Source organism: Ranitomeya imitator, chromosome 1, assembly GCF_032444005.1.
Source record: "Ranitomeya imitator isolate aRanImi1 chromosome 1, aRanImi1.pri, whole genome shotgun sequence".
NCBI lineage: Eukaryota > Metazoa > Chordata > Amphibia > Anura > Dendrobatidae > Ranitomeya > Ranitomeya imitator.
The window spans coordinates 653,859,016-654,147,373 of record NC_091282.1 but is presented as its reverse complement, the minus strand read 5'-3'; the positions used below and the strand labels follow the sequence as shown (position 1 = coordinate 654,147,373).

The 288,358-nt window shown below is 45.4% G+C and overlaps 3 protein-coding genes across 3 annotated transcripts; 2 read left to right on the top strand and 1 right to left on the bottom strand.

The window, feature by feature from the left end:
* The first annotated feature begins 66,341 nt into the window (after nucleotides 1–66,341).
* Nucleotides 66,342–100,932, top strand: DCAF8 (DDB1 and CUL4 associated factor 8). The gene is made up of 13 exons (XM_069728740.1): nucleotides 66,342–66,544; nucleotides 70,742–70,823; nucleotides 71,950–72,614; nucleotides 76,221–76,361; nucleotides 76,607–76,701; nucleotides 76,780–76,890; nucleotides 77,101–77,173; nucleotides 78,146–78,203; nucleotides 81,813–81,920; nucleotides 82,402–82,532; nucleotides 91,602–91,721; nucleotides 92,086–92,202; nucleotides 99,365–100,932. The coding sequence occupies exons 2-13, from the start codon at nucleotides 70,775–70,777 to the stop codon at nucleotides 99,482–99,484; spliced, it is 1,788 nt and encodes a 595-aa protein (XP_069584841.1). The 5' UTR covers nucleotides 66,342–66,544; nucleotides 70,742–70,774; the 3' UTR covers nucleotides 99,485–100,932.
* Nucleotides 100,933–109,623: 8,691 nt separating this feature from the next.
* Nucleotides 109,624–265,861, bottom strand: PEA15 (proliferation and apoptosis adaptor protein 15). Its single transcript, XM_069728741.1, has 4 exons — nucleotides 265,491–265,861; nucleotides 126,492–126,669; nucleotides 112,291–112,446; nucleotides 109,624–111,663 (listed from the first exon to the last, which is right to left on the bottom strand). The coding sequence occupies exons 2-4, from the start codon at nucleotides 126,661–126,663 to the stop codon at nucleotides 111,599–111,601; spliced, it is 393 nt and encodes a 130-aa protein (XP_069584842.1). The 5' UTR covers nucleotides 126,664–126,669; nucleotides 265,491–265,861; the 3' UTR covers nucleotides 109,624–111,598.
* LOC138639191 (uncharacterized) lies at nucleotides 160,284–162,567 on the top strand. Its single transcript, XM_069728739.1, has 2 exons — nucleotides 160,284–160,330; nucleotides 161,328–162,567. Exon 2 carries the CDS (start codon nucleotides 161,375–161,377, stop codon nucleotides 162,320–162,322), a length of 948 nt encoding a protein of 315 aa, XP_069584840.1. The 5' UTR covers nucleotides 160,284–160,330; nucleotides 161,328–161,374; the 3' UTR covers nucleotides 162,323–162,567.
* Nucleotides 265,862–288,358: the final 22,497 nt, after the last annotated feature.

The following is a 288,358-nucleotide window of genomic DNA, read 5'->3' as shown; positions in this document are numbered from 1 at the left end:
ACCAAAATATGGTGGAATCGGGCATTTCTAGAGAAGTATATAGCCCTCAAAATTATACCTCGAGGTCTTCGTATAAGGGTGATTCCGGCTTTTCCTGTTGATGAGACATTTGTCTCGATGTGGGAGGAGGCGTGCAGCAATTGTTCCTCTACATTAATGCAATTATTAATTGATCTTAATTCTAAATCAATTGTTAATTTGGATGCATCTATTGATGTGGCTTTAACTGAATTTAAAGCTAAATGTCCTAGCGAGGTCTTCAAGGACTATGAAGGTAAATTGGAGAAAACACTTGACTCTGTGGTCAAAAAAATCAATGAAACTCAAACTACTAAGTTTGGCTGTGATATTAAAGACTATCAAACAAATAATGTATTCTTTTGGCGCAAACCGTCTTTGGCACCATCCACACGAGCCAACCGTACCCCGTCCTTGTCTTCAGCATCCTCATTAAGTGAGGTCTCAGACTCTGCTTCTACGCATACTACAAGATCTGGCGTGAATTATAAAAAGACTCGTGACTGGAACTACCATCCCTATAGACGTAACAACCATAGGGCTTCTAGACCATCTGACAACGATAATAAGGTAATTAACCTTAGTAACTATACATTCTCTAATGTCGATCTGTCTATTTTGTCTAGGGGCCTCACTTTTTCACCAGCGTCCAGATTCGACACTTTCTCTGCTGTCAAGGACCTTCATCTTTTTGGAAGGTCATTATTATTTAAAAAGTATTATCACGACGGTAATCTACATGCTCTATTTCCCACAGAGGAGGAACAATCTGCCTTGAGGATATTGGAAGAACTACATCTTGAGCATAATACTACAATCGATGGTAAGATTCCCCCCTCGATTAGACCTCGTTCCAAAAAATTCCCCCCTCTATCCACTTGTGCAAATGTAGATCTGTTTGTTCAAATTGTAACCAAAGACCTTATGAAAATACCCCATCATATTGGACATGACAATTTGACATCTTTGGAACGTCAGCGTCTTGATCATCTTCGTTCACTTCCTGACGTTGTTTTCAAGCCGGCTGATAAGGGGGGCAATCTTGTTATTTGGCCAAAAAATATGTATGAGAAGGAGGTTTTTCGACAGCTAAATGACAAACTATGCTATCAAAAATTAACATTCAACCCTCTTTCCAAATTTGTATCTGAATTGGATGTTATTCTCAACAGAGCTGTAGAGAACAGTATTATTCAGAAAGAACTGGCACAGGCGTTGAGAATAACTGAACCTACCATCTCTACACTATATTTACTGCCCAAATTACACAAAAACAGCATTTGCCCCCCTGGACGCCCTATTATTTCTGGAGCGGGGAATTTTTTGGAACATGTCAATCGTTGGATTGACTCTATTCTTCAACCATTTGTCATTAGCCTTCCTTCATTTATCAAGGATACTGGAGCGTTTCTCAGAATCATTGATGGTTTACATCTTGATCCTGATGCGCTGATGGTAGTTGCTGATGTTGAATCACTCTACACTAGCATCAGACACACTGATGGTCTCCATGCTGTGGGATATTTTATGAGCATGTCAGATTACCCTAGTGAATTTCAAGATTTTGTTTTGGAGATCCTTGAATTTACTTTAACGCATAATTTTTTTACGTTTAAGGGGTCCTTCTTCCTGCAGCTCCAGGGAACGGCCATGGGGGCGGCCTTTGCGCCGGCCTACGCTGGTTTGTTCCTGGGGCTGTGGGAGAGGGACCTCTTCCTGTCAGATCGTGCCTCATCTATTGACCGCGTCCCTCTTTGGACGCGGTACATAGATGACGTTTTCCTGATCTGGCAGGGTTCAGTTACTCTATTAGAAGAATTTATGGGATCTCTAAACCGAAATGACTGTAACATTAAATTAACTTATCATTCGGACAGTAAGACAGTGGAATTTCTGGACGTTCTGGTTAAACGTGATAGTGGTGATATGATTCAAACAGACATCTATAGAAAGCCCACGTCCACAAATACTTTGCTGCACGCCTCCTCTGCACACCCGGGCCATGTGATCCAAGCAGTACCTACCGGTCAGTTCCTTCGTCTGCGTAGGGTGTGTTCTGGTGATGCTGACTTTGAGAAGCAGGCTACTGACCTCAAACAAAGACTGTGTGAGAGGGGTTATAGCCGTAGGAAGATTAAACGTGCTTACAATCGTGCCAGATATTCCTCACGTCATGACCTTTTATACAAAACTGATTATAAGTCACAAACTGACATTGTGAGATTTATAACCAACTATCACAATCATTTTGGTTCCTTGAGGAAGGCACTCATTAGATCTTGGCCTATCCTACGGGCTGATCCCGTTATTGCCAAATATATTCCGGAAAGACCAGCTATTTCTACAAGACGCTCCAAAAATCTGCGTGATATATTGGTACACAGCCACTACAATGCTGACAATAAGATCACCTTTTTAGATCAATTTCCTAAAAGACTTGGATGTGCGCCCTGTGGGCGCTGCGTGGCCTGCCCAAACATTGAGAGATGTGATTCCTTTTTTAATGCAGATAGATCCAGGCTATTCAAAATTAGGAAATTCATCACATGTTCTACTCGGTATGTTATCTATTTTGCTACATGCCCATGTGGGCTTATTTATATTGGCCTTACCACACGCCCCCTTAAAATACGTGTGAGGGAACATGTGCTTGGTATTACTGCCGCTAAGGGACTTATGGACATTTCATCACTGAATACTATTCCAAAGCATTTTTATCTACATCACAATAGCGATGCCTCCCTTTTTCGTGTTAGAGGTATTGACTCTTTGGATAGTAATATTCGTGGTGGAAATATGTCAAAGAAACTTGCCCAACTTGAATCCCGTTGGATTTGGTCCCTTAATACACTTCACCCTAATGGCCTTAATGAGCAGATTAACTTCGCGCCCTTCCTTTAATATTGGTGACTTTGTCTCAGTTCCATCTGACTACGTACATCTAATTTTGAATTGGTTTTAATACTGTTTTTTAATTTTAGGTCTATTTATTCTTCTGTTGTGTCCTGTATGTTTTTTATCTGTCACACTCCTGGGTCCAAGAGACATATGGCATTTCGACTGTTTTTTCTTACCGTGATCATCAGGATGTATCCATGGAAGAAATTTTACATCAATTTACTTATTTGACTGGTGTACATTGTGTCTGTTTTATGTATCTGACTGTATAATTATTATATCATTTGATTTTCTGTCATATCTTTATATTTATTTTTAATAGGCTATATGTACATGTGTTATTCCAGTCAGTTCCGGTATATACATTCATGTTGATCATTGCTATCTAACATCTATTTTTTAATGTGTCTTTTTGGTATCTGGCCCAGGGTATCATATAGTAGCGTACACTGTCTGGTACGCATGCGCGCTGGGCTTGTCCGTGTCTTCCGGCTTTCCGGGTCTTACGGGTCACGTGTGCTAGGTCATGTGACCTGGCCGCGCTTCCCTGTGACGCGGACGCCGGTCGACAGGGCCTTGCTGCCGGCTGCGCATGCGTCATGTATGACAGTCGTGCGCGCTTTTTAAATCCACATCCCCGCACTATTTTTCTTCTTATATGCGGCACCGTTTACTGGTAGCATATTATGTGTGTAGATATTGTGCCACATTACCCGCTGCAGTTCGTTGTTTAACTTCCGGTAACCATAGTGACGGGGGTATACTTCCGGCCTATACTGATAGGTTCCGGTTTTCTATTTAAACGGGCACTTCTTACTATTAGTTAAGCCCCCTGACGAAGGATCCGCTGAAACGCGCGTCGGGGTGACGTGGACGGTGTGGACGGCTTCCCCACGTGTTATTCTGGTGATCCATCGTAGCCATATTGGTATGAGATCTCATTAATCACATTCTTGTTTATTTCATTCTCAAGCTCTGTGCTATTTTATTACAGTAGTACCCTGGTCCCCTATATGGTCAGGGTGACTCCTTTGGGTCACCATAGTAATATTTATCATGTAGCTTCAATTTTTTGAACTATAATACTACTTGAAGTATTATTAATACGTGGTGATATCATTTGAATACTGGTTTCTTGTATGAGATACCTACTAGGATTTTCTCATTGCCACCACCGATTTACGTCCCGTGTTTCTTTCTTTTTTGGATGTTATGTTTTGTCCTGTGGGTATCACCACTGGTGTTCCCTGCTAAGTATGTATTTAAATAAAGTCTTTTCATATTTTTTATACTACCTGCCCTTGTCTGATCGCTTTTTTCTGTTCTCTGGTTTTTCTCTAGTTGTTATTGAGATTGGCATATAATATGTCCTGCAGCTATCATTATATCCAATTATTTGTGCTATTATAATTTAGGTAAAATTATTTGATGAAATGCTGCTTATATTTTCATTAAGACTGTTTCTTACTGTATAACGGCCACACATGATGCTCCATACTGTATAATAGCCACACATGATGCTCCATCCTGTATAATGGCCACACATGATGCTCCATCCTGTATAATGGCCACACAATGCTCCATACTGTATAATGGCTCCACATGATGCTCAATACTGTATAATGGCCACACAATGCTCCATACTGTATAACGGCCACACATGATGCTCCATACTGTATAATGGCCACACATGATGCTCCATACTGTATAATGGCCACACATGATGCTCCATCCTGTATAACGGCCACATGATGCTCCATACTGTATAATGGCCACACATGATGCTCAATACTGTATTATGGCCACACACAGTTCTCCATACTGTATAATGACCCCCCTCTTGTATGCATGGCTCATATTCCCCACCCCCCTGTATGCATGGCTCATATTCCCCACCCCCCTGTATGAATGGCTCATATTCCACCCCCCCCTGTATGCATGGCTCATATTCCACCCCCCCCCCCCCCCCCGTATGCATGGCTCATATTCCACCCCCCTGTATGCATGGCTCATATTCCACCCCCCCTGTATGCATGGCTCATATTCCACTCCCCCCGTATGCATGGCCCACATTCCACCCCCCCCCTGTATGCATGGCTCACATTCCACCCCCCTTCCTGTATGCATGGCTCATATTCCTCCACCCCCGTGTGCATGGCTCATATTCCTCCACCCCCCATCTTGAATGGCGCGGCTTACCGTCCTCCCTCTTTCCCCCTCCCCAGTCCCCCCATCCCTCATACTCACCTGCTCCTCACCGCGCGGCCGCGACGTCCCTCTGGCTGTCCCGACTCCCGGCGCGCTGCACCTTCTTCCTGCGTGAGCGGTCAGGTGATACCGCTCTGCTCATTAAGGTCATGAATATGCGCATATTCATGACCTTAATTAGCGGTACCACGCGACCGCTCATTAAGGACGAGCTCCAGACGCCGAGACCAGGCATCGCTGGAGCAGCAGGGTGAGTATTGTCTTCAAGGAGGGCGGGTGGGAGGCGGGAGGGAGGGTGGGCGGCCGGGGGGGCGGGGTCGTTCGGGAGGTGACCCAGCTTTAAAAAAAAAAACCTTGCTCAGGTGCCGCCCCCTGCATTGTCCCCGCCCTAGGCACGTGCCCTAACGTGCCTAGTGGCAAATACGGCCCTGTCTGGAATGCCATACCTGGCAAAATGGGCCTTGAGTTTTTTAATCACTGTTCTCGCCCTTGTGTCCTGCACCAAATCAACCTCCCAGAAGTTAGAGAAATAGTCCACTGTGTCAGGTATTCTTTGTCATTCCATGTGAACAAGTCTGTTCCTATTTTTGACCAAGGCCTATGTGGAATTTCATGAGGTTGCAATGTCTCCTTTGGTTGCTTATCATTGCAGGATGCACATATTTCACATTGTGCTATGTAATTTTTTATGTGGTCATTCATTCCTGGCCAATAAACTGATTCTCGCGCACGACGTAGGCATCCTTCCATGCCTAAGTGAGAAGAGTGCAATGTCTTCAATATGCCTCTTCTGAGAACTTCAGGTATAACAGCCCTGTCTCCTTTAAAGATGATTCCTTGCTGCACTGACAATTCATCTCTTATGTGGAAGAATGGTGAGACTTCCCTCGGAGCATGCTGCTTGTATTTTGGCCAGCCCTGCAAGATGACAGTCTTTAAACTCTGGAGACTTTTATCCTTCTCTGTAAAAGTCTGGATTTGCTTGACCTTTTCTTTTGACACTGCAAGGTAGTTACACATATTGATGGTTTCAATGTCTTCCTCCTCATCATTTGTGATAGGAAGGTAAGCTCTGCTTAGCGTATCTGCAATCAGTAAGTCTCTTCCTGGACAGTACCCGATGTCAACATCATATTTCTGAAGTCGCAACAGCATGCGCTGTAGTCTCTTTGGGGCATTTAGTAATGGTTTCTTTGTAATGCTCTCCAATGGTTTGTGATCTGCACTGTTACCCGTCGACCGTAGGTGTACTGGTGAAACTTCTCCATCCCAAATACCACAGCCAGTAGTTCCTTCTCAATCTGCGCATATCCCTGCTCTGTTGTTGTAAGGGCTCTGCTTGCAAATGTAATTGGCTGTTTGTTCTGCATTAATGTGGCTCCAAGGCCTTTTTCCGAAGCATCACATTGTACCACCACTTCTCGATCTGGATCGAAATACTTTAGGGTTGCTGTATCTGCAATGGCATTCTTTACTGCTCGAAAAGCAGTCTCCTGGCTTTCTGTCCATTCCCAGCGCACATCTTTGTGGGTTAGCTGTCTCAGTGGCTCACACATGTCTGACAGATGTCTGCAAAATTTTGAGAGATAATTCACCATGCCCAAAAATCGTTGTACTCCAGAAACATCAGTAGGGGTAGGCAAATCTTGTATTGCTCTCACCTTTTCAGGATCCACTTTGACCCCAGTTGAAGTCAGTCGATGACCAATATAGGCCACTTCTGTCATTTTCAATTTGAATTTGTCCAAATTCAGCTTTATGTTTTTTTCTCTGCATCTGTCCAAAAATTGTATCATCTTCTGATCGTGATCCTTGATTGCAGATTCCATATTTTCACCTTCTCCCACTACTAGGATATCATCCGCTATTGTCTTCACTCCAGTAAGTCCTTCCAAAGCCTGCATCAATTTCTGCTGGAATATCTCTGGAGCAGGTTTTAGTCCCATGGGCATTTTCAGCCATTTAAAGCGTCCAAATGGTGAAGAAAATGTTGTCAATAAACTTGAATCTTCAGTCAGGGCCACATGCCAGAATCCATTTTTTACATCACATACAGAAAATATTTTAGCCTTTGATAAATCTGGTAGAACATCATCTAATGTTGGCATTGGGTAATGATTTCGTTTCAGCGCCTTGTTGAGTGGCTTAGGATCAATACATATTCTTAACTTGCCCGATGGTTTCTGCACTATGACCAAACTGCTGATCCAATCTGTGCTCTTATGGACTGGTGCTATCATGCCTCTTCTCTGTAGATCTTGCAGTTCTACTTTCAGCGGTTGCATTAACGCTACAGGCACTCTTCTTGTAGGTAATCTGGTGGGCTGCACTGTGTTGTCAATTTCTAGCCTATATTTACCTTCAAAGCATCCATCACCTTCAAATACATCAGCATACTCTGCTTTTATTTTCTGCATGTCCAAGTTGTGCTCTGCATTTAGTTTTGGATTTTGTATATCCTGGGCAACTTCAACAGACATAATGTTCTGAGACTGTACTTTTATTAAGTCCATTGCCTGAACTGCTTTTACTCCCAGTAATGGTACATGGTTACCACCCCGTAACACGGTAAATTCAACTCTATAACTCTTTCTGTTACATGGGTTTCGTATTTTTAGCTTACATGTCCCCATTGGTTTCAGAACACTTTTGTTGTACATCACCAGTACCTTGTCAGTTGGCTCAATAGAAACCTGTTTGTTTAGCAGATCAAATGAAATTACATTGCAGCTTGCTCCACAATCCAGCTGAAATCTAATGGGCTTCTCATCCAACAAGAATGTTGCATAAAGCTGCTTGGCATCCTTCACTACTGACTGCCCGACTACATTGACTTTCTCTGTTGTAGACTGCATTTGTAGCCATGTAATGTCCTCTGCACTGTCAGTGTCTGGTGTCACAGTGTGGAGCTGTCTGTACTGTTTGCCTCTTCCTTGCCTGCAGACAGCAGAGGAATGATTCTTCTTGCCACATGACTTGCAGGTTTCCCCATATGCTGGACACTTGGTTTTGTCTCTCTCATGTCTTTTCCCACAATACTTGCAGTGGACAGTGTTTATAGGGTAGTCTGGTCCTGTCTTTCCTTTCATAGATACTGCATGTACCTTGTCATCATCATTCTCACTGGTGCCTGCCATCATCTTCAGGCTGTGCTTTGTGAGCTCAGCAGCCCTGCAGATTTGCATACATTTCTCTAAAGTCATGCCTTCCTCTCTCAGTAATCTTTCTTTGAGATGACTGTCCTTTATGCCACACACCATTCTGTCCTTGATTAGACTGTCCCTGATCTCTCCAAAGCCACATGTTTCTGCAAGTCTCCTCAGCTCTGTCAGATATCTGTCCATATTTTCACCATCCTCCTGATGTCTTGTGAAAAACTTATATCTTTCCACTGTCTCATTCTTCTTTGGGTCACAGTGTTTATCAAATGCCTGCACAATGTCTGCTAGGAGGAGGTTGTCTGTGTCTGGGAGCAAGGTGTGGGCTAATTCTCTGTCATTTTCCCCAATTAGGTAATAAAACAGCTTTACTTTCCGTTTGTCATCAGTGGGGCCCACAGTCAGATCCACATACAGTGTAAACTCTTCCTTCCAATGTCTCCAAGTCTGGGACAGATTACATGAAGTAACATCCAGTCTCTGAGGGGGCTTCAGACCAGTCTCCATTTTTCTTCACTGTCAGGGAATCTGTACTTACAGTTGCAGTGATCTGTGCAGTTCCAGCCTCATATAAGCTCTAAGAATTTGCAGGTTCTGTGCCCGGCTGCCACCATATTCTGTTTGATGAATCCTGTCATAAATCACACTCTGTGAGTATCTCCAGGCTCTTTATTCACATCATGTCTCAACCTCCATTACATGAATTCCGAGTACAACAACATCCAACAAGTTCCAAACAAAGAATATAGAACACACATAAAAGTAGTGAGACCCCTAGAGGCCACATGAACATATAACATATTGCTACAAACGGGTAAGCAGCAAAAGAACAGGAAACAAACAGTTAACTATTTACATTTTTCGGGGTTTCGAGGTATATTGCTGTAACTCAGGGGGTAGCACAGGTGGAGGTAGCCCAGCTGGACACTGGCGGCTACCAGGTGCTACATAAGGGGCTCCCTCACTCCAGATCGGGGTCTGATGGCTTTGCATATCTCTTTTCTCATCAATGCGCAGCGTGGCACAGTCGGTGGCCACGATAACGTCAGTCACTGGAATGGGGTCAGTCACCGGGGCAGGGTTATTCCTCATACCTGATTCAGATGTGGTCCCTCCGGTGCTGATCTGCTCCGTTTCCGCTGGGGTCTGGAACGCTGGTTGCAGGGCCTTGTGCTGCGGCGTTGTCATCTCTGTTTGCAGCATCTCGCTTTTCGGTGGGGCCTTGCTTTCTGGCTTCGGAGCGCTGGAACTTCTTTCTTGCTCCGGACCAGACGAGGCGGCCGACAGGCGTCTGGTGGGGCTCCCGATGGAGGTCTTATTCCACCCGGCCTCAGTGCTCAGCCGCATCCGCAGGAGTTGGTCGCGGAGCTCTTCCACGCCGGCCTGCAGGAAGCCAGGGCCAACAGGTGATGCCTGGCCGCGGTGTCTCTCCAGGTGGCTGGGGGAGTCCTCTGCTCCGACCCCACGCTCTGGTCCTGGGCGGCTGGCCATGGCGTCTTCCACGTGGCTGCTGTCCTCTTTGTCCTTTTACCGCTCTCTTCTTCTTGGGCGGTTTCGTTTTCTTTGTCTCCGCCCGCCATTGAGGATCAGGAGGCGGATCTCGGCTGCTGACGGACACGTCCTCAAGGTACAGAGATATTTAGACTGGGTGGTCACTGTTCTTCGCGCTTCTCAGTTGGTTCACGCCCACAACTCCACGCCCTTCTTCTCCTGCGCTCCTTGTGGCGCTGTAATGGCGGCGGTTTTGGCGGGAATAGCAAACCGGATGGAATAGCATGCCGCTGCAAAATGCTGTGGTAGCCATGCTGGTTCAGTATGCCTTCAATTTTGAATAAATCCCCAACAGTGTCACCAGCAAAGCACCCCCACACCATCACACCTCCTCCTCCATGCTTCACGGTGGGAACCAGGCATGTAGAGTCCATCCAAGCCTACCACATCAACTACTCAGTAAACTAACTTTGTCCTGTTCCCTCCTTCCAAATATTATCTGCATGTGAATCTGCACCCTACTATTCATCTGTCTCCACACCCTCCATGCACATGATAACTGCACTTGATACTTGACTATTGCACTTAAACACACGGGCTGATGACCGGATCATGCAGCTTCATATGAAAATCCCTATTTATTATAATTGCCAGACCTGAAATAACAAGCACTTTTCACCTATTGTGTCCCCCCATTTCCTTGTAGATTGTAAGCTTGCGAGCAGGGACCTAACCCCTAATGTCACTGTTTAAATTGTCTTAACTTATACTGAATTTATTGTCTGTACATGTCCCCGCTTAATTGTAAAGTGCTGCGGAATATGTTGGTGCTATATAAATAAAAATTATTATTATTATTATTATCCGTTCACCTTTTCTGCGTCGCACAAAGACACAGTGTTTGGAACCAAAGATCTCAAATTTGGACTCATCAGACCAAAGCACTGATTTCCACTGGTCTAATGTCCATTCCTTGTGTTCTTTAGCCCAAACAAGTCTCTTCAGCTTGTTGCCTGTCCTTAGCAGTGTTTTCCTAGCAGCTATTTTACCATGAAGGCCTGCTGCACAAAGTCTCCTCTTAACAGTTGTTGTAGCGATGTGTCTGCTGCTAGAACTCTGTGTAGCATTGACCTGGTCTCTAATCTGAGCTGCTGTTAACTTGCGATTTCTGAGGCTGGTGACTCGGATAAACTTATCCTCAGAAGCAGAGGTGACTCTTGGTCTTCCTTTCCTGGGGCGGTCCTCATGTGAGCCAGTTTCTTTGTAGCGCTTGATGGTTTTTGCCACTGCACTTGGGGACACTTTCAAAGTTTTCCCAATTTTTCACACTGACTGACCTTCATTTCTTAAAGTAATGATGGCCACTCGTTTTTCTTTACTTAGCTGCTTTTTTCTTGCCATAATACAAATTCTAACAGTCTATTTAGTAGGACTGTCAGCTGTGTATCCACCAGACTTCTGCTCAACACAACTGATGGTCCCAACCCCATTTATAAGGCAAGAAATCCCACTTATTAAACCTGACAAGGCACACCTGTGAAGTCAAAACCATTTCCGGTGACTACCTGTTGAAGCTCATCAAGAGAATGCCAAGAGTGTGCAAAGCAGTCATCAAAGCAAAAGGTGGCTACTTTGAAGAACCTAGAATATAAGACATAATTTCAGTTGTTTCACACTTTTTTTTTTTCAACAATAAATTTTTATAGAAAATTTACAATTTACATATGGTGCAGTAATAAAGGTATCATTACAAAGCTGTAAATACAATATGTGTACAAATGCATGATAACAAGTAGCCCGCAATCCTATGATCTAACAACAGCGGGAGATAGGGGGATGAAGGAGTAAAAAAAAAATGGGGGAGGTGGGAAAGGGGGGCCCGAGGGTGAAATCGCATTGTATGCGATAATTATGGAAAGTCATTCTGAATCGGATGGTTCAGGGTTAGTAAGGTAAGGTGTAGGTACGGCAAAGGGAGTGTGATTAGTATATTCACGGAAGCCATACTTTCTCAAATTTACCTACTTTGTCCATAAGAATAGCCGAAAATTTTTCATTGATCATATACCAGGAGAGGCGTGATTTAACTGCGGAGAAGTCTATGGTTGGTTTTTTCCAAGCCAGAGCTATAGTTTGCTTGGTTGCTAAAAATATGAATGATATAAGAGCCTGGGTGTGTTTGGGAATGTTGGAGATGCGTTTGTTGAGTAGGGCCTCCCAAGGGTTTTTTCTGAGGTTTATATTTGTGACAGAGAAAACTAAATGGTAGATTCTAATCCATAGTCTCCTAACAGTTGGGCATAGCCACCAGATATGGAACATGTCTCCAATAGAGTTATATCCTCTGAAACAATTTGGGGAGTAGTTGGCCACTGGCTTAGCCACTCTAGCTGGGGTCAGATACCAATGGATCAACACTTTATAGTTGATTTCCAGCATGAGGGTATTTAGTATTCCTCCGGTTGAGGAGGACCAGATTTGGGACCACTCTGAGTCAGTCAAGGTAGACCCAATATCGGAATCCCAGCGACAAGTGTATTTTAAGCAATTCCTATGTGAGGGGGAGTTGATTTGTGAGTAGAGAAGAGATATAGTACCTGAGGCATGGGGCTTTGACGACATCTTTGTTCAAATGAAGTAAAGGAGTATGGAGGGGTAGAATTTTTCAGTAAAGAGCTGACAAAGTTCTTTATTTGCAAATATCGAAATATCTCTCCCGGGGGAAAACCGTATTTTTCTCTAAAGGCTGGGAATGGGATAATCCCGTCCACATTAAAGAGATGGTGAACTCTAGTTATCGTCGCTTCAACCCACTTATGGAAGTGGAGCGCCCCCAGATGCAGGGCCGCGGGTTACTCAGTACCGGTCCTCTCTGTCTGGCTCTAGGGTTGTCACGGTGGCTGGTGTTATGATCTGGTGGCCTTGGAGCAGCATGAGACGTACTCTGGAGAAGGTGGCCCCTGTACTGACCGCAAACCCTGAACTAGCAGCGCAACTAGAAGTAGCCGTGGGGGGTACCTAACTCTCCCTAGACCCCTCGACACAGCCTAAGAAACTAACTACCCCTAAAGACAGAAACAGGAAACCTATCTTGCCTCAGAGAAAATCCCCAAAGGACAAACAGCCCCCCACAAATATTAACTGTGAGAGGAGAGGGAAAAAGCACACGCGGACATGAAATCAGGATTTAGCATAGGAGGCCATACTAGCTAAATAGAAAGAATAGAACAGAGTACTATGAGGTCAGTATTAAAACACTAGAAAATATCCACCACAGAAAATACAAAACACCACATCTGACTAAAGACATGGATGGTATATCTGCATCTCCAGAGACACAGCAAGGCTGCAAAAAATACTTCACAGACAAAGCTGGACAAGACAAAACATGAAAATGCACAGAACTATAAGGTCCACAGCAGGTGGACAGCAAAAACAAAGCCAGGACTTATCTTTGAAGAAAAGCACAGCGAACAGGAGAGACCAGAAGGGATGTGAATCCTCCAAAAACAATAGACAACTGGCAGGGACTAAAGAGTCCTGCAAAGCTATATACCCCAGTCAGTTTTGCAATTAGTAGATACACCTGTCCAATCCTGCAGTCCAGGCACAACTGCATTACCCTCTACAACCACCGGAGGGAGCCCAAAAGCTGAATTCACAACAGGCTGGACCCGATCCATGACCCTGCTAAGGGGCGTCCAATGAAAGGGTGATGAAAGTCGGCCAAGGTTTCGTGACGCCACCTATGGTATTCGGTCAGGATGACCGACACTGCTTGGGGCCCACTGGGGTGATGTTATGGCAGCTAGATGGTATACCTTCCCACAGGTGAAGTATACCCCCAGGGCTTCCCAGTAGTGTAGGTAGTAATGATGTGAGGCGTGGGTAATAACGAGGACACAGGGTTGCAGTCTCTTTACCTTTTACTGAAGACTTCTGGATCCGCAATCCAGAGCACTGATAACAGGGCTGTCTGAGACCGGCAAGTCCGAAGGCACATCCAGAGTTCCCTTTGCAGGTGGAAATCAGTGCCTACCAACTAGCGCCTGTGTGTTGTAGTTCTTCCCTGCTGAGCATTCGGGATAGTCCTCACAACTTTCATATTCGTTCTTTCTCTCTCTCTCTCCGTCCCCCAAGTTTATCTGGATAGGACGCACCCGTTTGACGGGAAGGCTCGGAGCTATTCTGGGACCCTAGAGACGCCCCTCTCCACGTTTGCCCCTATGTCTTCTTAGGTGATGTATGGTAGACAGCCAACCTATAATCAACTGTCCTGCCGCTGTTTGAAGTAATGCTTGGAGTCAGTTACTTCCTCAGCGTTCCGGCCACCGGCTACGCGCCTCAGTAGGATGTTGCCGATCTCAGGGCACGAATCCTACTGGTTCTCCTTTGTGCTGTGATCTCGTTTCTCACTTCTCCACAATATCCTTTGCTTTGTGTCCTTTCTTAGGATGCCGCCGCAAGGTAGTGCAGGTGCGGCTCCGTCACTTTCTATCCTTTCTGCTAGGTACCTGCCAGGAACCCACCCCTGACAGGTCCTCCCTGGAGCTCTCCCAGGCTGCGTTCTATCTAACTTCCTATCCAACCCCCAGTTTTACTAGAGAGTGAGGAGTGGCCTAATACATAGTGCCTTTTGCTCCCCCTGGTGGCCGAAGTGTGAAGTGTAATGTGTGACTGTGATACCTGGTCAGGTGAACTCCTTTAGTGCAATCAGACATAACATCACTCCCCTTAGTGGCAGAGCGACATTACTGCAACGACCAGGACTCTGGGGCGCTGCAGAAGTATCTAAGGGATGCCATACCTGGGGGGAATAGAGTGTTGCCCCAAATTGGAGAGAGGGGCAAAAAGGGTGAAATTAGCTGTGAAGAGTATTTATGCGAGTCCCAGATTGCAAGAGAGTGTTTTATAATGGGGTTCGAAATATGTTTACGTTGGGTTGGGAGAATCCATAATATTGTATCTAGGGTGTCGGGTTGCAGCTCGGAGGTCTCTAAAGATAGCCATAATGGGGGTTCAGTGTAGGCATGGTATAGGGTCAGTTGGCCCAATTGGGCTGCGCGGTAGTATTTAGAAAGGTTGGGAACTCCCAAACCTCCTTTTAGGCGGTGACGGTAGAGAGTGGCTTTGTTTACTCTGGGGAGACCTCCCCTCCAAACAAAAGTATCTATTGATCTTTGAGCCATTTTAAGGAAGTGCGAAGGGATAGGGATTGGTAGGACATGGAATAAATAAAGTAGCTTGGGGAGAACAGACATCTTTAGGGCACGCACTCGGCCTAGCCATGAGACGTGCAATTTCTCCCAAGATTGAAGCAAAAGGCGAAGTTTTCGGAGCATGGGCGGATAGTTGGCCGTGTAGAGGGAGTCTAGATTAGCCATAAGTTTCACTCCTAAATAATCCAAAGGTTTAGTAACCAACTGGAACGGAAAATCTTTTTGGAGATGTGTTATAGTTAATTGCGGGAGGGATACATTCATAGCATAAGATTTGGCAGTGTTTATTTGCAGACCGGATATGGATTCAAAATCTTGTAAGGTTTGGAGAAGGGCCGGCAGGGATGTCTGAGGGGATGATAGAAGGAGTAGGATGTCATCTGCAAACATGAATAGTTTGTGTGGGACTGTTGCCACTTCTACACCCTGTATATTGGAGTTGAGACGCAACTGGATAGCTAGTGGTTTGAGCACTAGGAGAAATCATAGGGGTGAGAGAGGACAACCCTGTCAGGTACCTCTGCTGATTGGAAAGTGCATAGAAGAGAAGCCGCTGTAGCGTACGTAGGCAGAAGGGGAACTATAGAGAGCGTAGATCCAAGAGAGAAAGTGGTCGGGAAACTTCCATCTCCGCAGCACCGCAAATAGGTAGGGCCACGATACAGAGTCGAAGGCTTTTTTGATGTCTAATGACAGTAACATGCTTGATATATTGCGGTGCTTAAAGAGATGTAGTAAGTGGGAGACCCTCCGTATGTTGTCTGAGGCTTGTCGACGCGGGACAAAGCTTACTTGGTCTTTATGGATTAAAGCACCTAAGCCTGAGTTCAACCTTTGAGACAGGATTCTAGCCAGTATTTTAAGGTCTATGTTAACTAGAGATATTGGTCTATAATTGGACCAAAATAAGTGATCTGATTTGGGTTTAGGTATCATGGATATTGCAGCCATTAATGAGGCTGCGCCTGGTTTGTTACCATCTCTCAAGGAGTTTAAATAATTGGTGAGGTGGGGGGTCAGTGCCGGGGCATATTTCTTATAATAAAGGGCCGTGAACCCGTCAGGGCCTGTTTTTTTGTTAGTTTTCAAATTTTTAATGGCTAGCTCAATTTCATTGGGAGTTACAGTTTGGTCAAGGAGTTCGACCATATGAGAGCTAAGGGCCGGAAGGGGAACAGAGTCTAAAAAGTTCTCCAGGGTATCTATGTTTGTGGCGGTTGGGGCGTTGTACAGCTGTCTTAGTTTGTGCTGAAATACATGGATAATTTGTTGTGGGTTGGTTGTGACACCTGTGGGTGTGCGTAAGCGTATGGGGGGTCTAGGTTGAGGTTGGCATTTTAAGCAGCGAGCGAGGTTAGAATTATTTTTATTGTTATAAGGGCGTAGAAGCGTTGCTGTGACCAACGTATAGCGTGGTCGGCGTTCTCAGAGAGGTGAAGGTCTAGTTCTGTCCGAGCATGGAGGAGATCTCGATACGTGGCAGGTAAAGGTGCAGTTTTCATCTGGGACTCCAAAGCTGACACCCTGCTCTCCAATTCAGCTATTTTCGCGTTTCTATCTTTTCTCTTACGAGAGGCCTCTTGGATGCAGAAACCTCTAAGTACTGCTTTGTGTGCTTCCCATAGGGAAATTGGCGAAGAAGCTGATTGTTTGTTCAAAGCGACTTGTGCAGGCATGTACTATGGAGGACAGAGAATGAACTTCAATCCAATATTGCAGCCAGCATGCAGCCAGCGGGTAAGGAAAGGGTGAATCAAAAACCCAAAAACCCCGCCTCCATGGCTGAAGATTGTTCCCTCCAAATTCAGGTGACAGTGTCCCTTTAAATGCACTCGAGAAATCGAAGAACATCGCTCGCACCGTGGTTCCGTCAGTCTCCAGAAATGAATGTACCCTATGTAACAGAGAAAGAATAGCATCATCCACCCCCAATCTATGTCGGTAGGCAAACTGAAGGGGATCGATAAAAGCATTGACCCTTGGTTTTAAGTGAGCAAGCACTAATCTTTCCAAGGCCTTCATAGCGTGAGATGTTAAGGCTACAGGACGATAGTCATTTAGGGTTGCAGGAGAAGTCTTGGGTACCGGCACCAGACAGGAAGTTTTCCATAACACAGGTACCCTCTGTGTTTGTATACTTCCATTAAATAGGCGTGTAAAGACAGTACACAGCTGGTCTGCACAAACTTTAAGGACATGTGAGCTGAGTCCATCTGGTCCTGCTGCTTTACCAATGTTAAGTGACTTAAACTGCCTCCTCACATCATTTTCGGATACTCTAAAATTAGTCTGCTCCTCCACCAATATCGATGTTGCAGAATTTGCACCCAATTCCCATCTCATCAGTTGGCAGTGCACATGTACTGCTAAACCTGTTGAAATACTCATTCATCTCATTAGCCTTGTCTAGATTTCCACCATCATGTTCAGGCCTCACCTTAAGCCCAGTTAGTAATTTCATTCCTGACCAAACCTCCCTGGTATTATTGTGGGACAGTTTCTTTTCAAGTTTAATTCTGAAGGCTTCCTGGGCCTCCTTTATTTTATGCTTCAATTCATGCTGTATCATTTTAATTTCCTCTTTGTCACCTAATTTAAACGCCTTTTTTTTCTGTTGAGCAAATGCTTCAATTCCTTTGTTATCCATGGCTTGTTGTTTGCAAAACACCTAATCTTTTTAGCCGGCACCAACATATCAGTGCAGAAGTTAATGTAGTCATGTAGTGATGGGTATTAGGGGCACAGTAGGAAACAAAGGTCACCAATTCGTCAGTTATTGTGCTCGTCACCATGATATAGTGACCTTCCTTATCAACTACTGAAGACTTAAAAACAAACGGGACAGATTTCTTAAAACAGATAGCTACACCTTTAGTTTTGTTTGGGGCGTTCGCTGAGTAGAAAAGCAGGTAAGTGCAGCGCCCCAGAGACCTGGTCGTTGCAGTAATGTCGCTCTGCCACTAAGGGGAGTGATGGTACATCTGATGGCACTAAAGGAGTTCATCTGACCAGGTATCACCAGCACACATTACACTTCACACTCCGGCCACTAGGGGGAGCAAAAGGCACTATTTACTAGGTCACTCCTCACACTGGTAAAACTAGGGGTTGGATAGGAAGTTAGGACAGAAGCTGACTGGGTTTTGTCCAGGCAACATCCCGTGGCAGGGGGTGTTGCGGGGAAGATTCAGGGGGTGTCCCTGTCAGGTGTGGGAACCTGGCAGAGACTTAGCGACAAGAACAGAACGAAACGGAACCGCGCGTATCCTTAGAAAGGACACGAAGCGAAGGATATTGTGGACAGTGAGAAACGAGATCAAGCACAAAGGAGAGCCAGTGGGAATCGTGCCCCGAGAACGGCAACATCCTACTGAGGCGCGTAGCCAGTGCCCGCAACACCGAGGAAGTAACTGACTTTATGCCTTACTTCAAATACCACAGGACAGTTAACTATAGGTTGGCTGTCTACCCTACCAGACATAGGGGGCAACCGTGGAGAGGGGCGTCTCTAGGGTCCCAGAATAGCTCCGAGCCTACCCGTCAAACGGGTGCGTCCTAGCCATAACAAACTTGGGGGATGGAGAATAGAAAGAACGAGAAAGAACTAGAAAGAACGAGAAAGAACGAGAACAGAAGTTGTGAGGACTATCCCGAATGCTCAGCAGGGAAGCACTACAACACACAGGCGCTAGTGGTAGGCAACGATTTCCACCTGCAAAGGGAACTCTGGATGTGCCTTCGGACCGGCCGGTCTCAGACAGCCCTGTTAGCAGTGCTCTGGATTGAGGATCCTGAAGTCACCAGTAAAGAGGTAAAGAGACTGCAACCCTGTGTCCTCGTTATTGACTGCACCTCACACCATCGCCACCTACACTACTGGGAAGCCCTGGGGATATACTTCACCTGTGGGAAGGTGTACCATCTAGCTGTCATCACATCACCCCAGTGGACCCCGAGCAGCGTCGGTCACCCTGACCGAATACCACAGGTGGCATCACAAAACCTTGACAGACTTGTATCACCTTTTATTGGACGTCCCTTAGCAGGGTCACGGACCGGGTCCAGCCACCGTGACATTCCCAGAACTGAGCCAGAGAGGACAGGTACCGAGTAACCCGCGGCCCTGCGTCTGTGGGCGCTCCATAAGAAGCGGACAAAAATCTAGGACAGGATTTAGTTGAAAAGTGCGTCTCTTGGAGACATACCACATCCGCTTGCTGGGATCTATAGTAGCGGAAGGCCTTGGTGCATTTGTGTGGGGAGTTGAGTCCCCTCACATTGTGCGATAAGATTATGAGTGGCATTTTAGGAGGTTGTGAGATTTGCTTGTGGTAATTATTAATTGTGGTTTATCAGTAGGAGTGGAGGAAGTATTGCAGATTGAACTAAGTAGGTAGTATAAGCCCGGGCAGGTAGTTGGGTTGGGGGATGGGGTAGATTGGAAGGTATCTGTAGTTTGGGTGGGGTGAGAAAACTTGTTAAGGGGGAAGGGGTAACTGTAATGTTGGCTAAGCACTATGTGTTGAGCAGCAGTGTGCGAGGACACTGTGGGGTCGTAAAGGTCTGCTAGGGGTAGCGCAAAAAAAAAATGTATGCGATCGTAACGGAATACGGGAATATAATCAAGTGGGTGATAAAGTCGAACTGGGGATCTGATTCAGCAATCTTGGGGTTATTCAATGATGGTCTATCCTATCAACCTATTGTAGCGGCTAATAAATGGAAGGCATGGATCGGGTTACAAGAAATAACAACTATGCCTAATAATATAACTAACTGAAGCCGTTATGCGACTTTATATTACATTTAAAACATTGCGGTAAAATAGAATATGTATAACCTGTCTCTAGAACATGACTGTCGATAGGTAAAGAAAAAATACTGTATTAGCTCGTCTGTAATGAAGATCAACTCGAGAGGTAAGTTTGCAGCGCCCCAGAGTCCTGGTCGTTGCAGTAATGTCGCTCTGCCACTAAGGGGAGTGATGTTATGTCTGATTGCACTAAAGGAGTTCACCTGACCAGGTATCACAGTCACACATTACACTTCACACTCCGGCCACCAGGGGGAGCAAAAGGCTCTATGTATTAGGCCACTCCTCACACTCTGGTAAAACTGGGGGTTGGATAGGAAGTTAGTGAGAAGCAGCCTGGGAGAGTTCCAGGGAGGACCTCTCAGGGGTGAGTTCCTGGCAGGGACCTAGCAGAAAGGACAGATTGTTACGGAGCCGCGCCTGCACTACCTTGCGGCAGCATCTTAAGGAAGGACACGAAGCGAAGTATATTGTGGAGAAGTGAGAAACGAGATCACAGCAAAAAGGCGATAGAACCAGTAGGAGTCGTGCCTCGAGATCGGCAATATCCTACTGAGGCGCGTAGCCGGTGGCCGGAACGCCGAGGAAGTAACAGACTTCAAGCATTACTTCAAACAGCGGCAGGACAGTTAATTATAGGTTGGCTGTCTAACTTAAATCACCTAAGCAGACATAGGAGGCAATTGTGGGAGAGGGGTGTCTCTAGGGTCCCAGAATAACTCCAGGCCTACCTGTCATATGGGTGCGTCATAGCCATATCATCTGGGGGACGGAGAGAGAAAGAACAAATACGACAATTGTGAGGACTATCCCGTGGTGCTCAGCAGGGAAGGACTACAACACACAGGTGCTAGTGGTAGGCAACAATTTCCACCTGCAAAGGGAACTCTGGATGTGCCTTCGGAACGGCCGGTCTCAGCCAGCCCTGTTAGCAGTGCTCTGGATTGCAGATCCCGAAGTCTTCAGTAAAAAGGTAAAGAGACTAAAACCCTGCGTCCTCGTTATTAACCGCGCCTCACATCATCACCACCTACTCTACTGGGAAGCCCTGGGGAAGCACTTCACCTGTGGGAAGGTATTCCATCTAGCTGCCATAACATCACCCCAGTGGACCCCCAAGCAGCGTCGGTCACCCTGACCGAATACCACAGGTGGTTGTTGTGAATTCTGTTGTCGGGCTCCCTCCTGTGGTCATGAATGGTACTTCGGCTGGTTCTGTCCATGGACTTCCTCTGGTGGGTGTTTCTGAGTTTCACAGGTGACGAGGTTAATTCGTTAGCTGCTGCTCTATTTAGCTCCATGCCACCTGTCAATGTTCCAGTATTGGTCTGTTCACTCCTGGATCGTTCTTGTGACCTGTCTTCCCATCAGAAGCTAAGTTCCAGCATGTATTTCTTTGGTTTGCTATTTTTCTGTCCAGCTTGCTATTTAATTTGTTGTCTTGCTTGCTGGAAGCTCTGGGACGCAGAGGGAGCGCCTGTGGGGGGCTGCCTTTTCCTTTGGGGAATTTCTCTGAGGCAAGGTAGGCTTTATTTTTCTATCTTCAGGGCTAGCTAGTTTCTTAGGCTGTGCCGAGTTGCATAGGGAGCGTTAGGCGCAATCCACGGCTATTTCTAGTGTGTTTGATAGGTTTAGGGATTGCGGTCAGCAGAGTTCCCACGTCCCAGAGCTCGTCCTTATTATCAGTAACTATCAGGTCATTCCGTGTGCTCTTAACCACCAGGTCCATTATTGTCCTGACCACCAGGTCCTAACAGTACAGGTGGCCCAAAGTACTAATGCATCTCAATAGAGGGATAAGAGAAGTTCTGAGACCATTTTTTTTCTTTGCAGTGTGTTTTGTCTCTATTTTCCCATTTACCTCTGGGTGGTTCAGGACACTGGTGTAAACATGGACATTCAAGGTCTGTCCTCTTGGATGGATAATCTCACTACAAGGATACAAAACATTCAAGATTTTGTGGTTCAGAATCCGATGTCAGAGCCTAGGATTCCAATTCCTGATTTGTTTTTTGGTGATAGATATAAGTTCTTGAATTTCAAAAATAATTGTAAATTGTTTCTTGCCTTGAAACCTCGCTCCTCAGGTGACCCTGTTCAACAAGTAAAGATCATTATTTCTTTGTTACGTGGTGACCCTCAAGACTGGGCATTTTCCCTTGCGCCAGGAGATCCGGCATTGCGTGATGTTGATGCGTTTTTCCTGGCGCTTGGATTGCTTTATGACGAACCTAATTCAGTGGATCAGGCAGAGAAAATCTTGCTGGCTCTGTGTCAGGGTCAGGATGAAGCGGAGATATATTGTCAGAAGTTTAGAAAGTGGTCTGTGCTCACTCAGTGGAATGAATGTGCCCTGGCAGCAATCTTCAGAAAGGGTCTCTCTGAAGCCCTTAAGGATGTCATGGTGGGATTTCCCATGCCTGCTGGTTTGAATGAGTCTATGTCCTTGGCCATTCAGATCGATCGACGCTTGCGTGAGCGTAAAGCTGTGCACCATTTGGCGGTACTATCTGAGCATGGGCCTGAGCCTATGCAATATGATAGGACTTTGACCAGAGCTGAACGGCAAGAACACAGACGTCGGAATGGGCTATGTTTTTACTGTAGTGATTCCACTCATGCTATCTCCGATTGTCCTAAGCGCACTAAGCGGTTCGCTAGGTCTGCCACAATTGGTACGGTACAGTCTAAATTTCTATTGTCTGTTACTCTGATTTGCTCTTTGTCATCCTATTCTGTTATGGCATTTGTGGATTCAGGCGCTGCCCTGAATTTGATGGACTTGGAGTATGCTAGGCGCTGTGGTTTTTTCTTGAAGCCCTTGCAGTATCCTATTCCATTGAGAGGAATTGATGCTACGCCTTTGGCCAAGAATAAGCCCCAGTATTGGACCCAATTGACCATGTGCATGGCTCCTGCACATCAGGAGGATATCCGCTTTCTGGTGTTGCATAATCTGCATGATGTGGTCGTTTTGGGGTTGCCATGGCTACAGGTTCATAATCCAGTATTGGACTGGAAATCTATGTCTGTGTCCAGCTGGGGTTGCCAGGGGGTACATGGTGATGTTCCATTTTTGTCTATTTCGTCTTCCACTCCTTCTGAAGTTCCAGAGTTTTTGTCGGATTATCGGGATGTATTTGATGAGCCCAAAGCCAGTGCCCTACCTCCTCATAGGGATTGCGATTGTGCAATTAATTTGATTCCTGGTAGTAAGTTTCCTAAGGGCCGATTGTTCAATTTATCTGTGCCAGAACACGCCGCTATGCGGAGTTATATAAAGGAATCCTTGGAGAAAGGCCATATTCGCCCGTCGTCATCACCGTTAGGAGCAGGGTTCTTTTTTGTGGCCAAGAAGGATGGTTCTTTGAGACCTTGTATTGATTACCGCCTTCTTAATAAAATTACAGTCAAATTTCAGTATCCTTTGCCGTTGCTGTCTGATTTGTTTGCTCGTATTAAAGGGGCTAGTTGGTTCACCAAGATAGATCTTCGAGGGGCGTATAATCTTGTGCGTATTAAACAAGGTGATGAATGGAAAACAGCATTTAATACGCCCGAGGGCCATTTTGAGTACCTGGTTATGCCATTCGGGCTTTCCAATGCTCCATCAGTATTTCAGTCCTTTATGCATGACATCTTCCGAGAGTACCTGGATAAATTCCTGATTGTGTATTTGGATGATATTTTGGTCTTTTCGGATGATTGGGAGTCTCATGTGAAGCAGGTCAGAATGGTGTTCCAGGTCCTTCATGCAAATTCCTTGTTTGTGAAGGGGTCAAAGTGTCTCTTTGGAGTTCAGAAGGTTTCATTTTTGGGGTTCATTTTTTCCCCTTCTACTATCGAGATGGACCCTGTTAAAGTCCAGGCCATTTACGATTGGACTCAGCCGACATCTGTGAAGAGCCTGCAAAAGTTCCTGGGCTTTGCTAATTTTTATCGGCGCTTCATCGCTAATTTTTCTACTGTTGCTAAACCGTTGACTGATTTGACCAAGAAGGGTGCTGATGTGGTCAATTGGTCTTCTGCGGCTGTAGAGGCTTTTCAGGAGTTGAAGCGTCATTTTTCTTCTGCCCCTGTGTTGTGCCAGCCAGATGTTTCGCTTCCATTTCAGGTTGAGGTTGATGCTTCTGAGATTGGAGCAGGGGCTGTTTTGTCGCAAAGAAGTTCTGAGGGCTCGGTGATGAAGCCATGTGCTTTCTTTTCTAGAAAGTTTTCGCCTGCTGAGCGTAACTATGATGTTGGTAATCGTGAATTGTTGGCCATGAAGTGGGCATTCGAGGAGTGGCGTCATTGGCTGGAAGGAGCCAAGCATCGCGTGGTGGTCTTGACAGATCACAAGAATTTGACTTATCTTGAGTCTGCCAAACGGTTGAATCCGAGACAGGCTCGATGGTCATTATTTTTCTCCCGTTTTGATTTTGTGGTTTCGTACCTTCCGGGCTCTAAGAATGTGAAGGCTGATGCCCTGTCAAGGAGTTTTGTGCCTGACTCTCCGGGTGTTCCTGAGCCGGCGGGTATTCTCAAAGAGGGGGTAATTTTGTCTGCCATCTCCCCTGATTTGCGGCGGGTGCTGCAAAAATTTCAGGCTGATAGACCTGACCGTTGCCCAGCGGAGAAACTGTTTGTCCCTGATAGATGGACTAGTAGAGTTATCTCTGAGATTCATTGTTCAGTGTTGGCTGGGCATCCTGGAATCTTTGGTACCAGAGATTTGGTGGCTAGATCCTTCTGGTGGCCGTCTTTGTCGCGGGATGTGCGTTCTTTTGTGCAGTCCTGTGGGACTTGTGCTCGGGCTAAGCCCTGCTGTTCTCGTGCCAGTGGGTTGCTTTTGCCCTTGCCGGTCCCGAAGAGGCCCTGGACGCATATTTCTATGGATTTTATTTCGGATCTCCCCGTCTCTCAAAAGATGTCGGTCATTTGGGTGGTTTGTGATCGCTTTTCTAAGATGGTCCATTTGGTACCTTTGTCTAAATTGCCTTCCTCCTCTGATTTGGTGCCATTATTGTTCCAGCATGTGGTTCGTTTACATGGTATCCCGGAGAACATCGTTTCTGACAGAGGTTCCCAGTTTGTTTCAAGGTTTTGGCGATCCTTTTGTGCTAGGATGGGCATTGATTTGTCTTTTTCCTCGGCTTTCCATCCTCAGACAAATGGCCAAACCGAACGAACTAATCAAACTTTGGAAACATATCTGAGATGCTTTGTTTCTGCTGATCAGGATGATTGGGTGTCCTTTTTGCCGTTGGCTGAGTTCGCCCTTAATAATCGGGCCAGCTCGGCTACTTTGGTTTCGCCGTTTTTCTGCAATTCTGGTTTCCATCCTCGTTTCTCTTCAGGGCAGGTTGAGTCTTCAGACTGTCCTGGTGTAGATACTGTGGTGGATAGGTTGCAGCAGATTTGGACTCATGTGGTGGACAACTTGACATTGTCCCAGGAGAAGGCTCAACGTTTCGCTAACCGCCGGCGCTGTGTGGGTCCCCGACTTCGTGTTGGGGATTTGGTTTGGTTGTCGTCTCATTATGTTCCTATGAACGTTTCCTCTCCTAAGTTTAAGCCTCGTTTCATTGGTCCGTATAAGATTTCTGAGGTTATCAATCCTGTGTCATTTCGTTTGGCCCTTCCTGCTTCTTTTGCCATCCATAATGTGTTCCATAGGTCGTTATTGCGGAGATACGTGGCGCCTGTGGTTCCATCCGTTGATCCTCCTGCCCCAGTGTTAGTTGAGGGGGAGTTGGAGTATGTGGTGGAGAAGATTTTGGATTCTCGTGTTTCGAGACGGAAACTCCAGTACCTGGTCAAGTGGAAGGGTTATGGTCAGGAAGATAATTCCTGGGTTTTTGCCTCTGATGTTCATGCTGCCGATCTGGTTCGTGCCTTTCATTTGGCTCATCCTGGTCGGCCTGGGGGCTCTGGTGAGGGTTCGGTAACCCCTCCTCAAGGGGGGGGTACTGTTGTGAATTCTGTTGTCGGGCTCCCTCCTGTGGTCATGAATGGTACTTCGGCTGGTTCTGTCCATGGACTTCCACTGGTGGGTGTTTCTGAGTTTCACAGGTGACGAGGTTAAGTCGTTAGCTGCTGCTCAAAATTAACTCCACTTAGATCTTTGCTCCATGCCACCTGTCAATGTTCCAGTATTGGTCTGTTCACTCCTGGATCGTTCTTGTGACCTGTCTTCCCATCAGAAGCTAAGTTCCAGCTTGCATTTCTTTGGTTTGCTATTTTTCTGTCCAGCTTGCTATTTAATTTGTTGTCTTGCTTGCTGGAAGCTCTGGGACGCAGAGGGAGCGCCTCCGCACCGTGAGTCGGTGCGGAGGGTCTTTTTGCGCCCTCTGCGTGGTCTTTTTGTAGGTTTTTGTGCTGACCTCAAAGTAACTTTTCCTATCCTCGGTCTGTTTAGTAAGTCGGGCCTCACTTTGCTAAATCTATTTCATCTCTGTGTTTGTATTTTCATCTTTACTCACAGTCATTATATGTGGGGGGCTGCCTTTTCCTTTGGGGAATTTCTCTGAGGCAAGGTAGGCTTTATTTTTCTATCTTCAGGGCTAGCTAGTTTCTTAGGCTGTGCCGAGTTGCATAGGCAGCGTTAGGCGCAATCCACGGCTATTTCTAGTGTGTTTGATAGGTTTAGGGATTGCGGTCAGCAGAGTTCCCACGTCCCAGAGCTCGTCCTTTTTATCAGTGACTATCAGGTCATTCCGTGTGCTCTTAACCACCAGGTCCATTATTGTCCTGACCACCAGGTCATAACAGGTGGCGTCACGAACACTTGACAAACTTTCATCACCTTGCATTGGACGCCCCTTAGCAGGGTCACGGACCGGGTCTAGCCACTGTGACAACCCCAGGACTGAGACAGAGAGGACCGGTACCGAGTACCCCGCGGCCCTGCGTCTGGGGGCACTCCAACTTGGCGTCACGAACAGGATGTACTTAAGCCTGAAGAATCAGGTCATGTGTGCCTTGGAACTGTGATTGAACTGTGACTTATTGCAAAAACTGTGTATTGCTATCTACCACGAAGATTCCCGCCAAAACCGCCGCCATTGCCGCGCCACGAGGAGCGCAGGAGAAGAGGGCGTGGAGTTTTGGGCGTGAACGAACTGAGAAGCGCGAAAAGTAATGGCCGCCCAGTCTAAATATTTCTGCACTTTGAGGACGTGTCCATCAGCAGCCGAGATCCGCCTCCTGATCCTCAATGGTGGGCGGAGACAAAGGAAACGAAACCGCCCACGGAAGGGAGATCGGGAAAAGGAGAAAGAGGACAGCAGCCACGTGCAGGACGCCATGACGAGTCACCCGGAGCCAAAGCGTGGGGTCGAAGCCGGAGACTCCCTCAGCTACCCGGAGGAGCACCGCGGCCAAGCCTTCACTTCTGATGTTGGTTCCCTGCAGCTTGGAATGGAGGAGCTGATCGATCAACTCCTGCAGCTGCAGGTGGAGACCAAGTCCTTGTGCCAGGTGGCGCCTGCGGAAGATCCATCGACGCTGATGCCGCCCCTTGTACCGCGACTGGAACCCCTGCTGACACCGTCGCAGAGCCCGCCGCCGGCAGAGCCAGCCGACCCCCAGGACACCGTGGTGGCAGTAAGGACGCTGACCCTGCCCCGGTGACTGAGGACCTGTTGGTGGGCCCGGTCGCAGCGCCACCTCCCCACGGTACTCACTGCCTCCAACGCCTCGACCCCTGGGACCAGGCCACGGGGATGGAGCGGTTCCTAAAGGCCCCGATTGTGCCCACCACTCTGCCGCGTGAAGTCTACGCTGAGCGGACTGTATACCGCTGGGTAAACCCCGGGTCAGATGGGGTTCCCCGGGGCCGAAAAGCAGGAGGGAGATAAAGTGGAGGTCCTCAGCTGGGAAAGGTATCAGGCCCAACTTGCCCGGAAGTGGGAAGAAAAGGAGGCCGAATACCAGGCCCAGCGTCAGGCCTACGATCAGAAAGACCTGGCGGTCAAGGCCAAGGCCCGCAAGGACCGCAGTACTCACCCGGCCCCTCGTAAGTAGGGTCAAGTCGTAACCTTCCGGCTCCGTGGAGGTTGGGGCTTTATTAAAGAGCCCGGGTTGTACGCGGAGGTGTTCGTCAACCACCGGGATGTAGAGTCGCATCTCCTGGAGGGACACCCAGACCGAGATCTTTACCCGGGAGACGTTGTCACCTATACTAGACACTTTGCTGAGAAGGGCTGGTTTGCCTTAAATGTGCATAAGAAAAGAGATCCAGTGGTGCACCAGGCCAAGGCTCCAGCCCAACCATCTCCTGTAGCGACAGTGTTGCCTTGTGGCCAGACTTCTGTGGTTACAAAGACCACCATAATTACTCTGACATGTACAATCGTCAGGACCACCACCTGTACCGTCGCCACTACTACCACCGTAGTTGCCAAAGAGTTGACTGCCGTGACGATCGGTGCTCCAGCTGCTCCTAAACAAAGAACTGTGGGTACACAGACCCCTGTATGGAGTGAGGGAGATCCTTATGTGGCACCTGGTAGCCGCCAGTAGCCAGCTGGGCTACCTCGACTGGTGCTACCCCCTGAGTTACAGAAATAAACCTCGAAACCCCGAATATGTACATAGTTAACTGTTTCCTGACCTTTGCTGCTTAAAACCCGTTTAGGGTTAACTCTTAAAAGGATCCCTTTGTTTACCCGGGATCCCTCTTGTTTCTAAGTTTTGCACAAGTTTTGAGGTTATCAAGAGACTACCGAATCATGGACAGTGAATGATTCACAAACTGGTCCTGTAAATAGTTTGCACCTTCTTAAAGGTGCTCTCTACTGGTTTTACAAAGAAAGAAGACTTTGCGAAGAAACTATTCCTGATGACGACGTGAAAGTTCTCTTGTCTTAAAGTTTATTAGTGACTTGTTGATTGTTTGCACTACCTCAGAGAAAACTGATTTTTCCTCTTAACCCCTTCATGACCCAGCCTATTTTGACCTTAAAGGGAACCTGTCACCCCGATTTTTCAAGAAGAGCTAAAAAGAGCGTTAAATAGGGGCAGAGCTGGGCTTAACATTAGTGTATTTTGGAGCGAATCTCACTGCACAGCGAATCTCACTGTACAGCTTCAAGGAAAATAGCGCGATCTGCGCTATTCAGCCGTTTATCGGTGGGCGCGGCCATCTTTGTGAGGCCGCGCGTGCGCAGATGGTTCTTCTCGGCTTCCCGGAGCTTCAGGAAAATGGCTGCGGAATGCCGCGCGTGCGCAGATGGAGATCGCGGCGGCCATTTTCCTGCAGCCGAGATGCGAACTCGGCTTCAGGAAAATGGCCTTCGAGATCGCCATTTTCCTGAAGCCCCGGGAAGCCGAGAAGAACCGTCTGCGCATGCGCGGCCTCACAAAGATGGCCACGCCCACCGATAAACGGCTGAATAGCGCAGATCGCGCTATTTTCCTTGAAGCTGCGCAGTGGATTCGCCACTTGGACATGCGCACACCACTACGCCACCAACGGAGATCTGGGGGAGAAACAGCGCTGTCACCACGCCCATATGACCTGACCAGCGTGAGTGACAGCCCAAAACGGCGACTTTACAAAGGTATTTCGGCAGCATAGGTGGGGAATAAAGGCTCCAAAATACACTAATGTAAAGCCCAGCTCTGCCCCTATTTAACGCTCTTTTTAGCTCTTCTTGAAAAAACGGGGTGACAGGTTCCCTTTAAGGTCAAAATAGGCTGGGTCATGAAGGGTTTAAGAGGAAAAATCAGTCTTCTCTGAGGTAGTGCAAACAATCAACAAGTCACTAATAAACTTTAAGACAAGAGAACTTTCACGTCGTCATCAGGAATAGTTTCTTCGCAAAGTCTTCTTTCTTTGTAAAACCAGTAGAGAGCACCTTTAAGAAGGTGCAAACTATTTACAGGCCCATATGACCTGACCAGCGTGAGTGACAGCCCAAAACGGCGACTTTACAAAGGTATTTCGGCAGCATAGGTGGGGAATAAAGGCTCCAAAATACACTAATGTAAAGCACAGCGCTGCCCCTATTTAACGCTATTTTTAGCTCTTCTTGAAAAAACGGGGTGGCAGGTTCCCTTTAATGACCTGGCCGTTTTTTGCAATTTTGACCAGTGTCCTTTTATGAGGTAATAACTCAGGAATGCTTCAACGGATCCTAGCGGTTCTGAGATTGTTTTTTCGTGACATATTGGGCTTCATGTTAGTGGTAAATTTAGGTCAATAAATTCTGCGTTTATTTGTGATAAAAACGGAAATTTGGCGAAAATTTTGAAAATTTCGCAATTTTCACATTTTTAATTTTTATGTTGTTAAACAAGAGAGTTATGTGACACAAAATAGTTAATAAATAACATTTCCCACATGTGTACTTTAAATCAGCACAATTTTGGAAACAAAATTTTTTTTTGCTAGGAAGTTATAAGGATTAAAAATTGACCAGCGATTTCTCATTTTTACAACGAAATTTACAAAACCATTTTTTTAGGGACCACCTCACATTTGAAGTCAGTTTGAGGGGTCTACATGGCTGAAAATACCCAAGAGTGACACCATTTTAAAAACTGCGCCCCTCAAGGTGCACAAAACCACATTCAAGAAGTTTATTAACCGTTCAGGTGTTTCACAGCAGCAGAAGCAACATGGAAGGAAAAAATGAACATTTAACTTTTTAGTCACAAAAATGATCTTTTAGCAACAATTTTTTTATTTTCCCAATGGTAAAAGGAGAAACTGAATTACGAAAGTTGTTGTCCAATTTGTCCTGAGCACGCTGATACCTCATATGTGGGGGTAAAACTACTGTTTGGGCGCACGGCAGGGCTTGGAAGGGAAGGAGCACCATTTGACTTTTTGAATGAAAAACTGGCTCCACTCTTTAGCGGACACCATGTCACGTTTGGAGAGCCCCCGTGTGCCTAAAAATTGGAGCTCCCCCACAAGTGACCCCATTTTAGAAACTAGACGCCCCAAGGAACTTATCTAGATGCATAGTGAACACTTTAAACCCCCAGCTCTCCCGCTGACATCGCTGAATCGGCGTGTGTGACACCGATTCAGCGATGTCTTCGCTGGTAACCAGGGTAAACATCGGGTTACTAAGCGCAGGGCCGCGCTTAGTAACCCGATATTTACCCTGGTTACCATCCTAAAAGTAAAAAAAACAAACACTTCATACTTACCTTCCGCTGTCTGTCCCCCGGCGCTGTGCTTTCCTGCACTCACTGTGAGCACAGCGGCCGGAAAGCAGAGCGGTGACGTCACCGCTCTGCTTTCCGGCCGCTGTGCTCACAGCCAGTACAGAGAAGCACAGCGCCGGGGACAGACAGCGGAAGGTAAGTATGAAGTGTTTGTTTTTTTTACTTTTAGGATGGTAACCAGGGTAAACATCGGGTTACTAAGCGCGGCCCTGCACTTAGTAGAATACCCGGCTGGGTAAAGGAAATTATTTATAGTCAGTAAATTAGAATGTTATTTAAAATATTTCAATATGTTTCTGTTTGTAACATTCAAGTGACCTCACCTCCCATAAAGGGAAACATTGTTATATTTACTTACTCATAGCATTTTAAAATGTTGTATGTCTTTTGCTAACATGTATTGTTGTTCTTCTTTTCCCAGTCCGGGAGTACTGGATTTAAACGGGGGGAAGTGCAGCGCCCCAGAGTCCTGGTCGTTGCAGTAATGTCGCTCTGCCACTAAGGGGAGTGATGTTATGTCTGATTGCACTAAAGGAGTTCACCTGACCAGGTATCACAGTCACACATTACACTTCACACTCCGGCCACCAGGAGGAGCAAAAGGCTCTATGTATTAGGCCACTCCTCACTCCTCACTCCTCAGGAAGAAGCAGAGTTACATCTCTACCAAGCTTAAACAACTCCAAGACGCCCTCCAAGACAACTCCTTCTGGGAACTATGGAACCACATGGGCACCAAAGACAAGAAAAACAACAAACGTATCCAAAATGGCAACCTCTGGCTCCAATACTTCAGAGACCTCTATAAAGACATTCCAAAGAAAGAACTAAGCCAAGAACAGGAAAACATAATGGCGAAACTAAAAGCAATGGAGGAAAAAATCAGGAAGTAGCCGAGAGACTCTCCTCCACAAGATGTAGAAAAGCCGGTGGCCTGGATGGAATCCTACCAGAAATGCTGAAGTTCAGCCCACCAGAAATACAGGCTGCAATGGTTAAACTGTTCAATATTGTGCTGAGTGCCGGCTACTTCCCTCGTACCTGGAACCAAGGCCTCATCACACCCATCCACAAGAGTGGGTACAGGTATGACCCAGCCAACTACAGTGGCATATGTGTCAGCAGCAACCTGGGAAAACTGTTCAACAGTATCCTGAACAAGAGGATCCTCACCTTCCTCACCGAGCACAACGTCCTCAGCAAGAGCCAAGCAGGGCACCACTGACCACATCTATACTCTGCACAGCCTCATTCAGAGACACGTATACAATACAAAGAATGGGAAGATATACGCCTGCTTTGTGGACTTTAAAAAGGCCTTTGATTCAGTGTGGCACCCGGGCTTATTCCTCAAACTGCTGGAGAGCGGAATAGGAGGAAAGACCTACGATGTCATCAAAAGCTCCTACACCGAGAACCGCTGCAGCGTGAGTGTGAACGGCAGAAGAACAGCTTATTTCCAGCAGAGCCGCGGAGTCAGACAAGGCTGCAGCCTAAGTCCAACACTCTTCAACAGTTACATCAACGAGCTGGCTACCACCCTGAAATCCTCCTCAGCACCAGGTCTCACCCTCCACGACGCTCAGGTGAAATTCCTGCTGTATGCAGATGACCTGCTGCTGCTGTCACCAACCGACAAAGGCCTCCAGGACAACCTGAAAATCCTAGAGAAATTCAGCTCCACCTGGGCTCTACCGGTCAACCTAAAGAAAACCAACACCATGGTATTCCAGAGGAGAAAGAGAAGATCAGACCAGCACCCATCATTTGTCCTCAACAACTGCGACCTCACAGGAACGGACAAATATACCTACCTGGGCCTAGAGATTCACCGGTCAGGGAGCTTCAAACAAGCCATAGAGACAAAGCCTGCAAAACCTTCTATGCCATTCAAGGGAAACTCTACCATCTGAAGCCACCAGTGAGGGTCTGGCTAAAAATCTTCAACTCCATCATCGCCCCAATCCTCCTGTATGGCAGCGAAGTCTGGGGTCCTCACACCTACCCAGACTGGTCAAGGTGGGATTCCAGTCCAACAGAAATATTCCACCTGGAATTCTGCAAGCACCTTCTCCAGGTCCATCGGAGCACCTCCAACAGTGCTTGTCGGGCCGAGCTGGGCAGATTCCCTCTACACCTAACAGTTCTAAAGAGGGCGCTGTCATTCCGGGCTCACCTGCAAAGGGGCAATCCAAGCTCCCATCACCATAAAGCCCTGATACATGTAGGTGAAACAGAAAAAACAGAACCCTCGGAACAACCCAGCCAAACCCAACCGGACCAGAACACCAATCACAACAACCTGACAAAAGCCGGAATCAGGAAGATGGCAGACGAAGGCCAGGAGAGGTATGTCAGTGACTGGAAGAATGATATCATCAGCTCACAGAAACTGATCATGTACCGGAGCCTACAGAGAGACTACAGACTGGCCCCATAGCTGGAGAAACTCCCAGACCCCAGAGATCGCAAGATCCTGAGCCGATATAGACTCAGTGCCCACAGTCTGGCCATCGAATGTGGCCAACACAGGCAGAACTACAAGCCCAGGGAGGAAAGACTGTGCCAACACTGTGATCAGGAGGCCATAGAGGACGAAACCACTTCCTACTACACTGCTCCAAATACTCAGCAGTGAGGGACACTCACTTTAGGAGACTCTCACATTTCTTCCTGGACTTCATCACCATGAAGGAGGAAGAGAAAACATATATCCTGCTGGGAGAGAGAGAGCATGGAGATAGCAGCGCGGTATGTGAGCAAATGTCATAGACTGCGAGAAAGAGAACTATGATACCATGGACTATAGCCCCCACAATGGATCTGCCCCCATCCACCTTCCCTATGCCATGGACTATAGCCCCCACAATGGATGTGCCCCATCCACCTCCCCTATGCCATGGACTATAGCCCCCACAATGGATCTGCCCCCATCCACCTCCCCTATGCCATGGACTATAGCCCCAACCCTGGATCTGCCCCATCCACCTCCCCTATGCCATGGACTATAGCCCCTACCCTGGATCTGCCCCATCCACCTTCTCTATGCCATGGACTATAGCCTCCACAATGGATCTGCCCCATCCACCTTCCCTACAGCTCCTACCCAACATCCCCACAGTCCCTATCCCTATTGCCTTTTGTACACTTGCTTTGGCAAAACTGATGTGTATTTGGTCCTGCCAATAAAGCTTCTTTGAATCTTGAATCTATATATGACCGGTGGGTATATGGCAGTGTATATACACATATATATGACCGGTGGGGTGTTATGATCAGGTGACCTTGGAGCAGCATGAAAACTTTCACTGGAGTAGGTGGTAACTATACTGACCGCAAACCCTGATCTTAACACCGCAACTAGAAGTAGCCGTGGGGTGCCTAACAAAACCTAGACACCTCGACACAGCCGGAGGACTAAATACCCCTATAGATGGAAATAGGAATTCTACCTTGCCTCAGAGCAGAACCTCATAGGCAGCCCCCCACAAATAATGACTGTGAGTAGTAGGGGAAAAGACACACGCAGGCAGGAAACAGGATTTAGCAAAAGAGGCCACACTAGCTAAAATTGGAAAGGATAGGACAGGATACTAAGCGGTCAGTATTAAAATCCTTCCAACAATATCCACAGCAGAAAATACAAAAACTCCACCATCTAATTAAAGATGTGGAGCGTATATCTGCAACTCCAGAGAATCCAACAAGACTGAGAAAACACTGACACAGTCTAAGCTGGACAAGAGAAAACAAATGAATAGCACAGAATATAAGCACACTGCATGTGTGCCACAGAAAAAGAAACAGACACTTATCTTTGCTGAATGGGCAGCTAAGCAGGAGAAGCCAGACAAAGATCCAACACTTTACAAGAAACATTGACAACTAGCAAGGACTAAAGAATCCTGCACACCTAAATATCCCAGTCAGAACTGCAATCAGCAGATACACCTGGCCAGGACTGCGACTCAGAGACAACTGCATTCCCACCTACAACCACTGGAGGGAACCCAAAAGCAGAATTCACAACAGTGGGGTATACGGCAGTGTATATACATACATATATAACCGGTGGGGTATATGGCAGTGTATATACACATATATATGACCAGTGGGGTATATGGCAGTGTATATACACATATATACTGTATGACCGGTCGGGTATATGGCAGTGTATATACAGTACAGACCAAAAGTTTGGACACACCTTCTCATTTAAAGATTTTTCTGTATTTTCATGACTATGAAAATTGTACATTCACACTGAAGGCATCAAAACTATGAATTAACACATGTGGAATTATATACTTAACAAAAAAGTGTGAAACAACTGAAATTATGTCTTATATTCTAGGTTCTTCAAAGTAGCCACCTTTTGCTTTGATGACTGCGTTGCACACTCTTGGCATTCTCTTGATAAGCTTCAAGAGGTAGTCACCGGGAATGGTCTTCTAACAATCTTGAAGGAGTTCCCAGAGATGGTTAGCACTTGTTGGCCCTTTTTCCTTCATTCTGCGGTCCAGCTCACCCCAAACCAATTTCGATTGGGTTTAGGTCTGGTGACTGTGGAGGCCAGGTCATCTGGCGTAGCACCCCATCACTCTTCTTCTTGGTCAGATAGCCCTTACACAGCCTGGAGGTGTGTTTGGGGTCATTGTCCTGTTGAAAAATAAAAGATGGTCCAACTAAATGCATACCGGATGGAATAGCATGCCGCTGCAAGATGCTGTGGTAGCCAACAGTAATGACAAAAAAAAGACAAAAAAAAAAAAAGACTCGCACATCCAAACTAGTGTGAATAGGTGCATACCAGGAGCAGCTACCTCCATACATAAATATACAAAAAAGGTTGCACTCTATCGTGCAAAAGCATGTCTAATCTGAAATATATGAAATATGAATAGCAAAATGGCTTTTGAACATTAGGAAAATATTTAAGAGACGCTTTGCACAGAATTTGATATAATCAAATAGTGTGAGCCCATCAACCATCGTCAAGGTGGTCTCATAGAACTGATGGGTCCCTGACCCCCCTGTCCAAATGTGAACACTTACCGAAGGCCAATGTCTGTATGCCTGGGTGTTAGTAGCTGACTGACTTAGCACTCCTCCCATCACCATGTGGTTTTTAATTGCATCTCATCACACGTGGTCCTGGCCAACTCATATGTAGGCTTTGCTGAACAGAGGTGTCCACATTCACCCAGGCATACAGACATTGGCCTTCGGTGAGTGTTCACATTTGGACAGGGGGGTCAGGGACCCATCAGTTCTATGAGACCACCTTGACGATGGTCAGTGGTAGCCAACAGTGTCACCAGCAAAGCACCCCCACACCATCACACCTCCTCCTCCATGCTTCACGGTGGGAACCAGGCATGTAGAGTCCATCCGTTCACCTTTTCTGCGTCGCACAAAGACACGGTGGTTGGAACCAAAGATCTCAAATTTGGACTCATCAGACCAAAGCACAGATTTCCACTGGTCTAATGTCCATTCCTTGTGTTCTTTAGCCCAAACATATCTCTTCTTCTTGTTGCCTGTCCTTAGCAGTGGTTTCCTAGCAGCTATTTTACCATGAAGGCCTGCTGCACAAAGTCTCCTCTTAACAGTTGTTGTAGAGATGTGTCTGCACCTAGAACTCTGTGTGGCATTGACCTGGTCTCTAATCTGAGCTGCTGTTAACCTGCGATTTCTGAGGCTGGTGACTCAGATAAACTTATCCTCAGAAGCAGAGGTGAATCTTTGTCTTCCTTTCCTGGGGCAGTCCTGATGTGAGCCAGTTTCTTTGTAGCGCTTGATGGTTTTTGCCACTGCACTTGGGAACACTTTCAAAGTTTCCCAATTTTTCGCACTGACTGACCTTCATTTCTTATAGTAATGATGGCCACTCGCTTTTCTTTACTTAGCTGCTTTATTCTTGCCATAATACAAATTCTAACAGTCTATTCAGTAGGACTATCAGCTGTGTATCCACAAGACTTCTGAACAACACAACTGATGATCCCAACACCATTTATAAGGCAAGAAATCCCACTTATTAAACCTGACAGGGCACACCTGTGAAGTGAAAACCATTCCCGGTGACTACCTCTTGAAGCTCATCAAGAGAATGCCAAAAGTGTGCAAAGCAGTCATCAAAGCAAAAGGTGGCTACTTTGAAGAACCTAGAATATAACACATAATTTTAGTTGTTTCACACTTTTTTGTTAAGTATATAATTCCACATGTGTTAATTCATAGTTTTGATGCCTTCAGTGTGAATGTACAATTTTCATAGTCATCAAAATGCAGAAAAATCTTTAAATGAGAAGGTGTGTCCAAACTTTTGGTCTGTACTGTACATATATATATATAACCGGTGGGGTATATGGCAGTGTATATAGATATATATAACCGGTGGGGTATATGGCAGTGTATATACACATATATATGACCAGTGGGGTATATGGCAGTGTATATACATATATATATGACCGGTGGGGTATATGGCAGTGTATATACATATATATGACCGGTGGGCTATATGACAGTGTATATACATACATATATAACTGGTGGGGTATATGGCAGTGTATATAGATATATATAACCGGTGGGGTATATGGCAGTGTATATAGATATATATAACCGGTGTGGTATATGGCATTGTATATACACATATATATGACCAGTGGGGTATATGGCAGTGTATATACATATATATATGACCGGTGGGGTATATGGCAGTGTATATACATACATATATAACCGGTGTGGTATATGGCAGTGTATATACATATATATATATATATATATATATATATATATATATATATATAACCGGTGGGGTAATTGTCAGTGTATATACATACAGTTAGGTCCATATATATTTGGACAGAGGCAACATTTTTCTAATTTTGGTTATAGACATTACCACAAAGAATTTGAAACAAAATAATTCAGATGCAGTTGAAGTTCTGACTTTCAGCTTTCATTTGAGGGTATCCACATTAAAATTGGATGAAGGGTTTAGGAGTTTCAACTCCTTAACATGTGCAACCCTGTTTTTAAAGGGACCAAAAGTAATTGGACAGATTAAATAATTTTAAATAAAATGTTGATTTTTAGTACTTGTTTGAAAACCCTTTGTTGGCAATGACTGCCTGAAGTCTTGAACTCATGGACATCACCAAACGCTGTGTTTCCTCCTTTTTGATGCTCTGCCAGGCCTTCACTGTGGTGGTTTTCAGATGCTGTTTGTTTGTGGGCCTTTCTGTCTGAAGTTTAGTCTTTAACAAGTGAAATGCATGCTCAATTGGGTTGAGATCAGGTGACTGACTTGGCCATTCTAGAATATTCCCCTTCGTTGCTTTAACCCCTCTGTGACCTTAGACGTACTATCCCGTCGAGGTGCCCTGGGCTTATATGACCCTGGACGGGATAGTACGTCATAGCCGATCGGCCGCGCTCACGGGGGGAGCGCGGCCGATCGCGGCCGGGTGTCAGCTGCTTATCGCAGCTGACATCCGGCACTATGTGCCAGGAGCGGTCACGGACCGCCCCTGGCACATTAACCCCTGGCACACCGCGATCAAAGATGATCGCGATGTGCCGGCGGTGCAGGGAAGCACCGCGCAGGGAGGGGGCTCCCTGCGGGCTTCCCTGAGACCCCCGGAGCAACGCGATGTGATCGCGTTGCTGCGAGGGTCTCACCTCCCTCCCTGCTCAGTCCAGCTCCGGATCCAAGATGGCCGCGGATCCGGGTCCTGCAGGGAGGGAGGTGGCTTCACAGAGCCTGCTCAGAGCAGGCACTGTGAAGCCTGCAGCGCTGCATATCAGATCAGTGATCTGACAGAGTGCTGTGCAAACTGTCAGATCACTGATCTGTGATGTCCCCCCCTGGGACAAAGTAAAAAAGTAAAAAAAAAATTTTCCAAATGTGTAAAAAAAATAAAAAAAAATATTCCAAAATAATGAAAAAAAAAAAAATATTATTCCCATAAATACATTTCTTCATCTAAATAAAAAAAAAAAAACCAATAAAAGTACACATATTTAGTATCGCCGCGTCCGTAACGACCCGACCTATAAAACTGTCCCACTAGTTAACCCCTTCAGTAAACACCGTAAGAAAAAAAAAAAAAAAAACGAGGCAAAAAACAACGCTTTATTATCATACCGCCGAACAAAAAGTGGAATAACACGCGATCAAAAGGACAGATATAAATAACCATGGTACCGCTGAAAGCGTCATATTGTCCCGCAAAAAAAGAGCCACCATACAGCATCATCAGCAAAAAAATAAAAAAGTTATAGTCCTGAGAATAAAGCGATGCAAAAATAATTATTTTTTCTGTAAAATAGTTTTTATCGTATAAAAGCGCCAAACCATAAAAAAATGATATAAATGAGGTATCGCTGTAATCGTACTGACCCGAAGAATAAAACTGATTTATCAATTTTACCAAACGCGGAACGGTATAAACGCCTCCCCCAATAGAAATTCATGAATAGCTGGCTTTTGGTCATTCTTCCTCACAAAAATCGGAATAAAAAGCGATCAAAAAATGTCACGTGCCCAAAAATGTTTTCAATAAAAACGTCAACTCGTCCCGCAAAAAACAAGACCTCACATGACTCTGTGGACCAAAATATGGAAAAATTATAGCTCTCAAAATGTGGTATTGCAAAAAATATTTTTTTGCAATAAAAAGGGTCTTTCAGTGTGTGACGGCTGCCAATCATAAAAATCCGCTAAAAAACTCGCTATGAAAGTAAATCAAACCCCCCTTCATCACCCCCTTAGTTAGGGAAAAATAAAAAAAAATGTATTTATTTCCATTTTCCCATTAGGGCTAGGGTTAGGGCTAGGGTTAGGGCTAGGGTTAGGGCTAGGGTTAGGGCTAGGGCTAGGGTTAGGGCTAGGGTTAGGGCTAGGGTTAGGGCTAGGGCTAGGGTTAGGGCTAGGGTTAGGGCTAGGGTTAGGGTTAGGGCTAGGGTTAGGGCTAGGGCTAGGGTTAGGGCTAGGGTTAGGGCTAGGGTTAGGGCTAGGGTTAGGGTTAGGGTTAGGGCTAGGGTTAGGGCTAGGGTTAGGGCTAGGGTTAGGGTTAGGGTTGGGGCTACAGTTAGGGTTAGGGTTTAGATTACATTTACAGTTGGGAATAGGGTTGGGATTAGGGTTAGGGGTGTGTCAGGTTTAGAGGTGTGGTTAGGGTTACCGTTGGAATTAGGGTTAGGGGTGTGTTTAGATTAGGGTTTCAGTTATAATTGGGGGGTTTCCACTGTTTCGGCACATCAGGGGCTCTCCAAACACGACATGGCGTCCGATCTCAATTCCAGCCAATTCTGCGTTGAAAAAGTAAAACAGTGCTCCTTCCCTTCCGAGCTCTCCTGTGTGCCCAAACAGGGGTTTACCCCAGCATATGGGGTATCAGCGTACTCAGGACAAATTGGACAACAACTTTTGTGGACCAATTTCTCCTGTTACCCTTGGGAAAATACAAAACTGGGGGCTAAAAAATAATTTTTGTGGGAAAACAAAAAGATTTTTTATTTTCACGGCTCTGCGTTATAAACTGTAGTGAAACACTTGGGGGTTCAAAGTTCTCACAACACATCTAGATAAGTTCATTGAGGGGTCTAGTTTCCAATATGGGGTCACTTGTGGGGGGTTTCTACTGTTTAGGTACATTAGGGGCTCTGCAAACGCAATGTGACGCCTGCAGACCAATCCATCTAAGTCTGCATTCCAAATGATGCTCCTTCCCTTCCGAGCCCTCCCATGCGCCCAAACGGTGGTTCCCCCCCACATATCGGGTATCAGCGTACTCAGGACAAATTGGACAACAACATTTAGGGTCCAATTTCTCCTGCTAACCTTGGAAAAATACAAAACTGGGGGCTAAAATATAATTTTTGTGGAAAAAAAATATTTTTTATTTGCATGGCTCTGCGTTATAAACTGTAGTGAAATACTTGGGGGTTCAAAGCTTTCACAACACATCAAGATGAGTTCCTTAGGGGGTCTACTTTCCAAAATGGTGTCACTTGTGGGGGGTTTCTACTGTTTAGGTACATTAGCGGCTCTGCAAACGCAATGTGACGCCTGCAGACCATTCCATCTAAGTCTGCATTCCAAATGGCGCTCCTTCCCTTCCGAGCCCTCCCATGCGCCCAAACGGTGGTTCCCCCCCACATATGGGGTATCAGCGTACTCAGGACAAATTGGACAACAACTTTTGGGGTCCAATTTCTCCTGTTACCCTAGGGAAAATACAAAACTGGGGGCTAAAAAATAATTTTTGTGGGAAAAAAATTTTGTTTTATTTTTATGGCTCTGCATTATAAACTTCTGTGAAGCCCTTGGTGGGTCAAAGTGCTCACCACACATCCAGATAAGTTCCTTAGGGGGTCAACTTTCCAAAATGGTGTCACTTGTGGGGGGTTTCAATGTTTAGGCACATCAGTGGCTCTCCAAACGCAACATGGCGTCCCATCTCAATTCCTGTCAATTTTGCATTGAAAAGTCAAACGGCGCTCCTTCCCTTCCGAGCTCTCCCATGCGCCCAAACAGTGGTTTACTGCCACATATGGGGTATCAGCGTACTCAGGACAAATTGGACAACAACTTTTGAGGTCCAATTTCTTCTCTTACCCTTGGAAAAATAAAAAATTGGGGGCAAAAATATAATTTTTGTGAAAAAATATGATTTTTTATTTTTACGGTTCTGCATTATAAACTTCTGTGAAGCACTTGGTGGGTCAAAGTGCTCACCACACCTCTAGATAAGTTCCTTAGGGGGTCTACTTTCCAAAATGGTGTCACTTGTGGGGGGTTTCAATGTTTAGGCACATCAGTGGCTCTCCAAACGCAACATGGCGTCCCATCTCAATTTCTGTCAATTTTGCATTGAAAAGTCAAACTGCGCTCCTTCCCTTCCGAGCTCTCCCATGCGCCCAAACAGTGGTTTACTGCCACATATGGGGTATCAGCGTACTCAGGACAAATTGGACAACAACTTTTGAGGTCCAATTTCTTCTCTTACCCTTGGAAAAATAAAAAATTGGGGGCAAAAATATAATTTTTGTGAAAAAATATGATTTTTTATTTTTACGGTTCTGCATTATAAACTTCTGTGAAGCACTTGGTGGGTCAAAGTGCTCACCACACATCCAGATAAGTTCCTTAGGGGGTCTACTTTCCAAAATGGTGTCACTTGTGGGGGGTTTCAATGTTTAGGCACATCAGTGGCTCTCCAAACGCAACATGGCGTCCCATCTCAATTCCTGTCAATTTTGCATTGAAAAGTCAAATAGCGCTCCTTCCCTTCCGAGCTCTCCCATGCACCCAAACAGTGGTTTACTGCCACATATGGGGTATCAGCGTACTCAGGACAAATTGGACAACAACTTTTTGGGTCCAATTTCTCCTGTTACCCTTGGTAAAATAAAACAAATTGGAGCTGAAGTAAATTTTTTGTGTAAAAAAGTTAAATGTTCATTTTTATTTAAACATTCCAAAAATTCCTATTAAACACCTGAAGGGTTAATAAACTTCTTGAATGTGGTTTTGAGCACCTTGAGGGGTGCAGTTTTTAGAATGGTGTCACACTTGGGAATTTTCTATCATATAGACCCCTCAAAATGACTTCAAATGAGACGTGGTCCCTAAAAAAAAATGGTTTTGTAAAAATGAGAAATTGCTGGTCAACTTTTAACCCTTATAACTCCCTAACAAAAAAAAAAATTGGTTCCAAAATTATGCTGATGTAAAGGAGACATGTGGGAAATGTTACTTATTAAGTATTTTGTGTGACATATCTCTGTGATTTAATTGCATAAAAATTCAAAGTTTGAAAATTGCGAAATTTTCAAAATTTTCGCCAAATTTCCGTTTTTTTCACAAATAAACGCAGGTACTATCAAAGAAATTTTACCACTATCATGAAGTACAATATGTCACGAGAAAACAATGTCAGAATCACCAGGATCCGTTGAAGCGTTTCGGAGTTATAACCTCATAAAGGGACAGTGGTCAGAATTGTAAAAATTGGCCTGGTCATTGACGTGCAAACCACCCTTGGGGGTAAAGGGGTTAATAAACTCCTGGTTGCTTTGGCTTCATGTTTTGGGTTATTGTCCATCTGTAGTATGAAACGGCGACCAATCAGTTTGGCTGCATTTGGCTAGATCTGAGCACACAGTATGTCTCTGAATACCTCAGAATTCATTCGGCTTCTTCTGTCCTGTGTCACATCATCAATAAACACTAGTGACCCAGTGCCACTGGCAGCCATGCATGCCCAAGCCATCACACTGCCTCTGCCGTGTTTTACAGATGATGTGGTATGCTTTGGATCATGAGCTGTACCACGCCTTCGCCATACTTTTCTCTTTCCATCATTCTGGTAGAGGTTGATCTTGGTTTCATCTGTCCAAAGAATGTTCTTCCAGAACTGTACTGGCTTTTTTAGATGTTTTTTAGCAAAGTCCAGTCTAGTCTTTTTATTCTTGATGCTTATGAATGGCTTGCACCGTGCAGTGAACCCTCTGTATTTACTTTCATGCAGTCTTCTCTTTATGGTAGATTTGGATATTGATACGCCTGCCTCCTGGAGAGTGTTGTTCACTTGGTTGGCTGTTGTGAAGGGGTTTCTCTTCACCATGGAGATTATTCTGCGATCATCCACCACTGTTGTCTTCCGTGGGCACCCAGGTCTTTCTGCATTGATGAGTTCACCAGTGCTTTCTTTCTTTCTCAGGATGTACCAAACTCTAGATTTTGCCACTCCTAATATTGTAGCAATTTCTCGGATGGGTTTTTTCTGTTTTTGCAGCTTAAGGATGGCTTGTTTCACCTGCATGGAGAGCTCCTTTGACCGCATGTTTACTTCACAGCAAAACCTTCCAAATGCAAGCACCACACCTCAAATCAACTCCAGGCCTTTTATCTGCTTAATTGAGAATGACATAACAAAGGGATTGCCCACACCTGTCCATGAAATAGCCTCGGAGTCAATTGTCCAATTACTTTTGGTCTCTTTAAAAACAGGGTGGCACATGTTAAGGAGCTGAAACTCCTAAACCCTTCATCCAATTTTAATGTGGATACCCTCAAATGAAAGCTGAAAGTCTAAACTTCAACTGTATTTGAATTGTTTTGTTTAAAATTCATTGTGGTAATTTCTATAACCAAAATTAGAAAAATGTTGTCTCTGTCCAAATATATATGGACCTAACTGTATATATAACCGGTGGGGTATATGGCAGTGTATATACACATATATATGAAGGGTGGGGTATATGGCAGTGTATATACACATATATATGACCGGTGGGGTATATGCCAGTGTATATACACATATATGACCGGTGGGGTATATGGCAGTGTATATACATACATATATAACCGGTGGGGTATATGGCAGTGTATATACATATATATGACCGGTGGGCTATATGACAGTGTATATACATACATATATAACCGGTGGGGTATATGGCAGTGTATATAGATATATATAACCGGTGGGGTATATGGCAGTGTATATAGATATATATAACCGGTGTGGTATATGGCATTGTATATACACATATATATGACCAGTGGGGTATATGGCAGTGTATATACATATATATATGACCGGTGGGGTATATGGCAGTGTATATACATACATATATAACCGGTGTGGTATATGGCAGTGTATATACAGTTAGGGCCAGAAATATTTGGACAGTGACACAAGTTTTGTTATTTTAGCTGTTTACAAAAACATGTTCAGAAATACAATTATATATATAATATGGGCTGAAAGTGCACACTCCCAGCTGCAATATGATAGTTTCCACATCCAAATCGGAGAAAAGGTTTAGGAATCATAGCTCTGTAATGCATAGCGTCCTCTTTTTCAAGGGACCAAAAGTAATTGGACAATGGACTCTAAGGGCTGCAATTAACTCTGAAGGCGTCTCCCTCGTTAACCTGTAATCAATGAAGTAGTTAAAAGGTCAGGGGTGGATTCCAGGTGTGTGGTTTTGCATTTGGAAGCTGTTGCTGTGAGCAGACAACATGCGGTCAAAGGAACTCTCAATTGAGGTGAAGCAGAACATCCTGAGGCTGAAAAAAAAGAAAAAATCCATCAGAGAGATAGCAGACATGCTTGGAGTAGCAAAATCAACAGTTGGGTACATTCTGAGAAAAAAGGAATTGACTGGTGAGCTTGGGAACTCAAAAAGGCCTGGGCGTCCACGGATGACAACAGTGGTGGATGATCGCCGCATACTTAATTTGGTGAAGAAGAACCCGTTCACAACATCAACTGAAGTCCAGAACACTCTCAGTGAAGTAGGTGCATCTGTCTCTAAGTCAACAGTAAAGAGAAGACTCCATGACAGTAAATACAAAGGGTTCACATCTAGATGCAAACCATTCATCAATACCAAAAATAGACAGGCCAGAGTTAAATTTGCAGAAAAACACCTCAAGAAGCCAGCTCAGTTCTGGAAAAGTATTCTATGGACAGATGAGACAAAGATCAACCTGTACCAGAATGATGGGAAGAAAAAAGTTTGGAGAAGAAAGGGAACGGCACATGATCCAAGGCACACCACATCCTCTGTAAAACATGGTGGAGGCAACGTGATGGCATGGGCATGCATGGCTTTCAATGGCACTGGGTCACTTGTGTTTATTGATGACATAAGAGCAGACAAGAGTAGCCGGATGAATTCTGAAGTGTACCGGGATATACTTTCAGCCCAGATTCAGCCAAATGCTGCAAAGTTGATTGGACGGCGCTTCATAGTACAGATGGACAATGACCCCAAGCATACATCCAAAGCTACCCAGGAGTTCATGAGGGCCAAAAAGTGGAACATTCTGCAATGGCCAAGTCAATCTCCAGATCTAAACCCAATTGAGCATGCATTTCACTTGCTCAAATCCAGACTTAAGACGGAAAGACCCACAAACAAGCAAGACCTGAAGGCTGCGGCTGTAAAGGCCTGGCAAAGCATTAAGAAGGAGGAAACCCAGCGTTTGGTGATGTCCATGGGTTCCAGACTTAAGGCAGTGATTGCCTCCAAAGGATTTGCAACAAAATATTGAAAATAAAAATATTTTGTTTGGGTTATGTTTATTTGTCCAATTACTTTTGACCTCCTAAAATGTGGAGTGTTTGTAAAGAAATGTGTACAATTCCTACATTTTCTATCAGATATTTTTGTTCAACCCTTCAAATTAAACGTTACAATCTGCACTTGAATTCTGTTGTAGAGGTTTCATTTCAAATCCAATGTGGTGGCATGCAGAGCCCAACTCGCGAAAATTGTGTCACTGTCCAAATATTTCTGGCCCTAACTGTACATATATATATATATATAACCAGTGGGGTAATTGTCAGTGTATATACATATATATAACCGGTGGGGTATATGGCAGTGTATATACATATATATGACCGGTGGGGTATATGCCAGTGTATATACACATATATGACCGGTGGGGTATATGGCAGTGTATATACATATATATGACCGGTGGGCTATATGACAGTGTATATACATACATATATAACCGGTGGGGTATATGGCAGTGTATATAGATATATATATAACCGGTGGGGTATATGGCAGTGTATATACATATATATGACCGGTGGGCTATATGACAGTGTATATACATACATATATAACCGGTGGGGTATATGGCAGTGTATATAGATATATATAACCGGTGGGGTATATGGCAGTGTATATAGATATATATAACCGGTGTGGTATATGGCATTGTATATACACATATATATGACTAGTGGGGTATATGGCAGTGTATATACATATATATATGACCGGTGGGGTATATGGCAGTGTATATACATACATATATAACCGGTGTGGTATATGGCAGTGTATATACATATATATATATATATATATATATATATATATATATATATATATGTATATATATATATATATATATATATATATATATAACCAGTGGGGTAATTGTCAGTGTATATACATATATATAACCGGTGGGGTATATGGCAGTGTATATACACATATATATGAAGGGTGGGGTATATGGCAGTGTATATACACATATATATGACGGGTGGGGTATATGGCAGTGTATGTACATATATATATATATATATATATATGACCGGTGGGGTATATGGCAGTGTATATACATATGACCGGTGGGATACATGGCAGTGTATATACACATATATATGACCGGTGGGGTATATGGCAGTGTATATACACATATATATGACCGGTGGGGTATATGGCAGTGTATATACATATGACCGGTGGGATATATGGCAGTGTATATACACATATATATGACCGGTGGGATATATGGCAGTGTATATACACATATATATGACATGTGTGGTATATGGCAGTGTATATACACATATATATGACCGGTGGGGTATATGGCAGTGTATATACACATATATATGACCGGTGGGGTATATGGCAGTGTATATACACATATATATGACTGGTGGGGTATATGGCAGTGTATATACACATATATATGACGGGTGGGGTATATGGCAGTGTATATACACATATATATGACCGGTGGGGTATATGGCAGTGTATACACATATATATGACTAGTGGGGTATATGGCAGTTTATGTACATATGACCGGTGGGGTATATGGCAGCGTATATACACATATATATGACCGGTGGGATATATGGCAGTGTATATACATATATATGACCGGTGGGGTATATGGCAGTGTATATACACATATATATGAAGGGTGGGGTATATGGCAGTGTATATACACATATATATGACGGGTGGGGTATATGGCAGTGTATGTACATATATATATATATATATATATATATATATGACCGGTGGGGTATATGGCAGTGTATATACATATGACCGGTGGGATACATGGCAGTGTATATACACATATATATGACCGGTGGGGTATATGGCAGTGTATATACACATATATATGACCGGTGGGGTATATGGCAGTGTATATACACATATATATGACCGGTGGGATATATGGCAGTGTATATACACATATATATGACGTGTGTGGTATATGGCAGTGTATATACACATATATATGACGGGTGTGGTATATGGCAGTGTATATACACATATATATGACCGGTGGGGTATATGGCAGTGTATATACACATATATATGACCGGTGGGGTATATGGCAGTGTATATACATATGACCGGTGGGATATATGGCAGTGTATATACACATATACAGTGGGGCAAAAAAGTATTTAGTCAGTCAGCAATAGTGCAAGTTCCACCACTTAAAAAGATGAGAGGTGTCTGTAATTTACATCATAGGTGGACCTCAACTATGGGAGACAAACTGAGAAAAAAAAATCCAGAAAATCACATTGTCTGTTTTTTTATCATTTTTTTTGCATATTATGGTGGAAAATATGTATTTGGTCAGAAACAAACAATCAAGATTTCTGGCTCTCACAGACCTGTAACTTCTTCTTTAAGAGTCTCCTCTTTCCTCCACTCATTACCTGTAGTAATGGCACCTGTTTAACCCCTTAATCCCATATGACGTACTATCCCGTCCAGGTGACCTGGGACTTAATTCCCATGGACGGGATAGTACGTCATATGCGATCGGCCGCGCTCACGGGGGGAGCGCGGCCGATCGCGGCCGGGTGTCAGCTGCCTATCGCAGCTGACATCCGGCACTATGTGCCAGGAGCGGTCACGGACCGCTCCCGGCACATTAACCCCCGGCACACCGCGATCAAAGATGATCGCGGTGTGCCGGCGGTGCAGGGAAGCATCGCGCAGGGAGGGGGCTCCCTGCGGGCTTCCCTGAGACGATCGGTACACGGTGATGTGCTCACCGTGTACCGAGCGTCTTCTCCCTGCAGTCCCCGGATCCAAAATGGCCGCCGGGCTGCATCCGGGTCCTGCAGGGAGCACTTCCGGGTCAGGATCAGGCTGCAGCTGCAGCTCTAATCCTGCCCGGCTGTATGTCAGATCACCGATCTAACAGAGTGCTGTGCACACTGTCAGATCGGTGATCTGTGATGTCCCCCCCTGGGACAAAGTGAAAAAGTAAAAAAAAAAATTTCCACACTTGTAAAAAAAAATAAAAAAAAAAATCCTAAATAAAGCAGAAAAAAAAAAAATATTATTCCCATAAATACATTTCTTTACATAAAAAAAAAACAAAAAAAACAATAAAAGTACACATATTTAGTATCGCCGCGTCCGTAACGACCCGACCTATAAAACTGGCCCACTAGTTAACCCCTTCAGTGAACACCGTAAGAAAAAAAAAAAAAAAACGAGCCAAAAAACAACGCTTTATTATCATAACGCTGAACAAAAAGTGGAATAACACGCGATCAAAAAGACGGATATAAATAACCATGGTACCTCTGAAAACGTCATCTTGTCCCGCAAAAAACGAGCCGCCATATAGCATCATAACCAAAAAAATAAAAAAGTTATAGTCCTGAGAATAAAGCGATGCCAAAATAATTATTTTTTCTATAAAATAGCTTTTATCGTATAAAAGCGCCAAAACATAAAAAAATGATATAAATGAGGTATCGCTGTAATCGTACTGACCCGAAGAATAAAACTGCTTCATCAATTTTACCAAACGCGGAACGGTATAAACGCCTCCCCCAAAAGAAATTCATGAATAGCTGGTTTTTGGTCATTCTGCCTCACAAAAAATCGGAATAAAAAGCGATCAAAAACTGTCACATGTCCGAAAATGTAACCGATAAAAACGTCAACTCGTCCCGCAAAAAACAAGACCTCACATGACTCTGTGGACCAAAATATGGAAAAATTATAGGTCTCAAAATGTGGAGACGCAAAAACTTTTTTGCTATAAAAAGCGTCTTTTAGTGTGTGACGGCTGCCAATCATAAAAATCCGATATGAAAAACTCGCTATAAAAGTAAATCAAACCCCCCTTCATCACCCCCTTAGTTAGGCTAGGTTCACATTGCGTTAATGGGTTAACGCTAACGGACAGCGTTGCACGGCGAAAATGTCACAATTAACGCCGTGCAACGGGTCCGTTAGCACAACCATTGACAGCAATGTGATTTTCGGGTGTAGCGCATCGCTAGAGCGTGCCATTTTCGGCTCGCGCTAGCAAGGTGCCGTTCTTTTGTGGCGCGCCTCAGACGCTGCTTGCAGCGTCCGCGGCGCGCCCGAGGTCCGATCCCCGATCTTCCAGAGCGGGGACGTTAACGCGACCACTAAACACGACACCTAAAAAGACATTGCGTTAGCGCAATCCGCTAGTGCTAAACGGATTTCCCTAATGCAATGTGAACCTAGCCTTAGGGAAAAATAATAAAATTAAAAAAAATGTATTTATTTCCATTTTCCCATTAGGGTTAGGGTTAGGGCTAGGGTTAGGGCTAGGGTTAGGGTTAGGGTTTGTATTACATTTACGGTTGGGATTAGGGTTGGGATTAGAATTAGGGGTGTGTCAGGGTTAGGTGTGTGGTTAGGGTTACAGTTGGGATTAGGGTTAGGGGTGCGTTTGGATTAGGGTTTCAGTTATAATTGGGGGTTTCCACTGTTTAGACACATCAGGGGCTCTCCAAACGCGACATGGCGTCCGATCTCAATTCCAGCCAATTCTGCATTGAAAAAGTAAAACAGTGCTCCTTCACTTCCGAGCTCTCCCGTGCGCCCAAACAGGGGTTTACCCCAACATATGGGGTATCATCGTACTCGAGACAAATTGGACAACAACTTTTTGGGTCCAAGTTCTCTTGTTATCCTTGGGAAAATAAAAATTTGGGGGGCTAAAAATCATTTTTGTGGGAAAAAAAAGGATTTTTTATTTTCACGGCTCTGCGTTGTAAACTGTAGTGAAACACTTGGGGGTTCAAAGTTTTCACAACACATCTAGATAAGTTCCATGGGAGGTCTAGTTTCAATATGGGGTCACTTGTGGGTGGTTTCTACTGTTTGGGTACATCAGGGGCTCTGCAAATGCAACGTGACGCCTGCAGACCAATCCATCTAAGTCTGCATTCCAAATGGCGCTCCTTCCCTTCCGAGCTCTGCCATGCGCCCAAACAGTGGTTCCCCCCCACATACGGGGTATCAGCGTACTCAGGACAAATTGAACAACAACTTTTGGGGTCCAATTTATTCTGTTACCCTTGTAAAAATACAAAGCTGGGGGCTAAAAAATCATTTTTGTGAAAAAAAAAAAGAATTTTTATTTTCACGGCTCTGCGTTATAAACTGTAGTGAAACACTTAGGGGTTCAAAGTTCTCACAACACATCTAGATAAGTTCCTTGGGAGGTCTAGTTTCTAATATGGGGTCACTTGTGGGGGGTTTGTACTGTTTGGGTACATCAGGGGCTCTGCAAATGCAACGTGACTCCTGCAGACCAATCCATCTAAGTCTGCATTCCAAATGGCGCTCCTTCCCTTCCGAGCTCTGCCATGCGCCCAAACAGTGGTTCCCCCCCACATATGGGGTATCAGCGTACTCAGGACAAATTGGACATCAACTTTTGGGGTCCAATTTATTATGTTACCCTTGTGAAAATACAAAACTGGGGGCTAAAAAATAATTTTTGCGAAAAAAAAAAAAAAATTATTTTAACGGCTCTGCGTTATAAACTGTAGTGAAACATTTGGGGGTTCAAAGCTCTCAAAACACATCTAGATAAGTTCCTTATGGGGTCTAGTTTCCAAAATGGTGTCACTTGTGGGGGGTTTTAATGTTTAGGCACATCAGGGGCTCTCCAAACCAACATGGCGTCCCAACTTAATTCCAGTCAATTTTGCATTGAAAAGTCAAATGGCGCTCCTTCCCTTCCGAGCTCTGCTATGCACCCAAAAAGTGGTTTACCCCCACATATGGGGTATCGTCGCACTCAGGACAAATTGCACAACAACTTTTGTGGTCTAATTTCTTCTCTTACCCTTGGGAAAATAAAAAATTGGGGGCGAAAAGATCATTTTTGTGAAAAAATAAGATTTTTTATTTTTACGGCTCTGCATTATAAACTTCTGTGAAGCACTTGTTGGGTCAAAGTGCTCACCACACATCTAGATAAGTTCCTTAAGGGGTCTACTTTTCAAAATGGTGTCACTTGTGAGGGGTTCCAATGTTTAGGCACATCAGGGGCTCTCCAAACGCAACATGGCGTCCCATCTCAATTCCAGTCAATTTTGCATTGAAAAGTCAAATGGCGCTCCTTCCCTTCCGAGCTCTGCCATACGCCCAAACAATGGTTTACACCCATATATGGGGTATCAGCGTACTCAGGACAAATTGGCCAACAATTTTTGAGGTCCAATTTCTTCTCTTACTCTTGGGAAAATAAAAAATTGGGGGCGAAAAGATATTTTTTGTGAAAAAATATGATTTTTTATTTTTACGGCTCTGCATTATAAACTTCTGTGAAGCAATTGGTGGGTCAAAGTGGTCACCACACATCTAGATAAGTTCCTTAGGGTGTCTACTTTCCAAAATGGTGTCACTTGTGGGGGGGTTTCAATGTTTAGGCACATCAGTGGCTCTCCAAACGCAACATGGTGTCCCATCTCAATTCCTGTCAATTTTGCATTTAAAAGTCAAATGGCGCTCCTTCCCTTCCGAGCTCTGCCATGCGCCCAAACAGTGGTTTACTCCCACATATGGGCTATCAGCGTACTCAGTACAGATTGTACAACAATGTTTGGCATCCATTTTATCCTGTTACCCTTGGTAAAATAAAACAAATTGGAGCTGAAATAAATTTTGTGTGAAAAAAAGTTAAATATTCATTCTTATTTAAACATTCCAAAAATTCCTGTGAAACCCCTGAAGGGTTAATAAACTTCTTGAATGTGGTTTTGAGCACCTTGAGGGGTGCAGTTTTTAGAATGGTCTCACACTTGGGTATTTTCTATCATATAGACCCCTCAAAATGACATCAAATGAGATGTGGTCCCTAAAAAAAAATGGTGTTGTAAAAATGAGAAATTGCTGGTCAACTTTTAACCCTTATAACTCCCTAACAAAAAAAAATTTTGGTTCCAAAATTGTGCTGATGTAAAGTAGACATGTGGGAAATGTTACTTATTAAGTATTTTGCGTGAGATATCTCTGTGATTTAAGGGCATAAAAATTTAAAGTTGGAAAATTGCGAAACTTTCTAAATTTTCGCCAAATTTCCGTTTTTTTCACAAATAAACGCAAGTTATATCGAATAAATGTTACTACTAAAATGAAGTACAATATGTCACGAGAAAACAATGTCAGAATCGCCAAGATCCGTTGAAGCGTTCCAGAGTTATAACCTCATAAAGGGACAGTGGTCAGAATTGTAAAAATTGGCCCGGTCATTAACGTGCAAACCACCCTCGGGGCTTAAGGGGTTAAACTTGTTATCAGTATAAAAAGACACCTGTGCACACCCTCAAACAGTCTGACTCCAAACTCCACTATGGTGAAGACCAAAGAGCTGCCAAAGGACACCAGAAACAAAATTGTAGCCCTGCACCAGGCTGGGAAGACTGAATCTGCAATAGCCAACCAGCTTGGAGTGAAGAAATCAACAGTGGGAGCAATAATTAGAAAATGGAAGACATACAAGACCACTGATAATCTCCCTCGATCTGGGGCTCCACGCAAAATCCCACCCCGTGGGGTCAGAATGATCACAAGAACGGTGAGCAAAAATCCCAGAACCACGCGGGGGGACCTAGTGAATGAACTGCAGAGAGCTGGGACCAATGTAACAAGGCCTACCATAAGTAACACACTACGCCACCATGGACTCAGATCCTGCAGTGCCAGACGTGTCCCACTGCTTAATCCAGTACATGTCTGGGCCCGTCTGAAGTTTGCTAGAGAGCATTTGGATGATCCAGAGGAGTTTTGGGAGAATGTCCTATGGTCTGATGAAACCAAACTGGAACTGTTTGGTAGAAACACAACTTGTCGTGTTTGGAGGAAAAAGAATACTGAGTTGCATCCATCAAACACCATACCTACTGTAAAGCATGGTGGTGGAAACATCATGCTTTGGGGCTGTTTCTCTGCAAAGGGGCCAGGACGACTGATCCGGGTACATGAAAGAATGAATGGGGCCATGTATCGTGAGATTTTGAGTGCAAACCTCCTTCCATCAGCAAGGGCATTGAAGATGAAACGTGGATGGGTCTTTCAACATGACAATGATCCAAAGCACACCGCCAGGGCAGCGAAGGAGTGGCTTCGTAAGAGGCATTTCAAGGTCCTGGAGTGGCCTAGCCAGTCTCCAGATCTCAACCCTATAGAAAACCTTTGGAGGGAGTTGAAAGTCCGTGTTGCCAAGCGAAAAGCCAAAAACATCACTGCTCTAGAGGAGATCTGCACGGAGGAATGGGCCAACATACCAACAACAGTGTGTGGCAACCTTGTGAAGACTTACAGAAAACGTTTGACTTCTGTCATTACCAACAAAGGATATATTACAAAGTATTGAGATGAAATTTTGTTTCTGACCAAATACTTATTTTCCACCATAATATGCAAATAAAATGTTAAAAAAACAGACAATGTGATTTTCTGGATTTTTTTTCTCAGTTTGTCTCCCATAGTTGAGGTCTACCTATGATGTAAATTACAGACGCCTCTCATCTTTTTAAGTGGTGGAACTTGCACTATTGCTGACTGACTAAATACTTTTTTGCCCCACTGTATATGACCGGTGGGATATATGGCAGTGTATATACACATATATATGACGTGTGTGGTATATGGCAGTGTATATACACATATATATGACGGGTGGGGTATATGGCAGTGTATGTACACATATATATGACCGGTGGGGTATATGGCAGTGTATACACATATATATGACTAGTGGGGTATATGGCAGTTTATGTACATATGACCGGTGGGGTATATGGCAGCGTATATACACATATATATGACCGGTGGGGTATGTGGCAGTGTATATCTAGTATATAATTGTCTAAGGGTCACTTCCGTCTTTCTGTCTGTCCTTCTATCTGTCCTTCTGTCTGTCCTTCTGTCTGTCACGGATATTCATTGGTCGTGGCCTCTGTCTGTCATGGAATCCAAGTCGCTGATTGGTCGTGGCAAAACGCCCACGACCATTGCCACGACCAATCAGTGATGGGCGCAGTCCGGCGGCAACATGGCCACTCCTTTCTCCCCGCAGTCAGTGCCCGCTCCGTACTCCCCTCCAGTCAGCGATCACACAGGGTTAATGCCAGCGTTACCGGAGCGCGGTGTAACGCACTCCATTAACGTTGCTATTAACCCTGTGTGACCAACTTTTTTACTATTGATGCTGCCTATGCAGCCTCAATAGTAAAAGGATCTAATGTTAAAAATAATAAAAGAAATAAAAAATCATCATATACTCACCCTCCGGCGCCTTTACTGCTCCTTGCGACGCTCCTGTGACCGCTCCATGCAGGCGGCAGGTTCCGGTGGCAAGGATGGTATGCGACAAGGACCTGCCATGACGTCATGGTCATGTGACCGCGACCTCATCACAGGTCCTGCGCCTGTGCGAGAAGGACCGGCCATGACGTCACGGTCATGTGACGGCGACGTCATCACGGGTCCTGCGCTACCAGCCCTGGGACCGGAAGCTGCCGAGTGCACCGCACACAGGTGACATGACTACAAGGGGCCCTCGGAAGGTGAGTATATGTTTATTTTTTAACCTGTGACATACGTGGCTGGGCAATATACTAGGTGGCTGGGCAATATACTACGTGACTGGCCAATATACTACGTGACTGAGCAGTATACTACATGGCTGTGCTGTATACTACGTGGCTCTGCTGTATACTACGTGGCTGTGCAATATACTACGTGGCTGGGCATTATACTACGTGACTGGGCAATATACTACGTCACTGGGCAATATACTACGTCACTGGGCAATATACTACGTGACTGGGCAATATACTACATCGCTGGGCAATATACTACGTCGCTGGGCAATATAGTACGTGACTGGGCAATATACTACGTGGCTGGGCAATATACTATGTGACTGGGCAATATACTATGTGGCTGGGCAATATACTACGTGACTGGGCAATATACTACGTGACTGGGCAATATACTACGTGACTGGGCAATATACTACGTGGCTGGGCAATATACTACGTGACTGGGCAATATACTACGTGGCTGGGCAATATACTACGTGGCTGGGCAATATACTACGTGACTGGGCAATATACTACGTGGCTGGGCAATATACTACGTGACTGGGCAATATACTACGTGGCTGGGCAATATACTACGTGACTGGGCAATATACTACGTGGCTGGGCAATATACTATGTGGCTGGGCAATATACTACGTGGCTGGGCAATATACTACGTGACTGGGCAATATACTACGTGACTGGGCAATATACTACGTGACTGGGCAATATACTACGTCGCTGTGCAATATACTACGTGACTGGGCAATATACTACGTGACTGGGCAATATACTACGTGGCTGGGCAATATACTACGTGGCTGGGCAATATACTACGTGACTGGGCAATATACTACGTGGCTGGGCAATATACTACGTGACTGGGCAATATACTACGTGGCTGGGCAATATACTACGTGGCTGGGCAATATACTACGTGGCTGGGCAATATACTACATGGTTGGGCAATATACTACGTGGTTGGGCAATATACTACGTGGCTGGGCAATATACTACGTGGCTGGGCAATATACTACGTGACTGGGCAATATACTATGTGGTTGGGCAATATACTACGTGACTGGGCAATATACTGCGTGACTGGGCAATATACTACGTCGCTGTGCAATATACTACGTGACTGGGCAATATACTACGTGACTGGGCAATATACTACGTGACTGGGCAATATACTACGTGGCTGGGCAATATACTACGTGGCTGGGCAATATACTACGTGGCTGGGCAATATACTACGTGACTGGGCAATATACTACGTGACTGGGCAATATACTACGTGACTGGGCAATATACTACGTGGCTGGGCAATATACTACGTGGCTGGGCAATATACTACGTGACTGGGCAATATACTACGTGGCTGGGCAATATACTACGTGGCTGGGCAATATACTACGTGACTGGGCAATATACTACGTGGCTGGGCAATATACTACGTGACTGGGCAATATACTACGTGGCTGGGCAATATACTACGTGACTGGGCAATATACTACGTGGCTGGGCAATATACTATGTGGCTGGGCAATATACTACGTGGCTGGGCAATATACTACGTGACTGGGCAATATACTACGTGACTGGGCAATATACTACGTGACTGGGCAATATACTACGTCGCTGTGCAATATACTACGTGACTGGGCAATATACTACGTGACTGGGCAATATACTACGTGGCTGGGCAATATACTACGTGGCTGGGCAATATACTACGTGACTGGGCAATATACTACGTGGCTGGGCAATATACTACGTGACTGGGCAATATACTACGTGGCTGGGCAATATACTACGTGGCTGGGCAATATACTACGTGGCTGGGCAATATACTACATGGTTGGGCAATATACTACGTGGTTGGGCAATATACTACGTGGCTGGGCAATATACTACGTGGCTGGGCAATATACTACGTGACTGGGCAATATACTATGTGGTTGGGCAATATACTACGTGACTGGGCAATATACTGCGTGACTGGGCAATATACTACGTCGCTGTGCAATATACTACGTGACTGGGCAATATACTACGTGACTGGGCAATATACTACGTGACTGGGCAATATACTACGTGGCTGGGCAATATACTACGTGGCTGGGCAATATACTACGTGGCTGGGCAATATACTACGTGACTGGGCAATATACTACGTGACTGGGCAATATACTACGTGACTGGGCAATATACTACGTGGCTGGGCAATATACTACGTGGCTGGGCAATATACTACGTGGCTGGGCAATATACTACGTGACTGGGCAATATACTACGTGGCTGGGCAATATACTACGTGACTGGGCAATATACTACGTGGCTGGGCAATATACTACGTGACTGGGCAATATACTACGTGGCTGGGCAATATACTACATGGTTGGGCAATATACTACGTGGTTGGGCAATATACTACGTGGCTGGGCAATATACTACGTGACTGGGCAATATACTACGTGGCTGGGCAATATACTACATGGTTGGGCAATATACTACGTGGTTGGGCAATATACTACGTGGCTGGGCAATATACTACGTGACTGGGCAATATACTACGTGGCTGGGCAATATACTACGTGACTGGGCAACATACTACGTGGCTGGGCAATATACTACATGGTTGGGCAATATACTACGTGGTTGGGCAATATACTATGTGGTTGGGCAATATACTACGTGGCTGGGCAATATACTACGTGACTGGGCAATATACTACGTGGCTGGGCAATATACTACGTGGTTGGGCAATATACTACGTGGCTGGGCAATATACTACGTGGCTGGGCAATATACTACGTGACTGGGCAATATACTACGTGACTGGGCAATATACTACGTGACTGGGCAATATACTACGTGGCTGGGCAATATACTACGTGGCTGGGCAATATACTACGTGACTGGGCAATATACTACGTGGCTGGGCAATATACTACGTGACTGGGCAATATACTACGTGGCTGGTCAATATACTACATGGTTGGGCAATATACTACGTGGTTGGGCAATATACTACGTGGCTGGGCAATATACTACGTGACTGGGCAATATACTACGTGGCTGGGCAATATACTACATGGTTGGGCAATATACTACGTGGTTGGGCAATATACTACGTGGCTGGGCAATATACTACGTGGCTGGGCAATATACTATGTGGCTGGGCAATATACTACGTGGCTGGGCAATATACTACGTGACTGGGCAATATACTACGTGGCTGGGCAATATACTACGTGACTGGGCAATATACTACGTGGCTGGGCAATATACTACGTGAATGGGCAATATACTACGTGGCTGGGCAATATGGCTGGGCAATATACTACGTGGCTGGGCAATATACTACGTGACTGGGCAATATACTACGTGGCTGGGCAATATACCACGTGACTCGGCAATATACTACGTGGCTGGGCAATATACTACGTGACTGGGCAATATACTACGTGGCTGGGCAATATACTACATGGTTGGGCAATATACTACGTGGTTGGGCAATATACTACGTGGCTGGGCAATATACTACGTGACTGGGCAATATACTACGTGGCTGGGCAATATACTACATGGTTGGGCAATATACTACAAGGTTGGGCAATATACTACGTGGCTGGGCAATATACTACGTGACTGGGCAATATACTACGTGGCTGGGCAATATACTACGTGGTTGGGCAATATACTACGTGGCTGGGCAATATACTACGTGGCTGGGCAATATACTACGTGACTGGGCAATATACTACGTGGCTGGGCAATATACTACGTGACTGGGCAATATACTACGTGGCTGGGCAATATACTACGTGACTGGGCAATATACTACGTGACTGGGCAATATACTGCGTGACTGGGCAATATACTACGTCGCTGTGCAATATACTACGTGACTGGGCAATATACTACGTGACTGGGCAATATACTACGTGGCTGGGCAATATACTACGTGGCTGGGCAATATACTACGTGACTGGGCAATATACTACGTGACTGGGCAATATACTACGTGGCTGGGCAATATACTACGTGGCTGGGCAATATACTACGTGGCTGGGCAATATACTACGAGGTTGGGCAATATACTACGTGGTTGGGCAATATACTACGTGGTTGGGCAATATACTACGTGGCTGGGCAATATACTATGTGGCTGGGCAATATGCTATGTGGCTGGGCAATATACTACGTGGCTGGGCAATATACTACGTGACTGGGCAATATACTACGTGACTGGGCAATATACTACGTGGTTGGGCAATATACTACGTGGCTGGGCAATATACTACGTGGCTGGGCAATATACTATGTGGCTGGGCAATATACTACGTGGCTGGGCAAAATACTACGTGGCTGGGCAATATACCATGTGACTGGGCAATATACTATGTGGCTGGGCAATATACTATGTGGCTGGGCAATATACTACGTGACTGGGCAATATACTACGTGACTGGGCAATATACTACGTGGTTGGGCAATATACTACGTGGTTGGGCAATATACTACGTGGCTGGGCAATATACTACGTGGTTGGGCAATATACTACGTGGCTGGGCAATATACTATGTGGCTGGGCAATATACTACGTGACTGGGCAATATACTACGTGGCTGGGCAATATGGCTGGGCAATATACTACGTGGCTGGGCAATATACTACGTGACTGGGCAATATACTACGTGGCTGGGCAATATACTACGTGACTGGGCAATATACTACGTGGCTGGGCAATATACTACGTGACTGGGCAATATACTACGTGGCTGGGCAATAGACTACATGGTTGGGCAATATACTACGTGGTTGGGCAATATACTACGTGGCTGGGCAATATACTACGTGACTGGGCAATATACTACGTGGCTGGGCAATATACTACAAGGTTGGGCAATATACTACGTGGTTGGGCAATATACTACGTGGCTGGGCAATATACTACGTGACTGGGCAATATACTACGTGGCTGGGCAATATACTACGTGGTTGGGCAATATACTACGTGGTTGGGCAATATACTACGTGGCTGGGCAATATACTACGTGGCTGGTCAATATACTACGTGACTGGGCAATATACTACGTGGCTGGGCAATATACTACGTGACTGGGCAATATACTACGTGGCTGGGCAATATACTACGTGGCTGGGCAATATACTACGTGACTGGGCAATATACTACGTGACTGGGCAATATACTGCGTGACTGGGCAATATACTACGTCGCTGTGCAATATACTACGTGACTGGGCAATATACTACGTGACTGGGCAATATACTACGTGACTGGGCAATATACTACGTGGCTGGGCAATATACTACGTGACTGGGCAATATACTACGTGACTGGGCAATATACTACGTGACTGGGCAATATACTACGTGGCTGGGCAATATACTACGTGGCTGGGCAATATACTACGTGGCTGGGCAATATACTACGTGGCTGGGCAATATACTACGTGGTTGGGCAATATACTACGTGGTTGGGCAATATACTACGTGGCTGGGCAATATACTACGTGGCTGGGCAATATACTACGTGGCTGGGCAATATACTACGTGGCTGGGCAATATACTACGTGACTGGGCAATATACTACGTGGTTGGGCAATATACTACGTGGCTGGGCAATATACTACGTGGCTGGGCAATATACTATGTGGCTGGGCAATATACTACGTGGCTGGGCAAAATACTACGTGGCTGGGCAATATACCATGTGACTGGGCAATATACTATGTGGCTGGGCAATATACTATGTGGCTGGGCAATATACTACGTGACTGGGCAATATACTATGTGACTGGGCAATATACTACGTGGCTGGGCAATATACTACGTGGCTGGGCAATATACTATGTGACTGGGCAATATACTACGTGACTGAGCAATATACTATGTGACTGGGCAATATACTATGTGACTGGGCAATATACTACGTGGCTGGGCAATATACTATGTGACTGGGCAATATACTATGTGACTGGGCAATATACTACGTGACTGAGCAATATACTATGTGACTGGGCAATATACTATGTGACTGGGCAATATACTACGTGGCTGGGCAATATACTACGTGACTGGGCAATATACTACGTGGCTGGGCAATATACTACGTGACTGAGTAATATACTACGTGGCTGGGCAATATACTACGTGGCTGGGCAATATACTACGTGACTGAGCAATATACTATGTGACTGGGCAATATACTATGTGACTGGGCAATATACTATGTGACTGGGCAATATACTACGTGGCTGGGCAATATACTACGTGGCTGGGCAATATACTACGTGGCTGGGCAATATACTACGAGGTTGGGCAATATACTACGTGGTTGGGCAATATACTACGTGGTTGGGCAATATACTACGTGGCTGGGCAATATACTATGTGGCTGGGCAATATGCTATGTGGCTGGGCAATATACTACGTGGCTGGGCAATATACTACGTGACTGGGCAATATACTACGTGACTGGGCAATATACTACGTGGTTGGGCAATATACTACGTGGCTGGGCAATATACTACGTGGCTGGGCAATATACTATGTGGCTGGGCAATATACTACGTGGCTGGGCAAAATACTACGTGGCTGGGCAATATACCATGTGACTGGGCAATATACTATGTGGCTGGGCAATATACTATGTGGCTGGGCAATATACTACGTGACTGGGCAATATACTACGTGACTGGGCAATATACTACGTGGTTGGGCAATATACTACGTGGTTGGGCAATATACTACGTGGCTGGGCAATATACTACGTGGTTGGGCAATATACTACGTGGCTGGGCAATATACTATGTGGCTGGGCAATATACTACGTGACTGGGCAATATACTACGTGGCTGGGCAATATGGCTGGGCAATATACTACGTGGCTGGGCAATATACTACGTGACTGGGCAATATACTACGTGGCTGGGCAATATACTACGTGACTGGGCAATATACTACGTGGCTGGGCAATATACTACGTGACTGGGCAATATACTACGTGGCTGGGCAATAGACTACATGGTTGGGCAATATACTACGTGGTTGGGCAATATACTACGTGGCTGGGCAATATACTACGTGACTGGGCAATATACTACGTGGCTGGGCAATATACTACGTGGTTGGGCAATATACTACGTGGTTGGGCAATATACTACGTGGCTGGGCAATATACTACGTGACTGGGCAATATACTACGTGGCTGGGCAATATACTACGTGGTTGGGCAATATACTACGTGGTTGGGCAATATACTACGTGGCTGGGCAATATACTACGTGGCTGGTCAATATACTACGTGACTGGGCAATATACTACGTGGCTGGGCAATATACTACGTGACTGGGCAATATACTACGTGGCTGGGCAATATACTACGTGGCTGGGCAATATACTACGTGACTGGGCAATATACTACGTGACTGGGCAATATACTGCGTGACTGGGCAATATACTACGTCGCTGTGCAATATACTACGTGACTGGGCAATATACTACGTGACTGGGCAATATACTACGTGACTGGGCAATATACTACGTGGCTGGGCAATATACTACGTGACTGGGCAATATACTACGTGACTGGGCAATATACTACGTGACTGGGCAATATACTACGTGGCTGGGCAATATACTACGTGGCTGGGCAATATACTACGTGGCTGGGCAATATACTACGTGGCTGGGCAATATACTACGTGGTTGGGCAATATACTACGTGGTTGGGCAATATACTACGTGGCTGGGCAATATACTACGTGGCTGGGCAATATACTACGTGGCTGGGCAATATACTACGTGGCTGGGCAATATACTACGTGACTGGGCAATATACTACGTGGTTGGGCAATATACTACGTGGCTGGGCAATATACTACGTGGCTGGGCAATATACTACGTGGCTGGGCAATATACTACGTGGCTGGGCAAAATACTACGTGGCTGGGCAATATACCATGTGACTGGGCAATATACTATGTGGCTGGGCAATATACTATGTGGCTGGGCAATATACTACGTGACTGGGCAATATACTATGTGACTGGGCAATATACTACGTGGCTGGGCAATATACTACGTGGCTGGGCAATATACTATGTGACTGGGCAATATACTACGTGACTGAGCAATATACTATGTGACTGGGCAATATACTATGTGACTGGGCAATATACTACGTGACTGAGCAATATACTATGTGACTGGGCAATATACTATGTGACTGGGCAATATACTACGTGGCTGGGCAATATACTACGTGGCTGGGCAATATACTACGTGACTGAGTAATATACTACGTGGCTGGGCAATATACTACGTGGCTGGGCAATATACTACGTGACTGAGCAATATACTATGTGACTGGGCAATATACTACGTGGCTGGGCAATATACTACGTGGCTGGGCAATATACTACGTGGCTGGGCAATATACTACGAGGTTGGGCAATATACTACGTGGTTGGGCAATATACTACGTGGTTGGGCAATATACTACGTGGCTGGGCAATATACTATGTGGCTGGGCAATATGCTATGTGGCTGGGCAATATACTACGTGGCTGGGCAATATACTACGTGACTGGGCAATATACTACGTGACTGGGCAATATACTACGTGGTTGGGCAATATACTACGTGGCTGGGCAATATACTACGTGGCTGGGCAATATACTATGTGGCTGGGCAATATACTACGTGGCTGGGCAAAATACTACGTGGCTGGGCAATATACCATGTGACTGGGCAATATACTATGTGGCTGGGCAATATACTATGTGGCTGGGCAATATACTACGTGACTGGGCAATATACTACGTGACTGGGCAATATACTACGTGGTTGGGCAATATACTACGTGGTTGGGCAATATACTACGTGGCTGGGCAATATACTACGTGGTTGGGCAATATACTACGTGGCTGGGCAATATACTATGTGGCTGGGCAATATACTACGTGACTGGGCAATATACTACGTGGCTGGGCAATATGGCTGGGCAATATACTACGTGGCTGGGCAATATACTACGTGACTGGGCAATATACTACGTGGCTGGGCAATATACTACGTGACTGGGCAATATACTACGTGGCTGGGCAATATACTACGTGACTGGGCAATATACTACGTGGCTGGGCAATAGACTACATGGTTGGGCAATATACTACGTGGTTGGGCAATATACTACGTGGCTGGGCAATATACTACGTGACTGGGCAATATACTACGTGGCTGGGCAATATACTACGTGGTTGGGCAATATACTACGTGGTTGGGCAATATACTACGTGGCTGGGCAATATACTACGTGACTGGGCAATATACTACGTGGCTGGGCAATATACTACGTGGTTGGGCAATATACTACGTGGTTGGGCAATATACTACGTGGCTGGGCAATATACTACGTGGCTGGTCAATATACTACGTGACTGGGCAATATACTACGTGGCTGGGCAATATACTACGTGACTGGGCAATATACTACGTGGCTGGGCAATATACTACGTGGCTGGGCAATATACTACGTGACTGGGCAATATACTACGTGACTGGGCAATATACTGCGTGACTGGGCAATATACTACGTCGCTGTGCAATATACTACGTGACTGGGCAATATACTACGTGACTGGGCAATATACTACGTGACTGGGCAATATACTACGTGGCTGGGCAATATACTACGTGACTGGGCAATATACTACGTGACTGGGCAATATACTACGTGACTGGGCAATATACTACGTGGCTGGGCAATATACTACGTGGCTGGGCAATATACTACGTGGCTGGGCAATATACTACGTGGCTGGGCAATATACTACGTGGTTGGGCAATATACTACGTGGTTGGGCAATATACTACGTGGCTGGGCAATATACTACGTGGCTGGGCAATATACTACGTGGCTGGGCAATATACTACGTGGCTGGGCAATATACTACGTGACTGGGCAATATACTACGTGGTTGGGCAATATACTACGTGGCTGGGCAATATACTACGTGGCTGGGCAATATACTACGTGGCTGGGCAATATACTACGTGGCTGGGCAAAATACTACGTGGCTGGGCAATATACCATGTGACTGGGCAATATACTATGTGGCTGGGCAATATACTATGTGGCTGGGCAATATACTACGTGACTGGGCAATATACTATGTGACTGGGCAATATACTACGTGGCTGGGCAATATACTACGTGGCTGGGCAATATACTATGTGACTGGGCAATATACTACGTGACTGAGCAATATACTATGTGACTGGGCAATATACTACGTGACTGAGCAATATACTATGTGACTGGGCAATATACTATGTGACTGGGCAATATACTACGTGGCTGGGCAATATACTACGTGGCTGGGCAATATACTACGTGACTGAGTAATATACTACGTGGCTGGGCAATATACTACGTGGCTGGGCAATATACTACGTGACTGAGCAATATACTATGTGACTGGGCAATATACTATGTGGTTGGGCAATATACTACGTGGACATGCATATTCTAGAATACCCGATGTGTTAGAATCGGGCCACCATCTAGTACACATATATATGACCAGTGTATTTATGTATGTGTGCGGTGTACACAGCTGTATATCCGGGTGTCGCGCTTCTCGCCGTCAGTGGGCGGGGCCGGGAGGACATGGCCGCTGCCGTTGCTGGTCGGACGTGCTGACTCCTCCCCCCTCCCGGGCCTGGTAACACTACAGCCGGGGCCCAGGACGCGGACGCTAAACCGGGAGCAGCGCGGCCTCCTGCAGCCCCCGCCAGTGCTGCGCCCCGGACCTTGCCCGGCATCGACCGGCACGGGAATCCCAGGTGAGTGGCCTGCACCGGAGAATGCCCGGTCGTGTGCCTTCTCTACTGTTATGTAGTACTGTGATATATGGGGGTCCTCTACCCCCCGTACTGTAATATGTTATGGTACCCAATTGTACTGTACTATATAGGGGTCCCCCCTCCTCCCCCTGTACAGTGATATATAGGGGTCCCCCTCCTCCCCCTTGTACTGTGATATAGGGGTCCCCCTCCTCCCCCTTGTACTGTGATATAGGGGTCCCCCTCCTTCCCCCTTGTACTGTGATATATAGGGGTCCCCCTCCTCCCCCTTGTACTGTGATATATAGGGGTCCCCCTCCTCCCCCTTGCACTTTGATATATAAGGGTCCCCCTCCTCCCCCTTGTACTGTGATATAGGGGTCCCCCTCCTTCCCCCTTGTACTGTGATATATAGGGGTCCCCCTCCTCCTCGTACTGTGATATTTAGGGGTCCCCCTCATCCTCCCTTGTACTGTGATATAGGGGTCCCCCTCCTCCCCCCTTGCGCTTTGATATATAGGGGTCCCCCTCCTCCCTTGTACTGTGATATATATGGGTCCCCCTCCCCCCCCTTGTACTGTGATATAGGGGATCCTTCTCCCCCTTGTACTGTGATATATAGGGGGCTCCCTCTTTCCCCCTTGTACAGTGATATAGGGGTCCTTCTCCTCCCCCTCCTCCTCGTACTGTGATATTTAGGGGTCCCCCTCCTCCTCGTACTGTGATATTTAGGGGTCCCCCTCCTCCTCGTACTGTGATATTTAGGGGTCCCCCTCCTCGTACTGTGATATTTAGGGGTCCCCCTCCTCCCTTCTTGCGCTTTGATATATAGGGGTCCCCCTCCTCCTCCCTTGTACTGTGATATATATGGGTCCCCCTCCTCCCCCCTTGTAAGATATAGGGGTCCCCCTCCTCCCCCCCCCTTGTACTGTGATATAGGGGTCTCAATCTACTCCCTTGTACTGTGATATAAGGGTCCCCCTCCTCCCCCTTGTACAGTGATATAGGGGGTCCTTCTCCTCCCCCTTGTACTGTGATATATAGGGGGCCCCGGCCCCCTCCTTCCCCCTTGTACAGTGATATAGGGGTCCTTCTCCTCCCCCCCTTGTACTGTGATATATAGGGGTCCCCCTCCTCTCCCTTCCTCTGTGCTATATAGGGGTCCCCCTCCCCTGTACTGTGGTATATATGTTATATAGGGGTCCCCCTTCCCTGTACTGTGGTATATATGTTATATAGGGGTCCCCCTCCCCTGTACTGTGGTATATATGTTATATAGGGGTCCCCCTCCCCTGTACTGTGGTATATATGTTATATAGGGGTCCCCCTCCCCTGTACTGTGGTATATATGTTATGTAGGGGTCCCCCTCCCCTGTACTGTGGTATATATGTTATGTAGGGGTCCCCCTCCCCTGTACTGTGGTATAAATGTTATATAGGGGTCCCCCTCCCCTGTACTGTGGTATAAATGTTATATAGGGGTCCCCCTCCCCTGTACTGTGGTATAAATGTTATATAGGGGTCCCCCTCCCCTGTACTGTGGTATAAATGTTATATAGGGGTCCCCCGAGCTGTGTACTGTGGTATATATGTTATATAGGGGTCCCCTCCCCTGTACTGTGGTATATACGTTATATAGGGGTCCCCCTCTCCTGTACTGTGGTATATACGTTATATAGGGGTCCCCCTCTCCTGTACTGTGGTATATACGTTATATAGGGGTCCCCCTCTCCTGTACTGTGGTATATATGTTATATAAGGGTCCCCCTCCCCTGTACTGTGGTATATATGTTATATAGGGGTCCCCTCCCCTGTACTGTGGTATATATGTTATATAGGGGTCCCCTCCCCTGTACTGTGGTATGTTATATAGGGGTCCCCTCCCCTGTATTGTGGTATATATGTTATATAGGGGTCCCCTCCCCTGTATTGTGGTATATATGTTATATAGGGGTCCCCTCCCCTGTACTGTGGTATGTTATATAGGGGTCCCCTCCCCTGTATTGTGGTATATATGTTATATAGGGGTCCCTCCCCTGTACTGTGGTATATATGTTATATAGGGGTGTCCCTCCCCTGTACTGTGGTATATATGTTATATAGGGGTCCCCTCCCCTGTATTGTGGTATATATGTTATATAGGGGTCCCTCCCCTGTACTGTGGTATATATGTTATATAGGGGTGTCCCTCCCCTGTACTGTGGTATATATGTTATATAGGGGTGTCCCTCCCCTGTACTGTGGTATATATGTTATATAGGGGTCCCCCTCCCCTGTACTGTGGTATATACGTTATATAGGGGTCCCCCTCTCCTGTACTGTGGTATATACGTTATATAGGGGTCCCCCTCTCCTGTACTGTGGTATATATGTTATATAAGGGTCCCCCTCCCCTGTACTGTGGTATATATGTTATATAGGGGTCCCCTCCCCTGTACTGTGGTATGTTGTATAGGGGTCCCCCGAGCTGTGTACTGTGGTATAAATGTTATATAGGGGTCCCCCTCCCCTGTACTGTGGTATATATGTTATATAGGGGTCCCCCTCCCCTGTACTGTGGTATATATGTTATATAGGGGTCCCCCTCCCCTGTACTGTGGTATATATGTTATATAGGGGTCCCCCTCCCCTGTACTGTGGTATATATGTTATGTAGGGGTCCCCCTCCCCTGTACTGTGGTATAAATGTTATATAGGGGTCCCCCTCCCCTGTACTGTGGTATAAATGTTATATAGGGGTCCCCCTCCCCTGTACTGTGGTATAAATGTTATATAGGGGTCCCCCGAGCTGTGTACTGTGGTATATATGTTATATAGGGGTCCCCTCCCCTGTACTGTGGTATATACGTTATATAGGGGTCCCCCTCTCCTGTACTGTGGTATATACGTTATATAGGGGTCCCCCTCTCCTGTACTGTGGTATATACGTTATATAGGGGTCCCCCTCTCCTGTACTGTGGTATATATGTTATATAAGGGTCCCCCTCCCCTGTACTGTGGTATATATGTTATATAGGGGTCCCCTCCCCTGTACTGTGGTATATATGTTATATAGGGGTCCCCTCCCCTGTACTGTGGTATGTTATATAGGGGTCCCCTCCCCTGTATTGTGGTATATATGTTATATAGGGGTCCCCTCCCCTGTATTGTGGTATATATGTTATATAGGGGTCCCCTCCCCTGTACTGTGGTATGTTATATAGGGGTCCCCTCCCCTGTATTGTGGTATATATGTTATATAGGGGTCCCTCCCCTGTACTGTGGTATATATGTTATATAGGGGTGTCCCTCCCCTGTACTGTGGTATATATGTTATATAGGGGTCCCCTCCCCTGTATTGTGGTATATATGTTATATAGGGGTCCCTCCCCTGTACTGTGGTATATATGTTATATAGGGGTGTCCCTCCCCTGTACTGTGGTATATATGTTATATAGGGGTGTCCCTCCCCTGTACTGTGGTATATATGTTATATAGGGGTCCCCCTCCCCTGTACTGTGGTATATACGTTATATAGGGGTCCCCCTCTCCTGTACTGTGGTATATACGTTATATAGGGGTCCCCCTCTCCTGTACTGTGGTATATATGTTATATAAGGGTCCCCCTCCCCTGTACTGTGGTATATATGTTATATAGGGGTCCCCTCCCCTGTACTGTGGTATGTTGTATAGGGGTCCCCCGAGCTGTGTACTGTGGTATAAATGTTATATAGGGGTCCCCCTCCCCTGTACTGTGGTATATACGTTATATAGGGGTCCCCCTCTCCTGTACTGTGGTATATACGTTATATAGGGGTCCCCCTCTCCTGTACTGTGGCATATATGTTATATAAGGGTCCCCCTCCCCTGTACTGTGGTATATATGTTATATAGGGATCCCCTCCCCTGTACTGTGGTATATATGTTATATAGGGGTCCCCTCCCCTGTACTGTGGTATGTTGTATAGGGGTCCCCTCCCCTGTATTGTGGTATATATGTTATATAGGGGTCCCCTCCCCTGTATTGTGGTATATATGTTATATAGGGGTCCCTCCCCTGTACTGTGGTATATATGTTATATAGGGGTCCCTCCCCTGTACTGTGGTATATATGTTATATAGGGGTCCCCCTCCCCTGTACTGTGGTATATATGTTATATAGGGGTCCCCCGAGCTGTGTACTATGGGGCCCCTCACCCTCGTGTGCTCTCTCTACAGGTATTTTGCTCTCATCAGTAGCGGGGAGCCGCCATGTCATTCAGCGGAGAAATGGCCGAAGGTAAAACGGATCTGGCCAATGGTGAGTCCTCTGCGGTAACACGGCCGGGGCGGATTCCCTCACCATAATCAAACTGCGGAGTTTCCCTTTAACCCCTTCCTGCTGTAGTTGATTTTCTGCTTTCACTTTCTCCTTCTCCTCCTGTTTTCCCCTGTGCCATTAGTGACTTGAGTCCTGCGATCAGGCGATCACTTGTGTTGCCATGTCTTGTCCTTGGTGTCCCACAGTAAGCCTTTAGTAGAAGGTGGGGTTCTTCTTTAGGTCCATCACTAGTCGGTGGGTGCATGGCTAACTGCTTGGGTGCTGTGGTCACTTTAAAGGGCACCTGTCACCCCGAAAATCGTGGGTGAGGTAATCCCACCGGCATCAGGGGCTTATCTGCAGCATTCTGTAATGCTGTAGATAAGCCCCCGATGTTATCTGAAAAAGGAGAAAAAGACGTTAGATTATACTCACCCAGGGGCGGTCCCGCTGCTGGTCAGTCGGATGGGCGTCTCCGGTCCGCTCCGGCGCCTCCTATCTTCTTTCCATGACGTCCTCTTCTGATCTTCAGCCACGGCTCCGGCGCAGGCGTACTTTGCTCTGCCCTCTTGAGGGCAGAGGATAGTACTGCAGTGCGCAGGCGCCGGAAAGGTCAGAGGCCCGGCGCCTGCGCACTGCAGTACTTTGTCTGCCCTCAACAGGGCAGAGCAAAGTACACCTGCGCCGGAGCCGTGGCTGAAGATCAGAAGAGGACGTCATGGAAAGAAGATAGGAGGCGCCGCAGCGGACCAGAGACGCCCATCCGACCTGGACCAGCAGCGGGACCGCCCCTGGGTGAGTATAATATAACGTTTTTTTCTCCTTTTTCAGGTAACATCGGGGGCTTATCTACAGCATTACAGAATGCTGTAGATAAGCCCCTGATGCCGGTGGGATTACCTCACCCGCGATTTTCGGGGTGACAGGTTCCCTTTAACTGTTAACATCTAAGGGGGTGAGATGTCCAGAATCGGAGTCTCCCCATCCTGCTGTTCGGAGGAGTCATTGTATGTAAGCCCCCAATAGAAGAGCGCCACCTGATGTCTGCAAAGGGTATAAACAAATGGTTTAAAAGGGAACTCCACCCAAATTTATATTACATTGCTATGAACTTTGGATTTGACAGGTAGTTTCTCCAGTAGCCCCGAAGACATGTCCGGAGCAGATGAAGGAAGGGAGAACTCCTCCGGGATTGAAGTGGAGGCATCCGACATGAGTCTGAGCCTCACGGGTGACGAGACGGGTACCAACCGCGTCGAGAGTAGAGACAGTTGCTCTGAGAGCTCAGGAGAGGATAAGGACTCTGACAGCATGGACGATACCGGACACTACTCCATTAACGACGAGAACCGGGGGAACGACAGGTCCCACTCTGAGGACGAGGAGGAGGAGGAAGAGGAGGATCGACTGCGAAAGAGAGGTCAGCGCAAACGGGCCAACCACGAGCACGACTCCTCTGATGATGAGAAGGCCCTCGAAGATTGGGTGTCATCTGAGAAGACGCCCCTTACCCGGCCGCGCTGGAAGGCGCTACGGGCCCTGAGGCAGAGGGAGATAGGAAGCAGCAGGCGCTTCATCTACGACGCCTGCGGGGCCAGAGGGTTTGTCCAGAGGTTCAGACTGCTGCACGGCCTGGAAGGGCACCTGGGGTGTGTGAACACCCTGCACTTCAACCAGCGGGGGACCTGGCTGGCCAGCGGGAGCGATGACCTCAAAGTGGTGGTGTGGGACTGGGTGAAGAGGAAACCCGTGCTAGAGTTCGAAAGCGGCCATAAAAGCAACGTGTTTCAGGTACTTCTACACATGGAGATGGTATTACAGTAGTGTTAGTTTTGTATATAGGGGCAGTATTATAGTAGTTATATTCTTATACATAGGAGCAGTATTATAGTAGTTATATTCTTGTACATAGGGGACAGTATTGTAGTAGTTATATTCTTGTACATAGGAGCAGTATTATAGTAGTTATATTCTTGTACATAGGGGACAGTATTATAGTAGTTATATTCTTGTACATAGGGGACAGTATTATAGTAGTTATATTCTTGTACATAGGGGACAGTATTATAGTAGTTATATTCTTGTATATAGGAGCAATATTATAGTAGTTATATTCTTGTACATAGGGAGCAGTATTATAGTAGTTATATGCTTGTATATAGGAGCAATATTATAGTAGTTATATTCTTGTACATAGGGAGCAGTATTATAGTAGTTATATTCTTGTACTTAGGAGCAGTATTATAGTAGTTATAGTCTTGTACGTAGGGGACAGTATTGTAGTAGTTATATTCTTGTACATAGGGGACAGTATTGTAGTAGTTATATTCTTGTACATAGGAGCAGTATTATAGTAGTTATATTCTTGTACATAGGGAGCAGTATTATAGTAGTTATATTCTTGTACATAGGTGAGCAGTATTATAGTAGTTATATTCTTGTACATAGGTGAGCAGTATTATAGTAGTTATATTCTTGTACATAGGTGAGCAGTATTATAGTAGTTATATTCTTGTACATAGGTGAGCAGTATTATAGTAGTTATATTCTTGCACATAGGAGCAGTATTATAGTAGTTATATTCTTGCACATAGGAGCAGTATTATAGTAGTTATATTCTTGTACATAGGGGGCAGTATTATAGTAGTTATATTCTTGTACATAGGGGGCAGTATTATAGTAGTTATATTCTTGTACATAGGTGAGCAGTATTATAGTAGTTATATTCTTGTACATAGGTGAGCAGTATTATAGTAGTTATATTCTTGTACATAGGTGAGCAGTATTATAGTAGTTATATTCTTGTACATAGGGGCAGTATTATAGTAGTTATATTCTTGTACATAGAGGCAGTATTATAGTAGTTATATTCTTGTATATAGGGGCAGTATTATAGTAGTTATATTCTTGTACATAGGGGGCAGTATTATAGTAGTTATATTCTTGTACATAGGGGGCAGTATTATAGTAGTTATATTCTTGTACATAGGGAGCAGTATTATAGTAGTTATATTCTTGTTCATAGGGAGCAGTATTATAGTAGTTATATTCTTGCACATAGGAGCAGTATTATAGTAGTTATATTCTTGTACATAGGGGGCAGTATTATAGTAGTTATATTCTTGTACATAGGGGGCAGTATTATAGTAGTTATATTCTTGTACATAGGGGGCAGTATTATAGTAGTTATATTCTTGTACATAGGGGCAGTATTATAGTAGTTATATTCTTGTTCATAGGGAGCAGTATTATAGTAGTTATATTCTTGTACATAGGGAGCAGTGTTATAGTAGTTTTATTCTTGTACATATGGGCCAGTATTATATTAGTTATATTCTTGTACATAGGGGCCAGCATGGTAGCGGCTATTTGCTGGCTCACTGTGGGGGCAGCGTGGTAGCGGCTATATGCCGGCTCACTGTGGGGGCAGCGTGGTAGCGGCTATATGCCGGCTCACTGTGGGGGCAGCGTGGTAGCGGCTATATGCCGGCTCACTGTGGGGGGCAGCGGCTATATGCTGGCTTAAGGTACCGTCACACTTAGCGACGCTGCAGCGATACCGACAACGATCCGGATCGCTGCAGCGTCGCTGTTTGGTCGCTGGAGAGCTGTCACACAGACAGCTCTCCAGCGACCAACGATCCCGAGGTCCCCGGTAACCAGGGTAAACATCGGGTAACTAAGCGCAGGGCCGCGCTTAGTAACCCGATGTTTACCCTGGTTACCAGCGTAAAAAAACAAACAGTACATACTTACATTCAGCTGTCTGTCCCTTGCCGTCTGGTTCCTGCACTGACTGCTGGCCGTAAAGTGAGAGTGAAAGCACAGCACAGTGGTGAGTCACACAGCGGTGACTCACCGCTGTGGCTGTGCTCTGCTTTCACTTTACGGCCAGCAGTCAGTGCAGGAACCAGACGGCAAGGGACAGACAGCTGAATGTAAGTATGTACTGTTTGTTTTTTTACGCTGGTAACCAGGGTAAACATCGGGTTACTAAGCGCGGCCCTGCGCTTAGTTACCCGATGTTTACCCTGGTTACCAGTGAAGACATCGCTGAATCGGTGTCACACACGCTGATTCAGCGATGTCTACGGGGAGTCCAGCGACGAAATAAAGTTCTGGACTTTCTTCCCCGACCAGCGATCTCCCAGCAGGGGCCTGATCGCTGCTGCCTGTCACACTGGACGATATCGCTAGCGAGGACGCTGCAACGTCACGGATCGCTAGCGATATCATCTAGTGTGACAGTACCTTTACTGTGGGTGGTAGCGGCAATATGCCGGCTCACTGTGGGGGCAGCGTGGTAGCGGCTATATGCTGGCTTACTGTGGGTGGCAGCGTGGTAGCGGCTATATGCCGGCTCACTGTGGGGGCAGCGTGGTAGCGGCTATATGCCGGCTCACTGTGGGGGCAGCGTGGTAGCGGCTATATGCCGGCTCACTGTGGGGGCAGCGTGGTAGCGGCTATATGCCGGCTCACTGTGGGGGCAGCGTGGTAGCGGCTATATGCCGGCTCACTGTGGGGGCAGCGTGGTAGCGGCTATATGCCGGCTCACTGTGGGGGCAGCGTGGTAGCGGCTATATGCCGGCTCACTGTGGGGCCAACATGGTAGCAGCTATATGCCGGCTCACTGGGGGGACAGCGTGGTAGCGGCTATTTGCTGGCTCACTGTGGGGGCAGCGTGGTAACGGCTATATGTCGGCTCACTGTGGTAGCGGCTATATGCCGGCTCACTGTGGGGGCAGCGTGGTAGCGGCTATATGCCGGCTCACTGTGGGGGCAGCGTGGTAACGGCTATATGCCGGCTCACTGTGGGGGGCAGCGGCTATATGCTGGCTTACTGTGGGTGGTAGCGGCTATATGCCGGCTCACTGTGGGGGCAGCGTGGTAGTGGCTATATGCTGGCTTACAGTGGGTGGTAGCGGCTATATGCTGGCTTACTGTGGGTGGCAGCATGGTAGCGGCTATATGCCGGCTCACTGTGGGGGCAGCGTGGTAGCGGCTATATGCCGGCTCACTGTGGGGGCAGCATGGTAGCGGCTATATGCCGGCTCACTGGGGGGACAGCGTGGTAGCGGCTATTTGCTGGCTCACTGGGGGGCAGAATTTTAGCGATTCTAGTGTAATTAGATGGCGTCTTACCATTGCTCTGCGATGTGACTGGTGGTTTGAGGCCTCCACGTTTCGCACATGTGCTGATATAATGTGCCTTGGCGTCTGGAGGACTGATTATACTCGGGATCACAACCTACTTACAGGTCAAGGCAGGATTGAAGTGATTTTGACAAGGACAGGGCTGCCTGGTGTGACCTTTCACAATATTTCTTGCACCACAGAGTATTTCAGGTTCAATTTATTTATAGTGATACTTTATTCATTTTTTAACTTCTTTTTAAGGCAAAATTCTTGCCGAACAGCGGTGACTCCACCCTGGCGATGTGTGCCAGGGACGGACAGGTACGCGTCGCAGAGCTCTCCGCCACTCAGTGCTGCAAAAACACAAAGCGGGTGGCACAGCACAAAGGCGCCTCGCATAAGGTGGGTAATGTGTGTGCTTTACGCTGCTTCTTTTCTCTCCTAATCCTCAGAATTCTTTCCTAATGTAGCTGAATACAACCTGCTCTCCCTATACTTCAGCATTGCTTATGCCTACATTTACCCTAGCAAAAGCCTAAGATTGCCCGTAGGAGTAACCGATCCTAAACCTGCGGTGTGGGAGTCAACCAGGAGGCGCAGGATGAGCATCGTCCTGAATGATACAGCCTATGTTTTTCTTTCCACAGCTCGCGCTGGAGCCAGACTCCCCATGCACTTTCCTGTCGGCCGGCGAGGATGCCGTGGTGTTCACCATTGACCTGCGGCAGGATCGGCCGGCCTCGTGAGTACTCCCCCCGCTATGCTCCGCGGTGGCCACATGTTATGTCTCCTCCTCATCTCCAATTTCCCCCTCCTAAAGGAGACTGGTGGTCACTAAGGAGAAGGAAAAGAAGATCGGCCTCTACACCATCTACGTCAACCCGGCCAACACCTACCAGTTTGCCGTGGGAGGACGAGACCAGTTTGTTCGGTGAGCTGAGTTTCAATAATCTAGAAATGTCCGGTAATCCAGATTATCACGTGACGTTGAATGCAATAGCTGGGTGACATCAATGTGGTGTCTGTTCTAGCGCCTAGCTTTCCTGTAGTTATGACGTGACCTGGACGCTGCGGTATAGCAGAGATGAGAGTGCGGTATAGGAGACATGAGTGCGTCAGCTCATTACTGTCTTTCTCCCAGGATCTACGACCAGCGGAAAATTAACGAGAATGAGAATAACGGCGTCCTGAAGAAATTCTGTCCCCATCACTTGGTGAGTGTTACCTGGAAGGATGCGCTTAAAGGGGTCCTTCACCTGAATCTGTTTTTATAGTAGGACCTCCTAGGTATCGCAGCAGTAACTGAGCCTCTTTGACCGATCCTCCCTGACAACCTCCTTAAAATGACTGGTTGTCAAATAGTGTGACCTTGCTATTGCACAGATCCTCTAAAGTGGTAGTCTCCCGCTGTTGGGTAAACTGTAACGCTCATGTTTTCTGCTGGGGTTTACCCTTGTTGTAAAGGGATGATGAGTCTCGAAATCTCTTACGGTTATGGAGCCGAGCACATTTTTTTTTTTTTTTTTCATTAACTGCTAAGCTAGATTTGGCCACTAGAGGGAGCACTCCTTGCTGTTGGGGGTACTGTTGGCACTTAATGCCCATTACAGTACATTTGTAGTTTACCAAAGAATATCATGTGAAAGCGGTGGATCATGGCTCTACTGCAGCCCCCCATAGATTGTATGTTGTAAATTAAATCACTTTTCCTTTAAGGCTTTCCCTTTAAATGATTATTCCTTCTTTCATGGCTTAATATTCTCAGATTGGGCTTGTAAAAGCAAGCAGTTTTGCTATTTACTGCTTATTAAAGTTTCCAGCCGTTCATCAGCTATTAATACTTTAGTTTACTGCACATTGCCTAGGACACCGACCACCGCTGCTGTCTGTTGTGTAAACACTGTGCTGAAGTTGGCTGAGATTAGGAGGTAATGGCGCTCTTGGGATCTGTGCCGGCTTTAAAACAGTTAATCTAAGCGCAGTAGCCAAGTGCTTGTAAGCCCTGTGCATGTTCTCCTTTCTAGCAGAGGTGGTCGGCCTCCAAAGCAACGAGCTGTAAAGAAGAAATGTAAAGATCTCCAAGAATGAATGAAAATGTAATATTTGTTTATGAACACGGGAAATGAACCGTTTAAGGCCAGTAGGGGGCGCCAGGAACCGCTCACTGATCGGTGTTTCTATTCTAGGTAACAAGTGACGCAAAAGCAAACATCACCTGTCTGGTGTACAGCCATGATGGGACAGGTACGTGTCGGATCGCCCACCCAGATACCCTAGGGATACAAGAAGGGGGTCTCTTGACTGGATTAATAGATGGAGGGGGTTTTATTTTGCCCTGTTAAAAGGTAGCTACAGTATCTTGATTTTCGGTGCAGGATACTCCGCCGCCGGTGGGTGACTAATGCGTGCTGCGGCCATGTTTGTTTGGCTCCCATCTGTTCCATCTGCGGAGTCCTCACAATAACAGATAAGCTGCTGGGTGGGGGAGCAATCTCTGCTTAATTCACCCTGCATGCCAATTGCCAGGCAAATCTTCTTCGCCTGCCGCATAAATGTTATTAGTGTGCGAAAAGCTGCCTATGGTTAACCCCTTCTCAATGTGTCCATTACTTTCTGTTATCAAACATTTTCAGTTTGTCACTATACATGACATAAAGCATTTCTTAACGATTGGGGGAAGGGGGGCAAAAAAGGAAAAAAAAAAAAATACAGAAAAGCAAAATTGTAAAATTGCCTAGCGCTGCCACCCTTCTCCTTTTTCGATACTATATGGTTTCGTATCACAGGTAGAAGGGGATAAATGTAGAAAGAAACGTTCTGTGTTCCAGGAGATCAACCATATCACCCTGCACTTACGCTGTGGTCCTGTGTGTGGCTGTGAGAGAACCAGCTGCAGCAGGTGCCTCCCCCCACTTTAACAAATGCTAAGCATCGTCCCTTCCAAAATGAAAAATTACTTAAAATAAATATACTGTATATACTCGAAAAAAAAATCACAGACTTGCAGTCAAATGATCCCATAAAAATGTATAAATTTATTAAATATTCGGAATAGCACAAATAAAACACGGAAAAGATAAATGGACAACAGAGGGTAACAGGTTAAGCACCATATGGCGTTACAAATTGCCCAAAGACTCAAGACCACATTACTGCAACAATATACATAAGAGTATGTTAGAGGTCTATGGCCATATAAATACAGCGATCAATGTCCCCAAATATTCCACCATAGTAACATCACACCAGTCATGGCCGTGCAGCGCGAATATGGGGACTTCCGGTATGTAGGTATAAATAGTGACACTGCCACTGTCTTCTTACGCCCCCTGAGGAAGGAGCATTGCGCTCCGAAACGCGCGTCGGGGTGGACTCCTGACTCCCCACTGTGACACTATCAGGTATTTAACACTTTAACGGCCTGGCCATGACTGGTGTGATGTTACTATGGTGTGATATTTGGGGACATTGATCGCTGTATTTATATGGCCATAGGCCTCTAACATACTCTATTATGTATATTGTTGCAGTGATGTGGTCTTGAGCCTTTGGGCAATTTGTACCGCCATATGGTGCTTAACCTGTTACCCTCTGTTCATTTATCTTTTCCGTGTTTTATTTGTTTCTATTTCGACTATTTAATAAATTTATACATTTTATTGGATCATTTGACTGCAAGTCTGTGATGTTTTTTACTGTATGGTTGGCAGTTTTCCCGATTATAGTCCTGACGTAGATGCACTGATATATAGAGTGATTGCGTCATTAATTAGCTGTTCATATGGGTGTCAATGCATGGAATATGTTTGTAACAACTTTATTTCATATGTATATACTCGAGTATAAGCCGAAACCCCTAATGTTGCCACAGAAAAAAATGGGAAAACTTATTGACTCGAGTATAAGCCTAGGGTGGGAAATGCAGCAGCTACTGTTAAATTTCAAAAACAAAAATAGAAGCCAATAAAAGTAAAATTAATTGAGATATCAGTAGGTTAAGTGTTTTTGAATATCCATATTGGAACAGGAGCCCCATATAATGCTCCATACAGTTCATGATGGGACCCATAAGATGCTCCATACAAAATACACCTCATATAATGCTGCATAAAAGGTTAATGATGGCCCCATAAGATGCTCCATAGAATATTATGCCCCATATAATGCTGCACAAAGGTTGATGGCCCCATAAGATGCTCCATAGAATATTATGCCCCATATAATGCTGCACAAAGGTTGATGGCCCCATAAGATGCTCCATAGAATATTATGCCCCATATAATGCTGCACAAAGGTTGATGGCACCATAAGATGCTCCATAGAATATTATGCCCCATATAATGCTGCACAAAGGTTGATGGCCCCATAAGAGGCCCCATAAGAAGCTCCATAGAATATTATGCCCCATATAATGCTGCACAAAGGTTGATGGCACCATAAGATGCTCCATAGAATATTATGCCCCATATAATGCTGTACAAAGGTTGATGGCACCATAAGATGCTCCATAGAATAATATGCCCCGTATGCTGCTGTGATTAAGAAAAAAAATTAATAAAAATGAAATGCTCACCTCCCATCGCTGGGCGCCGAGTACCGGGGGCCTCAGCAGGTGGGGACAGCGGCACGCTATGGGGGTCAGGTACCGGAGTCGCCGCTGGCTCAGGACACCGGCACTTGCGATAGTCACCTGTTCCACCGCCACCCGCCGCTGTGTTTTCCCGAGTTTCTGCAGTGACTGTTCAGGCAGAGGGCACGCACTAACCACGTCCTCGCACCCTCTGACCTGAACGTCACAGCCAGAGGACGCGGAATACACAGCGAGGTGGTGGAACGGGGACAGGTGAATATCGCATGGCTCACCCTCCCCTGTCATACTCGCCCCATCCTGACGTGGTCTCTCTGTATGTCCCTGCTTCTCCGATTGTCTCCTGCGTGTGCTGGCAGCTTGTTGCTGTGTTCAACAGTCATATAATACCGCTCATTAAAGTAATGAAAATGTTCTCCGCCTATGGGAGTGGAGTCACATCCATATTCATTACTTTAATGAGCGGTACCACGTGACCGCTGAACACAGGAAGATCTGCAGGTGCCAGAGACCATCGGCGAAGCAGGAACGTGCAGAGACCGTGCTGGAACCAGGTGAGTATGATGTGACAGCCGCCTCTCCTGCCGCTCCCCCGCTGACCCCCTGGGACAATGACTTGAGTATAAGCCGAGAGGAGCACTTTTAGCCTTAAAATAGGGCTGAAAATCTCGGCTTATACGCGAGTATATACAGTGTGTATGTGTAGATATAGTTAGATATATAATTAGATAGCGCTGTGTTTTTTGTAGGATTTCTACATGCTTAAAATCTTGCCATTTCTAGGATTAATTGTCAAGGGGTACAATTATATTTCTGGGGCGGAAATACTGTTGGGAGGACTGTAAAAATAGGTTATCGGTGCTCCTCCCCTGAGGAGCTTGTTCAACTACTCAGGAGAGTAGAGAGTGGTAAAGTGATGCTTTCGATAAAATATTGTCTCTTAAGAAGCAAGGTCCCTGGTTTAAGGAGTCTCCTGGGGTCAAGTATTGGATGCAGCATTATAAAGGCCATCATGTAGGGTCCTGTGGTTGAATAGGCTCCTCCCCTGAGGACCCTACTCAACCGCTCAGGAGGGCAGAGTCTGGTCACATGGTGTTTTTGACCAAGCACCGACTTGAGAATCAAAACCCATTTTTTTTTAAACAGTCTCTTGGCCCCAATATTTGTGTACAGCATTGTATAGGGTTTCATGTAGGGTCCTATTGTAAAGGGAGCCCCCAAAAAGCTTTTCTTTGACATGTTGCATCCTGCCTTGTTTAATGCAGAGCTCCTCGCCAGCTACAACGATGAAGATATTTACCTGTTTAACTCCTCTCACAGCGATGGGGCACAGTACATCAAGAGGTACAAGGGTCACCGGAATAACGCCACAGGTGAGGAGCTACCCTGGCGGACCACCTGTAAACTATGTGGGAATGCTGCGTGACACTTTCCTGGATGCCAAGATGCCCTGCTTCTTCTGAGGTTGTGTGCAACTTCTCCTTTGTCCTGCAGAGGGCGGCAGATTAGGGAATATCCACTTAATACTGGCTTGATTTGCAGCTTGCAGCCGACTAGTGCAATGCTCTGCAGGCTTCGCCTCCTCCCTCTTCGGTCTGCCTTCTCATTACCGCTGCCTTTTGTGATCGTCTGCGAGAGCTCATTAAATCTTACCAGCCAAGCGCGTCCATGTTTATGCAGTTTTATGCTAATATGTCGGTCCCGCTTGCTCCCCCCCAGGCTGCATGCCAGGTAGAGAGGTGGGGGGTATGAGACCTGAGGTCAGGAATGCTGGGGGCGGTAGTTTCCCACCATACAAGGGGTCGTGTCTAGAGAAAGACGAAGCACACAACCTGGTTCCTTTTTGCTTTTCAGTGAAGGGCGTGAACTTCTACGGGCCGAAGAGCGAGTTTGTGGTGAGCGGGAGCGACTGCGGCCACATCTTCCTGTGGGATAAGTCTTCCTGTCAGATTGTGCAGTTCATGGATGGTGACAAGGGTGGCGTGGTAAGGAAAAAGGGCAATGATATAGGTCTAAGAGGTCTTCCTACTCTTTGAGAGACCTACACTTTCCCAGAACGGCTGTAATACCTACTGCCTTAAGGATATGTGCACACGTTCAGTTTTTTTTGCTTTTTTTTCGCGATAAAAACGCAGACATATGCATCCTATCATTTATAAAGCATTCTGCATTTTTTTTGTCACAATTTGCGGAAAAATACGCATCGCGGTAAAAAAAAGCAGCATGTTCATTAATTTTGCTTTTTCTAGTTTTTCCCGCTAATCTATGCATTGAAAATAAAACGCGAAAAAAAGCTTGTGGATTTCTGGCAGAAATGTCCGTTTTTTGTCAGGAAATTTCTGCAAGAAATCCTGAGTTAACCTGAACGTGTGCACATACCTTTAGGGTGACGTGGGTCTTCCTGTTCCCCCTGTCCCTTTTACATGTTCACAAAACTTCAAAAAGGCCATCTAATGTGAATCTGGAAATGGAAGATGGATAGGAGGGGGATGCAGCTGCTGCTCCTCATATTGTCTGATGGGAGGAGATGCTCAAGAGGACAGGTAGGAAGGGGATGCAGCTGCTGCTCCTCCTATTGTCTGATAGGAGGAGCTGTTTGAGAGGACAGGTAGGAAGGGGATGCAGCTGCTGCTCCTCCTATTGTCTGACAGGAGGAGCTGTTTGAGAGGACAGGTAGGAAGGGGATGCAGCTGCTGCTCCTCATATTGTCTGATAGGAGGAGCTGTTTGAGAGGACAGGTAGGAGGGGGATGCAGCTGCTGCTTATATTGTGTGATGGGAGGAGCTGCTTGAGAGGACAGATAGGAGGGGATTCAGCTGCTGCTGCTTATATTGTCTGATGGGGTAGCTGCTCAAGAGTATAGGTTGGAGGGGAATGCAGCTGCTCCTCATTGTCTGATGGGAGGAGCTACTTGAGAGGACAGGTAGGAGGGGGATGCAGCTACTGCTTATATTGTCCAATGGGGGGTGTGGTGAAATATGTGTACATATAGCTATATGTGTGTAGTGACATATGTCTAGGGTTATATGTGTGACTAGTGATAATGTAACATCTGTCCTGAAGGCAAGTCGCACCTAGGTGTTAATAGGTACTTCCTTGGGACTAGTAGAAATTGTCTCCATATCTCCCCAGGAGGTCTAGCTAGGGCCAAGAAGAAAGGGAACATTTGGCACCTCCTAGGTCTTGGAGGGGAGATGTTAATTGCGGCCTGAGGTTATCAATTCCTGAGAACCTTTTCACAAGTGTCTCAAGAGAAAAATAATATATTCATTAGTAGCGCGGCCGTGGCCAATCAGAAAGCCAGCAATTATATTAACCTGAGGGGCGAGTCTAGAAACCTGACCTCCAGACCAGAGTTATAAATTTAGGCTGCAGACAGAGAATTGTGTTCACATGATGGGGGCAGCCTGAGAAGCTGGTGTGATCCAATCTACATTCGTCCTACCCTCAGGGAGCAGAAGCAACTACCAGTTAGATGATTTCTGTAAGTTTTCTCCTGTTATTTTATACTGTTTTGCTTAAGTTGTATGTCTTTTTATTATCATATTTTTATACCTTTTTCTTATTGTAAGCAGTGACCCTTTTGTTATTAAAGTATAAAACTTTAACAAGTTGAACCTTGAATGTTCTAAAAGAATCCATAGCCTAAGGTGTGTGAGCCTTATAAGTGATAGACATTATTAGTATTATTATTTCCGGGACTCCTCGCCCGTGTATTCGATGAGTGGTGGCAGCTTGTATGAGCGGGTGTGTGGCCTGGGTCAGAGTGTGATTTATGCTCCCATTACAGCATAGGACAGAGGTTGAATGCTGGACTGAGAGTGGGGAGATAGATTAACCCCAAGTCACGTGTGAGAGCAGGCACGTGACGAATAAGTGACACCACGGAGAAGGGGTCCGTTACAATTGGTGGCAGAGATCTGTGACAGGGGGGGAGCTGCTCAAGAGTATAGGTTGGAAGGGGATGCAGCTGCTCCTCATATTGCCTGATGGGAGGAGCTACTTGAGAAGACAGGAGGGGGATGCAGCTGCTTCTTATATTGTCTAATGGGGGAGCTGCTCAAGAGTATAGGTTGGAGGGGGATGCAGCTTCTGCTTATATTGTCTGATGGGAGGAGCTGCTTGAGAGGACAGGAGGGGGATGCAACTGCTGCTTATATTGTCAAATGGGAGGAGCTGCTTGAGAGGACCTGTAGGAGAGGGATTCAGCTGCTGCTCATATTGCATGATGGTTGGAGCTGCTCAAGAGGACCGGTAGGAGGGGGGATGCAGCTACTGCTTCTTATATTGTCTGGCAGGAGGAGCTGCTTGAGAAGACGGGTAGGAGGGGGATGCAGCTGCTGCTTATATTGTCAGATGGGAGGAGCTGCTTGAGAGGACGGGTAGGAGGAGGATGCAGCTGCTGCTTCTTATATTGTCTGGCAGGAGGAGCTGCTTGAGAAGACGGGTAGGAGGGGGATGCAGCTGCTGCTTATATTGTCAGATGGGAGGAGCTGCTTGAGAGGACAGGTTGGAGGGGGATGCAGCTGCCTCTTATATTGTCTGATGGGAGGAGCTGCTTGAGAGGACAGGTTGGAGGGGGATGCAGCTGCCTCTTCTTATATTGTCTGATGGGAGGAGCTGCTTGAGAGGACAGGTAGGAGGGGGATGCAGCTGCTGCTTCTTATATAGTCTGATGGGAGGAGCTGCTTGAGAGGACAGATAGGAGGGGGATGCAGCTGCTGCTCCTCATATTTTCTGATGAGAGGAGCTGCTCGTGAGGACAGGTAAGAGTGGGATGCAGCTGCTGCTTATATTGTCAGATGGGGAGCTGCTCGTGAGGACAGATAGGGGGATGCAGCTGCTGCTTGTTATATTGTCTGATGGGAGGAGCTGCTCGTGAGGACAGGTAGGAGGGGGAAGCATCTGCTGCTCCTCATATTGTCTGAGACTGAGTGCTGTGAGAGGGGAAGAAGAGCTGCTTGAGTAGCTATAAATGTGTATTTGGGGACGTGCAGGCAGACCTGTACATGAGGGAGACAGTTTTATTTTTCCCAAAGAGCAAAAAGATTTGCAGGTCCCTGGTCCAGCAGCCTTGTCAGTCCTCTGAACCTTCTACCTGCCGGCTTGACGGATGCCTCGTCTGAGTTTTACTCATGACTTTTCGCTTGTGTCCTGCCTGAACTATGACTTTATGCTGGACCTGATACATGGAAGAGGTGCTGGGGAGGCCGGCATGTAGGATCTGGATTCTTGGGCCACTGCACCAAGGTCCTATGAATTCTTGCTCATCTACCACCAATCCACCATCCCCTCGCCCAGTTTTTGTAGGACAGGTAAACTGTTCATATCTGTCCTTCTCATCATTCTCTCTCCAATGGGCAAAAACGCTATGGAATCCTTAGGCAAGCTAATTCAATGACAATCCTGAAGTGTTGTGCACATAATCAGTAAATTTCCTTTGAGTATTTGCAGTGTTTTTTCTGCAGCATCTCAATTCTTTGTGCGGATTTTTAGCGTCTTTCTCACATTGACTTCAATTGAGTCGATCAAATCTGCAGCAAAAACGCAGGTATAAAAATGATGGGGAATTTGCTGAGTTTCTGTTTGTGTTTTTACCGGCTTCCTATGGTGTTTCCCATGCTGTGTGTGACAGCGTGGGAAACACCAGCACAGTGGTTTTTATTGGCAGTAACGTTACTGGCGATAAGACCATCAGTCAGAGCGCTGCGGGGACATGCTTTCAGATGTCAGCATTACCCCACAGCTATGACTGTGACCTGCAGCAGTGACCTGCTGTAAAACGCTTACCGCAGGTCAGCAGGCGTTGGCTGATGAGACTACTCCTCCCATCAGCCTACATCTGCTGTCACTGATAAGCGACAGCAGGTGCCACCGATGGAAGACAGTTTTATCTGCTGGCTCCTGTGCTCACACTTAAAAAAAAAAAAAAAAATAATAATAATAATCATAAGAAATAATTATACATATAAAAATAAAAACCCATTATACTCACCGAACACCAAATCCCCGATGTCCTCGTCTCTTAGAAAAAATTGTAAAATAGACCACCCTATACTCACCTGTCTGCCGTAGTCCACGTAATTCAGAGTGTCCCATGACGATCTCACGTGTAGAACAGTCTCATTGGGAGATGTCACTGCTCTATCCGGCCGCCGGCGATACACTGACATCAGGTAATCGCTCCCACAGTATATCACTGAGCTGCCTTGAGAGAGTTCATCGGAGTTCATCAGCTCAGTGACTGCTCTCAAAGTCATCAGGATTGTCGCAGACAGGTGAGGAATATTGTTGTTTATTTTATTTTTGTTGCAGGAGATGATGGCGTCAATGGATTAGGCTTTCAGTGAGTATAGTTTCTTTTAGATTTAATAAAGGAGTCTGTAATATTTCAAATAATTTTTTGGGTGCCTGTGTTTATTATATCACTATGGGGTTAGTAATGGGGTTGTCTTAGACACCTCTCCATTACTAACCTGTGGGCTTGATGTCACCTGACAATACAAAGGTGAAATCAACCCCCCCATCCATCAACCCACTTGCCTCCGCCACAGGGCAAGTGGGAAGAGCGAGGCTAAGCGCCAGATTATAGATGCACCTCTTCTGAGGTGGCTGAGAGCTGATGTTTTTAGTCTGGGAGGGGCCAATATCCATGGCCCCTTTCTAGGCAATTAATATCAGCCCACAACGGTCTGCCTAGCCTTTGCTGGTTAGATTTTATAGGGAGACCATGTCATTTTTTTTTTTTCTGTGGTCCCCTGTAGACTAGCCAGTAAAGGCTAAGCAAAACAGCTGTGAGCTGTTATTAGTAGCCTGGGAACCTTTGGCTTTTGGCTCCTTCCCAGAATATTAATATCAGCCGTCAGCTTTCCCTAAGCAGGTTATGAAAATTACATGGGAGCCCACACATTTTTTTTTCTTTAAACTAAGAGATGCTGTTTGGTTACAGCCTATGTACATTCGTCCTGTTAATGCTCCTACATTGGCTGGTGACAATGTGTGTGTTTGTGTTTACTTACCTACTTAGTAATGAGGGTGTCGGGCTGACGCCTTTTCATTACTAAAGGTTCTGTCACACTCAGCAACTTTACAACGAGAACGACAACGATCCGTGACGTTGCAGAGTCCTGGATAGCGGTCTCGTTGTGTTTGACACGCTGCAGCGATCAGGATCCTGCTGTGTCATCGCTGGTCGGAGCTAGAAGTCCAGAACTTTATTTGGTCGTCAGGTCGGCGTGTATCGTCATGTTTGACATCAAAAGCAACGATGCCAGCAACGTTTTACATGGAGCTAACAACCAGCGAGAACGATAAGTGAGTCGCCGTTATGTCACTGGATCGTTCGTGCATCGTTCTGGAGTTGCTGTGTTTGACGTCTCTACAGCGACCTAAACAGCGACGCTCCAGCGATCGGCTCGTTGTCTATATCGCTGCAGCGTCGCTGAGTGTGAAGGTACCTTAAAGGTACCGTCACATTTAGCGACGCTGCAGCGATCTAGACAACGATGCCGATCGCTGCAGCGTTGCTGTGTGGTCGCTGGAGAGCTGTCACACAGACAGCTCTCCAACGACCAACTATGTGAAGTCCCCTGGTAACCAGGGTAAACATCGGGTTACTAAGCGCAGGGCCGCGCTTAGTAACCCGATGTTTACCCTGGTTACCAGCGTAAATGTGAAAAAAAACAAACACTACATACTTACATTCTGGTGTCTGTCCCTCGGCGCTGTGCTTCTCTACACTGACTGTGAGCGCCAGCCGGAAAGCAGAGCGGTGACGTCACCGCTGTAATCTGCTTTCCGGCCGGCGCTTACACAGTGCAGAGAAGCACAGCGCTGAGGGACAGTAACTGGAATGTAAGTATGTAGTGTTTGGTTTTGTTTACGTTTACGCTGGTAACCAGGGTAAACATCGGGTTACTAAGTGCGGCCCTGCGCTTAGTAACCCGATGTTTACCCTGGTTACCCGATTTCAGCGATGTCTGCGGGAGTCCAGCGACTAAATAAAGTTCTGGACTTTCTGCTCCGACCAACGATGGCACAGCAGGATCCTGATCGCTGCTGCCTGTCAAACTCAACGATATCGCTAGCCAGGACGCTGCAACGGCACGGATCGCTAGCGATATCGTTCAGTGTGACGGTACTTTAAGCCTAGGGCTAGTTGTCAATGACAGCTGTTGACACCAAGCCCTAATCCCATTACTCTGATGCTAATGCATCAGAATGAAAAAGGTGTTGAACCAAGAAATTACATCACAAAACTTTTTTTTAACCCCTTAGTGAACAGGCCAAATTTTTTAAAATCTTACGAGTATGACTTAATGTGGTAATAACGCTGGAACTCTTCAACATATCCTATTGATTTTTTTTTTTGTGACACATTATACTTTATGATAATGGTAAATTTGTTATTTTCTGCATTTATTTCTAAAAAAAAAAAATATCGGAAATGTTACAAAAATTGAGAAAAAAAATGCAATTTCGAGCTTTCATTGATTATCTATTTAATCCAGATAGTCATACCACACACAATCATTAATAACATTTCCCTCATGCCTGCTTTACATCAGCGCCATTTGTAAAAGGTTTTATTTTGTTAGCATTTTAGAAGGTTTAAATATGTAGCTGTAATTAATTTTTTTTTTTTAAGGGACCTATTCAGTTTTGAAGTGACTTTGCTGGTCTTATATATTGGAAATCCCCAAAAGTGTAATTAGTTTAAAAACAGCGCCCATCATTTAATTCAAAATTGCTTGCAGGTATTTTATTAACCCTTCAGGTGCTTTTCAGAAATTAATGCAAAGTGGCATAACAGAAATGAATAAATTTTTTATTTTTACCATCAAAAGGTTTCTAACTTCTGAACAGGGCACTACAGCGTTAACACTTTAACCCCTTTCTGCCATCGGACGGAATAGTACGTCTGATGGCAGACCCCTTTGCTTTGATGTTGGCTCCGGCGGTAAGCCCGCATCAAAGCCGGGACATGTCGGCTGTTTTGAACAGCCGGCATGTGCCCCCGCAATAGGCGCTGGCAGAATCACAATCCACCCGCGCCTATTAACTAGTTAAATGCCACTGTCAAACTCTTGACAGCGGTATTTAACAAGCGCATCCGGCTGGAAATGCATGCACCGGTGACCCCTGTCACATGATTGGGGTCATCGGCGCGTCGGCATGACAACCAGAGGTCTCCTTGAGACCTCTATTGTTGTTGATGCCAGATTGCTATGAGTGCCACCCTGTAGTCAGTGCTCATAGCAATGCTGTAATACTACTACATAGAGGCGATCTGAGCATCGCCTCTATGTAGCAGAGGCGATTGAGTTATGGAAGCTTCTGTCCTCCCATAAAGACTGTTGAAGCATGCCAAAAGTTTAAAAAAAAAAAAATTAAAATATGAAAAAAAAAAAGTTTAAATCACCCCCCTTTCGCCCCATTCAAAATAATACAATAAAAAAAATTAACCTAAACATATTTGGTATCACCACGTTCAGAATCACCCAATCTATCAATTAAAAGGATTAAGCTGATAGCTAAAAAAAAAAAGTCAACGCCAGAATTAGTTTTTTGGTCGCAGCGACATTTAATTAAAATGCAATAATGGGGGACAAAAAGAACGTATCTGCACCAAAATGGTATCGTTAAAAACGTCAACTCGGCACGCAAAAAATAAGCCCTCACCTAACCCCAGATAAAATGGAGATGCTATGGGCCTCTGAAAATGGCCTTTTTTTTTGTTGTTGTTTTGTTTTTTAAAGCAAAGTTTGTAATTTTTTTCACCACTTGGATAAAAAAATAACCTAGACATGTTAGATGTCTATGAACTCGTAATGACCTGGAGAATCATAATGGCAGGTCAGTTTTAGCATTTAGTGATCCTAGTAAAAAAGCCAAACAAAAAACAAGTGTGATAGGACTTTTTTTGCTATTTCACTGCAATTTTTTTTCCCGTTTTCTAGTACAAGACATGGTAAAACCAATGGTGGTGTTCAAAAGTACAACTCGTCCTGCAAAAAATAAGCCCTCACATGACCATATTGACGGAAAAATAAAAAAAAGTTATGGCTCTGGGAAGGAGGGGAGCGAAAAACAAAAACGCAAAACCGAAAAAAGCTCCGGGGGTTAAGGCCGTTATTTGGCCATGAATTGTCATGGCAAACATCAAGACCACACAATCAAGATCTCGGGGTGCCAATGGAGTTAGAGAGGGAGCCCCCACACTCTGTTAACCATCTAGATGCTGTAGTCTTTATTGATAGCAGCATTTAAGGGGTTAAACAATTATAGCCAGTACCAACACTAATCATGGCTGGTGCAGCAATTTGTCAGCTATACCGCACCTTGAGAAAGATCAGCGAAACGCGCGTCGGTGGCGGCGTGACACGGGCCCGGGTTTGCACTATAGTATGGGTAAGCTCCCTGAATAAGTACTTTTATTCAATTGCATACTGGTATGCCGCAACTTTGTGAAAACCTTTAACGCTCTATTTGATATGTGTTGGGGGTGAGCTTCCCAGTAAAATTATGGGTACTATGCACTTTATGGTTAACTATTACTAGCCGGGTTACCTGTGACTACCCTTACCCTGTTTTTGTGTAAAAACTCTGTGTTATTATGCTATTGTATTAATGAATTATTAATAAAGTACTGTACACGGTTTTGTAAAAAAGGAAAATTTGTTTGGACTGAGTACTCCATTTTTTTCTCTTGGTTATATAATTTGTCAGCTATAGTGTACAGCCGACAGCTTCAGGATTGTTGCCCGTCGGTGGATGCTAGTCTCTTATCGCAAGTCAGTAAAAAAACATATTGGTGGTCACTAAGGAGTTAGTATCTTTATTTAGCTCAAAAAAGCCTTCATTTCTGTACAAAAACACGTGCAAAAAACGCATGCAAAACCGCAACAAAAAATGTGCGTTTTTCCTGCCAAGAGATGCAGAAACCTTGTAGAAATTACCGCAAGCAAATACTCAACGTGCACACATATCCTCACAATTCTGCCAGTAATGTCGTTAGTGTTTTTATTCAGTCTGATCTCATTGTGTCATTGCAGGTGAACTGCTTGGAGCCTCATCCCCATCTACCCGTCCTGGCCACCAGCGGCCTTGACTACGATGTGAAAATTTGGCTTCCCACAGCCAAGGATCCGACAGAGCTAGACGGCCTGAAGGAGGTAAGATGAGAAAAGGGGCCCCAGCCCAATACATTCTCCATAAAGGGTTAACATCTTCCTCAAAAGCGTCCACCTAATGTGTGGGCCCAAATTAGTCAGCAGTGAGCTCATCTCCAATCCATATGGTGCTGTAGTCACCGCTCCCGGCAGATGAGACTCGCCGTGCCAGATGCAGAACGGAGGAATCAACGTAACCACTTCACTCCCTGTGGAGAAGGGGAGTGTACACCCGGCCCGGGGTAATGGCCTCTGCATGAGCAAAAAAATGTATAGGCCTTATGGATGCATACTCAAATTGTAGGAATTGGTGGACAACCCCCTCATATCTGTGGAAGGAGTGTTCACCTGTGTCTTCTACTTCCAGATTATTAAGAAGAATAAGCGCGAGAGGGACGAGGACAGTCTACACCACGCCGACTTGTTTGATAATCACATGCTCTGGTTTCTTATGCATCATCTTCGACAACGAGGGCACCGCAGGGTGAGTTCCAGACCTCTACTTCCTATGTACAAAAATATAACTGCTATACTGCTGCCCCATATATACAAGAATATAACTACTATAATACTGCCCCTATGTATAAGAATATAACTACTATAATACTGCTCCTATGTACAAGAATATAACTACTATAATACTACCCCCTATGTACAAGAATATAACTACTATAATACTGCCCCTATGTATAAGAATATAACTACTATAATACTGCCGCCTATGTACAAGAATATAACTACTATAATACTGCCACTATGTACAAGAATATAACTACTATAATACTGCTCCTATGTACAAGAATATAACTACTATAATACTGCCCCTATGTACAAGAATATAACTACTATAATACTGCCCCTATGTATAAGAATATAACTACTATAATACTGCTCCTATGTACAAGAATATACTGCTATAATACTGCTCCTATGTACAAGAATATAGCTACAATAATTTCTCCTACGCCTCATTGGGGGACACAGGACCATGGGTGTTATGCTGCTGCCACTAGGAGGACACTAAGTAATACAGAAAGAATAGCTCCTCCCATGCAGTATACACCCTCCTGCTGGCTCCAAGTGAACCAGTTCTTGCTTAGTGTCTGTAGGAGGCACTTGGGTCTGCTTTCAGACCCCACCATTTTTATTTTTATTCTATTTTTCCCTTAACGGAGCGAATGGTGCGATGGATCCTTTCTAGGTTCCGATCTCCTCGGAACCATCAACAGGCAAGAATGCGGAGCGTCCCTTCCCGTACCCTTTCCTGCACCATTGGATGCCAGCCCTGAGCTCACTTTACGGGTGACGGTTCCTTCGCATTCCGATGTCCCTCCTCCATAGCAGGTGGCCACATGGAGTAGCCCTCCATCTACCTCTCCTGTAGCCAGGTGCATAGCCAGACTTGATGTTTATGGCGTCCGTGCAGCCATCCACTGCATCACCACTGTTATAGCGGATGATGGAAGGCGGCAGAAGTTCTCTACCCCCTCCCTGACTATGGCGACGGTGGATTGAGCACCGCCCCACCGCATCTACCGTGAGTACACCTGCGGGGCCGAGGCGCTGGGAGGTCCTGGTCCCTGGGATAAGGGAGGTCCATATATATCTTAAAGCCCAGGTGCGTGGGGCAGCCGCAACCGCAAGCTAAAAATTTAGCCCCCGGCTTTTCCCTCTTCCGCCGACTCTCTCTCCGCCTTCTCTTCCTGATCTCGACGGCCATCTTTGGACACCCACAGGGCTGATGCTGCAGCGCTGCTCCTGCGTTCTGAATCACAGCTTCAAGGATTAGTGATTTCGGTGGACACATTGCGGACCTCACCCGGGTGCTCAAGACACAGGACCTGGGTAAGGTCCTCAAGGCTACACTATGTCTCAATCAAAGCCTAGCAAAAAGTCAGGGAGAACCCACACTGTGTTTTTTGCTGCTTGTACCTCTTGTAATGTATCTACCCCCGGGGTCACAATACTGCGTTATGCACAGCTTGTGAACCGGTGACTGCTCAGGGACCACTTGTTACTGATACCGAACCCAGTGAGCCTAGTCCCCTTCAGTGGGCTACCTCCCTTACCCGGTCTATGGCATCCCTGGCTAAAGCGTTAGACTCGTTCCGAGACCCTTCCTCTAACCAGGGCACTCTTACGGACAACGCTTCCAATGATCAGAACCCCTTGTACACCAGGGGTCGTACCTTACCAAGGAGCTTTCGCTCTTCCAGGAAAAGGACTCATGCCTTGTTCCCAGACCATCACCGGGAATCGGATTCTGAGAGTCCTTCTTCTCGCTCCCCTCCCTTGGGGCTAGTAGAGAACCTGGCCCTTAGGACGATTCTGACACTTCCCTAGATCAGGAATTTCAACACGATCAGGAGACTCGACTCATTGAGTCAGTAAACAAGGCCCTGAAGCTAGATGAGGAACCTTTATCTAAAACGGATCATGCTGTGTCCTTTAAGAGGTCCAAGTGGGCTCATAGAGTGTTGGCCAATCACCCCGAATTTAAGGAAATCGTTGAATCTCATAGGATCCGTTCAGATAAACGCTTCACAGGGCAAAAGCCCATGGAGTCAAAATATCCCTTTGCTCCTGATCTAAGAAAAGATTGGTCACAGTCTCCTCCGGTAGATCCTCCGGTATCGCGCCTAGCTACTAAATCTATTTTATCCTCTTCAGAGGGCGCCTCGATTAAAAACCCCACCGATCGTCAGATCGACAATATGGCTTGTTCAGCTTTTGAAGCCTCAGCAGTTGCACTCTTTCCATCTTTTGCCGCTACGTGGATGGCTAAAGCTATGACCCATTGGGCTGAGGTCTTGTCTTCAGCTGTTCTGGATACCAGTCTTCCCAACCCCCCCCCCCCCGAGGTAGCAGACCTTGCTACTCAGCCAGAGCTGGGGATTTTCTAGTGACCGTGTCTCTGGATGCCGCTGACTGCGCTTCTCAAGCAGCAGCAAACGCCATCACCATTCGGAGGTCCTTATGGCTCAGGGACTGGTGTGCGGATTCTGCTTCCAAAAAGTCATTGACTACTTTACCATATCAGAACGGTCGCCTTTTTGGCGAAAAACTCGATCAATTAATCTCCGACGCCACTGGAGGGAAGAGTAAATTTCTCCCACAACAGAGACCCTTTCGGAACCAGCAACAGCAGGCTCGGTCCCTATTTATTTATTTATTTTTGTTCCAACTTAAATTGGTCCTCTACTTCCACATCTTCCGGACCCGGGCAGGCAAAGCGTAGGGATAGAGGTCCCCAGACCTCTTACAAACCTTCCTCTTCATGGAGAGGCAGGCCTAGGCAGTCAGGATCCAGGGGGTCCAGACCGGGCAGATCTCCCACACAATGACTCCCTGTGGTATCCGGGGGACACACTCAAAGTAGGCGGCCGCCTGCTTTCCTTCAGTGACGCGTGGCTCTCGGTCGTTCACGACGAATGGGTCCGCGACCTAGTGTCCTCCGGATACAAGATAGAATTCTCTCTTCCACCAAATCGCTTTTTCCTGTCTTCTCCTCCCAGGGCAAAGGCATCAGAGTTCTTCCAGGCCATAAGCTCTCTAAAAGAAGACAGGGTTATTATCCCGGTCCCTTAAAGTGAAAGATTTCAAGGTTTTTATTCAAACCTGTTCATTGTTCCAAAGAAGGACGGTCCAGTACGGCCCATACTGGACCTAAAACTGCTGAACAAGTTCGTCAGGGTACGACGGTTCCGAATGGAATTGCTTCGTTCTGTCATACCTCCATGGAAAAAGGCGCGTTCCTGGCATCCATAGACATCCAGGACGCGTATCTCCGCATTCCAATTTTACTTTCTCACCAGAGGTTCCTTCGCTTTGCAGTTCAGGAACAACACTTCCAATTCGTTGCTTTGCCCTTCGGCCTCGCCACCGTTCCCAGGGTATTCACCGAGGTCATGGCGGCCGCCATGGCCATCCTTCACACCCGAGGCGTGGTGGTGCTACCGTATCTAGATGATATCCTCATCAAAGGCCCCTCTTTCTGCGCCTGCAAGGAGGCTGTGAACATCACAATCAATTCTCTTTTTTGCCTGGGTTGGAAGATAAACTTCAAAAAATCTTCCTCAGTACCGGCTCAGCAAATTTTCTTTCTAGGAATGATACTGGACTTGTCCCAGGGTTTGGTGCTTCTTCCCCCGGAAAAGATCTGAGCCTTACAGCTGGAAGCTCAGAAGCTCTCTCAACCTCTCACTCACTCTCTGCGCTTCTGTATGAGTCCTCGGCAGGATGGTAGCAGCCTTGGAGGCGGTTCCATTTGCCCAATTACATCTCGTCCCTTACAGCATGCCCTCCTGGCTGTTAGGGACAGAAACCCGTTCTCCCTCGACCATCAGTTCTTCCTTCTCCACCGAGTCAGACAGTCTCTCAGGTGGTGGACATTAAAGTCCTCCCTGAATCAAGGGAAGTCTTTTCTTCCAGTACATTGGCTAGTTGTGACAACAGATGCCAGTTCTCTAGGCTGGGGAGCGGTGTTCTTGCATCACACTGCTCAGGGCCGCTGGTCACTTCAGGAATCACGCCTTTTGATCAACATCTTGGAAATTCGGGCAATCGGGTTAGCTCTTCTCCAATTCCATCCCTTCCTGGCGGGTCGTCCCATCAGGATTCAGTCAGACAATGCCACTGCAGTGGCATACATCAACCGACAAGGGGGAACCCGCAGCATGGCAGCCATGAACGAGGTAGGCTACATTCTCCGTTGGGCCGAGAAAAACCACTCAATGATTTCTGCGGTTCACATCCCGGGAGTGGACATTTGGGAGGCAGATTTTCTCAGTCGTCAAGCCCTCGACTCCGGGGAGTGGTCTCTCCATCCGGAGATCTTCCACCAGATCTGCTGTCGTTGGGGAACTCCGGACGTGGATCTGATGGCCTCGCGGCTAAATTCCAAGGTTCCCGACTTCATAGCTCGGTCCCACGATCCTGCAGCAATCGGGGCAGATGCACTCGTACTCCCGTGGCATAATTTTCGGCTTCCGTACATATTTCCCCTCCTCCCCTTACTGACGAGAGTCATCAAGAAGATCAGAGCGGAGGGAGTACCGGTAATCCTGATTGCGCCAGATTGGCCGCGCCAGGCGTGGTACGCAGAACTAGTTCGACTTGTCGCCGATGTTCCATGGCGATTACTGAATCGCGCAGACCTATCATCACAGGGCCCCATTTACCACCAGAACTCCGATGTCCTGTGTTTGACGGCATGGCCGTTGAGTCCTGGGTTCTATCCCAGGCAGGTTTCTCTCCAGAAGTCATCTCTACCATGATCAGCGCTAGAAATCCTACGTCTATGCGCATTTATCATTGCACTTGGAAAACCTTCTTTTCCTGGTGCAACGACCAGGGACGTTCTCCTCTTGAATTTTCCATTCCTTCCATCCTCGAATTTTTACAAATGGGTTTGGACTTAGGTCTCGCCCTTAGTTCTCTCAAGGGGCAGATTTCAGCCCTGTCCGTTCTGTTCCAATGCAGGATTGCCAACAGATTAGCAAGTGAAGACGTTCATTCAGGGAGTCTTCCATAGGGTGCCGCCCTATAAGATGCCGTTGGAACCATGGGACCTTAATCTGGTCCTCGGAGTCTTGCAAGAAGCTCCTTTCGAACCTCTACAGGAGGTTTCCCTGTCCTTTCTTTCATGGAAGGTTGCCTTCCTGGTTGCGGTCCCGTCCATTAGACAAGTCTCGGAGCTGGCGGCTCTGTCTTGTCAAGTTCCGTTCCTGAATTTTCATCAGGATAAGGTGGTTTTGAGAACATCCCCGTCCTTTTTGCCAAAAGCTGTCTCATCCTTTCATCTCAATCAGGAGATTGTCTTACCGTCTCTGTCTGGCACCAGTACATCTCATCGAGAAGGCCCTCCACACACTGCATTTAGTGAGAGCTCTCAAGAGATACATCTCGCGGACAGCGTCCTTCCGCAGGTCGGATGCCCTGTTTGTGCTCCCGGAAGGGCCAACGAAGGGATTTCCTTCTTCCAAGGTGACAATAGCAAAATGGATTCGTTCAGCTATTTTCGTTCAGCTATTCAGGAGTCCTACCGAGTCAGAGGTCATTCTGTCTCAGCAGGGATTCAGGCTCATTCCACTCGGTCAGTGGGTGCGTCCTGGGCCATCCGGCACCAAGCTTCGGCAGCACAAGTTTCCAGAGCTGCGACCTGGTCCAGTCTGCATATGTTTACAAAACATTACCATATTCATTCTCAGGCCTCGGCAGATGCGACCATCGGCAGACGAATTTTGCAGGTGGCTGTGCCGCATCTGTAACCTGTGGGTACACGGAGCAATTACAGTTGATTGATTCAAACCCAGGGACTGCTTTAGGATGTCCCATGGTCCTGTGTCCCCCAATGAGGCGTAGGAGAAACAGGCATTTTTGTGTACTCACCGTAAAATCCTTTTCTCCGAGCTAATCATTGGGGGATACAGTACCCACCCTGTTAGCCTAATGGCTTTGGTTTTCTGTGTTGGCTTGGTTTTGACATAGTTCATCCTGGTTAAATGTTTAATCTCCTACTGCTTTGTTAGGCTAGGGTCACATTGCGTTAGTGCAACCCGTTTAGCGCTAGCGGGTTGCGCTAACGCAATGTTTTTAATGTGGCCGCGTCCCGGTGTCGCGGTAACGTCCCCGCTCTCGCAGATCCCCGATCTGCGAGAGCGGGGAACGGACCGCGGGCGCGCCTCGGACGCTGCGAGCAGCGTCCGCGGCGCGCCAGGAAACACCGGCGCGTCGCTGGCGCGTGCCGAACATGGCACGCGCTAGTGCTGCGCGTTCCCATTGCCGTGAATGGGCGCACTAACGGACGCGTTGCACGGCGTTCATTTCGCCATGCAACGCTGTCCGTTAGCGCTTTCCCATTAACGCAATGGGAACCAAGCCTTACTGAACTGGTTCACTTGGAGCCAGCAGGAGGGTGTATACTGCAGGGGAGGAGCTATTCTTTCTGTATTAGTGTCCTCCTGGTGGCAGCAGCATAACACCCATGGTCCTGTGTCCCCAAATGATTGGCTCTGAGAAAAGGATTTTACGGTGAGTACACAAAAATCCTGTACTGCTCCTATATACAAGAATATAACTATTATAGTGCCCACTATGGGTCGGTACACTTTCCTGGCTCTGTAGAGGTATAGGAGCCAGCTTAGTGTTCTGTTCTCTTTGTTGCCATGTTTTAGGTCTTGTAGTCGTTCGTTTTATTGATGGGTGATTAGAGCCGCATGTGCTCGGATCTTACCGACAGGGATTTGCTAATTGACAGGTTGTAATACCGTTGATGTGTTTTGTTACTAAATTGACAATATTAGGATTTTTTTTTTCAATTCTTCTGCAATGGTGGAGGCAGTTTCCCATTTGGGACCGCTTTCCTGTAAACCTGCGTGGTAGATATTGTGCCACGTCCCCCAGGGTAATAATGCTGCACTTGTGCTGCTCATCGGCTCCATTCAGTTCCTCGATGGCAGTAAGTTACCAGTTCTGTGCTGTCGATTGAGCACTGCAGGTGCAGGGATGATGCCTCTGTCCTCTTCAAAGGGAAGGGGAAAAAAAATTTTTCTATCTTATTGAGGTTTTATTAAAAAAAAAAAAAAAAAAGTGATTATTTATTTTTTTAATATACTCTTTTCATTGCTATTCCCCTTGATTGTCAGAGGAGAAGAGATCCCGGCTTAAACACGACAGATGCTGACTCCGACTCCTCGCCCAGCACCTCTGACAGTTCCGACGACGATGAAGAAGGTCCCGATCGCGTCCAGTGCATCCCATCGTGAGCCACCTCCTTTCCTCCCCTTCCTCCTCTGCCTAAGAGGGGTCGGAGCGGCAGGGACTACTTTACTAATAGACATTTTTCAGCTTTTTATCAAAGTTCTAGGACTGTAGTGTAAGAAGCCACGCTGTCCCTCTTACGCCCTGGTATTTTTTTTTTTTCTGTTTGGGAAACGGGCAAAAGTTTTTGTTTTTTTTTTGTTTTTTTTTGTTTTGTTTTGTTTTTGGCTTTGCATAACTGCACTTTGGATATGTCAGCTTTGGAGAAGGAAGGAGCGACCCACACGTTGGAGCCTCTTCCCACTATCCGAGATTTGTTTTAGACAGTTTATTACCAGCAGTTTGAGAGTGCCAGAAGGAAAGAAGGACTGAAAAGATAAAGGAGTGGCGGCGGGGAGAGCAGGCGGCATTTTATGTTATTGCTTTTCACATGTGTTTCTAGAAGCCGCCCACCCTAGTCCCCACCCCGATTTCTCTATACCGTGTGTTTGTCTATTTTGCATCTCTTCATTCTTATTTTTATTTTTCCCTATTTTTTTTCTTTTTTTCTTCTTTTTCAGTGTCTTGTAAAATTAAGTCTTAATTTTCTGGTTGTGTGTGGGCTAAACCGAAAAAGAAAATGCATGAGAAAAAAAAAAATCTGCCCGGAGGTCTTTATGCATTTATTGCTCTTTTGGGTGTGTGGGATTTTTTTTCCCTTTCCTATACAAAAGATTTTAGGTTTTGTTTTACTGTTTGTTTTTGTTTTTTTGTTTAATCACCTATATTTATGTGTGTGTAAATATTTAGTCCGTCTGCTCTGGAGTAATGACGTCGCCACTGAACGAGGTCCTAGTGAAGGGAGAGGCTGAATATTGTTTCCTTCTGCCAGCGGGGGAGAATTCTCAGCCAGACTTGTTTTCGGAGGTTTCTATACATTTTAAATAACTCACAAAAAAAAAAGTGTTCTTTTGTCAAGTGTTTTCATCTTATTTTTGTTTTTTTTGTTTCTTTTCTGATAAGTTTGATCACCCCTTTTCTTCAGTGGAAGGACTTCTTCCCTCCGAAAACTGTTTGTCACTAGTGTTCTCCTCCCCAGCAAGATACTGTGTATATAATGCGATTGTTTGCACTTTTCTCTTGTTGTTTTTTTTTTTTTTGTTTCCTTTTTAATTTTCATTAAATCTCTATTAAAAAAAAAAGTTATATGGAAAATGAAAATAATACAAAAAAATTCTCCTCCCTCCCCACTTTCCCTCCTTCTTCCCAATAAATGATCATTCATATTCATTTCTGAGAAAATAAGGAATTCTGGCGGAACCAAACGTCAGGATTTCAACTCAGTCATCGGCTTTGCTTTTCCACCGTTTTCTGAATCTATCGAGCTGGATGTTTATGACTTTGCAAAATTGTTAAGTTTAAAGAAAATGAATATTATATATTATATAGAAATAAATGCAATAAGAGAAGTTCAGTCCCGATTATTGCTTCATTTATTTACATCTAGGAAGGTGAATGAATGGGTTTAGTGAAAAAAAAAATAAAAAAAAATGCAGGAATCACGAAGTCACACTTACATTTGCATACAATAAACTTTTATTAGCACAATTATTTTTGTCACTTTTTTTCTTACAATTTCAATAGAATGCTAAAGCCAAGCTCAGTTTTTTTTTTTATTCACTTTCATTTTTTTTCTAACAATATGCATTTTCTTTATTTACATTTTTATTTATTTTTATTACAAAGTTAAGCACACAAGGGACTTTTGATGAAAGGTGTTCCAAGTGGTCAGTGCAAAATACCAGTACAGGTCTTTTTTTCTTTTTTCTTTTAGACTGTTCCTCCTTTTTATATATTTTTATTTGCTATCATTGCGGGAAAAATAACTCCAAATAAATTCTGAATTGTGGGGAGACTGGCCGCAAAATCATTTTAATTTTAAGGCAGTGTAGTAATTGGTATGAAAAAAAAATTGTAAAAATAAAAGGTTCCAATTTTATTGACCACATTGTGACAATTTGGAGTTCGATCGTTAACCACGTTGTCACCATTTGGTGCCCGATTGTTGACCACGTCACAATTTGGCGCCTGATTGTTGTCCACGTTTTCACAATTTGGCGCCTGATTGTTGACCCCATTGTCACAATTTGGTACCCGATCATTGACCACGTTGTCACAATTTGGCGCCTGATTCTTGACCATGTTGTCGCAATTTGGCGCTCGATTGTTAACCACGTTGTCACAATTTGGCGCCCGATTGTTGACCACTTTGTCACAATTTGGAGAACCATTCATATTTTGGCACATCATTGCATCTTGTAGTCAGATTTATTTTTCCCCATACTGAAAGAAAATATTATTAAACCATTTTTGAGTCATTTGTACCCACTTTATTATACCAGTCATCTAAAAATATATATTTTAAATAGTTTTGTCCAAATGTATAAAATATATATTTTCTTTTTATTTTTGCTCATCTCCACAATGACCCAACCAAAACTGAATTCTTTCATCTCAAGTCCTGTAGCTTTGCAATAAATTAACACTAAACAGCAAGAGGAACACTTAGTATATTTCATATACATATATGTATAATATATATGTACACACAGTTAACACGGTCTGAGCGTCATATGCTGGGAAAGGGCAAACTAGAAAACCAATTTGACAAAACTATAACCAAAAAGTTAGCAAAAAAAGACACCAAAAGGGAAGAAATATTGAAAAAAGGGACTATCTTTTAATGTTAAGGTGGTTTGTGTGTGTATAATATATATATATATATAATTTTTCGAATATGGCTTTTTCCATAGGCAACAACCATATCATGACTGGATATATAATGGCTTAACTTTTTTTTTTTAATAGAATTTTTATTTTTTTATTTTGTGTTTTTCATTCATAAGTTTTAGATAATCAAGGACACTTGTACGATGTATATATAAAATATACGTATGCTATCACTATATCCTGTTGATACACTCAGATGTGCATATTTGTGTGCCTCATCGTATGTGCCCAATTAAATGCAATTTAGAGGTAAGTTGTTTTTTTTTTTTCTTCTTCTTAAACTGAAGGGAAAAATGTAATAAAATTTATAAAATAAACTTTTCCTTAATATGTTGGTCATAATGATAAGGGCCCACTAGGAATTGAAAAAGATGTCTTGGGTAAGTCCACCCTTGCGCACTAAGTGATTCAGATGTAATTCAGGACCCAACTAGGTGTCCTGAAAAAAAAATAATAATAAATCAGGTTTTAGTATTTGCTAATTTGACTTTTTTTTTTTTTTTTTTTTTTTTTTACAAAAATGTAATTCCAATTTTAAAAATGTTTAAACTTTTGGAAAAATGTGTCACAATTTGAAAGGAAGTCTGTTTTAGTGTTTGGGGTTCTGGGAGGAGAGAGATCCTGTGGGGGTACTCTGCTTCCTGTGGCAGCCCCCTACCACTGACTGCAACCAGTCTACAACACCAAAGTTCGGGTCCCCATTGACTTTTATGGGATTCTGGTTAAAGTTCTGGTACCCGAACGGAACTTTTGGACTGAAGCTCGGACGAACCCGAACTTCCATGGGTCTGCTCATCTTTATTTGAAAGGGATGCAAATCGCACCATTTCTTTTAATTTTTTTGGAGCCAAGCACAATCTATACCCTTGTTACAATTCTGCCTCATCGACTTTTTTCAACCTGCATGGGGGTTTATTATTTCTTCATCCTAATTAGAACTCCCCTTTTGTTAATCCAGATATTATACTCTTAAAATCAGTATAGCCTAAAATTATTTTATAACCTTGAATTGTCCCTTTTGTTTTTTTTTTGTTTTTTTTAAAGGAAAAATATTTTAATGCTGTAAAATCTGCAACAACAACAAAAAAATTGTCTAGTAAGAAACTTGAGGATTTGAAAACCAGGTCCCATATCCCGGACAAGCCCCCAATATTTTATAATTTTTTATTTTTAACAAGTGTAATAATTCACATCTCTTTTGGGCTTTACTAAATATAAAGTCAGAAATGGCAGAAACAAAAGCTTTTAAGCGTTCCCTCCCCTAAAAATAGCAAAAACAGTCTACAGTCTGTTTGGAAGGCACAGTTAATAATGGGTAGGCAAATTTTACAAAAATAACCTTGTTTATGGCAATTTTGGCTTCATTTTTTTTTATTTTTAAGTGTTGCAGCATTTGATCCTTCTGTGTAATGTGGGGATAATATATATAATTTTTTTTTAAATTGTGTCCTTGGGCCAAATAGTTTTAAAGGGAACCTGTCACCCCCAAAATCGATGGTGAGGTAAGCTCACCGTCATCAGGGGCTTATCTACAGCATTCTATAATGCTGTAGATAAGCCGCCGATGTTGCCTGAAAGAGGAGAAAAAGAGGTTAGATTATACTTGCCCAGGGGCGGTCCTGCTTCGATGGGTGTCTCAGGTCCGGAACAGCGCCTCCCATCTTCATTTCATGACGTCCTCTTCTGGTCTTCATGCTCCGGCGCAGGCATACTTTTTCTACCCTGTTGAGGCCAGAGCAAAGTACTGCAGTGCGCAGGCGCCGGAAAGGTCAGAGAGGCCTGGCGCCTGCGCACTGCAGTACTTTGCTCTGTCTGCCCTGTTGAGGGCAAAGTACGCCTGCGCCGGAGCCGCGGCGTGAAGACCAGAAGAAAACGTTATGGAATGAAGATGGGAGGAGCCGGAGTGGACCTGAGACACCCATTTGACCGGACCGCAGCGGGGACCGCCCTGGGTGAGTATAATCTAACCTCTTTTTCTCCTCTTTCAGGTTACATTGGGGGCTTATCTACAGCATTACAGAATGCTGTAGATAAGCCCCTGATGACGGTGAGCTTACCTCACCCATCGATTTTGGGGGTGACAGGTTCCCTTTAAGGTTTTGGAGCTGGTCATACACATAACATTTTGATCAGTTGTCCGTGGGATTGTCCATGTAACAGAATGGACAAATTTGGCCTCCAATATTTTTGACTGACTAAGTCCAAAAATTATCAACCTGCAAAACCACATTTGTGTTAGACAGTTGTGTAAGTAAACCAAAAGATGTACAGGTAGCATTAATGGGTGTATAGACAAAGAAAATTCTGTTTCTCTCAGTTTGACTCCTTTGTTAATTGGGCTAAAAAAATATAGAAATTCCAGAATGTGACTTTTCCATAATCCAGTAGAAAGGTCTGTTTAAAAATTTCTGCATGGTTTTTTATTTTTTATTACACAGTGGGGAAAAATGTATTTAGTTAGCCACCAATTGTGCTAGTTCTCCCACTTTAAAAAGATGAGGCCTGTAATTGACATCATAGGTAAACCACAACTATGAGAGTCAAAATGAGAAAACAAATACAGAAAATCACCTTGTCTGATTTAGCAAGATTTATTTTGAAAATGATGGTGGAAAGTAAGGAACATTTAAACAACTCCAACTTCTGTGAAATCAAACTGTCCACTTAGGAATCAACACTGTTTGACAATCAATTTCACATGCTGTTGTGCAAATGGAATAGTCAACAGATGGAAATTATTGGCAATTAGCAAGACACACTCAATAAAGGTGTGGTTCTGCAGGTGGCTACCACAGACCACATCTCAGTACCAATGCTTTCTGGCTGATGTCTTGGTCACTTTTGAATGTTGTGCTTTTACACTCGTAGTAGCATGAGATGGACTCTACAACCCACACAAGTGGCTCAGGTAGTGCAGCTCATCCAGGATGGCACATCAATGCGAACTGTGGCAAGAAGGTTTGCTGTGTCTGTCAGCGTAGTGTCAAGAGGCTGGAGGAGCTACCAGGAGACGTGGAGGGCGCTGTAGCTGGGCAACAACCCAGCAGCAGGACCACTACCTCAGCCTTTGTGCAAGGAGGAACACTGCCAGAGCCCTGCAAAATGACCTCCAGCAGGCCACAAATGTGCATGTCTGCACAAACGGTTAGAAACCAACTCCATGAGGATGGTCTGAGTGCCTGACGTCAACAAATAGGGGTTGTGCTCACAGCCCAACACCGTGCAGGAAGCTTGGCATTTGCCACAGAACACCAGGACTGGCAAATTCGCCACTGGCGCCCTGTTCTCTTCACAGATGAAAGCAGATTCACACTGATCACATGTGACAGTCTGGAGATGCTGTGGAGAGTGATCTGCCTGCAACATCCTTCAGCATGACCGGTTTGGCAGTGGGTCAGTAATGGTGTGGGGTGGCATTTCTTTAAAGGGCCCCACAGCCCTCGATGTGGTCGCCAGAGGTAGCCTGACTGTCATTAGGTACTGAGATGAGATCCCCAGATCCCTTGTGAGACCATATGCTGGTTCAGTTGGCCCTGGGTTCCTCCTAATGCAGGATAATGTCAGACCTCATGTGGCTGGAGTGTGTCAGCAGTTCCTGCAAGATGAAGTAATTGAAGCTATGGACTGGCCAGCCCGTTCCCCAGACCTGAATTCGATTGAACACATCTGGGACATCATGTCTCACACCATCCACCGTCACGTTGCACCACAGACTGTCCAGGAGTTGGCGGATGCTTTAGTCCAGGTCTAGGGGGAGATCCCGCAGGAGACTATCCGCCGCCTCATCAGGAGCATTCCCAGGTGGTGTACAGTAGGGAGGTCATACAGGCACGTGGAGGCCACACACAATACTGAGCATCATTTTGACTTGTTTTAAGGACATTACATTCCACTTTAATTTCATGTGTGACTCCAAATCCAGGCCTCCATTGGTTAATAAATTTGATTTCCATTGATGAATTTTGTGTGATTTTGTTGTCAGCACATTCAACTTTGTACAGAACAAAGTATTCAATGAAAATATTTCATTCATTCAGATCTAGGATGTGTTATTTGAGTGTACCCTTTATTTTTTTTGAGCAGTGTATTTGGTCTCCTAAAAACATGCAAGATTTCTGGCTCTCACAGACCTGTAACTTCTTTAAGATGCTCCTCTGTCCTTCACTCATTACCTGTAGTAATGACACCTGTTTGAACTTATCAGTATAAAAGACACCTGTCCATAACCTCAAACAGTCACACTCCAAACTCCACTATGGTGAAAACCAAAGAACTGTCGAAGGACACCAGAAACAAAATTGTACCCCTGCACCAGGCTGGGAAGACTGAATCTGCAATAGGAAAGCAGCTTGAAATCTACTGTGGGAGCAATAATAAGAAAATGAAAGACATACAAGACCACTGATAATCTCCCTCAATTTGGGGCTCCACACAAGATCTCGCCCCATGGGGTCAAAATGATCACAAGAATGGTGAGCAAAACATCCAGAACCACACGGGGGGACCTAGTGAATGACCTGCATAGAGCTGGGACCACCGTAACAAAGGCTACCCTCAGTAACACTACGCCGTCAAGGACTCACATCCTGCAGTGTCAGATGTGTCCTCCTGCTTAAGCTAGTACATGTTTGGACCCGTCTGAAGTTTGCTAGAAAGCATTTGGATTATCCAGAAGAGTATTGGGAGAATGTCATATGGTCTGATGAAACCAAAGTAGAATTGTTTAGTAGAAACAAAACTCGTGTTTGGAGGAGACAGAATGCTGAGATGCATCCAAAGAACACCATACCTACTGAGAAGCATGGGGGTGGCAACATCATGCTTTGGGGCGGTTTCTCTGCAAAGAGACCAGGACGACTGATCCGTGTACATGAAAGAATGAATGGGGCCACGTATCATGAGATTTTGAGTTCAAACCTTCCATCAGGGCATTGAAGATGAAATGCAGATGGGTATTTCAGCATGATAATGATCCCAAGCACACCGCCAGGGCAACGAAAGAGTGGCTTTGTAAGAATTATATGAAGATCCTGGAGTGGCCTAGCCAGTCTCCAGATCTCAACCCCATAGAAAACCTTTGGAGGGAGTAGAAAGTCTGTGTTGCCCTGCAACAGGCCCAAAACATCACTGCTCTAGAAGAGATCTGCATGGAGGAATGGGACAACATACCACCAACAGTGTGTGCCAACCTTGTGAAGACTTACAGAAAACGTTTGACCTCTGTCATTGCCAACAAAGGATATATTACAAAATATTGAGATGAACTTTTGTTAATGACCAAATACTTATTTTCCACCATAAATTGCAAAATAAATCTTGCCAAATCAGAAAAGGTGATTTTCTGGATTTGTTTTCTCATTTTGACTCTTATCGTTGTGGTCTACCTCTGATGTCAATTACAGGCCTCTCTCATCTTTTTAAGTGGGAGAACTTGCACAATTGGTGGCTGACTAAATACTTTTTTCTCCACTGTATCTAGGTAGTATATGTTGGGTAATAGGTGTAAGGAAAACCACGGTCGGTTTTGACATCAAAATTTTCAGTAACAAACACTGCACAAATTACATCCGTTCCCTCCCTGCAGTGTGAAAGAATCAGAGTTGTTCTCGCCCTTGGCAAAATTTGAGTGATAACAGAAAACAATAGGAGTGGGTGATTGGCTTCAGATTGAACAATAAAAAAAAAATACATCTTTGTTTCCCCTTCTTTTGGCCATGTGTGACTGTTGTTGCTGCTGTCAACCAAGCTGGTCTCATTATAATCAGTGATGCTTGTGTAGCTAAGTGCCTCCCGTTGATACTAGAAGAAAGGGTGGGGAGGATTTCAATATTCGGAGCTTCATGGCCTCATCTGAGGATGAACAAACCCGGAATAATCAAGGGGCCTGACGAGAACCCATTTTAAAAAATGTTAAAAGGCAACAAAAGCCAACAATACAATCATTTTTTACTTAACACTTTTTGGGGGTGGGGTTTAAACCCCTTTCTTTATCTTAAAAAAGGGGCTTATTAAGCTCCTCCGTAACCAGGGATAAAAACAACACTGCCATCTGTAGGACTCCATGTGCTACAGCAGCACTCAAAATTTTCAATTACTGTCTTTTTAAGGCTTTTTTTTCCCGCTCCTGTCATAGATGGTTTTAGCAATTTTGATGACATTTTAACAAGTTTTAGGTAATTAAAATACATTGTTCTCGCTAATGCATCAACGTCCTTAGGGGCTTAGGATGGAAGCGACTTTCTCTCTGCACTCCTACTATGTTCTTTTCTCTTTTTTTGCTAAATTTTCTTTCGTTTCTAACATTTTCCTTGACATTTTCACATTCTCTTGGAAATATCATTGGATTTCATCTGTCACAGTGCCCGTCTGGGTATAAATTGTTTTTCGATAAGTCCGGTTAACCCTTTCTAGATCCTATTGGAGAAGTTCCAGCTTTCACTTGTCCTGGCCTGTTGCCGGCTCTCCTCCCTCTCATTGACCATAATCATCCAGAATTCGTCAGTAGGAAGCAGGAATGTAACTTCTCCCCCTTCTCAACTTTTGGGAAATCTCCCTGATCTGTTTTCCATCTGCTCGCTAGAAATAGCAGTTCTGGAGCTGCCTTCCAGATCATCCTGGAAAAATAATTTAGCATTTCCTACAGTAAGATGTTATTTAGACTGACCAAGTACAAAATCTTGCTCTGCATATGTGTGTGTTCACGTTGGGTGGATACTTTGCAGAATGTGCACACTTAAAATTTTTCAAGCAAAACCACTTTGCCCTTTTTTGGAGGAGTTTTTCATGACCAAGCGTGTTTTTTCTGGCTCATTTTTTATTGGACAGTGCCTAGTTTGTCGTGATTTCCAGCAGGATCAGTTTAAAAAAAAAGTGACAAGCGTGGTTTCCCCTCCCCCGCAGTCAGTTTTCAAAACTTTTTCCTATAGAAATGTATAAGTAGTGTTAAAGAAGGTGGATTTTGGAGAGGATCTGCTCCACAAACTCTTCTAAAATAACCTCAATGTGAAGATAACCACGGGCTGTGTGCACAGTCTTTTAGCTTCATTTTTTGGAACAAAAACGGAGTCGTTTTTGAGATTCGGAGCAGGATTTGTTGAGTTTCTGCTCAAAAAAACACCACAACCCTCTCTGAATTTAATAAGGGTTAAATAGTAAAGGCTAATCGGTGTTTGTATAGAAGGGGAAGGACCTGGCCGGTGCACAGGTGCTTCATGCCTGTATTGCATACTCTACATTCCTGGTCCTGTCGGTGGCAGTAAGGGTATTTCTTAGTGCCACCATTTTTGTTGGTAGGTATACAGAAAGGGAGTCACACTAACTACAAGTTCCAACATGTATTATTATTATTTTTTTTTACATGCCACATTCCATTAGCTACGGCAGTCAGGGTTGAGGGGGTTTTATGATCTGCCAGGAAAAAAAAAAAATGTTCAAAATGGGCTGTCACTACATAGGGCACCACCCTACACCCAGAAGGGGTTAACTAATGCAAAAAAAAAAAGTTAGACCTAGTTATTCAGTACAGGGGTCCGAGGTCCACCCATTTGGCATGGCTCCTGGGATCTGGCGCGATGCAGCTGTGTCTCTTACTCCGATATCCATCCCCATTATGCGTTATTGTTCGGCCAGCTGCATCCACCTCTGTCTGGTCGGATATTATTACTGTTTGTATTAGCAGCGGAAATCGGGTTTCCGAGCATTCGCTAAGATTATTTTTTTCACTTATCTTTTTTTTTTTTTTTTTATCATCATCATGCAACAAACACGTGCCCAGCTCAAGTTGGTAATTTCCTTCCTGCTGTGATTACAGCTTTGTAACTCATATTTAACCCAATCTTTTTTTTTTTCTTAATATTTTAAATTCTGTAAAAAAAAAAATAACATTTAAATATTCCAAAAATATTTCAGAACCAAAATAGTTAAGATCAGCAGAGAATTTTTATTTTACATATATTGCAAAATAATTAAAATGTATCAGAAACTTTTTGAAATCTAAACTATTTATTAGAAATATTGAAATTCCGAGTTGTAATACCAGATCCAACCTATGAGCAAGAGTGGCGCCATTAGAAAAAAAAGGCAGCTCCATTTTTCTAGTCTTTTGTGCTCATTTAGCCCCTTTACATATGCCAAGTAGCATCATCTTAATCGGTCCTCTCGAGGTTTATACTATTTTCTACCTGCAGTACATGTCTTTCCTTCTCTATTCTTTAGCTTTCTATTATCTACATAACACTTTTCCCCCAATTTTCACCATTCCTTTCATTCCACGAAGTCTCTAGTGGAAACCAAGCCTTTCCAATAGCTTATTGGTTAAAGTTTTGCAAAACTTGATGAAAGGTTACTGGATTTACCGCAATTTTTTGGGGTGCCAAAATGGATAGGTTTACATTTATTTGTTTTATGTATTGTTGACTTCTGTTGGCTGTGCTTAGTATTTGGTCTTCCAGGATTCGATACTGTGCAAGCTCTACAAGCCAGATTAGCCAAGATCATCAAAATATCCTTGCACCAGTGTCTTTAAGATTTCAAGGCATATATCCACTTGAATTTTTGATTCTTGGCATTGGCTTTGATTCATTTTTTTTTCCCGCTTTTGAACCCCTTTAGCTTTCAGCTCCTGTGCACGTTTCCCCAAAAATTGTATTCTCTTATTAGGAGGTGGCTTATATTCTACACATTGGAATGTTTGAAGGAGACCAATCATCATTTCCTCTAAAAAAGTGCACAAGTAATGGTAGACCACCATTATTTGACTTTTTTTTTTCCTGTAGAAACCAGTAAAATTACTGAATCCTACAAGCCCCGCCATCAAAGTGGCTGCCTTTATAGGTTTTGGGACATGGATACATAATAATACATAAAGACAGCACAATATCCCACATTCAATGCTTTCTTTTTCTGCCACTGTCATGGTCAACCAAGTGCAAACAACTATGGGGAGAAAAAAATGTACAAGGGCCTCATTTCCATTTGCATAGAAATCTCCACACCACGAAAATTAATAAAATCCGTATTTAGCCACATTATCCCACGAGAAGGATTTATATATAATATATAAAGTAAAAAAAAAAAGCTTCTACTTAAACACACGCTTACAAAACGCATCTTAGGACAGACTGCAGGTCACGGAGCACACACACACACAACAGGATTAGGACTCTTGTTAGTGGTCATCGGTGGGGTGCGGATTTTCTTTTTCGTTCCCTGTCCCTCTCACCTCCCCAACCTCTACGCCTGTGGTGGGATAACCCAGGGTGAGACCAGGGAAGCACAAGGTAAACAAGAGGGATAGAATAACGGAAACCAAATAGGATTGAGTCTTCTCTCTTTCTCCTTGCAAAAGGTCTTCAGGCTTTCTTTGGTGGTGGAGCCAATTTGATGATTTCTTCTTCTGAAGGCTGTCTTATAATATCTAAAAAACAAAAACAAATATATTTCTTGCATTTCGCGCATAAAATAACTAAGCTTTATGTCAGGTAGATGTCCCAAAAGCATAAGAGACCTTAACCATACGTGGACTTCCTAACACCTTCCTGTTCTGAAGGGCTGAAAGCCAATACTTCCATGCCCAAGAGGCCAAACATGGTTGACAGGTCATCATCTAACTTTGTGGAGGAACAGCCATGCTTGGAAATTAGTAGATGGTCATGAAGAACTGTGGCTATTCTACAACTTTTCTATTGACCAAGGTTTGGGGAAGGTGATGAAGGTTCCTAAGTGTCACTTGTAGGTTTAGACTTAACTTTATTTACCCAGTTGAGGTTTCTTAGACAAGATACACCTTTGGATCATTCTAGAAACCAAAAACATTGTATTTTATTTTTTAGATGGTCTTTAATGATTCAAGAGTTATTTGAGGTCTTCTAAACCTCTAGTTCTTCCTGATTCCTTCCAAACTTTATTCCTTTATTTGAACAGAAGTCATCACATTGAGAAAACAAATTTATGGCTCGTTTTTGTCAACTATTACAATTTATACATGTACACTGATGGCCCTAATGATGATGGAAAATCAAATCTTCAGGATAACATACAGTACCTTTGTATTTCTTAGCACTAGGGATCCGAGTGAGTTTTGTGTCAAGTTCTTCTTCGGCTGAAATTTTCAAAACTTTGGTCCTGTAGTCAATGACCATGGTGAGAAGGTCGGGACGTCGAGAGATCTCGAAAATGTGTTCTATGTAAGCAAGATTATCTGGAAATAATAATTAAAAAAAAAATCAACTAAAATACCAAAACTCAAAATAGCATTTTCAGGAAATATGATGTGAGCCTCGGCCACAGACTACTTAGGACACCATACACATTTGATCAAGCTCTGACAAATCTATAATCTTTGGAAAAATTGGATGATTCTTCCCTGATAGATGAAGCAGGGGAGAGAAGTATTGGGCTCTTTAAATCTGAACTCCTGATCCTTTGTTGGCTCTAGAGGTAGGTCGCCACCAGAGGTGTCTGGCACGAATTTACTCCATCACTCTTTGAAAACTCATGTGTATGTGGGGCTGGTTGAGATCAAACCGTGGTCTATGTGACATTTATCATAATATTTTGATTAATAGACTCCATGTTGTCAATGCATGCTGGGAATTGTAGTTTTGCCGCAGCTTGAGAGTCACAGGTTGGAGACCAATGATGTAGAGACGTGTCTGCAAAGAAGGATATTGTGTTCGCATTTGACTCACAATACAACTGTTTATGGCACTTATTAATATATCTGTAATGGATTGTCCAGGATTAGAAAAACATGGCTGTTTTATCCAAAACAGTGCCACATCTATCTACAGGTTGTGTGAGGTATTACAGCTCAGCTCTTCTCACTTCAGTAGAGATGAGCAACAAAACAAACACAACCCATAAAGACGAGAGAGAAAAAAATAATACAAAAATGCATAAAATCTAATAGAAAAACATACAAAAATATTAAGTCTGGAAATAAATAAAAACTTTTTAGCGATAAATACACGACCTTCACTTGATATCAGTGGAAAGGAAATTTCTCCCCGTGCTTTCAGAGAGGCCTAATTGTTACATCGGGTTGGCAGACAAGAGCCTGATGTCCGGGTGACACAAGGTACAATGCCTCACTTGTTCAGATTTCGAATGGTTCAGGCTTTCACGGATTGTTCTGTCGGATAACAAAGACCGAGTCCTCGACTTTACTTCTGGTGAATTCGTGACCCTGTCCTGACACTTTTAACCCCCCGCATCGCAGCTACCACCGGTCACATCCCTGAAATGTCTTTAGAGGTTGTTTTTCATGCTTCTTGACTCAGGAAAACCCTCCGTTAGATCCTCTATTTTGGGATATACACTGCTCAAAAAAAATAAAGGGAACACTAAAATCCCACATCCTAGATATCACTGAATGAAATATTCCAGCTGTAAATCTTTATTCATTACATAGTGGAATGTGTTGAGAACAATAAAACCTAAAAATGATCAATGTAAATCACAACTAATATCCCACGGAGGTCTGGAGTTGGAATGATGCTCAAAATCAAAGTGGACAATGAAGTTACAGGCTGATCCGACTTCAGTTGGAATGCCTCAAGACAAGGAAATGATGCTCAGTAGTGTGTGTGGCCTCCACGTGCCTGTATGACCTTCCTACAATGCCTGGGCATGCTCCTGATGAGGCGGCGGATGGTCTCCTGAAGGATCTCCTCCCAGACCTGGGCTAAAGCATCCGCCAACTCCTGGACAGTCTGTGGTGCAACGTGACGTTGGTGAATGGTACGAGACATGATGTCCCAGATGTGTTCAATCGGATTCAGGTCTGGGGAATGGGTGGGCCAGTCCATAGCTTCAATGACTTCATCTTGCAGGAACTGCTGACACACTCCAGCCACATGAAGTGTGGGATTATCCTGCATTAGGAGGAACCCAGGGCCAACCGCATCAGCATATGATCTCACAAGGGATCTGAGGATCTCATCTCGGTACCTAATGGCAGTCAGGCTACCTCTTGCGAGCACATGGAGGGCTGTGCGGACCTCCAAAGAAATGCCACCCCACACCATTACTGACCCACTACCAAACCGGTCATGCTGAAAGATGTTGCAGGCAGCAGATCACTCTCCACGGCGTCTCCAGACTCTATCACGTCTGTCACATGTGCGCAGTGTGAACCTGCTTTCATCTGGGAAGAGCACAGGGCGCCAGTGGAGAATTTGCCAATCCTGGTGTTCTGTGGCAAATGCCAAGCGTCCTGCATGGTGCTGGGTTGCTAGCCAACCCCCATCTGTGGATGTCGGGCACTCAGATCATCCTCATGGAGTTGGTTTCTAACCGTTTGTGCAGACATAGGCACATTTGTAGCCTGCTGGAGGTCATTTTGCAGGGCTTTGGCAGTGCTTCTCCTGTTCCTCGCTGCGCAAAGGCTGAGGTAGCGGTCCTGCTACTGGGTTGTTGCCATCCTACGGCCCCATCCACATCTCCTGGTGTACTGACCTGTCTACTGATAGCACCTCAAGCCTCTGGACACTACGCTGACAGACACAGCAAATCTTCTTGCCACAGCTCGCATTGATGTGCCATCCTGGATGAGCTGTACTACCTGAGCCACTTGTGTGGGTTGTATAGTCCGTCTCATGCTACTACGAGTGTGAAAGCACAACCAACATTCAGAAGTGACCAAAACATCAGCCAGAAAGCATTGGTACTGAAATGTGGTCTGTGGTCCCCACCTGCAGAACTTGATAATTATGTCTTGATAAATGTCAATAATTTTCATCTGTGGTCTATTCCATTTGCACAACAGCATGTGAAATTGATTGTCAAACAGTGTTGCTTTCTAAGTAGACAGTTTCATTTCACAGAAGTTTGATTTACTCGGAGTTATATTGTGTTGTTTAAGTGTTCCCTTTATTTTTTTGAGCAGTGTATTATTGATAAAGCTCCTTCACGGGATCCCAATGTCTTGACAGACTCAATCCGGAGAATTAGTTGTGAGTAATGTATACTGTACATGTCTCTGCTCCATGTGTGGGAATTTTGGAGTGGCCAAGGATAAGGATGACTGGGTTCTGTATTCTATGGATGTAGCAGAGCTGAATTTTGGATGCAGCAGAGCTGAGTTATGAAAGCAGTAGAGCTGCATTAAGAAACCAGTAGAGCTGAATTATGGTTGTGGAGAGCTGAGTCATGGATGTAGAAAAACTGAGGAATGGATGTAGAGTAGCTGGGTTATGGAGACAACAGATCTGAGTTATGGAGGCAGCAGAGCTCAGTTATAGATGTGCAGAGCTGAGTTATGGTTTCAGGACAGCTGAGCTATAGATGAGCAGAACTGAGTTATAGATGCAGCAGAGCTGAGTTATAGATGTGCAGAGCAGGGTTATGTATGGAGCAGAAGCAGAGCTAAGTTATGGATGTAGAGAAGCTGACGTATGGATTTAGCAGAAGCAAAGCTGAGTTATGGATGCAGCAGAGCTGCTTTATGGATGTGCAGAGCTGAGGTATGGATGGAGAAGAAGAAGAGCTGAGTTAGGGATGTAGCAGAGCTATGTTCATCATTTCCCAAACCCCCAAGAGGTGGGAAATAGGCATGAAGGGATGTGTCTGCAGCAACATAAATTTCCAACTGTCCTATTGAGAGTAAAAGGAGTGGAGGCCGAGCATGCGCATGCTGAGCATATGTTCTCGCTGTCCTGGAGCCTCGATCTCTACCTGAGATAGGCAAATGGAGGTCACCACGTAAGGGAACGTCCCCCTACAACATTGCTGGTTCATTAAATTGTGCCCTGGCACAAGCTGTCTCCGTCCCTTGATGGCTTCATGATATCATTCTCGCTTGCAGATCCCAAAAAACTGAAATGTGCTCAGTGTTACGGGGACAGAGCACCACGTTGCCAGGGAACCAGGTTGGCAATGAGATGCCGAAGCTCAAGAAAGGTCACCCAGATCCGGTGCTGGGATGTAGAGAGAAAAATGTCACTTCAATTATTATGTGAAAATAACAATCTCCTGTGCAAACAAGACTGTCAAGGTCCCCAACCGGAACGACCACAAACATCTCCATATCAGTCATCTGTCATGGCCGCCGTTGTTATCATTCAGTATACACCAGTGTTAGGAAACCTGGCTGCTTTCTACTAAAAACAGCGCCTCTGCTTTCCACAGGTCGTGTATGTTATTACACATTGGCCACATTTGCTTTAACCCCTTCTCTCTGACAATTTTTTATATTTATTTATGTTTTCCTTTTTTTCCTCTCCTTCTTCCACGATCCACAATTACATCATTTTACTATTGACATAGCAATGGCAGCCTAATGGTACCATGTGATGGCGACAGGAAACATGGGATGGGGCGTACCCGAAACGGGGCGCCACCAGGGTTGTCAACTTCATTTAAGGGGTTTAATAACAGTTTTTTATTGGGAGTGGGCTCAGGCCCTGACTCCACACCGTACACCCTGACATGTTCATCACTCATCAGGAAGGGCTTGTCCATAGCAACCAATCAGAACTCAGCTTTCATTTCTAAAAAGGCTCGGGTAAAATTAAAGCAGTGCTGTAATTGGTTGCTATGGGCCACAAAAACATTTTTTTCATGATAAATTTGCTGTATATATATTTTTTGCTTTTGTTTGAGGGATGATGGATGTGACACCTCAAAAATTGGAGATATGGGGCTCCTACCACATCAATATGGCGGAGCAGTTCATTGTATGCCAATATGTACAATATGTACACCGCTGTGTATGATGTGTTTCTTTTTTTTTCACCTTGAGGCATTAAATAAATGTTAGTTCAGGAGATGACAAGGAGTTAAACGATTTTCACAGTGGCGGGGGGAGCCGCGTCGCTGGTGGTGGTCCCTCCGAAGGCATCCAGCAGGCATTGGCATAGCAACAGAAGACTCCAACGAGGCCCTGACCAGCGCTGTGCTGAGAATTGATATAAAGGCCTCAGTACGATTCCCTCCCTCCTCCTGCACCACAGGACACAACTGCTCCTGTAATTTTTCCCTCTCCTCCGTTAATATCACTGACATAGAGAAAGTAGCCTCCTGCAAGGCTCCCGCATCTGTGAAAAAATGCACAAAGGTGTCGAAGATTTCATATCACGACCCTCCACTTTTTCTGTTTGTTATAGAACACATATGTCAAATCTGGCCCACAGGGCGCGTATATTGGCCTGCAACACCGAGCTGTGCCCCGAGGATATTTGACCCACGACACCAGGCGGGTCCCCCCCCACATCGCATTTTCAATTATATCGGCATCCAAGATGCCGATACAGTTGAAGGCAATGAAGGAGGACAGAGCGTTGACATAGTGGATGTGATGACGTCATTACAACGCACCCGCTGCACTGTGCAGAGGATCTTAAGAGACCGGGGCAGCGGGGTAACAGAGGCAGAGGTATTTATTTATTTTTTTAATGTGAGGCTTCTTACTGTATTGATTATTATGTGGGGCCATTATACTGTATGGAGCACTTTTTGTGGCCATTATACTGTGTGGAGAGCTATGTGGGGCCCCTTATACTGTATGGAGCACTATGTGGGGCCCATTATGCTGCATGGAAGGCAATGTAGGGCCCAGTTGTACTGTATGGAGGACTATGTGGGGGCCATTACACTGTGCTGAACACTTTTTGTGGCCATTATACTGTATGGAGAGCTGTGTGGGGATTACAATTGGAGAATCACACTGTGATGGGGGCCACCATTCTGTGTCGGGAGAATGAGGGAAGGGGGTTCAGTAGAGTACCGTGTGTGTGGTCAAGACTGCGGAGACCCGTGTGTTGTAAATAGTGCCTTCCCCCTACCACCAATCCCGAAAAGACAACACGAACAGGCTTAGATGGGTTGAACTAGTCGGTCACAGTTTATTAATTTGATAAGCAGGGAGGGGCAAATTACATTTCGCAACGAGCTCACAGCCGTGGGCCCAGTCTGCGACCGACAGGCGGCCAGCCAATGAGCGGCTACGAAGCTTCGCCCCTCCCTACACTTCCGCTGTGACTTAAAATTAACAGTATTATTATCGTCAGCTTTAAAGTTCAAGTATTAAAAACTTTTTTTTTTAAACGTCACAAAAACATTAGCAAATATGTAGGGGAGGGAGGGTGGGACAATTGCTTCCAGAGGGTCAGCCGGGGAGAAAGAGGAAGGGACTGACCCCGGCACCTGGATATAACCCTTGTGGGTGTGGCCGGACCCCCTTCCTCTCTCTTTCCGTTGGTCAGCTCAATTAGAGCATCACCTGGGGGAGTAGTGTGAGGGGGAATAGGTACTGCGCAGTGTTTCCTATTAGCTTCTTCTGTAAGGGGCTCTGCAGTCTGAGGCACGTTCCCTATACGGTACCGTGCCTGCCAGGAATTCACTGTGGGATTATCATACTGTGTTTGGGGGCGCTTTTGTTTGTCTTACTTTATTATCTGTATTAGGCTGCCGTCACACTAGCAGTATTTGGTCAGTATTTTACATCAGTATTTGTAACCCAAACAATGATCGCAGTGGAGCAAAGCGATGTGATTGCGTTGCTCAGAGGGTCTCCCACCTTCTTCTCCCTGCAGGCCCCGGATTCAAAATGGCTGCATCCGAGTCCTGCAGAGAGGTGGCTTACCAAGCGCCTGCTCAGAGCAGGCGCTGGTAAGCCTGCAGCAGTGCACGTCAGATGGCTGATCTGACACAGTGCTCTGCAAAGTGTCAGATCAGCGATCTGACCTTATAACATGATTTATTATCTGTATTAGGCTGCCGTCACACTAGCAGTATTTGGTCAGTATTTTACATCAGTATTTGTAAGCCAAAACCATGATCGCAGTGGTCTGGCGGTATAGGGAAGCATCGGGCAGGGAGGGGGCTCCCTGCGTGCTTCCCTGAGACCCTCGGAGCAAAGCAATGTGATTGCGTTGCTCAGAGGGTCTCCCACCTTCTTCTCCCTGCAGGCCCCAGATTCAAAATGGCTGCGGGGCTGCATCCGGGTCCTGCAGGGAGGTGGCTTACCAAGCGCCTGCTCAGAGCAGGCACTGGTAAGCCTGCAGCAGTGCACGTCAGATGGCTGATCTGACACAGTGCTCTGCAAAGTGTCAGATCAGCGATCTGACCTTATAACATGATGCCTCACCCCCCAATACCCTTCTCCCCCCCCGTCCCCGGGGCAATGTTCTAAAGTACAGAAAAAAATTTAGTTGGTTAAAAAAAAAAAAAAAAAAAATCCTAAATAAAGAAAAAGTAAATATTATTCCCATAAATACATTTCTTTAGCTAAATAAAAAAACAAACAATAAAAGTACACATATTTATTATTGCCGCGTCTGTAACGTCCCAACCTATAAAACTTTCCCACTAGTTAACCCCTTCAGTGAACACCGTAAAAAAAAAAAGGCAAAAAACAAAGCTTTATTATCATACCGCCGAACAAAAAGGGGAATAGCACGCGATCAAAAAAACGGATATACCGTATTTTTCAGACTATAAGACGCACCGGACTATAAGGCGCACCCAGGTTTTAGAGGTGGAAAATAGGGAAAAAAACATTTGAAGCAAAAAAATGTGGTAAAATATTTAATAACATACTATTATATATAATAACACCACATATAATAGTATGTTATTATGTTGGAAGCTGCGGGATCAGTGTGGTGTCTGTACAGTACTATATGAAGATGCTGGAGGGTGAGTATAAGAATGGGGGCACAGGGCTTATATTTAAAGCACCACTCCAGCACTGAAAAATAACACTGGAGTGCTGCTTGAAAATCCAGTGGGAGAACTATAACTCCCAGCATGTCCTGCAGATCCTATGACATGCTGGGAGTTATAGTTCACTAAAGAAGTAGCAGAGTGCTTTATTGTGTTTTGGAAAGACTAACCTCTTAATTGTGGCAGCCAGCCACACTGTGGTGAGGTAAAAGCATCCCATGACTGCACACAGAACCCTCCCTCTTGTTGCCTTTCCACAGCACAGGTAATGGAAGCCAGCAGATTCTAGTGTTGGAGTCTGAAGGACCTGTGATGATGTCAAGAAGAGGGAGGGCTCTGTGCTGCGATGTGATGCTCCAGCCCGCCCACTTCTGACATCATCACAGGTCCTCCTTGTGCACACTGCACAGCACTCAGCTCCAGCCCAGGAAGGTACAGCGATCTCCTCTCCCCCGGACCCTGCTGCTGCTTCCTCCTGCCCCGGACACACGGATCTCCCCAGCTGCTGCAGGAATCAGCGCTGGGGAAGCCATGTGTGTCCCTGCTTAAGTGCAGTATTCATTTGCCTCTCCTGGCTCACTGCTCAGCTGATAGGTGGGCGGGGAGTAGCTAATGAATATTCACTGCACTTAATCATCGGGACCACATGGTTTCCCCAGCACTTATTCCAGGCAGCAGGGACATCCTGAAGTGGGATAACAGTGCGATCCCACTCACTGCTGCCCCCCTCCCCACATGCTACATCCGTACCCCATAAGACGCACCCACACTTTCCTCCCAAATTTGGAGGAAAAAAAGTGCGTCTTATGGTCAGAAAAATACGGTAAATAACCATGGTACCGCTGAAATCGTCATCTTGTCCCGCAAAAAACAAGCCACCATACAGCGTCATCAGCGAAAAAATAAAAACGTTATAGTCCTCAGAATAAAGCGATGCAAAAATAATTATTTTTTCTATAAAATAGTTTTTATCGTATAAAAGCGCCAAAACATAAAAAAAATGATATAAATGAGGTATCGCTGTAATCTTACTGACCCGAAGAATAAAACTGCTTTATCCATTTTACCAAACGCAGAATGGTATAAACGCCCCCCTCCCCCCAAAAAAAGAAATTCATGAATAGCTGGTTTTTGGTCATACTGCCTCACAAGAATATGAATAAAAAGTGATCAAAAATGTCACGTGCCCGAAAATGTTACCAATAAAAATGTCAACTCGTCCCGCAAAAATCAAGACCTCACTTGACTCTGTGGACCAAAATCTGGAAAAATTATAGCTCTCAAAATGTGGTAACGCAAAAAAAATTTTTTGCAATAAAAAGCATCTTTTAGTGTATGACGGCTGCCAATCATAAAAATCCACTAAAAAACCCGCTATAAAGTAAATCAAACCCCCCTTCATCACTCCCTTAGTTAGAGAAAAATAAAAAAATGTAAAAAAGTATTTATTTCCATTTTCCCATTAGGGTTAGGGGTAGGGTTAGGACTAGGGCTAGGGGTAGGGTTTGGGCTAGGGTTAGGGTTTGGATTACATTTACAGTTGGGATTAGGGTTAGGGGTGTGTCAGGGTTAGGTGTGTGGTTAGGGTTATGGTTGGGATTAGGGATAGGGGTGTGTTGGAGTTGGGGTTAGGGGTGTGGTTAGGATTAGGGTTAGGGGTGTGTTTGGATTAGGGTTTCAGTTAGAATTGGGGGTTTCCACTGTTTAAGCACATCAGGGGCTCTCCAAACGTGACATGGTGTCCGATCTCAATTCCAGCCAATTCTGCGTTGAAAAAGTAAAACAGTGCTCCTTCCCTTCCGTGCTCTCCTGTGCACCCAAACAGGGGTTCCCCCCACATATGGGGTATCAGTGTACTCAGGACAAATTGGACAGCAACTTTTGGGGACCAATTTCTCCTGTTAACTGGATGTTAAAGATAACTTTTGTGGAAAAAAATGATTTTTTATTTTCACGGCTCGGCGTTATTAACTGTAGTGAAACACTTGGGGGTTCAAAGTTCTCATAACACATCTAGATAAGTTCCTAGGAGGGTCTAGTTTCCAAAATGGTGTCACCTGTGGGGGATTTCAATGTTTAGGCACATCAGGGGCTCTCGAAATGCAACATGGCGCCCCATCTTAATTCCAGCCAATTTTGCATTAAAAAGTCAAACGGCGCTCCTTCCCTTCTGAGCTCTGCCATGCACCCAAAAAGTGTTTTACCCCCACATATGGGGTATCAGCGTACTCAGGACAAATTGCATAACAACTTTTGCTGTACAATTAGTTTTGGTACCCTTGGGAAAACACAAAATTGGGGGCTAAAAAATAATTTTTGTGGGGAAAATTTTTTTATTTTCATGGCTCTGCGTCATAAACTGTAGTGAACACTTGGGGGTTCAAAGCTCTCACAACACATCTAGATAAGATCCTTAGGGAATCTACTGTCCAAAATGGTGTCACTTGTGGGGGTTTCAATGTTTAGGCACATCAGGGGCTCCCCAACGCAACATGGCGTCCCATTTCAATTCCAGCCAATTTTGCATTGGAAAGTCAATTGGCGCTCCTTCCCTTCTGAGCTCTGCCATGCACCCAAACAGTGGTTTACCCCCACATATGGGGTATCAGCATACTCAGGACAAATTCCACAACAACGTTTGTGGTACAATTCCTTCTGGTAACCTTGGGAAAATAAAAAATTGGGGGCGAAAAGTTCACTTTTGTGAAAAAATATTATTTTTTATTTTTACGGCTCTACATTATAAACTTCTGTGAAGCATTTGGTGGGTCAAAGTGCTCACCACACATCTAGATAAGTTCCTTAGGGGGTGTACTTTCCAAAATGGTGTTACTTGTGGGGGGTTTCAATGTTTAGGCACATTAGTGGCTCTCCAAACGCAACATGGCGTCCCATCTCAATTCCAGCCAATTTTGCATTGAAAAGTCAAATGGCGCTCCTTTCCTTCCGAGCTCTTCCATGTGTCCAAACAGTGGTTTACCCCCACATATGGGGTATCGCGGTACTCAAGAGAAATTGTACAACAACTTTTGGGGTCCATTTTCTCTTTTACCCTTGGTAAAATAAAACAAATTGGAGCTAAAGTAAATTTTTTGTGAAAAAAAATTAAATGTTCATTTTTTTTAAACATTCCAAAAATTCCTGTGAAGCACCAGAAGGGTTAATAAACTTCTTGAATGTGGTTTTGAGCACCGTGAGAAGCGCAGTTTTTAGAATGCTGTCACACTTGGGTATTTTCTTTCATATAGACCCCTCAAAAATGACTTCAAATGAGATGTGGTCCCTAAAATAAAATGGTGTTGTAAAAATGAGAAATTGCTGGTCAACTTTTAACCCTTATAACTCCCTAACAAAAAAAAATTTTGGTTCCAAAATTGTGCTGATGTAAAGTAGACATGTGGGAAATGTTACTTATTAAGTATTTTCTGTGATATATCTCTGTGATTTAATTGCATAAAAATTCAAAGTTGGAAAATTGCGAAATTTTCAAAATTTTCGCCAAATTTCCATTTTTTTCACAAATAAACGCAGGTAATATCAAAGAAATTTTACCACTATCATGAAGAACAATATGTCACGAGAAAACAATGTCAGAATCACCGGGATCCGTTGAAGCGTTCCAGAGTTATAACCTCATAAAGGGACAGTGGTCAAAATTGTAAAAATTGGCCCGGTCCATAACGTGCAAACCACCCTTGGGGGTAAAGGGGTTAAAAAAAATGCTGTTGTAAAAATAAGAAATTGCTGGTCAACTTTTAACCCATATAACTCCCTAACAAAAAAAAATTTTGTTTACAAAATGGCGCTGATGTAAAGTAGACATGTGGGAAATGTTATTTATTACCGTATATACTCGAGTATAAGCCGACCCGAGTATAAGCCGACCCCCCTAATTTTGCCACAAAAAACTGGGAAAACTTATTGACTCGAGTATAAGCCTAGGGTGGAAAATGCAGCAACTACCGGTGAATTTCAAAAATAAAAATAGATACCAATAAAAGTAAAATTAATTGAGACATCAGTAGCTGCGTTCATATATCCCCATATCTGCCCCATACTGCGCTCTGCTGCGTTCATATATCCCCATATCTGCCCCATACTGTGCTCTGCTGCGTTCATATATCCCCATATCTGCCCCATACTGTGCTCTGCTGCGTTCATATATCCCCATATCTGCCCCATACTGTGCTCTGCTGCGTTCATATATCCCCATATCTGCCCCATACTGTGCTCTGCTGCGTTCATATATCCCCATATCTGCCCCATACTGCGCTCTGCTGCGTTCATATATCCCCATATCTGCCCCATACTGCGCTCTGCTGCGTTCATATATCCCCATATCTGCCCCATACTGTGCTCTGCTGCGTTCATATATCCCCATATCTGCCCCATACTGTGCTCTGCTGCGTTCATATATCCCCATATCTGCCCCATACTGTGCTCTGCTGCGTTCATATATCCCCATATCTGCCCCATACTGTGCTCTGCTGCGTTCATATTGCCCCATATCTGCCCCATACTGTGCTCTGCTGCGTTCATATATCCCCATATCTGCCCCATACTGTGCTCTGCTGCGTTCATATATCCCCATATCTGCCCCATACTGCGCTCTGCTGCGTTCATATATCCCCATATCTGCCCCATACTGCGCTCTGCTGCGTTCATATATCCCCATATCTGCCCCATACTGTGCTCTGCTGCGTTCATATATCCCCATATCTGCCCCATACTGCGCTCTGCTGCGTTCATATATCCCCATATCTGCCCCATACTGTGCCCTGCTGCGTTCATATTGCCCCATAGATGCTCGGTATAAGTCTGTGCCATGGCCGCTGCTGCTGCAATAAAAAAAAAAAAGCCATACTCACCTCGCTGATTGCAGCTCCCAGCGTCCGGTCCCGGCGTCTCTCTGCACTGACTGATCAGGCACAGGGCGCCGCGCACACTAGTGCGTCATCGCGCCCTCTGACCTGAACAGTCAGAGCGCAGACGCCGGGAAGATGGATCGGCGCCCGGAACGTGGACAGGTGAATATAACATACTCACCTAGTCCTGGCAATCCTCGCGCTGTCCCCGCCTGTCACAGCTGGTCTTCGGTGCCGCAGCTTCTTTCTCTATCAGCGGTCACCGGCACCGCTGATTAGAGAAATGAATAGGCGGCTCCGCCCCTATGGGAGGTGGAGCCGCCTATTCATTTTTCTAATGAGCGGTCCCACGTGACCGCTGAAGAGAGGAAGAAGCTGCAGCGCCGAAGCCCGTGGGACGGCAGGGACAGCGCGAGGATCGCTGGGACTAGGTAAGTATACCTCAGCGCCCTCTCCCCCTCACCCGCCGACCCCACCGCTACCGTGACTCGAGTATAAGCCGAGGGGGGCACTTTCAGCCCAAAAATTTGGGCTGAAAATCTCGGCTTATACTCGAGTATATACGGTAAGTATTTTCAAAATTTTCCGCTTTTTTCACAAATAAACGCAGGTAATATCAAAGAAATTTTACCATTATCATGAAGTACAATATGTCTCGAGAAAACAATGTCAGAATCACCGGGATCCGTTGAAGTGTTCCAGAGTTATTATCTCATAAAGGGACAGTGGTCAGAATTGTAAAAATTGGCCCGGTCATTAACGTGTAAACCACCCTCGGGGCTTAAGGGGTTAAAGGTACTTTGTTCGTGGGACCACCCCTTTAATCTTGCTTCCATATTACAAAGTTAATTGTTATATTTGATAAGGAAAAACTTTCTCAATTGTATATGCAAAGAGAAAGAGGACTTGACCTCTACAGCGCCACCTGTTGGAAACAGGCATCTTGACATACTAGAGCTGGTAGGTTATTCTCCACAAGGAGAAATGTTTCCCCTTAGATCCCTTTCTCAATTGTAGATATTTTTTTTAAATAAATATTATAGTTGGCCTGCAGCTTTGTCAAAGCTTTTCATTTTGGTCCTCTGTGTATTTGAGTTTGCCTTCCCTGTTCTAGAACAACCTGGAAACCATCAGCAAAAAGCTGTAACTAAGATCCAAAGTCCATGTTTTACTAATAGTGTATTTATTAAATATATAAGTTTTAACGCCAGCTTGCTGATGGCTTCTACTTAACCTAGAACCATAAATTACTCGCCTATCCCCTGTGCTCGGTTTGTACTAAAAAGTGATATAATATGCAAATTGCCACTTCTGAGAAAAAGAGGACTTAAACTCTATAGCGCCACCTGTTGGAAGTAGCGATCCTACAAGTCACAATCAACCCTTAACGAGTCGTGCAATATGACTTAGGATAAAAGCCAAATCAGTATCTCAATTCGCAGACACGGTATTTCGGGCTGTTGGCCCTCGTCAGAGCGAAGCATGAGAACTGATTTGGCTAGGTGAGAGGCTCTGGACTGGGGTCTAAGGGGTAACGTTTCTCCTTATGGAGAGTGACATACCAGCTCTGGCTTGTCAAGGTAAGGAGGCTTATTCACCGTGCAATGCTCCTCTGGGAAATATAATATGCAAAAAGTATATACTAAAAAGTGAAAGAGATTAGGCACCATTCATTTAGAAATTATCTACAGAGCATGCTATATTCAGGATTTACCTTTTGCTAATTTATCATGTTTTTCCAGGTAGTTGAACCAGTCTTGGCAGGAGGTGATTTCATCACTTTTCTCGCTGGGGATATCCTCCTTGCAGGCTGATTTTAATTGGTCTAGATCCTCGTTGGTAATGTTTTCAGTAAGCTCCTGCAGCAAATTGCCGTACTCCTCCATGGCCCCCTAGAAACAAGAAGGAGGTGTTAGAGAATATACCTTCCCCTGATGGACAAGAATGTAAATATTATAATACTGCCCTATATATGCAAGAATATGGTTACTAAAATACTGCCCCATGTACAAAAATATAACTACTATAATACTGCTCCTATGTACAAGAATATAGCTACTATAATACTGCTCCTATGTACAAGAATATAACTACTATAATACTGCCCTCATGTACAAGAATATAACTACTATACTACTGCTCCTACGTACAAGAATATAACTACTATAATACTGCCCCTATGTACAAGAATATAACTACTATAATACTGCCCCCTATGTACAAGAATATAACGACTATATTACTGCCCCTATGTACAAGAATATATCGACTATAATACTGCTCCTACGTACACGAATATAACTACTATAATACTGCCCTCATGTACAAGAATATAACTACTATAACACTGCCCCTATGTACAAGAATATAAACACTATAATACTGCCCCTATGTACAAGAATATAACGACTATATTACTGCCCCTATGTACAAGAATATATCGACTATAATACTGCTTCCTATTTGCAAGAATATAAGTACAATAAAACTGCCCCCTATGTACAAGAAAATAACTAATATAATACTGCTCCCTATATACAAGAATATAACTACTATAATAGAATGTAAGTCCGCAAGGACAGAGTCCTCTTCCCTCTGTACCAGTCTATCATTGTAAATTTATTTTCTGTTAACAACATCTATAACCCTGTATGTAACCCCTTTTCTCATCTACAGCATCATGGAATTAATGGTGCTATATACAGTAAATAAACAATCATACTGCTCCTATGTACTAGAATATAACTACTATAACACTGCCCTCTATGTACAAGAATATAACTACTATAATACTGCTCCTATTTACAAGAATATAACTACTATAATACTGCCCTCTATGTACAAGAATATAACTACTATAACACTGCCCTCTATGTACAAGAATATAACTACTATAATACTGCTCCTATTTACAAGAATATAACTACTATAATACTGCCCCTATGTAGAAAAATATAACTACTATAATACTGCTCCCTATATACAAGAATATTTCTATTATAATACTGCTCCTATGTGCAAGAATATAACTACTATAACACTGCCCTCTATGTACAAGAATATAACTACTACAATACTGTCCCTATGTACAAGAATATAACTACTATAATACTGCCCCTATGTACAAGAATATAACTACTATAATACTGCCCCCTATGTACAAGAATATAACTACTATAATACTGCCCCCTATGTACAAGAATATAACTACTATAATACTGCCCCCTATGTACAAGAATATAACTACTATAATACTGCCCCATATGTACAAGAATATATACATAATTGTCTAAGGGTCACTTCCGTCTCTCTGTCTGTCCTTCTGTCACGGTTATTCGTTCGCTGATTGGTCTCGGCAGCTGCCTGTCATGGCTGCCGCGACCAATCAGCGACGGCCACAGTCCGATTAGTCCCTCCCCTACTCCCCTGCACTCACTGCCCAGCGCCCGCTCCATAATCCCCTCCACTCACCGCTCACACAGGGCGGCGGTAACGGCCCGCGGTGTAACGTACTCCGTTACCGCTGCTATTAACCCTGTGTGTCCCCAACTATTTACTATTTACTATTGATGCTGCCAATGCGGCATCAATAGTAAAAATATCTCGTTAAAAATAATAAAAAAAAAAAAAAACCTGCTATACTCACCCTCCGCCACCTTTCTCGCTCCTCTCCATGCTCCCGGGACCGCTCCATTGCAAGCGGCAGCTTCCGCTCCCGTCCCAGGGCTGGTATGCGACAAGGACCTGCCGTGACATCACGGTCGGTCATGTGACCGCGACGTCATCATAGGTCCTGCTCACACCAGCCCTGGGACCGGAACGCAAGCTGCTGCTTGCAATGGAGCGGTCCCGGGAGCATGGAGAGGAGCGAGAAACGCGGCGGAGGGTGAGTATAGCAGGACTTCAACGGGCTATAGGTGAGTATATGTTTATTTATTTTTTTAAGTCTCTATACTACGTGGCTCTGTGCTGGGCAATATACTATGTGGCTGGGCAATACATGACTGGGCAATATACTACGTGGCTGGGCAATATACTATGTGGCTGGGCAATATACTACATGGCTGGGCAATATACTACGTGGACATGCATATTCTAGAATACCGGATGCGTTAGAATCGGGCCACCATCTAGTAACTACTATAATACTGCCCCTATGTACAAGAATATAACTACTATAATACTGACCCTATGTGCAAGAATATAACTACTATAATACTGCCCCAATGTACAAGAATATAACTACTATAATACTGCTCCTATGTACAAGAATATACCTACTGTAATACTGCCCCCATGTACAAGAATATAACTACTACTAATAATAATCTTTATTTATATAGCGCCAACATATTCCGCAGCGCTTTACAGTTTAATAGTATCAAACACAACAGGCATAAGTAACTACATTAACAATACAATAATTAAAATAAAATAAAACAACCCTGCTCGTGAGAGCTTACAATCTACAATGAGGTGGGGGAGATACGAAGCACAGCTGTGTATTTACAATGATGTATTTACAATGATGATCCAGCCATCTTCAGAGGGTGGGGGAATAGATGGGGATAGTGAATGGGCTACACACACACACAAACATAAAATGAGTTTGATTAGTGAACGTGGTGGGCCACTCTGAACAAATGTGTTTTGAGTGAGCGCCTAAAACTATGCAAATTGTGGATGGTCCTAATATCTTGGGGTAGAGCATTCCAGAGGATTGGCGCAGCACGGGAGAAGTCTTGGAGTCGCTAGTGGGAGGTACGGATTAGGGCAGAGGTTAGTCGAAAGTCATTTGCAGAGCACAGCGGTCGGTTAGGCCGATAGACAGAAATGAGGGAGGAGATGTATGGGGGTGCCGCACTGTGGAGAGCTTTGTGGGTGAGAACAAGTACTTTGAATTGTATCTTGTAATGAATGGGCAGCCAGTGTAATGACTGGCGAAGAGCGGACGCGTCCAAGTAACGATTAGCCAGATGGACAACCCTGGCTGCTGCATTAAGGATGGACTGGAGAGGGGAAAGTCGCGTGAGGGGGAGGCCAATTAATAGAGCATTGCAGTAGTCCAGGCGGGAGTGGATCAGGGCGACAGTGAGGGCTTTTGTTGTTTCCATGGTGAGAAAAGGGCGGATTCTAGAGATGTTCTTTAGGTGTAAGCGGCACGAGCGGGCAAGAGATTGTATATGGGAGGTGAAGGATAGATCGGAGTCAAACATAACACCCAGACAGCGCGCCTGCTGCTGGGGTGTTATTATGGTGCCAACCATGGAGAGGGAAATGTCAGATTTAGGGAGGTTCGTAGATGGCGGGAGCAGAATAAGTACAGTTTTGGAGAGGTTGAGTTTCAGATAGAGAGCGGACATGATGTTGGAGACTGCAGACAGTCAGTGGCGTTCTGTAGTACAGCGGGGGTAAGGTCAGGGGAGGATGTGTATAGTTGTGTCTCATCAGCATAAAGATGGTACTGAAAGCCAAATCTGCTGATGGTTTGTCCAACTGAGGCCGTGTAGAGGGAGAAGAGAAGGGGGCCAAGGACTGAGCCCTGAGGTACACCGACAGTGAGAAGAAGAGGAGAGGAAGTGGAGCCAGAGAACAGAACACTGAAGGAGCTGTCAGAAAGGTAGGAAGAGAGCCAGGAGAGAGCAGTGTCCCTAATGCCTAGTGACTGGAGCCTAGAGAGTAGGAGAGGGTGGTCAACAGTGTCGAAAGCTGCAGAAAGGTCGAGAAGAATGAGCAGAGAGTGGTCACCGTTACGTTTTGCTGTCAGAAGGTCATTGGTCACTTTGATGAGTGCAGTTTCAGTCGAATGTAGGGGGCGGAAACTGGACTGTGAAGGGTCAAGGGAGTGAGTGGAGAGGTAACGGGTAAGGCGGGAGAATATCAGGCGCTCCAAGAGTTTAGAGATGAAGGGGAGATTGGAGACTGGTCTGTAGTTGTTTGTGCAGGATGGGTCGAGGGTGGGTTTCTTTAGTTATGGAGTAATGCCAGAGGAGAGGGAGAGATTAAAGATTGTAGTTAGGTGAGTTGTGAGGGCTGGAGAGAGAGACTGGAGGAGGTGTGAGGGAATGGGGTCGGTGGTGCATGTAGTCAGACGAGAAGAAGAGAGGTGCCTGGAGACTTCTTCTTCTGTGATGGGATCGAATATGGAGAGTGAGCCAGGGGAAATGCAGGGAGGGATGGGAGTCACTGAACTTGGTGATTGGGAATGGATTTCCTGACGGATATTGTCTATTTTCTCTATAAACTGGGAGGCCAGGTCATCAGCATAGATGTCTGTGATAGGGGCTTGTGCTTTTGGCCTGAGGAGGGAGTGAAAGGTGTCAAAAAGTTTCTTGGGTTGTTGGCTAGTGAGGAGATCAGGGTGGTGAAGTAGGTCTGTTTGGCGAGTTGAAGGGCAGAGTTATAGGTCCTTAACATAAATTTGAAGTGTATGAAGTCTGGTGTGCGTGTTTTCCTCCATAAGCGTTCAGCACACCTAGAGCATCGCTGGAGAAATCGGGTTTGCGATTTGAGCCAGGGCTGTTTCACTCTGTGTTTGGAGGTTCTGAGGGTGAGGGGCGCTACTTGGTCAAGGGTGCTTCTAAGAATGTAATTAAAGTGATGTACAGCCAGATCAGGACAGAAGAGATTGGGGACAATGATGAGTGTAGGGAGTCTGAAAGTGTATGAGGGTTAATGGCATGTAGATTTCTGAATGTGCTGAAGGTAGGAGTGTGCTGGGGTGGGCAAGGATTTGTGAGTGTGAAGGAGAGAATGTTGTGGTCAGAAAGGGGAAGCTGTGAGTTATCTAGGTAGGAGATTGAGCAGAGCCGGGCGAAGACCAGGTCAAGGGTGTTACCGTCCTTGTGTGTCTCAGAGGTTGAGAGCTGTGAGAGGCCTAGAGAATTGGTTAGTGATAGAAGCTGGGATTCAGATGTGGAAGTGGGGCTGTTTATGGGGATGTTGAGGTCTCCCAGGATAAGTATTGGTAGTTCTGAGGACATGAAGTGCGGAAGCCAGGCAGAGAAATGGTCCAGGAAGTGGGTGGGTGAGCCTGGGGGCCAGTATATGCCCACTACTCTGAGGGAGAGGGGACAAAAGAGCCTGATGGTGTGGACCTCAAAAGAAGGGAATCAGAGTGATGGAGCTGGGGGGATGACCTGGAAGGTGCATTGTGGGGAGAGAAGTATGCCGACTCCACCACCATGTCTGTTTGTGGGTCTCGGGGAATGTAAGAATTGTAAGCCACCATGGGAAATGGCAGCAGGAGAGACCGTGTCAGAATCCTGAATCCAGGTTTTCGTTAGGGCCAGCAGATTCAGAGAGTTTTTCAGAAAGTAAATGTGTAGGAAAGGAAGCTTGTTGCATACAGACCGTGGATTCCAAAGGGCACAATCAAAAGAAGGAGATGAAGGAGTGCAAGTAATATTAGTAAGATTATTAAGGTTTCTATGTGAGGTAGGGTAGGGGTTGAGGTTGGTAGATCGTGGACCAGGGTTGGGCGAGAGGTCCCCTGAAATCAGTAGTAGTAGGAAGATAACAAGCAAGTAGTTTTTGAAATTGTATGAAGATTTTTGTGCAGAGAGTTTGGGCAAGATGGGCTGAGGTTTTTCAGAAAGGTGAGAAGTGCATGGGAGCTGTACATGGGAGAGGGAAGGAGTGAGGAGCTGATGTATAGGAGTTATGATGGAGGGGGGATTGGTTGGTGAGAGTGGATTGCAAGGGAACATAGGAGGATAGGAACAAAGCACATGGATAGAGGGGAGTGCAGATTGTGGGTTACCTGACTCCTGCCCTGACTAACTGCCATGGAATAACTGCTGTATCACGATGCTTAGCTCCGTGACGCTTTGCTTCTGGGATGCTTGCGTGCACCCCCACATGCGTGCACCCCTAAGGATGTTTCTAAATTTATAGTCCAGACTGCTGAGTCAGAAGAGATGGATTGCGGGAACTGGTTGAGGATAATTTGGCAGCTGGGGCCAGCACACCAGGGATTTTTTTTTTTAGATGATCAAAGACATTCAGCCTGGCAACATCTATTTTGACACCTTCCACCAGATAAGATCTACACTGATCCCAGTCATGGATATGCAACAGTGAGTTTTAAGTACAATGCACCAAATGAATTATACCAATGAATTAGCAGACACATTAAAATATGTTTCTAGATGGTAAAGCAGCAGATGACACAGCAGACAGGAAGCATGGGAAGTTATACCATAAGAGTCTATTGCAGCAGATGAGACCCCAAGATACTACTATAATACTGATCCTATGTACAAGAATATAACTACTATAACACTGCCCCTATGTACAAGAATATAACTACTATAATGCTGCCCCTATGTACAAGAATATAACTACTATAATACTGCTCCTATGTACAAGAATATAACTACTATATTACTGCCTCCTATGTACAAGAATATAACTACTATAATACTGCCCTCTATGTACAAGAATATAACTACTATAATACTGCTCCAATGTACAAGAATAAAACTGCTATAATACTGTCCCTATGTACAAGAATATAACTACTATATTACTGCCTCCTATGTGCAAGAATATAACTACTATATTACTGCCTCCTATGTACAAGAATATAACTACTATAATACTGCCCTATATGTACAAGAATATAACTACTATAATACTGCCCCTATGTTCAAGAATAAAACTGCTATAATACTGTCCCTATGTACAAGAATATAACTATAATGCCGGTTGTTATTAATGCTGTACATGATCTATCAGCTCATTATTAGAACTATTCTCGCAGTACTTTGTGTTATGTTCAAGATGTGATGGAAACAACAGATTGGATGACAGTTGTGTGAGGACCCACCACTGTCATGGTGTCCTTAGTGTGTTAAGTTGTGGCACACAATCTCCAGCATTGGCAGAGTGGTGGTGATGAAGTGTTAATGACACAACACCCTTCAGCCTTCCAGTTTGTCTTCATACTTCACACCCCTTATGCTGAGATAAGAATACCCTACATTCCTATGGTTTCACAGCTCCCTGAGAAATATCTATTGTCTGTACTCTGTTTTAGGCCACCAGAAATAGTGACAGCACAAAGTTATGACCTCCCTCATTCGTCACTCTTCACTTGTCTCCCTCTATTAGCTACAGTCATGGCCAAAAGTATTGACACCCCTGCAATTCTGTCAGATAATACTCATTTTCTTCCTGAAAATGATTGCAAACACAAATTATTTGGTATTATCTTCATTTAATTTGTCTTAAATGAAAAAAAACACAAAAAGAATTGTCACAAAGCCAAATTGGATATAATTCGACACCAAACATAAAAAAGGGGGTGGACAAAAGTATTGGCACTGTTCGAAAAATCATGTGATGCTTCTCTAATTTGTGTAATTAACAGCACATGTAACTTTCCTGTGGCACCTAACAGGTGTTGGCAATAACTAAATCACACTTGCAGCCAGTTGACATGGATTAAAGTTAACTCAACCTCTGTCCTGTGTCCTTGTGTGTACCACATTGAGCATGGAGAAAAGAAAGAAGACCAAAGAACTGTCTGAGGACTTGAGAAACCAAATTGTGAGGAAGCATGAGCAATCTCAAGGCTACAAGTCCATCTCCAAAGACCTGAATGTTCCTGTGTCTACCGTGCGCAGTGTCATCAAGAAGTTTAAAGCCCATGGCACTGTGGCTAACCTCCCTAGATGTGGACGGAAAAGAAAAATTGACAAGAGATTTCAGCGCAAGATTGTGCGGATGTTGGATAAAGAACCTCGACTAACATCCAAACAAGTTCAAGCTGCCCTGCAGTCCGAGGGTACAACAGTGTCAACCCGTGCTATCCGTCGGCGTCTGAATGAAAAGGGACTGTATGGTAGGAGACCCAGGAAGACCCCACTTCTTACCCCGAGACATAAAAAAGCCAGGCTGGAGTGTGCCAAAACTTATCTAAAAAAGCCTAAAACGTTTTGGAAGAATGTTCTCTGGTCAGATGAGACAAAAGTAGAGCTTTTTTGGGCAAAGGCATCAACATAGAGTTTACAGGAGAAAAAAGAGGCATTCAAAGAAAAGAACACGGTCCCTACAGTCAAACATGGCAGAGGTTCCCTGATGTTTTGGGGTTGCTTTGCTGCCTCTGGCACTGGACTGCTTGACCGTGTGCATGGCATTGTTAAGTCTGAAGACTACCAACCAATTTTTCAGCATAAAGTAGGGCCCAGTGTGAGAAAGCTGGGTCTCCCTCAGAGGTCATGGGTCTTCCAGCAGGACAATGACCCAAAACACACTTCAAAAAGCACTAGAAAATGGTTTGAGAGAAAGCACTGGAGACTTCTAAGGTGGCCAGCATTGAGTCCAGACCTGAATCCCATAGAACCCCTGTGGAGAGATCTAAAAATGGCAGTTTGGAGAAGGCACCCTTCAAATATCAGGGACCTGGAGCAGTTTGCCAAAGAAGCATGGTCTAAAATTCCAGCAGAGCATTGTAAGAAACTCATTGATGGTTACCAGAAGCGGTTGGTCACAGTTATTTTGGCTAAAGGTTGTGCAACCAAGTATTAGGCTGAGGGTGCCAATACTTTTGTCTGGCCCTTTTTTGGAATTTTGAGTGAAATGATCAATGTTTTGCTTTTTGCTTCATTCTCTTTTGTGTTTTTTCATTTAAGACAAATTAAATGAAGATAATAATACCAAATAATTTGTGTTTGCAGTCATTTTCAGGAAGAAACTGAGTATTATCTGACAGAATTGCAGGGGTGTCAATACTTTTGACCATGACTGTATACTACAGGGTGGGCCATGTATATGGATACACCTAAATAAAATGGGAATGTTTGGTGATATCAACTTCCTGTTTGTGGCACATTAGTATATGGGAGGGGAAAAACTTTTCAAGATGGGTGGTGACCATGGCGGCCATTTTGAAGTTGGCCATTTTGGATCCAACTTTATTGGGTCATGTGACACATCAAACCTATTGAGAATTTCACAAGAAAAACAATGGTGTGCTTGGTTTTAATGTATCTTTATTCTTTCATGAGTTATTACAAGTTTATGACCACTTATAAAATGTGTTCAAAGTGCTGCCCATTGTGTTGGATTGTCAATGCAACCCTCTTCTCTCACTCTTGACACACTGAAAGCAACACTGCAGAAGAAATGCTAGCAAGGGCTTCCAGTATCTGTTGTTTCAGCTACTGCACATCTCAGTATCTTCACAGCATAGACAATTGCCTACAGATGAACCAAAGATAAAAGTCTAAGGGGGTCAGATTGGGAGACCTTGGTGGCCATTCAACTGGCCAATGATGACCATCATGATGATGTGTTGCCCTCTTTATGCACTGAAGATGGCACGTTCCCTGAGTTTTTCCAGCAAGATGCTGCACCACCACATTATGGGTGTGAGGTCCGAGCATTCCTATATGAACAGTTTCCTGGAAAGTGAATTGGTCGTCGTGGGCCAGTTAAATGGCCACCAAGGTCTCCCGATCAGACCCAATTAGACTTTTATATTTGGGGTCATCTGAAGGCAAAACTGTGAAGATACGAGATGTGCAGCATCTGAAACAACGGATGCTGGAAGCCTGTGCTAGCATTTCTTCTGCAGTGTTGCTATCAGTGTGTCAAGAGTGGGAGAAGAGGGTTGCATTGACAATCCAACACAATGGGCAGCACTTTGAACACATTTTATAAGTGGTCATAAACTTGTAAATAACTCATGAAAGAATAAAGTTATGTTAAAACCAAGCACACCATTGTTTTTCTTGTGAAATGATAAGGAGTCCGAACAAGTGTGAAAAATGTTGTTGACAGGACTTGTGTCCAATTATCTAAAAAAATCTATTATTTTGCAGTGAAACTTTTTCCAACAATGACCTGTTCTAAACTGATGAAGCAACGGGTGCATCACCCATTAAATAAACCTCTGAGCAAATCCACATAGGGTCATGATTGGAGGGTAGTGTTCATAAGTTTAAGAATCATTCAGATCATATGGCACGAGATTGGTTATGGCAGGTATCCCATTTCTAAGCCATAATGTAAGTAGAATTACCCAGAAGTCTGTTCTCTGTACATCTTCAATGTACTAATTTTGGATCTATTCTAAAACATAGCCCCTTAATCTCATCAATTCTATGTAAAGCAGCCTGATGTGAACTGAATGTGTTACCTACATGCTCACAGCTCAGGGAAAACTAATTAACAGTTATTAACTGCATCTTTGCACTTGATTGCACGGGAGACATAGGGGAGGAGGGGTAGAACCAAAGGGTGTAAAGGCAAATGAGAAAAAAAAAAAACGTCCAGGATGATGTGAACGGCAGGTGAGCGCCATATCTCCCGGCAGCGCTGTAATAGATGCTGATATAATGAGATTACACGTGCTCTGCTATTTCATGATGCTGTATTAATTAGCATGCACATCTCTGTCTCTGTTTCAGCCATGAAAATTAATTGGCTAACGAGCAGAGCGGCAGGTTAATTTGCTGCCTGGTTGGTAAAATTGGAATGATACGGGTTCTTCTTTTATGTTAGAACCATTTTTTTTAAAAGGAACACTCCAGGGGAAAATGATACGCTGTGTTATTTTTACAGCAGTATCCTCAGGGGTGGAGCCTAATGCTGGGACACTTTTATTGGTGTGCTCTGCGTCAACCTCCACCCCTGCAGAACCTACACTAGAAATAATACTGGTCATTATCTGACCACTACTATAGACAACCAATACAATGTCCCCCCTAACACTAAAGACATTGAGAAGGAGGGGCATTAACCCCTTCCCGACCTCCGCCGTACTATTACTGCGGAGGTCGGGTCCCCTGCATGTCAAAGCCGGGACATGTCAGCTGTTTTGAACAGCTGACATGTACCCGCAATAGCGGCGGGTGAAATTGTGATTCACCCGTCGCTATTAACTAGTTAAATGCCGTTGTCAAATGCTGACAGCGGCATTTAACTGGTGCTTCCGGCAGCGCGGCCGGAAATGATTGCATTGCCGACCCCTGTCACATGATTGAGGGTCAGCGATGCGTCAGGACAGTAACCATAGAGGTCCTTGAGACCTCTATGGTTACTGATGCCGGCGTGCTGTGAGCGCCACCCTGTGGTCGGCGCTCATAGCAAGCCTGCAATTCAGCTACATAGAAGTGATCTGATGATCGCTGCTATGCAGAAGAGCCGATCGAGTGGTGCCAGCTTCTAGCTTCCCATGGAGGCTATTGAAGCATGGCAAAAGTAAAAAAAATATTTTAAAAAATATGAAAAAAAAAATATATATAAAAGTTTAAATCACCCCCCTTTCGCCCCATTCAAAATAAAACAATAAAAAAATCAAACCTACACATATTTGGTATCGCTGCGTTCAGAGTTGCCCGACCTATCAATAAAAAAAAGCATTAACCTGATCGCTAAACAGCGTAGCGAGAAAAAAATTTGAAACGCCAGAATTACGTGTTTTTGGTCGCCGCGACATTGCATTAAAATGCAATAACGGGCGATCAAAAGAACGTATCTGCACCAAAATAGTATCATTAAAAACGCCAGCTCGGCACGCAAAAAATAAGCCCTCAACCGACCCCAGATCATGAAAAATGACGCTACGGGTATCTGAAAATGGCGCAATGTTTTGTTTTTTTTAGCAAAGTTTGGAATTTCTTTTTGCCACTTAGATAAAACGTATCAAAAAGATACTAGGCCTAGATAATTAGCACTTCCAATATCAATACATCCCATAAGTTCACAAGGAAGTTAATGCCATAATGTAAGAAAACAATATACATTTTATTTCAGCACTAATAAACATAACATAAAATACACGTAGAAGGGAACACAGTCACAAAAAGGCTCAGCACCTATCTTCATCCAATAAATTACAAATTTCTATTAAATTAATACCTTAAGCTAGCCCAATATATAATAAATGAGTCCGCCACATGCCCATTCCTTATTCAATACAGATTTAGTTCAGCAAAGTGCATATAGTGTTTCTAAGTTATATAATGAGCTGCCATATATAATAATAAATACATAAAGAAGCCAAGTGCTTATTAGAAAATATATAAATGATATGGGCAGATTCAATTATAAAGTGTATCATATATAGGCCAAATGCTTATTAGAGCATGTAGATAAATAAATGTATACCATGTGTCAATATGCAAATTGCCTCTTCTGAGAAAAAAAGGACTTTAACTCTATAGCGCCACCTGTTGGAAGTAGCGATCCTACAAGTCACAATCAACCCTTTAACGAGTCGTGCAATATGACTTAGGCCGGCGTCACACACAGCGTAAAACAATACGGTCCGTATATTACGGCCGTAATACGCTGAAAAGTCCCCCAAAAAATGGTCCGTTGCTCCTCCGTAGGCAGGCTGTGTCAGCGTTTTTTGCGCATGGCATCCTCCGTATGTAATCCGTATGGCATCCGTACTGCGTGGTTTTCTCGCAGGCTTGCAAAACCAACATACCGCTATAGAAGTGATCCATGTGTCCCAAAAAGAAAAGAATATATATATATATATATATATATATATATATGTCAGTAGACACATATATGTATATATATTAATACTTATTCCAGCGCTATACAGCTTGAAAGCCGGTAATTCAATTACCGGCTTTTTCTTTCTCCTTCATAAAACCCGACATGATTTGAGACATGGTTTACATACAGTAAACCATGTCTTCTCTCCATTTTTTTTGCAGATTCCACACTACTAATGTCAGTAGTGTGTATCTGCAAAATTTGGCCGTTCTAGCTCTTAAAATAAAGGGTTAACTGGCGGAAAAAATTGGCGTGGGCTCCCGCGCAATTTTCTCCGCCAGAGTAGTAAAGCCAGTGACTGAGGGCAGATATTAATAGCCTGGAGAGGGTCCACGGTTATTGGCCCCCCCCTGGCTAAAAATATCTGCCCCCAGCCACCCCAGAACAGGCACATCTGGAAGATGCGCCTATTCTGGCACTTGGCCACTCTCTTCCCATTCCCGTGTAGCGGTGGGATATGGGGTAATGAAGGGTTAATGCCACCTTGCTATTGTAAGGTGACATTAAGCCTAATTAATAATGGAGAGGCGTCAATTATGACACCTATCCATTATTAATCCAATTGTAGTGAAGGGTTAAATAAAACACAAACACATTCTTTAAAATTATTTTAATGAAATAAAAACAATGGTTGTTGTAGTATTTTATTCAACGCCCAATCCAGTCACTGAAGACCCTCGTTCTGTGAGTAAAAAAACATAATAAACCAACAATATACTTACCCTCCGCAGATCTGTAACGTCCAACGATGTAAATCCTTCTGAAGGGGTTAAAACATTTTGCAGCAAGGAGCTGTGCTAATGCAGGCTGCTCCTCGCTGCAAAACCCCAGGGAATGAGGCTAAAAATAGATCAATGATCTATATTTAGCATCATTTGCGGTGAGGCGCCCTCTGCTGGCTGTTCATAGATCGTGGGAAATTACCTAGAAAGCTCCCTGGCTCCCTGGCTTTCTAGGTAATTTCCCACGATCTATGAACAGCCAGCAGAGGGCGCCTCACCGCAAATGATGCTAAATATAGATCATTGATCTATTTTTAGCCTCATTCCCTGGGGTTTTGCAGCGAGGAGCAGCCTGCATTAGCACAGCTCCTTGCTGCAAAATGTTTTAACCCCTTCAGAAGGATTTACATCGTTGGACGTTACAGATCTGCGGAGGGTAAGTATATTGTTGGTTTATTATGTTTCTTTACTCACAGAACGAGGGTCTTCAGTGACTGGATTGGGCGTTGAATAAAATACTACAACAACCATTGTTTTTATTTCATTAAAATAATTTTAAAGAATGTGTTTGTGTTTTATTTAACCCTTCACTACAATTGGATTAATAATGGATAGGTGTCATAATTGACGCCTCTCCATTATTAATTAGGCTTAATGTCACCTTACAATAGCAAGGTGGCATTAACCCTTCATTACCCCATATCCCACCGCTACACGGGAATGGGAAGAGAGTGGCCAAGTGCCAGAATAGGCGCATCTTCCAGATGTGCCTGTTCTGGGGTGGCTGGGGGCAGATATTTTTAGCCAGGGGGGGGCCAATAACCGTGGACCCTCTCCAGGCTATTAATATCTGCCCTCAGTCACTGGCTTTACTACTCTGGCGGAGAAAATTGCGCGGGAGCCCACGCCAATTTTTTCCGCCAGTTAACCCTTTATTTTAAGAGCTAGAACGGCCAAATTTTGCAGATACACACTACTGACATTAGTAGTGTGGAATCTGCAAAAAAAATGGAGAGAAGACATGGTTTACTGTATGTAAACCATGTCTCAAATCATGTCGGGTTTTATGAAGGAGAAGGAAAAAGCCGGTAATTGAATTACCGGCTTTCAAGCTGTATAGCGCTGGAATAAATATTAATATATATACATATATGTGTCTCACTGACATATATATATATATATACCTATTCTATGTGTACACATTTATTATATCTATTGGACTGTAAGCTGTCAGTGTGATTTTACTGTACACCGCACTGAATTACCGGCTTTTCTCTCTAACAGCGCTGCGTATTTCTCGCAAGTCACACTGCTTGTCCGTGTGTAATCCGTATTTTTCACGCTTCCATAGACTTTCATTGGCGTATTTCTTGCGCAGTACGGTGACAAACGCAGCATGCTGCGATTTTGTACGGCCGTAGAAAGCCGTATAATACTGATCAGTAAAATACGGCAAATAGGAGCAGGGGCATAGAGAATAATTGTGCCGTATTTTTTGCGAGTTTTACGGACGTAGATTCTGCGCTCTTACGTCCGTAAAACTCGCATGTGTGACGGCGGCCTTAGGATAAAAGCCAAATCAGTATCTCAATTCGCAGACACGGTGTTTCGGGCTGTCGGCCCTCGTCAGTGCGAAGCATGAGAACTAATCTGGCTAGGTGATGTATTTACTAGGCGCCATAAATTCACCTACACCGCTCCTATAAAAACCAGTAGATTTACTGTACTTAAGCACAACTAGTTATAACCAATAAACGTAAATCTGCAAAAGTGCGGAGTGCTTAATACATAGGTAAACAATAGAGCGTGTGCACAAGTCAGAACACGGCACACTAAAGTGCTAAGTAGTGTTGAGCATTCCGATACCGCAAGTATCGGGTATCGGCCGATATTTGCGGTATCGGAATTCCGATACTGAATTCCGATACTTCCCGCGTATCGGATACCGGAATCGGAAGTTCCCAGAATTCAAATTGAACGCAGCAGCCAATGAGGAATGAATGAAAGTGTGGGCACATCCTGTTTAGCATGGTGGGCATGTAAGTACTGGCAAGGCTGGGATTGGCTGCTGAAATGATGTCACTCTGCACTATAAAAAAGCGCTGCCGCCATTTTGCGCTCACTCTGCTGTGATTTCAGTTAGGGACAGGACGCTGTGTTCTAACTGAGGGCCAGTTGAGCTTGCTAATTGCTTTATTTTCCTTTCCAAAGGCTAATTTAGCAAAACGCTGTGTGTTCTTCACTGTTCACCTTGCTCTTGCCTTGCAGCGCTGTTTTAACAGCGTTCTGCAAGGTCTCTGTGTGTGTGTGTGTGTGCAGCTCACTCTGTAGTCTGTGTGCAGCCATATACCCGGTTGTATTCAGCTCAGGGGGGGTTCACACTGCCTCACACAGTTGTTCTTTTTTGCTCTTAGTGCAGCCTGCTGCACATTTTTTCTCAAATTTCCTATTAGTGTTTTTCCACCAGTCTCCAGCTCTATTGTGGAAAAACACTACATAGGATAACCTAGAGGGGGGTTTTTGGGCCTTGCAGCGCCGTTTACGGCTGTCTGCACGGTCTCCGTGTGAGCCCAGCTCGCCCTGTAGTCTGTGTGCAGCCATAGCCGGTTGGATTCAGCTCAGGGTTCGTTACTGGCTCATACCTTGAGAAAAATTTTCCTTTTTTTCAAATAGTGCAGCCTGTTTAAAATTTGAAAAAAAAAATTCCTATTAGTGTCTTTCCACTCGTATCCAGCTAAATAGTGGAAAAACACTATATAGGATAACCTAGAGGAGGGTTTTTTGGCCTTGCAGCGCCGTTTACGGCTGTCTGCACGGTCTCCGTGTGAGCCCAGCTCGCCCTGTAGTCTGTGTGCAGCCATAGCCGGTTGGATTCAGCTCAGGGTTCGTTACTGGCTCATACCTTGAGAAAAATTTTCCTTTTTTTCAAATAGTGCAGCCAGTTTAAAATTTGAAAAAAAAAATTCCTATTAGTGTCTTTCCACTTGTATCCAGCTAAATAGTGGAAAAACACTATATAGGATAACCTAGAGGAGGGTTTCTTGGCCTTGCAGCGCCGTTTACGGCTGTCTGCACGGTCTCCGTGTGATTTAAACTAGCTCTGTAGCCCGATCTGCACCAAAAAAAAGTTTAAGTTCACCAAACACAACTTACACTTGTGTAGGCCACATTTGAAAAATAATAAAGTTTAGTCCACAATTTACAACATTAGTGTTTCTTACACCTGTTAGGAGGAGCATTACAGGAATAAGCACACTAAGGCCTTAGTACTTTTCTGCTTATCTTTATCTGTCAACCAAGATGAAGAGGGCAGGGAGTAAGGCACGTGGGCGTGGGCGCGGAGCAGGGAGAGGAGCAGGGAGAGGACGTGGTGATTCTGTGCCTGCTGCGGGCGCCGGTGACTCGTCGTCACTCAGTTTCAGCAGGGAACAGTCCTTCATGCGCAGCTTTGTCGGAGAGCGCCGTGCACCGCTGCTGCGTGAAGACCAAATTGAAGCCGTTGTCGGGTGGATGGCAGCTAACGCCTCGGCATCGACTTCAGTTAGTGCCACATCCTCTCAGGCACAGAGCACTGGAGAGCAGCCATCTGTCTCTTCACCACCTGCCAAATTGGCCAGGCAGTCAGAGAGCCCAGGACAGGAGCCGTCTCTACTTCTGTTCTCTGAATCTCTTGGCTTGGAAACAGGGGGCCAGCCAAGCAGCATTGGAGAAATGGAAGAAGAGGCAGTGTGCAGTGATGCCCAACACCTTTTTCTCTCTGACTCTGAAGAGGCAGGTGGGCCAGTGCCTCCGGTGACCACAGCGCAGTACGCATCTGATGATGAAACTCAGGTGCCGCTTTCTCGTGCGTACTGTGCTGCTGAGACTACCCAGGAGGAGCAGTTGGTGGCAGAGGGTAGTGGAGATGATGAGGTCCTTGACCCATCGTGGCGTGAGGAACAGGAAGGTGGTGGGAGCAGCTCAGAGGAAGAGCTTCCTCTTACGGGCCAAAGAGGGAGAGGGAGGGGGAAGACTGCGGAGCCTGTAGCCTCCACTTTGGCACCCGTTAGGAGCCTGTCTCTTTCCAAAGCCAAAAAGGGCGCTCCCAAGACTTGCAGTGCCTGGTCCTTTTTTGACACAGTTGCAGATGACATTTGTTTTGTCAAATGCAAGCTGTGTCATCATAAAGTAAAAAGAGGGAAAAATGTCAGCAACCTCAATACCACAAATATGTGGAAACATGTGCGGACCAGGCACGCGGTGGAGTTACAGAAACACACTGAAGATGTAGGCCAACCAACAGCGGCAGCTACCACCTCTTCAGCTCGTGTTGCCTCTTCCTCCAGCTCACGCACAGCTGGTTTGGCTTCCTCCCAGAGACCTTGTGTAATTCCACCCACAGCACCACCTTCCCAGTCATCCTCACACTCCCAGTCTACTCTACAGCCATCGGTAGTACAGGCATGGGAGAAAAGGCGGGCATTCTCGGCCAACCACCCCCGAGCACAGGCTCTGAATGCAGGCATTGCCAAACTGTTGTCCCTGGAAATGCTCTCGTTCAGGCTGGTGGAGACTGACAGCTTCCGTGACTTGATGGCATTGGCAGTCCCACAGTACAAGGTGCCCAGCCGCTTTTACTTCAGCAGGCAGGCTGTCCCTGCCCTGCACAGGCATGTTGAGGCAAACATAAAACATGCGCTACTGAACGCCGTCAGTAGCAAGGTCCACCTCACCACCGATGCGTGGACCAGTCAGCATGGACAGGGGCGATATGTTTCCCTCACTGCCCATTGGGTTAATGTTGTTGAGCCAGGTACAGATCGTGCGAGTGGCGCAGGACGTGTCCTGCCCACTCCAAGGATTGCAGGAATCCAGTCTGTACGCATCGACTCCTCCTCTTACACCAGTTCCTCTGATTCCTCTCTGCAGGATCCGTCACAGTCCACCCCCACATGGACCCGTGAACGTTTACCTATGACCGACATGAGCACAGCCGTGGCCAAACGTCAGCAGGCCGTCTTGAAACTAGTTTCATTGGGGCATCGAAGCCACACAGCGCAGGAGCTCTGGAATGCCATAAAGCAGGAGAGCGATGTGTGGTTACTGCCAGCGAATCTCCAGCCAGGCATGGTAGTGTGTGACAATGGCCGAAATCTGGTGGCAGCTTTGGCCCTTGGCAACCTCACTCACATCCCATGTCTGGCACATGTGCTCAATTTGGTTGTGCAGAGTTTTCTGAGGGACTATCCGGATCTTGATGCCCTGCTGCACAAGGTCCGCCTAGAGTGTGCTCACTTGCGGCGTTCCAGCTTGGCCAGATCCCGCATTGCTGCTCTGCAGCGCCGATTCCGCCTTCCGGAACACCGCATCATATGTGACCTACCTACCCGGTGGAATTCCACGTTACATATGTTGGAGCGGTTGTGTGAGCAGCAGCAAGCAGTTATGGAGTACCAGCTGCATCAGGCGCAAAGAAGTCGCAGTCAGCGCCGATCAGACTTCACAACCACAGAGTGGGCCACTATGAAGGACGTCTGCCAGGTTTTGCGTCCTTTTGATTATTCCACGCGGATGGCAAGTGCAGATGATGCACTAGTCAGCATGACTGTCCCCCTTATCTGCCTGCTTCAGCAAACTTTGCAAGGGTTAAGGGATGATGTGGTGGAAGAGGTGGAGGATGAGGAGTCACCTTTTCCATCAGCTTCTGGAGAGTCAGCGCCACGTGGTTCCTCACAAAGGGGTACGCAGGGGCCAATTTGTGAGGAGGATGAGGAGGAGTCAATGGAGGAGGAAGAGCTCCGTCCAGGGCAGGGAGCGACACAATTGTCCAGTGGTCAGTGTGTACAGCGAGGGTGGGGTGATGACGAGCGGGCAGAGATCATGTCTCAAGCAGGGGACAGCGTTTCTGGGCCGGTTGGCACTCTGCAGCACATGGTGGATTTCATGCTGCAGTGCCTGAGAAACGACCGCCGCATCGACCACATTCTCAACATGCCTGATTATTGGGTGTTCACCCTCCTCGATCCTCGCTACCGGGACAACGTCCAAAACCTCATCCCTGCGTTGACCCGGGAGCGTAAATTGCGGGAGTACCACGACACACTGGTGAATTCCATCATCTTCTCCTGTCCAACTGAGAGGAGTGCTGCTAGTGCTTTACAAAGCAGCTCAGTGCGTCGAGGCAGTGGGGGAGGCTCTGCCCAAAGAGGGAGCAGAAGCAGTGCCTCTGCCCAAGGCAAGCCCAGTATGGCACAACTCTGGCACACTTTTGTGTGCCCGCCCCAAATGTCTACACCATCACCGGCGGCTCCAGTCAGCAGGAGGCAACGGTTCCGTCAGATGGTGACAGACTACATGGCTTGCCCTCTTACTGTACTCCCAGACGGCTCTTCCCCGTTCAAGTTTTGGGTCTCTAAGCTGGATACATGGCCAGAGCTAAGCCAGTATGCATTGGAGGTGCTGGCTTGCCCTGCGGCTAGTGTCTTATCGGAACGTGTCTTTAGTGCCGCAGGTGGTGTACTAACAGACCGTCGCATGCGACTATCCTCCGATAACGTTGACCGGCTTACTTTCCTGAAAATGAACCAGGCCTGGATCTCGCAGGAATTTGCCACTCCTCTGCCTGATTAAGTAATTGGGTGTCATCCAGGTCTCCTGCTGTGTTCATCTTTCTACCACCTGAACTGCTATTCCTGGGCTCCAACACCGCCAGTTGCGGCTCAGAAGTGCAGGCTGCACAGTAAAAACATACGACCCAGTGTTATTGGGTTTCAGTAACGTCAGCTGATCCCCAGCTGTGTAGCCGGCAATGTGTCCTGCGACCGCCACGCTGGCACAACAACCTAAATGTAAGGGAACCTGTCCCCCCCCCCCCCCCGTCGTTTGTTACTGAAAGAGCCATCTTGTGCAGCAGTAATGCTGCACAAGGAAAAGGTAGCTCTTTTTTTTTAGCTCTTTGCACACGCAGAACTTAACACTTATAAAATGTGTTCACTGATACCGTTATACCGTCCCGGAGCTGGGACTTTCCTTCGTAATGTGACGCAGCACAGCCGTCATTCCTACCCCCTTGGTGCCATGCGCTGCCTCCTCAGCGTTGTTTTAAGCTGTCACGGAGCCTGCGCTGTTCTGTTATCCCTTGGGCATGCCCTATTTGCGCTGCCTGTCTTCTGACATAATTTGGTGCCAGGCTGGCTGCGCCTGTGCGGCCGCGGTGCCCGAGATCCCGCCTCGCAGTGTCTTCTGATTGAGTCACACTGCGGGCCTGGGATCCATGGGCATGCGCAGTGCATATCTTCCCCTCGGGCTCTCGCTCATTTCCCTCCGCCTTCTTTAGACTGTGCGCCGTCAGCTGATCCCTAGCATGCCACGGCCGTGACACCGCACAGTCTGAAGAAGAGGGAAGGAGGGGAGTGAGAGTCGAGGTTATGCACTGTGCATGCCCATGGTTCCAAGGCCCGCAGTGGGATTACGTTAGATGAGACTGCGAGGTGGGATCTGGAGCAGCGTGGACGCACAGGCACTGACAGCCTGACACCAAATTATGTCAGAAGACAGGCAGCGCTAATTGGGCATGGCCAAGGGCTAACAGAACAGCGCAGGCTCCGTGGCAGCTTAAAACAACGCTGAGGAGGCAGCGCACGGCATCAAGGGGATAGGAATGACAGCTGTGCTGTGTCCCATTACGAAGGAAATTCGCACCTCCGGAACGGTTTAACGGTATAAAGGGACACATTTTTAGTGTTTACTTCGGTGTTTGCAAGGAGCATAATTAAAAGAGCAACCTTTTCCTTTTGCATCCTTAGTGCTGCACAACATGGCTCTTTCAGCTACAAACGTCTTGGGGGGGGGGGGTTAAAGGTTTCCTTTCAACTTGCTCCAATCAGGCTTCGGCCTACACTCTGTTCCTCTGCTCCTCCTGCTGTCCCTGGGCTCTAACACCGCCAGTTGGTGCCTGGAAGTGCTGTGTGCACAGTCAACAGTCGCTCCTCTGTTATTGGGGTTCAGTAACGTCAGCTGATCCCCAGCTGTGTGTGCGGCAATACCTCCAATCTGCTCCTCCTGCTGTCCCTGGGCTCTAACACCGCCAGTTGGTGCCTGGAAGTGCTGTGTGCACAGTCAACAGTCGCTCCTCTGTTATTGGGGTTCAGTAACGTCAGCTGATCCCCAGCTGTGTGTGCGGCAATACCTCCAATCTGCTCCTCCTGCTGTCCCTGGGCTCTAACACCGCCAGTTGGTGCCTGGAAGTGCTGTGTGCACAGTCAACAGTCGCTCCTCTGTTATTGGGGTTCAGTAACGTCAGCTGATCCCCAGCTGTGTGTGCGGCAATACCTCCAATCTGCTCCTCCTGCTGTCCCTGGGCTCTAACACCGCCAGTTGGTGCCTGGAAGTGCTGTGTGCACAGTCAACAGTCGCTCCTCTGTTATTGGGGTTCAGTAACGTCAGCTGATCCCCAGCTGTGTATCCGGCAACGTGTCATGCGACCGCCACGCTGGCACAACTAAAATGTAAGGGGACCTGTCCCCCCCCCCCCTAGGCGTTTGTTACTGAAAGAGCCACCATGTGCAGCACTAATACTGCACAAGGGAAAGGTCGCTCTTGAAATTATGCTCCTTGCAAACGCTGAACTACACACTCATGTAATGTGTCCCCTCACACCGTCCAACCGTCCCGGAGGTGGGACTTTCCTTTGTAATGTGACGCAGCACAGCCGTCATTGCTACCCCCTTGGCACCGTGCGCTGCCTCCTTAGCGTTGTTTGATTCCGTCATGGACCCTGCGCTGTTATGTTATCCCTTGGCCATGCACAGTTTGCGCTGCCCGTCCTCTGACATCATTTGTTGTCGTCCTGGCTGCGCCTGTGCGTCCACGCTGCCCGAAATCACACCTCGCAGTGTCGTCTAATGTGATCCCACAGTGGGCCTGGTATCCATGGCCATGCGCAGTGCATATACTAGCCTCTCACTCCCCTTCTTCACGCTTCTTCAGACTAGGCGGCGTCAGCTGATCCCTAATAGCATGCCACGGCCGTGACGCCGCACAGTCTGAAGAAGCAGGAAGGAGGTGAGTGAGAGGCGATGATATGCACTGCGCATGCCCATGGATCCCTGGCCCGCAGTGGGACTACATTAGATGACACTGCAAGGTTGGATCTCGGGCAGCTTGGACGCACAGGCACTGCCAGCCTGACACCTACATGATGTCAGAAGACGGGCACCGCTAACTGTGCATGGCCAAGGGATAACATTACAGTGCGGGCTCCGTGACAGAACCAAACAACGTTGAGGAGGTGGTGCCCGGCACCAAGGGGGTTGGAATGACGGCTGTGCTGTGTCACATTACAAAGGAAAGTCCCACTTCCGGGATGGTTTGACGGTGTGAGGGGACACATTATATGAGTGTGTACTTCAGCGTTTGCAAGGAGCATAATTTTCGGAGCCACCATTTTCCATGTGCAGTATTACTGCTGTACAAGATGGCTCTTTCAGCAACAAATGCCTGGGGGGGGGGGTTAAAGGTTCCCTTTCAACTTGCTCCACTGCAGGCTTCGGCCTACACTCTGCTCCTCTTTGATTCCCTGGGTTTCAACACTGTCAGTTGCCACCTGGAAGTGTTGTCTACACAGAAAAAAACACTAGGTGATGTGTCAGTGGGGTTCAGCACCGCCAGCTGTTCCCCTGCTGTGTAGTCGGCAACGTGTCCAGCACAAGCCACGCTGGCACAACAGAACAAAAGCTGCCACCAGTGCAGGCTTCGGCCTACACTCTGCTCCTCTCCTCCTCCTGCTGACCCTGGGCTCAAACACCGCTAGTTTTTGCCCGGAAGTGCTAGCTGCACAGAGAAAAACACCAGCCAATGTGTTAGTGGGGTTCAGCAACGCCAGCTGTTCCCCTGCTGTGTAGCCGGCAACGTGACCTGCAAACGCCACGCAGGCACATGAACTGAAATTAAAGGGAACCTGGCCCCACCCCCCCAGGTGTTTCTATGTATAACAGCCACCTAGTACAGCAGTACTGCTGCATTTGTACAAGGTGGCTGACTTTTTCTCCTTGCCCACGTGGAACTCAACACGTACAAAATGTGTCTCATTGAGACCATTCCACTGTCCCTGAGGTGTGACTTTCCTTTGTAATGATACGCAGCACCCCCCTTGGTAGCGTTTCCCGTCTTTTGTCATCATGGTTAGCTGGCTGCGCCTGTGCATCCGCCCTGCTAGAAACAACGCCCCTCGTTGTCATATTTATTTTGTCAGCGAGGGTGTGGTTTATGGGCACGAGCAGTGCATATGTTCGCCTGTCTTAACTCATCTCCTTCCGCCTTCTTCAGACTGTGCGGCCTCCTGGCCGTGGTAGGCGATAAGGGATCAGCTGAGGCCGCCCAGTCTGGAGCAGGTGTAAGGACATGTGTAAGCGGCAAACCTATTTACTGCACAAGGCCACGAATCCCAGCCACGCAGTGTGATTTTTTGAAAACACACTGTGGGTCTGGGATTCATGTCCATCGCTAACCGCAACGGCCGACATGAAATGAGGTCAGAAGACAGGAAGCGCTCACAGCGCATGGCCAAGGGATCACAATAGCGCAGACTCCTGTACAGCAAATAACAACACTCAGGAATCTGCGCCCAGTACCTAGGTGCAAATTTTTACACCTGTGCTGCGTCTCGTTAAAAAGACAAGTCACGCCTCCACAACTGTTTGACAGTATAATGGGCTAAATAGTGTACGTGTTTAATTCAGCGTGTGCAAGGAGCAAAATTAAATAGAGCAACCTTTGACTTGTGCATCATTAATGCTGTTCAAGGTGTGGCTCTTGTACCTTGCAACACCTGAGGGGGGGGTTAAAGGTAACCTTTGAAATTGGTTCAACTAGGCTTCGGCCTACACTCTGCTCCTCTACTCCTCCTGCTGACCCTGGGCTCAAACACCGCTAGTTTTTGCCCGGAAATGCTAGCTGCACAGAGAAAAACACCAGCCAATGTGTTAGTGGGGTTCAGCACCGCCAGCTGTTCCCCTGCTGTGTAGCCGGCATCGTGTCCAGCACAAGCCACGCTGGCACAACCGACCAAAAGCTGCCACCAGTGCAGGCTTCGGCCTACACTTTGCTCCTCTCCTCCTCCTCCTGCTGACCCTGGGCTCTAACACCGCTAGTTTTTGCCCGGACATGCAATGTGCACAGAGAAAAACACCAGTCAATGTGTCAGTGGGGTTCAGCAACGCCAGCTGTTCCCCTGCTGTGTAGCTTGCAACGTGACCTGCAAACGCCACGCAGGCACATGAACTGAAATTGAAGGGAGCCTGCCCCCCACCCACAGGTGTTTCTATGTATATCAGCCACCTTGTACAGCAGTACTGCTGCATTTGTACGAGGTGGCTGACTTTTTCTCCTTGCCCACGTGGAACTCAACACGTACAAAATGTGTCTCATTAGAGACCATTACAATGTCCCTGAGGTGTGACTTTCCTTTGTAATGACACGCAGCACCACCCTTGTTAGCGCTGCCCGTCTTTTGACATCATTGGTTAGCTGGCTGCGCCTGTGCATCTCCCCTGCTCGAAACAACGGCCCTCGGTGTCTTATTTTTTTGGACAGCGAGGGTGTGATTGATGGGCATGTGCAGTGCATATGTTTGCCTGTGTTCACTCATCTCCTTCCGCCTTCTTCAGACTGGGTGTCCTCATGGCCGCGGCAGGCGATAAGGGATCAGATGAGGCCGCCCAGTCTGAAGCAGGTGTAAGGACATGTGTGAGCGGCAAACATATTTAGTGCACCAGGGCACAAATCCCAGCACCGCAGTGTGATTTTTTAAAAACACACTGTGGGTCTGGGATTCATGTCCATCGCTAACCGCAACGGCCGACATGAAATGAGGTCAGAAGACAGGAAGCGCTCACAGCGCATGGCCAAGGGATCACAATAGCGCAGACTCCTGTACAGCAAATAACAACGCTCAGGAATCTGCGCCCAGTACCTAGGTGCAAATTTTGACACCTGTGCTGCGTCTCGTTAAAAAGACAAGTCACGCCTCCACAACTGTTTGACAGTATAATGGGCTAAATAGTGTACGTGTTTAATTCAGCGTGTGCAAGGAGCAAAATTAAATAGAGCAACCTTTGACTTGTGCATCATTAATGCTGTTCAAGGTGTGGCTCTTGTACCTTGCAACACCTGAGGGGGGGGTTAAAGGTAACCTTTGAAATTGGTTCAACTAGGCTTCGGCCTACACTCTGCTCCTCTACTCCTCCTGCTGACCCTGGGCTCAAACACCGCTAGTTTTTGCCCGGAAATGCTAGCTGCACAGAGAAAAACACCAGCCAATGTGTTAGTGGGGTTCAGCACCGCCAGCTGTTCCCCTGCTGTGTAGTCGGCAACGTGTCCAGCACAAGCCACGCTGGCACAACAGAACAAAAGCTGCCACCAGTGCAGGCTTCGGCCTACACTTTGCTCCTCTCCTCCTCCTGCTGACCCTGGGCTCAAACAACGCCAGTTTCTGCCCGGACATGCTAGCTGCACAGAGAAAAACACCAGCCAATGTGTTAGTGGGGTTCAGCACCGCCAGCTGTTCCCCCGCTGTGTAGCCGGCATCGTGTCCAGCACAAGCCACGCTGGCACAACCGACCAAAAGCTGCCACCAGTGCAGGCTTCGGCCTACACTTTGCTCCTCTCCTCCTCCTCCTGCTGACCCTGGGCTCTAACACCGCTAGTTTTTGCCCGGACATGCAATCTGCACAGAGAAAAACACCAGTCAATGTGTCAGTGGGGTTCAGCAACGCCAGCTGTTCCCCTGCTGTGTAGCTTGCAACGTGACCTGCAAACGCCACGCAGGCACATGAACTGAAATTGAAGGGAGCCTGCCCCCCACCCACAGGTGTTTCTATGTATATCAGCCACCTTGTACAGCAGTACTGCTGCATTTGTACGAGGTGGCTGACTTTTTCTCCTTGCCCACGTGGAACTCAACACGTACAAAATGTGTCTCATTACAGACCATTACAATGTCCCTGAGGTGTGACTTTCCTTTTTAATGACACGCAGCACCCCCATTGTTAGCGCTGCCCGTCTCCTGACATCATTGGTTGGCTGGCTGTGCCTGTGCGTCCCCCCTGCCCGACACAACGCCCCCCGTTGTCTCATATATTTTGACTGCGAGGGTGTGATTGATGGGCACGAGCAGTGCATATGTTCCCCTGTTTTCACTCCCCTCCTTCCGCCTTCTTCTGACTGTGCGGCCTCATGGCCGCGGCATGCGATAAGGGATCAGCTGAGGCCGCCCAGTCTGAAGCAGGTGTAAGGACATGTGTGAGCGGCGAACATATTTACTGCACAAGGCCACGAATCCCAGCACCGCAGTGTGACTTTAGGAAAAGCCACTGTGGGTCTGGGATTTATGGCCATCGTTAACCGCACCGGCCAACATGAAATGAGGTCATGAGACGGCCTGCACTAACAGGGTATTGCCAAGGGATAACACAAGAGCGCAGACTCCTGTACAGCAAATAACAACGCTCAGGAATCTGCGCCCAGTACCTAGGTGCAAATTTTGACACCTGTGCTGCGTCTCGTTAAAAAGACAAGTCACGCCTCCACAACTGTTTGACAGTATAATGGGCTAAATAGTGTACGTGTTTAATTCAGCGTGTGCAAGGAGCAACATTAAATAGAGCAACCTTTGACTTGTGCATCATTAATGCTGTTCAAGGTGTGGCTCTTGTACCTTGCAACACCTGAGGGGGGGGTTAAAGGTAACCTTTGAAATTGGTTCAACTAGGCTTCGGCCTACACTCTGCTCCTCTACTCCTCCTGCTGACCCTGGGCTCAAACACCGCTAGTTTTTGCCCGGAAATGCTAGCTGCACAGAGAAAAACACCAGCCAATGTGTTAGTGGGGTTCAGCACCGCCAGCTGTTCCCCTGCTGTGTAGTCGGCAACGTGTCCAGCACAAGCCACGCTGGCACAACAGAACAAAAGCTGCCACCAGTGCAGGCTTCGGCCTACACTTTGCTCCTCTCCTCCTCCTGCTGACCCTGGGCTCAAACAACACCAGTTTCTGCCCGGACATGCTAGCTGCACAGAGAAAAACACCAGCCAATGTGTTAGTGGGGTTCAGCACCGCCAGCTGTTCCCCCGCTGTGTAGCCGGCATCGTGTCCAGCACAAGCCACGCTGGCACAACCGACCAAAAGCTGCCACCAGTGCAGGCTTCGGCCTACACTTTGCTCCTCTCCTCCTCCTCCTGCTGACCCTGGGCTCTAACACCGCTAGTTTTTGCCCGGACATGCAATCTGCACAGAGAAAAACACCAGTCAATGTGTCAGTGGGGTTCAGCAACGCCAGCTGTTCCCCTGCTGTGTAGCTTGCAACGTGACCTGCAAACGCCACGCAGGCACATGAACTGAAATTGAAGGGAGCCTGCCCCCCACCCCCCCAGGTGTTTCTATGTATAACAGCCACCTTGTACAGCAGTACTGCTGCATTTGTACAAGGTGGCTGACTTTTTCTCCTTGCACACGTGGAACTCAACAAGTACAAAATGTGTCTCATTACAGACCATTACAATGTCCCTGAGGTGTGACTTTCCTTTTTAATGACACGCAGCACCCCCATTGTTAGCGCTGCCCGTCTCCTGACATCATTGGTTGGCTGGCTGTGCCTGTGCGTCCCCCCTGCCCGACACAACGCCCCCCGTTGTCTCATATATTTTGACTGCGAGGGTGTGATTGATGGGCACGAGCAGTGCATATGTTCCCCTGTTTTCACTCCCCTCCTTCCGCCTTCTTCTGACTGTGCGGCCTCATGGCCGCGGCATGCGATAAGGGATCAGCTGAGGCCGCCCAGTCTGAAGCAGGTGTAAGGACATGTGTGAGCGGCGAACATATTTACTGCACAAGGCCACGAATCCCAGCACCGCAGTGTGACTTTAGGAAAAGCCACTGTGGGTCTGGGATTTATGGCCATCGTTAACCGCACCGGCCAACATGAAATGAGGTCATGAGACGGCCTGCACTAACAGGGTATTGCCAAGGGATAACACAAGAGCGCAGTTTCCTGTACTGCAAATAACAACGGTAAGGAATCTGCGCACAGCACCTAGGTGTAAATTTGTACACCTGTGCTGCGTCTCCTTAAAAAGACTAGTAGTCACGCCTCCACTACTGTTTGACAGTATAATGGGCTAAATAGTGTACGTGTTTAATTCAGCGTGTGCAAGGAGCAAAATTAAATAGAGCAACCTTTGACTTGTGCATCAATAATGCTGTTCAAGGTGTGGCTCTTGTACCTTGCAACACCTGAGGGGGGGGTTAAAGGTAACCTTTGAAATTGGTTCAACTAGGCTTTGGCCAACACTCTGCTCCTCTACTCCTCCTGCTGACCCTGGGCTCAAACACCGCTAGTTTTTGCCCGGAAATGCTAGCTGCACAGAGAAAAACACCAGCCAATGTGTTAGTGGGGTTCAGCACCGCCAGCTGTTCCCCTGCTGTGTAGTCGGCAACGTGTCCAGCACAAGCCACGCTGGCACAACAGAACAAAAGCTGCCACCAGTGCAGGCTTCGGCCTACACTTTGCTCCTCTCCTCCTCCTCCTGCTGACCCTGGGCTCTAACACCGCTAGTTTTTGCCCGGACATGCAATGTGCACAGAGAAAAACACCAGTCAATGTGTCAGTGGGGTTCAGCAACGCCAGCTGTTCCCCTGCTGTGTAGCTTGCAACGTGACCTGCAAACGCCACGCAGGCACATGAACTGAAATTGAAGGGAGCCTGCCCCCCACCCACAGGTGTTTCTATGTATATCAGCCACCTTGTACAGCAGTACTGCTGCATTTGTACAAGGTGGCTGACGTTTTCTCCTTGCCCACGTGGAACTCAACACGTACAAAATGTGTCTCTTTGAGACCATTCCACTGTCCCTGAGGTGTGACTTTCCTTTCTAATGATACGCAGCACCCCCCTTGGTAGCGCTTCCCGTCTTCTGACATCATTGGTTGGCTACTTGCGCCTGTTCGTCCGCCCTGCCTGAATAAAATGCTCCTCGTTGTCTTAATTATTTTGACTGCGAGGGTGTGATTGATGGGCACGAGCAGTGCATATCTTCGCCTGTCTTAACTCATCTCCTTCCGCCTTCTTCAGACTGTGCAGCCTCATGGCCGCGGCATGCGAGAAGGGATCAGCAGAGGCCGCCCAGTCTGAAGCAGGTGTAAGGACGTGTGTGAGCGGCCAAAATATTTACTGCTCAAGGCCACGAATCCCAGCACCGCAGTGTGGCTTTATGAAAAGGCACTGTGGGTCTGGTATTAATGGCCATCGTTAACCGCACCGGCCAACATGAAATGAGGTCATAAGACGGGCAGCGCTAACAGGGCATTGCCAAGGGATAACACAAGAGCGCAGACTCCTGTACAGCAAATAACAACGCTCAGGAAGCTGCGCCAAGCACCAAGGCGTTATTTTGGACACCTGTGCTGCGTCTCATCAAAAAACCAAGTCACGCATCCACTACAGTTTGACTGTAGAATGGGGTAAATTGTGTATGTCTTTCATTCAGCGTATGCAAGTAGACAAATTAATAGAGCAACCTTTCACTTGTGCAGCATTAATACTGCACAAGGTGTGTCTCTTGTACTTTGTAACACCTGAGGGGGGGGTTAAAGGTTTCCTTTGAAATTGGTTCAACTAGGCTTCGGCCTACACTCTGCTCCTCTCCTCCTCCTCCTGCTTCAACACGGGCTCTAACATCGCAAGTTTTTGCCCGCAAGTGCTAGCTGCACAGATAAAAACACACGCCATTGTGTTAGTGGGGTTCAGCAACGCCAGCTGTTCCCCCAGTGTGTAGCCGGCAAAGTGTCCTGCAAACGCAACGCAGACACAAAGCTGCCTCCAGTGCAGGCTTCGGCCTACACTCATCTCCCCCTGCTTACCCTTTGCTCCAACACCGCTAGTTGGGGCTCTAGGAAGACAATCTTTAATAGGCAAGGCAACGCATCCGGGTTCCAGCACCGCCAGCTGGTTCTCGGCAGTGTTCTTGTCACAGGTACTCCCTCGTGCCAAGCCTGGTTTCAGCACCGTCAGCTGTTTCCGGGTTGTGTCAACTTCACTGAGACGCCTATGCTTGCCCCGTCGTGGGGCGGTCGAGTTAGCCAACTCCAGGGTGCCTCCAGTTTAGGAGCTTCCTATGTGGGCTGCGTGAACTGGTAGTCAAGGCTGGTTCTGTAGTGCCAGTAGGCCCAGCTCCCCCTGTAGGACTGTTGGGGTTCGGTAACTGCGGCTGCCTCGCGGCCTAGCTGTTCTCTCCTCTCCTGTGGGCCTTGGGGTCCACCACCTGGTTCCAGCACCGTCAGCTGGTTCCGGGCCGAGCCTTTGGCTTAGGTGCCTCCTCCTGGGTAGCCGAGTTCCGCCAACGCCAGGCGGTCCTTGGTAGTGCTTTTAAGCGCGGGCACCTACAGCTTAGTAACCGGGTTCCAGCACCGTCAGCTGGTCCTCGGTCGTGCCATTGGCTCTTGCACACTGGGGCAACGCATCCGGGTTCCAGCACCGCCAGCTGGTTCTCGGCAGTGTTCTTGTCACAGGTACTCCCTCGTGCCAAGCCTGGTTTCAGCACCGTCAGCTGTTTCCGGGTTGTGTCAACTTCACTGAGACGCCTATGCTTGCCCCGTCGTGGGGCGGTCGAGTTAGCCAACTCCAGGGTGCCTCCAGTTTAGGAGCTTCCTATGTGGGCTGCGTGAACTGGTAGTCAAGGCTGGTTCTGTAGTGCCAGTAGGCCCAGCTCCCCCTGTAGGACTGTTGGGGTTCGGTAACTGCGGCTGCCTCGCGGCCTAGCTGTTCTCTCCTCTCCTGTGGGCCTTGGGGTCCACCACCTGGTTCCAGCACCGTCAGCTGGTTCTCGGCAGTGTCTTTTGCTCTTGTACCTTCTGCTCCCCATCCTGGTTCCAGTACCGTCAGCTGGTTCCGGGCAGAGCCTTTGGCTTAGGTGCCTCCTTCTGGGTATCCAAGTTCCACCAATGTCAGGTGGTCCTTGGTAGTGCTTTCAGGCACGGGTACCTCCTGCTTAGTAACCGGGTTCCAGTAACGTCAGCTGGTCCTTGGTAGTTCCATTGGCTCTTGGACATTCGGCTACCCATCCGGGTTCCAGTACCGTCAGCTGGTTCTCGGCAGTGTCTTTTGCTCTTGTACCTTCTGCTCCCCATCCTGGTTCCAGTAACGTCATCTGGTTCCGGGCAGAGCCTTTGGCTTAGGTGCCTCCTTCTGGGTATCCGAGTTCCGCCAACGTCAGGCGGTCCTTGGTAGTGCTTTTTAGCACGGGTACCTCCTGCTTAGTAACCGGGTTCCAGTAACGTCAGCTGGTCCTCGGTAGTTCCATAGGCTCTTGAACCTTCGGGTAGCCATCCGAGTTCCAGTTCCATCAGCTGGTTCTTGGCATTTTCTCAGCCTTCTTGTACCTTCTGCTACATTTCCAAGTTGAAGACCCTAACGTCGACAACCCGGAAGACCACCCCGATGACGACGACCCGGAAGACCACCCCGATGACGACGACGACGACGACGGCTGAGACGACGACGGCGGAGATGACGACACTGGAGACGAAGACCCTGGAGACGACAACATGGAAGACCGAGAAGCAGAAGAACAAGAGGCTGCAGAACAAAGAGCAGAAGAACATTAAGCATAAGACTTAATATCAGAGCAAAAGATATTATCTAAATTATATGCAGAAGAAGACTAAGCAGTGTATGGGGGTGAGTCCGTTCCTCCTCGTGGTGCCCCTGGATAAAGCCTGATGCTGCAGGCCAAACTGAACGCGGACAAATGTAACTTTTGTGACTGGCAGAACGGAAGGTGTAATCTTCCAACTTTTATAGATAACAACTACGGGAATGCCTGTCACAAATGAGAATATGATGAAGAAGTAGAATAGGAAGAATAATAACAGTGGAATAAAAAGAATATGTAGAATAGGAAGAATAATAATAGTTGAAGAAAATGAATATGAAGAATGTAATAAAAAAAAAAATAGGTAGAAGATGAAGAAGAAGATGAATAAGGTGAAGAAGTTGATGTCAAGGATGCTGATGATGATGAAGATGAAAGTGTGGGAAAAGAAAAAAAAAAAAAAAAGAAAAAAAAGAAGGGGAAGGGCGTGGAATAGTGAAACATCAATATCTGACAAAATAAAAAAAATTTACATACTCAATATCTTTTTCAATCCGAACTTCTTTAAAAAAAACAAAAAAACATGCTATTCTATTTGATTGGACTAATCCTCATTGCCTTTAATGTCTCCGCCACCTCCCCCATACATCCTACATTATTCTTAGTTGTTTTCCTTCAGGTAGAATGAACCTACAAGGAAAGAAAGGGTTTATTTTAATTCCGATATTTTGGTCCCATTGACTTGCATTGGGATCGGGTATCGGTATCGGCGATATCCGATATTTTTTGAATATCGGCCGATCCAAACCGATACCGATACTTTCCGATATCGGAAGGTATCGCTCAACACTAGTGCTAAGTGCTTGGTCTGCTAGTAAACAAAAAAAGCATGGTCTGTACTCAAAGTGTGAGCAAAGAAAGGGCACCTCTAGATGGGAGGCCCCGGACCGCAGCGGGACCGCCCCTGGGTGAGTATAATCTATCCTCTTTTTCTCATCTTTCAGGTTACATCTGGGGCTTATCTACAGCATTACAGAATGCTGTAGATAAGACCCTGATGACGGTGGGCTTAGCTCATCTACGATTTTGGGGGTGACAGGTTCCCTTTAAGCACTGTAGCATGCCCAGTTCTAGCAGCGTGTAATACACACACTGTCAGGATTTGCTTGCCAGCTGAAGTGGTCATCACATGACCTCCCATATACGATTATCATAGTTACGGTCACATGCCAACTAGCTTCTCTCAATGAAGTAGGGGCTATAGTATTTCATTGAACATTGAGAGAATTATGAAGAGCAGCGACTGTGCAAATCACATATGAGCAGTAACGTGATGACAACTGACGCCACGTATGGTGCGTCAAATTGAGTTTTAGCCCGTTTCAGGAAAACATAGACCCACCTCATTATCTGCATGAACAGTCTCTTGGAGAGTTTGACAGCCACTTATTTGTTGCAGGAGTTTGGGACACTGTGGCTCATGCCGCTGTCCCCTGACTGCTGCGCCTTCTCCACGCTTGTTGGTGAGAGATCTCCCATCGAGTGAGGCAAGGATGAATACGGGGTTAACTCCCTGAGGAGGGGGCGGGGCTTATCTCCTGCTCTTGGCGCCAGGAAGCGCCAGAATCACATCCGATTCCAGGACCCGGACCTGTTGGGCTGCCGGTGTGATGGACCCGCTGGAGAGTGCGGTGAGGGAGAGGATTGGCAGGGAAGGCAGCGCTTGGCTAGCAGCTTTGCTGACCAGGAGCGACTCCTTCCCTGCCATAATGCAGACGGCGGCGCCGCCGGAGGGTTGGCGCTCTCGCAGAGCCACCCGGCCTCCGGCACGGCTGAGCCCGCCAGCGATTTCAAAAAAGAGCACGCGCAGCTCTCGTGCGCGCGCCCCTGCTGCTCTCGGCGCCAGCGGGACGGGAGGAAGTGAACTGCAGCAGGTGGGGGAGACACAAGAGTCGGGGACTAGCGACATAAGCTTTATTCCCCCTTCTGCCCCGGGCACAATAAGAGGGAGTGCAGGACTGCAGGTGCCAGCAGTATTAGCCAGAGCTGGGCACCTAACTAGAAACAGCATGGGGGGAGTTCAAGGAACGTCTGCTTCATCACAGGACTCAGGGACGGCAGGAAAGGAGACTGAGGCTCCGCAGAGAGGTATTCCTCCACTTTCAAGCAACGCAGGGGAAGCTAATGCTAATACTGTCAGGGACAAGGATGGGGCAGCGGTAGCACAGCAGAACATGGGATCACCCCACATAATATTAGCATCAGGTCAGCACGGTGCATACTCCCAGACTAGTATAGGGGGCGACTCACAGTTTCCACCTTACCCACTTATTTTTAGCACACCGTATTCACAAATACCGGGCGGGCAAATTATTCCCTCGCAGGCGGCATTAGGGGAACACCAGAATGCCTCAGCGTCAATATCACTGATGGCAACCGGTGTTCGTGCCCCAAGTCAGGGTGCTGGCACCCCGGCTCTGGATAGCAGACAGAGTGCGGGTATTCGCCCCGCGCGCAGATCATCATCGTCATCATCGTCATCCCCTAGAGAGCATCGCAGAAGCAGGCATAGGAAGCGCGATCGTCATGGTAGCAAACGGTGTTCATATAGATCTAGGTCCAGCCGACGTAGCAGACGGTCTAGAGCTTCGCGTTGGCGCTCGCCTTCTTCATCTGATAGTTCTTCAGGCAGGTCACACAGGCAGGAGTCCTCTCGTCGTAGGTCCATACAGCGCATGGAACGCCAAGGTCCGTCGACTCCCGTGGCACGGGAAGTAAGCTGTCCGGAGGCCAATGCACCGATCGGTGAGTACCCCTTTGTCGGGGCATGGGGAGGGGAGAGAACCAACACCAATATTTCAGACGCAGCAGCAAGTGCGGCCACAGGGGGCAGGATCTATGTCAACCCAAAATTGCTACAACCAGTGGGACCTTGCAGGCAACCCCCTCCGCCCCGCCCAGAGGTGTACAAGGATGGCCTATTCTGTGGGGTCCCTCCGTTAGGAGCCCACTTGGATAGCGCCATCAAGGAACAAATTTGGGCTAATGATTTCATTGACATATGGTCCCTGGTCTCCACGGACCAGCACTCGATAGATAGAGAGAGGCGGTTGGGAGAAAAAACATATGAACGTAAACCAAAAGTTGCAAAAACCATCAATAACTGGTTGCAAGCGTTTGCGGTCCTGGGATGCGTTATGGGGGAGAAGCACCCCGAAAGGTGCTCCGAGCTATTTATATACCTAGATAGCATCTACAACTCCTATAAGGCACACGGGGGATCAGCATGGTGGAAATATGATGAGGATTTCCGCCGTCGCTTGGCCGCCAACCCCCAATTAGGCTGGGGTATGAAAGCCACGGATTCGTGGCTCCGCTTGATGATGGCGCAAAGAGCAACCCAATCCTTTCACGGGCCCGCTGCCGGGTCCGGTAACAACGCGGCAGCAACAGTCATGCGTAGACCAGGTTCATGCTGGTTATTTAATGAAGGACACTGTAAGTTTTATGGGCTCTGCAAATATAGACATGAGTGTTCAGCGTGCGGAGGTTCCCACCCTGTGGCAAAATGCACACGACCACCCCAAAAAGCTAACTCCGGAAAAAATCCCTCTACAGGTGAGGTTAACGACGCCAGTGAGCGTAAAAAGAATGGAGCCGTGGCTGGACAAATATCCCAATAAAGCGGCTGCGGGGCAACTGCGTTTCGGTTTCTCATATGGGTTCTTCATCCCATTTAATTGGTCCCCGGAGCCACAATTGGCCACAAACTTACAATCCGCAAAGGAATTACCCGACGTACTAGCAGCGAAGTTGGACAAGGAAATCAGGTTGGGTCGCTTTCGCGGTCCCTTCAATTCCCCACCTTTTCCTAACTTACGGGTTTCCCCCTTGGGTATAGTTCCCAAAAAAGAGTCAGGTAAATACCGATTAATTCATCACCTATCATGCACCAAGGGTATGTCGGTTAACGATGGTATACCCAGGGATGAAACAGCCGTCACTTACATTTCCTTTGACAAAGCGATCGACTTAGTCAGAAGCGCGGGCCCGGGGGCCCTTATGGCAAAATCGGACATAGAATCCGCGTTCCGGCTGCTTCCGGTACACCCGGACTGTCACCACCTACTGGGAGCTAAATTTGAGGATCTATACTATTATGACACATGTCTTCCCATGGGGTGTTCTATTTCCTGTTTTTATTTCGAATTATTTAGTACGTTTTTAGAATGGGTTGCTCGCAAAATGACTCGGCAAACCGCCATCACGCACTATCTCGATGACTTTTTGATAGTTGGTCCAGCTGGATCAGATGTTTGCTCCACAACCCTAGCCCAATTCAAAGATGCCATGGAACATTTCGGGGTCCCACTTTCCCCTGAAAAAACGATTGGGCCAGTATCAGTGATCACATTCCTCGGGATCGAAATCGATTCGGTCGCCATGGAATTTAGGTTGCCGATGGAGAAAATTAAGAAACTGCTGGAACTCATTAGCGGATGTATTTCGGTTGGTAAAGTCACATTGACGCAAATGCAGTCAATGCTTGGCTCCTTGAATTTTGCCTGTAGGGTCATGCCAGCGGGCAGGATCTTCTCGCGCAGATTAATGATAGCCACGAGAGGAGTGAAACAAAGCCACCATAGAATCAGGATTACAGCACATCTACGTTCTGATTTAAACACATGGAAGCTGTTCCTCAACAACTACAATGGTAGGACTTGCTTTCAGGAGTCAGAATGCTCAAATGAGGACATGGGTTTGTTTTTGCGGCGTCAAGCCACACTGGTTTCAGCATTCGTCTGGGTAACAAATTGTGTTCAGCGAATTGGCCTGCTTTATGGGTTCACAGGAATTGGCACGCAGAGCCAACCCTGATTGACCTCCTTCCGGTGGCAGTGGCCATGGAAATCTGGGGTTCACAATTGGCCAACAAGCGTATTCGTCTTCACCTTAAAACCGTTAGCGGGGCTCATGCCATCAACTACCTAGCATCTCCTTCATCGTTGGTGTTAGACCTAATTAGGTTCATAGTATTGAAATGTTTAACATTTAATGTTTGGTTTAAAGCGAACGCACTAATCGTCAGCAATGAGAAGGTGTCTGAGTTACTAACTGGGTCTCACTCGCAGGATGTACTGGGACGGCGCATTCAGGAGCCCTTGGAGGAGGTGGAATGCCCACAGTCGATCTGGGATGTCCTGGGGACCTGATGCCGCTAATACGATCTTCGATAGCCCCGTCAACCTGGAAAGCATATGGTAAGGTGTGGAAGGAGTGGTGCTTTTTAGCAGAAGGAAAACCAGTGGGGTCTTCAGAGGAGGCTCGAATGCAGGTGACAATGGGGTTCTTATCCAAGATGTATGCTATGGGAGTGTCGGGTTCAGTGGCGCGCAATCGTATGTCTGCGCTAGCGTTCCATTTCAAGCTGCGAGGCTGGCCGGATTCCACTAAACATTTTCTGGTTAGCCAGATACTGAAAGGTTGGCGACGAGCAAATAAGCACGGTGATAACAGGCGTCCTATATCCTTTGATTTGTTAGTGAACTTGGTTAAGGCAACGGATTCTGTTTGCGATTCCAAATACGAAGCTGCGCTAACATCAGCGGCGTTTGGCCTAGCATTTTTTGGGGCCATGCGGGTCAGTGAGATTGTTCCTACTGCTTTGAATAAACCGGGTGGCCTTAGGCGGGAGGACATTCTGATTTGCAACGACGGTCTAGGATTAGAATACGTAAATCCAAAACTGATCAAGAAGGTAGGGGAACTTGGTTCCCTATATTTGCCATCAACAAGGACATATGCCCGTTAATGCTAATTTTGAATTACACGCGAGTTAGGAAGGATGGTTCTCAATTTTTCGTACATGAAAATTGGGTTCCACTAGTGTCGGGCCAATTTTTAGCTATATTGAGACGTACGTTGTCAATGGTTGGAATGTCCGCAGCAGAATTTGGGACTCACTCATTTCGTATAGGCGCAGCAACAGAAGCATCTAGAGCGGGTTTGTTCGAATCAGAAATTCAAAGGGTGGGTAGATGGAGATCTCGCTGTTTTAATAGATACATCAGGCCTGACTTATTGCTATAAAAAATTTGGGTTGTTTTTAGTACTATCATAATACGGGAGCAGCTTTGGTAATACATCGGTTAATTTCCTTTGATTGTCGGTTATTGTCTAACTGTTTGCATTTTATTCCCAGATGGGGTGCGACCCAGTGTCTGGATAGTGGGTCACTCATACGTCTATTGGGCTGCCCGCCGCGCTGAATTGGGCCCAGGAGGGCGATCCCTGGGGTTCAACGATGTCGACGTGATATGGCGTGGCATGAGAGGCATGATGTGGTCCCAAGTCCTTCCGGAGGTGGTTCATATTGCACGGGTGGCTTCATCCCCCACCATTGTCGTCATCCATGCCGGAGGAAACGACCTGGCTTCGTCCCCACTGGCTGAACTACTTACACTGATCAGATCAGACATGGACAAGTTTCCGAGTTTTTCCCATTGATGCGTCTGGTCTGGTCCGAAGTTATCCCAAGGCTGGTGTGGCGGGGGGCCAGGGAGTTGAATGCTATGGAGAGATCCAGACGCACGTTGAATCAGAGGATATCGCGTTTTGTAAGGTTTAAAAATGGTATAGTTGTTCGGCACCATCGGCTGGAGGGGGACAATTCCGGTTTTCTGCTTCCAGACGGAGTTCATTTGAATGAGGCGGGAATAGATATCTTCCTCAATGGTATTAGAGAAGGCGTGGTTCAGGCGGTGCATGCATTGGGTTGGGTCGTAGCTCTCTAGGTTCGCTCCTCCTTGGCGGAAGGGTGGAGTTTTTGTTGGTGGTGAAGATACCTGCCCGGGAGACCGGAAGGTAGTAATCTCCCTACACCCCTGTTGTTGGCAGATACTGCCGGTTTAAGCTGCGACCAAAAAATATTTACCCAAAGTAAAAGATGGAAATGTTATGAGTATATTTCCCAATAAAGTTTTAAAAGTTACGATAACTGTTGTGTGTGTCACTTGATGGGAGAAAACGGTCTTGGGTCGTAGCAGTCATATAATTCTAAAATAGAGGTACTTCCCCTTTAAATGCCATGATTAGCGCTACCGTGAACGTGCTGGAAGACCCCAATCCCCCTATTATATAACCAGTGCCAGGCGCAGGGAGACATGCTGTCTGTGAGATTAACACTCGGGTAATGCGGGACATCCACATGTGACCTCGGCGGGGACGGCAAGAAGAGTGGAAATTGCACCGCACTAAAGCTCTACGTTCACATTTGCGTTGTGCGCCGCTGCGTCAGCGACGCAACGCACAACGCAAATAAAAACGCACCAAAACGCACGCAAAAACGCTGCATTTTGCGACGCATGCGTCGTTTTTTGCCGAAATTTGGACGCAAAAAAATGCAACTTATTGCGTTTTCTGCGCCTGACGCTTGCGGCAAAAAAAACGCATGCGTCGCACAACACAGCACAACGCATGTCCATGCGCCCCCCATGTTAAATATAGGGGCGCATGACGCATGCGTCGCCTCTGCGTCGCCCGACGCAAACACGCAAAACGCTAATTTGAACGGACAGCACAACACTCTTGTATCCACTGCATGTGCCCGGAGTATACGGCTAGATACAATGCTCAGCAGACAGTATCACACAGGATAGGATTAGATACTCAGCTCAGCAGACAGTATCACACAGGATAGGATTAGATACACAGCTCAGCAGACAGTATCACACAGGATAGGATTAGATACAGGACTCAGCAGACAGTATCACACAGGATAGGATTAGATACACGGCTCAGCAGACAGTATCACACAGGATAGGATTAGATACACAGCTCAGCAGACAGTATCACACAGGATAGGATTAGATACACGGCTCAGCAGACAGTATCACACAGGATGGGATTAGATACACGGCTCAGCAGAAAGTATCACACAGGATAGGATTAGATACACAGCTCAGCAGACAGTATCACACAGGATAGGATTAGATACACAGCTCAGCAGACAGTATCACACAGGATAGGATTAGATGCACGGCTCAGCAGACAGTATCACACAGGATAGGATTAGATACACGGCTCAGCAGACAGTATCACACAGGATAGGATTAGACACACAGCTCAGCAGACTGTACCACACAGGATAGGATTAGATGCACGGCTCAGCAGACAGTATCACACAGGATAGGATTAGATGCACGGCTCAGCAGACAGTATCACACAGGATAGGATTAGATACACAGCTCAGCAGACAGTATCACACAGGATAGGATTAGATGCACGGCTCAGCAGACAGTATCACACAGGATAGGATTAGATACACGGCTCAGCAGACAGTATCACACAGGATAAGATTAGATACACAGCTCAGCAGACAGTATCACACAGGATAGGATTAGATACACAGCTCACCAGACAGTATCACACAGGATAGGATTAGATACACAGCTCAGCAGACAGTATCACACAGGATAGGATTAGATACACGGCTCAGCAGACAGTATCAAACAGGATGGGATTAGATACACGGCTCAGCAGACAGTATCACACAGGATAGGATTAGATACACAGCTCAGCAGACATTATCACACAGGATAGGATTAGATACAGAGCTCAGCAGACAGTATCACACAGGATAGGATTAGATACACGGCTCAGCAGACAGTATCACACAGGATAGGATTAGATACAGGACTCAGCAGACAGTATCACACAGGATAGGATTAGATACACGGCTCAGCAGACAGTATCACACAGGATAGGATTAGATACACGGCTCAGCAGAAAGTATCACACAGGATAGGATTAGATACACAGCTCAACAGACAGTATCACACAGGATAGGATTAGATACACGGCTCAGCAGAAAGTATCACACAGGATAGGATTAGATACACAGCTCAACAGACAGTATCACACAGGATAGGATTAGATACACGGCTCAGCAGAAAGTATCACACAGGATAGGATTAGATACACAGCTCAACAGACAGTATCACACAGGATAGGATTAGATACACGGCTCAGCAGAAAGTATCACACAGGATAGGATTAGATACACAGCTCAGCAGAAAGTATCACACAGGATAGGATTAGATGCACAGCTCAGCAGACAGTATCACACAGGATAGGATTAGATACACAGCTCACCAGACAGTATCACGCAGGATAGGATTAGATACACAGCTCAGCAGAAAGTATCACACAGGATAGGATTAGATACACGGCTCAGCAGACAGTATCACACAGGATAGGATTAGGTACACAGCTCAGCAGACAGTATCACACAGGATAGGATTAGATACACGGCTCACCAGACAGTATCACACAGGATAGGATTAGATACACAGCTCAGCAGACAGTATCACACAGGATAGGATTAGATACATGGCTCAGCAGGCAGTATCACACAGGATAGGATTAGATACACAGCTCAGCAGACAGTATCACACAGGATAGGATTAGATACACAGCTCAGCAGAAAGTATCACACAGGATAGGATTAGATACACAGCAAAGCAGACAGTATCACACAGGATAGGATTAGATACACGGCTCAGCAGACAGTATCACACAGGATAGGATTAGATACACGGCTCACCAGACAGTATCACACAGGATAGGATTAGATACACAGCTCAGCAGACAGTATCACACAGGATAGGATTAGATACACAGCTCAGCAGAAAGTATCACACAGGATAGGATTAGATACACAGCTCAGCAGACAGTATCACACAGGATAGGATTAGATACACGGCTCAGCAGACAGTATCACACAGGATAGGATTAGATACACAGCTCAGCAGACAGTATCACACAGGATAAGATTAGATACACGGCTCAGCAGACAGTATCACACAGGATAGGATTAGATACATGGCTCAGCAGACAATATCACACACGATAGGATTAGATACATGGCTCAGCAGACAGTATCACACAGGATAGGATTAGATACACAGCTCAGCAGACAGTATCACACAGGATAGGATTAGATACACGGCTCAGCAGACAGGGGCACTGTGGATATCACTGTTATTATGGGGCACTGTGGATATCACTGTTATTATGGGGGCACTGTGGATATCACTGTTATTATGGGGGCACTGTGGATATCACTGTTATTATGGGGCACTGTGGATATCACTGTTATTATGGGGGCACTGTGGATATCACTGTTATTATGGGGACACTGTGGATATCACTGTTATTATGGGGCACTGTGGATATCACTGTTATTATGGGGCACTGTGGATATCACTGTTATTATGGGGCACTGTGGATATCACTGTTATTATGGGGGCACTGTGGATATCACTGTTATTATGGGGGCACTGTGGATATCCCTGTTATTATGGGGGCACTGTGGATATCCCTGTTATTATGGGGCACTGTGGATATCACTGTTATTATGGGGACACTGTGGATATCACTGTTATTATGGGGCACTGTGGCTATCACTGTTATTATGGGGGCACTGTGGATATCACTGTTATTAAGGGGCACTGTGGATATCACTGTTATTAGGGGGCACTGTGGATATCACTGTTATTATGGGGACACTGTGGATATCACTGTTATTATGGGGCACTGTGGATATCACTGTTATTATGAGGACACTGTGGATATCGCTGTTATTATGGGGCACTGTGGATATCGCTGTTATTATGGGGGCACTGTGGATATCACTGTTATTATGGGAGCACTGTGGATATCACTGTTATTATGGGAGCACTGTGGATATCACTGTTATTATGGGGGCACTGTGGATATCACTGTTATTATGGGGGCACTGTGGATATCACTGTTATTATGGGGGCACTGTGGATATCCCTGTTATTATGGGGCACTGTGGATATCACTGTTATTATGGGGACACTGTGGATATCACTGTTATTATGGGGCACTGTGGCTATCACTGTTATTATGGGGGCACTGTGGATATCACTGTTATTAAGGGGCACTGTGGATATCACTGTTATTAGGGGGCACTGTGGATATCGCTGTTATTATGGGGCACTGTGGATATCGCTGTTATTATGGGGGCACTGTGGATATCACTGTTATTATGGGAGCACTGTGGATATCACTGTTATTATGGGAGCACTGTGGATATCACTGTTATTATGGGGCACTGTGGATATCACTGCTATTATGGGGCACTGTGGATATCACTGTTATTATGGGGCACTGTGGATATCACTGTTATTATGGGGCACTGTGGATATCACTGTTATTATGGGGCACTATGGGTATCACTGTTATTATGGGGCACTGTGGATATCACTGTTATTATGGGAGCACTGTGGATATCACTATTATTATGGGGGCACTGTGGATATCACTGTTATTATGGGGACACTGTGGATATCACTATTATTATGGGGGCACTGTGGATATCACTGTTATTATGGGGACACTGTGGATATCACTGTTATTATGGGGACACTGTGGTTATCACTGTTATTATGGGGCACTGTGGATATCACTGTTATTATGGGGCACTGTGGATATCACTGTTATTATGGGGCACTGTGGATATCACTGTTATTATGGGGGCACTGTGGATATCACTGTTATTATGGGAGCACTGCGGATATCACTGTTATTATGGGGACACTGTGGTTATCACTGTTATTATGGGGCACTGTGGATATCGCTGTTATTATGGGGCACTGTGGATATCACTGTTATTATGGGGCACTGTGGATATCGCTGTTATTATGGGGCACTGTGGATATCACTGTTATTATGGGGGCACTGTGGATATCACTGTTATGGGGACACTGTGGATATCACTGTTATTATGGGGCACTGTGGATATCACTGTTATTATGAGGGCACTGTGGATATCACTGTTATTATGGGGGCACTGTGGGTATCACTGTTATTATGGGGCACTGTGGATATAACTGTTATTATGGGGCACTGTGGTTATCACTGTTATTATGGGGCACTGTGGATATCACTGTTATTATGGGGGCACTGTGGATATCACTGTTATTATGGGAGCACTGTGGATATCACTGTTATTATGGGAGCACTGTGGATATCACTATTATTATGGGGGCACTGTGGATATCACTGTTATTATGGGGACACTGTGGATATCACTATTATTATGGGGGCACTGTGGATATCACTGTTATTATGGGGACACTGTGGATATCACTGTTATTATGGGGACACTGTGGTTATCACTGTTATTATGGGGCACTGTGGATATCACTGTTATTATGGGGCACTGTGGATATCACTGTTATTATGGGGCACTGTGGATATCACTGTTATTATGGGGGCACTGTGGATATCACTGTTATTATGGGAGCACTGTGGATATCACTGTTATTATGGGGCACTGTGGATATCACTGTTATTATGGGGACAATGTGGATATCACTGTTATTATGGGGCACTGTGGATATCACTGTTATTATGGGGCACTGTGGATATCACTATTATTATGGGGCACTGTGGATATCACTGTTATTATGGGGGCACTGTGGATATCACTGTTATTATGGGGCACTGTGGATATCACTGTTATTATGGGGCACTGTGGATATCACGTTATGGGGGCACTGTGGATATCACTGTTATTATGGGGGCACTGTGGATATCACTGTTATTATTGGGCACTGTGGATATCACTGTTATTATGGGGGCACTGTGGATATCACTGTTATTATGGGGACACTGTGGATATCACTGTTATTATGGGGACACTGTGGATATCACTGTTATTATGGGGACACTGTGGGTATCACTGTTATTATGGGGCACTGTGGATATCACTGTTATTATGGGGGCACTGTGGATATCACTGTTATTATGGGGGCACTGTGGATATCACTGTTATTATGGGGACACTGGATATCACTGTTATTATGGGGACACTGTGGATATCACTTATTATTGGGGCACTGTGGATATCACTATTATTATGGGGCACTGTGGATATCACTGTTATTATGGGGCACTGTGGATATCACTGTTATTATGGGGCACTGTGGATATCGCAACCTCCGATCCTCACAAGATCTCCTTCTCTACTCCCCTCTTATCTCCTCTTCTCACAATTGTATACAAGATTTCTCTCGCGTATCACCCCTACTCTGGAACCCTCAACCACAACACATCAGACTTTCGCCTATCATCGAAACCTTCAAAAAGAACCTGAAGACCCACCTCTTCAGACAAGCCTACAACCTGCAGTAACCACCGATCGACCAAACCGCTGCATGACCAGCTGTATCCTCACCTACTGTATTCTCCCCCATCCCTTGTAGATTGTGAGCCTTCGCGGGCAGGGTCCTCTCTCCTCCTGTACCGGTTATGACTTGTATTGTTCAAGATTATTGTACTTGTTTTTATTATGTATACCCCTCCTCACATGTAAAGCGCCATGGAATAAATGGCGCTATAACAATAAATAATAATAATAATAATAATATCACTGTTATTATGGGGACACTGTGGGTATCACTGTTATTATGGGGCACTGTGGATATCACTGTTATTATGGGGACACTGTGGATATCACTGTTATTATGGGGGCACTGTGGATATCACTGTTATTATGGGGCACTGTGGATATCACTGTTATTATGGGGGCACTGTGGATATCACTATTATTATGGGGCACTGTGGATATCACTGTTATTATGAGGGCACTGTGGATATCAATGTTATTATGAGGGCACTGTGGATATCACTGTTATTATGAGGGCACTGTGGATATCACTGTTATTATGGGGCACTGTGGATATCACTGTTATTATGGGAGCACTGTGGATATCACTGTTATTATGGGACACTGTGGATATCACTGTTATTATGGGGCACTGTGGATATCACTGTTATTATGGGGGCACTGTGGATATCACTGTTATTATGGGAGCACTGTGGATATCACTGTTATTATGGGGCACTGTGGATATCACTGTTATTATGGCGCACTGTGGATATCACTGTTATTATGGGGCACTGTGGATATCACTGTTATTATGGGGCACTGTGGATATCACTGTTATTATGAGGACACTGTGGATATCACTGTTATTATGGGGCACTGTGGATATCACTGTTATTATGGGGCACTGTGGATATCACTGTTATTATGGGACACTGTGGATATCTCTGTTACTATGGGAGCACTGTGGATATCACTGTTATTATGGGGACACTGTGGATATCACTGTTATTATGGGGACACTGTGGATGTCACTGTTATTATGGGGGCACTGTGGATATTACTGTTATTATGGGGCACTGTGGATATCGCTGTTATTATGGGGCACTGTGGATATCACTGTTATTATGGGGCACTGTGGATATCACTGTTATTATGGGGACACTGTGGATATCACTGTTATTATGGGGACACTGTGGATATCACTGTTATTATGGGGACACTGTGGGTATCACTGTTATTATGGGGGCACTGTGGATATCACTGTTATTATGGGGACACTGGATATCACTGTTATTATGGGGACACTGTGGATATCACTTATTATTGGGGCACTGTGGATATCACTATTATTATGGGGCACTGTGGATATCACTGTTATTATGGGGCACTGTGGATATCACTGTTATTATGGGGCACTGTGGATATCGCAACCTCCGATCCTCACAAGATCTCCTTCTCTACTCCCCTCTTATCTCCTCTTCTCACAATTGTATACAAGATTTCTCTCGCGTATCACCCCTACTCTGGAACCCTCAACCACAACACATCAGACTTTCGCCTATCATCGAAACCTTCAAAAAGAACCTGAAGACCCACCTCTTCAGACAAGCCTACAACCTGCAGTAACCACCGATCGACCAAACCGCTGCATGACCAGCTGTATCCTCACCTACTGTATTCTCCCCCATCCCTTGTAGATTGTGAGCCTTCGCGGGCAGGGTCCTCTCTCCTCCTGTACCGGTTATGACTTGTATTGTTCAAGATTATTGTACTTGTTTTTATTATGTATACCCCTCCTCACATGTAAAGCGCCATGGAATAAATGGCGCTATAACAATAAATAATAATAATAATAATAATATCACTGTTATTATGGGGACACTGTGGGTATCACTGTTATTATGGGGCACTGTGGATATCACTGTTATTATGGGGACACTGTGGATATCACTGTTATTATGGGGGCACTGTGGATATCACTGTTATTATGGGGCACTGTGGATATCACTGTTATTATGGGGGCACTGTGGATATCACTATTATTATGGGGCACTGTGGATATCACTGTTATTATGAGGGCACTGTGGATATCAATGTTATTATGAGGGCACTGTGGATATCACTGTTATTATGAGGGCACTGTGGATATCACTGTTATTATGGGGCACTGTGGATATCACTGTTATTATGGCGCACTGTGGATATCACTGTTATTATGGGGCACTGTGGATATCACTGTTATTATGGGGCACTGTGGATATCACTGTTATTATGAGGACACTGTGGATATCACTGTTATTATGGGGCACTGTGGATATCACTGTTATTATGGGGCACTGTGGATATCACTGTTATTATGGGACACTGTGGATATCTCTGTTACTATGGGAGCACTGTGGATATCACTGTTATTATGGGGGCACTGTGGATATCACTGTTATTATGGGGGCTGTTATGATCCGGTGGTTTGGACAAATAATGGACCTGATAGTTACTGATAATAAGGACGAGCTCTGGGACGTGGGAACTCTGCTGACCGCAATCCCTAAACCTATCAAAACACACTAGAAATAGCCGTGGTTTGCACCTAACGCTCCCTATGCAACTCGGCACAGCCTAAGAAACTAGCTAGCCCTGAAGATAGAAAAATAAAGCCTACCTTGCCTCAGAGAAATTCCCCAAAGGAAAAGACAGCCCCCCACATATAATGACTGTGAGTAAAGACGAAAATACAAACACAGAGATGAAATAGATTTAGCAAAGTGAGGCCCGACTTACTGAACAGACCGAGGATAGAAAAGGTTACTTTGCGGTCAGCACAAAAACCTACAAAAGACCACGCAGAGAGTGCAGGGAAAAATTCCTTCCGCACCGACTCACGGTGCGGGAGGCGCCCCGCTGAGTCCCAGAGCTTCCAGCAAGCAAGGCAATATTGACAAAAGCAAGCTGGACTGAAAAAATAGCAAACAAGCAAAATAGCACAGAGGAACTTAGCTTCTGCTGGAGCAACAGGAACTCAGAATGATCCAGGAGCGAACTAGAGCCATAGTACAACATTGACAGCTGGCATGGGGCAAAGATCTAAGTGGAGTTAAATAGAGCAGCCCACTAACGAATTAGCCTCGTCACCTGTGGAAGGAAACTCAGAAACACCCACAGGCACCAGAGAAAGTCCATGGACAGAACCAGCCGAAGTACCATTCATGACCACAGGAGGGAGCCTGACAACAGAATTCACAACAGTACTTCCCCCTTGAGGAGGGGTCACCGAACCCTCACAAGAGCCCCCAGGCCGACCAGGATGAGCCAAATGAAAGGCACGAACCAGATCGGCCGCATGAACATCAGAGGCAAAAACCCAGGAATTATCCTCCTGACCATAACCCTTCCACTTGACCAAGTACTGGAGTTTCCGTCTCGAAATACGAGAATCCAAAATCTTCTCCACCACATACTCCAACTCCCCCTCAACCAACACCGGAGCAGGAGGGTCAACGGATGGAACCACAGGCGCCACGTATCTCCGCAATAACGACCTATGGAACACATTATGGATGGCAAAAGAATCTGGAAGGGCCAAACGAAATGACACAGGATTGATAACCTCAGAAATTTTATACGGACCAATGAAACGAGGCTTAAACTTAGGAGAGGAAACCTTCATAGGAACATAACGAGACGACAACCAAACTAAATCCCCAACACGAAGTCGGGGACCCACACAGCGCCGGCGGTTAGCGAAACGTTGAGCTTTCTCCTGGGACAATGTCAAATTGTCCACCACATGAGTCCAAATCTGCTGCAACCTATCCACCACAGTATCTACACCAGGACAGTCCGAAGACTCAACCTGCCCTGAAGAGAAACGAGGATGGAAACCAGAATTGCAGAAAAACGGCGAAACCAAAGTAGCCGAGCTGGCCCGATTATTAAGGGCAAACTCAGCCAACGGCAAAAAGGACACCCAATCATCCTGATCAGCAGAAACAAAGCATCTCAGATATGTTTCCAACGTCTGATTAGTTCGTTCGGTTTGGCCATTTGTCTGAGGATGGAAAGCCGAGGAAAAAGACAAATCAATGCCCATCCTAGCACAAAAGGATCGCCAAAACCTCGAAACAAACTGGGAACCTCTGTCCGAAACGATGTTCTCCGGGATGCCATGTAAACGAACCACATGCTGGAAAAACAATGGCACCAAATCAGAGGAGGAAGGCAATTTAGACAAGGGTACCAAATGGACCATCTTAGAAAAGTGACCACAAACCACCCAAATGACTGACATCTTTTGAGAGACGGGGAGATCCGAAATAAAATCCATAGAAATATGCGTCCAGGGCCTCTTCGGGACCGGCAAGGGCAAAAGCAACCCACTAGCACGAGAACAGCAGGGCTTAGCCCGAGCACAAGTCCCACAGGACTGCACAAAAGAACGCACATCCCGTGACAAAGACGGCCACCAAAAGGATCTAGCCACCAAATCTCTGGTACCAAAGATTCCAGGATGCCCAGCCAACACTGAACAATGAAGCTCAGAGATAACTCTACTAGTCCATTTATCAGGGACAAACAGTTTCTCTGCTGGGCAACGGTCAGGTCTATCAGCCTGAAATTTTTGCAGCACCCGCCGCAAATCAGGGGAGATGGCAGACAAAATTATTCCCTTTTTGAGAATACCTGCCGGCTCAGAAACACCCGGAGAGTCAGGCACAAAACTCCTTTGACAGGGCATCAGCCTTCACATTCTTAGAGCCCGGAAGGTACGAAACCACAAAATCAAAACGGGAGAAAAACAACGCCCATCGAGCCTGTCTCGGATTCAACCGTTTGGCAGACTCAAGATAAGTCACATTTTTGTGATCTGTCAAGACCACCACGCGATGCTTGGCTCCTTCAAGCCAATGACGCCACTCCTCGAATGCCCACTTCATGGCCAACAATTCTCGATTACCAACATCATAATTGCACTCAGCAGGCGAAAACTTTCTAGAAAAGAAAGCACATGGCTTCATTCTCGAGCCATCAGAACTTTTTTGCGACAACACAGCCCCTGCCCCAATCTCAGAGGCATCAACCTCAATTTGAAACGGGAGCGAAACATCTGGCTGGCACAACACAGGGGCAGAAGAAAAACGACGCTTCAATTCCTGAAAAGCATCCACGGCCGCAGAAGACCAATTGACCACATCAGCACCCTTCTTGGTCAAATCAGTCAACGGTTTAGCAACACTAGAAAAATTAGCGATGAAGCGACGATAAAAATTAGCAAAGCCCAGGAACTTTTGCAGGCTCTTCACAGATGTCGGCTGAGTCCAATCATGAATGGCCTGGACTTTAATAGGGTCCATCTCGACAGTAGAAGGGGAAAAAATGAACCCCATAAATGAAACCTTCTGAACTCCAAAGAGACACTTTGACCCCTTCACAAACAAGGAATTAGCACGAAGGACCTGGAACACCATTCTGACCTGCTTCACATGAGACTCCCAATCATCCGAAAAGACCAAAATATCATCCAAATACACAATCAGGAATTTATCCAGGTACTCTCGGAAGATGTCATGCATAAAAGACTGAAATACTGATGGAGCATTGGAAAGCCCGAATGGCATCACCAGGTACTCAAAATGGCCCTCGGGCGTATTAAATGCTGTTTTCCATTCATCGCCCCGTTTAATACGCACAAGATTATACGCCCCTCGAAGGTCTATCTTGGTAAACCAACTAGCCCCTTTAATACGAGCAAACAAGTCGGACAGCAACGGCAAAGGATACTGAAATTTGACTGTAATTTTATTAAGAAGGCGGTAATCAATACAAGGTCTCAAAGAACCATCCTTCTTGGCCACAAAAAAGAACCCTGCTCCCAACGGTGATGACGATGGGCGAATATGGCCTTTCTCCAAGGATTCCTTTATATAACTCCGCATAGCGGCGTGTTCTGGCACAGATAAATTGAACAATCGGCCCTTAGGAAACTTACTACCAGGAATCAAATTAATTGCACAATCGCAATCCCTATGAGGAGGTAGGGCACTGGCTTTGGGCTCATCAAATACATCCTGATAATCCGACAAAAACTCCGGAACTTCAGAAGGAGTAGAAGACGAAATTGACAAAAATGGAACATCACCATGTACCCTCTGGCAACCCCAGCTGGACACAGACATAGATTTCCAGTCCAATACTGGATTATGGATCTGTAGCCATGGTAACCCTAAAACGACCACATCATGCAGATTATGTAACACCAAAAAACGGATATCCTCCTGATGTGCAGGAGCCATGCACATGGTCAATTGGGTCCAGTACTGAGGCTTATTCTTGGCCAAAGGCGTAGCATCAATTCCTCTCAATGGAATAGGATGCTGCAAGGGCTCCAAGAAAAAACCACAGCGCCTAGCATACTCCAAGTCCATCAAATTCAGGGCAGCGCCTGAATCCACAAATGCCATAACAGAATAGGACGACAAAGAGCAAATTAGAGTAACGGACAAAAGAAATTTAGACTGTACCGTACCAATGGTGGCAGAATTAGCGAACCGCTTAGTGCGCTTAGGACAATCGGAGATAGCATGAGTGGAATCACCACAGTAAAAACATAGCCCATTCCGACGTCTGTGTTCTTGCCGTTCAGCTCTGGTCAAAGTCCTATCACACTGCATAGGCTCAGGCCCATGCTCAGATAGTACCGCCAAATGGTGCACAGCTTTGCGCTCACGCAAGCGTCGATCGATCTGAATGGCCAAAGACATAGACTCATTCAGACCAGCAGGCATGGGAAATCCCACCATGACATCTTTAAGGGCTTCAGAGAGACCCTTTCTGAAGATTGCTGCCAGGGCACATTCATTCCACTGAGTGAGCACAGACCACTTTCTAAACTTCTGACAATATATCTCTGCTTCATCCTGACCCTGACATAGAGCCAGCAAGATTTTCTCTGCCTGATCCACTGAATTAGGTTCGTCATAAAGCAATCCAAGCACCAGGAAAAACGCATCTACATCACGCAATGCCGGGTCTCCTGGCGCAAGAGAAAATGCCCAGTCTTGAGGGTCACCGCGTAACAAAGAGATAATGATCTTTACTTGTTGAACAGGATCACCTGAGGAGCGAGGTTTCAAAGCTAGAAACAATTTACAATTATTTTTGAAGTTCAAGAACTTAGATCTATCACCAAAAAATAAATCAGGAATTGGAATCCTAGGCTCTGACATCGGATTCTGAACCACAAAATCTTGAATGTTTTGTACCCTTGTAGTGAGATTATCCATCCAAGAGGACAGACCTTGAATGTCCATGTCTACACCTGTGTTCTGAACCACCCAGAGGTAAAGGGGAAAAGTGAGACAGAACACGCTGCAAAGAAAAAAAAATGGTCTCAGAGCTTCACTTATCCCTCTATTGAGATGCATCAATACTTTTGGCCAGCTGTACTGTTATGATCCGGTGGTTTGGACAAATAATGGACCTCATAGTTACTGATAATAAGGACGAGCTCTGGGACGTGGGAACTCTGCTGACCGCAATCCCTAAACCTATCAAAACACACCAGAAATAGCCGTGGATTGCGCCTAACGCTCCCTATGCAACTCGGCACAGCCTAAGAAACTAGCTAGCCCTGAAGATAGAAAAATAAAGCCTACCTTGCCTCAGAGAAATTCCCCAAAGGAAAAGGCAGCCCCCCACATATAATGACTGTGAGTAAAGACGAAAATACAAACACAGAGATGAAATAGATTTAGCAAAGTGAGGCCCGACTTACTGAACAGACCGAGGATAGAAAAGGTTACTTTGCGGTCAGCACAAAAACCTACAAAAGACCACGCAGAGAGTGCAGGGAAAAATACCTTCCGCACCGACTCACGGTGCGGGAGGCGCCCCTCTGCGTCCCAGAGCTTCCAGCAAGCAAGGCAATATTGACAAAAGCAAGCTGGACAGAAAAAATAGCAAACAAGCAAAATAGCACAGAGGAACTTAGATTCTGCTGGAGCAACAGGAACTCAGAATGATCCAGGAGCGAACTAGAGCCATAGTACAACATTGACAGCTGGCATGGGGCAAAGATCTAAGTGGAGTTAAATAGAGCAGCCCACTAACGAATTAGCCTCGTCACCTGTGGAAGGAAACTCAGAAACACCCACAGGCACCAGAGAAAGTCCATGGACAGAACCAGCCGAAGTACCATTCATGACCACAGGAGGGAGCCTGACAACAGAATTCACAACAGTACCCCCCCCCCCTTGAGGAGGGGTCACCGAACCCTCACGAGAGCCCCCAGGCCGACCAGGATGAGCCAAATGAAAGGCATGAACCAGATCAGCCGCATGAACATCAGAGGCAAAAACCCAGGAATTATCCTCCTGACCATAACCCTTCCACTTGACCAAGTACTGGAATTTCCGTCTCGAAATACGAGAATCCAAAATCTTCTCCACCACATACTCCAACTCCCCCTCAACCAACACCAGAGCAGGAGGGTCAACGGATGGAACCACAGGCGCCACGTATCTCCGCAATAACGACCTATGGAACTCATTATGGATGGCAAAAGAATCTGGAAGGGCCAAACGAAATGACACAGGATTGATAACCTCAGAAATTTTATACGGACCAATGAAATGAGGCTTAAACTTAGGAGAGGAAACCTTCATAGGAACATAACGAGACGACAACCAAACTAAATCCCCAACACGAAGTCGGGGACCCACACAGCGCCGGCGGTTAGCGAAACGTTGAGCCTTCTCCTGGGACAATGTCAAATTGTCCACCACATGAGTCCAAATCTGCTGCAACCTATCCACCACAGTATCTACACCAGGACAGTCCGAAGACTCAACCTGCCCTGAAGAGAAACGAGGATGGAAACCAGAATTGCAGAAAAACGGCGAAACCAAAGTAGCCGAGCTGGCCCGATTATTAAGGGCAAACTCAGCCAACGGCAAAAAGGACACCCAATCATCCTGATCAGCAGAAACAAAGCATCTCAGATATGTTTCCAACGTCTGATTAGTTCGTTCGGTTTGGCCATTTGTCTGAGGATGGAAAGCCGAGGAAAAAGACAAATCAATGCCCATCCTAGCACAAAAGGATCGTCAAAACCTCGAAACAAACTGGGAACCTCTGTCCGAAACGATGTTCTCCGGGATGCCATGTAAACGAACCACATGCTGGAAAAACAATGGCACCAAATCAGAGGAGGAAGGCAATTTAGACAAGGGTACCAAATGGACCATCTTAGAAAAGCGATCACAAACCACCCAAATGACTGACATCTTTTGAGAGACGGGGAGATCCGAAATAAAATCCATAGAAATATGCGTCCAGGGCCTCTTCGGGACCGGCAAGGGCAAAAGCAACCCACTAGCACGAGAACAGCAGGGCTTAGCCCGAGCACAAGTCCCACAGGACTGCACAAAAGAACGCACATCCCGTGACAAAGACGGCCACCAAAAGGATCTAGCCACCAACTCTGGTACCAAAGATTCCAGGATGCCCAGCCAACACCGAACAATGAAGCTCAGAGATAACTCTACTAGTCCATTTATCAGGGACAAACAGTTTCTCTGCTGGGCAACGGTCAGGTCTATCAGCCTGAAATTTTTGCAGCACCCGCCGCAAATCAGGGGAGATGGCAGACAAAATTATTCCCTTTTTGAGAATACCTGCCGGCTCAGAAACACCCGGAGAGTCAGGCACAAAACTCCTTGACAGGGCATCAGCCTTCACATTCTTAGAGCCCGGAAGGTACGAAACCACAAAATCAAAACGGGAGAAAAACAACGCCCATCGAGCCTGTCTCGGATTCAACCGTTTGGCAGACTCAAGATAAGTCAAATTTTTGTGATCTGTCAAGACCACCACGCGATGCTTGGCTCCTTCAAGCCAATGACGCCACTCCTCGAATGCCCACTTCATGGCCAACAATTCTCGATTACCAACATCATAATTGCGCTCAGCAGGCGAAAACTTTCTAGAAAAGAAAGCACATGGCTTCATTCTCGAGCCATCAGAACTTTTTTGCGACAACACAGCCCCTGCCCCAATCTCAGAGGCATCAACCTCAACTTGAAACGGGAGCGAAACATCTGGCTGGCACAACACAGGGGCAGAAGAAAAACGACGCTTCAATTCCTGAAAAGCATCCACGGCCGCAGAAGACCAATTGACCACATCAGCACCCTTCTTGGTCAAATCAGTCAACGGTTTAGCAACACTAGAAAAATTAGCGATGAAGCGACGATAAAAATTAGCAAAGCCCAGGAACTTTTGCAGGCTCTTCACAGATGTCGGCTGAGTCCAATCATGAATGGCCTGGACTTTAACAGGGTCCATCTCGACAGTAGAAGGGGAAAAAATGAACCCCAAAAATGAAACCTTCTGAACTCCAAAGAGACACTTTGACCCCTTCACAAACAAGGAATTAGCACGAAGGACCTGGAACACCATTCTGACCTGCTTCACATGAGACTCCCAATCATCCGAAAAGACCAAAATATCATCCAAATACACAATCAGGAATTTATCCAGGTACTCTCGGAAGATGTCATGCATAAAAGACTGAAATACTGATGGAGCATTGGAAAGCCCGAATGGCATCACCAGGTACTCAAAATGGCCCTCGGGCGTATTAAATGCTGTTTTCCATTCATCGCCCCATTTAATACGCACAAGATTATACGCCCCTCGAAGGTCTATCTTGGTAAACCAACTAGCCCCTTTAATACGAGCAAACAAGTCGGACAGCAACGGCAAAGGATACTGAAATTTGACTGTAATTTTATTAAGAAGGCGGTAATCAATACAAGGTCTCAAAGAACCATCCTTCTTGGCCACAAAAAAGAACCCTGCTCCCAACGGTGATGACGATGGGCGAATATGGCCTTTCTCCAAGGATTCCTTTATATAACTCCGCATAGCGGCGTGTTCTGGCACAGATAAATTGAACAATCGGCCCTTAGGAAACTTACTACCAGGAATCAAATTAATTGCACAATCGCAATCCCTATGAGGAGGTAGGGCACTGGCTTTGGGCTCATCAAATACATCCTGATAATCCGACAAAAACTCCGGAACTTCAGAAGGAGTAGAAGACGAAATTGACAAAAATGGAACATCACCATGTACCCTCTGGCAACCCCAGCTGGACACAGACATAGATTTCCAGTCCAATACTGGATTATGGATCTGTAGCCATGGTAACCCTAAAACGACCACATCATGCAGATTATGTAACACCAAAAAACGGATATCCTCCTGATGTGCAGAAGCCATGCACATGGTCAATTGGGTCCAGTACTGAGGCTTATTCTTGGCCAAAGGTGTAGCATCAATTCCTCTCAATGGAATAGGATGCTGCAAGGGCTCCAAGAAAAAACCACAGCGCCTAGCATACTCCAAGTCCATCAAATTCAGGGCAGCGCCTGAATCCACAAATGCCATAACAGAATAGGACGACAAAGAGCAAATTAGAGTAACGGACAAAAGAAATTTAGACTGTACCGTACCAATGGTGGCAGAATTAGCGAACCGCTTAGTGCGCTTAGGACAATCGGAGATAGCATGAGTGGAATCACCACAGTAAAAACATAGCCCATTCCGACGTCTGTGTTCTTGCCGTTCAGCTCTGGTCAAAGTCCTATCACACTGCATAGGCTCAGGCCCATGCTCAGATAGTACCGCCAAATGGTGCACAGCTTTGCGCTCACGCAAGCGTCGATCGATCTGAATGGCCAAAGACATAGACTCATTCAGACCAGCAGGCATGGGAAATCCCACCATGACATCTTTAAGGGCTTCAGAGAGACCCTTTCTGAAGATTGCTGCCAGGGCACATTCATTCCACTGAGTGAGCACAGACCACTTTCTAAACTTCTGACAATATATCTCTGCTTCATCCTGACCCTGACATAGAGCCAGCAAGATTTTCTCTGCCTGATCCACTGAATTAGGTTCGTCATAAAGCAATCTAAGCGCCAGGAAAAATGCATCTACATCACGCAATGCCGGGTCTCCTGGCGCAAGAGAAAATGCCCAGTCTTGAGGGTCACCGCGTAACAAAGAAATAATGATCTTTACTTGTTGAACAGGATCACCTGAGGAGCGAGGTTTCAAAGCTAGAAACAATTTACAATTATTTTTGAAGTTCAAGAACTTAGATCTATCACCAAAAAATAAATCAGGAATTGGAATCCTAGGCTCTGACATCGGATTTTGAACCACAAAATCTTGAATGTTTTGTACCCTTGTAGTGAGATTATCCATCCAAGAGGACAGACCTTGAATGTCCATGTCTACACCTGTGTCCTGAACCACCCAGAGGTAAAGGGGAAAAGTGAGACAGAACATGCTGCAAAGAAAAAAAAATGGTCTCAGAGCTTCACTTATCCCTCTATTGAGATGCATCAATACTTTTGGCCAGCTGTACTGTTATGATCCGGTGGTTTGGACAAATAATGGACCTGATAGTTACTGATAATAAGGACGAGCTCTGGGACGTGGGAACTCTGCTGACCGCAATCCCTAAACCTATCAAAACACACTAGAAATAGCCGTGGATTGCGCCTAACGCTCCCTATGCAACTCGGCACAGCCTAAGAAACTAGCTAGCCCTGAAGATAGAAAAATAAAGCCTACCTTGCCTCAGAGAAATTCCCCAAAGGAAAAGGCAGCCCCCCACATATAATGACTGTGAGTAAAGACGAAAATACAAACACAGAGATGAAATAGATTTAGCAAAGTGAGGCCCGACTTACTGAACAGACCGAGGATAGAAAAGGTTACTTTGCGGTCAGCACAAAAACCTACAAAAGACCACGCAGATTGTGCAGGGAAAAATTCCTTCCGCACCGACTCATGGTGCGGGAGGCGCCCCTCTGCGTCCCAGAGCTTCCAGCAAGCAAGGCAATATTGACAAAAGCAAGCTGGACAGAAAAAATAGCAAACAAGCAAAATAGCACAGAGGAACTTAGCTTCTGCTGGAGCAACAGGAACTCAGAATGATCCAGGAGCGAACTAGAGCCATAGTACAACACTGACAGCTGGCATGGGGCAAAGATCTAAGTGGAGTTAAATAGAGCAGCCCACTAACGAATTAGCCTCGTCACCTGTGGAAGGAAACTCAGAAACACCCACAGGCACCAGAGAAAGTCCATGGACAGAACCAGCCGAAGTACCATTCATGACCACAGGAGGGAGCCTGACAACAGAATTCACAACAGGGGACACTATGGATATCACTGTTATTATGGGGACACTGGATATCACTGTTATTATGGGGCACTGTGAATATCACTGTTATTATGGGGGCACTGTGGATATCACTGTTATTATGGGGACACTGTGGATATCACTGTTATTTTGGGGGCACTGTGGATATCACTGTTATTATGGCGACACTGTGGATATCACTGTTATTATGGGGGCACTGTGGATATCACTGTTATTATGGGGACACTGTGGGTACCACTGTTATTATGGGGGCACTGTGGATATCACTGTTATTATGGGGGCACTGTGGATATCACTGTTATTATGGGGGCACTGTGGATATCACTGTTATTATGGGGACACTGTGGATATCACTGTTAATATGGGGGCACTGTGGATATCACTGTTATTATGGGGACACTGTGGTTATCACTGTTATTATGGGGGCACTGTGGATATCACTGTTATTATGGGGGCACTGTGGATATCACTGTTATTATGAGGGCACTGTGGATATCACTGTTATTATGGGGCATTGTGGATATCACTGTTATTATGGGGCACTGTGGATATCACTGTTATTATGAGGGCACTGTGGATATCACTGTTATTATGGGAGCACTGTGGATATCACTGTTATTATGGGGGCACTGTGGATATCACTGTTATTATGGAGCACTGTGGATATCACTGTTATTATGGGGGCACTGTGGATATGACTGTTATTATGGGAGCACTGTGGATATCACTGTTATTATGAGGGCACTGTGGATATCACTGTTATTATGGGAGCACTGTGGATATCACTGTTATTATGAGGGCACTGTGGATATCACTGTTATTATGGGAGCACTGTGGATATCACTGTTATTATGGGGGCACTGTGGATATCACTGTTATTACGGGAGCACTGTGGATATCACTGTTATTATGGGGCACTGTGGATATCACTGTTATTATGGGGCACTGTGGATATCACTGTTATTATGGGGGCACTGTGGATATCACTCTTATTATGGGGGCACTGTGGATATCACTGTTATTAAGGGGCACTGTGGATATCACTGTTATTATGGGGGCACTGTGGATATCACTGTTATTATGGGGGCACTGTGGATATCACTGTTATTATGGGACACTGTGGATGTCACTGTTATTACGGGGCACTGTGGATATCACTGTTATTATGGGGGCACTGTGGATATCACTGTTATTATGGGGGCACTGTGGATATCACTGTTATTATGGGGCACTGTGGATATCACTGTTATTATGGGGCACTGTGGATATCACTGTTATTATGGGGCACTGTGGATATCACTGTTATTATGGGGACACTGTGGATATCACTGTTATTATGGGACACTGTGGATATCACTGTTATTATGGGGGCACTGTGGATATCACTGTTATTATGGGGGCACTGTGGATATCCCTGTTATTATGGGGCACTGTGGATATCACTGTTATTATGGGGCACTGTGGATGTCACTGTTATTATGGGAGCACTGTGGATATCACTGTTATTATGGGAGCACTGTGGATATCACTGTTATTATGGGGCACTGTGGATATCACTGTTATTATGGGGACACTGTGGATATCACTGTTATTATGGGAGCACTGTGGATGTCACTGTTATTATGGAGGCACTGTGGATATCACTGTTATTATGGGGGCACTGTGGATATCACTGTTATTATGGGGGCACTGTGGATATCACTGTTATTATGGGGCACTGTGGATATCACTGTTATCATGGGGACACTGTGGATATCACTGTTATTATGGGAGCACTGTGGATATCACTGTTATTATGGGGGCACTGTGGATATCACTGTTATTATGGGGGCACTGTGGATATCACTGTTATTATGGGACACTGTGGATATCACTGTTATTATGGGGCACTGTGGATATCACTGTTATCATGGGGACACTGTGGATATCACTGTTATTATGGGAGCACTGTGGATATCACTGTTATTATGGAGCACTGTGGATATCACTGTTATTATGGGGCACTGTGGATATCACTGTTATTATGGGGTACTGTGGATATCACTGTTATTATGGGGCACTGTGGATATCACTGTTATTATGGGAGCACTGTGGATATCACTGTTATTATGGGGGCACTGTGGATATCACTGTTATTATGGGGGCACTGTGGATATCACTGTTATTATGGGGGCACTGTGGATATCCCTGTTATTATGGGGCACTGTGGATATCACTGTTATTATGGGGGCACTGTGGATGTCACTGTTATTATGGGAGCACTGTGGATATCACTGTTATTATGGGGCACTGTGGATATCACTGTTATTATGGGGCACTGTGGATATCACTGTTATTATGGGGCACTGTGGATATCACTGTTATTATGGGAGCACTGTGGATATCACTGTTATTATGGGAGCACTGTGGATGTCACTGTTATTATGGGAGCACTGTGGATGTCACTGTTATTATGGCACACTGTGGATATCACTGTTATTATGGGAGCACTGTGGATGTCACTGTTATTATGGGGCACTGTGGATATCACTGTTATTATGGGAGCACTGTGGATATCACTGTTATTATGGGAGCACTGTGGATATCACTGTTATTATGGGAGCACTGTGGATGTCACTGTTATTATGGCACACTGTGGATATCACTGTTATTATGGGAGCACTGTGGATATCACTGTTATTATGAGAGCACTGTGGATATCACTGTTATTATTGGGCACTGTGGATATCACTGTTATTATGGGGGCACTGTGGATATCACTGTTATTATGGGGCACTGTGGATATCACTGTTATTATGGGAGCACTGTGGATATCACTGTTATTATGGGAGCACTGTGGATATCACTGTTATTATGGGAGCACTGTGGATATCACTGTTATTATTGGGCACTGTGGATATCACTGTTATTATGGGGGCACTGTGGATGTCACTGTTATTATGGCACACTGTGGATATCACTGTTATTATGGGAGCACTGTGGATATCACTGTTATTATGGGAGCACTGTGGATATCACTGTTATTATTGGGCACTGTGGATATCACTGTTATTATGGGGGCACTGTGGATATCACTGTTATTATGGGGGCACTGTGGATATCACTGTTATTATGGGGGCACTGTGGATATCACTGTTATTATTGGGCACTGTGGATATCACTGTTATTATGGGGCACTGTGGAATCACTGTTATTATGGGGGCACTGTGGATATCATTGTTATTATGGGAGCACTGTGGATATCACTGTTATTATTGGGCACTGTGGATATCACTGTTATTATGGGGGCACTGTGGATATCACTGTTATTATGGGGCACTGTGGGTATCACTGTTATTATGGGAGCACTGTGGATGTCACTGTTATTATGGGGCACTGTGGATATCACTGTTATTATGGGGCACTGTGGATATCACTGTTATTATGGGAGCACTGTGGATGTCACTGTTATTATGGCACACTGTGGATATCACTGTTATTATGGGGCACTGTGGATATCACTGTTATTATGGGAGCACTGTGGATATCACTGTTATTATGGGAGCACTGTGGATGTCACTGTTATTATGGGAGCACTGTGGATATCACTGTTATTATGGGAGCACTGTGGATATCACTGTTATTATGGGAGCACTGTGGATATCACTGTTATTATGGGAGCACTGTGGATATCACTGTTATTATGGGGGCACTGTGGATGTCACTGTTATTATGGGGCACTGTAGATATCACTGTTATTATGGGAGCACTGTGGATATCACTGTTATTATGGGAGCACTGTGGATATCACTGTTATTATGGGAGCACTGTGGATATCACTGTTATTATGGGGCACTATGGATATCACTGTTATTATGGGGACATTGTGGATATCACTGTTATTATGGGGGCACTGTGGATGTCACTGTTATTATGGGGACACTGTGGATATCACTGTTATTATGGGGCACTGTGGATATCACTGTTATTATGGGGCACTGTGGAATCACTGTTATTATGGGGCACTGTGGATATCACTGTTATTATGGGGGCACTGTGGATATCACTGTTATTATGGGGCACTGTGGATATCACTGTTATTATGGGGGCACTGTGGATATCACTGTTATTATGGGGGCACTGTGGATATCCCTGTTATTATGGGGCACTGTGGATATCACTGTTATTATGGGGCACTGTGGATATCACTGTTATTATGGGGGCACTGTGGATATCACTGTTATTATGGGAGCACTGTGGATATCACTGTTATTATGGGAGCACTGTGGATATCACTGTTATTATGGAGGCACTGTGGATATCACTGTTATTATGGGGCACTGTGGATATCACTGTTATTATGGGAGCACTGTGGATGTCACTGTTATTATGGCACACTGTGGATATCACTGTTATTATGGGAGCACTGTGGATATCACTGTTATTATGGGAGCACTGTGGATATCACTGTTATTATTGGGCACTGTGGATATCACTGTTATTATGGGGGCACTGTGGATATCACTGTTATTATGGGGCACTGTGGATATCACTGTTATTATGGGAGCACTGTGGATATCACTGTTATTATGGGAGCACTGTGGATATCACTGTTATTATGGGAGCACTGTGGATGTCACTGTTATTATGGCACACTGTGGATATCACTGTTATTATGGGAGCACTGTGGATATCACTGTTATTATGGGAGCACTGTGGATATCACTGTTATTATTGGGCACTGTGGATATCACTGTTATTATGGGGGCACTGTGGATATCACTGTTATTATTGGGCACTGTGGATATCACTGTTATTATGGGGCACTGTGGAATCACTGTTATTATGGGGGCACTGTGGATATCACTGTTATTATGGGAGCACTGTGGATATCACTGTTATTATTGGGCACTGTGGATATCACTGTTATTATGGGGGCACTGTGGATATCACTGTTATTATGGGGCACTGTGGGATATCACTGTTATTATGGGAGCACTGTGGATGTCACTGTTATTATGGGGCACTGTGGATATCACTGTTATTATGGGGCACTGTGGATATCACTGTTATTATGGGAGCACTGTGGATGTCACTGTTATTATGGGGCACTGTGGATATCACTGTTATTATGGGGCACTGTGGATATCACTGTTATTATGGGGCACTGTGGATATCACTGTTATTATGGGTGCACTGTGGATATCACTGTTATTATGGGGCACTGTGGATATCACTGTTATTATGGGGACACTGTGGATATCACTGTTATTATGGGGCACTGTGGATATCACTGTTATTATGGGGACACTGTGGATATCACTGTTATTATGGGGCACTGTGGATATCACTGTTATTATGGGAGCACTGTGGATATCACTGTTATTATGGGAGCACTGTGGATGTCACTGTTATTATGGCACACTGTGGATATCACTGTTATTATGGGGCACTGTGGATATCACTGTTATTATGGGGACACTGTGGATATCACTGTTATTATGGGGGCACTGTGGATATCACTGTTATTATGGGGGCACTGTGGATATCACTGTTATTGTGGGGGCACTGTGGATATCACTGTTATTATGGGGCACTGTGGATATCACTGTTATTATGGGGGCACTGTGGATATCACTGTTATTATGGGGGCACTGTGGATATCACTGTTATTATGGGGGCACTGTGGATATCACTGTTATTGTGGGGGCACTGTGGATATCACTGTTATTATGGGGCACTGTGGATATCACTGTTATTATGGGGGCACTGTGGATATCACTGTTATTATTGGGGCACTGTGGATATCACTGTTATTGTGGGGGCACTGTGGATATCACTGTTATTATGGGGGCACTGTGGATATCACTGTTATTATGGGGCACTGTGGATATCACTGTTATTATGGGAGCACTGTGGATATCACTGTTATTATGGGGCACTGTGGATATCACTGTTATTATGGGGACACTGTCGATATCACTGTTATTATGGGGCACTGTGGATATCACTGTTATTATGGGGACACTGTGGATATCACTGTTATTATGGGGGCACTGTGGATATCACTGTTATTATGGGGGCACTGTGGATATCACTGTTATTGTGGGGGCACTGTGGATATCACTGTTATTATGGGGCACTGTGGATATCACTGTTATTATGGGGGCACTGTGGATATCACTGTTATTATGGGGGCACTGTGGATATCACTGTTATTGTGGGGGCACTGTGGATATCACTGTTATTATGGGGGCACTGTGGATATCACTGTTATTATGGGGCACTGTGGATATCACTGTTATTATGGGAGCACTGTGGATATCACTGTTATTATGGGGCACTGTGGATATCACTGTTATTATGGGGACACTGTCGATATCACTGTTATTATGGGGCACTGTGGATATCACTGTTATTATGGGGCACTGTGGATGTCACTGTTATTATGGGGCACTGTGGATGTCACTGTTATTATGGGAGCACTGTGGATATCACTGTTATTATGGGGCACTGTGGATATCACTGTTATTATGGGGGCACTGTGGATATCACTGTTATTATGGGGGCACTGTGGATATCACTGTTATTATGGGGGCACTGTGGATATCCCTGTTATTATGGGGCACTGTGGATATCACTGTTATTATGGGGGCACTGTGGATATCACTGTTATTATGGGGACACTGTGGATGTCACTGTTATTATGGCACACTGTGGATATCACTGTTATTATGGGAGCACTGTGGATATCACTGTTATTATGGGGGCACTGTGGATGTCACTGTTATTATGGCACACTGTGGATATCACTGTTATTATGGGGGCACTGTGGATGTCACTGTTATTATGGCACACTGTGGATATCACTGTTATTATGGGGGCACTGTGGATATCACTGTTATTATGGGGACACTGTGGAATCACTGTTATTATGGGGACACTGTGGATATCACTGTTATTATGGGACACTGTGGATATCACTGTTATTATGGGGCGCTGTGGATATCACTGTTATTATGGGAGCACTGTGGATATCACTGTTATTATGGGACACTGTGGATATCACTGTTATTATGGGGGCACTGTGGATATCACTGTTATTATGGGGGCACTGTGGATATCACTGTTATTATGGGGGCACTGTGAATATCACTGTTATTATGGGGGCACTGTGGATATCCCTGTTATTATGGGGCACTGTGGATATCACTGTTATTATGGGGGCACTGTGGATGTCACTGTTATTATGGCACACTGTGGATTTCACTGTTATTATGGGAGCACTGTGGATATCACTGTTATTATGGGACACTGTGGATATCACTGTTATTATGGGGGCACTGTGGATATCACTGTTATTATGGGGGCACTGTGGATATCACTGTTATTATGGGGGCACTGTGGATATCACTGTTATTATGGGGGCACTGTGGATATCACTGTTATTATGGGGGCACTGTGGATATCACTGTTATTATGGGGGCACTGTGGATATTACTGTTATAATGGGGCACTGTGGATATCACTGTTATTATGGGGGCACTGTGGATATCACTGTTATTATGGGGGCACTGTGGATATCACTGTTATTATGGGGGCACTGTGGATATCACTGTTATTATGGGGGCACTGTGGATATCACTGTTATTATGGGGGCACTGTGGATATCCCTGTTATTATGGGGCACTGTGGATATCACTGTTATTATGGGGGCACTGTGGATATCACTGTTATTATGGGGGCACTGTGGATATCACTGTTATTATGGGGCACTGTGGATATCACTGTTATTATGGGGGCACTGTGGATATCACTGTTATTATGGGGGCACTGTGGATGTCACTGTTATTATGGCACACTGTGGATATCACTGTTATTATGGGAGCACTGTGGATATCACTGTTATTATGGGGGCACTGTGGATATCACTGTTATTATGGGGGCACTGTGGATATCACTGTTATTATGGGGGCACTGTGGATATCCCTGTTATTATGGGGCACTGTGGATATCACTGTTATTATGGGGGCACTGTGGATATCACTGTTATTATGGGGGCACTGTGGATATCACTGTTATTATGGGAGCACTGTGGATATCACTGTTATTATGAGGGCACTGTGGATATCACTGTTATTATGGGGCACTGTGGATATCACTGTTATTATGGGACACTGTGGATGTCACTGTTATTATGGGGCACTGTGGATATCACTGTTATTATGGGACACTGTGGATGTCACTGTTATTATGGGGCACTGTGGATATCACTGTTATTATGGGACACTGTGGATGTCACTGTTATTATGGCACACTGTGGATATCACTGTTATTATGGGAGCACTGTGGATATCACTGTTATTATGGGCGTACTGTGGATATCACTGTTATTATGGGGGCACTGTGGATATCACTGTTATTATGGGGACACTGTGGATATCACTGTTATTATGGGAGCACTGTGGATATCACTGTTATTATGGGGGTACTGTGGATATCACTGTTATTATGGGGCACTGTGGATATCACTGTTATTATGGGGACACTGTGGATATCACTGTTATTATGGGAGCACTGTGGATATCACTGTTATTATGGGGGCACTGTGGATATCACTGTTATTGTGGGACACTGTGGATGTCACTGTTATTATGGGGCACTGTGGATATCACTGTTATTATGGGGGCACTGTGGATATCACTGTTATTATGGGGCACTGTGGATATCAGTTATTATGGGGCACTGTGGATATCACTGTTATTATGGGGCACTGTGGATATCACTGTTATTATGGGGGCACTGTGGATATCAGTTATTATGGGGCACTGTGGATATCACTGTTATTATGGGGGCACTGTGGATATCACTGTTATTATGGGGCACTGTGGATATCAGTTATTATGGGGCACTGTGGATATCACTGTTATTATGGGGGCACTGTGGATATCACTGTTATTATGGGGGCACTGTGGATGTCACTGTTATTATAGGGCACTGTGGATGTCACTGTTATTATGGCACACTGTGGATATCACTGTTATTATGGGAGCACTGTCGATATCACTGTTATTATGGGGGTACTGTGGATATCACTGTTATTATGGGGGCACTGTGGATATCACTGTTATTATGGGGGCACTGTGGATATCACTGTTATTATGGGGGCACTGTGGATATCACTGTTAATTTGGGACACTGTGGATGTCACTGTTATTATGGGGCACTGTGGATATCACTGTTATTATGGGGCACTGTGGATATCACTGTTATTATGGGGCACTGTGAATATCACTGTTATTATGGGGGCACTGTGGATATCACTGTTATTATGGGAACACTGTGGATATCACTGTTATTTTGGGGGCACTGTGGATATCACTGTTAATATGGGGACACTGTGGATATCACTGTTATTATGGGGGCACTGTGGATATCACTGTTATTATGGGGGCACTGTGGATATCACTGTTATTATGGGGCACTGTGGATATCACTGTTATTATGGGGGCACTGTGGATATCACTGTTATTATGAGGCACTGTGGATATCACTGTTATTATGGGGCACTGTGGATATCACTGTTATTATGGGGCACTGTGGATATCACTGTTATTATGGGGACACTGGATATCACTGTTATTATGGGGCACTGTGAATATCACTGTTATTATGGGGGCACTGTGGATATCACTGTTATTATGGGGACACTGTGGATATCACTGTTATTTTGGGGGCACTGTGGATATCACTGTTATTATGGGGACACTGTGGGTACCACTGTTATTATGGGGGCACTGTGGATATCACTGTTATTATGGGGACACTGTGGATATCACTGTTATTATGGGGGCACTGTGGATATCACTGTTATTATGGGGACACTGTGGGTACCACTGTTATTATGGGGGCACTGTGGATATCACTGTTATTATGGGACACTGTGGATATCACTGTTATTATGGGGGCACTGTGGATATCACTGTTATTATGGGGGCCCTGTGATATCACTGTTATTATGGGGACACTGTGGATATCACTGTTAATATGGGGGCACTGTGGATATCACTGTTATTATGGGGACACTGTGGTTATCACTGTTATTATGGGGGCACTGTGGATATCACTGTTATTATGGGGGCACTGTGGATATCACTGTTATTATGAGGGCACTGTGGATATCACTGTTATTATGGGGCATTGTGGATATCACTGTTATTATGGGACACTGTGGATATCACTGTTATTATGAGGGCACTGTGGATATCACTGTTATTATGGGAGCACTGTGGATATCACTGTTATTATGGGGGCACTGTGGATATCACTGTTATTATGGAGCACTGTGGATATCACTGTCATTATGGGGCACTGTGGATATCACTGTTATTATGGGGGCACTGTGGATATCACTGTTATTATGGGGCACTGTGGATATCACTGTTATTATGGGGGCACTGTGGATATGACTGTTATTATGGGAGCACTGTGGATATCACTGTTATTATGAGGGCACTGTGGATATCACTGTTATTATGGGAGCACTGTGGATATCACTGTTATTATGAGGGCACTGTGGATATCACTGTTATTATGGGAGCACTGTGGATATCACTGTTATTATGGGGGCACTGTGGATATCACTGTTATTACGGGAGCACTGTGGATATCACTGTTATTATGGGGCACTGTGGATATCACTGTTATTATGGGGCACTGTGGATATCACTGTTATTATGGGGGCACTGTGGATATCACTCTTATTATGGGGGCACTGTGGATATCACTGTTATTAAGGGGCACTGTGGATATCACTGTTATTATGGGGGCACTGTGGATATCACTGTTATTATGGGGGCACTGTGGATATCACTGTTATTATGGGACACTGTGGATGTCACTGTTATTATGGGGCACTGTGGATATCACTGTTATTATGGGGGCACTGTGGATATCACTGTTATTATGGGGGCACTGTGGATATCACTGTTATTATGGGGCACTGTGGATATCACTGTTATTATGGGGCACTGTGGATATCACTGTTATTATGGGGCACTGTGGATATCACTGTTATTATGGGGACACTGTGGATATCACTGTTATTATGGGACACTGTGGATATCACTGTTATTATGGGGGCACTGTGGATATCACTGTTATTATGGGGGCACTGTGGATATCACTGTTATTATGGGGCACTGTGGATATCACTGTTATTATGGGGACACTGTGGATATCACTGTTATTATGGGGCACTGTGGATATCACTGTTATTATGGGGGCACTGTGGATATCACTGTTATTATGGAGCACTGTGGATATCACTGTTGTTATGGGGCACTGTGAATATCACTGTTATTATGGGGACACTGTGGATATCACTGTTATTATGGGGCACTGTGGATATCACTGTTATTATGGGAGCACTGTGGATATCACTGTTATTAAGGGGGCACTGTGGATATCACTGTTATTATGTGGGCACTGTGGATATCACTGTTATTATGGGGGCACTGTGGATATCCCTGTTATTATGGGGCACTGTGGATATCACTGTTATTATGGGGGCACTGTGGATGTCACTGTTATTATGGGAGCACTGTGGATATCACTGTTATTATGGGAGCACTGTGGATATCACTGTTATTATGGGGCACTGTGGATATCACTGTTATTATGGGGCACTGTGGATATCACTGTTATTATGGGGTACTGTGGATATCACTGTTATTATGGGGCACTGTGGATATCACTGTTATTATGGGAGCACTGTGGATATCACTGTTATTATGGGGGCACTGTGGATATCACTGTTATTATGGGGGCACTGTGGATATCACTGTTATTATGGGGGCACTGTGGATATCCCTGTTATTATGGGGCACTGTGGATATCACTGTTATTATGGGGGCACTGTGGATGTCACTGTTATTATGGGAGCACTGTGGATATCACTGTTATTATGGGGCACTGTGGATATCACTGTTATTATGGGGCACTGTGGATATCACTGTTATTATGGGGCACTGTGGATATCACTGTTATTATGGGAGCACTGTGGATATCACTGTTATTATGGGAGCACTGTGGATGTCACTGTTATTATGGCACACTGTGGATATCACTGTTATTATGGGAGCACTGTGGATATTACTGTTATTATGGGAGCACTGTGGATGTCACTGTTATTATGGGAGCACTGTGGATATCACTGTTATTATGGGACACTGTGGATATCACTGTTATTATGGGAGCACTGTGGATATCACTGTTATTATGGGAGCACTGTGGATGTCACTGTTATTATGGCACACTGTGGATATCACTGTTATTATGGGAGCACTGTGGATATCACTGTTATTATGGGGCACTGTGGATATCACTGTTATTATGGGAGCACTGTGGATATCACTGTTATTATGGGAGCACTGTGGATGTCACTGTTATTATGGCACACTGTGGATATCACTGTTATTATGAGAGCACTGTGGATATCACTGTTATTATTGGGCACTGTGGATATCACTGTTATTATGGGGGCACTGTGGATATCACTGTTATTATTGGGCACTGTGGATATCACTGTTATTATGGGGCACTGTGGAATCACTGTTATTATGGGACACTGTGGATATCACTGTTATTATGGGAGCACTGTGGATATCACTGTTATTATTGGGCACTGTGGATATCACTGTTATTATGGGGGCACTGTGGATATCACTGTTATTATGGGGCACTGTGGGTATCACTGTTATTATGGGAGCACTGTAGATGTCACTGTTATTATGGGGCACTGTGGATATCACTGTTATTATGGGGCACTGTGGATATCACTGTTATTATGGGAGCACTGTGGATGTCACTGTTATTATGGCACACTGTGGATATCACTGTTATTATGGGGCACTGTGGATATCACTGTTATTATGGGAGCACTGTGGATGTCACTGTTATTATGGCACACTGTGGATATCACTGTTATTATGGGGGCACTGTGGATGTCACTGTTATTATGGGGGCACTGTGGATATCACTGTTATTATGGGGGCACTATGGATATCACTGTTATTATGGGGCACTGTGGATATCACTGTTATTATGGGGCACTGTGGATATCACTGTTATTATGGGGACACTGTGGATATCACTGTTATTATGGGGCACTGTGGATATCACTGTTATTATGGGGACACTGTGGATATCACTGTTATTATGGGGCACTGTGGATATCACTGTTATTATGGGAGCACTGTGGATATCACTGTTATTATGGGGCACTGTGGATATCACTGTTATTATGGGGACACTGTCGATATCACTGTTATTATGGGGCACTGTGGATATCACTGTTATTATGGGGCACTGTGGATGTCACTGTTATTATGGGGCACTGTGGATGTCACTGTTATTATGGGAGCACTGTGGATATCACTGTTATTATGGGGCACTGTGGATATCACTGTTATTATGGGGGCACTGTGGATATCACTGTTATTATGGGGGCACTGTGGATATCACTGTTATTATGGGGGCACTGTGGATATCCCTGTTATTATGGGGCACTGTGGATATCACTGTTATTATGGGGGCACTGTGGATGTCACTGTTATTATGGCACACTGTGGATATCACTGTTATTATGGGGGCACTGTGGATATCACTGTTATTATGGGGACACTGTGGATATCACTGTTATTATGGGAGCACTGTGGATATCACTGTTATTATGGGAGCACTGTGGATGTCACTGTTATTATGGCACACTGTGGATATCACTGTTATTATGGGGGCACTGTGGATGTCACTGTTATTATGGGGGCACTGTGGATATCACTGTTATTATGGGGACACTGTGGATATCACTGTTATTATGGGAGCACTGTGGATATCACTGTTATTATGGGAGCACTGTGGATGTCACTGTTATTATGGCACACTGTGGATATCACTGTTATTATGGGGGCACTGTGAATGTCACTGTTATTATGGGGGCACTGTGGATATCACTGTTATTATGGGGGCACTATGGATATCACTGTTATTATGGGGCACTGTGGATATCACTGTTATTATGGGGCACTGTGGATATCACTGTTATTATGGGGACACTGTGGATATCACTGTTATTATGGGGCACTGTGGATATCACTGTTATTATGGGGACACTGTGGATATCACTGTTATTATGGGGCACTGTGGATATCACTGTTATTATGGGAGCACTGTGGATATCACTGTTATTATGGGGCACTGTGGATATCACTGTTATTATGGGGACACTGTCGATATCACTGTTATTATGGGGCACTGTGGATATCACTGTTATTATGGGGCACTGTGGATGTCACTGTTATTATGGGGCACTGTGGATGTCACTGTTATTATGGGAGCACTGTGGATATCACTGTTATTATGGGGCACTGTGGATATCACTGTTATTATGGGGGCACTGTGGATATCACTGTTATTATGGGGGCACTGTGGATATCACTGTTATTATGGGGGCACTGTGGATATCCCTGTTATTATGGGGCACTGTGGATATCACTGTTATTATGGGGGCACTGTGGATGTCACTGTTATTATGGCACACTGTGGATATCACTGTTATTATGGGAGCACTGTGGATATCACTGTTATTATGGGGGCACTGTGGATGTCACTGTTATTATGGCACACTGTGGATATCACTGTTATTATGGGGGCACTGTGGATATCACTGTTATTATGGGGCACTGTGGATATCACTGTTATTATGGGGGCACTGTGGATGTCACTGTTATTATGGCACACTGTGGATATCACTGTTATTATGGGGGCACTGTGGATATCACTGTTATTATGGGGACACTGTGGAATCACTGTTATTATGGGGACACTGTGGATATCACTGTTATTATGGGACACTGTGGATATCACTGTTATTATGGGGGCACTGTGGATATCACTGTTATTATGGGGGCACTGTGGATATCACTGTTATTATGGGGGCACTGTGAATATCACTGTTATTATGGGGGCACTGTGGATATCCCTGTTATTATGGGGCACTGTGGATATCACTGTTATTATCGGGGCACTGTGGATGTCACTGTTATTATGGCACACTGTGGATTTCACTGTTATTATGGGAGCACTGTGGATATCACTGTTATTATGGGGCACTGTGGATATCACTGTTATTATGGGACACTGTGGATATCACTGTTATTATGGGGGCACTGTGGATATCACTGTTATTATGGGGGCACTGTGGATATCACTGTTATTATGGGGGCACTGTGGATATCACTGTTATTATGGGGGCACTGTGGATATCACTGTTATTATGGGGGCACTGTGGATGTCACTGTTATTATGGGGCACTGTGGATATCACTCTTATTATGGGGGCACTGTGGATATTACTGTTATTATGGGGCACTGTGGATATCACTGTTATTATGGGGGCACTGTGGATATCACTGTTATTATGGGGGCACTGTGGATATCACTGTTATTATGGGGGCACTGTGGATATCACTGTTATTATGGGGGCACTGTGGATATCACTGTTATTATGGGGGCACTGTGGATATCACTGTTATTATGGGGGCACTGTGGATATCCCTGTTATTATGGGGCACTGTGGATATCACTGTTATTATGGGGGCACTGTGGATATCACTGTTATTATGGGGGCACTGTGGATATCACTGTTATTATGGGGCACTGTGGATATCACTGTTATTATGGGGGCACTGTGGATATCACTGTTATTATGGGGGCACTGTGGATGTCACTGTTATTATGGCACACTGTGGATATCACTGTTATTATGGGAGCACTGTGGATATCACTGTTATTATGGGGGCACTGTGGATATCACTGTTATTATGGGGGCACTGTGGATATCACTGTTATTATGGGGGCACTGTGGATATCCCTGTTATTATGGGGCACTGTGGATATCACTGTTATTATGGGGGCACTGTGGATGTCACTGTTATTATGGCACACTGTGGATATCACTGTTATTATGGGAGCACTGTGGATATCACTGTTATTATGGGGGTACTGTGGATATCACTGTTATTATGGGGGCACTGTGGATATCACTGTTATTATGGGGACACTGTGGATATCACTGTTATTATGGGAGCACTGTCGATATCACTGTTATTATGGGGGTACTGTGGATATCACTGTTATTATGGGGGCACTGTGGATATCACTGTTATTATGGGGACACTGTGGATATCACTGTTATTATGGGAGCACTGTGGATATCACTGTTATTATGGGGGCACTGTGGATATCACTGTTATTGTGGGACACTGTGGATGTCACTGTTATTATGGGGCACTGTGGATATCACTGTTATTCTGGGGGCACTGTGGATATCACTGTTATTATGGGGCACTGTGGATATCAGTTATTATGGGGCACTGTGGATATCACTGTTATTATGGGGGCACTGTGGATATCACTGTTATTATGGGGGTACTGTGGATATCACTGTTATTATGGGGCATTGTGGGTATCACTGTTATTATGGGGCACTGTGGATATCACTGTTATTATGGGGGCACTGTGGATATCACTGTTATTATGGGGGTACTGTGGATATCACTGTTATTATGGCACACTGTGGATATCACTGTTATTATGGGGCACTGTGGATATCACTGTTATTATTGGGCACTGTGGATATCACTGTTATGGGGCACTGTGGATATCACTGTTATTATGGGGGTACTGTGGATATCACTGTTATTATGGGGGCACTGTGGATATCACTGTTATTATGGGGGCACTGTGGATATCACTGTTATTATGGGGACACTGTGGATATCACTGTTATTATGGGAGCACTGTGGATATCACTGTTATTATGGGGGCACTGTGGATATCACTGTTATTGTGGGACACTGTGGATGTCACTGTTATTATGGGGCACTGTGGATATCACTGTTATTATGGCGGCACTGTGGATATCACTGTTATTATGGGGCACTGTGGATATCAGTTATTATGGGGCACTGTGGATATCACTGTTATTATGGGGGCACTGTGGATATCACTGTTATTATGGGGCACTGTGGATATCAGTTATTATGGGGCATTGTGGGTATCACTGTTATTATGGGGGCACTGTGGATATCACTGTTATTATGGGGGCACTGTGGATATCACTGTTATTATGGGAGCACTGTGGATATCACTGTTATTATGGGAGCACTGTGGATGTCACTGTTATTATGGCACACTGTGGATATCACTGTTATTATGGGAGCACTGTGGATGTCACTGTTATTATGGCACACTGTGGATATCACTGTTATTATGGGGCACTGTGGATATCACTGTTATTATGGGGCATTGTGGGTATCACTGTTATTATGGGGGCACTGTGGATATCACTGTTATTATGGGGGCACTGTGGATATCACTGTTATTATGGGAGCACTGTGGATGTCACTGTTATTATGGCACACTGTGGATATCACTGTTATTATGGGGCACTGTGGATATCACTGTTATTATGGGGGCGCTGTGGATATCACTGTTATTATGGGGCACTGTGGATATCACTGTTATTATGGGGCACTGTGGATATCACTGTTATTATGGGAGCACTGTGGATATCACTGTTATTATGGGGCACTGTGGATATCACTGTTATTATGGGGGCACTGTGGATATCACTGTTATTATGGGAGCACTGTGGATATCACTGTTATTATGGGGGCACGGTGGATATCCCTGTTATTATGGGGCACTGTGGATATCACTGTTATTATGGGGGCACTGTGGATATCACTGTTATTATGGGACACTGTGGATATCACTGTTATTATGGGGCACTGTGGATGTCACTGTTATTATAGGGCACTGTGGATGTCACTGTTATTATGGGAGCACTGTGGATATCACTGTTATTATGGGGGTACTGTGGATATCACTGTTATTATGGGGGCACTGTGGATATCACTGTTATTATGGGGGCACTGTGGATATCACTGTTATTATGGGGGCACTGTGGATATCACTGTTATGGGGCACTGTGGATATCACTGTTATTATGGGACACTGTGGATGTCACTGTTATTATGGGGCACTGTGGATATCACTGTTATTATGGGGGCACTGTGGATATCACTGTTATTATGGGGCACTGTGGATATCAGTTATTATGGGGCACTGTGGATATCACTGTTATTATGGGGCACTGTGGATATCACTGTTATTATGGGGCACTGTGGATATCACTGTTATTATGGGGGCACTGTGGATATCACTGTTATTATGGGGGCACTGTGGATATCACTGTTATTATGGGGGCACTGTGGATATCACTGTTATTGTGGGACACTGTGGATGTCACTGTTATTATGGGGCACTGTGGATATCACTGTTATTATGGGGGCACTGTGGATATCACTGTTATTATGGGGCACTGTGGATATCAGTTATTATGGGGCACTGTGGATATCACTGTTATTATGGGGCACTGTGGATATCACTGTTATTATGGGGGCACTGTGGATATCACTGTTATTATGGGGGCACTGTGGATATCACTATTATTATGGGGCACTGTGGATATCACTGTTATTATGGGAGCACTGTGGATATCACTGTTATTATGGGGCACTGTGGATATCACTGTTATTATGGGGCACTGTGGATATCACTGTTATTATGGGGGCACTGTGGATATCACTGTTATTATGGGGGCACTGTGGATATCACTATTATTATGGGGCACTGTGGATATCACTGTTATTATGGGGCACTGTGGGTATCACTGTTATTATGGGGCACTGTGGATATCACTGTTATTATGGGGACACTGTGGATATCACTGTTATTATGGGGGCACTGTGGATATCACTGTTATTATGGGGGCACTGTGGATATCACTGTTATTATGGGGGCACTGTGGATATCCCTGTTATTATGGGGCACTGTGGATATCACTGTTATTATGGGGGCACTGTGGATGTCACTGTTATTATGGCACACTGTGGATATCACTGTTATTATGGGAGCACTGTGGATATCACTGTTATTATGGGGGTACTGTGGATATCACTGTTATTATGGGGGCACTGTGGATATCACTGTTATTATGGGGACACTGTGGATATCACTGTTATTATGGGAGCACTGTCGATATCACTGTTATTATGGGGGTACTGTGGATATCACTGTTATTATGGGGGCACTGTGGATATCACTGTTATTATGGGGACACTGTGGATATCACTGTTATTATGGGAGCACTGTGGATATCACTGTTATTATGGGGGCACTGTGGATATCACTGTTATTGTGGGACACTGTGGATGTCACTGTTATTATGGGGCACTGTGGATATCACTGTTATTCTGGGGGCACTGTGGATATCACTGTTATTATGGGGCACTGTGGATATCAGTTATTATGGGGCACTGTGGATATCACTGTTATTATGGGGGCACTGTGGATATCACTGTTATTATGGGGGTACTGTGGATATCACTGTTATTATGGGGCATTGTGGGTATCACTGTTATTATGGGGCACTGTGGATATCACTGTTATTATGGGGGCACTGTGGATATCACTGTTATTATGGGGGTACTGTGGATATCACTGTTATTATGGCACACTGTGGATATCACTGTTATTATGGGGCACTGTGGATATCACTGTTATTATTGGGCACTGTGGATATCACTGTTATGGGGCACTGTGGATATCACTGTTATTATGGGGGTACTGTGGATATCACTGTTATTATGGGGGCACTGTGGATATCACTGTTATTATGGGGGCACTGTGGATATCACTGTTATTATGGGGACACTGTGGATATCACTGTTATTATGGGAGCACTGTGGATATCACTGTTATTATGGGGGCACTGTGGATATCACTGTTATTGTGGGACACTGTGGATGTCACTGTTATTATGGGGCACTGTGGATATCACTGTTATTATGGCGGCACTGTGGATATCACTGTTATTATGGGGCACTGTGGATATCAGTTATTATGGGGCACTGTGGATATCACTGTTATTATGGGGGCACTGTGGATATCACTGTTATTATGGGGCACTGTGGATATCAGTTATTATGGGGCATTGTGGGTATCACTGTTATTATGGGGGCACTGTGGATATCACTGTTATTATGGGGGCACTGTGGATATCACTGTTATTATGGGAGCACTGTGGATATCACTGTTATTATGGGAGCACTGTGGATGTCACTGTTATTATGGCACACTGTGGATATCACTGTTATTATGGGAGCACTGTGGATGTCACTGTTATTATGGCACACTGTGGATATCACTGTTATTATGGGGCACTGTGGATATCACTGTTATTATGGGGCATTGTGGGTATCACTGTTATTATGGGGGCACTGTGGATATCACTGTTATTATGGGGGCACTGTGGATATCACTGTTATTATGGGAGCACTGTGGATGTCACTGTTATTATGGCACACTGTGGATATCACTGTTATTATGGGGCACTGTGGATATCACTGTTATTATGGGGGCGCTGTGGATATCACTGTTATTATGGGGCACTGTGGATATCACTGTTATTATGGGGCACTGTGGATATCACTGTTATTATGGGAGCACTGTGGATATCACTGTTATTATGGGGCACTGTGGATATCACTGTTATTATGGGGGCACTGTGGATATCACTGTTATTATGGGAGCACTGTGGATATCACTGTTATTATGGGGGCACGGTGGATATCCCTGTTATTATGGGGGCACTGTGGATATCACTGTTATTATGGGGCACTGTGGATATCACTGTTATTATGGGGGCACTGTGGATATCACTGTTATTATGGGACACTGTGGATATCACTGTTATTATGGGGCACTGTGGATGTCACTGTTATTATAGGGCACTGTGGATGTCACTGTTATTATGGGAGCACTGTGGATATCACTGTTATTATGGGGGTACTGTGGATATCACTGTTATTATGGGGGCACTGTGGATATCACTGTTATTATGGGGGCACTGTGGATATCACTGTTATTATGGGGGCACTGTGGATATCACTGTTATGGGGCACTGTGGATATCACTGTTATTATGGGACACTGTGGATGTCACTGTTATTATGGGGCACTGTGGATATCACTGTTATTATGGGGGCACTGTGGATATCACTGTTATTATGGGGCACTGTGGATATCAGTTATTATGGGGCACTGTGGATATCACTGTTATTATGGGGCACTGTGGATATCACTGTTATTATGGGGCACTGTGGATATCACTGTTATTATGGGGGCACTGTGGATATCACTGTTATTATGGGGGCACTGTGGATATCACTGTTATTATGGGGGCACTGTGGATATCACTGTTATTGTGGGACACTGTGGATGTCACTGTTATTATGGGGCACTGTGGATATCACTGTTATTATGGGGGCACTGTGGATATCACTGTTATTATGGGGCACTGTGGATATCAGTTATTATGGGGCACTGTGGATATCACTGTTATTATGGGGCACTGTGGATATCACTGTTATTATGGGGGCACTGTGGATATCACTGTTATTATGGGGGCACTGTGGATATCACTATTATTATGGGGCACTGTGGATATCACTGTTATTATGGGAGCACTGTGGATATCACTGTTATTATGGGGCACTGTGGATATCACTGTTATTATGGGGCACTGTGGATATCACTGTTATTATGGGGGCACTGTGGATATCACTGTTATTATGGGGGCACTGTGGATATCACTATTATTATGGGGCACTGTGGATATCACTGTTATTATGGGGCACTGTGGGTATCACTGTTATTATGGGGCACTGTGGATATCACTGTTATTATGGGGACACTGTGGATATCACTGTTATTATGGGACACTGTGGATATCACTGTTATTATGGGGGCACTGTGAATATCACTGTTATTATGGGGGCACTGTGGATATCACTGTTATTATGGGGGCACTGTGGATATCACTGTTATTATGGGGGCACTGTGGATATCACTGTTATTATAGGGCACTGTGGATATCACTGTTATTATGGGGCACTGTGGATATCACTGTTATTATGGGGCACTGTGGATATCACTGTTATTATGGGGACACTGTGGATATCACTGTTATTATGGGACACTGTGGATATCACTGTTATTATGGGGCACTGTGGATATCACTGTTATTATGGGGCACTGTGGATATCACTATTATTATGGGGCACTGTGGATATCACTGTTATTATGGGGGCACTGTGGATATCACTGTTATTATGGGGGCACTGTGGATATCACTGTTATTATGGGGCACTGTGGATATCACTGTTATTATGGGGCACTGTGGATATCACTGTTATTATGGGGCACTGTGGATATCACTATTATTATGGGGCACTGTGGATATCACTGTTATTATGGGGCACTGTGGATGTCACTGTTATTATGGGACACTGTGGATATCACTGTTATTATGGGGGCACTGTGACTATCACTGTTATTATGGGGGCACTGTGGATATCACTGTTATTATGGGGGCACTGTGGATATCACTGTTATTATGGGGGCACTGTGGATATCACTGTTATTATGGGGGCACTGTGGATATCACTGTTATTATGGGGCACTGTGGATATCACTGTTATTATGGGGGCACTGTGGATATCACTGTTATTATGGGGGCACTGTGGATATCACTGTTATTATGGGGGCACTGTGGATATCACTGTTATTATGGGGGCACTGTGTATATCACTGTTATTATGGGGGCACTGTGGATATCACTGTTATTATGGGGCACTGTGGATATCAGTTATTATGGGGCACTGTGGATATCACTGTTATTATGGGGCACTGTGGATATCACTGTTATTATGGGGGAACTGTGGATATCACTGTTATTATGGGGGGACTGTGGATATCACTATTATTATGGGGCACTGTGGATATCACTGTTATTATGGGAGCACTGTGGATATCACTGTTATTATGGGGCACTGTGGATATCACTGTTATTATGGGGCACTGTGGATATCACTGTTATTATGGGGGCACTGTGGATATCACTGTTATTATGGGGGCACTGTGGATATCACTGTTATTATGGGGGTACTGTGGATATCACTGTTATTATGGGGCATTGTGGGTATCACTGTTATTATGGGGCACTGTGGATATCACTGTTATTATGGGGGCACTGTGGATATCACTGTTATTATGGGGGTACTGTGGATATCACTGTTATTATGGCACACTGTGGATATCACTGTTATTATGGGGCACTGTGGATATCACTGTTATTATGGGGGTACTGTGGATATCACTGTTATTATGGGGGCACTGTGGATATCACTGTTATTATGGGGGCACTGTGGATATCACTGTTATTATGGGGACACTGTGGATATCACTGTTATTATGGGAGCACTGTGGATATCACTGTTATTATGGGGGCACTGTGGATATCACTGTTATTGTGGGACACTGTGGATGTCACTGTTATTATGGGGCACTGTGGATATCACTGTTATTATGGAGCACTGTGGATATCACTGTTATTATGGGGGCACTGTGGATATCACTGTTATTATGGGGCACTGTGGATATCAGTTATTATGGGACACTGTGGATATCACTGTTATTATGGGGGCACTGTGGATATCACTGTTATTATGGGGCACTGTGGATATCAGTTATTATGGGGCATTGTGGGTATCACTGTTATTATGGGGGCACTGTGGATATCACTGTTATTATGGGGGCACTGTGGATATCACTGTTATTATGGGAGCACTGTGGATATCACTGTTATTATGGGAGCACTGTGGATGTCACTGTTATTATGGCACACTGTGGATATCACTGTTATTATGGGAGCACTGTGGATATCACTGTTATTATGGGGCACTGTGGATATCACTGTTATTATGGGGGCACTGTGGATATCACTGTTATTATGGGGGCACTGTGGATATCACTGTTATTATGGGGGCACTGTGGATATCCCTGTTATTATGGGGCACTGTGGATATCACTGTTATTATGGGGGCACTGTGGATGTCACTGTTATTATGGCACACTGTGGATATCACTGTTATTATGGGAGCACTGTGGATATCACTGTTATTATGGGGGTACTGTGGATATCACTGTTATTATGGGGGCACTGTGGATATCACTGTTATTATGGGGGCACTGTGGATATCACTGTTATTATGGGGGCACTGTGGATATCACTGTTATTGTGGGACACTGTGGATGTCACTGTTATTATGGGGCACTGTGGATATCACTGTTATTATGGGGGCACTGTGGATATCACTGTTATTATGGGGCACTGTGGATATCAGTTATTATGGGGCACTGTGGATATCACTGTTATTATGGGGGCACTGTGGATATCACTGTTATTATGGGGCACTGTGGATATCACTGTTATTATGGCGGCACTGTGGATATCACTGTTATTATGGGGACACTGTGGATATCACTGTTATTATGGGGGCACTGTGGATATCACTGTTATTATGGGGGCACTGTGGATATCACTATTATTATGGGGCACTGTGGATATCACTGTTATTATGGGAGCACTGTGGATATCACTGTTATTATGGGGCACTGTGGATATCACTGTTATTATGGGGCACTGTGGATATCACTGTTATTATGGGGGCACTGTGGATATCACTGTTATTATGGGGGCACTGTGGATATCACTATTATTATGGGGCACTGTGGATATCACTGTTATTATGGGGCACTGTGGGTATCACTGTTATTATGGGGCACTGTGGGTATCACTGTTATTATGGGGACACTGTGGATATCACTGTTATTATGGGACACTGTGGATATCACTGTTATTATGGGGGCACTGTGAATATCACTGTTATTATGGGGGCACTGTGGATATCACTGTTATTATGGGGGCACTGTGGATATCACTGTTATTATGGGTGCACTGTGGATATCACTGTTATTATGGGGCACTGTGGATATCACTGTTATTATGGGGCACTGTGGATATCACTGTTATTATGGGGCACTGTGGATATCACTGTTATTATGGGGACACTGTGGATATCACTGTTATTATGGGACACTGTGGATATCACTGTTATTATGGGGCACTGTGGATATCACTGTTATTATGGGGCACTGTGGATATCACTATTATTATGGGGCACTGTGGATATCACTGTTATTATGGGGGCACTGTGGATATCACTGTTATTATGGGGGCACTGTGGATATCACTGTTATTATGGGGCACTGTGGATATCACTGTTATTATGGGGCACTGTGGATATCACTGTTATTATGGGGCACTGTGGATATCACTATTATTATGGGGCACTGTGGATATCACTGTTATTATGGGGCACTGTGGATATCACTGTTATTATGGGACACTGTGGATATCACTGTTATTATGGGGGCACTGTGACTATCACTGTTATTATGGGGGCACTGTGGATATCACTGTTATTATGGGGGCACTGTGGATATCACTGTTATTATGGGGGCACTGTGGATATCACTGTTATTATGGGGGCACTGTGGATATCACTGTTATTATGGGGCACTGTGGATATCACTGTTATTATGGGGGCACTGTGGATATCACTGTTATTATGGGGGCACTGTGGATATCACTGTTATTATGGGGGCACTGTGGATATCACTGTTATTATGGGGGCACTGTGGATATCACTGTTATTATGGGGGCACTGTGGATATCACTGTTATTATGGGGGCACTGTGGATATCCCTGTTATTATGGGGCACTGTGGATATCACTGTTATTATGGGGGCACTGTGGATGTCACTGTTATTATGGCACACTGTGGATATCACTGTTATTATGGGAGCACTGTGGATATCACTGTTATTATGGTGGCACTGTGGATATCACTGTTATTATGGGGGCACTATGGATATCACTGTTATTATGGGGGCACTGTGGATATCCCTGTTATTATGGGGCACTGTGGATATCACTGTTATTATGGGGGCACTGTGGATGTCACTGTTATTATGGCACACTGTGGATATCACTGTTATTATGGGAGCACTGTGGATATCACTGTTATTATGGGGGTACTGTGGATATCACTGTTATTATGGGGGCACTGTGGATATCACTGTTATTATGGGGGCACTGTGGATATCACTGTTATTATGGGGCACTGTGGATATCACTGTTATTGTGGGACACTGTGGATGTCACTGTTATTATGGGGCACTGTGGATATCACTGTTATTATGGGGGCACTGAGGATATCACTGTTATTATGGGGCACTGTGGATATCAGTTATTATGGGGCACTGTGGATATCACTGTTATTATGGGGGCACTGTGGATATCACTGTTATTATGGGGGCACTGTGGATATCACTGTTATTATGGGGGCACTGTGGATATCACTGTTATTATGGGGGCACTGTGGATATCACTGTTATTATGGGGGCACTGTGGATATCACTGTTATTATGGGGGCACTGTGGATATCCCTGTTATTATGGGGCACTGTGGATATCACTGTTATTATGGGGGCACTGTGGATGTCACTGTTATTATGGCACACTGTGGATATCACTGTTATTATGGGAGCACTGTGGATATCACTGTTATTATGGGGGCACTGTGGATATCACTGTTATTATGGGGGCACTGTGGATATCACTGTTATTATGGGGGCACTGTGGATATCCCTGTTATTATGGGGCACTGTGGATATCACTGTTATTATGGGGGCACTGTGGATGTCACTGTTATTATGGCACACTGTGGATATCACTGTTATTATGGGAGCACTGTGGATATCACTGTTATTATGGGGGTACTGTGGATATCACTGTTATTATGGGGGCACTGTGGATATCACTGTTATTATGGGGGCACTGGGGATATCACTGTTATTATGGGGCACTGTGGATATCACTGTTATTGTGGGACACTGTGGATGTCACTGTTATTATGGGGCACTGTGGATATCACTGTTATTATGGGGGCACTGTGGATATCACTGTTATTATGGGGGCACTGTGGATATCACTGTTATTATGGGGCACTGTGGATATCACTGTTATTATGGGGCACTGTGGATATCAGTTATTATGGGGCACTGTGGATATCACTGTTATTATGGGGGCACTGTGGATATCACTGTTATTATGGGGCACTGTGGATATCAGTTATTATGGGGCATTGTGGGTATCACTGTTATTATGGGGGCACTGTGGATATCACTGTTATTATGGGGGCACTGTGGATGTCACTGTTATTATGGGAGCACTGTGGATATCACTGTTATTATGGGAGCACTGTGGATGTCACTGTTATTATGGCACACTGTGGATATCACTGTTATTATGGGAGCACTGTGGATATCACTGTTATTATGGGGCACTGTGGATATCACTGTTATTATGGGGGCACTGTGGATATCACTGTTATTATGGGGGCACTGTGGATATCACTGTTATTATGGGGGCACTGTGGATATCCCTGTTATTATGGGGCACTGTGGATATCACTGTTATTATGGGGGCACTGTGGATATCACTGTTATTATGGGGGTACTGTGGATATCACTGTTATTATGGGGGCACTGTGGTTATCACTGTTATTATGGGGGCACTGTGGATATCACTGTTATTATGGGGGCACTGTGGATATCACTGTTATTATGGGGGCACTGTGGATATCACTGTTATTATGGGGCACTGGGGATATCACTGTTATTATGGAGCACTGTGGATATCACTGTTATTATGGGGGCACTGTGGATATCACTGTTATTATGGGGCACTGTGGATATCACTGTTATTATGGGGGCACTGTGGATGTCACTGTTATTATGGGGCACTGTGGATATCACTGTTATTATGGGGGCACTGTGGATATCACTGTTATTATGGGGCACTGTGGATATCAGTTATTATGGGGCACTGTGGATATCACTGTTATTATGGGGCACTGTGGATATCACTGTTATTATGGGGGCACTGTGGATATCACTGTTATTATGTGGGCACTGTGGATATCACTATTATTATGGGGCACTGTGGATATCACTGTTATTATGGGAGCACTGTGGATATCACTGTTATTATGGGGCACTGTGGATATCACTGTTATTATGGGGCACTGTGGATATCACTGTTATTATGGGGGCACTGTGGATATCACTGTTATTATGGGGGCACTGTGGATATCACTATTATTATGGGGCACTGTGGATATCACTGTTATTATGGGGACACTGTGGATATCACTGTTATTATGGGACACTGTGGATATCACTGTTATTATGGGGGCACTGTGGATATCACTGTTATTATGGGGGCACTGTGGATATCACTGTTATTATGGGGGCACTGTGGATATCACTGTTATTATGGGGGCACTGTGGATATCACTGTTATTATGGGGGCACTGTGGATATCACTGTTATTATGGGGGCACTGTGGATATCACTGTTATTATGGGGGCACTGTGGATATCACTGTTATTATGGGGCACTGTGGATATCACTGTTATTATGGGGGCACTGTGGATATCACTGTTATTATGGGGGCACTGTGGATATCACTATTATTATGGGGCACTGTGGATATCACTGTTATTATGGGGACACTGTGGATATCACTGTTATTATGGGACACTGTGGATATCACTGTTATTATGGGGGCACTGTGGATATCACTGTTATTATGGGGGCACTGTGGATATCACTGTTATTATGGGGGCACTGTGGATATCACTGTTATTATGGGGGCACTGTGGATATCACTGTTATTATGGGGGCACTGTGGATATCACTGTTATTATGGGGCACTGTGGATATCACTGTTATTATGGGGGCACTGTGGATATCACTGTTATTATGGGGGCACTGTGGATATCACTGTTATTATGGGGGCACTGTGGATATCACTGTTATTATGGGGGCACTGTGGATATCACTGTTATTATGGGGGCACTGTGGATATCACTGTTATTATGGGGGCACTGTGGATATCCCTGTTATTATGGGGCACTGTGGATATCACTGTTATTATGGGGGCACTGTGGATGTCACTGTTATTATGGCACACTGTGGATATCACTGTTATTATGGGAGCACTGTGGATATCACTGTTATTATGGGGGCACTGTGGATATCACTGTTATTATGGGGGCACTGTGGATATCACTGTTATTATGGGGGCACTGTGGATATCCCTGTTATTATGGGGCACTGTGGATATCACTGTTATTATGGGGGCACTGTGGATGTCACTGTTATTATGGCACACTGTGGATATCACTGTTATTATGGGAGCACTGTGGATATCACTGTTATTATGGGGGTACTGTGGATATCACTGTTATTATGGGGGCACTGTGGATATCACTGTTATTATGGGGGCACTGTGGATATCACTGTTATTATGGGGCACTGTGGATATCACTGTTATTGTGGGACACTGTGGATGTCACTGTTATTATGGGGCACTGTGGATATCACTGTTATTATGGGGGCACTGTGGATATCACTGTTATTATGGGGCACTGTGGATATCAGTTATTATGGGGCACTGTGGATATCACTGTTATTATGGGGGCACTGTGGATATCACTGTTATTACGGGGCACTGTGGATATCAGTTATTATGGGGCATTGTGGGTATCACTGTTATTATGGGGGCACTGTGGATATCACTGTTATTATGGGGGCACTGTGGATATCACTGTTATTATGGGAGCACTGTGGATATCACTGTTATTATGGGAGCACTGTGGATGTCACTGTTATTATGGCACACTGTGGATATCACTGTTATTATGGGAGCACTGTGGATATCACTGTTATTATGGGGCACTGTGGATATCACTGTTATTATGGGGGCACTGTGGATATCACTGTTATTATGGGGGCACTGTGGATATCCCTGTTATTATGGGGCACTGTGGATATCACTGTTATTATGGGGGCACTGTGGATGTCACTGTTATTATGGCACACTGTGGATATCACTGTTATTATGGGAGCACTGTGGATATCACGGTTATTATGGGGGTACTGTGGATATCACTGTTATTATGGGGGCACTGTGGATATCACTGTTATTATGGGGGCACTGTGGATATCACTGTTATTATGGGGGCACTGTGGATATCACTGTTATTGTGGGACACTGTGGATGTCACTGTTATTATGGGGCACTGTGGATATCACTGTTATTATGGGGGCACTGTGGATATCACTGTTATTATGGGGCACTGTGGATATCAGTTATTATGGGACACTGTGGATATCACTGTTATTATGGGGCACTGTGGATATCACTGTTATTATGGGGGCACTGTGGATATCACTATTATTATGGGGGCACTGTGGATATCACTATTATTATGGGGCACTGTGGATATCACTGTTATTATGGGAGCACTGTGGATATCACTGTTATTATGGGGCACTGTGGATATCACTGTTATTATGGGGCACTGTGGATATCACTGTTATTATGGGGGCACTGTGGATATCACTGTTATTATGGGGGCACTGTGGATATCACTATTATTATGGGGCACTGTGGATATCACTGTTATTATGGGGCACTGTGGATATCACTGTTATTATGGGGACACTGTGGATATCACTGTTATTATGGGGCACTGTGGATATCACTGTTATTATGGGGGCACTGTGGATATCACTGTTATTATGGAGGCACTGTGGATATCACTGTTATTATGGGGCACTGTGGATATCACTGTTATTATGGCACACTGTGGATATCACTGTTATTATAGGGCACTGTGGATATCACTGTTATTATGGAGCACTGTGGAATCACTGTTATTATGGGGGCACTGTGGTATCACTGTTATTATGGGGGCACTGTGGAATCACTGTTATTATGGGGCACTGTGGATATCACTGTTATTATGGGGCACTGTGGATATCACTGTTATTATGGATGCATCCAGGTAGTCAGGGGTCTGTTCACAAGGCACAGATAACGATCAATATAATGGTGAAGCCGACAGGTCCTTACTTCACCATTCCGTCACTATTTCTTCATGGCAGAGCCTAAAAGTTCAAAAATCTTCAGGTCACCGCTCCTGAGAATGTCACATGACCTGAAGGTTTTGGCAGCAGAGACTAGTAAGGCTGTTTTCACACATCAGGTTTTTGCGGTCAGGCACAATCCGGCGAATTTTAAAAAAACTGATCCGGCAAAAATTGCAGCCAGATCCGTTTTTATCTCATAGACTTGTATTAGCGACAGATTGCTACGGATGGCCTCATGCTTCATCCGTTTTTTGCCGGATCTGTCGCTGTCCGTTTTTTCACCAGGCACAAAAAATGGACATAGTAACGTTTGCTATAATGGAACCCTATGGCGACAGTTTCCGTTTTTTTAAGCTAAGCATGCGTTTTCCATTCTAGGGTCTCTCTCTCTCAAACAGCTAGTCGGCTCTGGACCGAATAAGCTAGTCAGATCCGACGAAAAAACGGATCCATCGCATCAGTTTTTCACAATTTGCGACGGATCCGTTTTTTAAAAAATTCACCGGATTGATCCTGATGGCTAAAACCTGATGTGTGAAAGCAGCCTAACACAACAGCAGGGATGTGACAGTCAAGTGTACAGGGGCCAAGAGAGGTGTATATTGCCGTTTAATATTACTATTATAATTTATGTCACCTCCAGAGCTGCGCTCAAGCTCTACATTCTATTTTTTTTTGCTTTTTACATGTCAATTGCAGTATCGCTTTTCACCACCAACAAAAACTTCTTAATCCATAGACAGCAATACAACAGCACACCCTTCATTCACAAAATCAATTTTTTTATCAAATCTTTAGAATAAAGTGTCGCCCAGACCTATTGTGCGCCTTTATGTGATCTGTATGGATAAGTCTACAATATAGATACTTTTTAAAAATGATTGGTACAATCCCTTTAAGAAGCTAAAAAATAAACATCAATGGAAATTGTGATTATCACTAAGTGTATCGCGGCCACAGAAAGGGAGACGGACGTCCCACTCTTGTTCCCAGAACAACGTGCTGGCGGAGACCGTGACAGACAGGCAGGCAGCTCCACGGTTGTCTATGGTGACCCTGCCATTATTAAGAACTAATCTTCCAAAGTGCGGCAGCTGCAATACAACGGAGGTTACTGCGCCCTCCTCGGTCATCTTGTCCCAAATTACATTCATTCCGGAAAAGATATTCTCATAATAGAAAACTACTGGAAATATATTTACAGGTTTAGAATTGCAAGAAGGAACATAATGGTATAACCTGGGTATTCACTGACATATGTACAGCTGGTATAACCTGGGCATTTCCTGTATATAATTATATATGTACAGCTGGTATAACCTGGGCATCTCCTGTATATAATTATACATGTGCAGCTGGTATAACCTGGGCATCTCCTGTATATAATTATACATGTACAGCTGGTATAATGTGGGCATCTCCTGTATATAATTATGTATGTACAGCTGGTATAACCTGGGTGTCACGGATCCCTTCTCCGTGGTGTCACTTATTCGTCACATGTTCGCTCTCACACATGACTTGGGGTTGTGCCTGCAAGGTATTAATCTATCTCCCCACTCTCAGTCCAGCATTCAACCTCTGTCCTATACTGTAATGGGAGCATAAATCACACACCAACCCAGGCCACACACCCGCTCATACACGCTGCCACCACTCATCGAATACATGGGCGATGAGTCCCAGAACTAATAATACTAATAATGTCTATCACTCATAAGGCTCACACACCTTAGGCTATGGTTTCTTTAACCCCTTCATGACCCAGCCTATTTTGACCTTAATGACCTGGCCGTTTTTTGCAATTCTGACCAGTGTCCCTTTATGAGGTAATAACTCAGGAACGCTTCAACGGATCCTAGCGGTTCTGAGATTGTTTTTTCGTGACATATTGGGCTTCATGTTAGTGGTAAATTTAGGTCAATAAATTCTGCGTTTATTTGTGATAAAAACGGAAATTTGGCGAAAATTTTGAAAATTTCGCAATTTTCACATTTTGAATTTTTATTCTGTTAAACCAGAGAGTTATGTGACACAAAATAGTTAATAAATAACATTTCCCACATGTCTACTTTACACCAGCACAATTTTGGAAACAAAATTTTTTTTTTGCTAGGAAGTTATAATAGTTAAAATTTGACCAGCGATTTCTCATTTTTACAACGAAATTTACAAAACCATTTTTTTTAGGGACCACCTCACATTTGAAGTCAGTTTGAGGGGTCTATATGGCTGAAAATACCCAAAAGTGACACCATTCTAAAAAATGCACCCCTCAAGGTGCTCAAAACCACATTCAAGAAGTTTTTTAACCCTTCAGGTGCTTCACAGCAGCAGAAGCAACATGGAAGGAAAAAATGAACATTTAACTTTTTAGTCACAAAAATTATCTTTTAGCAACATTTTTTTTATTTTCCCAATGGTACAAGGAGAAACTGAACCACGAAAGTTGTTGTCCAATTTGTCCTGAGTACGCTGATACCTCATATGTGGGGGTAAACCACTGTTTGGGCGCACGGCAGGGCTTGGACGGGAAGGAGCGCCATTTGACTTTTTGAATGAAAAATTGGCTCCACTCTTTAGCGGACACCATGTCACGTTTGGAGAGCCCCCGTGTGCCTAAAAATTGGAGCTCCCCCACACGTGACCCCATTTTGGAAACTAGACGCCCCAAGGAACTTATCTAGATGCATAGTGAGAACTTTGAACCCCCGGGGGCTTCACAAATTGATCCGTAAAAATGAAAAAGTACTTTTTTTTCACAAAAAAATTCTTTTAGCCTCAATTTTTTTCATTTTCACATGGGCAACAGGATAAAATGGATCCTAAAATTTGTTGGGCAATTTCTCATGAGTACACCGATACCTCACATGTGGGGGTAAACCACTGTTTGGGCACATGGTAAGGTTCGGAAGGGAAGGAGCGCCATTTGACTTTTTGAATGAAAAATTATCTCCATCGTTAGCGGACACCATGTCGTGTTTGGAGAGCCCCCGTGTGCCTAAACATTGGAGCTCCCCCACAAATGACCCCATTTTGGAAACTAGACCCCCCAAGGAACTTATCTAGATGCATATTGAGCACTTTAAACCCTCAGGTGCTTCACAAATTGATCTGTAAAAATGAAAAAGTACTTTTTTTTTCACAAAAAAATTCTTTTCGCCACAGTTTTTCATTTTCACATGGGCAATAGGATAAAATGAATCCTAAAATTTGTTGGGCAATTTCTCCCGAGTACGCCGATACCTCATATGTGGGGGTAAACCACTGTTTGGGCACACGGCAGGGCTCGGAAGGGAAGGCGCGCCATTTGACTTTTTGAATGGAAAATTAGCTCCAATTGTTAGCGGACACCATGTTGCGTTTAGAGAGCCCCTGTGTGCCTATGCATTGGAGCTCCCCCACAAGTGACCCCATTTTGGAAACTAGACCCCCCAAGGAACTTATCTAGATGCATATTGAGCACTTTAAACCCCCAGGTGCTTCACAGAAGTTTATAATGCAGAGCCATGAAAATAAAAAATAATTTTTCTTTCCTCAAAAATGATTTTTAGCCTGGAATTTCCTATTTTGCCAAGGGTAATAGGAGAAATTGGACCGCAAATGTTGTTGGCCAGTTTGTCCTGAGTACGCTGATACCCCATATGTGGGGGTAAACCACTGTTTGGGCGCACGGCAGGGCTCGGAAGGGAAGGCACGCCAATTGGCTTTTTAAATGGAAAATTAGCTCCAATCATTAGCGGACACCATGTCACGTTTGGAGAGCCTCTGTGTGCCTAAACATTGGATATCCCCCACATATGACCCCATTTTGGAAACTAGACCCCCAAAGGAACTAATCTAGATGTGTGGTGAGGACTTTGAACTTCCAAGTGCTTCACAGAAGTTTATAACGCAGAGCCATGAAAATAAAATAAAAATTTTATTTTCTCTAAAATGATTTTTTAGCCTGCAATTTATTATTTTCCCAAGGGTAAAAGGAGAAATTTGACCCCAAAAGTTGTTGTACAGTTTCTCCTGAGTACGCTGATACCCCATATGTGGGGGTAAACCACAGTTTGGGCACATGTCGGGGCTCGGAAGTCAAGTAGTGACATTTTGAAATGCAGACTTTGATGGAATGCTCTGCGGGCGTCACGTTGCGTTTGCAGAGCCCCTGGTGTGCCTAAACAGTAGAAACCCCCCACAAGTGACCCCATTTTGGAAACTAGACCCCCCAAGGAACTTATCTAGATATGTGGTGAGCACTTTGAACCCCCAAGTGCTTCACAGACGTTTACAACGCAGAGCCGTGAAAATAAAAAATCATTTTTCTTTCCTCAAAAATGATGTTTTAGCAAGCAATTTTTTATTTTCTCAAGGGTAACAGGAGAAATTGGACCCCAGTAATTGTTGCCCAGTTTGTCCTGAGTACGCTGATACCCCATATGTGGGGGTAAACCACTGTTTGGGCACATGTCGGGGCTCGGAAGTCAAGTAGTGACGTTTTGAAATGCAGACTTTGATGGAATGGTCTGCGGGCGTCACGTTGCGTTTGCAGAGCCCCTGGTGTGCCTAAACAGTAGAAACCCCCCACAAGTGACCCCATTTTGGAAACTAGACCCCCCAAGGAACTTATCTAGATATGTGGTGAGCACTTTGAACCCCCAAGTGCTTCACAGACGTTTACAACGCAGAGCCGTGAAAATAAAAAATCATTTTTCTTTCCTCAAAAATGATGTTTTAGCAAGCAATTTTTTATTTTCTCAAGGGTAACAGGAGAAATTGGACCCCAGTAATTGTTGCCCAGTTTGTCCTGAGTACGCTGATACCCCATATGTGGGGGTAAACCACTGTTTGGGCACATGTCGGGGCTCGGAAGTCAAGTAGTGACGTTTTGAAATGCAGACTTTGATGGAATGGTCTGCGGGCGTCACGTTGCGTTTGCAGAGCCCCTGGTGTGCCTAAACAGTAGAAACCCCCCACAAGTGACCCCATTTTGGAAACTAGACCCCCCAAGGAACTTATCTAGATATGTGGTGAGCACTTTGAACCCCCAAGTGCTTCACAGACGTTTACAACGCAGAGCCGTGAAAATAAAAAATCATTTTACTTTGGCTCAAAAATGATGTTTTAGCAAGCAATTTTTTATTTTCTCAAGGGTAACAGGAGAAATTGGACCCCAGTAATTGTTGCCCAGTTTGTCCTGAGTACACTGATACCCCATATGTGGGGGTAAACCACTGTTTGGGCACACGTCGGGGCTCGGAAGGGAAGGAGCACCATTTGACTTTTTGAATAAAAGATTGGCTGGAATCAATGGTGGCGCCATGTTGCGTTTGGAGACCCCCTGATGTGCCTAAACAGTGGAAACCCCTCAATTCTAACGCCAACACACCCCTAACCCTTATCCCAACAGTAGCCGTAACCCTAACCACAACCCTAACCGCAACACACCCCTAACCACAACCCTAACCCCAACACACCCCTAACCCTAACCACAACCCTAATTCCAACCCAACCCTAACCCTAAGGCTATGTACCCACGTTGCGGATTCGTGTGAGATTTTTCCGCACCATTTTTGAAAAATCCGCGGGTAAAAGGCACTGCGTTTTACCTGCGGATTTACTGCGGATTTCACCTGCGGATTCCTATTGAGGAATAGGTGTAAAACGCTGCGGAATCCGCACAAAGAATTGACATGCTGCGGAAAATACAACGCAGCGTTTCCGTGCGGTATTTTCCGCACCATGGGCACAGCGGATTTGGTTTTCCATAGGTTTACATGGTACTGTAAACCTGATGGAACACTGCTGCGGATCCGCAGCGGCCAATCCGCTGCGGATCCGCAGCCAAATCCGCACCGTGTGCACATAGCCTAATTCTAAAGGTATGTGCACACGCTTCGGAAAACGCTGCGGATCCGCAGCAGTTTCCCATGAGTTTACATTTCAATGTAAACCTATGGGAAACAAAAATCGCTGTACACATGCTGCGGAAAAACTGCACGGAAACGCAGCGGTTTACATTCCGCAGCATGTCACTTCTTTCTGCGGATTCCACAGCGGTTTTACAACTGCTCCAATAGAAAATCGCAGTTGTAAAACCGCAGTGAAATGCGCAGAAAAACCGCGGTAAATCTGCCATAAATCCGCAGCGGTTTAGCACTGCGGATTTATCAAATCCGCTGCGGAAAAATCCGCAGAGGACCAGAATACGTGTGCACATACCGAAACCCTAACCCTAGCCCTAACCCTACCCCTAACCCTACCCCTAACCCTACCCCTACCCCTAACCCTACCCCTAACCCTACCCCTACCCCTACCCCTAACCCTACCCCTAACCCTACCCCTAACCCTAACCCTAGTTCTAACTCCAACCTTAGTGAAAAAAAAAAAATTCTTTATTTTATTATTGTCCCTATCTATGGGGGACAAATGGGGGGGGTCATTTACTGTTTTTTTATTTTGACCACTGTGATAGATTATATCACAGTGATCAAAATTCACATTGGAACGAATCTGCCGGCCGGCAGATTCGGCGGGCGCACTGCGCATGCGCCCGCCATTTTGGAACATGGCGGCGCTCGGGGAAGAAGACGGACGGGACCCCGCCAGGATCGGTAAGTATAAGGGGGGGAGATCAGGGCACAGGGGGGGGGAGATCAGGGCACGGGGGGGCGTCGGAGCACGGGGGGGGAGGGATCGGAGCATGGGGGAGAGTGATCGGTGTGCGGGCGGGTGGATCGGTGTGCGGGCGGGTGGATCGGTGTGCAGGGGGGGTGGATCGGTGTGCAGGGGGGGTGGTTCGGAGCACGGGGGGGTTTGATTGGAGCACGGGGGGTGATTGGAGCACGGGGGGAGCGGACAGGAGGACGGGGGAGCGGAGCACAGGACGGAGGGGAGCGGGCCACAGATCGGGGGGCTGGGGGGGCGATCGGTGGGGTGGGGTGGGGGCACATTAGTATTTCCAGCCATGGCCGATGATATTGCAGCATCGGCCATGGCTGGATTGTAATATTTCACCATTTTTTTAGGTGAAATATTACAAATCGCTCTGATTGGCAGTTTCACTTTCAACAGCCAATCAGAGCGATCGTAGCCACGAGGGGGTGAAGCCACCCCCCCTGGGCTAAACTACCACTCCCCCTGTCCCTGCAGATCGGGTGAAATGGGAGTTAACCCTTTCACCCGGCCTGCAGGGACGCGATCTTTCTGTGACACAGCATATGCGTCACAGGTCGGATTGGCACCGACTTTCATGACGCATACGCTGTGTCACAGGTCGGGAAGGGGTTAAGAACATTCAAGGTTCAACTTGTTAAAGTTTTATACTTTAATAACAAAAGGTTCAATGCTTACAATAAGAAAAAGGTATAAAAATATGATAATAAAAAGACATACAACTTATGCAAAACAGTATAAAATAAAGAGGAGAAAACTTACAGAAATTGTCTAACTCGTAGTTGCTTCTGCTCCCTGAGGGTAGGACGAATGTAGATTGGATCACACCAGCTTCTCAGGCTGCCCCCATCATGTGAACACAATTCTTTGTCTGCAGCCTAAATTTATAACTTTGGTCAGGAGGTCAGGTTTCTAGACCAGCCCCTCAGGTTAACATCATAATTGCTGGCTTTCTGATTGGCCACGGCGGCGCTACTAATGAATATATTATTTTTCTCTTGAGACACTTGTGAAAAGGTTCTCAGGAATAGATACCCTCAGGCCGCAATTAATACCTCCCCTCCAAGACCTAAAAGATGCCAAATGTTAGCTTTCTTCTTAGCCCTAGCTAGACCTCCTTTTGAGATATGGAGACACAATTTCTACTAGTCCCAAGGAAGTACCTATTAACACCTAGGTTCGACTTGCCTTCAGGACAGATGTTACATTATCACTAGTCACACATATAACCCTATACATATGTCACTACACACACATAGATATATATACACATATTTCACCACACTGGGCATCTCCTGAATATAATTATATATGTACAGCTGGTATAACCCGGGTTTCTCCTGTATATAATTATATATGTACAGCTGGTATAACCTGGGCATCTGTATATAATTATATATGTACAGCTGGTATACCCTGGGCATCTCCTGTATATAATTATATATGTACAGTTGGTATATTCCGGGTATCTCCTGCATATAATTATATATGTACAGCTGGTATAACCTGGGAATCTCTTGTGTATAATTATATATGTGCAGCTGGTATAACCTGGGCATCTCCTGTATATAATTATATATGTACAGCTGGTATAACCTGGGCATCTCCTGTATATAATTATATATGTACAGCTGGTATAACCCGGGCATCTCCTGTATATAATTATATATATATACACACAGCTGTTATAACCTGGGCATCTCCTGTATATAATTATATATATATATATATATATATATATATATATATACATATATATATATATATATATATATATATATATATATACACACAGCTGTTATAACCTGGGCATCTCCTGTATATAATTATATATGTGTGGCTACTATAACCTGGGTATCTTCTGTATATAATTATATATGTACAGCTGCTATAACCTGGACATCTCCTGTATATATTTATACATGTACAGCTGCTATTTCCTGAGCATCTTCTATATGTAATTATATATGTATAGCCAGTATAACCTTGTAATAACCTATATATAATTATATATGTACAGCTGCTATAGCCTGGGCATCTCTTGTATATAATTATATATGTACAGCTGGTATAACCTGGGCATCTCCTGTATATAATTATATATGTACAGCTGCTATAACCTGGGCATCTCCTGTATATAATTATATATGTACAGCTGCTATAACCTGGGCATCCCCTGTATATAATTATATATGTACAGCTGCTATAACCTGGGTGTCTCCTATATATTATTATATATGTACAGCTGGTATAACCTGAGCATCTTTTATATATAATTATATATGTACAGTCAGTATAACTTTGTCATCTCCTACATATAATTATACATGTACAGCTGCTATAACCTGGGCATCCCATCTATATAATAATCGGATCCTTCAGACGGAACCTGAAAACCCATCTCTTCAGGAAAGCCTGCAGCCTGCAATAACTATTCTGCCACCTCACCAACCACCCGAGCTGCCGCCTCACCAACCACACAAGCCGCCGCCTCACTAACCACCCAGGGCAGATACCGGATACTACATACGGATAGCCCCTAACGGGACTCCTGCACCTCTCCAGGGACTTTGCCCTCCTCTTATTTTCTACTTCTATGAGTAAGGTTTGAAAAAGACCCTGTGGGTCGAAATGTTACCTTGCAACACTGCAGTGAATTTTCCATATAAATTGTTGGTGTTCTTCAAAATAAAAATACCACTTGTGTGGCTATTAACACTCTGAAGATATTTTCTTGAGTGCGACTGTTTATGCTTGTCACTAACCACCCAAGCTGCTGCCACGTCACCAACCACCCGAGCTGCCGCGTCGCCAACGCCAGAGCTGCCGCCTCACCAGCCACCCAAGCTGCCACGTCACCACCACCAGAGCTGCCGCTTCATCACCACCAGTGCTGCAGAACCCCGACCTCCTGTCTCTTCCCCATTATCCCGAAGAATGTAAGTCTGCAAGGACAGGGTCCTCTCCCCTCTGTACCAGTCTGTCATTGTAAATTTGTTTACTGTTAACGATATCTATAGCCCTGTATGTAACCCCTTTTCTCATGTACAGCACCATGGAATTAATGGTGCTATATAATTAATAATAATATATAATTATATATGTACAGTTGCTATAACCTGGGCATCTCCTATATATAATTATATATGTACAGCTGGTATAACCTGGGCATCTTCTGTATCTACTATATAATTGTCAAAGGGTCACTTCCGTCTGTCTGTCTGTCTGTCTGTCTGTCACGGATATTCATTGGTCACGGCCTCTGTCTGTCATGGAAATCCAAGTCGCTGATTGGTCGTGGCAAAACGCCCACGACCATTGCCACGACCAATCAGCGACGGGCACAGTCCGGCAGCAACATGGCCGCTCCTTCCTCCCCGCAGTCAGTGCCCGCTCCATACTCCCCTCCAGTCAGTGCTCATACAGTTAACGCTCACTCCATTAACGCTGCTATTAACCCTGTGTGTTAGGAGTCGAGTTCCCGCAGCTGCACAGGGGGAATCTCGAACCATGCCTGCTGCGGTCTCCCATTCTGCATCGGCTGCAGTGGAGCCTGCTCAGCGGAGACGTCGGTCCCAGCGTCTCACTGAATCTGATACTGTGCAAAGGGTTACTGCTGCCTCTCCAGGCTCTACTATTGTACCCTGCACTGGTCTGCGGCGAGCAGGCTTTTCTGGGACTAAGTCCTGCTTTGCACACACTGAGCATGCCCAGGGTAATATCTCTCAGTGGAGATCAAGGGTCACATGCTCAGGTACTGCAGCAGCTTCCATTGGTCCTCCAGGAAGGTCCTGTACCTGATCAAATTCTGTGGCAGTCTTCCATTGGTCCTTCTAGGAAGGTCCTGTAGGTGCTACAGCTATAAAAGGTTCTCATGACCGCACGGCCATGTGCTAGTATCAAATATGTACGAGCTCAGCACCAGTGTGGTCGTGTGTGTGGTCAGGAACCCGGCTGAAATAGGCCCCTAGAATGCTGGCACCTCCGGCGAGGAGTTTTGTGTATGCAGTCAGGGACCCGGCTGAAATAAGCCCCTAGAATGCTGGCACCTCCTGCGAGGAGTTTATGTCTGAATTCAGGGCTGGCTAATAGCCATTAGAATTCCGGCTCCACCGGAGAGGAGCTGCGTGTTGGTTGGACTGCATGACCACTGTCGGCTCTACACAGTAGCTGTGTCCCCTGTGAGCTAAACAGGGCACAGCGTTCTCTTTACTACGGGCTCTGTGAAGTAACAGAGTTCGTTTGTATTAATTTGCTTCGCCGCCTTGCTTAGCAGCAGGTTCTTTCCTGCACGGTGAATCCCAGGTTGCGAACGCACCTATCTCATCTAATAAATATATTCGGTGCGTTCCGCCAACCCTAACACTGTGTGACCAAGTTTTTACTAATGATGCTGCCTATGCAGCATCAATAGTGAAAAGATCTAAAGTTAAAAATAATAAAAAAAATAAAAAATCGTTATATACTCACCGTCCGTCGGCCCCAGAACAGGCCTTTCCCGCTTCTTGCGACGCTCCGGTGACCGCTCTATGCATTGCGATCTCACGAGATCTCCTCTTGAGACCAGAGCGCGCAAGGAGCGTCAGTAAACGCTTCCTGGACCTGGGGACCAACGGTAGGTGAGTATATAACTATTTTTTATTTTAATTCTTTTTTTTAAACAGGGATATGATGCCCACATTGCTATATACTACGTGGGCTATAGCACATATGAAAAAATGGAGAACGGTCCAGAAATATCAAAAATAACAATTTTATTGAATAAATAACAACTAATCAAAAGTACAAAATACAGAATATAAAAGACTAGGATCGGGAAAAAGGGGGCCCGAAGTCCCGACCAAAAAGATGGAAAAAATGGCCAGCATGGGAAAGACACACAGGCTAAGTGCCATACATAAATAAAGGAACCCTGAGTAATAAATCCGTTTGAGTCCAATGACTATTTACATCAGATATGTAGTGCGCACTACCTCCTGACAACACTCCGGTTCATGTATTATCACATTTGCTTACCCATGCTTCTGCCAGGTCGGGATCAATGCCCCCTGCCGCCACCGACGCGCGTTTCGCCTTCTTTGTCAAGGTGCGGTAGTGTGCCAACTGTCCCACCTCTCCTAAATACCCCTCAGATAACATGCTCACACGTGCGGCGCATGTCCTCAGACGCGAACGCCGGTGCTTGCATCACTTCCGGCACAAGTCCAGCACGCGAGCCAGGGCAGCAGGTAGAGCGCCGCTGGATCTCAGGCGCTGACATTAATGTGCCTAAACCGATGCCCCAGAGCGCATCGATCCCGGACATGCGCACATGAGCATGAAAAGATGTTCCAGACAGGGGTAAACAAATATATTTACGCAACAAATCTAACTCTAATATTGGAACAAAACAAAAATAATAAATCCTTACTATGTAACATAAACGAGCCATATATAAAGAAAGAAAGACTAACCCCTATAAAAAACAAAAAACCATAAATAATAATATAAGAATGAAGAGAATACTAATAATACCAAAGTGAGTAAATACGAAAATCAATAATAATAAATCAAAAATCGAAAATATGCACAGTGAATGTGTATATATATGAAGTATACGTTTGACAATAAAAAATGCAAAAAAATGCACATAAGATACGTACAATAAATATACAAAGGGGTGTATATCATACACTAATATAATAAACAGCATACAATCTGTGAACAGATGGTGACACCAATTTTAGACTCTTCCACTTAAAGCATCAAAAATTGTGAACACAGTGACGTCAGTGTAAAACTCTTCCTCTTATGCCAGGCTCAGATGATCCAATAACGGATACATAAAAATGCATCCATATATGCGAACATAGATGCTGTAAACTACAAATATAAAGAAAAGGAACAAATTAGATTATAGACAGAACACACAATAAAATAAAAAGAGCACAGAACGGGAGGCACCAGTACTATAAATAAGAACTAAAGCTCAAGTTTTCATTGAGACCTGCCGGTGACATTGTGTTAAGTGTCACAATCCACCGGCATTCTCTCTGAGCAAGTAAACGTCCTACATCACCCCCTCTTATACCAGCATGAATTTGATCGATACCCCAGGCTCTAAAGCCCCCTGGGTTACAATCATGTTTAAGGCGAAAATGTTTAGGGACCGATCTCAAGGTGCTCACATCCTCCACTCCCCGAGCGGCCACAATATCTCTCACATGCTCGCGAATGCAAACACGCAGTTCGCGTGATGTAAGCCCAATGTAGACAAGGCCACACGGACACATCGCATAGTACACAACAAATGTTGATTTGCATGTGATATAATCGTTGATTTTAAATTCTTTTTGGCCATCAGATGATTTGAAGGATGTGGCACGCTTGAGGTTCCTACACGCCAGACATTCACCACAGGGGAAGAAACCTTTTCTCTGAATGCCAGTCTGAAACAACTTAGGTGGCTTAGCGACATAGTGGCTTTTCACCAAAATGTCGCGTAAATTGTTAGATCTCCTAGCTGTCATGAGGGGATGAGGTGGAAGGCATTTCTGGAGAGTAGGGTCCGTTAACAAAACGGACCAGTGACGATTCAAGATAGATCTCATCAAATCCCACCTGTGATTAAAAGTGGAAATAAAACGTAACTCACCATCTTTTTTCGATTTACTTGTTGTCCCTGTGGACACCAAAGCCCTCCCCCTATCCACCAGCAGACCATCCCTAGGAGTGCTTTTAGCTCGTAAATACCCTCGCTTGATACATCGTCTGCTGTAGCCTCTATCCGTGAAACGCTCCCCAAGATCCACAGCCTGCCTCTCAAACAGAGTCGAAGTAGAACAAATGCGCTTGGCCCGAAGAAATTGGCCCACCGGGATAGACCTGACCGTGGAACGCGGATGTGCCGACGAGGCATGCAGCAACGCATTTACAGATGTTTCCTTACGGTATAAATCAGTATGAATAAAGCCGTCACTTTGAACCAAGATCCTGATATCCAAAAATGATATTTCCCGATGATGATACGAGTATGTGAGGTGTATGTTGGAGCCATTGCGGTTTAATCCCGACATAAATTCCTGAAGCTCAGCGACTGGGCCCTGCCACATAAAGAGCACATCATCGATGTATCTATACCAACCCAATACCTGGGGAGCGGCATGTGCGCCCTCCAGCAGCATATCACGCTCCCAAAATCCCAAAAATAAATTAGCGTAAGATGGCGCACATGCCGCTCCCATGGCGGTCCCACGTCGCTGCAGAAAAAAAACGGTCCTTAAAAGTAAAAAAATTGTGAGTCAGGACAAACCACAAAAGCTCCAACACCAACTCACGCATATCAGGATCAAGGTTACTATTTTCTAGATAAAATCTAGATGCCGCAATGCCATCTTCATGGCGGATGTTGGTATACAATGCCTCAACATCCGCCGTGACAATCAGCACATCCGCGTCCACATGCAGGCCATCCAGTCTCCTGAGCACATCATTAGTGTCCCTGACATAGGAGGGAAGTGTCTCGACCTGTGGATGTAAATAGTATTCAATGAACTTACAGGTCGAGTCACACAATCCCCCTATGCCAGAGACAATAGGACGACCTGGAGGAGAGGCAGGATCCTTGTGGATCTTGGGGAGAAGATAGAATGTGGGGATCACCGGGTTAAGGGCCACCAAACCCCCCAGAATCTTTTTAGAGATAATACCTCTTTCATATGCCAGTTCAAGGATAGTGGACAATTGTTTCTGAAAAGCAGTGAGGGGGCTCTGAGGGAGCTGCGTATATACATCCTTGTCCCGCAGCTGTCTCATTGCCTCCCTCTCATACTTCTCAACAGGCCACAGCACCACGTTTATGCATCTCCTGTGTATTCACAGCTACCATTAAGGAACAGATGGATTTCCGCGAAAGAGAGAAAGCATGGCTCACGGAGCTTGATAAAGTCTTTAATGAAGGATCGGGCATTTTTACTGAGTGCAGGACGGGAGACACTGGTGTTTTAACTCTCAAGTATAAAGATCTACTAAATAAGCGTACACGCCTTTGGTGGAATAAGGCATTTCTGGAGAGGTATTTAGCGTGTGGCCTCATACCGCGAGGCCTACGAGTTCAGGTGTTCCCATCTTTCACCGTGAGTGATAAAGACTTCATTACTCAATGGGAGGAAGCTGCATCCACCTGTTCAAACAAATTTATGGAGCTACTTTCTAGATCCAATGAAAAACAACTTGCGGAGTTGGATATGGAGATTAGTGGTGTACAGGATGAGATCAATAAACTTCTCACGGTAGAACAGGTCTCTAAGTTCAAAATTGAACTTGACACCTGTCTTCAAAAATGGGAAACAGAAATTGTACAACGGAAAACGAAGAAATATCAACGTGACGTATTGGATCGTCAGCAAGATAAAATATATAGATGGCGTGGCCGCTACAGCAATAAGAGTAATAAATCCATGGTCAGAGAGAGATCAACGTCGGTCTCATCTGTCTCATCTATTGATGATTCTGGTCCTATTCCTGACAATGTGAGAACACTGTGGGAGAGGAGAGATGGCGGTAGAGAGAATCGCTGGAGGGGTGGACGTAATAATCAAAAAAGGAAGAGTAATATCTCCCCCAAGAGCGATAAGAAAGCCCGTACAAACGCTTTGGAGGTAATTAATCTCTCTTCCCGCACTCTCTCCGTCCCTCAAAAACAGGTTCTGGAGTTGGGACTTACTTTTTCGCCATCTAATAATTTCGATTTTTTTGTAGCACTGAAGGACCTCCACCTGTTCTCCCGCAAGATCATCCTTAGGAGGCTACATTCCCGCACCTTCGACTGCGGTGGCCTCTCTGATGTTGAAACAGAAACTTTACGTATCCTCGAAGATTTGGAGGAGGAATCTAATACAGGCAGGGTAAGTGTGCCACCACCCCCCATCTCAGCTAGATGCACCACGTTTCCCCCCTTGTCAATTTGTCCGCAGGTCGAGATCTTCACACGTTTGGTAACCGAGGATTTTAAATCCATAAATAATAGATACAAAAATAACAACTTAACATTCCAGCAGAGACAGGCCTTGTGTGAGATCAAGACGTGGGACGATATTGTCATTAAACCATCTGACAAGGGGGGTAACGTGGTGCTGTGGCCTGTTGAGAAGTATGAGAGGGAGGCAATGAGACAGCTGCGGGACAAGGATGTATATACGCAGCTCCCTCAGAGCCCCCTCACTGCTTTTCAGAAACAATTGTCCACTATCCTTGAACTGGCATATGAAAGAGGTATTATCTCTAAAAAGATTCTGGGGGGTTTGGTGGCCCTTAACCCGGTGATCCCCACATTCTATCTTCTCCCCAAGATCCACAAGGATCCTGCCTCTCCTCCAGGTCGTCCTATTGTCTCTGGCATAGGGGGATTGTGTGACTCGACCTGTAAGTTCATTGAATACTATTTACATCCACAGGTCGAGACACTTCCCTCCTATGTCAGGGACACTAATGATGTGCTCAGGAGACTGGATGGCCTGCATGTGGACGCGGATGTGCTGATTGTCACGGCGGATGTTGAGGCATTGTATACCAACATCCGCCATGAAGATGGCATTGCGGCATCTAGATTTTATCTAGAAAATAGTAACCTTGATCCTGATATGCGTGAGTTGGTGTTGGAGCTTTTGTGGTTTGTCCTGACTCACAATTTTTTTACTTTTAAGGACCGTTTTTTTCTGCAGCGACGTGGGACCGCCATGGGAGCGGCATGTGCGCCATCTTACGCTAATTTATTTTTGGGATTTTGGGAGCGTGATATGGTGCTGGAGGGCGCACATGCCGCTCCCCAGGTATTGGGTTGGTATAGATACATCGATGATGTGCTCTTTATGTGGCAGGGCCCAGTCGCTGAGCTTCAGGAATTTATGTCGGGATTAAACCGCAATGGCTCCAACATACACCTCACATACTCGTATCATCATCGGGAAATATCATTTTTGGATATCAGGATCTTGGTTCAAAGTGACGGCTTTATTCATACTGATTTATACCGTAAGGAAACATCTGTAAATGCGTTGCTGCATGCCTCGTCGGCACATCCGCGTTCCACGGTCAGGTCTATCCCGGTGGGCCAATTTCTTCGGGCCAAGCGCATTTGTTCTACTTCGACTCTGTTTGAGAGGCAGGCTGTGGATCTTGGGGAGCGTTTCACGGATAGAGGCTACAGCAGACGATGTATCAAGCGAGGGTATTTACGAGCTAAAAGCACTCCTAGGGATGGTCTGCTGGTGGATAGGGGGAGGGCTTTGGTGTCCACAGGGACAACAAGTAAATCGAAAAAAGATGGTGAGTTACGTTTTATTTCCACTTTTAATCACAGGTGGGATTTGATGAGATCTATCTTGAATCGTCACTGGTCCGTTTTGTTAACGGACCCTACTCTCCAGAAATGCCTTCCACCTCATCCCCTCATGACAGCTAGGAGATCTAACAATTTACGCGACATTTTGGTGAAAAGCCACTATGTCGCTAAGCCACCTAAGTTGTTTCAGACTGGCATTCAGAGAAAAGGTTTCTTCCCCTGTGGTGAATGTCTGGCGTGTAGGAACCTCAAGCGTGCCACATCCTTCAAATCATCTGATGGCCAAAAAGAATTTAAAATCAACGATTATATCACATGCAAATCAACATTTGTTGTGTACTATGCGATGTGTCCGTGTGGCCTTGTCTACATTGGGCTTACATCACGCGAACTGCGTGTTCGCATTCGCGAGCATGTGAGAGATATTGTGGCCGCTCGGGGAGTGGAGGATGTGAGCACCTTGAGATCGGTCCCTAAACATTTTCGCCTTAAACATGATTGTAACCCAGGGGGCTTTAGAGCCTGGGGTATCGATCAAATTCATGCTGGTATAAGAGGGGGTGATGTAGGACGTTTACTTGCTCAGAGAGAATGCCGGTGGATTGTGACACTTAACACAATGTCACCGGCAGGTCTCAATGAAAACTTGAGCTTTAGTTCTTATTTATAGTACTGGTGCCTCCCGTTCTGTGCTCTTTTTATTTTATTGTGTGTTCTGTCTATAATCTAATTTGTTCCTTTTCTTTATATTTGTAGTTTACAGCATCTATGTTCGCATATATGGATGCATTTTTATGTATCCGTTATTGGATCATCTGAGCCTGGCATAAGAGGAAGAGTTTTACACTGACGTCACTGTGTTCACAATTTTTGATGCTTTAAGTGGAAGAGTCTAAAATTGGTGTCACCATCTGTTCACAGATTGTATGCTGTTTATTATATTAGTGTATGATATACACCCCTTTGTATATTTATTGTACGTATCTTATGTGCATTTTTTTGCATTTTTTATTGTCAAATGTATACTTCATATATATACACATTCACTGTGCATATTTTCGATTTTTGATTTATTATTATTGATTTTCGTATTTACTCACTTTGGTATTATTAGTATTCTCTTCATTCTTATATTATTATTTATGGTTTTTTGTTTTTTATAGGGGTTAGTCTTTCTTTCTTTATATATGGCTCGTTTATGTTACATAGTAAGGATTTATTATTTTTGTTTTGTTCCAATATTAGAGTTAGATTTGTTGCGTAAATATATTTGTTTACCCCTGTCTGGAACATCTTTTCATGCTCATGTGCGCATGTCCGGGATCGATGCGCTCTGGGGCATCGGTTTAGGCACATTAATGTCAGCGCCTGAGATCCAGCGGCGCTCTACCTGCTGCCCTGGCTCGCGTGCTGGACTTGTGCCGGAAGTGATGCAAGCACCGGCGTTCGCGTCTGAGGACATGCGCCGCACGTGTGAGCATGTTATCTGAGGGGTATTTAGGAGAGGTGGGACAGTTGGCACACTACCGCACCTTGACAAAGAAGGCGAAACGCGCGTCGGTGGCGGCAGGGGGCATTGATCCCGACCTGGCAGAAGCATGGGTAAGCAAATGTGATAATACATGAACCGGAGTGTTGTCAGGAGGTAGTGCGCACTACATATCTGATGTAAATAGTCATTGGACTCAAACGGATTTATTACTCAGGGTTCCTTTATTTATGTATGGCACTTAGCCTGTGTGTCTTTCCCATGCTGGCCATTTTTTCCATCTTTTTGGTCGGGACTTCGGGCCCCCTTTTTCCCGATCCTAGTCTTTTATATTCTGTATTTTGTACTTTTGATTAGTTGTTATTTATTCAATAAAATTGTTATTTTTGATATTTCTGGACCGTTCTCCATTTTTTCATATGTGCTATATCTGATAGGGAGAGTCCGGCTGGTGCACGGATATGAATACTGTAGTTCGTTCTGATAGCACCATTTCACCTTTTGTACCTTATATGGTGTATGTTTATACTACGTGGGCTGTGCAATATACTACGTGGGCTGTGCAATATACTACGTGGGCTGTGCAATATACTACGTGGGCTGGGAAATATACTACGTGGGCTGGGTAATATACTACATGGGCCGGGCAATGTACTATGCGGGCTGTGCAATGTGCTACGCGGGCTGTGCAATATACTATGCGAGCTGTGCAATATACTACGCGGGCTGGGCAATATACTATGCGGGCTGGGCGATATACTATGCGAGCTGTGCAATATACTACGTGCGCTGGGCAATATACTACGCAAGCTGTGCAATATACTATGCGGGCTGTGCAATAAACTATGCGGGCTGTGCAATATACTGCATGGGCTGTGCAACATACTGCATGGGCTGTGCAATATACTGCGTGGGCTGTGCAATATACTGCGTGGGCTGTGCAATATACTGCGTGGGCTGTGCAATATACTGCATGGGCTGTGCTATATACTGCGTGGGCTGTGCTATATACTGGGTGGGCTGTGCAATATACTGCGTGGGCTGTGCAATGTACTATGTGGGCTGTGCAATGTACTACGTGGGCTGTGCAATGTACTACATGAGCTGTGCAATATACTACGTGGGCTGTGCTATACACTACGTGGCCTGTGCTATACACTACGTGGCCTGTGTTATACACTACGTGGCCTGTGTTATACACTACGTGGCCTGTGTTATACATTACGTGCGTGGGCTGTTATATACTACGTGAGCTGTGTTATATGCTATGTGGGCTGTTATACACTCCGTGGGCTGTGCTCTATACTATGTGGCTGTGCTATATACTCCATGGGCTGTGTTATATACTATGTGGCTGTGCTATATACTACGTGGCTCTGCTATATACTCTGTCGGCTGTGCTATATATGCTGTGTATTCTGTGGGCTGTGCTATATACTCCGTGGGCTGTGCTATATAGTACGTGGCTGTGCTATATACTACGTGGCTCTGCTATATACTATGTGGCTGTGCAATATATTACGTGGCTGTGCTATTTACTACGTGGGCTGTTATATACTACATGGCTGTGCTATATACTACGTGGCCGGCCGCGAACAATCAGCGGCAGGCGCAGTCCTCCCGCGAATTGGCACAGGAGTTGAACCACGCTTCGCTAATTGGTCGCGGCCGGCCAAATCCTGAGTATTCAATGTATTATTCTAAAATCTTCATAAATAAACTACATACATATTCTAAAATACCCGTTGCGTTAGAATCGGGCTACCATCTAGTATAATTATATATGTACTGTACATCTGGTATAACCTGGGCATCTTCTGTATATAATTATATATGTATAGCTGGTATAACCCGGGCATCTCTTGTATATTGTATATAATTATATAGGTACAGCTGGTATACCCGGGCATCTCTTGTATATAATTATATATGTACAGTTGGTATAACCCGGGCATCTCCTTTATATAATTATATATGTACAGCTGGTATTACTCAGGCATCTCCTGTATATAATTTTATATTATATATAACTATATTATATTATTATATAGAATTATATAGTCTGCGAATTGAGATACTGATTTGGCTTTTATCCTAAGTCATATTGCACGACTCGTTAAAGGGTTGATTGTGACTTGTAGGATCGCTACTTCCAACAGGTGGCGCTATAGCGTTTAAGTCCTCTTTTTCTCAGAAGAGGCAATTTGCATATTATATTTCCCAGAGGAGCATTGCATGGCGAATAAGCCTCTTTACCTTGACAAGCCAAAGATGGTATGTCACTTTCCATAACGAGAAACAATACCCCTTAGACCCCAGTCCAGAGCCTCTCACCTAGCCAGATTAGTTCTCATGCTTCGCACTGATGAGGGCCAACAGCCCGAAACACCGTGTCTACGAATTGAGATACTGATTTGGCTTTTATCCTAAGTTATATTGCACGACTCGTTAAAGGGTTGACTTGTAGGATCGCTACTTCCAACAGGTGGCGCTACAGAGTTTAAGTCCTCTTTTTCTCAGAAGAGGCAATTTGCATATAATTATATACTGTATGTACAGTTGGTATAACTCGCGCATCTCTTGTATATAATTATATATGTACAGTTGGTATATCCCAGGCATCTCTTGTATATAATTATATATGTACAGCTGGTATAACCTGGGTACCTTCTGTACATCTATATATATGAGGCATCGTGATTACTCACTAATCCCGCCCCCTGCACAGTAGCTCCCCCTCCCACCACATCACCACACACAATCCCGCCCCCCACCTCATTACCACACACAATCCCACCCCCCACCACATCACCACACACAATCCCGCCTCCCAACACATCACCAAACACAATCCCGCCCCCCAACACATCACCACACACAATCTCGTCCCCCAACCCATCACCACACATAATCCCGCCCCCCCACCACATCACCACACTCAATCTCGCCCCCCAACCCATCACCACACACAATCATGCCCCCCAACCCATCACCACACACAATCCCGCCCCCCAACACATCACCACACACAATCTCGCCCCCCAACCCATCACCACACACAATCCCGCCCCCCACCACATCACCACACACAATCTCACCCCCCAATCCATCACCACACACAATCTCGCCCCCCAACCCATCACCACACACAATCTTGCCCCCCAACCCATAACCCACACAATCACGCCACCCCATCACCACACACAATCCCGCCCCCACCCCATCACCACCCATAATCCCACCCCCCACCCCATCACCATCCATAATCCCGCCCCCACCCCATCACCACCCATAATCCAACCCCCCACCCCTTCCCCACCCATAATCCCGCCCCCCACCCCATCACCACCCATAATCTCGCCCCCCACCCCATCACCACCCATTATCCCACCACCCCATCACCACCCATAATCCCGCCCCCCACCCCTTCACCACCCATAATCCTGCCCCCCACCCCTTCACCACCCATAATCCTGCCCCCACCCCTTCACCACCCATAATCCCACCCCCCACCCCATCACCACCCATAATCCCACCCCCCAACCCCATCACCACCCATAATCCCGCAGCTCCCACCCCTTCACCACCCATAATCTCGCCCCCCCACCCCATCACCACCCATAATAACCATCACCACCCATAATCCCACCCCCCACCCCATCACCACCCAAAACCCCACCCCCCCACCCCATCACCACCCAAAACCCCACCCCCCCCACCCCATCACCACCCAAAACCCCACCCCCCACCCCATCTCCACCCAAAACCCCACCCCCCACCCCATCACCACCCAAAACCCCACCCCCCCACCCCATCACCACCCAAAACACCACCCCCCCACCCCATCACCACCCATAATCCCGCCCCCCACCGCATCACCATCCATAATCCCGCCCCCCCACCCCATCACCATCCATAATCCCGCCCCCCACCCCATCACCATCCATAATCCCGCCCCCCCACCCCATCACCATCCATAATCCCGCCCTCCCACCCCATCACCACCCATAATCCCGCCCCACACCCCATCACCACCCATAATCCTGACCCCCACCCCATCACCACCCATAATCCCACGCCCACCCCATCACCACCCATAATCACGCCCCCTCAACCCATCACCACCCATAGAACCGTCCCCCCACCCCATCACCACCCTTAATCCCGCCCCCACCCCATCCCCACCTATAATCCCACCCCTTCTTCACCCATAATCCCACCCCCCACCACATTACCACACATAATACCACCCCCCCACCACATTACCACAGATAATCCCGCCCCCCACCACATTACCACACATAATCCCACCCTTCACATAATCCTGCCCCCCATATTACCACATGAGGCTCCGTCCACACACATTACCACACGAGGCTCCGTCCCCCATATTACCACACGAGGTTCCGTCCTCACACATTACCGCACGAGGCTGCGTCCCCACACATTACCACACGAGGCTTCGTCCTCACACATTACCACACGAGGCTGCATCCCCACACATTACCACACGAGGCTGCGTCCCCACACATTACCACTCGAGGCTCTGTCCCCACACATTACCACATGAGGCTGTGGAGCGCCCCCAGACACAGGGCCACTAGTCACTCGGTACCGGTGCTTTCTGCTCAGTTATGCGGTTGTCATGGTGGCTGGACTCGGTCGTGACCCTGCTAAGGGGCGTCCAATGAAAGTGGCAGTACAGTCTGTCAGGGGTTCGTAACGCACCTGTGGTGTTCGGTCAGGGTGACCGACGCTGCTGTGGGGTCCGCTGGGGTGATGGAATAGCAGCTGGATGGTATGCCTTCCCACAGGTGAAGTAAATCCCCAGGGCTTCCCAGTAAGGTGGATGGTGATGGTGTGAGGTGCAGGCAATAACGAGGACACAGGGTTGCAGTCTCTTTACCTTTTTACTGAAGGCTTCAATACACTCAGTCCAGAGCACGTTCAACCAGGCTATCAGAGACCGGCCGGTCCGATGGGCACATCCAGAGTTTCCCTCACAGATGGAAATCGTTGCCTACCAATAGCGCCTGTGTGTTGTAGTCCTACCCTGCTGAGCATTCGGAATAGTCCTCACAACTGCTGTTCTCCTTCGTTCGTTCTCTACAGCTTTCTCTCTCTCTCGTTCTTTGGTTCCAGATGTTGCTAGTTTCTAACGTCCCCCAGATATGTTATGGCTAGGACGCCACCCGTTTGACGGGAAGGCTTGGAGGTCTTCCGGGACACTAGAGACGCCCCTCTCCCAATGTTGCCCCCTATGTCTTCTTAGGTGTAAAAGGTAGACAGCCAACCTATAATCAACTGTCCAGTGGAATTTGAAGTAAGGCCTGAAGTCAGTTACTCCTACGGTGATTCGGCCACCGACTACGCGCCTCAGTAAGATGTTGCCTTCCTCTCTCGGCACGACTCTTACTGGCTCTCCTTTGTGCTGATCTCGTTTACACTGTTCCACAATATTCTTGTCTCTCTCTTAGGATACCGCCTCAAGGTGTGCAGGCGCGGTTCCGTCACATTCTGTTCTGTTCGCTAGGCACCTGCCAGGTTCCCACGCCTCACAGGGACCCCCCTGCATCTTCTCCCTGCAACACCCCCTGCCACGGGATGTTGCCTGGTTCCAACCCAGCCAGCTTCTGACTAACTTCCTCCCCAGCCCCTAGTTTTACCAGTGTGAGGAGTGGCCCAATAAATAAAGCCTTTTTCTCCCCCTAGTGGCCGGAGTGTGAAGTGTAATGTGTTCTGGTGATACCTGGTCTGGAGAACTCCTTAGTGCCATCGGACGTACCGCTACTCGCCTTGGGGCCATACTGCAACGTTCAGGTCTCTGGGGCGCTGCAGCTGCATCCCCACACATCCTTTTTGCTTTTCTCTATGTATCCCCACACATTACCACACAAGGCTCTGTCCCCACACATTACCACATGAGGCTCTGTCCCCACACATTACGATACGAGGCTCCGCCCCCACACATTACCACATGAGGCTTCGCCCTCACACATTACCACACGAGGCTGGGTCCCCACACATTACCACATGAGGCTCTGTCCCCACACATTACCACACAAAGCTCCGTCCCCACACATTACCACACGAGGCTCTGTCCCCACAAATTACCATACGAGGCTCCGCCCCCACACATTACCACACGAGGCTTCGTCCTCACACATTACCACACGAGGCTGCGTCCCCACACATTACCACACGAGGCTCTGTCCCCACACATTACCACACGAAGCTCTGTCCCCACACATTACCACATGAGGCTCTGTCCCCACACATTACCATACGAGGCTCCGCCCCCACACATTACCACACGAGGCTTCGTCCTCACACATTACCACACGAGGCTGCGTCCCCACACATTACCACACGAGGCTCTGTCCCCACACATTACCACACGAGGCTCCGTCCCCACACATTACTACACGAGGCTCCATCCCCGCACATTACCACACGAGGCTCCGCCCCCTCACACATTACCACACGAGGCTGCATACCCCCACATTACCACACGAGGCTCTGTACCCACACATTGCCACACGAGGCTTCGTCCCCACACATTACCACACGAGGCTCCGTCCCTCCACATTACCACACGAGGCTCCGTCCCCACACATTGCCACACGAGGCTCTGTCCCCACACATTACCACACGAGGCTCTGTCCCCACACATTACCACACGAGGCTCCATCCTCACACATCACCACACGAGGCTTCGTCCCCGCACATTACCACACGAGGCTGCGTCCCCACACATTACCACACGAGGCTCCGTCCCCACACATTACCACACGAGGCTCCGTCCCCACCCATAACCACATGAGGCTCCGCCCCCCACATTACCACAAGCAGCACTTCCTTTCTATGTAATTCAACCACTTCAGCCAAGGTAAACGTACATTTAATTGCATCCGCATTCTCCCAAACAAGAAAAGTCGCCAGGTCCATCTCACAGGCCGCAGGAAAATCCGGACAACAATGCAGTAGCTGATCGACAACAGCAATATCGACAAAATCGTAGGATTGGTTATCAACAACGAACACCTGAGCATATTGATAAGGACAGAGAGAGATATAACAAGGTTTATATTAGATAGCAATGAGCGTGCCGAGCGTTAGCTGGCTGGAAACAGCTAGTAATTATATATTGTAGCATGGCTAAAGGGTGTGTAGTCGATGGGAGGTATGTGCCACATAAGTGCCTTGTTACTGTATGGTAGCCCAGGGGTATTTCTGTCTTGCACATAACCATGTAAATATATGTGTTTCAGGACCTGTGGTAATGTCAGACCACATGGCTAATCATGTGATGGGTTACTGGGTGTGGTTAGCTCTATTTAAGACTGGCTAATGCTTTACACAGCAGATATGTGTGGAGGTGAAACCCTCCTGAGTGTGTTACGGCTTCAGGACTGAGCCGGAAGAACTGGACACTTGTTTTTCTTTGCCTGAACCAAAGGCTATATTGTTTTCTGTTGTTTTGCCACATGGTTTATGAAGCAATAAACCCAGTGAACTTTAAAGGAACACGTCTCCTGAGTGTCAGCCGTCGCAGCTGAGTGAGTGGAACCCCTACAATTGGTGGAGAATGCGGACAGCGTTCCCAGCGGAGACGTGAGTTTATTTTTGAATGTCCTGGGTCAAGGCTGTTGCAAGCCAGCAAGCATTGCCGGAGAAAATGGAGGACTTGCTGAAACACTCGGTCCAGCAGGAGCAAAGGCAGCAAGAGACCAACAGGCTGTTGATGCAGCAGATACAACAGAGCCAGCAGGAGCAACGGCAGCAGATGCAGCAAAACCAGCAGGAGCAACGGCAGCAGATGCAGCAGAGCCAGCAGGAGCATCAGCAGCAGATGCAGCTTCTGGCAACCGTCATCCAGGGCAAGGCGAGCGCCCCAACCCCAGGTTTGGCTGATGACACCCACGTCCGGAAGACGGTAAGACGCGCATTGCAGAAAATGACTCCCGGGGATGATGTTGAGGCCTTCCTGACGGTGTTTGAGAGGGTCGCTGAGAGGGAAAAACTTCCGCCAGAGCAGTGGGCAGAGGTACTTGCGCCATACCTGACAGGAGAACCCCAGAAGGCGTACTATGATTTGACCTTGCAGGATGCCAAAGAGTATCACAAATTGAAAGCCGAGATTCTCGCACGTTTGGGGGTGACACTGACTGTCAGGGCACAGCGAGTTCACTCCTGGGGCTATCACCGGGACAAACCACCTCGTTCCCAAATGTTTGATCTGTTGCACCTGGTCCAGAAATGGCTGCAGCCAGAATCCTCTGCGCCTGCACAGATGGTAGAACGGGTGATGATGGATCGGTTTGTCCATTCCCTCCCGAGGCCTATACAGTCTTGGGTTGCCCAGGGTGATCCCCAGAATGCCGACGAGCTGATCGGACTGGTTGAGAGATACCAAGGGTTGGAAGGCTCCTTCGGGAGGCAGCCCATGCCGTACTGGGGGTCCCAGAAGGCAGCTGAGTCCCAAAAAGGGGTGGTGCGTCCAAGGTCACAAAGGGCGGGGGAGGTGGTGCCCAAGGTCCCCACGGGGGATATTATTTGTTGGAGGTGCCACAAGCCAGGACATATAGCTGCCCGTTGTTCCCAAACCACTGAGCAGATGGACTGCAGCATGGGACGCCGTTGTTCATACTATGCGTATCCAGCCTGTAGTGTGAACTCTCCATCTAACGAGGGACCTCAAGCGTGTCCCGTAAAGGTGAACGGTCGAGCAGTAACGGCACTGTTAGACTCGGGGAGCCTAGTGACCCTGGTGAGGGCCACTTTTCCTCTCCACCTGCTCCCAGGAAAGAAGGTCGGAGTGCGGTGCATACATGGTGATGCAAAGGACTACCCTATGGCCAGGGTGGACATTGAAACGGCATGTGGCACTGAGTCCCACATAGTCGGCGTAGTTCAGGACTTGTTGCACCCTATAATTATTGGCCGGGATTTCTGTTTGTTTTGGGATTTGTGGGGAAAAGGTTCTGAGCTCCCTGGCAGGGAACCAGTGAACCCTGGAAGGGTATCGCCACACCCAGAGGCAGACAGCTTTCCTTTTTGTGTTCTGGTTGGGGAAGAGGAGGAAGTATCCCCTACATCTGACATTTTGGAGTTAGAAGTTACCGGTGAAAATTTTGGGACTGCCCAACATAGGGACCCCACTCTGAGGGAAGCCTTTAATAATGTCACAGTTATTGACGGGGTGGTACAGGAGCCGGGGGCAGACACAAGATTTCCCCATTTTCTGTTGAGGGGGGAGTTGTTGTACCGGGTCACGAAAATAAGGGAGGAGTTGGTAGAGCAGTTGATAGTGCCGGGTCCGTATAGACGGAAAGTGTTGGACATGGCCCATTCACACATCTTGGGTGGACACCTGGGGGTGGAAAAAACGCAGGAACGGGTTGTGCAGAGGTTCTATTGGCCTAGGTGTCACCAGGAAATAGTGAACTATTGCAGGTCCTGCCCTACATGTCAGCTAACTGCTCCCACTCCTCATTTCCGGAACCCCCTTGTGCCACTGCCCATTATTGAGGTACCGTTCGAGAGAATTGCCATGGACTTGGTCGGTCCCTTAGTTAAATCAGCTCGGGGCCATCAGTATATATTAGTCATCCTGGACTATGCCACACGCTATCCTGAGGCAATTCCCTTGAGAAATTCTTCCTCAAAAAGCATAGCCCGCGAGTTGGTCCATGTCTTTTCCCGGACAGGTCTGCCAAAGGAGATCCTGACTGACCAGGGTACACCTTTCATGAGCAAGGTGATGAGGGAGTTGTGCAAAGCCCTGAAGATCTCCCAGTTGAGGACCTCGGTGTACCATCCCCAGTCAGATGGCCTTGTTGAGAGGTTTAACAAGACACTAAAGAGCATGCTGAGAAAAGCTATAGAGAAAGACGGTAGAGACTGGGATTGTCTCTTACCCTATCTGATGTTTTCCATTCGTGAAGTTCCACAGGCCTCCACAGGGTTCTCACCGTTTGAGCTTCTATATGGCCGACATCCACGAGGACTCCTGGATATAGCCAAGGAAACCTGGGAGGCCGAAGTCACGCCCCACAGAAGCGTCATTGAGCATGTGGCCCTGATGCAGCAGAGGATTGCAAAGGTGATGCCTATCGTGAAAGAACACCTTCTCCAAGCACAAGAAGCTCAAGCCAGGGTCTACAACCGGTCTGCAAGAGTGAGGCAGTTCAATCCGGGAGACTGAGTTCTTGTGTTAGTTCCAACAGTGGAAAGCAAGTTCTTGGCCAAATGGCAAGGGCCATATGAGGTTGTCGAGAAACTTGGTGAGGTAAATTATAAAATTCACCAACCAGGAAGACGGAAACCATTCCAAGTTTACCATGTCAACCTCATCAAGCCATGGCAAGATAGAGAGCCGACAGTAACTCCGTCATTGTTAAGCAACCCAGAAGGTGAGGTTGGAGCGGTTACTATAGCAGAGATGCTATCAAAGACCCAGAAACAGCAGTGCCGGGAGTTACTCCAGAAAAACAGGGACCTGTTTTCAGAATTGCCAGGATACACGAAGGTCATAGAGCACAAGGTCCTAACAGAGCCACATGTGCGGGTGAATGTGAAACCTTATCATATTCCTGAGGCTCGTCGAGAAGTTATCTCCAAGGAAGTGGAGCGTATGTTGAGGCTAGGAGTCATTGAGGAATCCAAGAGCGGTTGGTCGAGCCCAATTGTCCTGGTCCCAAAACCTGATGGAGAGTGGAGGTTTTGCAACGACTATCGGAAGTTGAATGAGGTCTCCAAGTTCGACGCTTATCCCATGCCCCGTATTGATGAGCTCATCGAAAGGCTTGGGCACGCCAGGTATATATCCACCTTGGATTTGACAAAGGGGTATTGGCAGATCCCCATGGCACAGGAAGCCAAGGAGAAGACAGCCTTTTCGACACCTGATGGATGCTTCCAGTATGCCCGGATGCCGTTTGGCCTACAGGGAGCTCCGGCGACCTTCCAGAGGGCTATGGATAGAGTCCTTGCACCCCATAAGGCCTACGCTGCTGCGTACCTAGATGATATCGTCAACTTTAGCCCGGACTGGGAGAGTCATCTGGAGAAAGTCCAAGCGGTGTTTGATGCTATAAGAGAGGCCGGATTTACAATAAACCCGAAGAAGTGCGCCTTGGGTAAAGAAGAAGCTAAGTACCTTGGATACATAGTGGGTCATGGAGAAATAAAACCCCAAATCAGTAAAGTGGAGGCAATTCAAACATGGCCAAAACCAGTTTCCAAGAAGCAAGTTAAAGCCTTCCTGGGAATCGTGGGATATTACAGGAGGTTCATCCCAAACTTCGCCACGATGGCTGCGCCTCTGACTGACCTGCTAAAAGGGACAAAACCAGTAATGGTTAAGTGGTCCGAAGAAACAGAGTCAGCCTTCCAAGAAATGAAAAACGCTTTGTGTAAGCAACCCGTTCTGATGGCCCCAAACTTCAAGAAAGAGTTTATTCTTCAGACAGATGCCTCAGATGTTTTGGTGGGAGCAGTCCTTTCCCAAGAACTACATGGGGAGGAGCATCATGTTCTTTATCTGAGTAGGAAGCTGTCCTCATCTGAAAAGAACTACTCAGTCGTTGAGAAGGAGTGCTTGGCCATAAAATGGGCAGTGGACACATTACGGTACTATCTGCTGGGACGTAAATTTAGACTGGTATCTGACCATGCCCCACTTAGGTGGATGAGGGAAACGAAAGGGAGAAATGCCAGAGTCACCCGTTGGTTCTTAGCCCTGCAGGACTTCAGTTTCCATGTGGAACATAGGGCCGGAAAGCTGCATGGTAATGCGGATGCCCTATCAAGAATCTATTGTTTAGTGGGGGAAAGTGCCAAGCCCCACGGCTTTAGGCAGAGGGGGGAGGTATGTAGCATGGCTAAAGGGTGTGTAGTCGATGGGAGGTATGTGCCACATAAGTGCCTTGTTACTGTATGGTAGCCCAGGGGTATTTCTGTCTTGCACATAACCATGTAAATATATGTGTTTCAGGACCTGTGGTAATGTCAGACCACATGGCTAATCATGTGATGGGTTACTGGGTGTGGTTAGCTCTATTTAAGACTGGCTAATGCTTTACACAGCAGATATGTGTGGAGGTGAAACCCTCCTGAGTGTGTTACGGCTTCAGGACTGAGCCGGAAGAACTGGACATTTGTTTTTCTTTGCCTGAACCAAAGGCTATATTGTTTTCTGTTGTTTTGCCACATGGTTTATGAAGCAATAAACCCAGTGAACTTTAAAGGAACACGTCTCCTGAGTGTCAGCCGTCGCAGCTGAGTGAGTGGAACCCCTACAATATGTACAGCTGGTATAACCTGGACATCTGCTGTATATAATTATATATGTATGACTGGTATAACCTGAACATCTCCTGCATATAATTATATACTGTATGTACAGCTGCTATAATCTGGGCATCCGCTCCATATGCACAGCTGGTATAACCTGGGAATCTCCTATATATAATTATATATGTTCAGCTGCTATAATCTGTGGGCATTTCCTGTATATAATTATCCTAGCTATTGAACCCGTTCTACGCCCAGGTGGCGAGCATTTATATTGGTATATGGTCTCCATGCTGGTATGTGCTGCTCCATCCTGCGCCCCCATCCTGTCATGTGCTGCTCCCATCCTGCGTCCCCATCCTGTCATGTGCTGCTCCCATCCTGCGCCCCCATTCTGACATGTGCTGCTCCCATCCTGCGCCCCCATTCTGACATGTGCTGCTCCCATCCTGCGCCTCCATTCTGACATGTGCTGCACCCATCCTGCGTCCCCATCCTGTCATGTGCTGCTCCCATCCTGCGTCCCCATCCTGTCATGTTCTGCTCCCATCCTGCGCCCCCATTCTGACATGTGCTGCTCCCATCCTGCGTCCCCATCCTGTCATGTGCTGCTCCCATCCTGCGCCCCCATTCTGACATGTGCTGCTCCCATCCTGCGCCACCGTTCTTTAATTTGCTGCTCCCATCCATATGCCCCATACGCTGCTCCATAACGGTTTATGGCCCCCATAAAATGCTCCATAGTATATGCCCCTTACACTGCTCCATAAAGGTTGATGGCCCCCATAAGATGCTCCATAGTATATGCCCCCGTACACTGCTCCATAAAGGTTGATGGCCCCCATAAGATGCTCCATAGTATATGCCCCGTACACTGCTCCATAAAGGTTTATGGCCCCCATAAAATGCTCCATAGTATATGCCCCTTACACTGCTCCATAAAGGTTGATGGCCCCCATAAGATGCTCCATAGTGTATGCCCCCCGTACACTGCTCCATAAAGGTTTATGGCCCCCATAAGATGCTCCATAGTATATGCCCCCGTACACTGCTCCATAAAGGTTTTTGGCCCCCATAAGATGCTCCATAGTATATGCCCCTTACACTGCTCCATTATGGTTTATGGCCCCCATAAGATGCTCCATAGTGTATGCCCCGTACGCTGTTCCATAAAGGTTTATGGCCCCCATAAGATGCTCCATGGTATATGCCCCCGTACACTGCTCCATTATGGTTTATGACCCCATAAGATTCTCCATAGTATATGCCCCCGTACACTGCTCCATTATGGTTTATGGCCCCCATAAGATGCTCCATCATAGTGTATGCCCCGTACGCTGTTCCATAAAGGTTTATGGCCCCCATAAGATACTCCATAGTGTATGCCCCCGTACACTGCTCCATTATGGTCATTATGGTTTATGGCCCCATAAGATGCTCCATACTATATGCCCCCGTACACTGCTCCATTATAGTTTATGGCCCCATAAGATGCTCCATTATGGTTTATGGCCCCATAAGATGCTCCATTGTATATGCCCCGTATGCTGCTGCAATATATAAAAAAAAAAAATACCATACTCCCCTATGGTCGCTGGGCGCCGAGTGCTGGGGGGCCTGAGCAGGCGGGGACACCGGCGCGCTGTGGGGGTCAGGTGCCGGTATCGCCGCCAGCTCAGGCCCCCCAGCACTTGCTATATTCACCTGGCCGCGTTCCACCGCTGCGTGCCGCCATCTTCCCGGTCTTCTGGCTGTGACTGGTCAGTCAGAGGGCGGCGCCGGCGCATATTAAGCGCGTCATCGTGCCCTCTGGACTGAAGGTCACAGGCCGAGGACCGGGAAGATGGCGGCACGCAGCGGTGGAACGGGGCCAGGTGAATATAGCTCATACTTACCCTCCTGGCGGCCCCTGCTTCTCTGTTGGAGATCGCGGTGTGCGTTCAGTGTTTACGCATACTGCGATCTCCTGGGAGCGTCACTCTGTGAGGCCCAGACTCTTGCGCTTGCGCAGTCTATAATGGCTTCGGACAGAGTGACGCTCCCAGCGTTATATTATAGACTAGATTGTGGCCCGATTCTAACGCATCGGGTATTCTAGAATATGCATGTCCCCGTAGTATATGGACAATGATGATTCCAGAATTCGCGGCAGACTGTGTCCGTCGCTGATTGATCGAGGCAACCTTTATGACATCATCGTCGCCATGGCAACCATTATGACATCTACGTCGATACTGTGCCCGTCGCTGATTGGTCGAGGCCTGGCGGCCTCGACCAATCAGACTCGGGATGTCTACGTCCTTTATGACATCATCGTCGCTGTGCCCGTCGCTGATTGGTCGAGGCCTAGCGGCCTCGACCAATCAGAGACGCGGGATTTCTACGTTGATACTGTGCCCGTCTCTGATTGGTCGAGGCCTGGCGGCCTCGACCAATTAGAGACGTGGGATTTCCAGGACAGACAGACAGACAGAAAGACAGACAGACAGACTGTCTGTCTTTCTGTCTGTCTTTCTGTCTGTCTGTCCTGGAAATCCCGCGTCTCTGATTGGTCGAGGCCTGGCGGCCTCGACCAATCAGAGACGCGGGATTTCTACGTCGATGCTGTGCCGGTCTCTGATTGGTCGAGGCCTGGCGGCCTCGACCAATCAGAGACGCGGGATTTCCAGGACAGACAGACAGAAAGACAGACAGACAGACAGACAGAAAGACAGACAGACGGAAAAACCCTTAGACAATTATATATATAGACTAGACTGTGGCCCGATTCTAACGCATCGGGTATTCTAGAATATGCATGTCCCCGTAGTATATGGACAATGATGATTCCAGAATTCGCGGCAGACTGTGCCCGTCGCTGATTGGTTGAGGCAACCTTTATGACATCATCGTCGCCATGGCAACCATTATGACATCTACGTCGATACTGTGCCCGTCGCTGAATCAGAAACGTGAGATGTCTACGTCCTTTATGACATCATCGTCGCTGTGCCCGTTGCTGATTGGTCGAGGCCTGGCGGCCTCGACCAATCAGAAACGCGGGATTTCTATGTCGATGCTGTGCCGGTCTCTGATTGGTCGAGGCCTGGCGGCCTCGACCAATCAGAGAGCCGGGATTTCCAGGACAGACAGACAGACAGACAGAAAGACAGACAGACAGAAAGACAGACAGACAGACAGACGGAAAAACCCTTAGACAATTATATATATAGATATGTACAGCTGATATAAACCGGGCATCTCCTGTATATAATTATATATGTACAGCTGGTATAACCTGGGCCTCTCCTGTACACAGTAACTATCGGTGTGCAGCCGGTATAACCTGGACATGGACCGGAAATGACATTCCCTCTGAGATTCTTACTTTTAATTTCCCTGTGACATTTAGAGAGAATGCTCCATGCTGTTAATCTGTGAAATATCGGCGGCTCAGGTTATAGCGGAGCGTCCAGTGACCTGAATGTGGAGCAGGACTGCTGCCGGATTACTGATCTCATGTATGACAGGCTCTGATTGGCCACTGTCCTGTGCACAGGTGTAGACCCCGGACTTCATGCTTCTTAAAGGGGAATTGCACTGTAAAATGTACAGAGGTCTATAATGAAGTAATCCCGGTGGGCAGCCATGCTGCGGGGCCGTCATCAACACTGCCTCTTTTTGTCTAGTGGTCTCAAATTTGACAACCTCCCTCATAGCAATCACTGTTTCTAGAGGAAATAGTCCCGGAAGCTGAGATATGTGGTGCTGTTTGGTGTTCTGGGTGAAGCTTTATTTTGAGTCCCTGATCGGGCAGATTTGTCAGTCAGGATCGGGGACCACTGACCACCATGTTCCACCCCCGGCACATGACAAGCTTCAAACAGCCCCCCATATCTCAGCTCCCGTGTCTCTCGATTGCGATATGGAGGAAATCGAGACCTCCGGATTTACTATACATATATTTGACCTTTTCGGTTTTGAGAGGAGTTGCCGTGTCATTTTTGATATTCTCCTATTTCTGTTTAACCCTTTTCTATCCTCTTTCCCTTGCATTTGCTGTCTCGGCCTATTCTCTTGTCCTTTTCCCGATTAACCCTTTCCTGACGTTCTTCACACATTCACACAACGGCTTTACATGTCCTAAGTGTGAAAGAAATGTGAAAATTGGCTTAGTGCATGCAGACAAGACAGGAGGGAGGCCTTGAGGGAAGAGAATGTTTTCTTCCATCTATGTGCAATGAAATCGCCATGGCAACTGACGAGTCTGCGTGAACGCAGCTCCTCCTTTTTTTTAAATTTACAACCTTTTTGCCTTTGCTAGACAATATACACAAAGACTGTGGTACCTTATTTAGGATTTTCAGATGAGGGTTATCAGTATTTTCCTAAAATGGGTGTAATATTAATCAATTTCTTACATAAAATGATATAAGAGCCCTTTATTTTGGGCTTATATACAAAAATGGCCTGGGATTGTTCACTGGAAATTGGCATGGCATCCAACTGAAAAGGACTTTTGGGAAGAGCAAAGTTTAGGATTCATGTCTGTCAGCCAATCAGTGTTGAAGATGATTCTCCACAAAATGCTGATTGGCTACGCAACCGATAGCAGACAGCACGACCATTCTGAAGATGTTAGTCCTTTTTAGCTGGGCACCAGGTGAAGTATACATTCCCAGTCTGGTTGAGAAATCTGTTGGCACCCATTAGTTTCACCATTAAAGGGTTCATTAATGCTTGACAAAATATTTCCAGAAAAGGTTCCAGAGTCATCCTGATTTTTTTTTCTTCTGGAAAAGTGCCTGATATCCAACTGAAAAGGACTTTTGAAAAGAGAATTCATGACTTTCAGCCAATCAGTGTTGAAGAAAATGCTCCACGAAATAGTGATTGGTAGGTAAAAGCTGGGGAAACAATAAAGCGCAATAGGGTCTTATCTGATATGAGAGGGAGAAAGTAAAACATAGGTTTGTTCTTACCTTATAGGGTTGTGAATAACACAGCTCCTTTTATTAGCTTGTGGAAGGAGAAGGCTGTTGAGGATCCATCATAACAGATAGTCTTTAGATGAGTGGAAAGTGCCAATATTCCATCCGGCGATGAGAGGACAATGATGTATATTTAAAAGCGGTGTATATTTGTCAACGCATTTTGAAGCCTACAACACTTCATCAGGACAAGTCACTATAAGCTCAGAGGCAAACTCACACCAGGCAGAGCAAAGCTACAACTGGCCTATTGTAGCCAGTTGTAGTTCTGCTCCGCCTGGTGTGAGTTTGCCTCTGTAGTCATAGTGGTTTGCCCTGACGAAGTGTTGTACGCTTCAAAATGCGTTGACCAATAAAGACCGCTTTTAAATATACATCATTGTCCTCTCTTTGCTGAGTGGAATATTGACAGCGCAGCATCAGATCCATTTTTTCACTCCTCTAGGAAATAGTGATTGGTGAGCAATCGAGAGCAGACAGACAGGACCTTTTTCAGAATGTTAGTCCTTTTCAGCTTGACACCAGGTCAACTATAAACTCCCAGTGTGATTCAGAAAACTGTTAGTTTAACCCGTTAATTTTGTTGTTTCTTATCTGTGATCCAGATAAGGTGACTTTGAGTCGGGTGGTGTCCACCATCCATCGAGAGGCCAGAAACTCCACTGCCTCAAAAATTGATTCAAATTTTAAACTTTACAGAATTAGAAAAACAAAAAGAAAATTACATTTTAATGAAACAAAAATTCAGGAAAATCCTGGTTAAGCAGAAGCCATGACAGAAATCTGCCTATTTATTAGGCAGGGAAATGAGAAATTAATGACAACCATCGTTAGATAAAAAGAACATTTTTCCATTTTTAATTCTAAGTTGAAAATTTTGAAAAAGAAAAAATAATGACAAAATTCTGTAAAATGTTACAGAAAATGAGCTCTGGGTGAAATTTTACCATGCTTTGGCTAGAAAAAAAAAGGAACAACATTATTTTTTATCATTTGTAATTCTAATTTACAAAAATTATAAACAAAATTCTTAAAAAATGAAAAATTCTGTAAAATTAAAATTCAATTTTCACATCTTTTTATTTTTCTATCTTTCGTCTTTATCCCACCCCCCCACCCCCCATTTAGTGTTATTTCAATTCCCAGCCCCCCCTTGTGAAGTTGGTTTACATGATGGAGTGGGGTGGGAGGAGAGAATCCGAGGCATCATTGGTATTCTATGATCCAGCTCTCCAAAACGCAGTTTCTGAAGCCTTCCAGTCTCCTGTCAGTTTCTTCCAAACATCCGTCTGCTTTTACTTTCTTCTTGTCCTTTTAACCTGCTCCACACAAAGTTCTAATTTTCAGGCTGTGAACCAGCTTTGCTCCCATAGACTTCATCCCAAGTTCTCCCCCACCCCCACTTTAAATGGAATGGAATGTCCGGAAGGCTGATAGCTTTATGTAAAATTACTGTGGGGAGCAAACAAAAGGAGTAATGGAGAGGGGGTGCACTTGGGTGGAGCGAACAATAGTGCTTTTTATCTCCATGTTCCCCGGGACCTTGAACGGCTGGGTATGTAAGGATTGGACGCCCGTCAAAGTACATAAAGGCTCCTTTAAAATATAACACTGAAAGATTTAGTTGTCAGAGGGGGTTACAGTAAAACATACACAGATTAAAAAACTCCTGAATGGATGGGAATTCTTTGGGGATTGGGGCATATGTGACGAGGGCTGCAACGTCAATATTTGGCTTTAGAGTCATAAATTTATTTTAAACTATTTGACTTAATGGGTTGGTAAGATCCATTGGTGATGTTAAACAAGTGTGGGGGTGGTGTTGATGGTGTAGGAGAAACCAGCTCTCTTTGGTGCCCCTGGTAGCAGCGACAATTGGGGAAACTATCAGTGGAGTCATGTGAGAGAATCAATCCAGCAGTCAGTGTTGTTGGGTTTAGGTGTGATGACTTGTGAGTGGCACTCTTGGAAGTGAGCTTAGCATACCTAGATGACTCTCCTGTTGGTTTCCTGACCCACCTTGTTGGATCCATAAGTAAGTGGTTTGGCTATCGATTGGGAGAACCACCCATATGTGGCGCTGCTATTGGTGTGTCTGGAACCACCCGCCAATGGCGCTTCTATTAGTGTCCAGAGAAACCCATTGATGGTTAGGGGGAACCACCCAAAGATGCACTCCTACAGTGGGGGAAATAAGCATTTGATCCCTTGCTGATTTTGTAAGTTTGCCCACTGACAAAGACATGAACAGTCTATAATTTTAAGGGTAGGTGAATTTTAACATTGAGAGATAGAATATCAAAAATAAAATCCAGAAAATCACATTGTATAAATTATGCAAATTTGTTTGCATTTTGCAGTGAGAAATAAGTATTTGATCCCATACCAACCATTAAGAGTTCTGGCTCCTACAGACCAGTTAGACTCTCCTAATCAACTCATTACCTGCATTATAGACAACTGTCTTACATAGTCACATTTATAAAAGTCTCCTATCCACAGACCCAATTAATCAGTCAGACTCGAACCTCTACAACATTGGCAAGACCAAAGAGCTTTATAAGGATGAACCTGAAGACCCACCTCTTCCGACAAGCCTACAACCTGCAGTAACCACCGATCGACCAAACCGCTGCATGACCAGCTCTATCCTCGCCTACTGTATCCTCACCCATTCCTTGTAGATTGTGAGCCTTCGCGGGCAGGGTCCTCACTCCTTCTGTACCAGTTATGACTTGTATTGTTTAAGATTATTGTACTTGTTTTTATTATGTATACCCCTCCTCACATGTAAAGCGCCATGGAATAAATGGCGCTATAACAATAAATAATAATAATAATAAGGATGTCAGGACAAGATCATAGACCTGCACAAAGCTGGAATGGGCTACAAGACCATATGTAAGACGCTGGGTGAGAAGGAGACAACTGTTGGTTCAATAGTAAGAAAATAGAAGAAATACAAAATGACTGTCAATCGACATCGATCTGGGGCACCATGCAAAATCTCATCTCGTGGGGTATCCTTGATGATGAGGAAGGTCAGAGATCAGCCTAAAACTACACAGGAGGAGCTTGTTAATGATCTCAAGGCAGCTGGGACCACGGTCACCAAGGAAACCATTGGTAACACATTACGCCATAAAGGTTTAAAATCTCCAGTGCCCGCAATGTCCTCCTGCTCAAGAAGGCACATGTGCAGGCCTGTCTGAAGTTTGCCAATGAAACCTGGACGATTCTGTGAGTGACTGGGAGAAGGTGCTGTGGTCAGATGAGACAAAAATTGAGCTCTTTGGCATTAACTCAACTCGCCGTGTTTGGAGGAAGAGAAATGCTGCCTATGACCCAAAGAATACCATCCCCAGTGTCAAGCATGGAGGTGGAAACATTGTGTTTTGGGGTGTTTCTCTGCTAAGAGCACAGGACTACTTTACTGCATCAGTGGGAGAATGGATAGAGCCATGTACTGTAAAATCCTGAGTTACAACCTTCTTCCCTCCGCCAGGAGATTAAAAATAGGTCGTGGCTGGGTCTTCCAGCAAGACAATGACCCAAAACATACAGCCAAGGCAACAAAGGAGTAGGTCAAAAGCAAGCACATTAAGGTCAAGTAGTGGCCTAGCCAGTCTCCAGACCTTAATCCTATAGAAAACTTATGGAGGGAGTTGAAGCTCCAAGTTGACAAGCGACAATCTTAATGATTTAGAGATGATCTGCAAAGAGGAGTGAACCAAAATTCCTCCTGACGTGTGCAAACCTAATCATCAACTACAAAAAACATCAGACTGCTGTGCTTGCCAACAAGGGTTTTGCCACCAAGTATTAAGTCTTGTTTGCCGGAGGGATCAAAATGCAAATAAATTTATATAATTGATACAATGTGATTTTCTGGATTTTTTTTATATTCTATCTCTCAAAGTTAAAATTAACCTACCCTTAAAATTATAGACTGTTTATGTCTTTGTCAGTGGGCAAATGTAAAAAATCAGCAAGGGATCAAATACTTATTTCCCCCACTGTATCAGTGTTCAGAGAAACCCCTCGATGGTTTGGGGGAACCACCCATCGATGGAACTCCTATAAGTGTCCAGAACCACCTGTCAATTGCTTAAGGGAACCACCCATTCATTTAATTCCCTGCATCCCTATACACAGCTCCCTCTTTCTCCATATATTTCCTCCTGTTACTTCCTGAATGGGATGCACCCTCATTCAGGGAGTTGGTGTGATGTTTGCCGCGAGTTATTTCCTATGTGATGATGGAGATTTTACAGCGATCTAAGCATTTCGCCTCCCTCCTCCTCTCCAGTCGCACCGAGCCCCATAGTATTCAGGTCAAAACAGAAATCTGCAGAACATGAGTCAGCTGACTGCCTCCAACAGATGGGCTGACACAAGGCATAGCGCTGATGGGCTGAGCGTGTAAGCTTCTCAATGCAAAGCCCCATCCGAAAGTGGTACAGGGATGGAGCCACGCCACCAATGTCACTGCATCATGAGACGTCTCTATTCCACTGATCACTACATGGAGATTACAGATCTGACCCTTCCTGACCCCATTAAATCAACCCATTGTGGCCTGTGATTTCTGAATATTATATAACCGTATTGACTATCACCACTCCACATTATAAAGAATTACACTATATAGAGTAATATTGCTGCCCCTAAAAACACAAATCTGACTTCTATAACACTACTCCTATGTACAAGAATATAACTACTATAATACTGCCCTTAAGTACAAGAATATATCTACTATAATACTGCTTCCTTTGTACAAGAATATAACTACTATAATACTGCCCCTATGTACAAGAATATAACTACTATAATAATGCTCCTATGTACAGGAATATAACTACTATAATACTGCCACCTATGTACAACAATATACAGTCTATAACTACTATAATACTGCCCCTAAGTACAAGAATATAGCTACTATAATATTGTCCCCTATGTACAAGAATATAACTACTATAATACTACCTTCTATGTAAAAGAATATACTATAATGCTGTCCCCTATGTGCAAGAATATAACTACTATAATAATGCTCCTATGTACAAGAATATAACTACTATAATACTGCCCCCTATGTACAAGAATATAACTGCTATAATACTTTCCCTATGAACAAGAATATAATTACTATACTACTGCCCCCTATGTACAAGAATATATCTACTACAATACTGCCCCTATGTACAAGAATATAACTACTATAATATTGCCCCCTATGTACAAGGATATAACTGCTATAATACTGCCCCCTATGTACAAGAATATAACTACTATAATACTGCCCCTATGTACAAGAATATAACTACTATAATACTGCCCCTATGTACAAGAATATAACTACTATAATACTGCCCTTATGTACAAGAATATAACTACTATAATACTGCTGCTCCTATGTATAAGAATATAACTACTATAATACTGCTCCTATGTACAAGAATATAACTGCTATAATTCAGCTCCTATGTACAAGACTATAACTACTATAATGCTGCCCCCTATGTACAAGAATATAACTACTATAATGCTGCCCCCTATGAACAAGATTATAAATACTATAATACTACCTCCTACGTACAAGAATATAATTATTATAATACTACCCCTAAGTACAAGAATATAACTACTATAATACTGCCCACTATGTACAAGAATATAACTACTCTAATACTGCTGCTATGTATAAGAATATAACTACTATAATACTACCTTCTAGGTACAGGAATATAACTACAGTACTATAATACTGCCCCTTTGTACAAGAATATAACTACTGTAATATTGTGGGAAATAACAACTACCACACTGCCTTATTTTTAAAGGATACAGCTACTATATAGTATGCACATGTGTACAATAAGATTTAACATTTTCCTTATCTCCATTTGCTTGTTTCTTTTTTCTAATCTGTGATTTTTTCTCTTTATGGAATACGCGAGGTTTTCCCACATTACTGTTGCTAGATAAATTGTTGATACATTTTTATGTCTGATACTCTAGTTACGTCTAAATCTGCATTCACCATCACTACTGTAATCTCTGAGCATTGAACAGTAGACACCCTCTTAATAGGGGGTTTGATTAATATTGCACATTCTTGGTAGGCGTTGAAACATTTTCTTTACACTTGCACATGGAAGCTCTAAATGCTGCTCTTCTCTGATGTGCCAATGAAGCCTTAATCCCCACCCTGAGCTAACAACTTCAGTTTTGTAGTGCCTATAGCACAGCAGATAGTTTTAGGGTATGTGCACACGTTGTGGATTCCATTGCGGATTTTTCCACGTGGATTCTGCAGAATCCACAGGTAAAACGCCCTGTGGTTTACATGATACTGTACAACGCATGGAAAACTGCTGTTGCACATACCCTTACAGATGCAGCAGCATGGACCCAACAGAGAAATGATCTTTGTTAACTTGGGGCTGTTTGTGGACCCCATAGCAGTGCCATAATCTGACATTTTACCTGTAAGGTTAGCATGGGGATTTTGGTATTAATATTTTAAGACTCACTATTTGGTTTTGTGTAGTAAGTGAGGAGTTAATACTGAGGCGCGCCTCTCCATCTGTAGAAACACTTTTCAGTTGTGGATACAGAAGTGAGCGAGGGGTAGGCAGTCTTTTTTTTTTATAGAGGAAGTAAAATCTGTTCAGCTACTCTCACATCTGACCTTCGCTTCCTTCTTGTTTCCAAATCTACATAAGGCATTTTGGCTTTTTTTTCGTGCATAACTTGCCTCTTGTCTGTCAGACATCTAAAGACAAATGGACCATTCGAAAATGATTTGATAATTTTTTTTAGCACTTGGAAAGGGAGTGAAAATATACAGCTCTTCTGAAATACTATGTGGTACAGGTTGAGTGATGATTCTATTGCGCTCCTCACAACTGAATACTGCTCCTGTCATATAGCCCTCTCCTCAGTCATATCAGTGCACTCACCTCCTTACATACTCTGTGCTGCTGTGGGCCCTGTACCTATTACATTAATTTATGACTTTACGCTTGTTTCTGTCCTGGTCCTCAAATCACAACACTGTCTTGATTACCATCAGCTGGATGTGAAGATCTCTGTGCCATAGCCTGTTGGACTGTAGTCTTCATTCTCCTCCTCACACCATGACATTGTCACATGCTGCCCTGTCCTCAGTAACATGAGGTACTGTGTCACTTACATGTATTTTTTACCAAGATTAGAACGCTACTCTCCTGAAATACTTTGTGCTGCTGGGTCTCACTTGAAGGGTACTTCCATGACAAACCTAAAAAATTTTTGGGAGTGCAGTAACGCCCAAAAAGCCAATATACCCTGACATCCAGTGTCAGACTGGAGTGTCTTGGGCCCACAGGGGACATTGACTCTAGGGGCCCAAACCTACAGCTATATGCAAATACTCGTTAGCCGTTATGTCGGACCCCCACCAATCAATAAGTTATCACTTATCCTGTGGAGAGGTGATTACTTGTTTTCACTGGAAAACCCTTGTAAGTGCATCTTGTTCCAAGTACATGACAGCTGATATATACAACTGACATGTGCCTGCAACAGCTGCGGGTGGTATCGCGATCCACCCGTGGCTGTTAAATAGTTCAATGCTATTGTCAATTTCTGACAGCGGCATTTAAGTCACGCTTTCCGGAAGCGCGCCGGAAATCCCGCCCATTGGTGACCCCGTTACATGATCGTGGGTCACCGATGGGTTGGCATGACAAACAGAGTTCTCCAGCAGACCTCTATGGTTGTCATAGCCGGATTGCTATGAGTGCCGCCCGGTGGACTTCGCTCATTGCAATTAAGCATTTCTGCTACATACAGGCAATCTGATCATCACCTCTATGTAGCAAAGCCAAACAAAGTAGTGCAGCATCTAGTCTCCCATGGAGACTATTGAAGCATGCAAAAAGTTAAAAAAAGTTTTTAAAAATATTATAAAAATAAAAAATATATAAAAGTTGAAATCACCCCCCTTTCGCCCCATTCAAAATAAAACAATAAAAAAATAAAACATACACATATTTGGTATCGCCGTGTCCACAATTGCCAGATGTATCAATATAAAAAAAATATTATCCTGATTGCTAAATGGCGAAACAAGAAAAAGATTTAAAGCGTCAGAACTTTGTTTTTTTGGTTGCCACTACATTGCAATAAAATGCAATAAAACAGGTGATTAAAAGATCATATCTGCACCAAAATGGTATTGATAAAAATATCAGCTCAGCGTGCAAAAAATAAGCCCTCAACCAGCCCAAGATGATGACAAATGGAGACTCTATAGGTCTCAGAAAATTGCGCCATTTTTTTTTTTTACAAAAAGTTTGGATTTTTTTCACTACTTAAATAAAAAAGAACATAGACATGTTTGGTGTCTATGAACTCATAATGACCTGTAGAATCATAATGGCAGATCAGTTTTAGCATTTAGTGAATATGATTAAAAAAAAACCAAAACAACTGTGGAATTGCACTTTCTTTGCAATTTCACTCCATTTAGAATTTTGTTTCCCATTTTAAAGTACACAGTATGTTAAAACCAATGGAGTCGTTCAAAAGTAAAACTCGTCCCGCAAAAAACAAGGCCCCACATGGCCATTTTGACAGAAAAATAAAAAAGTTATGGCTCTGGGAAGAAGCTATAAAACAAAAACACAAAAACAAAAATACCTCTGGACGTTAAGGAGTTAATCACTAATGGAAATAAAGAATCTTCTCCTAATTAATATCAGAGGACAAATGACCGCAATACACAACAAAATCCACTATAGCAAGACTAATATGACCACATACAAGAGATAAACACCGCCACACCGTGACCCGACCACATATTACCCCCATGTATTGACCGAATAATACCACATGCAAGGGACAAATACCACCACACTGTCATCAGATCACATAGGGACCGAATAATACCACATACAGGGATAAATACTGCCAGTGAAATCACATACACAGTGTTATAGGAAGTTGAGATAGGGAAAGATGTTTGGTGGTGTTCTCACACATGGCAGAAAAAGGTGGTCACCAGAGTCAAGCAAAGCAAAAATCCCATCATTTGAAATAAATATGTATTTGTTTTTCACTGAAGCTTCAATACCAATTACAACCAGTAGACAAGGGTGGCGCTGTTTTAGGCAGAAAATAGCCATATTTTTCTCATTCTGGACAGCCTCTTTAAGTACTAAGTTTAGGAAGCTACAACACTGACAACTAGTGTCATTTGTTGGGATAAGTCCTAATACAAATTATGGGCGATTTCTCTTTAAATTGCCCCAACTCATTAATTTGAGGGGTGTGAATTGCCCCCTAAGGTGGTTCTTCTTTTTGTACAAGGTATGACAGAATATAACCATGATATACATCATAAATAGGTCAGGAGTTACTTTAGAGCTTTTTGATTAATTAACTACTGTTCTTAAAGTCACGGCACCCACAAAATAGGTCATGGAGAAGCGGACACCCCTTTCCTCCCCATAACTTGTTTCTTCCTGTGCTGAAATCCTAAATTCTGTCTGGCAGTGGGACAATTGGTCTGGCTTCCTGTGTAACACCAGCATTATCTCTGCATGGCCTGCCTGCTAATGTTTCACTGAAGGAAGTTGGATGCCTTTAATTCATTCGGTTTCAATGCCTCATTTAACGCTTTCGGCACCGGCCCGGTTGCAGCTGCTTCGGGGACACAAAACGCCTCTGTCAGAATATTTTGGGGCACTGAAAGAGACAGAGAATTTGTGACATCCTCCCGCGAAGAGGAATGAAGATGAATTTTCTCACACCAACAGAGGAGTCGCATTTTTAGTCTTACACTTTGCACTATTCTTGTGGGACAATATATGCCACTGTCATTTTGTGGCACATGATACGGCGCCGTCACTTTGAGGCGCACGATACACTGCCGTCACTTTGCAGCACATGATACGCCGTCATCACTTTGTGGCACACGACACGCCGCTGTCACTTTGTGGCAAACGACACACCGCTGTCACTCTGTGGCACATGACATGCCCCCATCACTCTGTGGCACACAATACGCCGCCATCACTTTGTGGCGCATGATATACCTCCATCACTTTGTGGTGCACGATACGCCGCCGTCACTTTGTGGCGCACGATACGTTGCCGTCACTTTGGCGTACGATACTATGGTGTACAGTATGCCGCTGTCACTCTGTGCACATGACACGCCTCCGTCACTCTGTGGCACACAATACGTCGCCGTCACTCTGTGACACATGATACGTCGCCATCACATTGTGGCGCATGATATGCCTCCATCACTTTGTGGCGCACAATACACCACCCTCACTTTGTGGCACACGGTACACTGCCGTCACTTTGTGGTACACCGCCATCACTTTGTGGCACATGATACGCCGCCATCAATGTGAATCGCATGGTAAGGTGCTGTCAGTTTGCGGCACACGATACACCACCGTCACTTTGTGGCCCACAAAACGCCACCATCACTTTGTGATGCACGATACAGCGCCATCACTTTGTGTCACAAGATATGCCACCATCACTCTGTGGCACAAGACACGCCGCCGTCACTCTGTGACACAAGACACACCGCCGTCACTCTGTGGTACACGACACGCCGCCGTCACTCTGTGGCACAAGACACGCCGCCGTCACTCTGTGACACAAGACACACCGCTGTCACTCTGTGGCACACGACATGCCGCCGTCACTTTGTGGCACACGGCAAGCCGCCATCACTTTTTACACAACTCCATGGTCTAGTTTCTTTCTTCTGAGTCTCCATAGATCACAAAACAGCTCATCTGTGCGAAGACAATACCTGGTAAAGGGACTGAGTATTGGGACCCCTTAAACTGTGAAGAGTGGAGGACTTTGGAGGACCCCACATGTCTTTACATTATGTGGACAACCCATTGAATTTAACATGTGAATTGTAATGCTTTGTTTCTCCTGTGGTGGTGCTGTAGGGAAATTGAGCTTTCACTGCCAGATTTCTCATTGATCGTGAGGTTCAATGTAATCAACTTATGATTATCGAGGCCTCTATCCAGGGCACAGTCTTCATTAAGTGAATGAGAAGAAACAGATGTTAGAAGAGGAAGCGCAGCTGGACTTCAGCCACTGTGCCACCCTGGGGCCTTTACTGGGAAGACCTGAAAAAGCCACATATATATACATATATATATATATATATATATATATATATATATATATATATATCTATCTAAAACTCTGCCATTGTTTAGAGAGCATCTTTGCACTGTTAGTGGAGGCATTCATAGTGAAGGAACTGTGTTTAGTCCTGTTTATGGGGAGACATTTGTGCTGCTTGTGGAGGTTTGGGTCAGACTCTGTTAAAGGATTGATTGTGGTTATTAATACTTATGGGGCTGTAGGTGTACGCCTGGCATAGTTTACAGGCAACTTTATCATTGTAGTGGAGGGATTGTTTTTGAAAGCACTGTGCCTAGCACTGTTTATGAGGCACTCAGGCTGGTACTGTTTTCTGAAACCATTGTGGCACTGATGCTGAAGAAACTGTGCCACTGTGTATGGGCCACCCTGATAATGGAAAATTGTTAATAAAGGCAATGTGTCTGATACTGGTTATTGGGAGAAATTGGCATGTTTTAAGTGTGTCTGGCACTGTTTATAGGTCACTATTTATGGAGGCACATTGTTTATGGGGGCACATTGACACTGTGCAAGGATGAACTTGGACTGGCACTTCTTATAGGACATTCTGACACTTTATAGGGTCACTTTAGCACCATTAGTACTCATCATGGGTCTGTGATCGCACTGTTCATAGGGTTCTCTAGCTAACACTTTATAGAAATGTTGGCACTGTGATCATTGGTTTGGGTTGCCCGTCATGTGACCATTTCAGAGTATCATGAGGTGGACACATACTAGTGTCTGGGGCTAGCTATGGATGTCATGTAAGCAAACAGGAAATACCAATATTCCTAGTAACAATTCCTAAACCAATGCCCCCACTGGTCAGCCCTCATGGGAGTGGATTTTTAACTCTTTCTGCCTTGGCTATCCAGTAAATAACATACACAGTGACCTCTCCTGTAATACAACATTATAAAAGGACTCATAGTCCTACAGTCACTGGAGAGCTTCCTTCTGACCATGACTGGTTTCACCACAACCCAGGAGCTAACAGTCCTAGTTAAATGGTTGTTGCTATGCTATATAAGGTCTATCAGGTGGATAAAGATCTCCTTCCCCTTTAATCGTGTTGTATTTTGTGCATATTTTACAGCTGGATCATGCACGCTGCATGCCATTACCCTGTCTAATATTTATGAGTAACGCATTTTACATCCACCGCGTTGCCGGGTAATATATTTGATCTAGCATGGAATGATCAGCCTCCTGTGTGCGAGCGTGACTCTGCCAGATGAGACCAAGCGTGCTGTAAGACACCGGAGAGTCCATTGTATTTCATGTTCTCAGCTTATAGGAAGTGGGTTTGTCAGCCTGCCCTGTGCTATTTCTCCCTATCCCACGCCCAAACTTCCGAATGTGACTACTCAGGGCACCCAACTCTGTAGCAGGAGACTACAGAGGACCAGAACTGAAACAAGAAGATGGGTGGGAGCTCATTAGTGGTGAACTTACTAACAATTAACACCTCAAACCCTGCTTATTGTAACAAATAATTTAGACTGACTTTGCTACCTACAGAAACAACATCTATATTGGCATCGGATTCAATGTCGTTGATGTATTGGTATATAAAGGGAAACATCGATATATCGGTCTTAGACCAACACATCGATAACAGACCCAAAAGAAACATCATCAATAAATAAAGGTCAGACTCCTCAGAAATTGGATGAGAAATGGAACACCAAACTCTTTCCATTAGTCATAGTCCTCCAAAGGCTATCGGATGTTTTGGGGTATATCTCAGAATATCTGGCATCACTTTGCTGCCTACAGAAACGTATTACCATCAGATGCAATAGAAATGTGATCGGTATATCGGTATCAGACTCAACAGAACTGTCTTCAGTATATTGGTAGCAGACTTATGAGAGACCTTATCTATATATCACTTATAGATCCAACGGAAGCGGCTTCATTGATATATCGGTTTTAGGATCACCACAAACTATATGGATGACAATAAGGAGCATTAAACTCTTTGCCTTAATCTTTGACTTCCAAAGTCTCCCAGATACCTTCAAAAAATTCCCTCATCCCAAAACATCTCCACGAGAGCTCACAAGAGTTTTTTCTCCCCTCGTTTCCAATCATCCACACCCAATATGATAGACCATCCCCAAAATTCCCAGGCTTGTCAACTCTTTCACAGAAGGCTTAGAGGCAGTTCCAAGGCAAAGTTGACTTACTGACTACTTGCAGGAAAAGACCAAGCTCTACCATCTAAAGTTTTCATATGAAGATATCTATTTTTTAGTATAGGAAGTAGAGATGTGAAAAGCTGGTTTATGCCAATGCTGTCCCTGTGCCACTCCCAACACACCCCTTTCATGCCGCCATCCCTTGCCCTGGTTTCCTCATAGTAACCTATGCCTAAACCTCACCCAACATCCCACAAGAGGTATATCAGTCCTACCGTCAACTTGTCGTCAAGCTGATAAAGTGATTTTATAGTATTTCAGGTCGGTGATAACTTCTCCAGCCTAGACCAGGACCAAGTCCTCTCTGTACGTTACGACACGATTGGAAGCTCAGCTTTTCTTCTCGAAGACTGGCGTGTTTCTCTATAATATTTGATGCCACCCAGTGTGGATGTGGCTGATCGGATAGATCCTCTTGCTGCTGCTGCTGCTGTTGTCTGCAAAGAAATTCCCTTCCCCTACAGACAGAACTGATTTCAATGTGGTCTCACTCACTCCACCCTTTGTACTGAGTGATGTCACATTGTGCGTGTGGTTCTGTGTATGAGGGAGCTAGGGAATGAGAGACAGAAAGCTACAGATGTATTCCTATTAATGACTACACACCCATTGTATACAGGCAGCGGGTGAGGGGAAATGGTCAATTTTACATGCGGGGTGTAATTTACTTAATTACTGGAGATCGGGATCACGTTGGGTTAATATCCTATACTTTGCATTGCAACGTCTAGTTTTCATTAACAGGATGCTGAGTAGTGAAGTTCATTGTATAGTATATGTCTAGTGAAGAAGTTTACTGGTAGTGTGGACTCGCAATCTGATCTAGGTAATTGCAGGGTTCCGATATTACACTGAAGTGTCGGATACCTTGATACCCAGGAATCCTGCTGAGATGATCGCCAATACAACCAAATGACCACCAATAAGTTATATAGCAAATAATTGCTGATAAAACCCCTCAAACGCCCCCAATTCCTGCTTAAATGATTGCTGATCACCAATATAACAAGTCAATTGGCGCTCATGAAAGCTCAAATGGTTGCTTATGGCGACATAAGACTATTGCCGCTCATTCATTGTTGAATGAAATCTAATATGACAAATCTATCAGCTCTCATTTCTTCCCCAATAGTCACCAGTCGTCAATATAAAAAGTTACCGTAAATGTCGCTCATCCCTACTCAAATTAGTGCTGGTCATCGATATAACAATAGTCCATCGCCGATTGTTCTTTCTCGAATGATTGCTCTTTTTCGAATGATTGCTCATCGCAGACATAACAAGTTGATCGACACTCATTCATGTTGGTTGCCAAAATGACAGGTCAGTCGAAATCCAAGATTTCTGCCCTTGTTATTGCTGATCGAAGATAGAAAAAGTCGATTGACTCTCAATCCTGCTCGTATGATTGCTGATCGAAAATGTATTTGGTCGATCAGAGCTAATTTCTGCTCCAATGATCACCGATTGAGAAGGATATCACAAGTTGGTCAGCACTTATCCTCAACTGATTTCTGATATTCGATAAAACAAGGTGATCTGTGCTTATTATTGATCATTACTGATTTCTGCATGTCCCTCTTAAAAAGGGAGATGTGCTGTTGGCTGATAGTTACTCCTGACATACATTTGTGGTCAATTCGGGTGAAGATTGTAGGACAGAAGATTGATGTCCAACACCTCTTGTAGTATTTTATCACCCTTAAACACAAAAGATGGGGCATGACGAATTTCAACTGCCCAATTCTTCCCTTCCCATCTGTCAAAGACTGTTGGTTGATCATTTCATAAACAATGGATAGTCGGCCAGTTCGGAGAAGTTAGTGGTTTTGGGTGACATAAGGCTAATGTAATGGTGGTGGTAATGGAGACTTTTTGTTAATAATGCCCTCTCTTACAGGGACAGTGGATATTATATGGTGTCCATTGATTTCATCAACTGTGTTTGTTAGAGAGGGTAGAGCCCACTTCATCTGTTACCATCATATTCCCATGCTTATTAACATCCTTCAAAAGACCGGGAGATGTCCTGGACTCTTGGAAGAGTTTACAAATCTCTTGAGCACCAATGGAGTTTCCTGGGAATTATTTGTCTGTTTCAGAATGCGGGCACAATAAGTGAGGTGGATCCTCTAAGCCCTAAGTCCAGGTGGGCACATGGGCTATGGGAATCAGTGCATCAGGTGGGGGTTGCACATGGGAAACAGCAGAAATACTGGATGTAAACTGAAACACTTAAAGGAGTCCTGGTAGCCGTCAGCAGACAGGAGGAGGACTGGAAACCCCAGGTGGGCAGGAAGCGGCCTGAAAGCCATAGGTGAACATATAGGGGCAAACTAAAAGACTTAAAGGGGTCCGGAAGCTGCAAACAGACAGGAGACATCCTGGAAGCCGCAGGCAGACATGTGAAGTCCTGAAGACCACTGACAGGCAGCAGGGTTACTGGAAGCTGCAGACACAAGTGAAGTCCTGAAAATGACTGACAGCAGGCTTACTGTAAGCCACAGACAAGTAACTCGTGGATGGGAAATCAAAGACAGCCAGCAGACATCCTGATGACTGTAAGGCTTTGTGCACACGATGCGGATTAGCTGCGGATCCGCAGCTGATTTTTCTATGCAGAAACTCTGCAGATCTGCACTGTGATGTACAGTACAATGTTATTCAATTGGAAAAAAAATAGCTGTGCACATGGTGCGGAAAAATCAGTGCAGAATTGCTGCGGATTTCAAAGAAGTGCTTGTCACTTCTTTTGTGCGGATCTGCATTTCTGCACCCTTCCATGTTAAAATTCTGCAGTGGCAAAAACCACACAAAATCCGCGGCTGCTGATTCTGACAGGAGATGCGGAATTTGTGCAGAAAATTCTGCACCTCTTTTCCTACGTGTGCACATAGCCTTTAACTGTGCACAGGCAACTAAAAAAGTTACTAGCAGCAACAAGACATAGGTGTGTGTCTTGGGAGGACTTATGTAGGCCCAGGAAATAACACATAGGAGCACTTTAGGCAACTTGCAACGCACAATGTGAAGCACAAGAAATTCTAACGGATCGGTGCAGGTGTGTAACAACTCCAGTCACATGGTGATAGAGCTGATAGTGACAGGGCTTTATACAGGTCATCTGTATGGACCATTATGTGGGGAATGAGCGTCCATAACCTCCATTGCACATGGACAAAAACGGAAGGGTCTAGCACAGTTTTCAGGCATTTTCTACTACCATCTCAGAAACCCTTAATTATTAGTAAATAATGAATATGTTGGCGCTATATAAATAAAAATTATTATTATTATTATTATTATGATGCCTCCAGGGCCGTATTTAGAGTTTCTGCTGCCCTAGGCACTTTTAGTGCTGCCTCCCCCATTGGTGAGTATGCCACTATCGGCAGTGACTTTGGCAAGAATCTCTGATGTGAAAGTCGCCTTTTGCAGCAGATCCAGCAGTTTTTCTGCATCTGCCGTATAACGGATCACTTATGGCAACACTGTGTTCGGCCTCATTCATTCCCTATGGGATTTGCGGCACTTGCCGTGATCTGGCAAATGCGTACCATACCTCCCAACTTTGAAGAAGGGAAAGAGGTGTAAAGTTTGCGGCGCACTACGTGCACCGCGGCAAATTTTTGGCCATGCCTCTGACCACACTCATTTCACAACTACAGTAGTCACACCCATATCCATGTCTCAACCACACCCATTTAGCACTGCTGATCACACTGTTTCATAAACAATAATTATAAACAAAAATAAATATGGCCACACAGTGCTCCATACTGTATAATGGCCACACATGATGCTCCATACTGTATAATGGCCACACATGATGCTCCATACTGTATAATGGCCACACATGATGCTCCATACTGTATAATGGCCACACATGATGCTCCATACTGTATAATGGCCACACATGATGCTTAATACTGTATAATGGCCATTGGCCACACATGATGCTCCATACTGTATAATGGCCACACATGATGCTCCATACTGTATAATGGCCATTGGCCACACATGATGCTCCATACTGTATAATGGCCACACATGATGCTCCATACTGTATAATGGCCACACATGATGCTCCATACTGTATAATGACCCCACATGATGTTCAATACTGTATAATGGCCCCACATGATGCTCGATACTGTATAATGGCCACACATGATGCTCAATACTGTATAATGGCCACACATGATGCTCCATACTGTATAATGGCCACACATGATGCTCCATACTGTATAATAGCCACACATGATGCTCCATACTGTATAATGGCCACACATGATGCTCAATACTATATAATGGCCCCACATGATGCTCCATACTGTATAATGACCCCACATGATGCTCCATACTGTATAATGACCCCACATGATGCTCAATACTGTATAATGCCCCCCTCCCATCTTGTATGCATGGCTCATCTCCCTCCCGTCCCAGATGCATGGCTCATATTCCCCTTCCCCCCCTCCTCCTGTATGCATGGCATATGCCATGGTCGGTCGGGAGGTGACCCAGGACTTTAAAAAAAAAAAACCTTGCTCAGGTGCGGCCCCCCGCATCGTCCCCACCCTAGGCACGTGCCCTCAAGTGCCTAGTGGCAAATACGGCCCTAGATGCCTCATTATTTGGAGTAAGTCCTTATGACTAAGGATGATTCAGTGCGTGGTGAAGGGGTTTGCGATCCATCTTCTATCAATACTTTGCATTAAGAGGTATGTCGTCCAATTGCTGATGAATCAGATCATTTGTCAACGGGCACTTAAGAGTAAATTACATTTCACATCTCAGAATGCCAGGAGGATGTGCAAGGCTTGACATAAAGTTATTTTATAGCTCAGTTCAGCTTTTCGTAATGCGGCAAGTCATTGTGTTGGCGCCATCTACAGGCAAAGAAACTGCACTAGCTTCCTGTTTGTATCTCTTGATGTGTCAGTTATGTGACCTTATTAAATATGCAAATTGGAATGATGAGACGAATACTAATGATAAAGAGATCTAAGAGGGTTGCGGTGTTCGGAGGTGAATGGTCTGAAAGTTCCGGGGCATGGAATCTCTTTTCGTTGAGGAGAGATGATGAGGAGGACAGACATAACATGGAATCTGACTCAGCATTCAGTGCTGGAGCCTTATCTGTGGTGCCTTTAGATTCAAAGAGGATGTTTCAATTTACCAACCCCAATGGATCAGTGATCTACCACCACAGAACAATATACAGGTGCTTTTCATAAAATTAGAATATCATCAAAAAGTTAATTTATTTCAGTTCTTCAATACAAAAAGTGAATTTCATACAGAGAGTACGGAAAGTATTCAGACCCCTTTACATTTTTCACTCTTTGCTTCATTGCAGCTATTTGGTAAATTAAAAAAAGTTAATTTTTTTCTCATTAATGTACACTCTGCACCCAATCTTGACTGAAAAAAAACAGAAATGTAGTAATTTTTGCAAATGTCTTAAAAAAGAAAAACTGAAATATCACATGGTCATATAAGTATTCAGACCCTCTGCTCAGTATTGAGTAGAAGCACCCTTTTGAGCTAGTACAGCCATGAGTCTTCTTGGGAATGATGCAACAAGTTTTTCACACCTGGATTTGGGGATCCACTGCCATTCTTCCTTGCAGATCCTCCCCAGTTCCGTCAGGTTGGATGGTGAACATTGGTGGACAGCCATTTTCAGGTCTCTCTACAGATGCTGAATTGGGTTTAGGTCAGGGCTCTGGCTGGGCCAATCAAGAATGGTCACAGAGTTGTTCTGAAGTCACTCCTTTGTTATTCTAGCTGTGTGCTTAGGGTCATTGTCTTGTTGGAAGGTGAACCTTCGGCCAAGTCTGAGGTCCAGAGCACTCTGAAGGAGGTTTTCATCCAGGATATCTCTATACTTGGGCGCATTCATGTTTCCTTCAATGACAACCTGTTGTCCTGTCCTTGCAGCTGAAAAACACCCCCATAGCATGATGCTGCCACCACCATGTTTCACTATTGGGATTCTATTGGGGAGGTGATGAGCAGTGTCTGGTTTTCTCCACACATACCGCTTAGGCTATGTGCCCATGTTGCGTTTTTTAAGCGTTTTTCCACTGCAGAAACGCTTAGAAAAAACTTGCAAAACGCATCCCATTATTTTTAATGGCATACTGCAATTGTTGTGCACATGCTGCTTTTTTTTCCGCAATGGAAAGACATCAGGGAAAAAAATGCAGCATGTTCATTAATTTTGCGGAATCGCGGCGATTTCGCGCTATAGAGTTGTATTGGGATGCATGGAAAAAACGCATGAGAAATGCGAGAAAAAAGTGACAAATATGAGATAAAAACGCAAAAAAAAAACACTAGAAAAACGTGAGTGGATTACCTGCAAGGGAGTTCAGTTTTGATGAGGAAAATTCTGCTTAGATTCTGCAATGTGGGCACATAGTCTTAGAATTATCACCAAAAAGGCCTATCTTCCTCTCATTAGACCAGAGAATCTTATTTCTCATAGTCTGGGAGTCCTTCATTGTTTTTTACCAAATTCTATGCAGGCTTTGATATGTCTTGCAATGAGAAGAGGCTTCCGTCGGGCCACTCTGCCATAAAGGCCCGACTGGTGGAGGGCTGCAGTGATAGTTGACTTTGTGGAACTTTCTCCCATCTCCCTACTGCATCTCTGCAGCTCAGCCACAGTGATCTTGGGTTTCTTCTTTACCTCTCTCACCAAGGCTCTTCTCCTACGATTGCTCAGTTGGCTGGACGGCCAGGTCTAGGAAGACTTCTGGTGGTCCCAAACTTCTTCCATTTAAGGATTATGGAGGCCACTGTGCTCTTAGGAACCTTGAGTACTGCAGAAATTCTTTTGTAACCTTGATCAGATATGTGCCTTGCCACAATTCTGTCTCTGAGCTCCTTGGCCGGTTCCTTTGACCTCATGATTCTCATTTGGTCTGACATGCACTGTGAGCTGAGAGGTCTTATATAGACAGGTGTGTGCCTTTCCAAACCAAGTCCTATCAGTTTAATTAAACACAGCTGGACTCCAATGAAGGAGTAGAACCATCTCAAGGAGGATCACAAGGAAATTTACAGCATGTGACTTAAATTTGTGTCTGAGCAAAGGCTCTGAATGCTTATGACCATGTGATATTTCAGTTTTTCTTTTTATAATAAATATGCCAAAAATGTCTACATTTTATTTTTTTTCAGTCAAGATGGGGTCCAGAGTGTACATTTATGAGAAAAAAATGAACTTTTTTGAATTTACCAAATGGCTGCAGTGAAACAAAGAGTGAAAAATGTAAAGGGGTCTGAATACTTTCCCCTCGTATTATACTGAGTCATTACAAACAGAGTGATCTATTTTCAAATGTTTATTTCTGTTAATATTGATGATTATGGCTTACAGCCAATGAAACCCCAATAGTCATTATCTCAGTAAATTAGAATAATTAACAAAAAACACATGCAAAGGCTTCCTAAGCGTTTAAAATGACCCCTTTTCTGTTTCAGTAGGCTCCACAATCATGGGGAAGACTGCTGACTTGACAGATGTCCAGAAGGCAGACATTGAGATACTCCACACTGAGAGTAAGCCACAAAAGGTCATTGCTAAATAAGCTGGCTGTTCACAGAGTGCTGTATCCAAACATATTAATGGAAAGTTGAGTGGAAGGAAAAAGTGTGGTAGAAAAAGGTACACAAGCAATCGGGATAACCACAGCCTTGAAAGGATTGTTAAGAAAAGGCCATTCAAAAATTTGAGGGAGATTCACAAGGAGTGAACTGCTCCTGGAGTCACTGCTTCAAGAGCCACCACACACAGACGTATCCAGGACATGGACTACAAGTGTCACATTCCTTGTGTCAAGCAACTCATGACCAATAGACAACGCCAAAAGCGTCTTACCTGGGCCAAGGAGAAAAAGAACTGGACTGTTGATCAGTGGTCAAGGTGTTGCTTTCAGATGAAAGTAAATTTTGCATTTCATTTGGAAATGAAGGTCCCAGAGTCTGGAGGAACAGTGGAGAGACACACAATCCAAGCTGCTTGAGGTCTAGTGTGAAGTTTCCACAATCAGTGATGGTTTGGGGAGCAAATGTCATCTGCTGGTGTAGGTCCACTGTGTTTTATCAACACCAAAGTCAGTACAGCTGTCTACCAGTAAATTTTAGAGCACTTCATGCTTTCCTCTGCCGACAAGCTTTTTGGAGATGGAAATTTCATTCTCCAGCAGGACTTGGCACCTGTCCACACTGCCAAAAGTACCAATACCTGGTTTAAAAACAACAGTATCACTGTACTTGATTGGCTGGAAAACTCGCCTGACCTTAACCCCATAGAGAATCTATGGAGTATTGTGAGGAAGAAGATGAGAGACACCAGACCCCACAATGCAGACAAGCTGAAGGTTGCTATTAAAGTGTGGCACCCCTAGGGGTATTTGCCACAAAAATAGTTACTGACAGTAAATACAAATACTAAATTAGCAAGACTGCACTACCACCTCCGGCCAGAAGGGGGAGCTCCAGAGACTCCCCTTGATCCATTCTGGTCTGAGAGAAGAAATGGCAGTTGGGCCAAGGAGCTGATAGTGAGAGGTCATACAGTTGAATCTCTAACAGCCCTGTGACTGTTACCAGGCCTAAATCACCGGCCTGAGGAGAAGAGGGATAGAGAAAAAGGACATTGTGAGAACCGGGTAGCATTAATCACTACCCAGAACAGGCGCTAAGACGGATACCGGATCCGTGGCTGTATTCATTATATATAATACAGCAACCGGAAAAACGTGAGGTGATATCAGCTTCACTAGGGTCGGATGCAGCAACAGACACAGAGTTCAGCGGTACTCCCAGAGGGGGTAAACCGATAAAAGGACTCGGGTTGCCCGTCGAACCAGGACCCGGAGGGGACAGATTGGGCCGGCAGCCAGTTCACATACAGCAGCAGGGCCACACAGAAATTGCGCACAATAAGAGGCGAAGACCCCGGCAGGGTCAAAGTAACTCAGAGTTCCCATACAGACTCCGGTGACAGGACTGGTTGTAAATCCTTTTATGTTAAAGTAAACTGGTTAAACGTTTCAGTGCCTTAGTCTTTCATTTGGACAATAGCCATCTATCCAGGATCGAGATCGTCACCGCTGGGAGAACCTGCTGCTGATCAAGTAAGTGCCTGTCCCCTCACGATACCCCTTACACTGTGCATTGCCTCAGGCCACAGCACCGGGTCAAGCCACCCGTGACATCCCCCTCAAGAGACAGACTCCATTGGTCCGGTGCTGGGTATCCCGGTCTCCTGGGCGTCACAATTGGCGTCACGAACAGGATCTAGCCAGCCCGTATACCGGGTATTGTGTGCCGTGATTGGAGCCCAAAACTGTGAAAACTTGGATGAAAAATCTTGAAAATTGACTTTATTAAAGAAAAATCCATTCCCCATTGAAAACTATTGAAAGTGACTTTTCCCCATTGGTTATAATGGAGTAAAGATGGCCGCCATCCCCTGAGGTAATCACTTCATAACCGTTAGGCACGAGACTGTTAATTGAGCTACGCCATCACCTGAGCCCCAGTCTAACTGAAAAACTTCAGAATCCGCCATTACAGAGCGCGGTGGGTGGGAGCAGCAGGGGGCGTGTCATTGTGGGCGGCACCAAGCTGAGCGCTCTGACATCAGAGCAAGGGGAAAATCGATCCTGCTGCACAGCGGAACGAATCTACACTATCCCGACGGAAGCGGAGGACCGGAAGGGTCCGGATTAACTAAGGGGGCACAGTATGTCGCAGCACGGAGACGCCGCAGCACTCGGCAACGCTAATGCAGCTGAAAGACAGAGTGTCAATAGAGAGTCCGGCAGCGCAGCGGTGCAAGGAGTGGCGCCCATCATGCCGGTGCTGATGCCATATACCCCGGGTGGCCCATGGCTTCCAATGTATGAAGGTGAGCCTAATACCCTTGACGATTTCAGAGAAAAGATGCTGGCCCATTTTGACATGTTCCCTGTGGGTGAAGTTCAGCGTGTTAGTCTCCTGATGATGCAGTTAAGTGGCCATGCTAAGCGAGAAGTCACAGCATGGGCAGCTGATCTAAAAGGCACTGTTGAACGCATATTTGCTGGATTAAAAGCTACATTTGAAACCACGGCCAGCAGCAAAGCTAAAATACGATTCTTTAGTTGCAAACAAAAAGCTAATGAGGGCGTGAGAGACTTTGCCTTAAACCTGCAGGAAGCCCTTAAATCACTTACACTGGCTGAACCCATTTTTAACACCGGAGCGGATAAACTGCTAAGAGATCAATTTATTGAGGGACTCTACACCCCTTCTCACCGGGGGCATGTGAGCATGCTTGTTTTTAAGAACCCTGAATTGACATTTGCCCAATTAAAGGAGAGCGCTATACGTCTCCAGCTGGCAGAGGCACCTCGGGATCAGGATCCTGCGCAACCCATGGCAGAGGCACCTCAACAACAGGGAGTGCCAGTGACATCAGCTATGTCTGGGGCCATTGCTAAGCCCCTGGGGCCCAGTACTAATGAGGCTCTTCAACAAAAGCTTGACTCTTTAGCTGATGTTGTTGCTTCAATGGCTAAAACCATGCAGGAGATGAGAGGACACAAGATGGAGTTGGCAAACTGTAGAGAGGATGTTCCATGGATGAGACCCCGGAGATACCCGACATGGAGAGGACGACCCCGCGACCGCTACCAACCGGATGGACAGCCCATTTGCCGCCGTTGCCAGCAGCCGGGCCACTTTGCACGAGATTGTGATTTAAACGGGAATCCCCTGGGAATGCGGGCCGCTTCGCAGGAATGAACTTTCAAGGCCCAACACCCTGGCACGACAGGTACATCGGAGGACGACCCATTATCCCTATCGTGCTGGACGGAATTCCCCTCAACGCTTTGCTGGACACAGGTTCCCAGATTTCATCTATACCGTATATCCTTTATAAGAGGTACTGGGCTGATGCAGATATTGATAAAGGGCCCTCTGATGTTGAACTAGATATATGGGCCAGTAATGGTAAGTTGGTACCGAAACTAGGATTCAGGGAGATGACCATAAAGATTGGTAAAGTAGAACTGAAGAAACAGGGTATAATTGTTGTTGATGTTGACCGGCGGAACTGTGAACCAACTGTATTGATAGGAATGAATGTGTTAGAGAACTGCTTTTCCGAAGTCATTTCTGTCTTACAGCAAATTGCTGAAACTGCCCAATCCTGCCAGCAGAGAGTTCTCCGGAGGGAAATAAAAGTATTGATGTTAAGGCAACAGGTAGAAGTTGCAGGTGGAGAAATCGGCAGTGTGAGGGTAAGTGATCCAACGTCTATTGTAATCCCACCAAAAACAGAAATGCTGGTATGGTGTAGAGCAGCCATTGGTACTAAGGGACGAGATTATCAAGCCTTAATAGAACCAGTGTACACCGACAGCAGGCCCACTATACTCACAGCACGAGGGATAGTCGAGGTACACCGGGGACGAGTGCCGGTACGACTTTTGAACTGTGGAGAGGAAGAGGTCACTTTGCCAAGGTATGCTACAATGGCAAAGCTATATACTGTTGACAACAATGCCATCACAACCATTGAGCCCTTAGAACCAACCTGTCAGGTGGAAGGCAATGGCTCAGATGGAGAAATGGAGGATTGGTGCCAACAGCTACACGTGGGTATAAATTCAACACCTACCCATCAAAAACAAGGGGTGTATAGGCTAGTGAAGGAATATGAACAAGTCTTCAGTAAACACCCATTGGACTTCGGACGGATAGAAGGGGTAGAACACACAATCCCCACAGGTGACCATCCCCCAATAAAAGAAAGATATAGACCCATACCGCCCGCTCACTATCAATGTGCAAAAGATATGCTGAGGGAAATGAAACAGGCCGGGGTAATAAGAGACAGCTGTAGCCCCTGGGCGGCCCCTCTAGTGATTGTCAAAAAAAAGGACGGAACCATGAGAATGTGCGTAGACTACCGGAAGATTAATAACATCACCCATAAAGACGCCTACCCCTTGCCTAGGATAGAAGAGTCCTTAACTGCTTTGAAATCTGCTAATTATTTTTCCACCTTAGACTTAACAAGCGGGTATTGGCAAGTCCCTGTGGCTGAGAGAGATAAGGAAAAGACGGCATTCACCACACCAATGGGTCTATGTGAATTTAATCGCATGCCGTTCGGACTCTGCAACGCATCCGGTACCTTCCAGCGGCTGATGGAATGCTGCCTCGGACACAAGAACTTTGAGACCGTCCTCCTGTACCTAGATGATGTGATCGTCTACTCAAAGACTTACGAACAACACTTAATAGACCTGGCAGAAGTGTTCGAAGCCTTATCCAGGTATGGCATGAAAGTCAAGCCATCCAAATGTCACCTTCTCAAGCCAAAGGTACAGTACCTGGGACACATCGTGAGTTCGGAGGGAGTAGCACCAGATCCCGAGAAAATAAGCGCCATAAGGGATTGGCCAAGACCTACCAGCGCAAAAGAAGTGAGACAATTCCTGGGATTGGTGGGTTACTATCGCAGATTTATAAAAGGATTTACCAAGTTGGCAGCACCCTTGCAAGACACCTTGGTAGGGCAGACGAAGAAACCTTCAAACCGAAACCCTCCTTTTCAGTGGAACGACGAAAGGGAAGACTCCTTTGAACAACTAAAGAAGGCACTAACCGGAGAAGAGGTTCTGGCATACCCAGATTACCATAAACCTTTCATCCTCTACACCGATGCCAGTAATGTGGGACTAGGAGCGGTGCTGTCACAAAAGCAAGAAGGTCGGGAGAAAGTCATCGCCTTTGCAAGTAGAAAGCTCCGGCCTACTGAAAGAAATTCAGAAAATTACAGCTCCTTCAAATTGGAACTACTGGCAGTAGTTTGGGCTGTGACGGAGCGTTTCAAACACTATCTGGCCGCTGCAGAATTTATTGTCTATACTGACAACAATCCGTTGACCCACCTGGACACAGCCAAATTAGGTGCGTTAGAACAGCGATGGATAGCCCGGTTATCTAATTACAACTTCATAATCAAGTATCGAGCAGGTCGCAAGAATGGAAATGCCGATGCCCTATCCCGGATGCCACACTTGAGAGATGTAGAAGAGGAAACGGGGGAGCTTGAAGAAATTGAACTACCAGCCTTCCATCGTCCCAAGGCAAAACATCATCAGTCAAGTACCTATCAGAAACAACAAGAGGTGAATTTTAATCCGTTAGCACACCATAGATGGGCTGACACCCAAGACAGCAATCCGGCTGTGAAGTTGGTGAAGGAACTGTTGACTGAGCAAAGTGCATATCCCTATGAGGATGCCCCAGAAGAGACGCATCAACTCTGGAAAGAGAGAGGCAAAATGTTCCTGTATCAAGGGAAGCTCTGTAGAAGATACACCAATCCGAAAACACATGAATTGGTTTGGCAGATTATTGTGCCTAAACAAGATGTGAAGATGGTCCTCGAAGCTTACCATAATGGTGCTGGTCACTTCGGTTGGAAAAAGTTAGAAGTACTTCTAAGAGAAAGATTTTATTGGGTCGGGATGAGAAAATCAATCGAACAGTGGTGCAGAAATTGTGGCCCGTGTAACCTCAGAAGAAACGATCAAAAGAACCAAAGAGCACCACTGCAGCCCATAATCACCAAACAACCACTTGAACTTGTAGCCATGGACCACGTGAAGTTGACACCAAGCCAGTCCGGCTATGTCTATGCCTTGACCATCGTGGACCATTATTCACGTTTCTTGGTAGTAGTACCCGTAAAAGATCTGACAGCAAAAACAGCAGCCAAAGCGTTCCAAACGTACTTTTGTAGACCCCATGGATATCCGGAACAGGTTCTCACCGACCAAGGTACAGCCTTTGAATCAGAGATCTTCAGAGAATTCTGTAATATGTATGGTTGCAAAAAGATCCGGACGACGGCCTATCATCCACAAACAAACGGCTTATGCGAGAAGATGAACCATATTGTAATAGACCTACTAAAGACTTTACCTGAGACAGAAAGGAATCAATGGCCAGAGAAATTGCCTGACTTGGTGGATCTGTATAATCATGTCCCGGTGAGCTCCACCAACTGCACCCCAGCTTACCTTATGCGTGCAAGACCCGGCCAATTACCAATCGATCTAGAAATGGGAATTCTGAAACCAGACGCAGAAGTTCAAGACTCCAATTGGGATATCATACGGCAAAAGCAGTATCGCCAAGTGCAAGAGAGTGTGGAAAGAAGCCTTCAGCAAACTAGAGAAAGACAAGAGCGAACTTTCAACCAGAATGCTCTAGCGACCCCATTAAGACCGGGTGACCAAGTGCTCAAGAGAAATCGTCGAACCAATAAACTGGACAATCAGTGGGAAGCCGTACCCTACACAGTTTTACCAACAAGAGTGGATAATCCTAAAATGTGTCTCATTAGCAAAAACGGAGGCTTAACATCTGTACTAGTGTCAAGAGACAATCTTAAATTATGTCCGGAAGCATTGAAAGAGCCAGACGTTGTCCAGCCAGAACCAGAAGTTATTCAACCCATACAGGTTCAACCAGTAAAGGAAAAAGAAGAGGAAGTGTATCACACCTGTATAGGAGACTTTCCCAAAACCCTACTAACATACCATGGTGCAGTAGTGGTTCCCATGGTGGCCTTTTACCCAACACCGAACCCAATACCAGAAGTCCCAAGACAGGAAGAGGCTGACCCCGTACTACAGGAGGTTCCAGGCCAGGAAGAACAGATTCCTGGTCAGAGTAATCCCATTCACGGTGGACTTGCCAACTCCATAGTCGTGGAATTATCTTTAGCAGAGCGGGCAGATACTACATCCGCAGTAGACAGTAGTACACCACATGAAGAGACACCGCTATTACGTAGATCACAGCGTAGTACCCAGGGTCAATTACCGGCCAGGTATGCAGATTACCAACTATAAAGCTCATAATGTGAATTGTATATATGTTATGCCGTATATAGTTAAACAGAAAATGTAGTATAGTCATTGCTATCAGTCTGCAACGTTTAAGCCCAGTGCCTACAGAGACTTGTCTGTATGAACTTCTTGCATATTCTTGAACTTGTTATCAGCCCGGAGGCACTAAATCAAAGCTCCGGAAAGACTGCTTTTTGAACTTTGCTTTTTGCTCTTTTTGAACTTTCTTTAGACTTTATATTGACAACTTCGTTGGAAAAATGGAACTAAATTCCTGGACACAAAGTGCAGTGCCTTTCCTAGTACCTTCAAGGATAGGACTGTATTAATGGACGCTATTTGAAGTGACTTTTCACAGAACTCTATTTTTGTTTCCTTGAGTGGTTTTTGTAACTTTTCATTTTTAAGACTCTGTACATATTAATTGTTATTTCAAAATGTTATCGTCCCACAGTCCCGGAGTACTGTTCTTAACTAAGGGGGAATGTGGCACCCCTAGGGGTATTTGCCACAAAAATAGTTACTGACAGTAAATACAAATACTAAATTAGCAAGATTGCACTACCACCTCCGGCCAGAAGGGGGAGCTCCAGAGACTCCCCTTGATCCATTCTGGTCTGAGAGAAGAAATGGCAGTTGGGCCAAGGAGCTGATAGTGAGAGGTCATACAGTTGAATCTCTAACAGCCCTGTGACTGTTACCAGGCCTAAATCACCGGCCTGAGGAGAAGAGGGATAGAGAAAAAGGACATTGTGAGAACCGGGTAGCATTAATCACTACCCAGAACAGGCGCTAAGACGGATACCGGATCCGTGGCTGTATTCATTATATATAATACAGCAACCGGAAAAACGTGAGGTGATATCAGCTTCACTAGGGTCGGATGCAGCAACAGACACAGAGTTCAGCGGTACTCCCAGAGGGGGTAAACCGATAAAAGGACTCGGGTTGCCCGTCGAACCAGGACCCGGAGGGGACAGATTGGGCCGGCAGCCAGTTCACATACAGCAGCAGGGCCACACAGAAATTGCGCACAATAAGAGGCGAAGACCCCGGCAGGGTCAAAGTAACTCAGAGTTCCCATACAGACTCCGGTGACAGGACTGGTTGTAAATCCTTTTATGTTAAAGTAAACTGGTTAAACGTTTCAGTGCCTTAGTCTTTCATTTGGACAATAGCCATCTATCCAGGATCGAGATCGTCACCGCTGGGAGAACCTGCTGCTGATCAAGTAAGTGCCTGTCCCCTCACGATACCCCTTACACTGTGCATTGCCTGAGGCCACAGCACCGGGTCAAGCCACCCGTGACATCCCCCTCAAGAGACAGACTCCATTGGTCCGGTGCTGGGTATCCCGGTCTCCTGGGCGTCACAAAAGCATCCTGGGCTTCCATAACACCTCAGCAGTGCCACAGGCTGATCACCTCCATGCCACAGGGCATTGATGTAGCAATTGATGCAAAAGGAGCCCCAACCAAATATTGAGTGCATTCACTGAACATACATTTCAGTAGGCCAACATTTCGAATTGAAAAATCATGTTCAAGCTGGTGTTATAAAGTATTCTAATTTACTGAGATAATGACTTTTGGGTTTTCATTGGCTGTAACCCATACTCATCAGCATTAACATAAATAAACACGTGAAATAGATCACTCTGTTTGTAATGACTCTATATAATATTCACTTTTGTATTGAAGAACTGAAATAAATTAACTTTTTGATGATATTCTAATATTATGAGAAGCACCTGCAAATGGACAGCACCTAATGAGAGGCTGAAATGAATTGTATCCTATATAATTGACATCTGACAACCTGCAGCATTATTGGCAGAAGGCATAAACTGCCCCCGCATCCTCTGTAGTTAACAACACTCAAAACAGCCACCTACTTTGCCTATCCCTCTTCATGCCCCTCCTTTGCTTACTCACTTTAGACATGGTGGGCTCACATCACTTCCGTGACAAGAAGGGGCCTTCACCAGGGGTGTCAAACTGCATTCCTCTGGCACCGCAAACCATGCGTGTTTTCAAGATTTCCTCAGCATTGCACAAGGTGCTGTAATCGTTATGTGTGTGGGTGATTAAATTATCACCTGTGCAGTACAAGGAAATCCTGAAAACATGACCTGTTTGCAGCCCTTGAGGATTGCAGTTTGACACCCCTGGCCTTCACGAGCCTCATAAGTTGGTCGAAAGCATAAGATTTTTGTTGGCGGTGCTTCTTGATATTAACCTGGTACCCCTAAAATATCAATGGAGCTCAGTGGATACTTGACCCAGATTTAATAGAAATGAATACCCCTATGCATTTGTCAGATAATCATCTATCTATCTCCCTAAGAGTCACCTTCTGGTCACCTGGAAGAGTTAAAGAATATCCTGGACCCAAATGAAACTGCAGCGCCCCAGAGACCTGGTAATTGCAGTAATGTCGCTCTGCCACTAAGGGGAGTGATGGTATGTCTGATGGCACTAAAGGAGTTCATCTGACCAGGTATCACGAGCACACATTACACTTCACACTCTGGCCACTAGGGGGAGCAAAAGGTTCTATTTATTAGGCCACTCCTCACACTGGTAAAACTAGGGGTTGGATAGGAAGTTAGAGAGAAGCTGACTGGGTTTTGCCCAGGCAACATCCCGTGGCAGGGGGTGTTGCGGGGGAGACTTCAGGGGAGTCCCTGTCAGGCGTGGGAATCTGGCAGAGACTTAGGGACAAAAACAGAACGAAACGGAACCACGCCTGCACTACCTTGCGGCGGTATCCTTAGAAAGGACATGAAGCGATGGATATTGTGGACAGTGAGAAATAAGATCAAGCACAAAGGAGAGCCAGTAGGAGTCGTGCCCCAAGAACGGCAACATCCTACTGAGGCGCGTAGCCGGTGCCCGGAACACCGAGGAAGTAACTGACTTTATGACTTACTTCAAATACCGCAGGACAGTTAATTATAGGTTGGCTGTCTACCTTACATCACCTAAGCAGACATAGGGGGCAACCGTGGAGAAGGGCGTCTCTAGGGTCCCAGAATAGCACCGAGCCTACCCGTCAAACGGGTGCGTCCTAGCCATAACAAACTTGGGGGACGGAGAATATAAAGAACGAGAAAGAACTAGAAAGAACGAGAAAGAACGAGAACAGAAGTTGTGAGGACTATCCCGAATGCTCAGCAGGGAAGCACTACAACACACAGGCGCTAGTGGTAGGCAACGATTTCCACCTGCAAAGGGAACTCTGGATGTGCCTTCGGACCGCCCGGTCTCAGCCAGCCCTGTTAGCAGTGCTCTGGATTGAGGATCCTGAAGTCACCAGTAAAGAGGTAAAGAGACTGCAACCCTGTGTCCTCGTTATTGCCTGCACCTCACACCATCGCCACCCACACTACTGGGAAGCCCTGGGGATATACTTCACCTGTGGGAAGGTATACCATCTAGCTGCCATCACATCACCCCAGTGGACCCCGAGCAGCGTCGGTCGACCTGACCGAATACCACAGGTGGCGTCACGAAACCTTGACAGACTTGTATCACCTTTAATTGGACGCCCCTTAGCAGGGTCACGGACCGGGTCCAGCCACCGTGACAACCCTAGAGCCTGACAGAGAGGACCGGTACCGAGTAACCCGCGGCCCTGCATCTGGGGGTGCTCCAAAACCACCCAAATCCTCCCCGAAAACAAGCTTTTGAGAATAATTATTGTGCCCCAGGATTCTAATGTTCAATAATGGAGGTGAGAAACAAGGTATACGGGAAATGGAATGTTTCATCCCTGCTGTCTGGGGGTCCTAAGTCCCCTGTGCCACAGAAGACCCCAGTATTATAAATTACGCATTATACATATTCATATCTATCATGTCCCCGCCTTGTGGTCTTAAATTGTTTGTTCATGCAAATAAAATATTTTTCCAATTTAAGTACTTACTGTATGTCCTTAAGCCACACTTACAGGTAAATTTCAGAGAAGAAACCATTCCCCAATTTCTTAGTTTGTTTATCGCCTGAATACAGTTACTAATATATCCCAATTAAGATCTAATAAGATTCATCCTGTCCCCATGCACCCATCACACTGGACTTATTAACTATCTTGACGGCAGTTTGTCCTATCTTTATCATCAGTAGCTTTAGGATTCTCTGCTATGTTTGCTGCAGTCACCACAGGATATTCGGTTACAATTGATAATAATGAAAAGGAATTTATAATACTGCCTCCTATATATAGAAGATAACTGCTATAAAACTGCCCCTATAAACAAGAAAATAGCTACAATAACACTGCCCCAATGTACAAGAATATAACTACTATAATACTGCTCCCTATGTACAAGAATATAACTACTATAATACTGCTCCCTATGTACAAGAATATAACTACTAAATACCCTCTATGTACCCAAATATAACTACTAAAATACTGCACTCTATGTACAAGAATATGACTAATATAATACTGCCCCTATGTACAAGAATATAACTACTATAATACCGCCCCTATGTACAAGAATATAACTACTATAATACTGCTCCAATGTACAAGAATATAACTACTATAATACTGCCCCCTATGTACAAGAATATAACTACTGTAATACTGCCCTCTATGTACCCAAATATAACTATTGAAATACTGCACTCTATGTACAGGAATATAACTAATATAATACTGCCCCTATGTACAAGAATATAACTACTATAATAATGCACCTGAGAAATCCAGCTCAACAAACTTGTGAACAAACTCCTTCTTTATTCACCAAAAAGTGCTCAGCAGAGGATAAAACAATATCAGCGTTGACAGTTACCTTATATACGACATCAACGCGTTTCAGGTGGCTATGCACCCTTAATCATGATTAATCCCTTTCTGACATTAGACGTACTATCCCATCGAGGTGTTATGTGCCCGAATGACCACTGACGGGATAGTATGTCTAACGCGATCAGCCGCGCTCACGGGGGAGTGCGGCCGATCGCGGCCGGGTGTCAGCTGACTATCACAGCTGACATCCGGCACTATGTGCCAGAAGCGGTCATGGACCGCTCCTGGCACATTAACCCCCAGAACACTGTGATCAAACATGATAGCAGCGTTCCAGTGGCATAGGGAAGCATCGCGCAGGGAGGGGGCTCCCTGCGTGCTTCCCTGAGACCCTCGGAGCAACGCGATGTGATCGCATTGCTCCGAGCATCTCCTCGGTCCTCCTCCCTGCAGTTCCCGGATCCAAAATAGCCGCGGGGCTCCTTCCGGGTCCTGCAGGGAAGTGGCTTGCAAGCGCCTGCTCAGAGCAGGCTCCGGCAGATCGCTGATCTGATACAGTGCATTGCAAAGTGTCAGATCAGCGATCTAACACTATAACATGATGTCCCACACAGGGACAAAGTAAAAACATTTAAAAATTTAATATTTACATGTGTAAGAAAAGAAAAAAAAAACCTAAATAAATAAGTTAAAATAATATTGTTCCAATAAATAAATTTCTTTATGTAAATAATAATAAAAAATAATAAAATTGCACATATTTAGTATCGCCGCGTCCGTAACAACCCGACCTATAAAACTGTATCACTACTTAACCCCTTCAGTGAACACCGTAAAAAAGCAAAAACTAGGCAAAAAAAAATTCTTTATTATCATACCGCCGAACAAAAAGTGGAATAGCACGCGATCAAAAAGACAGATAAAAATAAACATTGTACCGCCGAAAACGTCCAGCAAAAAACGAGCATCATCAGCGAAAAAATAAAAAAGTTATAGTCCTCAGAATAAAGCGATGCAAAATTAATTATTTTTTCTATAAAATAGTTTTTATTATATAAAAGCGCCAAAACATTAAAAAAATTATATAAATGAGGTATCGCTGTAATCGTACTGACCCGAAGAATAAAACTGCTTGATCAATTTTACCAAACGCAGAGCGGTATAAGCGCCCCCTCAAAAGAAATTCATGAGTAGCTGGTTTTTGTTCATTCTGCCTAACAAAAATTGGAATAAAAAGCGATCAAAAACTGTCATGTGCCCAAAAATGACACCAATAGAAACGTCAATTCTTCCTCCACAAACCAAGACCTCACATGACTCTGTGGACCAAAATATGGAAAAATTATAGCTCTCGGAATGTGGTAACACAAATAATATTTTTTGCAATAAAGTCTTTTAGTGTGTGACAGCTGCCAATCATAAAAACCCGCTATAAAACCCGCTATAAATAGTAAATCAAACCCCCCATTATCAGCGCCTTAGTTAGGGAAAAATAATAAAATAAAAAATGTATTTATTTCCATTTTCCCATTAAGGTTAGGGTTAGGGTTGGGGCTAACGTTAGGGTTGGGGCAAAAGTCAGGGTTAGGGTTATGGCTAAAGTTAGGGTTGGGGCTAAAGATAGGGTTGGGGCTAAAGTTAGGGTTAGGGTTGGGGCTAAAGTTAGGGTTGGGGATAAAGTTAGGGCTAGGGTTGGGGCTAAAGTTAAGGTTGGGGCTAAAGTTAGGGTTGGGGCTAAAGTTAGGGTTTAGATTACGTTTACAGTTGGGATAGGGATGTGTCAGGGTTAGGAGTATGGTTAGGGTTGGGATTAGGGTTAGGGGTGTCTTGGAGTTGGGATTAGGGTTAGGGGTGTGTTCGGGTTAGGGGTGTGGTTGGGGTTGGGATTAGAGTGAGGGGTGTGTTGGGGTTAGGTCTGTGTTGGGGTTAGGGGTGTGGTTAGGGTTGGGATTAGGCTTAGGAGTGTGTTGGGGTTAGGGTTGGAGTTAGAATTAGGAGGGGCTCTAATCTTATAATACTGCTCCTATGTGCAAGAATATAACTACTATAATACTGCTCCTAAGTACAAGAATAAAACTACTATAATACTCCTCCTATGTACAAGAATATACAGTTAGGTCCATATATATTTGGACAGAGACAACATTTTTCTAAATTTTGGTTATAGACATTACCACAATGAATTTTAAACAAAACGATTCAGATGCAGTTGAAGTTCAGACTTTCAGCTTTCATTAGAGGGTATCCACATTAAAATTGGATGAAGGGTTTAGGAGTTTCAGCTCCTTAACATGTGTCACCCTGTTTTTAAAGGGACCAAAAGTAATTGGTCAGAGTAAATAATTTTAAATAAAATGTTCATTTTTAGTACTTGGTTGAAAACCCTTTGTTGGCAATGGCTGCCTAAAGTCTTGAACTCATGGACATCACCAGATGCTGCATTTCCTCCTTTTTGATGCTCTGCCAGGCCTTCACTGCGGTGGTTTTCAGTTGCTGTTTGTTTGTGGGCCGTTCTGTCTGAAGTTTAGTCTTTAACAAGTGAAATGCATGCTCAATTGGGTTGAGATCAGGTGACTGACTGGGCCATTCAAGAATATTCCACTTCTTTGCTTTAATAAACTCCTGGGTTGCTTTGGCTTTATGTTTTGGGTCATTGTCCATCTGTAGTATGAAACGACGACCAATCAGTTTGGCTGCATTTGGCAGGATCTGAGCACACAGTATGGCTCTGAATACCTCAGAATTAATTTGGCTGCTTCTGTCCTGTGTCACATCATCAATAAACACTAGTGACCCAGTGCCACTGGCAGCCATGCATGCCCAAGCCATCACACTGCCTCCGCCGTGTTTTACATATGATGTGGTATGCTTTGGATCATGAGCTGTACCATGCCTTCACCATACTTTTCTCTTTCCATCATTCTGGTAGAGGTTGATCTTGGTTTCATCTGTCCAAAGAATGTTCTACCAGAACTGTGGTGGCATTTTTATTTAGCAAAGTCCAGTCTAGCCTTTTTATTCTTGATGCTTATGAGTGGCTTGCACCGTGCAGTGAACCCTCTGTATTTACTTTCATGCAGTCTTCTCTTTATAGTAGATTTGGATATTGATACGCCAACTTCCTGGAGAGTGTTGGTCACTTGGTTGGCTGTTGTGAAGGGGTTTCTCTTCACCATGGAGATTATTCTGTGATCATCCACCACTGTTGTCTTCCGTTAGCACCCAGGTCTTTTTGCATTGATGAGTTCACCAGCGATTTGTTTCTTTCTCAGGATGTATCAAACTGTAGATTTTGCCACTCCTAATATTGTAGCAATTTCTCGGATGGGTTTTTTCTGTTTTCACAGCTTAACGATGGCTTGTTTCACCTGCATGGAGCG

What these genes read in the sequence shown, in the direction of transcription:
- DCAF8 (XM_069728740.1), top strand. Translation starts at nt 70,775, where the DNA reads ATGTCATTCAGCGGAGAAATGGCCGAAGGTAAAACGGATCTGGCCAAT. An exon ending in ACAAAGGCGCCTCGCATAAG is followed by an intron (nt 76,362 to 76,606) that starts GTGGGTAATGTG and finishes TTCTTTCCACAG; the next exon opens with CTCGCGCTGGAGCCAGACTC. An exon ending in AATTCTGTCCCCATCACTTG is followed by an intron (nt 77,174 to 78,145) that starts GTGAGTGTTACC and finishes TTTCTATTCTAG; the next exon opens with GTAACAAGTGACGCAAAAGC.
- PEA15 (XM_069728741.1), bottom strand. Translation starts at nt 126,663, where the DNA reads ATGGAGGAGTACGGCAATTTGCTGCAGGAGCTTACTGAAAACATTACC. An exon ending in ACATGATAAATTAGCAAAAG is followed by an intron (nt 112,447 to 126,491) that starts GTAAATCCTGAA and finishes TATTATTTCCAG; the next exon opens with ATAATCTTGCTTACATAGAA. An exon ending in TAGTGCTAAGAAATACAAAG is followed by an intron (nt 111,664 to 112,290) that starts GTACTGTATGTT and finishes TTTGTTTTTTAG; the next exon opens with ATATTATAAGACAGCCTTCA.
- LOC138639191 (XM_069728739.1), top strand. Translation starts at nt 161,375, where the DNA reads ATGGAACGCCAAGGTCCGTCGACTCCCGTGGCACGGGAAGTAAGCTGT.